The 215,074-nt window shown below is 40.0% G+C and overlaps 2 protein-coding genes, 1 long non-coding RNA gene, 1 other non-coding gene and 1 pseudogene across 11 annotated transcripts; 2 read left to right on the top strand and 3 right to left on the bottom strand.

The window, feature by feature from the left end:
• Positions 1-64,286: 64,286 nt before the first annotated feature.
• On the top strand, positions 64,287-137,309 carry cfap46 (cilia and flagella associated protein 46). 6 transcript variants are annotated; one of them, XM_086258389.1, is made up of 59 exons: positions 64,287-64,488; positions 64,562-64,683; positions 66,873-67,004; positions 67,331-67,395; positions 68,284-68,448; positions 78,090-78,213; positions 78,855-78,949; positions 79,796-79,951; positions 80,137-80,236; positions 81,452-81,550; positions 81,976-82,166; positions 83,918-84,143; positions 84,412-84,529; positions 86,422-86,551; positions 87,103-87,221; positions 87,426-87,541; positions 89,110-89,222; positions 92,788-93,000; positions 95,027-95,153; positions 97,216-97,368; positions 98,889-98,999; positions 99,730-99,911; positions 101,124-101,255; positions 101,398-101,560; positions 102,674-102,746; positions 103,456-103,591; positions 103,670-103,853; positions 104,150-104,303; positions 105,629-105,852; positions 105,968-106,090; positions 106,925-107,086; positions 107,541-107,689; positions 109,053-109,151; positions 109,227-109,287; positions 109,846-109,965; positions 111,803-112,003; positions 112,091-112,197; positions 112,882-113,064; positions 114,276-114,414; positions 115,835-116,032; positions 117,964-118,152; positions 118,498-118,614; positions 120,734-120,913; positions 121,067-121,240; positions 123,134-123,231; positions 123,543-123,610; positions 124,794-124,960; positions 125,184-125,284; positions 125,596-125,666; positions 126,301-126,468; positions 130,657-130,736; positions 131,120-131,180; positions 131,304-131,336; positions 131,512-131,608; positions 131,755-131,867; positions 135,442-135,523; positions 135,697-135,833; positions 136,015-136,119; positions 136,437-137,309. In XM_086258389.1, exons 1-59 carry the CDS (start codon positions 64,440-64,442, stop codon positions 136,556-136,558), a joined length of 7,677 nt encoding a protein of 2,558 aa, XP_086114515.1. In that variant the 5' UTR covers positions 64,287-64,439; the 3' UTR covers positions 136,559-137,309. The 6 variants fall into 6 exon arrangements, with proteins under 6 accessions (XP_086114515.1, XP_086114512.1, XP_086114514.1 ...); XM_086258386.1 differs by having other exon boundaries at positions 94,952-95,153; positions 101,398-101,536; XM_086258388.1 differs by having other exon boundaries at positions 94,952-95,153; positions 102,677-102,746; positions 136,015-136,092.
• On the bottom strand, positions 70,773-75,330 carry LOC147315530 (uncharacterized; annotated as a pseudogene). The gene is made up of 5 exons (XR_015124356.1): positions 74,887-75,330; positions 73,429-73,646; positions 72,251-73,327; positions 71,969-72,137; positions 70,773-71,449 (listed from the first exon to the last, which is right to left on the bottom strand). The product of XR_015124356.1 is annotated as an uncharacterized LOC147315530 (transcript).
• trnai-uau (transfer RNA isoleucine (anticodon UAU)) lies at positions 111,461-111,554 on the bottom strand. The gene is made up of 2 exons: positions 111,517-111,554; positions 111,461-111,496 (listed from the first exon to the last, which is right to left on the bottom strand). It is a non-coding gene; the product is annotated as a tRNA-Ile (tRNA).
• Positions 137,310-145,144: 7,835 nt separating the features above from the next.
• On the top strand, positions 145,145-194,267 carry LOC147315527 (uncharacterized). Of its 2 annotated transcripts, none has more exons than XR_015124310.1 (3): positions 145,145-145,349; positions 181,502-181,709; positions 191,979-194,267. It is a non-coding gene; the product is annotated as an uncharacterized LOC147315527 (long non-coding RNA). The 2 variants fall into 2 exon arrangements; XR_015124311.1 differs by lacking the exon at positions 145,145-145,349 and adding an exon at positions 162,393-162,477.
• A 4,945-nt stretch (positions 194,268-199,212) lies between these two features.
• On the bottom strand, positions 199,213-214,758 carry valopa (vertebrate ancient long opsin a). The gene is made up of 5 exons (XM_086258382.1): positions 213,862-214,758; positions 211,510-211,720; positions 207,594-207,711; positions 206,706-206,939; positions 199,213-200,981 (listed from the first exon to the last, which is right to left on the bottom strand). The coding sequence occupies exons 1-5, from the start codon at positions 214,223-214,225 to the stop codon at positions 200,736-200,738; spliced, it is 1,173 nt and encodes a 390-aa protein (XP_086114508.1). The 5' UTR covers positions 214,226-214,758; the 3' UTR covers positions 199,213-200,735.
• Between the last annotated feature and the right edge of the window lie 316 nt (positions 214,759-215,074).

Here is a 215,074-nt window from a genome sequence, read left to right as displayed (position 1 = left end):
CACTGTTCAGGAATCATTACCACCCACCAGGTCTCACTGTCCTTGCAGTGTGTTACATCCCTAATATCTTCTGAACATCCTTGGAATTCCACCTGGGACCCTCCCCCTGTTGCATTCTTTATTCATGTGAAGAGCAGGTGACACGTGAGAACTTAAAGGCCATGCATCTCACAACCTCTTCCTCCAATGACAGGCTCGCTTGTGATGAGTCCCATCATATATCTCCCTGTCACATTTGAATCCTGCCCAGGTATTTCACCATGTCCACCTGAGCCCTCTTTCATCTGCTGCTGCTGCTGCTGCTGCTGCTTTCAACAAAGCAATTTTACCCAGGGTTATATGGCCATGTGCCTGCTTTATGCATGATTTATGTGTGCCGAGTTCCATCAGTTGACCTGGGTCACTGGGAAAGACCAGATTAGTTATGCGCCCTCAAATGATGTATTTGGCCAGTGGTCTTGACCTCTGAAAGGTTTAGCTCTGTAATTATTCATAATGAGTGCATTACAAGCTATGGTACATGCACATCTGATATACTGTATGCACTTTGTACATCTGATATGCATGAGTTTTGTTTTCCCTCCAAAAGCATGGTGGTTGACAGCAGTCTCTTTATCTTGGCATTCATGTTGTTTTCAACCACCATACCAGTAAACACTGTAATTTGTCGCTGGGTTTTAAGCATGCATTGTGCAACATTTTATTAAGTATAAGCTCAATGTTTAAACATTTTATCTATTTAAAAAAAAAGTTTCAATCAGTTGTAAGGTGACCTTGATATTCCCAGTAGGGAGATGCTTTTTGGTAGAAAACCTTAGAAACATCTCATTCACAATTTATTGCACAGGAGTCTCAGGAGTGTAGGCTTTGCAGAGCAAGTCCCATGTATTCAGCCGTGAGACCTACCCTTTGTCTTTGACAGGTGAAGAAACATATCTATATGGCAACAATTTCTCTAACATTAAAGCAATTTGTAATTCTAAATTGATATATTCTTAATAATTAAGAACTTAAAGATAAACATTTCTTTACAATAGGTATTAAAGCTCCAAAGGTTACAGTGTTGAATTACACTGAACAAAAGCATAAATCACATAAATGTAGCAATAACAAATTCTTCATTACAGAGCTTTGAAACACTTCTGAACATCCTTGGAGTTCCACCTGGGACCCTCCCCCTGTTGCATTCTTTATTCATGTGAAGAGCAGGTGACACGTGAGAACTTAAAGGCCATGCATCTCACAACCTCTTCCTCCAATGACAGGCTCGCTTGTGATGAGTCCCATCATATATCTCCCTGTCACATTTGAATCCTGCCCAGGTATTTCACCATGTCCACCTGAGCCCTCTTTCATCTGCTGCTGCTGCTGCTGCTGTTGAAACACGAGACATGATTCTGTGGAAATGCCGTGTGGATTTTCATCCAAGTATTAAAAATCTTTATTCAAACTTATGTTACTTTGTCCAGTTACTTTTGAACCTCTGAAAATTGGGTGCTGTGTAGAAAGTCGGCTGTAAGGGGTCTAATGCTTCTGGGCAGCATTACCTTCTCTTGTATTTGATTAGAGTGACGTTTGGGTCGGCCCATGGGCTTTTCTGCCCGCTTTAGAGGGCGGGAGTTTCCCCTGTGATATACTTATTTTACAGTTGTACAATATTGGGGTTTTTTCCTACAGGACTAAGACCACATTTTGACTTCAGCTGTCAATCACACACATATTGTAAACCACATAATGAAACCCTAACAGTATCCCATTCATTGGTTGCCCATTGGGGCCTTGCACATGGGTGGGAGTCAAGGAATGCTGACAGGAAGCATGCAGTGAAGATGTTCTCTCTCACACTGCTATAAATTTTACAAGACATGATGCATCCTGATGCATATTAGTAGACTGGGATTATTGGACAGCTCCTCATCCAGTGCCTTTCATTTTTATCATACGAGCTTTTACACTCATTACGCAGCGGGTTCTTGAAGAAAGCTCATACTATCAAAGCGCTGTTATGTCTGGCTTCACAGGAGCTACCGCACACCCTCATTAGACAGATGCTGTTTGCCAGGGGGGACTGTGGTATCTGGGGTAAAGTGTTAGTGGCGTCCCTGCTTTCCTTTCACAGGAACAGATGTCGGAGGGAGCGAGACGGTCTTGTCATTCCACCTGAGGTTTCCATCCTTTTCATTCGTCTGGTGTGCTCATATTAAATTGTTTTCGTGTGCCCCGTTTCCTGACGCTGGCTCTGCGAAGACCCCCCGTGTGTGATGTTCTGTCATAAAACAGCATTTCTAGGTTAATGAATAACTCAAAATGTGCTTGTTGCAATGATGCGTCATTAGCAGAGAAATTAATTATGGCTTTGAAAAAAAAAAACTGTGTCAATTTGTGGCTAAGTAATATTAGCCTGCCTGTCATTTGTTTTGTATAGCTAGAAGGGATCTTGGGTCATTAAAACTATGTGCACCAAGTGTTATATTTGTTCCTTTTTTTATTTCTTTCAAGAAAAGAACTTTAAACAGGGTGTGAAGGAGGAGAATGCTTCTGTAAAAGTTATTCAAAGACGCAGCACATTTAAATGTTGTTAGAGCAGGTAGAAGCACACCATCCATAATTGGTTCCCACAACACTTTCTCCCACTTTCTTCCCCTTCCCTGTGACATCCTTTATCGCTCACTCCTCTCTGTAAATATTTTTGCCATTTGATCCCTAGCTCAAACCCGCTGCCTATCTTTGTCTTTCCCTCTATTTCTTCCTCTGCCTTCGTTTTACTTGCAGACGTGTGCCCACACATAGCCAGGAAAAGCTTGGCATTGCTTATCAGGCAGAAAGCAAATCCAGGCACATTCAGACTCGGCAAGAATCAAATGTAAGGGTTTGCTACTAATAGATGCATCGATGTAGAGTGGAAAGGGAAAAAGAAACAGTCTCTCTTTTATCTTTTAAAAGTAACATTCATTTTTATCCAATTTCCTGTCAAAATAGCCTCGAGGGTGCATCATCTGTCAGCCTGACAGTTTGTTCATTTGATGGACTGGATTTTATCTTCAAACCTAAACTGTCAAAACTATAAAATCCATCAGTGTGTGATAATAGAAAAATGTGAACAATATTTAACACTGTGCAGACTGTGGTAAACAAAAAGACAAAAAAAGAGAGAGAGAGGCGAACATTACACCTACAGTGCTATCATGTTGAATTACTGTACTCAAATGTGCCTCCATGAGTCATTTTCGTCCACTGGAGACCATCCCACTTTGAGTACTCACACCTTCAGTGTGTTTTTCTGTGCTCCAAACTGTTGTAAACTAGAACTACTTTACCAAAGTAAGTTTTAAAAAAAAGTCACAAGGTCTTGCAAGTAGTGGAGTGGGCGACTTGTCCTTCTGGATAAGAGATTTTGGAACTGCTGACATGCCAGAGCAAATGTAATTCCAGTGGAGGATTATGGTCTTCTCTGGTGGTCACGCCAGTTATGAGGGCATTGAAAATAAATGGACAACATCTTCCATGTCCTAACCACATCTCATTTTTCTCACATCAGCCTTCTAAGCTTACAGTAAACTACGACCTACTCCACATCAAATCCGATTAACAATGCTGCCGTTTTGTGCCGTCTGTTCGCCGCAAACCAGCAGCACCCGAGTTCTCTTGAAATGTTTGCTTTCAGATGCCAAAAGGAATCCGATCCGTGGCCAAATTCTGCAGAGTTCCATTTAAGAAATAGCTCAACATTTAGTCGCTTCCATGCCAAGAGTTAGATGAGGAGATCAGAAGCACTTTCATGTCTGTGCTAGAACACAGATAGAGCCAGGGGGTGATGAAGCATAGCTTAGCATAAATACTAAAGGCAGGGGAGTAACCTGCTGTAAGTGTTTCTTGGCAAACAACAGCCGCTGCAATGACTTCCCAGAATCTTGTCATTCACAGCAAGAGTGCCAGGAAACCTGGGAGACACTGTGCAGGAAGTTCTGTGCAAATTAATAAAGTGGTGTTCGTAATTAAAGTGCTAGAGATAATTTTAAAAAATCCCCTTTAAGGTGAACTTTATCATTTTTGCACAGATTGAATACGTGAGATAAAAAAAGGTGACAATTTAAAGAAAAATTAATGATAAAATGTTAAAGACTTGGCTCCCACATTGCCACCAAAATGACTTTATTTTTGATTGAGAAGCCATATGTCTGGATCTCTACTGGAGAAATAGTGCAGCAGCTGCCAGGATTTGCATGTTTGTCAGTCTGAACAAATTCCTTCAAAAGATTTGCCATTTGATTTTCAAAATTTCAGTGTTTTATCTTCACATCTTCACCACTGTTTCGCTGCAGAATTTTAACCACTGGACCAGTTGCAGAGGTTTTACTCCTGATTTTTAATGCTTTTGGCTATCCCCCTTTTATAGCAATTGGATGCATACAACTATGTTCAGACATGTTAGCATTCAATGTAACATTCCTCCATTGAGACTCAAATAATTTAATGAATTCTGTGCTCTCTCAGGCTGGAACACCCTGTCATCAATTTTTAACCGCTTATTTTTTAACAAGTTAACACAGAGAGACGTTTACCATCGCTCCAACCAGATCTTTGCACAGATTCAATTTGTTATGCCGGCTGATTTATGTAACTAACTTTATTACATTTATGTTTTCTGTAGTCTACCCGCTCCTAGCTTAGTCTATGGTAAATGGACTGCAATTTTGCAGACTGCACTTTTTGATCCTTGCCTTGCACTTAAAGCACTTTGATACACTGCAAGCTGCATTCACAGATACATTTTTAAAGCTCATGCATGCATACATCAGCGGGTTCTCTGGGATTACTATCTTGCCTAAGGAGACTTTGTCATAACACAAAGTCTCCTTAGGCATATATAATCTGGGAATCCAACCATCAACCCTCTGAATCCAATAACAACCCACTCTAAATTCTGAACAGGATTTTGGAGGGCCAAGGTCAGACTTCGGTAGCCAGTGAGGAGGGTAAGGGGTCCATCCCAGAAATGTGACTTAAAAGAGCTTTACCTGTCCTACTACACCCCAAACACCTGTTTGAAAATACTTTATTATTTAAAAGAAGGGGGAAAGAGTAGTTTCAGTCTTCTAAAGACGATTACCACAATGGTCAAACAAGGATGACTTTACACTAAGACCATTCAAAAAGGCAAGTCTGGTTTATTTGAAAAATTAATAAATAAATCTTGCCTTTGTAGACAACCATCATGAAAATGGCCAACATCATATGTTTTTACTGTTTTCTAAAGTAATTACACTTTACACTCTGTTTTTCACTTTAATGTTGTCTGTGGCACTTAAACAGAACCCAATATACTCCCTCATTTGATATTATGTTAATAATGTTACCTTGGAAGAGATCATTCCCATCAGGTTCAGTTTCATTCATTATGCCATCAGAATGCTCCCCACTGTATAACATCACCACCAGATACTCTCACTCCTGCAGAGTGAAGCTTTAGATCTTCAGGGAAAAGGGAAAAACCCAAGGCCTAAGCTGATAAGATAGCACTAACCTCTACCTGAAACATATGTACTGACCAAGTGTCAGAATGTGTCACCTTCTTTTTTATTTGTCCCCTTATATCCAAGTGTAACCAAACTTACGAATTATCATTAAGAATGACCGAACTCCCACTAGCCAGTATCAGAAGATCTAGGATTGGCAGGAGCCCAAGGTATAAACACCAATAAGGAGAGACCACACCACAATAGACTGTTCACAAATTTGTTATATTTGACACACAGCTGCTGCAACAATGTAATGAAAGCAATAAAATAAAATACAAAATATTTCCCCCAAAATAACAAACTAAATAAAAGTGCGCGCATACAGCTTTCTCTGAGTCAATTGTATGAGTGGATAATGTCTGGTAACTGATGGCTCGTTGGGGCCCGTTCAGTTTGTTTAATGTTTGTCCTACCACACTCCGATGAAGGAAGAAAGTTCGTAGTCCTGCAGGTATCTGAAGCTTCAATGGGAACGAAACTTTGGCTTCAATAAAACCTTGGCAAATCCTATTCAATTTTGGGTTGGCTCACCATCCAGTTAACTGGAACTGGGAATCACTGCTCCTCGATGGGGCTTGCTTCAGACTGGGTCCGTCTGTCGAGTCATCCTTTTACCAGATAACAAAAAAACCTGACCGTTGACAGGATGAAACTCCGAACAACCAAAAACAACTGCAGCAAACTTTCTTTTAACTCCTAGCGATTCGACTTCGGGAACATTAGTTTCTCTGGCACATGCCATTGTATGAACAGGAACAAAATGGCAACACAGGAAATCATGTGATCAAGGTCAACAGCAAGGGTCACTGGGAGCTCATTGCTGATTGGCCAAGTTAAATGACAACAGAAAATCTTATTTGTCCACATCTTCCTTTAAACATAAAAGAAAAAAAGAAATGACTAAATTGTTTACATTATACACGAAAAAAAAAACTACTTTCCACTGCTCTTTTTTTCTAGCTGGGCTACACAAGACAAGGAGAATATCTTTCAACAGCCAAAAGACACGTAGGTTGATAGAGCAGGATTCACAGTCACTTCTCATCACAGAGGTTTAAGCGTTACATTTTTTCCTTTCTGCACATTTAGTTTCTTGGTAGATTTAGAGAGGTCGGGTGTATTTTTAAATTTGGAAGTGTTCCCCTTGCTGATGGTCTCCTCAAGCCAAACTAGGCCAACTGCCTCTTGGCTTGAGTTCTATACTTAGCATACAGAAATAAGAGTGATATCAATTTTCTCATCTTACTCTTGGCAACAAAGAAAATTTGCATCTTTACCCAGGTACTGAACTACGATCAGTGTTCATGCACTGTGCTGTGTAAAGTGCAATCATTCACCAACAGTATGTTTTGTAACCATTCAAAATCTCACCTGTATCATGGACTACATCACATAACATAAATTAATGTACAGAAGATTAGATCCATCAGCCATCCTGCGTTACATCCTGTCTTTTTGTTGTCAGACAAAAAAGAGCTAATATGATTTTCTTACCTACTCAGATTACCGGGTGAGATGCTCCTCAGATGTTTCACCACCATAGAGCTGATCTCCTCTTCTGACTGAGCAGAAGGGGGAACTTAGAGGGGCGTACTGCGGATCTTTTCTAGGTAGATACAGTTGTTAAGAGCAGCCTGCCATTTGTTCCCGCTAGTTGAATATACGTAACATCTCAAAGAACAAAGCTTGACAGGAATAAAATAAGTATTTTACACCAACAAGGTGGTTGTTAAAGGGCCATGATTCAAAAACTTGGCATATCCCGACATGTTGTGGAGTGTGTCTCTATAAAAATTGAGGAAACTGGCTGAGGACAAAAAAATGCAATCCTGAAAAAATATCTATAGCAAATCAACAGTAATGGAAAGTCATGAGCTTAAGAAAAGGGGGAAAATGAAGTGAAGACTTGAGACAGGACCTGAGAAATTTATCCCTTCAGTTGATCCTTTTACTGTTTATTGGAGTCTGATCAGAAATGGTCTCACTGGAAGGTTGACTGTCACTCTTAAAGATGGGAAACTGGTACAAAATGACACAATAACTGGACTAAAATTAGTGGCAGCAGGTCTTATAGAGCGATCGATCAATGTTCAGTATGTACAGAGGAGGTATAACAGTAAGTTTCTACAGCCTTCTGCAAAACACAGTGGAGGCTCTGTCATGATTTAGGTATTTGAGCTAGTGATGTTGGAGACCTTAAAGATTTTGCTAAGGGCTTTATTTTCCAGTCTGGTAATGATCCCAAACACACCTGTAACACAGTAAATGAATACTTGCCTAGTGAAACACTATCGGTCATTGATTGGCCTCCCCAAAGTTGGATCTCAACATTGTTGAAACAGTGTGAGATCATCCTGACAGTGAATGGAGCAACTGGCAGATAAAATCCCAAGAAAAGCTTCGACCTGGAGAATTATTCCTAAGATGACTTCAAGAAATCACAAGAAAGCTTGCCTATATGAGTCCAGGCTCATGAAGAATAAAGATGGTCAAATATTGACTTTAAAGCTCATCAATTGTACAAACTGTGTTTTTGCCTTACACACTGTATGTTAAAACATACATAAACATAAACATAAACTGCTGCACCTATTTCCCACTTTCATGACAGAATAAAAAAAACAATGAGGAGTGGCTCAGGAGTTCCACACAGTACTTCATGTTGTAAATACAGTAAACCACGCTTTGTGTTCTAATATTTAATTTAAATGTTGTGGACAGATCCATCTCACTTACCCAAAAATAGACGCGGTTCGATGTCTACAGCTTGAAATGTGGCGCAAATGCACATTCACAGAGATAATTAGGAATATCCAACAGATAAGTCGGTAGAAGCAGCACGTCCATGGAGTGACTGAGTGGTATGAATAGCTGTCTGTATTCCCTAGTACAGCGGTCCCCAACCTTTTTTGCGCCACGGACCGGTTCATGCCCGACAATATTTTCATGGACCGGCCTTTAAGGTGTCGCGGATAAATACAACAAAATAAAACTAGTACCGGTACCGAAAAAAAGAAAATTTATTCATAACACACGTGAAAAGACCCAGGAAAACCGAGTAAACGATAACAACGATAACAAAATAACGCTGAAAACCGATAAAAACCCTGAAAACCACACATTTCACACCTGAGCCTCAACTCTCGCGGCCCGGTACCAAACGACTCACGGACCGGTACCGGTCCGAGGCCCAGGAGTTGGGGACCGCTGCCCTAGTAAGTGTACTCTAGTGAGTAAACACTACTGTGGATTAGGGAAATTAATGAGTGGACAGTTCAAGCACAGTCATAGTTTGCACATTTGAAAATCTCATATCTCAAGAGCCAATACATTTACCTTTACATTTACCACTGAAGTACTCTGTTGTGTTGGTGGTTAATGTTTCTGTCAGCAGAAGTAAAAACAACATAATTTGGTAATTTTCTCAATATCACATCAAAAACATGAAAAAACTGCTGTTTATACACCAATAAATGAAGCACAATGAGCTCACGGTGAAATCAAACTGTTTACTGGAACAATATTACTGCCAGTGTGCGTCTTTTACTTGACAAACAGGACAATTAAATACTATAATAAACCAAGGCAAAAGTACAATTTACTGTCGGTCGATGTAGGATATGTTTCGTTGCCATGGCAACATTCAGAATATTCTGATGTCTACGGGGATTTCGATAAAGAGGATGTGAAGATGCTTTAAAACCTCGCTCTGATCTTAAACAGCCCAGAGTTTGTTCAGACACTCCAAACACCATTAGCAAAGAGCATCGCAGCATTGCTGCAGTAAGAGCCACCGCCAGCTCCACGGGGCCAGTGCGCACCTCGGTAACATCTGTGTGACAGACTGGAACTGTTTTCCACCTCTTTGTATATTTACTTAGCATGTTTTTCTCTTTCTCTCTCTCTCTCACACACGCACACACTTTCTCTCTCTAGGCCAGTTTTTTCTTTAAAAATTGAAAGACTACAGGAAACAAAGATTCCAGGACCACAGGCTCACAGGTGCATACATTATTCAGACAGGCTGCAAGTCAACCACATGCCTCCAGCTACTCAACTTGAAGTTAAAGCCCCAGCAAGTAAATAATAAGCTGCCAAACAATAAAAATATATTAAAGAAAAAAAACAAAAAAAACCTCCAGTCATCTCATTCTGCATCTGTAAGGAAGTCAAACATTTCTCCAGCTGAAAATAAATATTTCAGCCTAACAAAGCCTGTCCAGGGCTTAAGTGTAAATAACTCTATTCTTAGTGACTGAACGTTGCGGCTGAATTGAATACATGGAAGCAAAGACCTCACAGTTAGTTGGCACAGAAAAGTTCGGTGCATTTCTATTCTCTTAGGAGGGGACTGGGGGAGGAGGGGGGCACAACTTTTCTGATGGGTTTCTGGCACATACAGCAGGAAATTTTCTTGCAGGCATACTGGTTTTCTGTAAGATAAACAGTAAGGGGGCACCGAGAGACATGTTTAACCAGTGGTCAGCTACAGGGTCAGCCACAAACACACACATCTCGGCTGCACATTGTGTTTTTGAAAAATGAAAAAAGTTCAGATCGGGTCAGAAAAACAGGACTCTGGTGTGCTGAGATTTGTTTTGGCAGCTTAAATTGTCACGGTCTGCAGAGGCAGGTCGTGCGGTGGTGTGTGTAATGGACCCAGGAGCGTACACAAGTGAGTAGACGGGAGTGAGTTTAACAGAAAGCGAGCCTTTAATATGACTGAAGACCAGGAATACAAACACAGCAGGGATAGCGTGGCTAAACTATAACTAAACTGGGAAAACTAATACTGTGACAAACTAAGAGAACTCTGAGACGAAGATGATCACAAAAGACTGATCGTGAAAACATGGGGGTGAGAACACAGACGACGCGACACAGACTGTACGAAACACAGAGACTAAATACACATGAGGGAAGATCAGGGGAAGTGGATGCACACGGGGAACACAGGTGACACTGATAATCATAACAAGACACGGCAGGAGTGAACGTAACACTGATGGGAGATGGGCAAGGTAAAGCAGGAAGTACACAGAGGTTCAAACAGGAGGAGAGAGAGCACGGGGAGAACGCAGACATAACGGGCTGGGGAAAACATAGAATAAAGCACAAAGAGAGACGAGGGCTCATAAATACACAGACGGGCACACAGGGGGTAAGAGTCACGAAGGGAAAACACATAAGGAACAACGTAACAGATCAACCCAGGAAGCATGGCCTAAATAAAGAACAAAATACAAAAATACATGAAAACTAAGAATACTGGGCCCACATGGCCCAGGACCATGACACCACCCCCCCCTAAAGGGCTGGCTCCCGACAGCCCAAACCCGAGAAACAAAACACAAGCGAAACAGAAAACACCCCACCCAGGGCGGGAGGCGGGGGACCAGGACGGAGGGAACAAAACGAACCAAAAACAAGGAGCACGAGAACAAAAATGAGTCCACAAATACACAAAAGAGTCCAGAACAGGAAGGCGAATGTCCAAAGAGGCCCGAAGGCCAACCCGAGAGGCGACAACACAAAAGTCCAGTCCAACCGTTCCGGAGGCCGGCCGCGCGGAAGGCAGCGGCGGCGGCGAAGCAGTTCAGGGGGCCGGCCGCGCGGAAGGCAGCGGCGGCGGCGAAGCAGTTCAGGGGGCCGGCAGTGCGCAAGGCAGCGGCGGCGGCGAAGCAGTTCAGGGGGCCGGCAGTGCGCAAGGCAGCGGCGGCGGCTCTCCAGTGTCAGGCGTACTGGCCGAGGCCCGGTGGGCACAGGACCAGTCGAGGCGGGACCAGACGAAGCACAGGCTGAGGCGGGACCAGACGAAGCACAGGCTGAGGCGGGGCCAGGCGACGACTCTGAGGCTGGGCCAGGCGACGACTCTGAGGCTGGGCCAGGCGACGACTCTGAGGCTGGGCCAGGCGAAGCACAGGCTGGAGCTGCAGCAGGCGAAGCAGAGGCGGAGGCTGGACCAGGCGTAGCAGAAGCAGAAGGTGGCTGGATGGGCGGCTCGGGCCCTCCAGCTGACGTGGCATGGTGCTGGACGGGCTCCTCGGGCCCCCCAGCTGACGTGGCATGGTGCTGGACGGGCTCCTCGGGCCCCCCAGCTGACGTGACAGGCGGCTGAACGGGCCCCTCGGACCCTACAGCGGAGACAGGCGGCTGAACGGGCCCCTCGGACCCTACAGCGGAGACAGGCGGCTGAACGGGCCCCTCGGACCCTCCAGCGGAGACAGGCGGCTGGACGGGCTCCTCGGGCCCCCCAGCTGACGTGGCATGAGGCTGAACGGGCCCCTCGGACCCTCCAGCGGAGACGGGAGGCTGAACGGGCCCCTCGGACCCTCCAGCGGAGACGGGAGGCTGAACGGGCCCCTCGGACCCTCCAGCGGACGTGGCATCTGAGGAGGCCCTGGGGAGAGTCTTAAGCTCAGAAGCGACTGGTGAGGCAGCACATAGAACACTGTTAGCATGACAAGCTTTGAAAACATAATTTCTCAGGTCATGAACACTTTCGGTAACTCGAGTAGTAGATGCCAACTCCCTGTCGGTATTGTCAACACAATAGTTCATGGTAGGATTGCACATAAGTCCGTAGCTGGATTCAGAGTCACATAAAGAGGCAGGCATGCTTATGGCTGGCCTAACAGTCTGCGACTGAGAAGCAGTAGCATCAGAGCTCACGTTCCTGTGCATTTGGTCTTGAGCACTGTCTGCAATCCCACCATCAGGGAATACGGAACTAGACTCCACTACGATCTGCACGCGGGGGTAACACTCCGTCTCGGCTGTACGAGTTTGCTGCAGTAGATAACAGTCTGAGGCGGAGAGAAAGCTCACGCCATTCCTAGCAGGCTCAGAAGCAGACTGTACAGTCGACGTGTGAATCCCTTTCGCTGTCTCATGAACCTTTGCTCCATGTGGTGCGGCTATGGGAGCAACACTAGAAAAAGTCCTGGATTCTACAGGGTCAAGAACGTTGTCTGTGGTTTCGTTGTGTGGTTTTTCAAAACAGTTACACACAGTCCTTTCATTATCACAACACTGCTCTGACTGGCCCTCATTCGTAACTAGAGTTAGGTCAGTCACAGCATGGGTGTCTATGAAATCATGATTAATGGTAGAGCAGTCTTTGGCACCAGTTTCTTCATAGCTGGGCCCACAAAAGGGCAACCCAGTACACTCCACTATATCAGGTTCATGAGAAGAAAAAGCACAGTCACTCACCTCCGTTATAAGAGGAGTCTGGGGCAAAACTAGGACGGGTGCTGACTGGACAGCTGCTGCCCCCACCTCTTCAGAGACTTCAGCACAGTACAAACAGTCTGTAGTTGCTCCTTGAGGAAAGCTAGGCAGTCTCTCTTCAGACTCGGTAGATGGTTCACGCAAAGTTTCAAACCTGGCATGAGGTGGCTTGGTAATCGTTAAATTGTCAGAGGTAATAGGATTTAATTCTTGATCACCCACACAACTAGGACTGCTCGCTAAGGATGTCAACACATTAAATCGAAAGTCGTCTGATACAGAATACTTTGAGTCTGACCCCTTACTCCCAGCATCTTTCATTATTCCAGAAAAACCCACCGATTGCAGGCTCACTGTGTGAGACGTAACGTCCTCATCACTAGTTACCTCAGAAAATCCCTTTGACTTGAGGTCTTTGGCTAAGGGGCTAGATACGACGTCAGAAACTGAGTCAGGGGTACTCACGGCTGGATGGCTGATGGGAGTTAAAGCCTCAGATGGCATTAACTGAGGGACCTCCTTAGGGTGGGGCTCAGAGCGCCGGCGGCGAGAGTGCCGCTTCTTTCTATCCGTGGAAGCGGGCGGGGTGAGCGGTGGAAGTCCCTGGCAACTCCGGGGACCCCCAAGAGCCAGTCGAGTTCCCCGGAAAGAGCACTCGTCATGATCAGGAGCGAGCCACGGCTCCCTCCCGAACTCTTCCACTAGCTGTGCGTCTGCGGCGTGCTGCTGCCCCTCGTGATCGACGTCCAGGACCCCCACAGCGTCCGCGGGACGCTTCGTGGAGGGCGAGACAGGACGTAGCAGTGCGCGACGGCGGCGAGAACGCCGCTTTCCCCTTGAAGCGGTTGTGGACAAAACCCGACTGTCCCTGGCGACCGGCTCCTCGTCCTCCAACCACATCCGTGCTAGAAAGACAGCAGGGGACGAGTAGTCCGATCGGGGCGGCGAGGGCGGGCGGCAGGTGCGAGGTGGGGAAGTTGGTGAGAACTCCTCCTCGGGGATGAGCCAGGGCTTCCAGCGGAGCTCGTCCTCGCGATACGCCCGTAATACCTGCTGCCGCTCCTCCTCACCAAAGTCAATAGCAGCTGGCATCTCCTTGAGCCGCGTAGTGCAGTCAGGCGATGGCGAGGAAGCGGAAGCCGATGGAGCGTGAGCCGAGGGTGTGTCGGCGGTGAGCCACACCGTACCGATTCTGACCGCTTCAGGCTCACGAGGCAGCGGGGAAACAGAGCTTCAGCATGGCTCAGGCGACGGCTCACGCTTACCGGGCAGCTGCTGTCGCGGGCGGAGTTGGAGAGTGGAGGCGAGAAAGTCTATGATGAGGGGATGCAGCGCCTCCCATAACCAGGGGAATGCGGACACGCATACTCCGGCTTGGCGGGCTAGCTCAACCCGTTCCTCCTCCCCGGAACACTGCAGCCAACCGCCGCATAGCGACTCCACTGTCCGAATGATCTCCTGGTCTTGTGACGCTGGGTCCGGCATGGTCGCGTCGTACTGTCACGGTCTGCAGAGGCAGGTCGTGCGGTGGTGTGTGTAATGGACCCAGGAGCGTACACAAGTGAGTAGACGGGAGTGAGTTTAACAGAAAGCGAGCCTTTAATATGACTGAAGACCAGGAATACAAACACAGCAGGGATAGCGTGGCTAAACTATAACTAAACTGGGAAAACTAATACTGTGACAAACTAAGAGAACTCTGAGACGAAGATGATCACAAAAAACTGATCGTGAAAACATGGGGGTGAGAACACAGACGACGCGACACAGACTGTACGAAACACAGAGACTAAATACACATGAGGGAAGATCAGGGGAAGTGGATGCACACGGGGAACACAGGTGACACTGATAATCATAACAAGACACGGCAGGAGTGAACGTAACACTGATGGGAGATGGGCAAGGTAAAGCAGGAAGTACACAGAGGTTCAAACAGGAGGAGAGAGAGCACGGGGAGAACGCAGACATAACGGGCTGGGGAAAACATAGAATAAAGCACAAAGAGAGACGAGGGCTCATAAATACACAGAGGGGCACACAGGGGGTAAGAGTCACGAAGGGAAAACACATAAGGAACAACGTAACAGATCAACCCAGGAAGCATGGCCTAAATAAAGAACAAAATACAAAAATACATGAAAACTAAGAATACTGGGCCCACATGGCCCAGGACCATGACATAAATGTTGTAGAAAAACAGAAGCCACAACCTCAACAGAAAGCAACCATGTCAACATCAGCCACCCAGAAAGTTTTAGGACTAATAAAAGTTATTGTTTTGAATTGCATTATGGAGTAATGTACTCTTGCTTGTTGAAATATTCAGCCTAAGGTCATGTAGAGGTGTAATTAACACCTGTTCAATATACTCGAATCTCCATCCACCTCAATACACCTCATACATTAAGGGCGGGCCATGTCCTACACCTCTCATCAATCAATCTTGTGAACAATTTCTCAACCAAAATAATGAAAAACAGTCACATCATTAGTTTGCTTAAAAATATTTAAAAACAAGATAATATTTTTTATGACACAGTGAGCATCTCGAAGCACATGGATGGTTATACATTTCCGAGTGAGGCAACTTTGAAATTTTATCATAAATCGGGTGCAGGCGTGTGTGCTTTTTTTAAAAACAAGGCCTTATTCTAAATGGTCAATTTGAATTTTGTGAGGCTTTTACATCACTTGCCTGAGTGCCTCGCAGTGAGAGTCTTTTGGAAAAGTGCTGTCAGACGTAGATGACATTCAGTACATGATTTCACCACCCCTGGTGCCAATTCCACATCCACCTTTATTCAGAGGAAGCAGTAATTATCCAGCAAAAGCCATAATTCAAAATTTGACTCTATAAATTCTCTGCCTTACACTACATCTTATAAATTGCACCATAAATGGTTATTGTTCTTTTGCGCCTTGTGGTCAGTGCTGGAATATGACCAACAATCTAAAATTGGCCATTTATGAACTCGTAAAAAAGGTTCAAGCTCCTTGTAGTTTGTTTGGTATGATTGGTGACTTAAATTGGCCATTGTAGCCAATCTAGTGCTATAATGCAAATAACTAAGAAAGTGTTCTTACTTTATAAATCTTCACATTATTCCCAAACTGTCACTTGTAGTCATTATAAACATATTCTGGATAACAAGAGTTCCAAAGTTATAAAAACAAATTTGTCCCACAGCTGAGAGGTGACACAAGTATGAGTGCACGTCTGTCTGAACTGGTGCTGTGATAGACAGGTGAGCTGTCCAGAGTGCTGTGAGACAGTCTTAATAGCAGTAAGCCACTAAAGGAAATAAATAGATGGCTGAGACACTGAGGAAATTACAGAATGCAATAGTATTGGCACAAACAGAATGAAAGGATCTGGGCATAATGGACGACTGGTTAATCCTTGAGTGATGGCTGATGATGGATGTTGCAGCTAAACCCGAATTATTTACACACCTCTCCACAGTCTGCTTCAACTGTGTTGGGGGAATTTCTGCTCTACATTTTTATGGCTGTAATTAGGACACGGTTTTGCATAAAGTGTCACCATAAGGGAGGATCCATCATTCTGTCTCTGTCACTATGCTGTCAACACAACCACATCAGGGAGAGAAAAGGAGGGAAGGGACAGCCAAAAAACCATAGAAAAGTCTCCCAATGCAGATAATCCCATACATTTGGGATACAAACATGCCAAATATAGTAAATCGACTACAGTAATACATTTCAGAATGTACATGTGCATGTTTAAAAATAAGTGAAATGAGACTTATTGACAGGCGTAGATAGCCAGAGAGATGAGACAGCCAATGAAATGGAAGGAAAGGTGGTGAGGAGAGGGAGACAATTAAAAAGAGAAACTCTCTTGGCTGACATTGTTGTAGCTCACTGGTTGAGCAGACAAACCATATGCTGACAGGATACTGCAGATGCCCAGGTCTGAGTTTGCCCTGGGCCATATATTACTATCTCCCTCTCCCCTTTCCTGTCTAGACTACTGTCCTGTCCAAAAGGAAAAAAACAAAAAAAGAGAATATGGGCAGTGAATTTAAAAACAAACACACACCCTTGCAACATGCATGCATGTCAGTCAAAACAAACACAAATTTAACCCTTTATAACTCAATATCTGTTCGTTTTCTTTATGTGTGTATAATTAATTTATTTATGTGTCTTCCCTGCTTTTTTTGGTCTTTATCACTTTCCCATTCCTTGTACCACTTGGCCATTCCACCAATAGCCATAGCATAACTTTTAAATTGATCATTCAAGCAGGTTAATGTGTTATGTTTGTGTGTTATGTGTTATGTCACAGCATGTCTTTTATCCTGTCTTCCTTCTTTCACCCCAGCTGTTTAAAGCAGATGGCCGCCCCTCCCTGAGCTTGGTTCTGCTGGAGGTTTCTTCCTGTTAAAGGGGAGTTTTTCCCACTGTCGCCAAAGCGCTTGCTCATATGGGGTCATATGATTGTTGGGTTTTTCTCCGTATGGATTATTGTAGGGTCAATCTTACAATATAAAGAGCCTTGAGGCGACTGTTGTTGTGATTTGCCGCTGTATAAATAAAATTGAATTGTTTTAACTAGACACCAGATCGCTGAACAGCTCTTGTACCCTTCACATCAACACAAAGGTTTAGCCTACAGAATTCAGAGCTGGTTGGTTTGCACGAATAGGGTGGCCTTAGATAGAGTATTCCCAGCTTGAGTTATTATTTCAGTCCGCCCCTGCTCATTGAGCTTTGCATAGTGCACCGCTAATAAATATCTAATAACCTCGAGACCCACAGCATGGATTCCAAAGCACACCAGACAAAGTCTAAGAGTTTTTGCACCATGCATTTGAAGCTGCTTTTCAAAGTGGCTAAAAATGTTCAAAGTTGCCCAAAATAGTTTGAGAGAGTATAAATATGCTCAAAGCAAATGTGAACAATTAAAGTCTCATAGTAGAGCCTATAGCTTTAATAATGTAGCATGGTCTCTGTGCATGTGTGCTTCTCTGCGTATGTGCAGAGATTTAAAGCCAAAAAGGGTCGGGAAGCCTTTCAAAAAAGTAATTGTTTACATGTCTGTGAAGTGTGATTAATACCCCACATGTTTATGGAATGAGGGGACAAGACTCTTTGTTGAGTGCATCTTTGTGACTTTGCTGATAATTATACAGTAAGTATAACAAGCACTGCCAAAAGCTTCACATACTATGAAAGACACTATTTAATCACGAGATTTAAGGAGACAAAACCATTCAAATTAATAGCGCTTGGTTACTGACAGGCATGAACATTTCAGTAGAATTTTACAGGTAGTGACTGTGATTAGCTAAGCTGTATTAGAATACAGTATTAAAATAATATCTGTTGACCTTTTCAAGTAAACGAACAAAGGGTCTTCAAAGTGATGAAGGAAGACAAATGAATCAATGACTCTTTTGTATTGCAGCCCACTTAATGGATCCTCCACTTTTCCTGCCTGTTGGAGATGACACATCCAATTAAAAAGATGATAAATTTAACTCCGTCATGGTTTAATTTCTCGAAGCTAAATTTAGATTTAAGAAAGAAAGAAACTTAACTTTGTTATAAAGATAAAAGTTTTCATGTCTACACCAACTTTGAGGGACAGAAAATCTTCTTTTTCTAAGTGTTCCAAATATGCCAGATATTGCCTTTGTAGGATATTTTCCTATAATACAAAAAGGAAAAGGACCAAAGTTGTGAGCTTGAGTAGATCACTGTTCCTAACAATTAATAGTCTCATTTCCTCTTTGTTTTTTGGTGATGCAGCTCATGCCCAATTTTAAGAGCTAAATTGGTTGTTTGCCTAGTACAAATGCAATTAAAATACGATTACATTACAATTAACTAACATTAACTGTCACGGTTTGCCGGGGCAAAATCGCGAAGAGAAAACACAAAACGCTGGGTCAAAAGGACCCAGGATCATGACATTAACCTTATTTAAGTTCACTTAAACTTATTACTCCAACAGACTGTTCTATGAAGGTGTATGCAATTTAACAGAAAAGATATTTGGAGTCTTTCAGAGTTTTCCATGACTCCATGAGTGTTTCAAGTTATGCTTTAATCAAACTCAAAGTCATAGCCATGCCGGTAGCTTATTTTATAGGATTCCAAAATATCACATCCTGTCCTGACATGTCCCAACCATAACAAAATACACAACCTCGGTTGAGCGTGTTAGCAAACTAGCATTTGCTAATTAGCATAAAACATAAAATGTTGCTGATGTTATGAGTCATTAGGTTTTGTGTGTATTATGTCATAAACCAAACCACTGTTTGTTTTAATACATTTGCTTTAATTAAAACTTCTAATATTTTGGATGGATAAAAGTTTTTGCAGGTCTTGTTGAGAAGAGTATGTAAAGAAATTCTCCTACCATGGCTAAGATGAGAGGGCTACTTGAGAACCCTGAATCATAATTATTGTCACGGTGCGGCATGGCACACCGTGGAAGGAGTGGGGAAGGAGGACCCAGGCGCGGTACTCTGTGTATAAACAGTGCGTTTATTTACAGTGATGGAAACAATAACAGTAAATCCCCGTGCTCTCCCGTGACTCCCGTGTCGTGTCTTCCCAAAAAGTCCATGCTCTGTGTTCTCCACTCTCGTGTGTGCACACACACCCCGTGCCTGCTGCCCTCCGATGTTCCACGCTCCTCCTGAGGGGAAAATGACAGAGGCAGCCGTCAAGACACTTAATTCCAGTAGGCATACACTCAGACTTTAACTAAGCAGAAGACTAACGTGGAGTCTCATGGAATGATCCCGCGTCGGTGGGAGCTCCAAGACTCTCTTAAGTAGCTCCCCCGACGAGGCCTGATCAGCAGCAGGTGTGTGGCTTCGGGTGTGGCCAGTCCCCTTGCAGGACCACACCCTCCAGGCCTGACGCCGCCTATAAACAGGTGCTCAGCCACACACACATATATATATATACACACACACAAGCACAGAGAAGGGAAGCAACACCAAAATACATATAATAATACTAATAATATAATTCATAACTGCTCAGGGATCCTGGGTCGCTCAGACCCAGGACCCTGACAATTATCACTGATTAGTGATAGACTGAAGGCAAAACTGAACTGAGGACCTATTATTATATAGTCATGGGTTCATTTCTTGTGTAGATACTAAAGTATTTAAAAATCAGGGACTAGGAGCAGAGGCATATCAGTAAAGGAAGTAGCATAGCCTTCTGCTTTGTTTTTTCATTTAGCTTACTAGACAACAGCGTTTATGCTAACAGAAAGTGAACACGTCAGTTAGCAAATCTGAGAGCATTTTACATAAATGGAGACATACAGTTTTGGCTGCTATTGCTTTCACTGTGTCTTGGATGATGAAAAAGGTCTACATTAGAGTTTTCAATATGTGGTAATATGCACAGAATAACAACACAGCAAATTTTTTGTACAACTTGATTTGTTGGGGCCAAAAAAGGTACTGGGATGTCAGATATTTAACTCTAGTTGCTGAGTTCGAATTCTGAAACAGCTCTCTAACTGCATTTCCATACACAGTGTATGGCTTGGTGTCAGCTGTTTACTGAGATGTAGAAATATTCTGCATTCAGTACACCACTTCACAGTTTTTAATGAACCAAAGAGCATACAAAAGGGGAAAAAATCTATTTGGATTCTAAAGGAGGATGAAGCAGTACATGCCCTTACTCTGACCTATGGATTATTATACACATTATGCATAATGCCCACCACACATATAATCGTAATCATAGGCAGATTTACAAAATAGCTTACTATAGCTATGTAGTGTCAGTGTATCAAGTACAGTACTTTGTGCTTCAAAAGACATGCTGTACATTTTCACCTCAATTCAAAAGGGCATATAGTGTTCCAGTGAATGGGTTCTGAACATGATTAGGGGCAAGTTGAATCAGAACACTAGAGTGTATGGTGATTGTGCTTTTTTGTCTGACTACTTTTGAGTTATGTGATAACACTTTCTGCATTCCCTTTGATCCATATTTCCAGAAGGTGCTACAGCTGCTGTGGGTATAGCATTTGCTTTGGCTCTCTATGCTATAAAGCTCAGTCTGCATCATTAGGGCTAATCGAATAAGATGACTGGCAGGGACTAGTTAGATTCCTGCTCTGTGTTCAGCTGGCCGTTGCCCTGCCTACGATTATAACAGCTGTGGGTATGGTTAGAAAGCCATGGCTGTGGCTGTAGCAGTGATTATGAGGGGATTTCGGCTGTAATTATGGCCATGATAATTATAGCTCAGGCTGTGGTGCTGGTTTTTAAGGATACCAGCACCACACCTATATTTTTATTGTTATAAATGATGTGCAGGTGTAGTAAACCAACATAGTTTTGCTGTTGTGAATTAGAGTTAAGGTATTCCTCTCAACTCTGGCACTATAAAGACAAGACATAGCAATGTTACATTTAAGACATAGCATTAGGGACTGCTCTGGCCTTCCTTAAAACCCTAGCCACCATCCTTATTATGCCAGTTAGCATAGTCACAGTCGTTAGTATAGACAGAGAAACAGAGAGCAACTTCTGGAGCTGAAAAGAAATGCATTGCCACTTAAGACTGGCTCCAGAAGATAGCCAGCTCTATAGACTAAAGGAATAAAATGCACAGATTTAGGGCAGATATAAGCATGTTTGCACTGTAGTATGATCAACAGGTCTATAGACAGGTCGAATTTAGGTATTAATTCACCCTTTAAGTTAACCCATTAAATTATCTTAATGATATTTCAGTTCATGTTAACTCTGATTAGCAGATATTTATACCTGTGCTAAACCCATAGTGTCTGTTTATACAACCTGCTACCTAAGCAAATTCACACTAGCTGCTAAGTTACTATACTTTGTTGCATGAATATTAGATTTTACAACAAAAAACAATTTTCTACATTCAAAACAGGATAATGTATAAGTGAGTAGAATTAGCCTTTATATACATTAAATTCCAAATCCAAAATCAGAACATAGTATAGCTTTGGCTATAGGTCCAAAGAATTGCTAATGAAGCCCGATATATCGGCTATATGCCAAGATATCTTATCAGCATTTAAAAAGGCTCTTAAATTTATTTATTTTTATTGCAAGTAAAGACGAAATGGGAGAAACAATGATTCGAGTGTTTATGTTCCATAGTTTGTCCACCCCAGGACACACTGCAGCTTTCCTGTTAGCAATGTACTTGGAACACCTCAAACACAACAACAGAGTGTGGCAGAGCGTAAACGAGTAATCCACAACTTGTGACAATGTAACAAAATTATTTTTAAACTGCATTGTAATAGTTTCTTAGTAAGGTCACATAACTACTAAGGAAAATCTCCTGATGTTTCATGTGTCTGAAAGGAAAAAAACAATATCGGGGAATGAATGGATTTTTTCTCCAAATACAGTGGAACCCCGACTTACGAAATTAATTCGTTCCTGAGGGTCTTTTGTAAGTCGAAAATTTTCTTAAGTCAAAGCACCCATCGCGCCTTTTGAGTGAACGATAAGCTATAGGCTAATTGCTAACTGCAACAACAATACGTTGTTCAAGTGGAACAGTACGGAGCCCCGCAGGGGACATGGGAGAAGAAAAAAATTAAGACGGACTTTTGTGAGATTTCACAAAACAAACTCGGGATCTCGCAAAAGTTTTGCGAGATCTCGCAAAGGTTTTAGCCTCATTCTTCGGAAGCCGCCAGCTCGAAGCCGACCGGGAGGTCGAGGCACGATGTGCCGGGAAAGCGGTGTTCCTCCCGGCTGTAGTAGGTCTCGACCTCCCAGACTTTAGTTTTTTTTAACGATGAATGAGAAGAGATTGAAGATGTATTGAATGTAACACAAAAGTATGTCTGAGGAAAAAAAACATCTCTACTGTGAATTTTCAGCACATAATCAGACATATGATTGTCTTCTATAGGAGATTGTACTGTTTCAGTGTTTGTCAAAACAAATCAAAAATAAATGTCGCGTACTGCTCCTATCTACACACATATTCTCCTCGAGCCAGGAACCTATAAGTAGAATATTGCTGCATTTTGAGGAGTCTGTTATTTACTGTATGTGAAGTTTATAAGAGCTTGTTACTCACGTTATCAGTTCATTGCAATGGGCAGATTTAAGTCTGTTTAAGCCTGCACCAAGTGTAAAATGTATTGCCTTGTATTGCTCATCTATCATGCATGCACCATCTGTCTGGGAATTCATTCCATTTTTTTTCTTCCCTCCTCAAATGCATTGTGTCTCTCTTTCACCGTCTGTCTCGCTCACATTGGGATGCTGTCTTTTTAATATCAGGATTCTGCCAGTGATCAGGTGACAGGGGTGTACACCATGTCAGATTAGCAAGTCTGCCATATTATCCAGAAATGTGTGGGAGACTACAAAGCCCTGTCAAGTGCCAGAGAGGCGCACTGTATAATCTCTCAGTACAAACTCTGCCGCAGGACACAGCAGCTGTTTTTTCTGTAACGCCACAAAAAAGAAGAAGAAGAAGAAGAAGAACCACAGTCAGATTTAGCTGCAGTGGTGTTATAAATGCAAAAGACCATATATAACAGCTTACATGACCAGAGAGATGACAAAAGACTAGTCATTAGAAGGGAAGGGGAATATCATGAGCAGGCGACAAATGGTGCCGAGTCAAATGTCTCTCAGCCTCATCTAACTGGTGCAGCTGTTAGCAGACAAATCCTTCCTGTGGGAGGAGAGGACAGATTTAGTTTAGACTACCGCAGCACTGCATAATTTTTTCATCTGTACATGTTGGCAAATTATGCGACTAATGAGTTTCCCCACATTGAAGAGAGTAACACCATATCCTCGCAATGTTCCTCTGGTAACACGCATCCCTCCTGCTGGGAGTCCACTTCTTTCTTCAGCACCATGAAATGCACTAAACGCTTACTCCTTTTAAAAACAAGGCCTAATCAAAGCCAAAGATTGAGCGGGAGAACATCGGGAAAGTTCACGTTAAAGGCACGCCACGACTCAAAAACACCATAAAATGACTCTTCAAAGCTCAATCGGTGACCCACTTTTATGCAGCCAATTATATTATTTCTCCCTCTTGCATCTTTTTTTTTTAAGTAGGTCAAGAAATCTGAGAAATCTGAAAATAACTGAACAAAGTTTGGCTGTTTGTACACAGAAGGTATCGTATTTGTTCTTCTTTTCTGAATGATGATTAATAAATGTTTTGGGTTGTCAGCATCAATTAAACATGAATTACTTAGACAAACAGGAAGCTGTTGGCATAAATCTAAACATGTTTGAAATGAAGACTCACTGAGAGCTGTGAGGAGCTTCACTAATAAAATTTGGGGTAGACCCAGGGCAACTTATTATATATCTCTCTGCAAATATATCTTCAGGTCACAGAGTACAGCAACTACAATATTGCAAAATACAGTGTTTATTGGCGCTGTCAAGTATGGTAACTTGTCTGTGAAATCGGATAACTTCACTTTGAAAGTGGCATTGGGATACAGAGCACGTCAAACAGAAAGACTGATTACTTCTCAGATCATGAACATCCATGATAGCGGAAAAACTGGCAACTCCCTGAACAATCTGCTCCGAAACAGTTGCCTGGACTTGATTAATAGGGGTGCAGCAGCTGACGACAAAGAACCATCTGAATCTCTTTGTACCTGCATGAGTTTTGATAGAGAAACAACAGCTTTGGTGTCTCAGTTTTTGTTCGTGTCATTCATTTCAACTTCTTGTCTCGTTTTCCACATGAAAAAAGCTCCCAGTTGCCCTGTTTCCTGCTAGTTTATCACCTGACCTGCCTCTCTGCTCCAATGCATGCACTTCCTAATCAACTCCCTCAGGATTTATAGCCGCACTTCACTGTGCATCAGTTGTCTTGTTGTCTCATTGTCTAGTAAAAATCTGGGTTCTGTCTTCACCTGCTTCCCCTGGTTTGTTTGCATACCTGTAAAACACTGGATAACACTTCACCTATGGGATTTCTGCAGTGTTTTGGGGGGGTTGGGGGTTACCAGTGTTGTGCCATTTGGATGTCTTTGATAAGATGTGAACATAAATTGAGCTACCAAACAGGTTTTTAGGTTTTCTATAGCATTTTGTATTATATCCGGTAGTGGAGAGCATTTGGTATTGGTATCACCTTTCAGAGTGTTGCAGTTACATCTGCCTCATGCAAGTGGAGGCTTCAAGATACCTATTGGTATCCAACAGAATTTAGAGTGCAGACCAAAAGCAATAGCTAAATTAGAGTTAGGCTTGGGTATGAATTCTTACTTAATGCTCAAGAGAAATGCTTTTGTCATGTTATGTTGTGTTTATGGCCCTGTCATGAATGCAACTGTAACTGGCTAGCTGTTTAGTTGCTAAAAAGGTGGAAAACAATATAGTATGTTAGCCACCTTGCTAACTATAGTTTCCTAGTGTTGAAACTGACCAATGGAAGCCCTGTCACCTCACACCACACAAAAGATTGAAATAAAAAAGTAGAAAAGCTTTTGTATCATTATTTTTGGAGTGATAGCTGTAAACACATACTTTGAAAATTAGTAAAAAAAAATGTAACTAGTTTTATGTTAACTGATAAGTATATATTAAACATTTTCGGGCCACTTCATACATTGTCCAAAATAAACCCCCCAACATATCATATTGTTTTAAAAGTGCTTTAATCTTTTATTGTGCCACAACAACTAGGTCAGGGGTCGGCAACTTGCGGCTCCGGAGCCGCATACCGCTCTTTAGTCCTTATAGTGCGGCTCCGCGTGGTTTGGGAAAATAAATTAGAAGTATTTAGCTGAAGTGTATTTTATTTATGTTAGTTCTTTTTTAACTTGTAGTTCTAAATTGTAAGATTATTGTAATATTGTAATATAAAAATAAAATTATATTCTATTACTTTTTTCATCACTCAAAATAAGCGTCACACTCGCGGAAGCCAAAACGCCATGCATTTATCAAGACTTTCAACCCCAGGTAGGCCAATTATGGATCTTCGGATCGACATTATGTCAGCAGCTGTTCTCCACCGTGAACTATGTTAAAAACAAACACCGCTCACGCCTCACAGATGACAGCTTACAGTCCTGCGTAAAGATGAAAGTGACTTTGTACAGCCCCGATTTGCAGACGCTGTGCGCAGAGGTTCAGGAGCAGAAGTCCTATTGTAAACATACCACCGCAGACCCGACGATGTTTGCACGAACATGCTTTTCATCATTTCTTTATCGACCACTTTTCACACATGGCTGTACACATACAGCCGGCTGTAGCTTTTCAGCTCACAGCCCGACAACACAACAGCATAGATCGCACAGACGTTAAGGCGCGAGGCGTGATTGCGGGTCCCGCTCAGGTGCGTCCGCCTTCCCTGCAGCTGCGCTGCAGACCACGCCCCGCCACACACATTAACCAGGTAAAATACATATTTAGGCAGAATTTTGCAAATATCTATTTTTCATCTTTTAGCAGCATAGTGCTTGTTTTCCAATTATTTTTTAAAAGTCAGGTCAAGGCTCCAAAAGCCCAAAGGTGATATAAGGTTGGTGGCTCACAACAGTTTTTGTTTGCTACATGGATCATTTTAGTTAAGCTGGGTGTCTTTCCTTTTGTTATATTTCTTTAAGAGTTCAAAATGTGTTAATTACATAAATAAAATGTAATTTTCTCTGTAGCACTTCATGGATTTCATAAGCAACACACTTTAGTTGTTCACACAAAGAATAAAGGTAAAAAACAATATATACAGTGTTATCTTCGTTTTAGATGTCAAAAAGTATTTGCGGCTCCCAGTGTTTTCTTTTGCGTGGAAACCGGGTCCAAATGGCTCTTTGGGTGTTAAAGGTTGCTGACCCCTGAACTAGGTGTTAGAAAATCATATGTTTTACCCATCCTAACTCCCAGTTTATAGAAGCAGTGCGTCACTGGTATTACACAGAGCCATCGATCACCTAAAAATTGGTGTCTTTTCTTTATTGCAATCGGAATGCTGTTTACAATTGGCACACACACCTTATTGGGTACCACTTTACAATAAGGCTCCCCTTATAGATGCTAATAAATAGTTTATAGCTATATTATTAATTAATCTGTAAATGCTTTATAAACCATTATTAATGGTTTATTATGCATTAGTTAAGGGTGAGAAAGAGGAAAAAAACTGACCGGTTTCTTGCCAAGTAGTGAGCCAAATGTGTTCACCTATATATTTCATCTAGAGTTGCTATATTAAACATTTCAGACTAAGTTACTATCCTGTAAGCACAATCAGCATTTGTAAACATATTTTTTATCATATAAAATTGTACTTCAGAAATGCATTATAAATATCCACAACTATCAATCGGAGCTTTGTTGTAAAGTGTAAAGCATAAAACCATTTATTAATGAATAATAAATATTTATAAATACCAGATGGGAGCCTTATTGTAAAGTGTAAAGCATAAAACCATTTATTAATGAATAATAAATATTTATAAATGCCAAATGGGAGCCTTATTGTAAAGTGTAAAGCATAAAACCATTTATTAATGAATAATAAATATTTATAAATGCAAAATGGGAGCCTTATTGTAAAGTGTAAAGCATGACACCATTTATTTATGACTAATAAACATTTATAAATGCCAAATGGGAGCCTTATTGTAAAGTGTAAAGCATAACACCATTTATTAATGACTACTAAACATTATAAATGACAAAAGATAGCTTTGTCGTAAAGTTTAAAACATGTCAACATTTATTAAGGACTAATAAACATTTATAAATGCCAAATGGGAGCCTTGTTGTAAAGTGTAAAGCATAACACCATTTATTAATCACTAATAAACATTTATAATTGCCAAAAGTGAGTCTTAAATGTATAATGTCACCATTTATAACACTTAGACCTAAATTACAATCAGTGCTTGAAATAACATTTAACTACTGTCAAATAGTACTGGCAATGTATTGTAAGAGTAACACATGTAACATTAAATGTGTTTTTTAAAACACCAAACAGTCACCCACTCCAAAAAAAGTTCATGCCAGACTGGTTCAAACTGGAAATATTTTTTGTATGTCCTTAAATAAGCGTCCCAGTGGTCCATCAGGGTGTCGCGCTCCAGTTTCTGCTTAAGAAAAGTCAGTTTCTCTCGCTCCTTGTTAAGAAGGGCAGTTGCAGTAGGGGCAGGATTAGAAGAAGAATCTAAAGAACAAACAATTATTAAATTACAATACTAAAATAATTTATAATCTAAACTTGGGAAACTCAAATAAAATATTGATTAAAAACAGTTACAACTTGAATTTATAAAAAGCCACTTTGTAAAAATTATGTTATATACACACAGCAAATCCAGCATGTCCAAATTAACACTGTCGGATTTGATTTCAACACTATTAAAGTGTCTATATGGGTCCACACCAGAGAGTGTTAATTTAACTCTTTTTGGAGAGTTAACGTTAACTCTGATTTAGTGTTAAACACCAAATCTGTCTGGAGTTGATAATTTAACACTTGGTGTTAAGAGTTTATATATTAACTCTCAAAGAGTATTTTAGTTTAACTACGTAAGAGTTATCTTCTAATTCATTCTAAAAAGCAGGAATTTTACTGTTCTGAACTTCTAGAAATTTCTTTTGGAAATAAACATTTACTAAAAAGATGCAATGGTTTTTGAAAAACATTTATTCTGAACTGTGCACCACAATTTCAAAACATTTTCTGAAAGATGTAACAGTATACATGTTCTCACTTTCATTAGAATTTTGTTTATCAAAAGGTCTGACATGGTAAATGCAAATAACAGCATTCTCATCACTTATTTCTTTAATACAATATGCATGTCCTTCATTCATCCCTTTGTGGAACTTCAACGCACTTCTGCTCTCCCCCATATTCCATCTTCACAAGCATATCCTGTGCGGAGATTGAATAAAAATTAGTTGACACTAATTAATGGCACAAATAATCCAGTAAACAATTGCAGCACAGTAAAAAAAAAGAAAAAGGAATCCTCTTTGAGCCATTACTTGTGTAAAGTATTTTCCCAAAAGACAACGACACAGGCAACAGGTAATACTGAACTAAATGTAAAACCTCAACCTTTTTCATTTTTACCTAAACCGTGTGCACAAAACTCTGGAGGGATCTATGCTAACGTAGAATCCAGTCAGGACGTCAGCTACTGCTGTTTGCTCGTTTTTTTTATGGGCGATCGTTTTCAGGCTTCAAGTAGCACCATTATACCAACATTTCACATTCTAGACATTGTTTTAGGTGTGTTTGACCAAAAGTTTGACTGAAAATTCACATGAAAGCTTTTTTCAAGGCTGTGGTATTTGCCCGCTAACAATACCTTTCAGCTAGCTAAAACAGAATATTATGCTATCAGCGAGCAACATGGCTAATGCCTTTCACACAGCTTTGTCTCAACTCCAAAGAGCCACAGAAGTAAAAGCTCATAATAATAATTGAAACAATCTTTGAAAAAATGACTTCCCAAGCATGGCAAACAATTCAAATATGTAGAGCAAAATGTTCTGAAACGGCTTCACTTCAGCTTCGATTGGAGCCGTGCTGGGGGCGGAGTCTGTGAATTTACTCTATTGGTGTCATAGCCCGTCTAGGAGTTCAGAGTTAAGAGGTCAGGAGTTAATGTTTCCATTGTAACACCTCCAGATTTGACAGAGAAACACTCATTTTTAACACTCGATTTTAACTACTATCATTTTACACCTCAGAGTTACATTAAAAGAATGTGACTCTGCTTAGAGTAAAATTAACTCTACTTTTGCAAGGAGACTATTAACACCAAAAAATTTAACACTTTTGAATTTGCTGTGCACATGTGGTGGTTCAGACATTTCTAAAACAAGGCAAATAATTCTTATGTGTACTGCCTTACCAGGGTGTTTAATATAAATTTAATGATGCACATAAACAAAATTAAAAATATACAACTAAGTGATATCAATCGTTTGGAATAACCAATAGTAATAGAGCTATTCACATGTTATGTGATGTTAGTTAGCCACTGTAGCTAGCAGCCAAATGGCTCGGTAGCTAGCTAGCTAGCATTATACTCACCTTCATGTCTAACTGCTGACGTCGTTGGCTTAGTGCAATCTAGATCATCCAGTCTCTGCTTTTTGTATCTCTTCGAACGTGTGCTAACTGTGTAAGTCGCAGACGCACACAAATTTTTATCTTCTGCTCCATCCATGGCGCAGGAACTTGAACGAGCGCCTTCAGTGTGTCTTTTCGTGCCCCTTTGGCTTGACCTTCCAGAGCGCTCCACTGCCTGTCGCGCTCTGAGAGGAGGGGCTTTCCTTAATAAAGTTAACTGTGATTGGATGGTTGTATAAGCTCCTCTGCGTTTAAATTAAATTTGTTTTCCCTCCCTTTGGCAGCAGAACATATTTTTTTTAGCGTGAATCCAGTGGGTTAGATCTACATAACAAAGTCGGAGATACATTATAACAGGTGAGACAATCCTCTTTTTTGCGTGGGACTATTTTTGATTATAGGGCTTGTTTTATATAGCATGTGAAGTTCTTTAACTCTGAACCGATTTGCACTAGACTCCCATAGAGTATTTTACGGTGTTTCGAGGTGATAATAAAATAAATTACTCATTTTTTTTCCACCAGAATGTCTTTGGGAATGAGATTGCGCACCAGAATAGAAGGAAAACAAACTAAATATAAGGCACTAAGGCACATTAAATGGCTGCAGAAGAAACACCTGCTAAAAAAGAAGCTTAGATGTCCTGTTTGTCACCATAAGATGAAAATGATTTCCGTGGTGAAGAAAGACCAATATATGTGGTATGTATAATGCATGATAATGTAGTGCATGTAGTAAATATAACAAAATATTTCGGTTATCAATGCAAGAGGGAGCATTAACCTCTTTTCATTATTATTTTCTTCATACTTAATGTTGTGATTATCTTTTCAATTAATGCTCTTGTTTAAGGGTCCATTTCTTTACTTAACTCATTGATATGTTCTCAGGTGCTACAAAAGAGCAAGTCATAGGAAAGTTTCCAGAACAATTAGAACTAGCTCCCTCTTTGAGAAATCAAAAACATCTCTTTTCAGTTGGATGAAGTTCATTTACAGGTATATGTAGATGTAGACATTAATAGCAATGCACCTTTCATAATTGAACACCAATACGAGACTTGTGAAATAAAATTAGGGCCTCAGTAAGTAATAATTGCCTCAATTTCTATCACAGATTTTCACAAGGGCTCAGGCTCAGACAAATAGATATGATCGATGATGAAGTGGCTGGCAGCTCCAGAACACTAAGTAGCATGGCAAGACACATTCGACATGTTTGTATACGTGCAATTAAAAGACACAGAATAAACAATGGACACCGTCTTGGTGGTGACAGAGAATTTGTGGTTATAGATGAAAGCTGTCTCCGTCATCAGCAAAAGGTTGGTAAACTCTCAGACAGGTTTGTTAGAATCAATGCAGATCTGAATGTGTCCTCTAAACATGGAAACCTTTACCATAAGTAAAAAAAATTAGTAGAAGCAACCATCTTTTTGAATGTTTCTTTGTAGATATTTAATTTTATTCTTTTTAATTTTAATTCTGTTTAATTTTATTCTTTTTGTTTTCAGTATGCACGTGGACGCTTTGGAAATGCATGGAAAAGGAAGAAATGGGTATTTGGAATGATGGGAATTAAAGACAAAAGGCGAAGGCTCGTGTTAAAACTTGTTGAAAAACGATCAAGGCGCCACCTTGTTCCTCTGATCAGACAGCATGTTAAGTTGGGTAGTGCCATTATCAGTGATGAGTGGAGAGCCTACAAGAATGTTTTGACAAACATAGGGTACAGACATTACACTGTAAATCACAGCAGGTGGTTTGTAGATCCTCAATCTGGCAGTCATACACAGCATATGGAAAGGGCTTGGATGACCATCAAAGGACATGTCCGTAGACTAAGAGGAAATCGCACTGAGAAGTTGCTGGAGGAACACCTGATGGTTCTTGAGTGGTCATCTTGGCTTGGTTCGCGACACCCTGATGGACCACTGGGACGCTTATTTAAGGACATACAAAAAATATTTCCAGTTTGAACCAGTCTGGCATGAACTTTTTTTGGAGTGGGTGACTGTTTGGTGTTTTAAAAAACACATTTAATGTTACATGTGTTACTCTTACAATACATTGCCATTTTTGACAGTAGTTAAATGTTATTTCAAGCACTGATTGTAATTTAGGTCTAAGTGTTATAAATGGTGACATTATACATTTAAGACTCACTTTTGGCAATTAAATGTTTATTAGTGATTAATAAATGTTGTTATGCTTTACACTTTACAATAAGGCTCCCATGTGGCATTTATAAATGTTTATTAGTGATTAATAAATGTTGTTATGCTTTACACTTTACAATAAGGCTCCCATTTGGCATTTATAAATGTTTATTAGTCCTTAATAAATGTTGACATGTTTTAAACTTTACGACAAAGCTATCATTTGTCATTTATAATGTTTAGTAGTCATTAATAAATGGTGTCATGCTTTACACTTTACAATAAGGCTCCCATTTGGCATTTATAAATATTTATTATTCATTAATAAATGGTTTTATGCTTTACACTTTACAATAAGGCTCCCATCTGGTATTTATAAATATTTATTATTCATTAATAAATGGTTTTATGCTTTACACTTTACAACAAAGCTCCGATTGATAGTTGTGGATATTTATAATGCATTTCTGAAGTACAATTTTATATGATAAAAAATATGTTTACAAATGCTGATTGTGCTTACAGGATAGTAACTTAGTCTGAAATGTTTAATATAGCAACTCTAGATGAAATATATAGGTGAACACATTTGGCTCACTATTTGGCAAGAAACCGGTCAGTTTTTTTCCTCTTTCTCACCCTTAACTAATGCATAATAAACCATTAATAATGGTTTATAAAGCATTTACAGATTAATTAATAATATAGCTATAAACTATTTATTAGCATCTATAAGGGGAGCCTTATTGTAAAGTGGTACCCAATAAGGTGTGTGTGCCAATTGTAAACAGCATTCCGATTGCAATAAAGAAAAGACACCAATTTTTAGGTGATCGATGGCTCTGTGTAATACCAGTGACGCACTGCTTCTATAAACTGGGAGTTAGGATGGGTAAAACATATGATTTTCTAACACCTAGTTCAGGGGTCAGCAACCTTTAACACCCAAAGAGCCATTTGGACCCGGTTTCCACGCAAAAGAAAACACTGGGAGCCGCAAATACTTTTTGACATCTAAAACGAAGATAACACTGTATATATTGTTTTTTACCTTTATTCTTTGTGTGAACAACTAAAGTGTGTTGCTTATGAAATCCATGAAGTGCTACAGAGAAAATTACATTTTATTTATGTAATTAACACATTTTGAACTCTTAAAGAAATATAACAAAAGGAAAGACACCCAGCTGAACTAAAATGATCCATGTAGCAAACAAAAACTGTTGTGAGCCACCAACCTTATATCACCTTTGGGCTTTTGGAGCCTTGACCTGACTTTTAAAAAATAATTGGAAAACAAGCACTATGCTGCTAAAAGATGAAAAATAGATATTTGCAAAATTCTGCCTAAATATGTATTTTACCTGGTTAATGTGTGTGGCGGGGCGTGGTCTGCAGCGCAGCTGCAGGGAAGGCGGACGCACCTGAGCGGGACCCGCAATCACGCCTCGCGCCTTAACGTCTGTGCGATCTATGCTGTTGTGTTGTCGGGCTGTGAGCTGAAAAGCTACAGCCGGCTGTATGTGTACAGCCATGTGTGAAAAGTGGTCGATAAAGAAATGATGAAAAGCATGTTCGTGCAAACATCGTCGGGTCTGCCGTGGTATGTTTACAATAGGACTTCTGCTCCTGAACCTCTGCGCACAGCGTCTGCAAATCGGGGCTGTACAAAGTCACTTTCATCTTTACGCAGGACTGTAAGCTGTCATCTGTGAGGCGTGAGCGGTGTTTGTTTTTAACATAGTTCACGGTGGAGAACAGCTGCTGACATAATGTCGATCCGAAGATCCATAATTGGCCTACCTGGGGTTGAAAGTCTTGATAAATGCATGGCGTTTTGGCTTCCGCAAGTGTGACGCTTATTTTGAGTGATGAAAAAATAATAGAATATAATTTTATTTTTATATTTCAATATTACAATAATCTTACAATTTAGAACTACAAGTTAAAAAAGAACTAACATAAATAAAATACACTTCAGCTAAATACTTCTAATTTATTTTCCCAAACCACGCGGAGCCGCACTATAAGGACTAAAGAGCCGCATGCGGCTCCGGAGCCGCAAGTTGCCGACCCCTGACCTAGTTGTTGTGGCACAATAAAAGATTAAAGCACTTTTAAAACAATATGATATGTTGGGGGGTTTATTTTGGACAATGTATGAAGTGGCCCGAAAATGTTTAATATATACTTATCAGTTAACATAAAACTAGTTACATTTTTTTTTTACTAATTTTCAAAGTATGTGTTTACAGCTATCACTCCAAAAATAATGATACAAAAGCTTTTCTACTTTTTTATTTCAATCTTTTGTGTGGTGTGAGGTGACAGGGCTTCCATTGGTCAGTTTCAACACTAGGAAACTATAGTTAGCAAGGTGGCTAACATACTATATTGTTTTCCACCTTTTTAGCAACTAAACAGCTAGCCAGTTACAGTTGCATTCATGACAGGGCCATAAACACAACAGCTAAATTCCTCCCTCTCCTGCTGTCATTCTCAGGCTTTGTGGGAAGGCATTAGGATAACACGGGGCTACTGGGAATCTGCCGAAAAAGCAGAGAATCACTTGGCAGCAAAGCATTGAGGTTCGTTTAAACCTCCATTACTATCCACAGCCCCAACAAGACATGAGACAAACAGAGGCCTGAGTGGAATTTCAAATGTTGAGGTGAGCTGTGAAATTGGATAAAGCTGCTTAACAACTTGGACAGCTTACACCTCCCTCACAACAAACTAGTTTACAAGGCATAAAGTCTCTACTCCACCATCCACTCTCTGCCATCTCTGACTGGATTTCCAACTTTTCTATTCTTAGAAAAATTGGCATGTAACAGAATATAGGTTTGAGATGTAGGCAAGCCAAGGATTTAAGCTGCTGAAAGTAGTAGAACTGCCCATTTTCATGTCAAATCTTTCTTTCCTTTTAATTGAGAGAGTGGATAGTTTAATAATTTGGGTAAACTGGCTTGAGCTTTCAGTAAAACGGTCTTTCTTGTAATTGTATGTGATTTTGAGCAATAGTTCTCCATTGGTTGCTTTTTCAGGCATTAACCAGCCTTGTATTTACACAGAACAGATAACTTAAGAAAGAATCCGTTTCAAATTGGCACTTTGTTGCTAAAGGTCTGTCACAAAAGCACATAAAAGTAAAACAGTAAGGGTCTACAGCTCTAAAACACAGTGGAATCTCTTTCATGGTTTGATGCTACATTTCAGCCTGTGGTGTGTGGCTCTTGCCAATATTGATGGAATTACAAATCCAAAAAAGAATCATTAGATTTTGGACCACCGTCTCTTAATCTCTGGCTTTCTTCCAGAATGCCTCACTCGTGCTGTCTACCTCACCTCTAATCATTCGCGGTAGAAGCTGCCCTTCCCTGAGTCTGGTTCTGCCAGAGGTTACTTCCTGTTAAAAGGGAGTTTTTTCTTCCCACTGTTGCCAAGTGTTTGCTCATGGGGGTCATGTAATTGTCGGGGTTTCCTCTGTATTATTGTAGGGTCTTTACCTTACAACATACATGTAAAGTGCCTTGAGGCAATTTTTCTTGTGATTTGGAGAGATATTATATACAATTTTCAACTTCTAGAGTGACTTTATCGTTGGAGATCCTCAATTTTAAGCTCAGAGACAGATGTGCTTGCTTGTTTCTGTACCTCTGGCCCCTAAGCATCTAAACTGTGTCCTTTGGATATTTATGAGATATTTATTGTCAGGGTATCAGGATGGCTGGAGCCTATCCCAGCTGTCATGGACCAGTCAAAGAAAGGTCTAATCATTCTAATGAATTCTATGTTTGAAAAACAAATAATTTAGCATAACTGTTTGTTTCATAAAGGAAGGGCTTTGAAGCTCCTTTTATTTGGCGGGAGATCTGTTTGGGCAGCATGAGCGCGTGGGACTGAAGGTGAAAGTGTGTGTCACGTGCCAGAAGCGTGACAGTTTGCAACCCTGCTGTACCAGCAAGTTAGAAATCTGTCACAGATGCAGAAAAAAATAGACTTGATAAAGAAAAATAGGATATGGAGATCTGGCAATTTCCAGAAAGATTTGCCTTTCACTGTATTTTTTTTTTTCTCACAAGCATGAATGTTTGCCTGTGACTTTGAAAAAGCTGGCGACACAACAATGTCCTAGTCTCACAGCCTATACAGATCAACATCATCCTTTGTCACAGAGTTTATCGTCATCCTCTTTGTTTAAACTGATTGCAGATGACTACAAAGGGGAATAAAACGAAAACTCTTATCCTCTTTCCATTCTTTCAGCCACTGCAGCTCCAATTTGTTGCAAATGCTAAAGCTTCAACGTATTTCTCATTTTCCTTTATTTTTGTGTGCCCAGTAAAAGACATGACAGCCTGTATTACTGATCCTAAACAACCTGGTGCAGCTCAGTGTAGGCCTTAAATGGTAAATGGCCTGTATTTATATAGCGTTTTACTAGTCCCTAAGGACCCCAAAGCGCTTTACATATCCAGTCATCCACCCATTCACACACACATTCACACACTGGTGATGGCAAGCTACATTGTAGCCACAGCCACCCTGTCACCTTAAATGTCTGAACTTTATGGAGTTGGACCAGCTCTATCCAGCACATGTCCCATAGGGTGGTAGGGAAAAAAAGACAAATTGTCAGATAAATAGATCCTCTGCTGGATCAGAACAATAAACTACACTGCAAACCCAGTTTTTCCATCAGCCTAGTTGGTGTACATATGTGAATGTGTGTCATGCCCATAAGTGCAGATTGCCTACAGAATTACACAGGCAGTCTAGGCCATTTGGCAAGCAGGACTGTAGTCCCTACCACCAGGAGGAACACACAGCAGAGCCAGAGGAGGGGAGAAAAAAATAAAAGGCGGCAAAATGCCAGCGGACACTGAGAAATAATAACTCTCCCCTATCACCCACACACAGAGTTCGTACAAATACAGCCACCTGCTCGCTGGTTCTCAGAGTCCTACAACCACTGTAGAGCCAAACTGACACAGATCAGTATTTTTTGGAGGAAAAGCATATGTCTGCTAGTCACAGTTAGATTTAGTCAGTGTCAGAGGTTTGTGTTCAGTCCAAACAGAGCCCACTTACCTGTGACAAATAAACATCACCACCTCGTAAACATTAGCTCTGCTGTTGCCAGTTATCTTATTAACACAGATTTTTTGGGAAACTGAGTATAAATATAGAGTCTGAAAACCTGGAGTTTCGCTCAAAAGTGACCAAAGCAACTATTAAGCTGGAAAAGACGCCACAGTTATAAATTCATGACTGGGGCACAATGACATTTGCTTCACCACTGTGTGAGCACATATTGTTCAGGTTTGACAGCCCTGTCTCTTTGGCGAAACAGAAGCACAACCCAAACAACTGTCATTCACTTCTGAGGATGGATGTCAGTTGTCTAAGTGGAAATATTGTATTTGATCGAAGTTTTTTTTCCCCAGACATCGATGTTCACATATTCTATTTTTTATTTTATTTTTATTTTTTTTCAGAGAACTCGTTCAGCAGTATCTGTGCACAGCAACTACTGAATATTTAGGTTAAGGAAAAATCACGTTAATGTGCGCACAGCTGCTACATGACATTGAATTTTAATAATCATAGGTAGTTACAGACAGAATGTAAACCAAATGGGCCTTTAAAATAACATTTGCACCTTTAAGGTGTGTCCACACATGAAAGAATTCACAGCGCCGTGGCCACCAGAGGCTCGAAAGTACAAGGCATTCAGCAACGACGTGAAATAACAGCTGGTAGCGCAAAGTGACCGAGTCCCGAGTTATCATCATTCTCAACCACCGAAACAACTGCAGTGGGGGGAATAATTATTTGATCCCCTGCTGAATTTGAAAGTTTGCTCACTTACAAAGAAATTGTGTTTTATTTTGGAGAGAGACAGAATATCAACCAGAAAAATCCAGAAAAAAACACATTAAATAAAAGTTATACATTGATTTGCATGTCATTGAGTGAAACATGTGTTGCCCAAGCAAAACATGGCTTAAGACTTGGTGGAGAAACCCTTACTGGCAAACACAGGAGTAAGATGTTTCTTGTAGTTGGTCACCAGGTTCGCACACATCTCAGGAGGGATTTTAGCCCACTCCACGGACAGAAACTCTAAATCCTTTAGGTTTCCTGGCTACTGCTGAACAACTCAAAGCTTCATCCACAGATTTTCTATGGGACTGAGGTCTGGAGACTGGCTCGGCCACTCCATGACCTTAATGGGCTCCTTTGTTGCCTTGGAAGTGTGTTTCAGGTCATTATCATGCTGGTAGCACCTTCAGTGTTCTGGCTGTCTCTCTCCATTAAAGTGAAACTACCATAAAAATTTGAGTTCATTTCTTTCTTTCTCATTTCCAAGTGAGCAAACTTACAAATTCACCAGGCGATTGAATATTTCCCTCACTGTACCAGTGGGAACACACGATACAGTTGATTGACAAATTACAGCACATTTACCTAGGCAACCGGAGCTCAGACGGTGCACTGATGACCAACCATCAGCGACAAAGCTAATCGTTAAACATATGGATGCCCCGTAAGCTGCAAAATCTGGCAAACAGCTTTAAATATTGAAATGGTAAATGGTAAATGGCCTGCATTTGTATAGCGATAGTTTTGAAGCAAAACTAGACATTTCTAGGTCCAGATTCCTTCCTTAGTATTATCCAATAAAACCACTATTTGTCATTTCAGTTCAGTTTTATTTATATAGCACCAAATCATAACACCAGTCCCCTCAAGATACTTGTTTACTTAGTGTCGACACCCGAGGTCATTCTCATGACATGTACAGGATGCATTTCTGCCTCAGAGCTAAGCAGGCAGGTGGCTAGCTCGCTAATGTTTGGTCCCATATAACTTTAAGAGCCTCAATTACCCTGTTATATATGTTTGTTCCTATAAACCATCTTAAAAAGTCTACTTAAAGAGCTCATTGGTAAGAAAATATGAGAAGGAAGGTGATAGAAATCGAGTCTTGGAAGGACTATAAAGCTACTATTAAGGTTCTGTGAGCTTCACATATCCAGAGTAATAGACCTCAGATTGGAACAACAGTGACCATCCACAGAAGTAGCTAATCTTCCAAATTCCCTCCAAGACCACAGTAGGGATGTAAACCATGACGGTACAAAATAAAGCATCAGAAAACATCCAAGCCACTTTAGGCCCTCCAGGGCAAAAATGGCTTCCACAGGAGAGCGGTATAGTAAAATGTATTTAGGTTTCTCTGAAATTTGTTTTGGAAATTATGAATCCTTTGCTAATTCAAAGTGGTCTCTTCAGTGGTTTATAGTTACTTCCAATGTAAATACTCGAGCAGCTTGTTATTCATGTCTGAGTTAGCTGCCGCATGAGTTAGGAACTTCACTGATTCATTCAAAAACACTGGTGACTGGAGATTTGCACTGTCCAGCAGAGCAGCAGTTGCCACAAGTACAGGTTGTTTAACAATGCAAAACAGCATTTTTCAAGTTTAATGCATTTAGCAAAGCGAGAACACTTGTTGCAAGTCGTCAAAATGTCACAAAGTCTTCAGATCTTACTTCTGAGCACACCGTTTCATCCTGGATTAGAAGTGGGGCCAGGATGTTGATTAGAAAGTGCAGAACTGTCCATTACAGAAAGTAATTCTCCAAGTATACCAAGGCAGAAGAGGACAAAACACAAACGCAGAAATTGTTCACGAGGCCTTAACGGGGGCCTTAAGGTTGTGTAAAGCGCTTTGGGGTCCTTAGGGACTAGAAAAGCGCTATACAAATACAGGCCATTTACCATTTAACCATCAAAATGTAATAATGCATTTTTTAAAGCTGTCAGCAAGTGCTGACTGTTACCGCACATGGCATGTTAGTGCTTCACAGTCCACCTGGCTGGAGACAAGAAACATCAACAAGAACAAGACAGCAAAAACTTTACGGTTTCAAGCCTACCTTGAAATTGCATGCCGTCCCCACCCAAGAGAGATATTTCAATTAAAGCAGTGACAGGTTTTTGATAGTTTTGTGTGAGATGTTTTTTTTCTTTTTTCCAATTTCCTCGTGTTTGCAGAGTGTGATTGACAGCAAACAGAGCGCAGAATGAATACCGTAGTGCTGATACAAAAACGCTCAACTGAGGGATGCTGAAATGAGGTTAAAAATAGAAATGCTGACTAAATAAAATAAAAAGCACTTTCTTAACAGCTGAAATCTCGCTCTGCTGAAACTGCCGTCGGACTGCAGGTGGGAAAAAAAGTGGACATCGTTCATGGAGAAAAAGTCGTGATGTGTGATGGGGCGAATCAGAAGGGTTGAATGCAGTGATTTAGTTTGGTATCTTATTTAATGCATCGATTCTTCTGCGCGAGGAGCAGCTTTAACCTCCTAAGACCCGAACTCTTCCACGGCATGCATTTTTAATTTCTCTTTGATATTTGGTCACATTGGGGCTCGATGAATGTAAAAAAGAATTACCAGGGGTTTTTTTACCTTATTTTTGTTTTTAAGGAAAATGAGAGCTACATATGAGGATATTCGTTTAAAATTTTAATAGAACAGTAGCAGAATAATGTCCTCGTAAGTGGATATCAGGCCCTTGTAGAGCAAAATTGAGTATTTTGGTTTAAATATCCCCAAAATGTGGTGTTCACATATGTGGACCTCCAGGTCCTAGGAGATTAAAGAGTAAATAAGTAAATGCGTGAAAACATATTTACTACATGTCCTACAAGGAAAATGCTGAAGGAAGACTCTGAAACAGCCCGACATCTCCACACATCTATTTCATAGCAGCAGTTTCTCCATAAGAGAGTAGGTCAACACTGACGTCAAAGTCATGAAGGTTTCTTAATGCAATCAGGAACACCTGTCTTTACTTACCATTTCATACTAAAATAGCTGCTGTGAAATGGGTCTATTGCAAAGGAGAATGTCGACACTACATTATAGAGTTGTGTGCGTTTTTGTGTGTGCGTTTTTGTGTGCGAGTTGGAGAGAGGCAGGCAGGGAGAAAACGCTGTGTGAGTGATTGTGAGCCTAATGGGCAGGAGCTGAGATTCACTGCTCATTTTGGGAGGCATGTGGTAGGAGGACAGAGAGAGTGGGTGGAGAAAGTGGAGGATGAGAGCGAGGAATTCTAATTTGCTCAGGGGTGCATGAGGAATATTTTTCTGCTGATATGTTTACAGAAATACAGGCCGGTGGAATATTTGCTGCTGTTTAAGCAGCATTCATCTTGCTCTCCAAATGTAGAATGTGTCACAATACAGTATGTTGAAAAAGCAGCTTAGACTCCTTTTTTTGACCCTCACACATATATCCAATAAATGTTTGGGGTTTTTTCTCTTCCGAGCTGGAAGTTGACATTGAAGAAGGGCACAAAGTTCTCCCTCTTTGTCCTTCTAAACTAACTTTGGCTTGAGAATTAGTGCATCAGTGTTGTCTTGATGTTTGGGTCACACATCATGTCTCACCATATTATAAATGACTCAACGAAGTGGAGAACGTTGGCAACACTCATTCTGACAGTCTGCTATAGCAGCTGCCACGAAAACGGAGAGAGGACAGGAGAAGAGGGCATGTTACTCAAGCCTGGTTCAGAACATGTAAGGCATCTTCTCCTAAAACTACAGCGCTATGCAAAATCTTGAGCCACCCCTTACTTCTTTATATTTTGCTTTCAATGAGCCAGAAGACCTTGTCATTTTTAATTTGATACTGACCAATCGTTTTTCTTTGGAGAATGGCTACTTTTTCACTTTCCTTCAGCAGCCTGTTGCAAAAACACACTATTTATTCCAATTTGTTTTCTTGAATCGATGAAGTAGATGACAATAACACGGTTTAACAGGCATAAAATAACGTTTTTGCACTGACAAGGTGATTCGCAACAAGCTTGCCGTGTGGAGTTGGAGAAAGGACCCAAAAGGCGGCAGCTCTGGTGCAGGTGAGTATTTATTTACAGGAGTGGGTACAAACAGCAATGGTGGGTGAACATGAAACCGGAAACCTAAACTGGGTAAAACTAGCAAAACAAACCAGAAACGAAGATGCAGGGAGGTCCGGGAAATACATACGGGGAGACGAGGGGAAACAACACAGATGAACCAGCAACTACCATGACAGAAGACACAACTTAAATACACTCAGAGAACACAGGGAGATTACACACAGGTGGGGAACACAGCTGGGAGTGATTAACGTGACGAGACTAGGGAGGCAAACTGAAAACACTCACATAAGACGCAGACCTTCACAATAAAACAGGAAACACATATACGCAATGACATAATACACCAACTTAACACAGACTGGGGGACACAGAACATAGGAACATGAACCATGAAACAGAAGAGTACAAACACCCAAGGTAACCAAATCCACAGAATACTAATAAACTAAACATAAACACGGAGTCGCAGACTCCAGACCATGACAAAGCTATTAGCCCAAAATTTGGCATAAATCAGCATGATGTGCAGTGTGTCCTTAAAAATGAGGAAACTGGAGAAGTTGAGGACAAAATAAGAAGTGGCAGGCCTAAAAAAAAGTGTCTGTAACATATGAACAGCATCTGAAACTCATGTCTTTCAGAAAAAGGAAAAAATCCAGCAAAGACCTGACACAGGACCTGAGAGATGCATCTGGCCCTTCAGTTGATCCATCTACTGTTGACCGATGCCTCATTAAAAATGGTCCCAGTGGAAGGGTGGCTCAAGAAGCATTTATTAAGGAAGGTAAAAAGCCAGATTACACAACAATTGGGTTGAAAATCAGTAGCAACAGGTCTAAAGGAGTGATGACTCCACATTATTTTTTTGGTTCAAATTGTTGTCAGTATGTATGGAGGATGTTAGGAGAGACAAAACAATGAATGTCTGTAACCCCCGACATGGCTTGGCGCTGCACTTCTCAAAATTTGTGGAATGCAGAAAAGTATCAGCAGATTTTGATCCATCTTGAAAGCATCTGCTTCATTTTTCAACATGACAATGAACTCAAACAAACAATAAAAGTATACCTGCATAGAAAAACAACCATACATAATGAAACACTATCAGTCATGGATTGGCCTCCCCAGAGCCCAGACCTCAACATTAATGAATGTGGGCATCTTGACAGAAAATGGAATAAAAGTATCCAAAGAATCCAAAGAGCTCAGGTTGTGTTAAAGATTAAAGCTGGTCCTTCATACTCTGTTTTTGCCTCATATACTAGATTTCCATTTCTCATTCAACATGTTCCTCTGCCCCTATTTCTAATTTTCCAAGCGAGACATAGAGTTTGTACAAAATTTTAAAAAACAAAATAGACTCACTTTAATTGTCTGTAGCATGTTGCAGCATTTAAACAAGACAATTTCACAAATTGAAATGGGCTTTTTCATTAAGCTCCAGCACTTGGAGCTACATATTTTTGCCTATGCAAACAGACGGACAGCAGAACACTAATTAAGCTACACATTCAAATTGTTGGCACTGTTGTGTTGGGACTGAGAGAATTCATCTTCTGAAACACTGAAAAGCTGTTCAAACATAAAAGGAGAAATTTGGCCTGTGTGTTTTAAACTTCCTGTTAATAAATGACATCTCGACAGCTGTTAAAAACTACTTCATGGAACAACTGGACTGATGTCAGGTGATTAGCAGGATTCTCTGTGTTCACCTGAAGGCCCATTTGGACAGCTGCTAGAGATAAAAACTAGAAATACGTACAATGAATGAGTCCTGAAAACTACTCTTGCAAAGAAAGGCGCTCATTTGAAGTCTGGCAGCTGAGAGATGATTAAGTCAAAGAGGTTATGGTAAAATCTGACTGTGTGAAAAGTGTGAGAGCCCTAACAAGAAGGTCCAGGAAAGATTTAATAGGGAGCATGCTTTTTGGACGTAATAGCTTTTTATGTTTCTCTCTCATGAAGACATGAGTTTCTGCACCTCATTAAAAAGGCACTTCCAATAACCGTATGTGCCAGATCTCATCGTTCCAGTTCCCGGCTCAGTTGTCAGTCAAAGCAGCTGCAAGTGGAGCTTTCAGTTAGCTGATGCATATGGATCCCTTCATGCTTCTTCCCAATTGAACTTGCGCTGAACTAAGCGTCATTTGTGATGTCAGACCTCACTGTATGCAAGCCCTCCTCACAATTTTCCACAGAAGCGCTACCATCTGTGCAGAGACACTGCAGAGGGCAACAATGTGCACACTATTATTTCAGCTATTAGGTGTTCGCCAAAGCTTCAGAGCTTTTGCATTTATCGGTGTAAACAGTAGACGGCAGTTGGCCTTGTTGAAGTGCTGCATTATTTCAGGTACCACATCTTATCAAGGACAAATTTCCCAGTGCTAGACATACTGTTTAACCGAAGGTCTCAAAGTTGCAAGGACACGCATATAGTGTACCATTTAAAAACTTTAAAACTGCATATCCCTGTAATCTTGTTTCACAGCAGCATTTGTGCAGAAAAGCACTTTTTTCCCAGTTGCTGACTTGGAGAACATCTGTGATGGCACCTAGTAAAACATAAAAACAAAAGCACACAATGTAAGTTTAATTGACTGTACAGCCAGGAGTGTTCCCAGTTTGATGTCTCTGCATCTGCTGTAAGCAGCAGAGAGGCTGTCTGTTCACAGGGGGTGTCTGCATTATCTTTCTACAACATCATACACATCAAGCTGGGATCCAAGCTGAGGGATCTGTGATTTCTGGGTGCATGTTTCACACTCTGAAATTGATAGAAACCTAATCTCAAAGGGAAGAAAATGCTGAATCAGTCTGAAATAGCTCTCAGATAAAAAGATATATGCTTTGCATGCTTTTCAACGGCGTTTTCAGTTCAGGACAATTTTCATATGAATATGAGCTGCAGATATAATATCCCTTACTGTACGTCTCCTCTGTATCAGCTCCTAATTTTGCTGTCAAGCCTGTGTGTGCTCTGACTAATGTCAAAAAGGGAGTGCCTGGGTCATGACTGCACTTTTTGTGGCAGCACGACAGTACCATGACAGCCTGGCAAGAGCAGCCTCATCCAAGCAAGCGCTGAATGAAGAAGCAACAGGGTGACAGGTTGACCTTCACATGTGGAATAGACAGCACTTGTCTAGTGAGGTCGTTATGTTGTACTTTAAGAACATAAGGATTTTTTTCATAGGGCACAGGAACACTCATGCCCTACAGGCCTGTCAAATGAGGGACCGAATTATGGAAGAAGCAAATGTGGAAGTGAGAGAGACAACAAGAGACAACAGGGGAGTGAGAGAGACAACAAGAGACAACAGGGGAGAGAGGAGAGGAGACTGTCTGCATAAGTTTGAACTTGATGTGTTGGCTCACAGGGCTCACACACATCGTTAGCATCACAGCCCATCTGTACCCTTACATAAGGTGTTTCCCTCTAGTGGGACTGTGAATTCAGAGGGAAATGCCCCAATCTGCACCATGATAGACATCCACACAGCAGGTCTACCGAGTTTTGGATATCTTATGTTGAAGGATTTTTTGATGATGATGATGGATTTTTTTTCTCCTCCAAAACTAAGAATTTGCACACAGTTCTTCCAAGACAACCACACAATTATATCCACGTTTCCAGGATGTGGTTAGCTGGGGGTTACCCTCATCTGGTCAGCATGGCCCTGCCCAGGTTTGGGATGAAAATTTCAAAATATCATGATTCTGATATTAGCGCTGCATCTTCAGTCTACAGGACAAACAACAGTCAAATCACAAAACTGACTTTCACTTACAGGGCTTTTGATCCTGTGACAACAGAGATGACAGAGGTAGGAAACATTCCAAGACTTTGCAGTCTTTTCATTAAGACATTACTGTTTCAGTGTAAAAATTAAAAACCAAATAACAAAGAAATCACTCAGTGTAGGAAGATTCAGAAAAGAAAAGGAAAATCATTAATACATCAATTCTAACCATCAACTTCTTGCCCCAGTGTTGGCATCCAAATTCTCAGTTGGTAAACATGACAGCGGTGCCTCCTTCCCTGTACGGAGATTTGAAGACGTGACTAAAGGATGTTTTGCCTTATTTCGCCAATAGCTCAAGATCCTTTATATCCTGTATCATGTAAAATACATAATCAGATGTTAGGGGTAAAGAACAGCTGGAATAACAGATGAACCAATTTCAAATCCAGTGACTGAGTTCAGAGATTACACTGGTACTTTTGATCCCATAGCAGAAATGCTGAACTCTTATGAGCATTTCAAAGTCCTAGATCATTGTGTCCAGAAGAGTCGAGATTTAGGTCAGAAGGTGGCTTTTCTTCTTTAATGAGACACTCCGCTTTGAAACACGGTGTTATCTTGAAGAATCACTTCAAGATGACTTCTTTCAAATCCCTTCTTAAAACACAGGAAGACTTTTGCTCACAACTTGCTTTGTGGGTAATGGTTGGTCATATTTATGATCCTGTCATAATTATGACCTGCTTCAAAAAAAAGTATAACTATAACTATAAATAACTTTTAACACACCCACTTTGTGTCACCAGCAATTATTTGGCCCGTGTTTGTGTGAAGCTGAATGTCATTGACTTGGTTCCTGGTCGCAGTGTTGCTGTTTGCTCTTATGGAATGAAATTGAATAGCCTGGCATTTATACAGCATTAGTCTTACTGACCCCGCAAAGCACTTTGCACTACAAGCCACATTTACATATCTTACACATTTTCAGGCAGCACTTTATTCTGCAGCGCTTCGATTAACTCACATCCACACCTACGACCAATCTACAGTCACCAATTAACTGTACATGTGGAAGCTGGAGGAAACCCACGCAGGCACAGCGAGAGCATGTAAACCACTGTGTCATCTGCTTATGGCTTGTGTATTGTTTCCACGGTTACAGTAGCTTTATTCTATTAATATTATATATTAACTTTGCATTGTTGCGTTGCTCTGTTATGTTTAAACATTAATTTTAGCATGCTTTAGTTTTGGTCCTAGTGTAAGATGCAATAAAAATAAAGTTATTATTGGCATTATTTATGCATTTCAATGATTAAAAAAATACTAGACACCAGCTCAAAATAGACGTGTATTTGACTGACCTATGCAGCGTAATGTCATCTGGCAACATACTGGAGCAAAAGTTCAGCCCAATTACTCTTTTAGCAGAGCCTGGAAACAGCTTCTAAAATCATTATAGAGAACTCATGAAGTCAGTGTTTGCTAAATTAGCACCACAGAAAGACTCTGTGCACTCTTCAGTTAAGGAATAAAAAGGGAATTTTAAAGAAAAAGCTCTGAATAGTGGCGAGGCTTACGTTTATTAGGACTTACATCAGTTTTCTTGTTATTAAATTGTGAGTTGCTCTATTTTGAATAATCCATGAAATGAGGACCAGTGGGATGCTTTATTTTGGTGTGTGCCCTGAGGCTGGGAGCAATCTGATGGGCAAGTGGCCAAGGAGCAACTGAGAAGTGACAGAGCAGCGGGTTATATTAAGAATTACATATTTAGAAAAATAAAATGCATAAAAAATGTCCCCACAGTCTCGTGCAAAGCGTGGATCTATAATTTGTGTGTGACCCAAATTAGGCTCATCGTTTGTTTTTTTTCGTGACACATTTGAGTTCTTTTTCTATCTTATTGTGACAGCATGGAAGTGTGTGTGTGTGTGTGACTTTTTTTTCCAAGCACATGTTACTTTAGCTTATCATCAAAGAAAAAGGAGGGAGGAAGAGTGACGAGCAAGAAGGGGAGGGAGCAGGAGCTTCCGCAGAAATTGCTTTCATAGCGCGACCGCGATGTGAACTTTGTCATCAGTCTAACATGTCAACAGTTCTGTGGTAAATGCGTACACTGTAAATTCAGTGTGATGTGCATGATATACCTGCTACTTATGCTTATGCATCTTTACAGAGAACCCCAATTTTTAATGGATGGGAACAGAGGAAAGGGAGATAACATGGAGTTAGGTTCTGGCTGGTTACCATGGTACCTGAGCTTGGCAATGTTGCAGAAGTATTAAATATCACTGAGGGTCCTTTTGCTTTTGATCCAGCTCTTCCAGACGCAGGCTGTTCCTCCTCCACATGCTGGCAGGACTGACACCTGGCTGGAGAGACACACGAGCCACCTGAGAGCAGAGCAGACTCACTAACATATAACGGATACAGCACTTAACATAGAATAGATGACGAAATACAGATTCTCATTAGGCAGATGTGCTATTCTGCGATTGACAAGTTCCTCCTGAAATATTCATGAACTGTATTATTTTCATCTCTTCTTGAAGGGGTGGTGTCAGATTTTATCCCAGTTGATGGCAGACATCTGTGGAATTTGGAGATGTCACACTGTGCATAAAGCCACATGCGTTTGTTGCTTACAATATATAAAACATTACCTGCCATACTTTAAAAAAAGACCAAGGAATGTGTTTGACATTTCCAACTGTGAGGAATTTGTAAGCAAGAAGGATCTGTCGCTCTTGGAATACCAGCAGAAGTGACACCACTAAATATGTAAAGGTGACATGAAAGCATGCCGTGTTCATCCAGTTTAAATAAAGGCACTTTGAATCATATAAAAACAGAAGAGGCTGGTCAATAGAACCAGAGAAGGCTGCTCTACTGTTATAGATTTTATTTAGAAAGAAAGAGATTAGCACTTTTCCACTCTACCTGAGCACTGAAAGCCCTTCATATGACATGTCTCATTCAGCCATTCATACAAGCACTTTTTTAAGTGTCTAAGTGTTTTCGACCTAACATTAGCACTCTGATAAATGCTCCAGGAGCAGCTCGGAGTTCAGTATCTTGCCCAAGGATTAGACTCAAGCAGGAAAATATCAGACCACCAGCCTTCCAATTAGAAGATGATCTGCTCTACCTCCTGAGGCACAGCCACCCTCTTAATAAAAAGAATAATTGTTTGAAATAAATCATTACCAAATCTCTTTATCGCTCATAAAATAGTTTTCCTTTCTTGTTTTTGGAAAGAATTTAATATTGAAGTTTTGATTTTAATGCCTCAACAGCGACACCTAAAGCCAAGAGGAACGGAAGGGTGCGAGGTCCGAGAAGACAAAACCTCTTTTATCAACTGGATGTCGATCGAGTAGTTTATTATTAACACATCATTACAAAAAATTCTATTTTTCCTTACCTGCTATTGGATCCTGGTGTGCTACACTGTAGCATCAAGGGTTTCCTTTAACCTTACAAGATGAAAGACAACCTTTAAGTCTATCTTGCACTTTAAAAAGCTTGATGCCACAGGACCTGCAGATAAGAGAACATTTTTGTTTTGTTTTGAATAATTCAGCGTGCTCAGGGTTGGAAACTTGCATTGTAGAGCTGCGCGTATTTACGCTGGTGGCAAAACAACAATAATGTCATTTATTATTCATAATTATCAATTTGCTGTGACAGAGTCAGGAGCACCTCAGACAGCTGAGTGGTCATTCACTCACAGTTTTACACTTAAGTTATTTGATAGGCAAAGGCTGTCTTCAGAGTGTAAGCTCCTTCAGAGCTGTCAGATATGAATTTTTTGTTAGGTTTATAATATTTTTATAAGACTTTTTTTTATTATATTTATAATAGCATTTTTATTTCCCCCCCTAAAGTAACAGCCAGTCTGTGGTGGTTATTATGGTTTTATTTTTATGTGCTTAGATGCACTTCATAAAAATTGACTTTTCTAAACACGTGGCAATGGCCAATAGACAGCCTAGAAGTCATCATCGTCATACATTGAAGGTTTCGTTGAGTACTGGGTTTTTCCCCCTCAAATACACGATAGTACCGCTCCCTCTGGAGAAATTACCACAACTGACTATATACTGGATGCGCTTCCCCCCTCCAAGATTACCTATTTTTTAACTTCACCAGACAGTAGTGTAACAGATGTACTATCAAATGACACTGCTTTCATCGTCATTAATATTTAAAAGCATTCAATGGGACAACATTAAATTCTAACATGAAACAGTATCTGGAATAATCTGATGTGTCATTCAGGTGACACTGCTAACAGTAGCTCTTTGTCTTTACAGCTATCAGTTCAATACAGTTGAATTTTAATTACATTACACAAAATCCTTAAGGTGCTGTATATTTTAAGGTAAAGAGCCTACAGTTATACAGAGAAAACCCCAACAATCAGAAAATCCCCTATGAGCATGCACTAGGCAACAGTGGGAAAGAAAAACTCCCTTTTAACAGGAAGAAACCTCCAGCAAAACTAAGCAGCTGTTAGAGGTGGCAGGAAGACAGGACAAAAGACATTTTGTAGAAGAGAGCTAATGATAATAACTAGTGATTAAATGCAGAGTGGTGTATAACCATACAGAGAGTGAAAAAAGTGGGGGAAGACGAACAGGAGCAGCCTAGGCTTATTGCAGTGTAACTACTGGAGGATTCAGGGTCACCTGATCCAGCCCTAACTATATGCTTTATCAAAAAGAGCATTTTATTAAGTATAAGTAGAGAGGGCGTCTGTAACAAAACCCAAGCTGCAAGCTGGAGCCTGAAAGCTGAAGGCTTTGCTTCCCATTCTACCTTTCAGTACCCTATGAACTGCCTGTGAGCCTGTGAGAGCAAAGTGATATTGGGGGGAAATGGCACTACGAGGTCTTTCAGACAAGATTGGGCCTGATTATTCAAGACGATTCAAGAATGTAAAAGGGACTTTTAATCTGATTATTGATTTTAAATAACAGGAGCTAATATAGGAAAAATGATAGGAAAGCTGAATCTACCTGCAAACATCACATTTCTGAAAGACATGGGGGGGGGGGGGGGGGGGGTGATTTGGTCAGTTTTACACCATAGCAGGCAGTTTAGAAATAGCCCTTTTTGATTGGCTATTAGTTGTCCTTCTGTATAGTCAAGATGGGGATGATTCTCTCTCCAATTAGCTCAGTGCTCCCTTTGCATGGATTTATGGAAAAATCTATTATGAGCAACTTGCTCCACACTCTCACACTGGAGGTGTGAGCTTCTAAATAGAACAAGGGGAGCTTTAAACATCAGTATTCAGTTCAATGGTTTGGATGCCCTTAGGGGAAGTCCCTAAATCGTATTAACCTTTACCATTTTAACACCGCTATGTCATTTAACCATGAAATCTAAGGATAATCACTGCAGGTCCTTTCACCAGACCACTCATCTTACCCAGCAATTAAAATGTCAAGCGCAACTGTTGTGAAATGCTAAATCGTGACAAGGAGAGGGTTTTTTTTCCCCTCTAGGGCCCTGTGCTTCGTACGTCGCTTACTACATCCAAGATCAAATGAAACATCCAAGATCAAATCATCGCGCTAACCGTGAGCTCGCTAATCCGGTTCCCCGAACACACCTGCTGTTGACGATTAGTACAGCTGGATGAAGTAATGTGCGATCACTGGGTGCCGTAAAAGGGGATACGCATCGATAGCAGAAACAGTGATCGGCAACCCGCTGATTGGTTGGCGAAAATGGCGAAGGAGCGCGCTCGGTATTTTTCGGCAGCAGAGCAAGAACTCTTGAGTGAGGGATTTCAGGAGTTTCAGAGTTTAATTAAAACGCAAGGGAACACTGCAAAGGCTGCAAAAGCAAGGAGAGAGGGCTGGCAGAAAGTTGCTGACAAATTAAACTCGTAAGTAATTTAATAATAATAATAATAATATATTGGATTTATATAACGCTTTTCAAGGCACCCAAAGCGCTTTACAATGCCACTATTCATTCACTCTCACATTCACACACTGGTGGAGGCAGCTACGGTTGTAGCCACAGCTGCCCTGGGGCAGACTGACAGAAGCCAGGCTGCCATATTGCGCCATCGGCCCCTCTGGCCAACACCAGTAGGCGGTAGGGTAGATTTATCATATCACACCATATTATCCAATATTATATTACATTATATTATATTACATTATATCCCCTTTCACATTAGAGCCACAACAGGACCCACTAGAACATGGGAACAAGTAAAAGTGAAATATAAGAATATTCTACAGAATGGTAATATTTATCACTTATATTGCTTGTCGTCTCTTGGAAAGAGACCCTGGAATACTCTGTTTGTTTGTTCATAACAGCAACCAAGAAAAGGGCAGAGCAAAAAAAAAGACAGGTGGTGGTCCTGCACCCCCTCGTCAACAAGTTGGTTAAGTGAATAATACCCTCACGGGAAAATCGATATCTCTCTATGAGCACACTGTCGCGCTGAGCTAAAGGATCCTGTCTGTCCCGCAATATACGCTGAATTCTGAGGACTCTCCTTATCAATCTTGCACCTTCCGCAATGGGTTGCTCGCGTAAACGGACAGGATATGACTGCGACAGACTTCCCAAATCCACCTTCGCTTTTATAGCCGTGGTCTCTCATCTTGATTACACGAAGTAATTTACAATTACTACTCTGAAATATGAATTACATCTGTAATAATCACATACATGTAATAGAATGTTAATAGTACATTTCCCTTTTTTAGGGAATGACCTGTATGTATCTGTGTGAAATCAATAAAAGGATCAAGTGCTGCATTATCTTTAGTTACATTGATGTTATTTATTTATGGTGAAACAGTGGTGGAATATCGCTGTTGCTTTCGTATGAATGACGCGGACATACCTGCGTGGCCGCGATCTAATCCTGTTTACATAAAGTAAACCTGCTCCCCAGCAGGTTTACGCTTACGGCTCTGTTGCTATGACAGCAAGTCCCGGATGGGCTTCGGGGAACCGAACGATCCAGGATCACGCGAAATCGTCAACAATCTAATCCAGCTAACTCACTTAGCGCGGTACGAAGCACAGGCCCTAGGCTGTAAATGAACACAAAATATATGCATTCTGCCTGTTATTGTAGAGATATGGTTTATATTTCAGTCAAGATCCTGAAGCTGGGAGACAGAAGCTCAACCAGTGTGTGTCTTTAAGTGTTTTATTGTTGGCTGTCAGTCAACAAGAAGGTGGCTTTCACGTACCGGTATAGGAACTTAAGAGATCGAGCCTTCTTTAGACTTTAGGGCTCAGTTTTCCAGACATGGATTGAGCCTTGATCTTGACTAAAGCCAATTTTATACTAGAGACCTAGATTTGATCAATGATTTATTTATTTGTTTTTTTAATATAGGAGTAGTCTTAATCTATGTCTTGTAAACTGACTGAAGGGGTACATGCTGTATCTTTGTAAGGCTGTGGAGAACACTACATTAGAAAATTTGGTTTGCAGCATGTATTTGGAGCAGATGCTGCTTGTATTGCACAGTGACATTTATAGTATTCTCAGCTCATCTTTGGATCTTCTCCAAAATATCAACTGTTTACCTATTTGTAACTGTACAATCATCAAAACATTAAATGGTACCATTTCTTGCCATCGCACAGTGAAATTTATACTATTCTCAAATCAACAAACTGTATTGCATCGCCTCTTTATTTGACAACACTCTGAGTGTATCTGGAAACAGAAGAGGCAAATTGCTGTGGTTTAAAGCAAAGTGTTTTCCATTCATGTCCGATATAGACCTCAGCTGTTCAACAGCCATGGGCCTCTGCTGTATTTTTGTCATTTCAAAAAGCGCTGCCTCTTTATTTAACAACACTGTAAGTGTTTGGGATCTAAAGAGACTCAAAAAATCAAAATGTTTTTCTCATTCATGCTCGATGTAGGACTCTAGCTGCTTAACAGTTAGGGGCCTCTTCTGTTGTACTTCTTGTTTCACAATCCACCACAATTACCTCTTCAGTTAACAACACTCAATAAGTGTTTAGAAACTGAAGAGATCAATTGCTGTAATTTTAAAAGCAAAATGTTTTCCCCTTTGACAGTTAGGCGTCTCCTTTATTGTTATTTTCACACCATAATGCACCATGTACTGGATAACAGGTCAGGAATGCAGGCGGGCACGTTTAGCACCAACGCCATACTTCAGTAATATGTTTAGATTGTGCTTTGGCTTGTTGAAATAAGAACTATCTTCTTTTAAAAAATGTAAATTTTAACCATTCGGTTGAAGTGGGAGCAAATGGATCCTGCAAATACTGGTAAGCTACTGTAAAATTTACAGCAATCCATTTACAGTGTACTTACTTTTGTATGTCTTCTAAAGCACCTCATATTGCATTTCGAAGTACTGTATGCAACAAAAACAAGCTATATGGTCCATCCACTCTTTGTCATTACTGAGTTGTAACATAAATTTGTGGACGCAGACAGGAACTCTGAGTCTGAGAATGGTTTTTTTCATGATTTGCTACACTATTGTGAAAGTGTTACCATTTCTTTAACATAACTTCTTTGAATCTTTCAACTAAGTTACTTCCTGAAATCCCCAATTTTCTGTGATTTCTGTAAATTCTCAGAATCTTTTGATGAAATTATGTACTACAGACAATAAGATCTTAAAAAGCTTCACAATTTCTATGTTGAGGTACATAATTTCAAATTTGTTCCATAGTTTGCAGATGCAGTTTTTTGCATATTGGTGAATTCTGCCCATCTTTACATCGGAGAATCCATCATCCTACCGACCTACTGCCAGTTAAGTTAGATAAGCAATGTTCCTCCTGCTATTTTCTTTAGTAGCACTTACTTTTCCAACCTTTTTTTGCTCCGTCCGACCTTGTTTGAGACGTGTTGTTCCTGTCATGTTCATAACAACTTTCATGAAATAGCAAAATGTAAATTGTTCTCTATGTTCCATTGTTAAAAAAAATATGGGTTTATGAGATTTGCAAATGATTGCATTCTGTTTTTATTTACATTTTGCACAGTGACGCAACATTTTGGAATTTAGGTTATACATTTGACACAGTTTTATGTTTTCTTTATTTCTTTTATGAAAGTGTTAAAGTATGGAACTGTCAAAACCTGATTCAGTGTCGTACTCAATGCAAACATAGTTGACTTAAGCGTTTAATGGTAACAGGCCTAACAGTTACCATGGCGTCATTGATGACAGAATGTTCCAATTATCAAAAGCAAATTTAGACTCCCCTTTTTCAATTTGTACAATTCATCCTTGGGGGATTATGAATCAACCAAATTTGGTGACAGTCTATTTAATATTTTTCCAGTATTGATAGCTAATTCATAAGACTGACAGACCAGCCATCCACCAATCCTGAGAATCACACCTCATCTGTGACTAAAATTATATCTGGTGAATGAACAGTATAATTTTTCTTCCATGGACTTCACTGATTAATCACTTCTCAATGGATCCCAAACCTCCATCAGATAGGCTACATTAGGGCTTTTTAATCAGTCTCTTGAGCAACTGCAATCAAATTAAACACATTTAAAAATCCTCAGGAATGCCTTGTCAGAGAGAACATTTTTATTTCTGCAATACCTACAAAATAACAGCATCATAAACAGTAAGATTAGTATGTTGCAATACTTTTGTGAAATATGGAATCCTACGCACATCAGCAAATTGCAAAAATGCATGTACTTCATGTATCACAAATGTAAATGCACGTATTTATTCTGCCTTAAAATACTACTTACAGCATACGTGCAAAATATATGCAGGAGAGCAATGCCAATTGTGTCTGTTCAACTAGATATAAATGCCTCTATGGAGTGCTACCAAATCAGCAAATACACGTTATGAGGGATTGGGCTTCGTGTCAGTTACTGCCAAGCATGCATCCAGGGTGCCATCAAATCCAATCCCCACACTGATGATGTTTAAACAAATCAGCGACATCCGTCATCTCCGATGAGAGTGTGAGCACTGAGTCAATACCCTCATTAGCTGTTAGAACACATGCTCATGTAGATAAGAAACAGTCCGGCTCTGACAGGCCAGATTATTTTCAAATGTTAAACTGTTTAAGCTAGCAGATCGGGAAGTCATCCTAAAAGTGTGTATGTCTTTTATGCATAAACTAGGACATTCGAAGAGTACAGTACAGACAATCTCCTGCGTATATATTTAGAGAAGATACTAAAAAATACTAATCTGTTGAGGGGATCAAATGTTAAAACAAAGAACCTGTAAATGATTTATTGCTCATCGTGACTCAGTACTACCGGAGCAGACTCGTATTCTGCGCCAAAACTCCTCTGAGGTGTAACAAATGGATGCGAATGCTTCCACGGCATGATTCACGCAGCTAATTACCCCTGTCTAATAGAAAACCTCACTGCGAACGTGAAATGAACACTAATATACACTGATGTATGAAAGACACGAGACATCAAAAGAACATAATGTAGTCGTTAAATACATTTTTGTTTGGACACCACTTGAGTTTACATTAATAACCAATTGATTAACCGCCAGAACAGCTTTCAAATGGGCACTTGAGAAGTGTTTAGAAATTATCCCGGGGGTTATTATTCAATCTATGAGTCTTCCTACTGTATGCATTAAAAAAAGAAGGCTTTGGTGCATAAGAAAGTAATTATACCCAGATCACTGTGGGCTTGCTCAGCAAATACACAGAGAATTTTGGATGCATTCGTTTAAATTACACCTACGTCTGCTTAAAATTCTGTGCACATTGAGTTATATCTTACATGTAGGAGGTCTTGCTGATTATTTGCAGACAACTCACTGCAGCAGAAAAGACTTGTGGGTATCAGTCTGTGGATATACATGTGCAGGATGAAGGCTTGTGTATGTTTTAGCCAGATTAGAATCTGTTGGTTTGTCAAAACCAGCATTTTAGTCAACATTCACTCATTCCAACATGTATTAGACTGTCATGAATTCAGTACAAATATTTGCTGTCCACAGATAAAGCCAGCTGACTTTGATCATCCTCTGACTGAGTGCTCAGCAGGTTAACTTTTTTTGCTCTTAGTAAAATATCTTGATAACTACTGGATGAATTCCCATTAAACAATATGCCTACTTTCGAGAGAATAATGCCCAAGGTTTCCTACAGAGATGGAAACACATTTGTGAGTAAAATTTTGAACCAGCTGCATGAGCCGATATGAAATAAATGACCACAGAGATCTAAAATAAATCCCATCAGCCTCTGAAGCACTTAATGCTCGCTACTAATCACAAATGCTAACATGCAGATAAATGCCCAAGTGCACTTATTACGGATCCAGATATGCTGCCGTGATGCTCCTTATCCATTTCTGGATGTTAAAACAGGTCTGATTCAAAGCTTAAAAAACTGGTAATGGACACATTAATTTAATTCAAATTGAATTGATTCAAATTGATTGCAGGCCTTTGTACCAACATACTCGCTCTATCGCTCAGTTTCCATAGAAACAGTAAGACAATAAAACCTAACACAGTTGCTTTCATTACATCATTTAGTTCATTTTTTAACAAAAAGCAATAATGAACAGCTGCTGAAGTTCAAAAATCCCCATTTTGACATGCTTTGCAATTCGGAGTTTCTCTGAGCCGTGTAAAGTTGTAACCAGTTTCACATTCACATAAACCAGTTTTGTAGTTTTGTAACATAACACAACCCTCGACAAATAAAATGTGCCTTTTATAAAAACCAAAGCATCACCTGTTAGATATCAAAAAACACTTTTCCTCCAATCATGCTCAACATTATTACTACTCTCTCACTAACCTCACATTCAGAACCTTGCAAAGCAACAAGACAGTTTTCATCCAGCCTGTCTCCGAACTGCTGTTTCAGAAACCATTTCCTCCCTGTGAAATGCTTTTGCCTGCTGCTCAGTTCACGCACAAACTGCACAACACTAATACTTCGGATAGCTAGAACCCTGCTGCAACATAACAGCAGTAGAAATGTAGCTCCCAAGGTTATGTACATACATCGTTCTATAAACAGCATTTAGCAAATGTCAACATTCTAACGCACTGAACCACGACGCTGAATATAATAAACAGTGGTCGTCATTACTGTGTCTTGCTCGAAGCACTGTTGTGTTTAACTCTGGTTTGAATTTGTCAAGTGTTTTTTTGCAGGGCAACAGTACACGGACCACGGCAACAGTTTCAGTTGGAACCAATATAAATTTTAGCAAAAGTTGCAGATGATTTTAATACACAAATCAAAGACACATCTCGCTGATTAAATATTGAAGGAATTCACAACAAAGTTGTTTCTCGTGTGATTGTGTGAAATATTTTTAATAAAGACATCTTTTGGAAGTATTGCGCTCTATTGCAGTATGCTTTGCTCCAGCCTTGCTTTAGCATGCAGTTAGAAGCATCTCTTTTTACCATCTTACATTAATTCTAAGGCATTATTTAACTTCTATATAAATCCAAACAGTAAAGTAAAGCAGGACTTGGAGAAACATGCAGCCTGTACACTATAACTTGCCGTGATGTAAATGCTGTGTGGCTGCTACTACTCTTGCGCATGTGGGTTTCACATGTGCAGAATGTTTAATTATTGATAATAATTTGAGACTTGATCAATATTTTATTGGATCCCGCTGATTAAACATCTTAAGGATATGCTAGTGTTGTGGGAGATTTTCAGAGATATTCAAAGTTAACCCATCCGGGGGGGTCTACATAATGCAAAGAAGGGCACTGCACACAATGTCTTTGATTTATTTTGAATGAGCAAGATGAGCCGCACGTGTCTTGTGTGCATCTTCATGGCAACCGGTGTGTTTATGGAAGATTTCATATGTAAATGCTTGCTAATAAAAACACACCCACTCTTAGAGGTTTAAGCTTTGATTAAAGTATGTCAAGCTAAATGTATTCTGTCAAAACACTGAGCAGAGTAGAGTTTTCTTTGGAGTGTGAGATATCAGCTAGCAGCTGTGAACCTGGATGGACCTCACTGGTGTGCTCTTTTCCCCCCTTGCTTTCCTCATTATAACTTCCAAGCATTTAAAATGAAATAATAAATTATAAACAGCTAACAAATCACTTTTGACTCATCTTGTTTATCTGAATTCATGCTTACAATGAGCCTCCTGGTGTGAAAACTAGGAGCTACAGCCTTTTCTGTTGGTTTGTTTGTTTTTTTCCCCTCCTATTCATGTTTGAGAAATGCCGGCGATTAATTTCTCTACTCGTGCTTCATTGTTTATCTTTGTTCTCCACCTTGGTGTGCATCAGTGCAGCTGACAAGATTGTGTCATGTGGTTATATCCTCATTAAATGTGGCTGGTGTCTGTGCACCAGTCCAAAGATAACTCGCTGCTCGTGGATCATCTCTTAATGGCATTTCAATTTCCTTTCTCAGTTTACAAGAGACCGCGATGCAAACATGCCGTACTTTGGCAAAATAATATTCATGATGGGGTGTAAACAGAAGCTGAATGGAAGTAAAATCAGCTACTGAACCCTGACTGGAGCTTTTCGTTTATTTGCTGGATTGGATTTCAACTCGCTCTTCCATGGCTTAAATTAAATTTTGCTTAGAAAAAAGTCCAGGCTTTTCTTTTTATGTAGTCCAAGATGGTTCTTTGTGAATATGAACAATTCCTAAAGCAGCCTCAATGACAGTAAATTAAAGCCAGATATTGCGTTCACTGCGAAAATGCCCTGGTTGTTTTTTTCCCCAGAATATTGGCACGTTCATTTTTTTAAACTGTTATATTACTCTTGTTTTAAAAAGCTCTCGGGGGTCGGTTAGGGGTAGGTTATTTCCATTTTCTGCAATGACATTAAATACTGAGGCCTTGTTCCAAGTTTCTGGACTTTTATTAGGGGTTCCCCCCACCCAGACGTATGTTGGCTCAGTGTTAAATGATTACAACGACAATATCTTGTATTTGTTAACTATGTGTACAGCAGGACAGGTGTATTGTAGCTGCATTGTGGATTGAATGCTCACACATTTTGCATTATTTGAGTCTATTCATCACCATAAAGCAACAACTGTGTTGGCCAGATTGCCTTGTTACTGCCGGTGTACAGGAACTGAAAATATCACTTACACAAAACGAATGCATTCTTTTAAAGGCAGCCCTACTATATCCACTTAAAACTTCATTAATTAATTAATTCTTCGATCTTAAATATGATCAACCTATCTCTAATGATCGGCTATGTACCACAGGCCTTCAAGCTAGCTGTAGTTAAACCTTTACTCAAAAAGCCATCTCTAGACCCAGCAGTCTTAGCTAATTATAGGCCAATCTCCAACCTTCCTTTCATATCAAAAATCCTTGAAAGAGTAGTTGTCAAACAGCTAACAGATCATCTGCAGAGGAATGGTTTATTTGAAGAGTTTCAGTCAGGTTTCAGAGCTCATCACAGCACAGAAACAGCTTTAGTGAAGGTTACAAATGATCTTCTTATGGCCTCTGACAGTGGACTCATCTCTGTGCTTGTCCTGCTAGACCTTAGTGCAGCATTCGATACTGTCAACCATAATATCCTATTAGAGCGATTAGAACATGCTGTAGGTATTACAGGTACTGCACTGCAGTGGTTTGTATCATATCTATCTAATAGACTCCAGTTTGTGCATGTAAATGGAGAGTCCTCTTCACACACTGAGGTTAATTATGGAGTTCCACAGGGTTCAGTGCTAGGACCAATTCTGTTTACATTATACATGCTTCCCTTAGGCAGCATCATTAGAAGACATAGCATACATTTACACTGCTATGCAGATGACACCCAGCTCTATCTGTCCATGAAGCCAGATAACACACACCAATTAGTTAAATTGCAGGAATGTCTTAAAGACATAAAGACCTGGATGGCCGCTAACTTTCTGCTTCTTAATTCAGATAAAACTGAGGTTATTGTACTCGGCCCTGAAAAGCCTAGAAATATGGTATCTAACCAGATTCTTACTCTGGATGGCATTACCTTGGCCTCCAGTAACGCTGTGAGGAACCTTGGAGTCATTTTTGACCAGGACATGTCCTTCAACGCACATATTAAACAAATATGTAAGACTGCGTTCTTCCATTTGCGCAACATCTCTAAAATTAGAAATATCCTGTCTCAGAGTGACGCTGAAAAACTAGTTCATGCATTTATTACTTCCAGGCTGGACGACTGTAATTCATTATTATCAGGATGTCCAAAAAACTCACTGAAAAGCCTTCAGCTAATCCAAAATGCTGCAGCAAGAGTCCTGACAGGGACTAGAAAGAGAGAGCATATTTCTCCTGTTTTGGCTTCCCTTCATTGGCTTCCTGTTAAATCCAGAATTGAATTCAAAATCCTGCTCCTCACATACAAGGTCTTAAATAATCAGGCCCCATCTTATCTTAATGACCTTGTAGTACCATATCACCCTATTAGAGCACTTCGCTCTCGCTCTGCAGGCCTACTTGTTGTTCCTAGAGTATTTAAAAGTAGAATGGGAGGGAGAGCCTTCAGTTTTCAGGCCCCTCTTCTGTGGAACCAGCTTCCAGTTTGGATTCGGGAGACAGACACTATCTCTACTTTTAAGATTAGGCTTAAAACTTTCCTTTTTGCTAAAGCATATAGTTAGGGCTGGACCAGGTGACCCTGAATCCTCCCTTAGTTATGCTGCAATAGACATAGGCTGCCGGGGGATTCCCATGATGCATTGAGTTTTTCCTTTCCAGTCACCTTTCTCACTCACTATGTGTTAACAGACCTCTCTGCATTGAATCATATCTGTTATTAACCTCTGTCTCTCTTCCACAGCATGTCTTTTATCCTGTCTTCCTTCTCTCACCCCAACCGGTCGCAGCAGATGGTCGCCCCTCCCTGAGCCTGGTTCTGCCGGAGGTTTCTTCCTGTTAAAAGGGAGTTTTTCCTTCCCACTGTTGCCAAAGTGCTTGCTCATAGGGGTCATATGATTGTTGGGTTTTTCTCTGTATCTATGAAGCGCCTTGAGGCGACTTATGTTGTAATTTGGTGCTATATAAATAAAATTGAATTGAATTGAATTCATATTTTTATTGTTCAACTCTTGGTAGAGCCCTCAGTTCATCCTCTAACACAGTCCTCTGGAACAAGCTCCTTTCCTTTTACACAAACCTTCTACTGATTGGCTGTCTGAACAATAAGTGTCCTCCTGTTTTCGGCACAAAATGATTGTGCTATCTGCACTCAATGACATCGTCCAGTGGAAAGTATAGAAATAAATTGCTTCAAATGGGCAGTCAGGAGCCTGAGACTTTGGTTTACAGACTTTTACGGTCGAAGAACTAATTATTTGATCCCCTGCTTAATTTACAAGCTGGATATATTTTGGCTTATATTGTGTCTCTCTCCATAAGATGAAACTACCAATAATTTCTTATAAATAACAATAAACTTAACAATAAACTGCAGGGGATCAAATAATTTCTTCCTCTACTGTACATAATCTGACCTCATTGTTTCAAACTTTAACCATGATGAAAATAAATACCCACCACTTTAACAGTGTGTATATGACGTAAAATAAAGGAATGTATAAAATTAGTAATACATTTTTAATTCAGTTTTAAAAACCTACTTGTAGTACAGCTGTCATGAAAAAAATTATGGTTGTCTAACTGATATTTGCATTTGGTGACGTAATATAAAGTTATTGCATAAAAATTCTTACATTTAAGTACCAAGTCTTTATGAGACCCAGAGATTTTCATCTCTTCTCCATTTTCACCTCTGAAGTGTCCAGTCTATAGATAATTCTCTCTCTGCCACTCAGTCATAGACCAAAAGTATAAAACATAAAGTCACAAGCAACAGAACTGTGGCATGACAGTTGTGAAATTTTAAGTAACAAATAGAAGTGCCAACTCAAACCATTAAGTAGGTCAAGTGACAGACGAAAAATCTCTTCCAGAAAATAATTATATATTTCACACTTAAAGCCATTCCAGAAGCTTTGTGTGTATTTTAAGACAGATCCCCACGATGAACTGCTTAACAAATTTGCTTGAGGGCCACCAAGGAGCTATCTACGCTGCTTTGAACTGCTGGCAGGTAATACATACTTCTGTCAATTAAACCTCAAACCTGGAATCCTAAGTATGTACTGAAAGTACAGCCACAGCCGTTTGCCTTCCCTCTCGACTTTGTCCCCTGTCACATCTGCTGCAGTATGTGGTTTGACCAAGTAAATTACATTTGCACACTAAGCAACCTGATTTCTATAATGATGCACTTTGAAGTAAAGAAGGGCTTTTTGTACCCCTGTGTGTGTGTGTGTGTGTGTGTGTGTATGTGTGTGTGTTCATAACGGCGGGAGGGAGAGATGTTATTTTGCTTTTGTTATGTACCATCTTTTCATTTTTATTCATACCTTTTGAAGTAATAAAAATGTATTGTGAAAATATGCATCGTGCCAGTAAAGCCTACAGGCTAAGGTTTTTACCAAACTGTAAATAAAAGATGGATATAGGCATTGGTTCGTGAGCTCACACTCATCATAATATTTTACCATAATATTAGTAATATAAGGATTGTGACATATTTAGTTTTTTTCTTTTGTTTGTTGGGGTTTTTTTGTAGCTATAAATACCCATATTTGGACAAGAATGTGGAGGTCTTACTTATTACAATTGTCTAATGTTAGCAAGCTTGGTTAGCAAAGTGCACTGCACAGATATAGATAATTTTAGGAATTAGCCAAAAAGAAATCTCATTCAGGTTAAAAAGCTCTATTTTTAGAGTTGCTTGGCTAACATGCCAAAACACAAAAGTGCTCAGTCAGAGTAGAAAATGTACTATAGAAGTCGTGCTGTAACCATAGGCAGTATAAAAGATGGACCACTGTAATCATGAAATCCACCACTGGTTTTGCAGTTATTTTAAAGCTTCAATACTGATATTTTGGCCACTGACATTTTGGATTTTTGGAGTCCTACATGACCATTTTAGATGGAAGCATAAGGTGCTAGGTTGCTACCCCTACCAAACTGCATCTACAAGCTACACTAGTACAATGCACACAGACAAATATGTGATAACTAGTACCAAATAACAGACTCGTGAAATACTAGATTACTGAAGCACATGCTTTAGTATTAATAAAAGAATTGTGAATGGGTTGTACCATATAATAGTCAGATAATTGCATCAAATGCTCCATAAAACACCAACAGCACAGACTGTGTTACATCTTCATTGGCTCCAGTCACCAAAGGTGAGACCTAAACTATCCATAGAGGGGGGGGGGGGGGGGGGTTGTAGTCACTAAAACTACAGCACATTCTTCGGCTTTTTATTAGGTGATGTCATTAAAGTGCTTCAAAAAGCATCAATACCACTGGTGGAGAAGTCCAGTTAACTGAGAGTGTTTGCTTTATATTTTGTAGGCTGCCAGTTCTGTATTTCACTCACAGAATCCAGTGAAAGTCACGTTAGTGCTGCTAACTGAGGTGGCGTGTTAATGATCGCGACCAAAAGCCAGCCTTTTTGTCCTATCCGTACACCGTAGTTCAAGCCCGGTTGCTTAGTAACACTCCCAAACTAAAAGCACTGACTGTTGGCTACTACAATTCAAGAAAGTATTTGCTATTTTCGATGGGTTGCTCTGTATTCAAGAAAGTAGCAGCTAAATGGGACATGAAATAAAAAGAAGTAAATTGTCATTACTTTAACGTTAGCTAAGTAACGCTTTGAAATGGACTTAGATATTCGCCAGCATCTAGCCAAGGCTAAAGAGAACAAAGGTTTGTCGCGCAGTCAGTTAAGTAAATGAAGAGTTGTGAAAACAAGCTTACTGTGTTTATTTCGTACATGCAGACTGTGGAGCTCTGCAGTCAGCCTACGATTTAATCAAGGGGGCAGCAGTAGTTGAAACCGGCGGACGAACTCCACGCATTGATCCGGAGTGGTGCGTCCTGTGCGCCGAAGCTGGGCTACAGGTGAGAGAGGATGAGGAGTTACTGTCGAAGCTGTTGATGAAGAATTCACTTGATGATCGTTTTGCCACCAGGGTCGAGGTGATGAGTTGGAAATAAACAAAAGAAAAAAATGGTTGCAGTGCTAATCTTATTTTATCAATTAGGTATTGAGTATTACATGTTTATGCTTTAGTGTATGCTAAATTAGTCTGAATTATATTACTCTTCTTGTTTATTTCGTAACTGGAGAATCAGAGAGTACCAAGTTGATTAGATTATGTCTCATAACAGGCTATGTTTGTAGCTATTGTTCGTAGCGTATATTGTAGATAGGTGTATTTATTTTAATTTATGAATCCCTGTACTTTCTGCACACACATCTGTATTTTTGGATGAAAGGCTAAAAGCTACAGGAGGGGGCAAAATTACCTTAAAATGACTTTGCAGACTACCATTACTTCTTCTAAATGTGATGAAAACATAACACATAACATAACAAAAAAATGTTATGTGCCATTGTTGTTTGTTTCCATTGTATGTGTTTCCATTCTTGTTCCTCTCTCAAAATAAAAAAAAGTATTTTGGGTTATCAAGTTGAATCAAAATACAAAATACTATTATTACTACTAATATATAATGGTCTTCTATCCTTCAAGCACAGGTCCTCTACCAGAGTCTTATAGCTTGAAGGTCCAGTGCATTATCTTTGCTGTTCCTAGGACTGCACTCTTCTGGACAGAAATCTCAGTTCTCGCTGCTGGTATCTGTTGGAGCCTCTCACCCAGTTTTGGGGGAGTCACTGTACCAAGTGCGCCAATTGCCACAAGGACAACTGGTGCATTAACCTTCCACATCTTCTCTAGCTTCTCTCATCCCTCTTGAGCTTCTCATTTTATTTCTTCCTGATGTTTCTATCACCTGGTATAGCCACATCTATCATTCGGCCTTATCCACCACTACTATGTCAGGTTGTTCGCACGCACATATCACTTAAAATCTCACCAGGTTTATGTTGGTAGATCAGTGAATACATCAAATTTAGATGTGTGCGTATTAACCTACAGTCAGCATCAGAATCAGACAGGCTGAATTTCTTTGTATGAAAGACTATAATGAGAACACACATTCTCTGAAGGTGCCTGCAACCTTGCTTTTCAACTGCTGTGAGAAGCGTTTTTTATGATGTGAGAAGCTCCTGACTGCTGAGTTGTGGCATAAGACATGGTGCTTCAAGCAGCCTCCTAGAACAAAAGGTTGGCATCTGACTGTGAAGATGTGGAGCTTACATTTTATAAGTAAATGCCTGCTACATCTGTGAAAGCTCCTGAATTATTAAAGCTTCAAAATAAAGCAGGTCCTAGACATTTGGATGGGTTGTTTGTTGATTAACATCAGTGCTTTGTTGCTGATGGTATCTACAGGTATTGATATAGAAAAATCAAGGTAATAAAAAAGCCGGCAGGACCTCCCTGCTGGAGGACTCGTTTCATTATGTCACTGTTTTCGTGCAGTAACTTTAGTTCTTCTAATCGAGCTATTTTCCCAGTAGGGAATAGCAATGAATATTCACTAATACAGGCTGAGCTGTCCTAAGGCAAGGGAAACATATTTGTATAATGAAACACTGGGATATTCCATAATGTGATTTGTTCTCTCTCCTTTATATCACGCAGCAAGTTTTCTGTGAAAATGCAGCTTAGCCTGAAGACTTAAGTGTCAGTGAATGCTGAATTAGTCTTCATCCGCAGTACAGTTCCGTTCTTCAATTTTCCAGAGAAGCATAAATATTCTTGTTGTATTAAGACATTTGCTAACATACTAATCCATTGCTCATTACTGTCAGGTTTTACTTATTCAGTGATCTTCCAGCCTGACTTATTGTTCTTCACAACACATATAAAAGCTTGCAGAACAAAAATTTCTGCTGCATGATCATCTTCCACGATAGTGCTGCACATCACTGAGTATAAAGCTGCTGAGTTTGAATTAATTTTACAATTAACAGGAGGCAGTTTGTAAAACAGCATGGAATTAATTTGTCATGCAAAAAATAAATGTGCACCTCCCCATACATTAAGCCCTTTCGCAATAGTTTTTAATAATGCATCATACAGGGAAAATTGCCGGTTACACGATCTAACTGCAGATGAGGCTGAATTTTTTTTCTTTTTCTCTCTGGCCTTTGTGCCGCTCTGTCTCTGTGTTTTCAGATGGGCTGTTTGGAGATAAGCACAGCGTGTCTAAAGATGTACTTTGAAGGGAATCCGCCGGCTAATCAATTTCTGTGTCAAGCCTACCTCTGCCAGGGCCAGCTGAAGTCTCCGCCGGCCACTGGGAGTGTGGTGAGGACAGTAAATTGGACACATACCCTCAAGGGCGTTGTGTGTGTGTGTGTGTGTGTGTGTGTGTTTCTGCGCCCCAGAGATATATACACATGCAATTACTGTAGCGGCATACTGTACTCATTTGCACTAAAAACATGCAGCAGCTTTGCAAACAAACTCCAGCGGTTTTACCATGCTTCTTCGGTCTCAAACAAATATTGGCCTTTGCTACATTTGAGTGCAGCTTAAATTTTTTTTTTTTGCTAAACTGTTTGTCATTGTTTTTATGCTTCCATGTTCTGACAGGTTCTCATGTCCCCTTTTTGCATCATTTTCTATTTTAGGAGGACTTTGAGGAGGCTGTGGTGTATTTTCTGAAAGCAATTGAGATTTCAAAGCAAGAACCAAGGTATGCAACCTCGAGTATGCTCGGCTTTGTTGTTACAGTGTCGAGAAAGATGGATGACCATTTTCTGTCGCGTACAGTTGATCATCTCTGATATTATTTGGCAGTTTCTGCCACAGCGGTAAGGTGCGCTGGTAAAACACGTAATGAAAGCCAGACATTCTCACCAGGGAATGTTGTTTAGCTGTGATAGGTTAGGCTCTGTCTGATGCGCAGAAATATGCTACGAAGAAGAATCAAATATAACACGATTTTTCATGCTTCACCCCGACCCCTTATTCACAAGCGGAACATTTTCAATGTGTTTTCATCTCAATTTTAACAGCTGACTGGATGCATCTGTGAGCAGGGTGAAACGGGTGATGCACATATCGATGCAATAATAGAAATTGTGACAGATGCGTTCCCTTGTTATTTGCTTTGATGGATGCGTTTGGAGGTACTCGGTTAGCCTTTGTAAGCAATGAGCACTGGTTTTCTTTGCTAATGAACTCATAACCTGTCAATAAAAAGGCTCAATGAGGAATTCCAATTAACACCAAAGGAATACATATCTAATTCAAGCAGCCCACACTAATGGACAGCACACACTCTGGTGAATAAATTAGGAGCGCTCAAACAGTCTCTTCACAGAGTTTTCTTTAAAACTGTAGCTTAAATTCATAAATTCCACTTATTTCACATCGAAAAGATTCAGCGGGCCGCTCTCCTGTGGCTCATTGGTCGATTGTTAATCCACACACATTTGGAATTCACAGGACTTCCTCATAGAGAGCTGACACTTGGTTTGAATTGAGTCGTACTAAGAGATAAAATGGCTTGCAAGTGTATCACATAAATAATTCATTGCTCGGTGTTTACTTTCTTCTGCATTTGATTTGTGCCTTACAGACTTCACTTTATGGTGTTCAATGCCTCGGTGCTGTACTTCCAGACAGTGCAACCTCTTCTGCAGCCGGGGCGGAGCCTCCACCTGGTGCCCTCTCTCAGGCAGGTGGTGCAGAGTCTGGAGGAGGTGGCAGACCACGACCACAGCTGGAGGGCTGAACTCATGATGCAAGTGCTCTCTTACTTAGACCTCATTAATATGTCCAGTTGTGATTTTGGTTCATACTCATTGAAAATTCATAGAGATAATGAACTGAGCTTATTAACCAGCAGTTTATTTATGACCACAGCTTCATCTAGCCTCAGTTAATGGGCTGCTTTTTTTCTTCTATAGAGTCAAGTATCTGTTTTATTCCAAGCTATTTAATCATTTTTCAAAAAAATATTAGTTTTATCTTTGAGCAGAGGACAAAAATGTATCATTCATATATATAATGTTGGGTCAGTGACAGATATAATAATAATGGATTGGATTTATATAGCTCTTTTCAAGGCACCCAAAGCGCTTTACAATGCCACTATTCAATCACACTCACATTCACACAGTGGTGGAGGCAAGCTACAGTTGTAGCCACAGCTGCCCTGGGGCAGACTGACAGAAGCGAGGCTGCCATATCGCGCCATCGGCCCCTCTGGCCAACACCAGTAGGCGGGAGGGTAAAGTGTCTTGCCCAAGGACACAACGACCAGGACAGAGAGCCTGGGGATCGAACGGCGACCTTCTGGTTACAGATGCGCTTCCCAACCCCCTGAGCCACGGTCGCCCCAATGATAAATATAATGAGATTAGCATGGCGTGCTACATTACATCTATTATAAGAATACGAAAAATATGTCCAGTTTACCATTGGTTGTGAAATGTTCCATCACAGCTGTATGCATTGCATTTACCCATATATGGGTTGATTTGTATAAGTTAAAGACTCATTAGTCCAGATTTACTAATGCGTTGCACCAGTGCAAACTGGGGTTTGGTGTGGAAAAAAAGTACTGTTGGCACTTACAAAGGGAGCATGATGACCAGACTGCGTGTGAGGTGGGAACTCAGAGATTTTTGTAACTAATCCTGTTGTGCTTTGTGGAGGCAAATTTCTTCTCTCATGTATTAATCACATATTTAATCATATCACATTAGTTATAGTAATATCACTTTCTCACTTTACTATATTAAGAGTACCCCTGTCACTAGTTTGCATGCATGTAGAATGTTAACACAGTGAGGCCATTGTGATGGGAGACGTTAAACAGATAGTGGGACTCCTTCTGCTTATCAGGGATGTAAATCCTTAGGTGATGGCCAAGCAGAAAACAAGGTCATAATTCTCTCTGTGAGGGAGAAGGTATAGCCCCCCTCCACATTTGTGGAATGTTCTTTGTCTGTGTCTCTGCATATAAGATGTAAGGGCGGTGGCCAAAATTCAGAGATGATCCTGGTGTTTCACTGGGATGCTCTCTCCACATTGCAATGTGTTAATTAAACCCACTTCAAATCAAGCTCACTGGGTGTGTTGCAGGTTATTGTTAACATTTCCATAACAGTTTGTATTCTTGGAAATTTGTTTCTTCAGGTAAAACATTAGGAAGAAGAACATTTAAATCAAGCATGCAAACTGATTGACAAATGTCTGCCACACAATTTACTGACAATTGCACTAAAATTTAATTCTCAAAAATTAACTGTGTCTGTGTTTAAAAATCACCCATAAAACTAACCACGCCCATAATTTGGCCTATTTGGTGATTGCACTTGCATGCTATTTTGCTCCCTTTAGTAAATTTGGCTCATTATGTTGCTATATTATGTACATTAATATTAGTATTAGTATGACAGGAAGTCTAAAACCCAAGCTACATATTGACCATGGAGGCAAGCATTGTCTGATATCCCTGTGGTGGGATAAATATATACATACATATATATATATATATATATATATATATATATATATGTTGCCTCAGGACAATCAATGTCACATTGTAGTTGTGACTAGTGTTTTGTGTGCATCCACAGACGAGCACACACTGTAAAAAAAAAAAAGTGCTGTTTTTACAGGAAAACCCTGGCAGCTGGGGTTACCAGGGACTTCCTGTAAAAACGCTTTACAGATGCAACTTGTAAATTGATTTACAGTGAATGAATCTCAGATTAAAACTGTTAAATCTACAGGAAAAAGAAGTTAATTTCACACATAGATGTGATATGTAAAAGATACAGGAAATAGTGTATTTATAAGTAATAAATGCTTTTTGTGGATCCATAAACTGCAAAATTAACAGGGAAATATCGTACAAAGAACTAATTTAAAATGGTAGCACTACAGTGAAACTGTGCATATTAAATGGAGCTGCTCTGTAAATTATACATAAAATCTATGCTGAATATTATATGTTTTAATGTAAAATTTTAACCATAACCCAGCAAATTTCTTACTGCTACGCCTACACCCAAACATGCAAAAATACATCTTGAGAAAACACAAGAGAGGAAAATATCACTTTTGGGAAATTTATTTTGCAGCCACATTAGCAAAATGACAGCAAATGGATCCATTTTTCCAACTAACACAATATGCAAGGCACACAGCAACTACACAATTCAATCAAAATATAGGCTATAAAAGCTGTGGAACATTCCTGCAAAGCAAGAACCATGTTCATGAAACAAGCATTTGTTAGACCCTCCACCAGAAAAAGTTAACTAACCTGTTAAGACTTTAAAACAAAAAACACATATTGTGTCAAAAATGATCATAATCACCGTGCAACGCAACACGCACCCTGCTGTCACCACAACCATGGCCCTGGTCAGAAAACATCAGCAAAACCACGTGGTGAAACAAACCTACACATGTGGTCTAGAAACACTGCAGTAGCAGCATGTTGTTTTTTTCTTTTCTTATGTAAATAAAGAACATTCCTACAAAGAAAGAACATCTTCATGAATTGGCTTCATGCATTCGACCAGTAAAAGGTTCCAGTACACATTGTGGAACAAAATTAACAAAGTAAAACTAACAGTCCACAGAGAGTCAAGATTTAGGCTTAGCGCCACTCGTGGTCGGCGAGATCCTAAATCAGGGTGAGGACTCGAGGGTTCACACTGAGACGACGCTTTGAGTTTTTGTTCTCTACTTTGGTTCCTTTTTCTGGGTTTATGGAGAAGAAACACCTGTAGAATAACAATCATATAAAAGTTTATTAAGCATTTTTATAATTGATCAGTTAAAATACACGTACAAAGTAAGTAAAAATTAAGTATATACATATATATACACACACAGTCATGGCCATGACCACGTTCAAGACAAAGTATAACCAAAATGCTGTGGGGAAGTGAACAATGCATGGTCAAAAGTATTGGCACCCTTCACGAGTGTCTTCTGCAGTGATATGTCACACTTTAGCATTGTTAAAATCCAAAGCAAAGGTTATAGGTAGTCAGACGTCAGTTGACGCTTGGTCTAGCCCTGAGTCTCGGCCAGGCTTGGACCCGGATTCAGACTGTTAATGTATTTAAAAAAAACAAACAAACAAAAACAACAACAACAAAAAACAGAAAAAAAACAACTGAAACCGGCTCCAAAGCCGACCGAGACTCAGAGCCAGACCTGGACTCGAACCACATCAAAGCCAGACTCCAGATCCCAGAGTCTCAGTTATGAGAAATAACAAAGCCATATTTGTTCACCTCTGAAGAAACTCTAAAGTGGAAGCCAGCTCAGATGGATAATGGATGTTGAAATTGTAGTAGCTCCCGAACATGAGGCACAGTGCAGAAATGAAGGAGGATATGTTTGTGCTGACGAGGTTCCGATCAACACTCAGCATGTATCTTCCTGAGGAATAGCAGGACTGTCCTGTGAACAAATTATTTAACAGGTTATATCAATAAACACGGCAGTCACATGACATTCTATAAAAAGTGCACTTAAAAAAAAAAAAAAGAGAGAGAGCTATGAAACAGACTTACCACACACGATAATAGTGGGTGTCAGAGGCACTTGCTCCAGTTGTACCTCATCTGCCAGACATGTATCTTCAACACAGAGAAGCATGGACTCCTCCTTCTCTTCAAAGTAGCTGAGCAGAAGCAGGACCATCTCTTTCACATCATCTGAGCAGCCACTCTGCGGTCCCCGCATCCTCTGAAGCCTTGCATAAGTCTGAAGGAACACCTTGCTTTTGCTGACAGCAACTGTGGTCAAGTAGTCCAGTAGCCTTTTCCCCTTCAAATCCAAATTACGTGTGAATGTCTCTTTGAGGTCAATCCCAGTAAGTTCCTTGAAGTGGACAGACATGCCAAGTTCATCAAACCAAAACGGCCACTCCTCCCTAAGGCATTTGATACTTTTCCCCTGATTGACATGCAGACGTTGTGTGTAGTAAGTGGACTTCATTAGACTTTTTACCTCTTCTGGATTGGTGTCAGCTTGCTGGAACATCACCTTGAGTTTTTCCATCTTTTGCTGTTGGCTCTCTGGAGTTTCTTCAAGAGGCAGAAATTCTACATTCCATTTAATGCACCCGTATGTATCCTGCATGGCTGCTCTTTCTTCTAAAGGGATCTCGTCTGTGTGGTCTGAGTCAGTCTGATGTTTTCTTTTTCTTATTTTGGGTGTTGAAGTGTGCCTTACATTTTCAATTCTGTTCTGCAACTGTTTGACAAGTGAAAGGTAGCCTGCGCCAACAATCTCACCCTCTATTAAATCTTGCAGAGAATTGGGATATTTTGCCACCATTTTTCTTGCAACGTCAATTGAATGTTTTCTACCTACATGAGGGCATTTTTCCATCATCTCAGTCACAACAATCCGGACCATTTGCCTCCTCAGTTTTGGGCGAGGCCTTTTCCCCCTCTCAAGAAAATGCATCACTTCTGCAGGAAGTTTACTCCATGGAATTTCAAAGTTGTCATCCCATTGTGTGTCACATCCTGGGCTGCTGGAAGAGGTCGACGATAGACTTTGGGGTGAAAGTGAGAGCAATGACAGCGACTGGGTTGATGAGGCTTCCACAGATGATAGCGAGCTGTTCTCTGGAGTTTGGTCTTTAAATTACAAAACAAATACAATTATGATTCACACTGTATGTCTGTTCATGACCATCTCTGCTTTTGAGTTTGAATAGTTGTTTGTTGTTTTTACTTACATTTCTGTTTCCAAGCAGAAAGAAGCTTTCTTGCTTGTACAGGTCTTAATGCTGTCATCAAATCTGCCTCCGTTACGAAGCGTAGATCATCACTTGTCTCAACTCCAATGGACTGCAAGTGCTCCTCCAGGATGTTTTTGTTCACAGCTTGAAGTTCTGGTAGGACTTCCGTGATGGCGACATCTAGGAAGGTTCGCTCTGAGTCACTCATACTTGCACTGAAGAAGAAATGCCACATCCAAACAAAATAGAAAATCACATACAGTTCATACACTTGATGGAGCAGGGTGTGGATTACGTGACACTTATATTAATGTTAAACTATTTACAGTGAGAAGTGAGCTATTAGTTGGACATTATTTTGCCACAATACTATGCTTTAGTGGAATGACTCTGTATTCTTGAAGAATGTATGATACCAAAGGATAGAAATCAGGCAGGTCATTAATGTTGATACACTGTAACCCAAGACTGTCCTTTGTCACAGAATACAGATGGTATTCTGAGAGGAAGATGCCTTTGTGGATATCCATTAGAACATACACAGATGTGTCATTTTGAATCAAGATGAGTAGAAGTTCACCAAACTCCATACACTCGTCATTTCTGTACACAAGAAACTGTCCCTTTTTATATGCAGTGCCCTTGTACTGAATGTCTGTGGTAACTGTGGTATTGCTTTCTGAAAAAGCTAACTCCCTGACCGCATGCTGAATAGTGTCACTGTAGAGGTTGGGATAAAACGCACAGCTCTCCTTGACTTGCAGCAGTTCACGGCATTCTTGCCCTGCTAAAAGATAAGCCTGATACATCTGATGACGTGTTGACAAAGTTTGACAAATATTTTTGAAGCTTTTCAAGTGTCTGGCACATCTTTTGAAGTAACTGTGTTTACATTCAAACCTAAGCGTCCATAACCTCATCAATGGACCAAATTTCAACAACAGTGCTGAATAATGGCGCAAATAGTGGTGCTTGGGTTTTAGTTTAATTCCAGGAAACAACATCTCTCTCATCTCCAAATATTCTTGGATCAAAATGTCAGCGAATGCTATCTGGGACAAGGAAATGCTCTGAGCACAAATAAGATCCACAATGTCTTTCAACTGGAGAGCTAACTGCCATACTTCATCCTCATGGTTTTGTACTTTGTCACCAATCAAAACTGGCAGCAATCTCAAAAGGTTCCAGTTTTGAACGGCTTGCCCTGATAATTTGGATCCGTCAGGTTTGACAGTACATGGCTTTGTAAGTGCTTCGGATCCTTTATATTTAAACTGTTTAATGCGTCTGTTTAAAAGGGAGTATGTGAACCATTTTTTATTTTTTTATAATGTTCTTCAGGTACAGTGCTAGATCATATGACACAACTCCTTCAAAGAGGTCATGACCTAGACAAGGTGGGAGACCAGGCTGGGATACGTGAAAAGACTGAAGGGTATTGAAGATGGAGTTTACCTTTATTCCTCTGACGTCTTGGATAGTTTCAGACTGGAGATCAGCAACAGCCGCGTCATATGTCTCTGGAGTGCGTGGAGGACCACAGGCATTCGGATCAGCATAAAACTCACTTCGTGTTACTTCACAGTACCTGCAAAAATATTGAGAGCAGCTGAAGTTTTCTGTAAACCCTCCTATGCAATGAGAACCCAAGTTGTCCCCAGCAATACAGTAAAGACCCCCTTTTACAGTTTCTCCATCTACATCTATTCCATCTGTCTCCAAAGATTTCAGATCTGCCAACAACTCTGAGAAAACTTTGGCTATTCCAAAACGCTTGAAGTCATTCTCAACACACAACAAGACTAAAAACATGTTATCTGTATTTGAACGCAAATGAATGGGTAAATTTGCTAATGACAGATAGACTGCAAGAAGTTTGTGCGTCTTTTTAGCAGAACCCAGGGGATTCACTACCTCAAATGAATCTTGGTACAAAATCAGTTTGAGGCTTTCAGGGTTTTCATTAAAGAACTGGTGACATTTGAAAATTTTGCCATCATATAAATCCTTAAAAATTTCTACATCAGGACCTCCAAACTGTTGTGACTGTGTATTCCTCCATAACTGTGACTCTAAAAAGCTCTTCAGGGTTTCTCCAACTGGTATGTAGTAAGCACATTTTTCTGTCATGTTTTCATCCATTCCCAATGGCACTTTCTTGGGTTCTGTGTATTTAAACATTTTTTTTGAATGTTTGATTTCTGGTGTGTGTTGTTCCTAGTTGTCCCTGATGGCAAGCAGAGAACAAATCTGACTCTTTAATGCAGTCACAGATTTTAGTGACTGCTTCATCTGATAGGTTCATTTCATTTTTTAGTAAACAACTTACCTTATTAATTGTGTAGGCTTGACCCAATTCGTGCACATTCTGCATTTCCTCAGCAATACTCTGTATAGTAGAGGCAGGAATTAGCAGCTGTCCTTGCAGTTTAAGGTAAAAGAGACACATGTTTCTGAGATAAGAATGACTATCCTTCTCTGGCATATCACTGGCTGAACTAGCAGATGCCATGGTTTCATGTGTGTTTTCTGAATATTCTGTACTGTCATTTGGGGGCTGAGGACGAGATTCCTTGTACATGTCATCAATACCATCTGGAGAACAAGCTTTATGCTTCCTACACATGTGAGAAGTAAATGATGACTTTTTTGTAAACATATGCTTACAACCACTTACTGGACATGACACAGACCTGCCCTCTGCAATATGATCGTTTAAGTGAGACACTAGCTCTTTCTCTGTTTGAAAATGGCGGGCACATAATGAAACCGCACATTTTAAATCTGCAACAAGAGCTTTAGGAGTAGCTTGAAGTGCAGGTGCATTGTGCACACGATAAAAATGCCCCTTGAAAGCAGAGTACGTGGTGAATGTTTGGCTGCAATTGGCGCCAACACATTTAAAAATACAACAAGGCTCATTCTTATGCACTCTGCAATGTACTACATAGCCTCTTAATGTGACCAATACCTTTTTACAAAAGACGCAGATGATCATTTTTAGTATTTCAAAAGTTTGCCTGTGCTTTTCAGCTGAACTAGCATGCTAGCCCTAGGTTATGAGCATTGGTCTAAATATCAACTGGTGCTTTTATCTCGAAAAAACGTCGCCAAGATATTGAACTTACCGTGCAGACTTTCTGACGAACAAACACAGATCCTCAAAAAACACTTGAAATCGTATGTTTGTAATTTGTCCTAACAAGGTAGTTGCTGAAAGTTCGACGTTTTCTTCTCTAGTGCTGGCTCGTTAGCTAAGTTCGTGAACTAGGCGCTCTTCTCCTCCCGCCCTCACGTCATTATCCAATCAGAGACGAGCTTCAGATGCACATTCAAAATTAGGCGCGCTCAGTGCAACGTGAGTGGCCTGAAGTAGCTTACAGCTCTGTGGAGATGAGGCACCATAGAGATCCTATGGGAGGCACTGTAAGTTTGTTTAGCCTGTAATAATGAGACATTGCTGACCTAACCCAAAAAAGTATTCTAGTCTAAGTATCACATTGCAATTAAAAGAAACATAAAGAATACAAGCATTATGACAGAAGCATTACTTAGTCGTTAAATAATAATTTCTTATTGGTTACCCTACAATAGGCTGCAAATAGCCCGAATGATTTAAGAAAAAAACATGATGTAAACAATTTTAATTGTATATTTTTATATAGCCTATAAATGGAGAGGCAACCTCTCAGGTTCACAATGACATCTTCTGTGAAAACATTTTTATTAGTCCTATCCATGACTTTGCATCATTTCATGAATCATGTTAAAAGTAGGCCCAGTACATCCATGCAGTTGTAAAGTGACTTATAGGTCATGTGTTTTTAAGAAAAACTGACTAAAACTGTGATTTTTACAGTATTTGCATGTCAAATTAACATGATTGTTTGGTTATGAGTATTACGGTGTTTCACTGTTTTTATTCACAGTATTTGTAGTTTTAACCAATAAATTTGATTATAATCACACATTCATGTTGTAAATATAACAGGAACATTCTGTTTAAAGGTTTACAATAATTCACTGTGATCGAAACAGGAAAGTTGTGTTTTGGGGTTTACTATACATTTCTGTAGGGGTTTTACATGGTTTTTATGTCAATTTCACTGCCCTTTTTTACAGTGCAGTTTCAACCCAGACCACAGTCCTTTCCTAAACCAAACCAAACTTAAACTGAAATAATAGAAATATTCTTGAACTGAGTACAAGAAAATAAAAGTGAACATTGACTTTTGGTTTTACACAGAACAAACTACCCAGTCTGTCAGGTGAAGCAGATTCATACATCCACCACCAACCTGCTCCTCACATTAACTTTGTAGCCCTGACTTCTGAAAGCCTTTCTACTTTAGAGTGTTTTTGTCAGAAAGCTTTTCTGCCAGAACGCCCTAAAGGCACCTTCACCCACTGCTGTCTTTTTCCCTAAGATAGTCCTTGAATAACATGACTTATGTTGTAGTAACAACACCAGCACAGTAATATCAGATAGCTCATGCCACACAAGTGTGAACATGACAAGCTTCAGAAAAGAAAGGCTGTTATTTGATTGTTGGCATATTAATTACATTGAATGTTCAGTAGCATAGAAAAACTGAGCACTTGGCTAATAGCACTGACACATGCCCACATGTTTGCTCTCTGTCTCTGTTTCTGCTCAGGCACCTGATCAAATGTCTTGTGGACTCAAAGAAGGTTGAGGATGCAACAAGTTTTGCAAAAGTTACAGAAGAATTCATCAAGTCGCATACTCCAAAACTTTACCCAGGACTCTTTACTTTATTGGTAAACACAGCATGTTGCTTTCATGGCAGTTTTTGGTTGCTTATACATTCAGTAATAACTAAATATATCCTCAATATCTACTTTTTAGGTGGATACTTTTTAAGTAGATATTGATATATCTACACAGAAGTGGTCTAATAAATTTATTAAAGTTCTGTAAAACTACCTTAAAGGTTTGTGACATTGCCCCAAATAAAGTTTAGAGCTGTACTTCTCCTGTCCGTGTCCAATTCAACACGTGTCCAGATCTCTGGCTTGTCCCGACAGAGCAGTTAACAAAGCATTAATTAGAGTAGACATTATAGATGCAGTAACACAAAAAAAAACAATAAGCGTGTTGATACCTACTCAACACAGCAACATGATTGGCTCATGTTTCATGGTTGAGCTTCTGATTCACCCTTGGGGGCATTAAGATTGCCATGTATCAGACCTCAGAACGAATGCTATTTAAACTTTAATTGTATCTTTATACAAGTCTTATAATATGAAAATACACCATTCAGATGTCTTCAGGAGTCTTATTTGCACTACATGCATAACAATAGCTCGCTAAACTCCTTGATCTTGACATTAATCATAAAATTCAACCCTGTCATAACCTGATAATAAAGCATAACTTCCGACTTCACTCTTCTTAGGTGCGACACCAGCTGTCAGACAGTGATGTCCTCCTGGAAACAAGCAGGGAATGCACTACGTTAGCAGTCATTTACAAAATGCAGGAATTAAAAAAGTAAGTTTCTGAGTTACATTCATATAAATGTTTGCTTTTTTTTGCTGGAGGGTTTGTTTTGCTGAAAGTGTCGTTTTTGTGCTGTCAGGATGAAAGTCGTTTGCATTTTTATCTGTCGCTAGGAAAAACAAGATGTACGGTGTCACCAAAAAGAAGCACTTGATCTGCTCCAGAAATGCTTGCTTTGGAACTTAAACTGTTTGAAAGCAGGCTTTTCTGATTGACTGCATGTTTATTGTTTTTACAATGCTTCTAACAATAGAGGCAGGTTGAGTCCTAAACCTGATCAGTTATGATCTTGTTTAAAGGTCTAAAAATTTTAAATCTAGTATTCCGTGTTTCTAACCTGCGTATGTCTTTATTTTATTCTTTGCAATGTTATCTTAAGATGTAGCGCTTAGAGTGAGGATTTTATTGTGGGGTTTTTTTATATTAAAATTTTTATGCCTCCAGATACATTTAAAAACTGGGAGACAAAGGTCAGCGGGTCCATCATCCATTGGCTCTCAGCGCATCCTGTGGCAGCCATGTTTTTCTGCTGGCCTGAACATATTTGTAGTACAGTACCATGTCTGCTGGTGTGGCGTATTCTTGTACAGTCCCATCCCCCAGCCCATTTCTGCAGGCATGTACTCGACATGTCACAGCTCCTTATGGCTCCTCATTTCAGTGTGACAGCATGACTAAGTCAGACTCGGCCGTCGTCAGCACCATATAGGTTATTTAGCCTAAGGTTTATGCACTGTTTTGTGTGAGTCTGTTAAAGGGCAAATGAAAGTATCAGTTTAATTCTGGATGCTCACATGCATGTACATTAATGTAAAGAGAGTTTTCCTGATGTTGTAGCAGGTTGGGAGGACTTAACAAGGACATGCTGACAAAAGAGAATTCAACTAGGCTTGAGGAGATTTTCCATCTCTTGGTGGACTGTAGCAAAGAGCCTGCTACACCTCTGAACTCCAGTCCTCTTCAGAGCTCAACACCCATCCAGCCATCTGACAGGTCTGTGACCTAAAGTGTCCTGATCAAATCTCCTGCGAGATTACCTTTTATTGCTCCCTGTTCTCTTCCTAAACCTCTCTCTACCATAAACCCACACATGGCTATCCCAGGGGCAGTACATGTCTCAGATTACTGTACTGAAGGATTGTGAATTGTATAAATTATGTTTTATCTGGGATTTGCAGAGTTGCCTTCCTCCTGGAGTTGGCTCTGCTGGCCTTGCAAGTGAAGCATCAGAAAGTAGCTGCCGACTGTCTGAAAGAGCTAAAGTCGTCGGGAGAAGCTGTGAGTGTCCGATATTCTCTTAAAACCTCGGGCAGTAGGGGCAGAAGATGTAACTGCACACAGTTTACAAATATGCAAATTTATGCATGGGTTTGACATTAACTGTGACCTATTATGCCTTTCCTTATTTTTTGTCATAGGTACAATGGTGAGTGCTCTTATGTAACGTTTAAATAATGAGGTTAGCATACGTACAGTTAATCACTTTAAACCGGGACTCAGGCTTTAGACTGCTCTCACTGCTCTGCTGTTTCTACTCTTGGCTCCCTGTGATGTCAGTGAGAGCACATATCCCTAATTTTTGTGACCACAGAAGCAGTACCCCCAAACTGTTTAAACCTTCTGTTTATAAGGAGCCGCCAATCAGAAGAAATAAGGGAGGATGGGAACTAAAGCAGTTTGTTTCAGACAGTGGACAAATTGATGGGAAAGCACAGAATAAATAAGGATTATTTTGAGCTGTGAATCATGCAAAGCTATTCTAGTAAAGGTTAATAATAAAAACAGGCCCTTGACAATACGTGAGATTAATTGCGTTTGACTTACAGTAACTTAGCATTCTCAAAGTTACTGTAAGTCTGTCACTGCCTATTTAGAAATGTGAACTTTTTCTTTTGCCCAAATCTGAACCCGTGTTCGCAAGGCTGTAAACTTTTTCTGATATACCAGGAGGCCACGCCCAGACTTTGGGAATATCTGGCTTATTAATAAAAGTTACAGAGATGCTGCATTTTTCTTTGAGCAATATAGAACATACAGGGTGTATCAGGGTGTATTTAAATCCGCAGCCGTTCACCAGCAGCGACTGAGATTCCTACTGTCAGAAAGAGCAGATTCGTGCAAAAGTAAGACACACTGAGCATTTGTGAGCACTGTACAAGTTTTGTATGTGAAACTTTACTTTTACCCATATCTTTTAGAATTTACCACAAGCTTCTGTGTTCATTCAAAATGATAATTTTTTTTTAAGTTTAAAAATTCTAACCTTTTGAAATCAGATGATTTTTTATAGACCCCTACATTTCACTTATACAATCTCTTTTTTATGCTTTGTATGTTTTGTATGTATGAGTGAATTATGTGGAATGACAACATAATTAATGATGCTGCATATGGAGGATCTTCTGCCGTATAAAATCTGGTGATACAAATTTGTACATTTTTCAGCCCATCCTCTGATTCCTGACCTCACATGTGTTATTTTTGTCTTTCTAGAGTGTTAGCCAACGCTTAGTAATGGAATGTGTCCAAGGTGAAATCAACCTCCTGAAGAAAGAAATGAAGATGAATGACTATTCCAAAGCTAGTGTAGAGGTGCTTGGCCATATGTTTGAATTATCATCCATATGTTTTACCCTCATGTTAGAGTGAAAGCAGCAGATCCATTAGCAGATGCTTCATTTAATAATTTTTTTTACAGTAAAATGGCTTGCTTATTGTCATTAAATTCAGAGATCTGACTTGAATAGGTATCTCTGACTAACTACAAGTCAAGATTTTGAATTATAATCATCCTAATATAAGTTCTGCAGTTTTTTCCCCTGTAATGAGAAAAAACGATGTTGGAAAGTAGGATCATGTAATCTCATTATACACTACTGTGAAAACTGTCACATTTAAGAACTGGCACATACAACATATTCAGCCCACTTTAATCCAAATTTGCTTGCCAAGTGATGGAAGTGTTGTGCCGTCGTTGCGACAGGAGAGATTCTCAATCTGTAGTTGTTATCCCACAGGCCCGGCTGAAAGAGATAGGCAAGCTGGATCAGTGGCTGCAGACTGCAGCGAGGGAGGGGGGCCCTCAGGCTGTGCAGGCAGTGTGCGCTACACAGTGGAACTTGTGCCTGCCCCTCTTGCAGCACAACCTCAGAAAATGCATCAAGACACCTCTGCTCAGGGTCGCTCAGGCACTGGAAGAGACACAAAGGTTTTCATCTTTTTACATAATCATCATGGCCTTGTGTGCATGTCCTGGAGCTTTTCGGGCTGCTTTTCGTTATTGTACTCATGTTTCACTGAATATGTTTAGCTGAGTGTTGCCCTCTTAGAAACTTCCAGTCTAGCCATGATTTGATATGAGAAAGTCATTATTTGCTCAGAATAATAATCACACAGAGTTTACACAGACCTATACATTTCCTTACTTCCACAATATATACTGGTGATAAAAAAGTACATAATCCGTCAGTTCTAAGATTACATAATAATAAAAAGGCCTTAAATTACAAATAAATGCACACCTCTCTTAAGGTCCTGCCACAGTATTTCATTTGGGTTGAGCTCTGGAATTGGGTCATGACTGAGTCGTTGCAGCACCTTTATTCTTTTCTTTTTCAGTCATTCTGTTGGGTAGTTGGTGTGCTTAGGATCACTGTCCTGTTGCATGACCTAGTGTGGTCTAAGCTTTAGTTACTGGACAGATGGTGTCACATTTGACCCTCCCTCTACATGGTAGACTCAGGGACTCCAAAGTGCCCAGGTTATGGGACTACAAAAGAAGCATAAATTGTCACCCCTCCTCCACTGTGCTTAAAGGTTGTGAGGTTTGAGGTGATTGCTCTGATATGCTCTGTTTGATTTTCATCAGCTGTGGCACTGTGCATAATCACCAGACATCTCTGGTGAGATCAACTTCGAGCTGAAGCTATGTGCGCGCAGGAAGCAATTCGCCTGTTGCACAACATTAGTGACCTGGTGGTTGATGGGGAGATCGTGGCTCAAGAGTTGGGAGTTCGCTTTGTAATCGGAAGGTTGCCGGTTCGAGCCCCAGCTTGGACAGTCTCGGTCGTTGTGTCCTTGGGCAAGACACTCCACCCGTTGCCTACTGGTGGTGGTCAGAGGGCCCGGTGACGCCAGTGTCCGGCAGCCTCGCCTCTGTCAGTGCGCCCCAGGGTGGCTGTGGCTACAATGTAGCTGTCATCACCAGTGTGTGAATGGGTGGATGATTGGATATGTAAAGTGCTTTGGGGTCCTTAGGGACTAGTAAAGCGCTATATAAATACAGGTCATTTACCATTTGATCACTAGTGGAAATTCCTGGCTACAGTTGCCTAGGTAACTCTAATATATTTAGTACCCTGTCAAAAGTCATTCACTGGCATGCTGCACTCTCATTGGACTTCCCATGGCCTCTCATCACCATGCTGCTGTGAGCTGCTTCGTGTAGAATGATGGACTTTGAGTTGTTTAGAAATGGCCTCATAAGTCGTCCCACCCTGAAAAATTGCTGCTTTAAGATCATTCCTGATACCTTTCCTCTTTGGCATTTTGTTAGCACAAACCTGAATGTTCCAGACATACAAAATGATAAAACTTCTGCTTTTAGTAAGGTGCTCACACTTGCTGATGGTTTATTAATCAAGTGCATTTGATTAGCAGCACCTAGCTGCTACTCACCCTCTTAATTCTTGGAAAGGAAAGAGTAAGGCAGTACTGAGTTTTTTTACAAACTGCTTCTTAATTTTTATCTTCATTCATTAGTGTTAAAAGAAAATGACACAATGTAACATATCATGTGTTGTTGTTGTGCATCTGAACCTGTATTTTCCATATTTTAAAATCTGCTGAGAGCCACTTTATTACATTCTGATATGTAGAACCTCAGAATTTAGAAAGGGTTTACTTTTGCTTTTTTACATGACTGTATTAAGTCATACTAATTGTGTGTTACTATTCCAGTATGTTGTTGGAGCTGCGCTGTCAAGTCCACTCAGAGCTGGCAGTGACTGAAGAGGAGGAGGGGCGCCTTGAGGCTTCTTTGACTCACTTTCAGAAAGCCATGCTGCTGGACAATGGGACACAACAAGAACGCCTGTCTTCAGCTTTCCGCCTCCTGCAGCTTAGGCAGACCCTCTACCAAACCCCTTCCCGCATTGAGGATAAAGCTGCTATGCTTATGCAGCAGGTTTCTTGTCCATCTGTACTGTGTAACATTACACACCAAACAAAAACGCATTTAGAGTAGGCTGCTGAAAACAAGAGTTTTTAGTTAAGCTAAAGAACTTTGAGTTAAAACATACCTGACCTTTCGGGGTATGGTGTGTTAGAGCTTTAATAATATGCTCAAATAAGTTCACTTTTAAAATATATGCTTTGCTTGAATGTGGTTGCTGAAGGGCTTTAAGAGTCTGTCTAGTCTACAAGTTAATTCCCTTCTTCCATGTCTTTCTCAGGCAAGAGACATGCCGCCCCAAGATAAGACAGACTTTCGACCCGTCCTGGTCGCTGTGGGCCTTCTTTTGGCCCCTGATGATTTTCAGATGGTCCTGGATGCAGATGACACTTCAAAAAGTACAGAATTCTCTTTCTTACTTTCACTTTTCACAAAGCCAAACTAAGACTTTTTCTTATGTTGGATTTGCAATAAGATGTTCTCTTGAAACAGACGTCCAAATGAAATGAAGTTCTTTTATCTACACCAGGAATAACGCACGTTGTTAATACTTCATAAAATGACAGCATACATGCTTGAAGGACAGGTTAGCCTAGAAGAAGAAGCAAGTTATATTGTTCAGCTATACCTTTGGGACAGTTATTTTGGAGCATAAATGAAACCGAAATTAGACAGTATTTCTTTTTCACCTGGAAGTTACAGTTCTGCTACTATCTTTGCTATTTATTCTGTCATAGAAATGTGACAGTGATGTACAGTAAGGTGACAGTGGCTAGTGATGTCATCTCACAGCAAGATGGCTCCAGGCTTTTTGTGTGGAGTTTGCATTTTCTACCTGTGCCTGTGTGAGCGTCAGGTACTATTTCTCAAAACATCCAGATTAAACTTAACATGGTTTAACATGGGCGGGCGATTCTAAATTGGCCATGGATGCATGGTAAGGGTTCACTGTGGCAATCTTACTTCTGTTAGTGAGTCATATGGCCTAGGACCAGGAGACCATATAAATTATTGTATAATCATATCTGGAACTGTAACATACATATGTACTAATGCTTCATAGCAGAATGTCTTTGTGAGCAACTTGATCTTAGATAAACCCCACTGATTTGTGCTGACAGAGCCCTCCTACATTTGTAGAACACACCTGGAATGCAAACTCATGCCGCAATTGTTTAGTCATAAGTAAAGTTGGCAGTTGTTGCATGCAGGCTGATTGGATGTCACAGACCTACACTGATGTGCACTGATGTGTTGCATTTAAATTTAACCCACAATCTTCAGAGATACTTCCCGGGGTCACATTGAGCTTTTGTTGCTCAGTGGTGTGCAATTTCTCAGAAAAAAAACTGCTTCGAGAGTGTGTTCTAGTTTTGCTAACAGTGAAAGCCACATCGACAGTGTGCGATGAATCACGGAGCAGAAGGGCCAGAGCTTGGGGGGAGCCTTTGATCTCGCACTTGTTCAAGGCTCCTTGCTTCATAGCATCAAATGAACATTCAGCAGTCCTAATGACCCGGGGAAAAACTGACAGCTTGTCAAAGGGCTCCTACTGCAGGCACGGGTTAAAAGCTTTGGTCCCTAGAGGCACCTCTTGTTTTTGTCCATGAACCTTAAGCATGCCCTAGTTGAAGCCACTTAATCATTGTGTTGTGAGCTTCAAAGCCAGCACGTAAAGTAACCCTTGGGACTACAAGAATTAATTAAGTGCACCATGGTGCCACAATTTTTTTTATAGTTCCTAAGATGTTCATCAGTGAGAAGTGTGTGTGTGTGTGTGTGTGTGTGTGTGTGTGTGTGTGTGTGTGTGTGTGTGTGTGTGTTTGAACTTTCAAAGTGAGCACACCGGCACTTGCGTATTTTGCCGCTCTACACACAGTCAGTGTATTCATAATTCAGTCCCATATTTGTGTTGGTGCAGATGCTTTTCAGTAAAAATTTGGAATATGCTGCCATCTAATCTGATTACATTGGGCTCAGCAGCGCTCCTGTTTGAAAGAGTTAGCAATGGAAATAGGCCGTTTTCTCTTCAGTGCCCTAAGTTGTGTTTCCTTTTGCTTACATGGATGTTGCATAAAACAGATAGTTGTGCAGCTTTGTCACAATTTCTATGCTGATCTTCTGAAGCCATGTAAGCCTGAGAATTTGTACATTAGAATAAATATGCCTTTTATTCATACCTATAATTTTCATTACTAATAAAAGGGGGGGGGGGGGGGGGGGGGGGGATAGAAAAGCTTTTCCGGTATTAATCAGGTTCGACTTATGCAGTGTTTCAACATTTGTCTAGTTCCCGCAGGCGGTCTTGGATCTGGACCAGTGACTCAGCTCGCTGCAAAGGCTCAGCATCACTCTACATCCATACAGAGGGTGAAAGGACACCTGGACAAACAGGGCAGCGATACAGATCATACAGAGATGTGCGTGTTTGCAAATGCAAGTCTATTAATTTTGCGCATGTGCTTTTGATGTATGAATGTAAGCAAAATGATCCTACCAGTGTAAAGTTTTCTCAGCGGTTAGTTTTAGTTGTCACACCTCCCAGAAACCCAGTTGGAAAATTGCCTATATAATCAGACTTTTATGGCTTGTTGAATTTATTACTTCTTGCTTTTACCGAATATTAGATACTAATGAATGTTTGATCTATTGGTCCTCTCTGCTGTTAAAGTTGTTGTGCAACTATAACTCTGCACCCTTCCATTTAATATCCCTATTCAAAGTGCATAGCTGATTTCCTCATGTCTGCCCCTGTCATTACTGTTAAAGAGATGTGCACGTCACTAATGGCAGACTTAATGCTCAGGAGACAGCAGAACCATCACAACTTGAGAGCAGATTTTTATTATTCATGACCCTGCAAACAAACAATATTCGATCATATACAACACGTAGCTGTACCCTTGTCCCAACCTTAACCTTTTCAAAAAGTACTTATCTGTAATTTATCTTTATTTCGTGGCTGTTTCAGAGTGAGGCTGTGGGCAACATTAGCAAAGACAGCCAGGAAGCATGAAGTTTGGGATGTGTGCCGAGCTGCTTGTGGATTCTGTTTGCTTTATGATGACGGGAGATGGAAGAAGACTGACAGTAAGATGATGAATGATCTTAAGAGTAACACTAAAATAACAGAAATATTTCTAATACTGAGTTTCAGAATACAGAATAGTAATGAGAAGTCAGGCTTATACTCCTATGGCTATAGTTTAGGTTTTTGTGCTATTGCTAAATACAAAAAGAGCAGGAGATCTGTCACTGATTATTCACATAACATATTTTGCTAATTCTCTCCAGCGCGCAACTACTCAGAGGGGGAAAGCTGTGTACAGTGTCTTCACGGTTCCAGTGAAAGTCAAAGCTTTGTGCACCTGCTGCGCCTTTTAGCTGAAATTCGCTTCATTAGTGCTGAGGTTTGTTCTTACTAACTAATACACACAGCCACTCTTCAGCTCCTGTGTTCCTACAGATGGAACCAACACACTCCAACAGGTTTCTTATAACTCCAGTATTATAAGGTTGGCCCTTTTGATTAGTCATTACAGGCAAGTATTATAGAACTATAAAAAAAATGTGGAGCAAAAGCTTCTTGCACAATGGTCAACAGAACGAGAGGAGACTGAAGAATGTTGTGATTAAACAAACACAGCGAAATGCACTGTCCACTTTGTTAGGTACACCTGTTCAACTGCTGCTTAATGCAAATTTTGACCGGTCCAAACTGAGCAACAGAATGGGGTAGAACGGTAATGTAAGTGACTTGAATGTGTAATGGTGTCAGTGTTCTGAGTATTTCAGGAAATGCTCATATGCTCGGATTTTCCCAAACAACCATCTTGAGAATTAAAAATTAATTAAGGCAGTTTTGAAAGCCAAAGGGGCTTCAGTCAGGTACTAGCAAGGTGTAACTACTCAAGTGTCTGGTGAGTGCAGGATAGCTGTTCTGTGCCATATTTTTTTTTTTTATGAGTATCGTAAACACACTGAGAGGTTTCTTGGTTTCTCTTAAAATGTAATGTTCCAGCATGATCTGAAAGAGTATTTTGAATGATATAGTAATAACTGAAGTTGAAGGTTTTCATGTTCCTACTGTAATGTATATTCAGAACAGTGACTGGTGTAACATCAATGGGCTCATATTCCTTCTGTTTTTGATAATTAAAGACAGTAGATTTATTATTGAATATGTTCTTATGCAGATCAGACAGAAACTCTTCATACTGAAAGTTGTCTGGTTCTAAAGGCTCCATACCTGGTTTGTTAGCCACCAGCTTCTGAATGAAACTTTATTTGAATTCAGATGTTTTTGTTATAAGGTGTTCATGTTCATTTTGTGGATGATCTTAGATCAAGCTGTTTCTTTTAGGCTGCGCCATCCTTTTGAAATACACCATTAGAAACAAAGACTGCTTGCAGCAGTTGACGTGCATTATGGGAGTTTTAACAAGCCTGTGAAGTTGTTGGTGAGTGGTTGGAGTCAGAGACTGCTGTGCTTGTCTCATGAGTTTGTCTTATTCTGCATACGTGCTTCCCATCAAATGTGTCCAAGTCTTTATTAAGTCTATAGAGACGTTAACTTGACAGCACTTTAAAGAAAATGAAGAGAACTATCCACACCCATGGCACAACCTTGCCAAAACTGACACACGCTGTAGCCTCTTTTCTTATACCTTTGTTCTATGACACAGGGATATGTTTTCTGAAAATTTGATTAGATTTCATTAATTCAAAAGCTACATTCTTCTCAGTCTGATGATGACGACTGGTTCCTCTTGTCTTAACCGAGTTGTCCACCTCTGGATAAAATGTTCACCAGTCATTTCTTTTTGTCTTTGATCTGTATATCTGAGCTTTAATACCTTTAAAGAATCTGTCATCCCCATAGCAGGAGGTTTTTCTCTTTTTTATTATAAAGTTGTCAAAACAGGAAGTCATCTTTAATATTATAGTTTGTGAAATTAATGTATTCTTTCTTGTTCAGGCCACTATCCAAAAGCTACTTGAAGAGGGGGTACAGCTAAATAGCCCTGCTGTCCCCCCACAGGATAAACAGTTTTGCGTGTCAGAAGAGGATCCACAGTGGGTTATTTACAGGTGAAAACACAATATACACCTGTATCAGGACACCAGATATTTTGATTTTGTGTGTCTTTGCTGTTTACTGTACCTTGTTTTTTATAACTTGAATATGAAAGTAATTTGAAACAACATTTTTTACTTTTTTAAAACAAAGGTTAGAGTACCGAAAAAGCAGTCTTTGCATTTAGGTTGCACACAGTGGTTATGTTGTCCCAAGGGTGTGCACTCTATTCTGTAGCAACAGTGGAACTAAGTTCCATCATAGTGACAACTTTAGCTAAAATTACAAGTTAGCGATGGCATAGCTGCAGCACCGACATTGTTCTCCACTTCAGTGGGGCTCACCACTGTTGCGGTGTTGTGGAGCTGTACTGAGCATGCAGGCGCTTCTTCAAAATGTGATCCTGGCACAAAGTATACTTCCACATTGTAAGCCATTCGATCCACCATCTTGCTAGCTAAGGTCTAGAGACATGCTTGGAAGACTTGTCTGCAAATTTATGCCGAAAAAGTGCTACACAACAGGGAGACACAGATGATAGATCATTTGCATTCTAAGAAAAAGTTGTGACTTTCCACTAAAACCAACACATTTCAAAAGGGGCAACTTTTCCAGTTTCCATCACAGTTTCACAAATACTTAGTGAGCAGTTGGAAAGTGTTTGGTAACTACTTGGCATTTTCCATGCAAATTAGAAGAGACTGCAGAAGTCTGCTCGCGGCTAAAGTATTGGCAAGGTTTTACAATATACCTCATAACCACTTTCACTTAGTGACAGCATGCCTTCCACAACCATTAACCAACCAGCTGGGGAATAAACATTTTCCCTAGCTGGTTATCAGGGGATCACTGACTGCTCTTGGGCTGTGGCTAAAGAGTTGATTTCACATCACATTCCAGCAACCTCTCACAACCAGGAAACCAGGAAGTATTCCTCAGTTTCCTGGTTGACCCTGGTACAAAATAAGGGTTCCAGTTTCTTCTATAATGCGATTGCCAGGCCACCACTCACTGGCCTCTAGGCCTGTGTGACTGAAGCCCAAGGTTAATATGTGCACTGGCATGGACCTAGTATTGGATACAGTGGGGCAAAAAAGTTCCCCCACTTAAAATGATGACAGAGGTCAGTAATTTGCACCAGAGGTACACTTCAACTGTGAGAGACAGAATGTGAAAAAAAAAATCCATGAATCCACATGGTAGGATTTGTAAAGAATTTATTCGTAAATCAGGGTGGAAAATAAGTATTTGGTCACCTCAGACAAGGAAAATCTCTGGCTCTCACAGACCTGTAACGTCCTCTGTAAGAAGCTTTTCTGTCCCCCACTCGTTACCTGTATGAATGGCACCTGTTTGAACTCATCATCTGTATAAAAGACACCTGTCCACAGCCTCAAACAGTCAGACTCCAAACTCCGCCATGGCCAAGACCAAAGAGCTTTCGAAGGACACCAGGAAAAGTATTGTAGACCTGCACCAGACTGGGAAGAGTGAATCTACAATAGGCAAGCAGCTTGGTGTGAAAAAATCAACTGTGGGAGCAATCATCAGAAAATGGAAGACATACAAGACCACTGATAATCTCCCTCGATCTGGGGCTCCACGCAAGATCTCATCCCGTGGGGTCAAAATGATCATGAGAACGGTGAGCAAAGATCCCAGAACCACACGGGGGGACCTGGTGAATGACCTGCAGAGAGCTGGGACCAAAGTAACAAAGGTCACCATCAGTAACACACTACAACGGCAGGGAATCAAATCCCGCAGTGCCAGACGTGTTGCGCTGCTGAAGCCAGTGCATGTCCAGGCCCGTCTGAAGTTTGCCAGAGAGCACATGGATGATACAGCAGAGGATTGGGAGAATGTCATGTGGTCAGATGAAACCAAAGTAGAACTTTTTGGTATAAACTCAACTCGTCGTGTTTGGAGGAAGAAGAATACTGAGTTGCATCCCAAGAACACCATACCTACTGTGAAGCATGGGGGTGGAAACATCATGCTATGGGGCTGTTTTTCTGCCAAGGGGACAGGACGACTGATCCGTGTTAAGGACAGAATGAATGGGGCCATGTATCGTGAGATTTTGAGCCAAAACCTCCTTCCATCAGTGAGAACTTTGAAGATGAAACGAGGCTGGGTCTTCCAACATGACAATGATCCAAAACACACCGCCCGGGCAACAAAGGAGTGGCTCCGTAAGAAGCATTTGAAAGTCCTGGAGTGGCCTAGCCAGTCTCCAGACCTCAACCCCATAGAAAATCTGTGGCGGGAGTTGAAAGTCCGTGTTGCTCGGCGACAGCCCCAAAACATCACTGCTCTCGAGAAGATCTGCATGGAGGAATGGGCCAAAATACCAGCTACTGTGTGTGCAAACCTGGTAAAGACCTATAGTAAACGTTTGACCTCTGTTATTGCCAACAAAGGTTAAGTTACAAAGTATTGAGTTGTATTTTTGTTATTGACCAAATACTTATTTTCCACCCTGATTTACGAATAAATTCTTTACAAATCCTACCATGTGGATTCATGGATTTTTTTTCACATTCTGTCTCTCACAGTTGAAGTGTACCTCTGGTGCAAATTACTGACCTCTGTCATCATTTTAGGTGGGGGAACTTGCACAATCGGTGGCTGACTAAATACTTTTTTGCCCCACTGTACATTCCACTTGTACACATCTGTGTGCCAAAGAGTTGGGGGGGAGACACAAACATTGGGAAGGTCATGAGTTTTTGTCTTGTTCTTTTTCCTCCATCAAAATAAAAGTAGCAGAGAAATACCGTCATATTTACCAGAAATTGTTTGCTTCTTTGAAAAAGCATCTAAATACCTGATTAATTGAAACTAAACAGTTACATTAACTCTTACAATTAAACAGTAATCGAGTACTCTGCTTTGCACCTACTAATTAAATGAGCTTAATTTCCTTATTTGTCAAACTAAGAGTTCAAACCTGATCTGGGAACATTTCTAAAGCAATCAGATGTTATGGAAGAAGGGTTCAGATATCTTGTGTAATGTAGTTAAAGGGTAAGGATCAGATACTCCTCATTGCTTGTTATAGTGAGATCAGCATTATGGTGGTCAGGGTCACTATAGTATATTATTATTTATCATTTGTTTAATATATTTTGGGACTTTTTTTTTTTATTTTCTATTTTTCCAGAGTGTTTTCCATCTTGTCTTCTTTCTTGGATTCCAGCCATCGTTGTATTAGATAAAACAGCAGCCTATTTTCTTTATTGACTTGACAAGACTTGACACATGACATTCACCATTGAAATCACTGTACTGATGTGCTGTGCCTGAGACCTGCCTGAAATCTATTTCTGGCATATTGTAGAATTACAAGGGCTGCGAGCTGTTACTGTGAAATAAGATGAATACCTTCTTAAGTAGAATTTGCAAATTCTGTAAAAACTTGATTGAGTAATTTTCCTTCAGTAGATGAACGTGTTCATGCTAAAACAAGTTTAAAGATGAAATTGAAAATATTGTACTGCACACAAACACGCACAAAGAGTACTTTTTCTATCCTTTTTTCACTCTCTTCTATATTTCTGTGCTTCTCTCACCCAGGGACTGGATCCAGGCTCTATGTGCCTACACCACCTCCAACTTCTTGCGGGCAGGGGAGCTCGGAGCAGAGATCGGAGAGTCGTGGGTGGTAGCTAATGCAGCCATTTACCTGTGGAATTACAATAGCCACTTGCTGGCAGCTAGGGAATACACACGCCTGCTTCCCACCTTCCAGAGTCTTGTGGACATGCTCCAGAAGACGGGGTACACTGGGTAGGCTTTTTTTTTTAGAAAATTATACCTTACCTGCGGTGTCACAGCTTCACTAATCTAACATAAAGATAATTAAAACACACCCTGAGAATCTGAACTGTAAAAGCACCACAGAAAAACTCATTATGAAACAAAATCCATGACATTCTAGATGAAATCTGCCTCTTATCAAGTTGTTAAGTTCTTACTCATTACTTCTCTAAATCAAGGTCATGAGCTACGTTAGTTATACCCGTTGTTGTTTTTGCCAGCACTTAGGATTATCATTAAATTAGTTTTTGCTTCAGGGCAGCTGGGATAGGCTCCAAGATATGTATTTGGTAGTTTCAACACAGCAGACATCCAGGAGACATCACATTGTTAATTTAGTGAGTATATTCTATGTTCAGCTGGATTCTCAGAGCATAATGCATTTTCTGTGGTCTTATAAATTCTTCTTCTCACCTTTCCTCGACTTCATGACATTTTCCACTAAGGTCAAGGATAAGTGGTTGCAAAAATGAGTTATTCGATGCTCCCTTAGATTCTGATTAAGTTCATATGTTTCTTCTTAGTCTGTGTCTTTGTCTCTGTCTGTGTGAGGTTGTTTTCATTTCATACCAGTCTGTGTTCTTATTTTTTACCCTTTTGAAATGCTATCATTATGCAGCACTCTTTTTTTTAGTTGGTTATTATAGTGCCTTTTGAGTCCCTGCAAGCCCAAGCTAGTTTTCTGTCTGCTTTGGATCTTTCCTCATCAGCATGACACCTGCAGCTCCTCGCACTTTGTAGTTTAGCTGAAACAGAGAAAATTACACAGGATATTATGTCTTGCTGGTGTAACTAAAAAAGTTAGATGAAATCACATAAATATGTTTTGTAAATACATTGTGTGTTGAGCAAATAAGAGCAACCTCTAAATGACAAAACACATTTTGGTTTTCATCCATTTTATTTACATTATTATTTACATTTTATTTTGATTATTCTCTACCTCCCCCAAGGTGGTTATGTTTTTTTGGTAGCCTTTGAATGTGTATTGTTCTGTCTGTAAATACAATAGCTTGAAACATTTTGAATGAAACTTGGTGCAGATTCAGTTCTTGTTAACAATCCATTAAAATTTGTTTTACATCCACTAAGGTCAGCTTAACGACTTATTGGTCTAAAATTGGCAAAAAAAAAAAAAAGCCTTATAACGTATAAACTCTGATTCTTACATGTGTGGTGTGTATTGTCAACACATAGGAAATAACATGTAGCAATTTAAAACCTCTGACCACTTATTCAAGCTCAATAGGTTGATACATAGAGAGCTATATGATTATGGAGCTATTGTATGTCTATAACATACAATACCTTTCCCTTAAAAGTAAATACTGCCCAGAGAATGAGCTGCCTTGATGGAGTGCTTCTTGTTTTTATTTGTTTTATATGTTAGAGCTGCTTAACCAACAATTAATTAATAGTTTTCTGCATTTGTGTGTGTTTCTTTGTTTTTGGTGATACACTGTCTCTATTCATCAGTACATTGTTCCGCATTTCTTAGAAATGAAAATGTTTTTAGACTGATGATCACACACATTTTATCTTATTCTGTGCGTTCTGAAAGACTTTCATCAGGCCAGACATTTCTTTATCTACTCTCTGTGGAATAAAGTGAATACAAAGTCCTTCAGTTCAAGTAAAACTTACAAAATGTGCGTTCATCCTCAGAAACGTATCTGAAGCTTATTTCTTTTGTTGCTCCTGACAGCAGAGGAGACCATTTAAGCACTGCTCTTATTTTTGGCTATAGAAAGAAGCAGTGAAGCGTTCATGAGAACAGACCAAACTCTCCTTGGGCATAACAATAATTGTGCAAATGTTAGAATACACTGGCATTCTCATGTGACATGTGACCCAAGGAACACTTAGTTTTTTCGTAGCCAAATCTGTGGTGAGGGGAACATTATTTGTTTGTGTTTCTCAGGAACCATGTTCTTTTTGTGCTGCTGTGTGATGCTGTGGCCCAAGGGTTGATTCAGCCTCTGTTTGGGCCAGACAGCGTTGTGCCAGCTCCAGCAGAAGACAAGGGCAAAAAAAGAGCTGAGAAGGGCATAGCAAAGGCTGCCAGCACCTGTGGGGGTTTCTTAGATCCTGCTGGCCTCCAGGATGTCCACAAGGCATTAGAGGTGAGTCTCTTAATGTGGCTGTGCTTTTCTTTATATCACACAAGTTATATTAAAACTTCCTGACCTAGGATTTTCTGAAGCAGTTTGTTAGGTCATAGAGATATTTTCATCAAGATTAAATATGTTTATCTTGGGATTTCTTTAAAGCAAAGCTATCTCCAGGGCCACTGATGATTGGAGCTGATTTTGGCTGATACTTGTGGAGACGATAAGATATAATTAGACCACTGTCTCTACAGGGACGTGTTCAGAAAGGTTATGTAACATGTAATTATGACTAACAGGGTGTATATGTATGGTACATTCTAACTAACCAAAGCATATTTAGTTAGAAACCTGCTAACTTCTTGGATGGATGTTGTGGAAGAACACAGAATCTTCCTTGTGTCTGACTGATTGGAGTGTTTTGAGTTTGTTTTTGTTCAGTTTTTATCTTTTCACTGTGAAAACAATGTCTAAAATCCCAGCGCTGAAAGCTTAAGAACTGATTGGAATCTGTGAAAAGAGTTTAGCGCACAGTGTGTACAATCTCTGAATGCAGTTTGCTGAATGTTTGCAAGACGTGTTCAGAAAGTCAAGCGTTAATCTCTTTGTGCAGATATTACACAGCTAACAGTGTGAATTTAACATTTACAGACTGACATCTTTAAAAAGAAAAAAAGTTTTAGACTTTCAAATCTAAATTGTCACTTTCCAAATCAGAGTCTAAACCATCAGGACTTACTAGAAACCTTTGAAATGCTCCCCAGCTGTATATATGATTCTACTTTATGCAAACAATGGTCTGTTTGTATAGAGAGCAGCCTTCATGCTCTCTTGATTTGGCCACTGAGCACTGAATTGTAGTTCAGCTTTCTCAGCTTTAAAATGGGTGCTTTTTTAGTGGTCTGTGACTGCTCAGTCACTTGCCCTTTGGTTGTTCAAGACAGCAATAAAAGGGGACATAGATGGAGTCAATCTGATATTAGTTTGTGATTGGCGGGGGTCAAGTTGTCCATTATATCTGCTTGTAATAGTTTGGCAATTAGCTGAAATAAATTGGTGACAATTGTAAATTTGTTGCCATCCACATTCAAAGTCAAGTCAGAACCTCCCTAAATAGCAGTGTAGTTGCTGCAGGACAGTAACATAACAGCAAAATGATATAAGGTGTTTGGCAGCCTTGCTTATATAGGCAAATTTAATGAGAAAAAACGAGCTGGCAACACATTTGGGTCAAGTCCCTGATTGCAAAAAGATGAGTTGTCCTAACCAGCGCAGACTGACTCAGATTTATTGCAGCATAAAGGCATTCTGTCTGCATTTATTAACTATGTGGCAATTATTTGTACACCTTCCCTGTCTAACAGTGATTGCAGTCACTTCAAGTCGCCTACAGGACAAGGGGACTACATGCTCAACCGCTCAAGAAACAGCCGGTCACTGCATCTATTACAATTGCAACCGCTCACCGAATGCAAAAAAATTCAGGGCAATAACTGGACAAACACAGATAGTGTGACCACCAACAGGGGAATATCAGATCTTTCTCTATTGGATATATATGACATATGATGAAGCATCACACAACTCTTAAAACAGGAAATGTATTTTCTTATTCTGCACATCCACCCATTTATACACACACTCGCACGCACACACGTGCGGACACGATCACATGTTGCTTTCAAGACTACGTCTTTGTTGAAGACTGATTTCTTTGTTCTCTCGCCTGACAATTAAACCTTGTTTCCTTTCTCCTGATGTATTCTGATGGTCAGCCATGAAATCCAGCTGTAACTTCAGATAAAAGACACGTTATCAGTGAATTATTCACTAAATTTCATTGTGTCTATTTCCATTTTAAAGAAAAGAAGAAAAAACTATCCTTTGCTGTGTATGTTTTATTAATGGTATAGCAGGGTCAGATCCAGTGTCCAACTTGAACAAAGTCTTACTGAATTCTGACTCCTTTGTAGCTTGCATTAGGGAAGTATAATTATGCATCATGATGTATAATAACTGACTGACACCTGTTAAGTGTCTCAGATAGCTCATTATTGTTTTCTGCTTCTCCTCCTAGCTATGCGAGCACGCCCTTCGCATATCAAATGCTACCATCCCAGGGGAGACTGTCCCCATCTCAGCAAGAAAACGGGTGTTGGCTACATGGGTGCAGATCCATGGGCTCTTGCAACAGCAAACGGGTTCAAAGATGAATATGCTGAAAGAAGAGGTACTATTCTTAGCAGTTCTCTTTAGGTTCATTTAAGGGTGCTAGTTCATGTCTAGGGCCTAATCATTCACACGAAACCAAGTATCACCATTGAAAATTAGTTAGCATTTTAGAGTTAATTTAGAGTTTGTGTAATTTACAGTCTCGAAGATTTATTACAACACTATATCAAATACAAGTTCAGACAAACAACTGTTAAACTAGGAGTCACTGGGTATAAATAGTGTTTGTGGCAACATAACTTAAACCAGCTCTGTGTCCATTTATGTTTGACCTTTCTCTACATCTGCAAGCTGCTTGCATACCCACCTCTCCTGCAGCGCTTCCATGTCGTGCTATTTCTGATTCAATCAGCTCCCGCCACTGTTCTCACTGGCTTCTCAAGTATAGACATGAAGGGGACAGAGATGTAGGCTTTCCTCATTTTAGACTTTGCGCATATACATATGTACAGAAGGGTTGGTCCTAGAACAGAGCCAGGACGGAATAACAAGTCTGTTTTGACTAAATTAATCCTGACAGAATCAAATTAGGTTAGGTTAATGCTTCGGAGGTTGTGTTTTTTATATTGCTGCGTTTGCAGTTTTCCAATGGAGTTGACATAAGTGGATAAAAAAATAAAGAAATAAAAAAGTAAACTTCAGTGATGTAAGCCCTCAAGCAATTCAATTTTCCTCATGTGACAAGAATGATTAAGAAGAACAAAGCTATTTTTCTACCCTCCTGTGCATGCATTATTTTAATTTTCACTTTGAGGGTCACTTTAAGACTAATGCTCCTTCTATAGTTTATGATAAGCCTAAAACAGTCATTTTGGAAGCCTCTTGTTACATGACAAAATACGTCAAATGTAACATAGGATGGATTGTTGCTGAGTCATCTGTGTGGCTCAGTGTCATAACATAATAATGTCATTATTATAAAGTATTAATGTGCTTATGATACTGTGATGACTGCTGACATGCTCTGTGATGCTGTAGGTGTTGCATCCGCCCTTTTCATATTCAAGCTTTGTATCTGCTAGTGTATTTGTTTGTCTCCAGGTGTCGTATGATTGTGCGGCTTCAGAGGGGGACAAAAACACGGGGAAAACACAAGTGTGATTTGTCATTCGAGCAGACCGTTCAATTAGTCACTGTAATCCTTTAACTGTTCCTCAGCCGAGAATCTCCTGCCCTACATTAGTTCCTTTGGCCTGATGTGTTTTTGACTCACAGCTAGATGAGGTTCGCTTCTTGTCATGCAAATTAGGAATTGCACTGTTAATATAACAGCGGCTCATCTCTAATTGCAATCAATAAATCATTCATCGACTCATTTTCCACACAATGGGAAGTCATACATTATCAACAAGAGCATCTCCGCAGCATTTGGAACACATGCGATATCTTAATTATACTACATCTTTATGTGTAATTTATACACAAATGTATATGTATATGAGTTTCAGTTAAGTAAACTGTATGTATATATTGAGTAGATTTCAGCTGAGTATGAGTTGTTTTCCACTGTGTTTGCAGAGTGAGAATGAGGACATGTCTGTGATGGCGTGTGTGCTGGTTGGAGTGGAGATGCTCCAGTGCAATAGGAACCCGAGGCATATGGAGTTCTCTGTTCCCAGTCTCTCCACAGTATGTATTTCTCTGTTTTCCTACAGTAGCTGATGCCCAGATTGCAACAACAGATGTCAACATGACCCATTGAGCCCTTGCAGCCTGTCTGCATCTCATCATTTGTCAGTAGTGTCAGTAAATGAAAAAAGTACTGTGCCAACCTTGATCATCCAGCTTTACTAGGATTATGGTTGTCACTCCTCTGATATGATTAGCACGTGTGCATTTATTTTATTTTAGTTTCCTATTGAAAATTGCTCATTTAGACAGTTTGGCTTTATTCCACCTCTCTATCTGCTTTCACTCTTCCTCTTATTCTTTTATCAGTAAGGACAGATCCTCAATGTTTCTGCTTTTTCCATTCACTTTTTACGATCCCGCTCCTGCTTTTTCTGCCATTTTTTTCTTGTCTGCATATGTCCATTCATTCTTTTCGGTCCTTGTCCTTCTTTTTCTTCCTCCTGCTTCATCCTTTACACCCATGCATTCACTTTCTTCTCTTGCCTTTTCACTCACCACTCCTTTCCTTATTTCTCACCTTTCTTTTTCTGCCTCCATTCAATCACTTTTCTGGCCCTGCCCCAACCCTCCCCTGTCTGCCCCTACCTTCCCTTAATTTTGTTCCCTTCCAAATTCCAGTCCTCCTTCCTTGTATTCCCACAACCCTCTCATCATTTCCTCTTCCCTGACCACCACTGCCACCACCATCATTTTCATTCCCTCCCCTCTCTTCACTCTTCACCTAAAGCTGGTGAGCATGGCGTCGGAATGCAGATGGTCCGACGCCGTGGTGGAGTTGCAGGTGTGGTGCCAGCTGGCTGCCTTCTGCCACGATGTCAAGGACTACAGCTTAGTGTGCAGCTGCACCAAGAGGGCTCTGCTGCTGGAGGAAGCAGCCACAAAAAGTCTCAACACCATGCCGTGTGTTTTGTAAGTGTGGTTGGTTTATTTCAACTGTAAAATAAGTACCAGGGTCATTTTTAAAAATGGGGATTCCTTATAGAAAGCATTTCAGGCAAAGTAGTTAAGACTTTGAGGCTCAGTTGACATCTTGTCCATAACCCACTGATAATTCAAGAAATCGATGCGTATTAAGCTACCTGTCTATTTGCCTGCTCTGTTTGGCTTTGACAACTATACAGCCAGTCCGCTTCAGATTTGGCAGATGTATTGCTTTCGTCCCGAGTAAGTCCGGTGCCAAGTTTGATCTCGTTTGATTGAGATATTCTCATATATTTTTGTTCTGTGTTACCAGTATTTCACCTAGAGCTTACATGGGCAGAGTATGGCCTGAGGGCCAGAACCAGCCTGTGAACCATGTGAATCCTGCCTCTGAAAAAAAAAGAAAACTGTATTAATGAATCTTAAGGTGACTAACTTAAATGAGTGTTTGATTCCAACAGAGGGCGCACCACTTATGATTGCCACCCTTAATGATTCGTTATTCAAATAGACAGTACGGTTTTTAAATGTCTAATATCTGTTACATGTAGAGATGCAGTTCTGTACTGTGAAGATCTTAAAGTTACAGTTACACAAATTAGTCTAAAAAAGTCTTTTTGCACAGCATTTAGTTCGTTTTTGAATCAAAACTATACACAAATATAGCAAGTTATAAAAAGTCAAAAAAACATGTCTTGGGGTTTGTTTGTTTAATTTTTTTTTTTTCAATAGAAATTCAGGCCTTCAGGACTGACAGATACTGCAAAATGTTCTCTTATTTATCCTCTAAGTTATTAGGTTTAACAGACTGTGAGATATGTTTGTCAGTTTAGTTTTCCAGTGCTCTTCACTCACCCAGGCGTTCTTGTTTGGCTGTCTATGTGAGTGCATTCACTAGCGTTAAAGCTACAACACCAAATCTGCTTACTGTGTGCAGCCACTTTCTGATCAGGTACATTCACACAAATAGCGGGTAAATGCTGTCCACCTAACAGCTACTTCACACCCTTGACAGGTCTCCAACCTCTCGCAGGAATAACACTTAAAGACAGACAACCATTCACACTCAACACCGACAGCCAATTTAGAATTACCAATTAACCTAGCAAACATGTTCAGCCCATAGGTTGCTAACATATTTCACTTTTACAGTTTGGTTTGTTGATTGATAATGCCTGATAGATGATCTCACATGTGTAGGTATGGCCCAACTGCAGTGAATGAAATGCTGAGCATCGCAACCTGCCTGAGAGGTTTGAGCTTAGTCCATGAGTCCAGGGGAGATCTACACTCTTATAGGGAGGCAATGGAAGTGCTCCTGTCAAGTGTCAGGTACTGTTTAGAGTAAACTGATTTATTGATTAATGCTTTAGGCTGAAAATGTTTTTGTTTTTTTTTTAGTCTCTAAGTCTGCACTTTCAGGCATTTTAAATTTCTGCCCTTAAATCAGAGTTCTCCTTTCTCTCGTCCATAGTTTCGCAGAGAAAGCTGTCAGTCCAACATTGTGTGTCACTGCTGCCGGGCATTACTGGAATACTTGTCTACCTCTGACAGGGAGCACTGAGGAAAGGCAGCAGCTCCGGGAGAACCTAAAGATGATCCTGAATGCCCTGGTTCATACCACTAAACAAGAAAATGTATAAATCGTTTGTTATTTAATGAGCTATTCTCATATTCATCCATATCAATTTATCCAACGATTCAGAGCAAGAATTTTACATAGATGACCCTCCATATCTACGTAAATCAAAATAATCTAATTATCCAGCTTTAGTAGAAATAGATACATTGCACATATAAATTAAATATCTTAACATAGAAGTATTTCCCATATGTAGACAATCTCCAGACTGCAGGTATTCCCTACTGTTCTTTGTCTGCACCTGGCCAAAATACATATGTGGGAAGACATTTTTTCCACAACTACAATGCTAGATTTCTGTGATGTTTAACAATGTGGTGGTACAGCACTAACACAGAGCTCAGCAGTAACGAAAACAGACACTGAGCCTCCATGTTATGGGAAATGGTTTAGACACAGACAGACAGCCTCTCCCGGATCATTTATAACATTTTCTGCTATATCAACAGCCGAAAAGACAAAACGTCAGCCTAAAAAGTCAACAACAAAAAGAGCCACTAATGAGCAAAGCATTAAAAATAAAAAAAATCTCTATTTCTTTCATGCCATTTTTTAATTATATCTTTTTGAACGCTTGATTTTTGTTGCTATCAAGGTGACTAAGGTGTCTTAACATCCTCTGAAAATCAGTGCAGTTTTTTTTTCTTTTGGTCCTAAAGGGGAAAAGCTTGTGGGTGTGGCAATTGTGCAAAACATCTGCCCATCTCTGCCTGTGAACAGCAATCCAGCCACGGGGATAAACAGCAGTTCAACTGCAAAATCTATAATTAAAGAGCACTTATGTGAGAATTCAGAATGATGTTTATCTGTCGTGCTCTTCTCTTCTCAACACTGTTCTTAAGCAACATGTTGTAAGTGGGGGTAAACATGATCTAGCTTATATACAGATGATGGACTTTTTTTGTATAGTATTCCCAAATTGCTAACCAGTGAGTCTGGAAGAGAATTTACAGATATTGAGACAGGGATATATATAAGGAAAGGTCACACAGCCTTTGCTCCTATGTGTTATCAGTGAGCTCTAACTATGACCGACTACCTACGGCAAATGCTCGATTTCCCAAGAGAGTTAAAATAAAGCATTAATCCTTTTCCTGTTGTATTTCAGCAGCAGAGCAAAGTGAAAAGGCCGCTGACCTTGGCAGCACAGCCTCTAAGGAGATCAAAACACAGAGCAACAAGTAAGCACCAAAAAGAGCCTCAAAATATAATACATACTTTGATACAATCTACACAAATGTACCCTACAGCTAATTATTTGACCTCAGTATAGCTATGTGCTCCTTTTTGATGGACAATAACATACCTGTGAATTCCCAAGCAGTGAAAGTCATAAAATCATAAATCATAATTACTCTTGGTTGTCCTCATGACGGTGATGCACAGTAGTGCAGTGGTTTACTGTCTCGCCTCACAGATTCAGGTTCATACCCTGGCTGGAGCCTTTCTGTGTGAAGTTTGCATCTTCTCCCTGTACATCCGTACTTTGGCTTCTTCCTACTGTCCAGCTGAGTTTACAGTGCTTTGAGATCCAGTGTTAATAAATAGATAAATACCAGTCCACTCCATGTATTTAAATGAAACACATATAGAACTTTCTCCCAAAACTGCAATGAGTTTTATTCTGTATCTGTTTTGTATATTGGTGGTATGGTTTGGCTCTGGGTTCAAACCTCTGTTTTCCTGTGCTTGGCTGTGTTTTTTTCTGGATGCTTTGCTTTCCTCCCACAGTCTAAATATATGCATGCTATGTTAGCATTAGTGGCTTTTGCTGGCTACCGATAACAAATTGATAACAAAATGGTGAACACACACTTGTTTGCTTTTCCATTAGAGGCGAACATTTAAACTCTATATGTTTCTGTGTCTGTATATTTGCGTCTTTGAAAGATGAAGAGGTCCTAACCCTGAGAGCAGCTATTTACCGTTTGTTGCTCCAAATCTACATCGATGAGGAAGACTTTGAAAGCGCCCTGCAGCTGCTGGCCAAAGCTATGAGAGACATGCCTCGCAGTAGACACCGGTTGTGAGTGAAATCATGAACATGAAGAGATGAGAGGAGCTTAAAAACATAGACATTTGACTCTTTGTTGTGTTAACCCAGGTCTCTGCTCAAATATGGTGTGCTGGTGAAAGCACGGCTGGGAGAGAACATACTGCCAGACATGCAGAAATTAGAAGATGAAGGGGAGCAGTGCCATTCGTTCATGTGGCATCAGGTGGCACTGTGTGCTGACACGGTAGCCAAACAACTGACTTGCCACCAGAAAGCCATCGTCTCTCTCACAGTAATATACCTCGAAATGGAAAACATAATGCATGCGGATGATTTATAAACTTTTCATATTAAAAAAAACTGTCATAAAGTGCATAATATTAATCCCTGTGTTTTGACTGTGCATGGCGGTAGTGCAATATTTGTAGCAATGGTTTTAGTACCATCATGTGGTGCTGACGTGCCATTACAACCCACTTCAAATACCTTTTTATATGGTGTGAAGAGTTCCATATGATCGGGCTTGAATTTTTCATGTTTATGATTGTTTTTTTTAACTTTTGTGTTTTTAATGTCATCTCTGAACAGAGCGCAGAGACTAAATGGCAGAAAGTCAGCATTCTGTTAAGTTTTGGGCAGTGGCTGTACAATCACAACTTCCCCAAAGAGGATGCCAAACTTCAGGTTCAATGGGTAATAGATATCCTTCTACACATGGAACCTGGGAAGGCAGATGGAGTAGGTAGGACTCCCTGTCTCGTCTCGCTCATTGTATTATGTCAAACAAGTGTCACTGACTAGTTTTGCCAGTTCTGCTACTGTGCACTCTGAAAATCTCTGGGGGGGAAGGTAACACATTCTGAGAATTCCCCTGAGGTTCACATCTCAGGAGTGCTTTTCCACTTGGATTAAGTCTGCATGTGTGCGATTACACATTAGCACATGTGTCTGCATGCTTTTTTTTTTAACCATCCCTGATGTTTTACACTGTGTTAGGTTAACATCTGATCAGTCTGATCCTAAAATGAGCATTGCCACTGCTTATGTGTAATTGCTTCAACATTAAAGTCATGTGTTCCCCTGTGCAAACAAAACAAAAAAAACCCAGACTGGATCAGAGGAAAACAAACTGACCACTCGAGGAAACAGATTTGTCAAGATCCCACGTGGGTACTGAAGGAAACGGTTTCCAGGGCCTAATCCGTGGATCGACTTCCTCCGAGGCGTGGACGTCTATCAGCAGAGAATGTCCCTTAGTCTGTAACACAGTCAAATATATTCTCAAGCAACATTCAAGCATGCCATTCAGCGTGTTAGTACGAGCTCGGGAGCAGCTTGGGAGAACAAGAAAACAGAGACTGCTTCAGGTTGTCTTCCCAAATTGACTCAACTTTATTCACAAGTACAACAGTTTATATAGAGGGTAAAATTGATGAGACAGCAGATTATCAGTTTAAACCAGTACAGACCAAGATAAGGGAGCGTCTTCCTGCCCTTGGGTGAAGAAGCATCCTTTGTGTAGTTTATCAGTTCAGCTACAATTGTGATTATCTCAGCGACATATTTTCAAGGCACAAAATAAAGAGTTCTTACATTAGTGAAATCTGAAACAAACCATTTGGCCTTCAACAGGCGTCTAAAAGATTAAGAAACTAATGTAGCTGAGGGAGTGATCTCTGTGGTATTTCAACCTTGTACCAGCCTGTGATTCTCACACATCAATTCTTGGGTCAAAGAGAAAAACACTGAAACAAAGGGGCCTTATTGAATGACAGAGTTTTCCTGCATAATGTCACTATAAAACAATATCCAGTAAATGCTACCATGGTACTAAAATACCTAACAGGTACCCACTGAGAATAAGATAGCACCGCTTTAAAGAGAGTTGTAAGAAGTCTTTATAGCCTCCTGCTGTGAGTACCATTAATATTCCCTCAGAGATAAACTGCCCTCTTCAATAAAACCTCTTTATTATTCTCTTAAGTTGTAACTGTGTTTCAGTCATTCTGATAGATTATCCTAGATATGTTTCTCGTTTAACATCTTTTATGTCTCTTTTTTCTCCAGAGGATGAATCTGTAGAGAGGGATTTGGGCCCTGTGAAAAGTGAGTACGTGCTCGGAGTCCAGGGGTTGTCATTTACACAAAATGTGTCCGGTCTAAAGGAAGTGCGTCGTCTGGACTACTTGATACAAGCACACACTCTGCTTGCCATCATGGAGGACAAGACTTCGCCTGAGCACCAACTTAACCTGCTCAGAGCCTACACTTTTGTGCTCCAGATATGGCAGGTAGTGCATCTTCAACTCCACTGCTCTTGACAACTTTGACAGCGGCTTCAGATGCAAATTGGGCTCAAGCTGAGTGCAGTATGTGCCATGACGTGTGCACCGTATTTCACTACAGGTTTCTATGGCAGCAGCGTGTGAGATTTCCAGGGAGACGGCAAAGAGTGAGGCACTCCAACCTCCTGCCTCTGCTGAATCCAAAAAAGGCAAAGACAAGGGCAAAGACAAAAAAGCCAAACAGGTAAGTTTCTCATATTTGTGCCTTTGCTTGCTTTGAAATTTAACTCAGTTACTTGACTTAATGTAAAGTTATGCCAGTTATGTTCATCCACTCTGCCTGTTTGATTTCACGTTTCACAAGTTACGTGTTGACTGCACACCGGTGTTAAAAACAAAAAGTTGATAGGTTTGTAGCTTGAACCTATTCGCTGGAACGTTGAAGACAATATAATTACACAGCAAAAGCATTGAACACCAAGTAGGCAAAGTTCTTCGTGTTACTCATGCATAAGGGAGGCCTGCCTGGAGTCAAGTGTCGTTCCACCACTTGACCTCCGTCAGACTCTCAGCCAGGTTCCCCATAGCACTCCTTTTATTGTGGTTACATGAATATGCATAGGGTCATTAACACATAACATCTTACATAGGTATACATGTGAACAAAGAATACTGTGAGTGTGTGTGTGTGTGTGTGTGTGTGTGTGTGTGTGTGTGTGTGTGTGTGTGGGGTCAGAGTGTGACCCCATAAATGACTTCCCTAAACCTGCTGGTCTGGAAGTCCAACAGTTCATCTAAACAAAAGGCACTTAGCCTAAAACAGATATAGATACGTTTATCCTACCATAAGACAATAAGACAAGGTACGACCACTTCCCATGCTCCCAGGATGTAGGTGTGCATTCCAGTGTGGAATACACACCAAGCCTTTGCAGCCTGCTAAAGATCACACATCCTATCACTACACAATTGATTATACACCTCTAAGCATATATGGTTAAATATTTCTAAGCATAAATGACAATCAACAATACAAAACCTAACAAAAGTCAGTACTGTGTCTCATCTGTTTGACCAGCCTACATCTGCTGATGAAAGACCTAAAGCTGTTGTCTTGGATCAGACACCTCCTTCCACCACGAGGGACTGGGCCTCCTTTGTCTGTCCCGACCAGGCCAGGCAGATATTCAGAACCAGCAGCAACCCCCACTGTATCAACACTCACAGCATTACAAAGCAGGCAAGACTACAAACTTCTCTCATACATTTCTCTCTGCATTATAAGGTGTAACATCTGTGGTATTGTCTCAGACTTCACTTTTTATTTAGCAGAGGTTGTATCTCCCAGCTATATAGAATCAAAGACTTGGCTATATAAAAGCGAAGCGGTAACTTAAAGTCAGTGTTGCTGCAAAGTTTTGTTGACAAGAAAGCACACTTATTGATCTTTGGGGATCAAGTTAAGCTGTCAGAAGACGATAAAGCCCTGGTATTCTAAATGAAACATGTACTGTGATCCATTCATGGATCTACAGCCTCAGTGGGATGGCAATATGTAACAAGACTTCATCTAATTGGTTAGAAAAAGGAGCAAAGAGCCATTTTCTATTCTGATAAAACACTGAAAAGTCTTGATGTATACTTGTTAGTGAAAGTCTTTAAACCTTTATGTTTCTCTTTGTGTTTGGCTGTAGAAACAAAGCCTGTTTTATCTCAACCTGCTGGAAAGAGAACTGAACTCACTGTCACTCGGCCACCTGACCCTTCCTGCAGTGCATCTAGCTGAGACCATTGCTCATGAGCTTTTGGATATGACAAGCCTCTCTGACCTCTACAGGCTTAGGTAAAAACCAGGGTGACCTACACCTCACACTCAGGTCTTAGGTAGTCCTACTGTATATGAGAAGAATGTTGTTTAAAGCGTTTGAGGTTCAGAGGGTGGTACAAAAATCAGATAACTTGCTCAGTGATGAACTTTATTCACTAAATACAAGATAATATTCTCTTGGTAAAAAAAAAAAAAAGCTGCACTCAAAAAATATTTACGCCCAAATTGCTGACTTTAAATCACTGGATAACATGTAAATTTTCCGTGGAATTTTTGCTACATGAGTGCAATGTAAAACATCAAATTTCATTTGTTCAAATTAAATTGATAGTTTACTGGAATCGGGTTACATCAGATTTACTTTATTGGTATAGAGCAAGTTTACACCAAGCATTTTTTCCTAATAATTAAATATTTGAATAAATAAACCTTTGACTTTATCTGTAAAGCTACGATTTACATCATGTTTAGTGTGCCTATCAATTTTTCAACATTCTGTCAGTTTACAGGTATTCAGGTAATGCTATATATTTTAAAAAAGTTGTATAAAGCTTTATGGCTAAAGGAGGCGCTGTGTGATGTCTCAGGGCTCATGAAACAGAATTGATTGGGTCAGAACATGTAGGATGGACTCAGCTACAGGGGAGCTTACTTTATCCTGATCTATGTTTAAAAGCGCTGCACGCCACCTTCTCTAACCACTTGTATCACTGTTAAGGTACAAGGTGTGATTGAAAAGTTCAGGGAACTGGTCAATAAATCTCCTGCTAAAATCTGATGAGATTTGTTGAAAAGGCTTCCAGTGCAGTTTTTGTTTTCAGATGACTTCTCAAAAGGCCCATTCTGACCACTATCACTGTGGAGCAGTTTCTCCAGTGAGAAAGAAATTCAATATAATAAATATCAGTTTCTCTTATAAATTTTATCATCTTCTTAAAAAGCAAATACACACAGTTTTTTGTTCATTTCCTGCTTGCCAAGTTTTCCACTTTCCCCACTTTTCTTCACTCATGACAGACTTCTACTGAGAGATCTTGAATGAAAAACTGGATAAATTTAAATCCGGTGAGCGTTTTCATTTTACCTATTAGGCTTGTTCCCAAAACTTTTGGATCATAGCTTGAAGATACGCAGTGATAAAATTGTGTGTGGCTCAATCAGTGAATACTTACTGTTTCCAAATATTAATAAATATTATGTCAGTTTTGTATACAGTAAGTGTGGCTGTTTCCAGCACACGTTTCATCTCATTTAAATTGTGTCCCAGAGTAAAATAATTACTTGACTTAACTGACTGACTGAGGAGCGTCAGCCTGCGGTCCCATAAGTTACTCCATCATTGAATGTCATGTTCCTCTTCCTGTTTTCACCTTATTAGAATTGCCAGAACCTGTGTTGAGCTGGGTTTGGAGGCACACTCACCATATCAGAAGAAGCTTCTGCCTCTGAGTGCAGTCCCAGAACGAGAACAAATGGGGTACGTGAACTGGGCTATAAAGATTTAATGTTTGTGCATCTTTAATAACCTATGATATCATATTCATGACTGCAGGTGCCGCAGAGCCGTAGTGCTTTCGCAGGAGAGGAGCAGCCTCCGCAAAGCTTGCAACCAGGTCAGCTTCTTCTCACAAAACAGATGCATCTGTGCTTATGGTTTACATGTTAAAGAAATTATACTTTAATTAGCATTCATTGTATTGCTTCTCAGAGGATGATTGACAACAGCCCCAGTAGTTGTGGTATTTAAATTAGTACTTTTATAATATAGCACAGAGTTATGGCAGATTAATATTGGATGTTTAAGATGATGATTTTTGTGGCTAGAATTATAAATAGTTATCACTTTTTTCCCATTCTTCCAACTCTGTTATTCTCTATAATCTCAGCTTGTTAATAATGTTGATTATGTAATCACAGCTGATAAACACTATAAGACTCTGATCCCAGCAGGACATGTAATGATTTTTACATGTTACATACATTTAGTTACGTAATGTTACATCCACATTAAATATTACACATACACTTGATGTGCTATGTGTAATGTGTAATTTTCTTCTTGATATCTCATGTGTATGCAACATGTTGTCAACTGAAAGCTTGAGAAAGAGTTTGATTCAGTTTATTAAAAAAAACGTTATCGTCTTATACTTTGGTGAATACTTTGGCAGAAAGGAGAGATGGGTGAGAGTGCGCCGGACATTTGGCTGGACAAAGCTGAGGTTTGCCTCAGTGTGGGACTCTATGAGTCAGCCAGACAACTCCTGGCTGAGGCCCACATGGTGTCTATGGTAAGGTTAGGAAGGAAATATTTGAAAATATTACCCTAAGCTTTATTTATCATTCTAACAAACATATTGCTGATCTACTCTTTGTCGCCACTATCAGAAAGAACATTTATTCTAATAGACTCAACTATGACAAGAAAATACCCTCAACTAACACGAGACACAGTATTCAAGCTATGAAGTTACTTTACATCCAGGATATTCTAAGTAAAGTATTTCACTACCCATTACCCTGCAGCATAGCCTAATATGCACTGGCACAACAATAAAACTACAGGCTACATGCTAACATGCTGGCACAAATCCATAAACTACTAAGGAGGACATAGAGAGGATTTTCTTTTAGTATTGAAGTTGATAGCAGTGTTTTTGGAAACCAGGCTAAATAACACTTCACAGAAAAATGATATTGACGCAGCAATTCTGCTGTACTGCCAGGGGTTAGCATGGGCCACAGCAATCTGGAACAATGCTGAAGCATTTAATAATAGCTTTTAATAATAAGTTATATATAAGTTTAAAAAAATTCGCTGATCACAGATTTTCATCTTCAGAGGTTATGTTTTTTCTCATTGTGAAAGACTTGAAAACCCAATTAAAGTATAATAGTTTGTATTAGTTAGAGGTTGCATAAGAATGCTTGGCAGATGAGTGCAGGCTAAACTGGATAGTTTTCAATCTTCTGATGAAGTTCACAGTAATGCACTATGCTGGACTAGTGCAGGGCAGACTGTGGTGTTCATGGTCAGTGTTGGGTTACATCAAGAGTAGCAGTCATCAGTTTAAACAGCTCTGTCTCCTTTTATTTTGTTAAATTCAGTTAAAAAACTGCTGCATCTCTAATGTTTAGAGCAGCAGCAGTAAAGATCAACTGATAACTCAAAGAAGACAAATTTACTGGAGCTCACGATACATATTTTCACAAGTTTTATTTCAAAGTGATTTTAGGTTTGGACATTAGGTTTCCCCAACCTTCTAAATCCCACTGTAACACCTGGTTATTACCTTTGGCTGCCTGACATTTATCTCTAATATCACATCGACCGGGATTCTTCACTGCTGCCTCTATCTTTTAATCCTGTCTTTGAAAGAGTCGATCCCTTGTTAGAAGCAGTGGGCTTCTAACTTTATCATTAGATATTTGTCCCCTCATAGTTATAGTTATAGACTGCTTCACTGTTTTTCCCCTCTTGCCTCAGAAACTGAAGGCAGCTGATGGCAACGTGAATGTTCTACTTCTTTGAGTTGCTCAATTTAGGAGTCACTACAGTGGACTCAATCTCACCCTATCCCTGGCATCTTTGTCTGTCACACTAACCCTCAGCATGTCGTCCTTCCTCTTCCCTGGTGGCTCCATCATCTTCTAATTCCGCCTTGCCTGGTCGCTGCATGTTAACTAAAGGCTTAGGATCTTTCACTTCTTCTTTTTTCCGGTGCTATCATCTCTCTACTTCACCCTCTGTTGCTTTGTATGGTTGACAACAGGAATTTAAAAGGGTGCTCCAGGTGAGGCTCGAACTCACAACCTCGGCATTGCTCTACAGCGTACTGTCATATAAGTACCGCGCGCTAACCGATTGCGCCACTGGAGCCTGTGCTATGTTGCAATTCAAGTATCATCTTAATTGTGTAACACGTAATAAGATTACTGAAATTTGCTGCAGAAAGATGTATTCTGATTACAGTTTGGAAATGATATGTGGTCTTTAACACTATACAAACTGAATTACAAAAATTATGATGATGTCTAGACTAGAATTACTTCAGAGCCAAATTGCATTTGGTTGCTTTGACTCTTCTATAATTGATTTAATTTCTGATTCAAACTGTTTCTGTTGAGGTGCTTGGAGACCAAAGTGTTATATCAAGAAGTTTGATCTATCTGGCCAGTTTGGCTTGTAAAGAGCAGAACTATGCCCAGGCTCTGACTCTGCTGGACAAAGCCCAAACCCTGGGTGGGGATGAGGACTTCTGGTACCAGCTTACCCTTACCAAAGTCACAGCTGTGGTAGGCCAGAGAGACAACGATTTTCAAACAAAGGTATCGAATTACAACCTTCTGATAAGTCTTTGCACAGTGTTGTGTTTGTAGAAATTTTCCCTCAAGGCTTTTTTTTTTCTTTTATAGGTTGATCAGACTATAAAACAAGGCTGTAGAGCTCTGAAGCTAGTACTTGAGCAGCGGGTAAACCAAGCCCCAGCGCTCACATTCTTGATCACCTCATTAGAGATGAGGTAAACATGAAGCTTTCTACTTAGATGTTAATAGTGTTTGGTTTTTCTTAGTTAAGCTGACTATATTATAAATGTTTGTTGTTTTCTTAAGATTTGTTTTCATTTCTGAACTTTACTTTTGATCTTAAGTGAAAATGAAACACTCACACTCAATGAATATTTTAGATCAATTTTATATTTAACCACAGTTGAATATTTTTATAAATATCTTATACAGCTTTGAATAGTGCTAAGCATTAAAGAAGTGATTTGAGTACTCAGAGTAGAAAAGCACTATATAATTAACAGTTTATTTACCATTTATCTACCATTTGCAGATATATCTGGAACACACTGATGCTTTGTCCCAAACAACTATTGTATTGTTTTAAGTCTAAGGTTTATTTAGCTGTATAATATATATTGTATTTTTAAGTACTGTTTAAGCCATTTACAGAATGTCGCAATGTGCCTTCACTACAGACTTTGGCTTAAACTTTAAGAAATAAGATCTACTTTGCATGTTGGAAACTATTCTAGTTGCTTTACATGATGTGCATTCAGTGTAATTCATTTGAACATCTGTTTCAAATTATGTTATAAATGTTTAAAGAAACTGACAACACTGATTATGTAGCAATGTCTACATCAATTATGTATTTGATGTAATCTTTATCTAACTCAGTGTGATGTGTTGCTTTTCAGAGGAGCCTTGGAATGTATACGTGCCATTGGTAGTGGGGAACCTATGGAGACACTCCACACTGAGGCTTTCCAGAGGCTAATGACTGCCTGTGATACACTCAGAGAGAGCGCCAGTGGCTTTACTAAACTCGGCTATAGACAACAGGCAGCAGAGGCACATGGAGAATGTGCGCATGGTTTGAGGTTAGTCAACAGTTACACCAGGCCTAAATTGAACAGTATTTAAAATTGGAACAGTTTTAAACCATGCTATGTGCAGTATGGAAGTGCAGTTTTCACTACAGCAAATTAAAGTGTAACTCTGTTTCCCCGTGCTTGTTTTCATTCAGTCTTGTTTTCTCACACAGACAAACTTTTGCCCAAATCCAGCTGGTACACTCTCTCCCTGCGCACACTCAAATAGTTTTCTACTTGGGTACTGTTCAAAACTTTGTCTTTCTAAAAATCCAAAACAAAAGAAAAGAATTTGGTGGTGACAATGCAGTACAGTGGTGTAATCGTTAGCACTGTGACTAACAATCAAGAAGGTTCTGAGTTCAGCTCCACCATCAGGTCTGATTTGGAGTTTGCATGTTTTCTCTGGGTACTCTAGCTTCTTCCTACATGTCCAAAGACATGTGGTTAAGTGATGATTCAAAATTGCCTATGTGAATTTCAGCCCTATGACAGACTGGTGACTTGTCCAGGGTGTACCTTACCTCTTGCCCTGTAATAACTGGGATAGGCTCCAGCTCCCCCCCTCCACGACCCTGATAAGTGGATGGATGGACTTTAATGTTTTAAATTTTTGATAAAAAATATTTATAGTTTTGAAGGTTATAAGAATAACAAACAATAAAGAAGAAAATAATCATAAGAAGTGTATCATAAAATGGAATCACGTGAGGCCCATTATTGTTGGCCCATTTTTTGTAGTTTTGCCTCTGTACACTGCTGCAGTGTATTTTAAATCAAACTACAAAGATGTGATTGAAATGGGGACTTTCAGCTTTAATTCAAGTAATGCTTGTGGGTTCTAGACTTCAGTCACTGACTTCATCCAAGTATTTTCATCCAAGTATTAAATACAAACCAACAAACAGAGGCTAAACAAAAACTGTCTTTATTCAACAAATGAAATGCTCTAACTGTAGGTGCATTTTCCATCCATTAGAGTGTACAATGCTGCAGCTGCTGATTGGTAGTTAAAGTTTATGTTGAAAAAAGCATACACCCGAATTTGTTTTATTTAAGAAGCCCTTCAGGAGCTGCAAGTGTGATCCCACACAGAGTTAGACTCATTACCGAGTGGGAGGATGTAGGGGACAGATTGGAATTACACCTTTTTTTTCTGTCTTGGTGTGCTTTTTATCTTCTACTATCATTCGTTTTTTATCCTATTACAACTATTACAGAATCCTAGCCAATCATACTACTGAAAGAGAGTCGAAACAGAGCTTCCTGATGAATGGGCTCTCTCAGCTGCAGCTTGCTGTCACGGTGCAGGAACATGCAGTACAGAATGCTGAGAGTCTGCTCCCCCCACAGGAAGAGGTAAATCTGTCATCTGTCATTGTCATGATGTTTTCTGCAAAAAACATTGTGAGCTTTTTAATCTCTTACATGTTCTTAGAAACTTCTTTTCCTATCTGTGCTTTCAGCCAGTCACAGAAAGTCTGCTCATGTTTGAAGCAGCAGAAAATAAGGCTGAAAAAGGACTTTGAGCAGCTGTGATAGTACATTTGTTTGGTTATAACAGTCAGAGTTTAACAGCCAAGCACTCTGGCTGAGATTGTTGTGCAGATGGTGAAGTTCTTTCAATTTTTGTTTTTATTTAGAGAAGTTTTGAGCTTATTTGGAATGAGGAAGGGAATTTACTCTGGAACATCTAAGTAACAGGCTTTGTTTGTGCTCTTTGCTTGACTGAATCACAATAAAGCTTGTATTGCTGTGTCACTGTCATATTCTGGGCTTCCTTGTTGTATGATAGCTAATTATTAGTGTATCTATGTTTTCTTTATATACCTCCATATTCATTCATGTAAATCTTCTTAAGTAGTTCACAGTTAAACATAATCATTTTTTAACCTGCTACTGGGCCTCAGTGTAGCCCTCACACTCTCATACAGATGAAGTTATATGAGGGCTTCAGGGGCAGAGATGAACTGGCATAATGATGGATGCAGCTCTGATAGAATCACAAAAGAGAGATCGATCCAACAGTTCCCACACCTGCCACAAATCCTTGTTCAATTCGTTTTTTGATTAAATCTGCTATGGATGTTTGACTTAGCTGTTGGAGGCTGAAAGCTATGCCGTAGCACTGTGCTTTCAGTAGGTGGTGCTGCTGCCCAATACTGGATGAGTTATGCCACCCTACATTGAAAATAGTTGTAACCTCTGAAGTCATGCTCATTTATTCATATTTATAATCTGGGTACACCCGTTTTTTAATTCTGTGCTATTTAAATCTGGGTTTTCACCTTCAAACTGCTGCCCGAGTTTCTTGATATCCACATCTCAGAATATCTGATCCAACTTTGTATCTAGGATCTTCTCTGAACTCATCAGCACAGCCCACTCGTATACCCAAACAGACCAGAGAGAATATTTGTCAGCTGATACGTGGAAATGAAACACTAATTGCATTAAGGCTAATTTACATCATGGAGCCCTTCTCTAAAAAGCTGTCATCTATTTAACACTGTCTGTCAAGCTGGATTTAAGAAGTTAGTGTTCTTGTGTGAACACAGCATGTGATGTCACTAGGTTGTTTGGAGTTTTATCTTAAAAACCATAGACTGCCCACTTACGCTTACTATAACACTTTCTTGAAGTATAACATTTCTTGAGTTCTGCCTCATACACAACAACATATAAAGAATATGTTTGTGTATGTTAGAGTTCTGTTATAATCTGCTTCTTGTATTTGTATCATGTGTATTTACACTGGTGCTGTTTTCATCCCTGCCAGAGACATGGACTGTCACTGGCAGCCGCGCGGAGGCTGCTTGGCCTGCGGCTGGCCCTGGTTGAATTCTGCCTGTCCATGCTAGAGGAGCGCTGTGCCGAGGAGACGCTGCAGGCTTTGGCCTGCGAGAAGATGACCTTAGCTGAAATAGCACTGGAGGAATATTCACGCTGCACACCTGAGCCTAACTCCAAAGAAGAGGTTAGACTGCAAACACTTTGACATCGTGGTACAAATGTGAGATCTTTTTGTTGGATTCAGATGTAGTCGATCATGCCTAGCACAACACAGACCCCTCATTTGACATGAGTTGATATGATACATTTTTAGATTCTGCTATACACCGGCGTTCTGCATTCTACACATTTGAATTATTATTATAGCTTTATTTTATTCCTTCTTTTTTTTTTTTTTTTTTTTTACAATATAATAATACAAAACAGTAGACTCACAGTCATGTAGGAATCTTAGCCTCAGTTATAATAATAAACCTTTACAGGATGGTTATGTTAAAACTTTTTTTTACAAACTAACAAAGATAACAACTGGAAACATTTCCTGTAGATTTTTATTTATTTAAATGTGTATTCTTTCAATGTTATTTAATCTAAAAGTATTTGGGCACAAATACTTTCCATGCCCAGTGGAACATTATCAGTCAGTTGATTGGCCTCCCCAGAGCCCAGACTTCAAAATTATTTTTGAAGCAGTGTGGGATTATCTCGACAGAGAACAGAACAAGAAGCAGACAACATCCAAAGAAGAGCTTTGAATGTCCTTCAGGAAGCCTGGAGAACTATTGCTTAAGACTATTTAAAGAAATGACAGGAACGCTGCCAAAGAGATTTCAGGCTAAGTTTAAAAATGAAGGTGGTCATACCAAATATTCACAAGCTCATTACAGGATTTCCATGTATGTTTGCATGTATCTGTAACAAAGCACAACAAAACAAGGCTTGACTTAAAACTTTGCCACCATACTGCAGTTTAGCTGAAATGATCTTTTCTAAGAAAATACTCTTAGAATCTAAAACATATTTTAAGGATAGAAAATAAACCAGCTATTAAATAAATGAAAAACACCCCATCCTCCTATAAACCCTTAGTTCATTTGTCATGTTTCCTATGTACAGTTTTTAAGACAGTTGATTATGTCCAAGATCCATTTTTTCCTAATGTTTCCTTAAAATTTAGTTCAGAGGTGTGTGCAGGTTAGCTGCCACTTGGGGGTGCTAACATGCAAAGTACTAGGAGCCATCGTGTGTGCACTGTTATGAGAGTCGTCTGTGGGATTTCTAGTAATGCAATGTGCAAGAGATGTTTGAATAGCTGCCAGCGTTCATGGGCTGGTATGCACTTACTCCTCTCTGCTGTAGAATGCTCCTCAGGTGAGAGAGAGCCTCATATTGCACTCAGTACTAGCATGTATTTCTTCTGTTAAGATCCACATTTACAAAGGCTGCTCTTAGCCTCAACTCTGTTGACAACTACTTTAGAGTTGTATCCATTCTCAGTGTCCTGTCTGACAGTTGATGCATGCTTGGAAAGTCCAATAAGACGTTAGCAACTGCATCATCCAGAAGTCTGAAGTGGAAATTATTAATTTAATATCGATCATTTAAATTATGAGTCTGAGAGCTCGCAGTTCTACTAGCATGACAAATACTATCAACCTTTGCCCTTCTATCAGACAGTGTGTGTTATTTTTGTAAAATCCCAGTTCTTTGTTTCCGATCTTTCTGTCTTATCTTCTTTTGCTTTTCTCTTCATCACTTTCTCCACATATAGGAAATTATTTTTTGAGAAATACACACATTTTGTAGCTAGAGTACTTCATGTTGCCTCCACACAGGCCGATTCTGCCTCTTCTTAGCGGCTTTCATAAAATCTTTTCCCATTACAAGAGAAAAGCAGATCAACTCAAATTTGATCAGCTAAAAACAGATCAAACCTGGGCTTGCATTTGCTTCCAAAGCAAATTTCTCTACAGCCAACTCCCAAACATCAATGAATGAATGTATCCAATCAAATTTAGAGTCTGTGAATTCAGCTAGTTGTTTGTCAGTGCAAGTAAGCACTTTGTTTGTGATCCATCTCCTCATCTGACCTTAATTTTGTTGTGTCTTGTCCAGGAATGGATGAGTGTGGGAACAACCTTGGGGCAGATTGCTCTAGGCCAGCTGGCTGCAGTCAGCTCTCAGTCCCTGGACAGTATGGAGACCAGAGCTCACTGCATGAGCCTATTGGGAAAGTACATGAGACTGCTGGCTGTGCAGGAGGATCCCATTTATCTGTGTTCTCTGTGGGACACACATAAGCAGGTGCATAACCCAAAAGTTCAGCTATAGCTTTACAGGTAATGTATATGTCTGCAGCCCTATGGGCCATAGAAAGGAAAACTGTAGAAACTTTATCATTCATATAATTTCTCTTTATCTGTGGAAGTCAGAAATCTTGGAGAACAATCAGGCCTTTTTGGATGCAGGCCCAGATACACACATGCATGCACCGGTGCACAGATGACCTAACACGGGGTTACAAGCTTATAGTGATTAGAGAGATGGATATTCTTTTACATAATTTAAGACAGAGAAGCTTAGAACGTCAAGGTTTGTGATCATGATGCGATTTTATACTAATCATGATCTTGAAACAACTTTGTGCAGAAGGAAGCCTGGGCCGGTTCTAAAGCCGTTTCCACAGAGGAAGGGGATTCACAGAAAGACAGAGGATCGAGCAGAAAAAAGCTGCGAACGACCTCTGCCAAAAGTTCTGAGCTGCAGGTACATACCCTCTGACAAGTGATCCCTGCACCCTAGACTCATCTCTAATCTGTGGTTTTATATTAAGGTTTTCCCCACTTCTCAAATCCCTCGGAGGGAACTTTCCAGGCATCCTGCATAGTTCTCATATTGAAAGTGAGCACAGAAAGATCTCCTGTAAACATCAAACTTGCAGAAGAAAAAAGGGAGGAAGTGTATTATTTATGTGGCAACATTTTGGAATGTTAAGTAAGATTCGGTTTTGACGTGCCTGTCTGCTTTGAGATTAATGATATTGTCACGAAATGTATTATTCCTAAAATCCCGGCGCCATTTGAATTTTATCAAAATGAGATAATCACCTGCACAGACAGCTTTAACCAGTTTCTCTATTATGCAGTTTTATTTGGGGAGGTTGGGGACTGTGCTTTGCCTGTTAAGCTAATTCTCTGTTAGAGAGCATGGTGGGGTAAGATGAGGTTTTTTGTTGTTGTTGTTGTTGTTCCTTCTTTTGACTTGCTTAAGTTTACTTAATAACACTTGTAGTTAAAGAAATATGAGGAATTAAAGCACCATTTAGGACTGTTATCTATTAACTGAAACCTTATGAAATAAGTAGTGTTCACAGAAGTGATCATCGTGGTCTACATGCTCCACACCCTATGTAAAGATAGATCAAGATGCTGTTATTGTTGCTGTACGTATGCTTTGTACAGTGAAACTGGAACATGTAAGAGCATGTAAGCATGTAGAAAGTATTTATTATTTACATAATATCTTTAAAATGAGCCATCGGAGTAACCACTTGCAAACTATTTTATAGACCAGATTTTAAAGCGCATCCTTAAATATTATTATTCATAATTAAACCCTTAATATTGCTGAGTTCTTGGGGGGCAGAAAATACATTTAACACCAAATCTGTTTACACTTATTGTAAAAATGTTGAACTCTTTATTCTCTGCAATGATTTGCTTTTTACTTTAGATGTCAACAGTATTTTTGGCATCTAGATAACTGTTTACCTGATAAACGTCACCTCCAATGTAGTATAAATACAGAAATACCTGCACATCATATTCAAATGGATTATGCTCCACATGCTGACAGGAAAAACTATGATTTGAAATTTCTGACAAATTGCATTCCACTGTCTGTGTTCTAAGGAAAAAAGCGGTCGAACCCTTGACGTAAAAAGCCTTGAGCTCGTTTTGCTCCACAACCACTGTTTTGGAAAAAGTGCTCGCTTTAACAAATCACACTTACACTGTTGCCAATGTAGTTACACATTTCTACACACCTGTGATATAGCATTATAACCCTAGGAAAATACCTTTTTACATAAAACATATATTGTCTGTGAAGCCAAAAAAAGTTTCCAAAGGCAAGAAACTTGTAACGTGGGGTGAGGCTGTCAGAGCTGGCAACTTGGTGTATCATTTTTAGCTGGCTGAAAACATCAGGTGTGTGTGCGTCTCCTCGTTCTCCTCCTGTTCTCTGTTGTGTGTTTTTCACGGTGAAAACAGACACACATGAAGCGAACTTGAGCAGACACAAGTGAGGTACAGTGAAGATTGCATTACCTTAGTTGACAACAACATGTTAAGTTACTCTAACTTAAATACTGCATGTGCAAAAAAGCTTTGACAGTTGTGTTTAGTTTTAACTGCTAGCACATAGGTATGTTCCAGTGTGCTCTGGACACAGTGTATTTTTTCATTGTTTCTGTGACTTTATCGCTCCCTTGACGTGCTGGAACAGCCTCCTTCTCTGTGTGACAGGACCTTTAGATTTACATATTACTCACTGGATTTTCATATCTCGTCTAAAACACTTACACCATATAGCAAGAACTTAACTGTGAGTGTATGGGGTTCACTGATACAGAGCAACTACAGGGATGCTATGTAGACAAGCAACAGAGGGGTGAGGCAGAGACTAATTTGCATATGTATACAATCACAGTTGTAGAATTTGATTTTAAGCCATATGCAGGGGTAACTTTCATTAAAGAGAAGTATACATTTTTGTTACTTTGGCTCCAGAAGTCCTATTTTAACATGCATGTAAACATATATTTACAACTGCATGACCATGATGTGTACATGTGTGCTTCTTATGTTTCTTTATTCTGCTACAGAAAAGCCAGAAAGCTCAGCAACTGTTGGCACAAGCCAGCAAAGCACTGGCTGAGTCCATCAGCCTATGTCTCCAACACAATTTATCCTCCTCCATCTTGGCCGGTGCATCTCTGAACATGTTGGAGTGTCATGGCCAGTCTGACCCTGCAGTGGCAGGTCAATATCTTGCCCTGCTTCAGGTACATGCAAAACACATTCCTATTGTGTTTTGCAAAGATGATGTGTGTGTGCTCAGATTTTGTCTTTGCTTGCTTATGATGTTCTTTAAGAACACTTATGGTAATTTCTTAAGATTAACCGCTCTTTCGTCCACCCGTCTCCTTTATTCCCAGAGCTGCCGCACTGTTGCTGTGATGGCTGAGGTCCTAAATTCTGCTTGTGCCGACACCAGTGCATCCCAGCTCTCAGCTCTGCTCAGCATCCGCAGGAATCTGCTTCTTTCTCTCGAGGAGAGACCCAGCAGCATGATAAGGGAAGTGGAGGACTCCCTTAGCAGCCTCTCCAAGGTAGCAGGTCACCAAACACCCATGCTCATGATTTATGGATTCTGTCATACCCAGCTCAGTAAATTCCCTTGATGGGGAGCATAATAGTGGTGCTGTTATGCCCTTTGCTTCAATTGCACTGTAGGGTTCCAAAGTCACACAGAGCAGTGGAGCTGGAAACATTTTTTGGGGCTTTAAAGGGTTTTATGTCAAAGCAGCAAGTCCAGTGTCTGACGTCTTTGTAGTATTTGCAGCCCTGTGAGCATTCTGGGCAGCCAACAAATTTTATCAGAAACAGTTCAATGTTTTGATATTGGCTATAAAATGAAATGAAAGAGTTAAACAGCTGTTTATAGCTTTAGAAAACTGCTGCTGAGACCTCCTAAACATATGCATTGAAAAACTGATGATAGACAGGCATTGACACAAAGAAGAATAAAGGAGAATATTAAAGGAGAATATTTAAATCAGCATTTATGGACGAGAAGAATATTTAGGAAACGGTAATAGGAATGAGAGAATTTGTAATTTCTGTCATTTGTAATGTCAGAGAAAGATGTTGTTTTCAGAACATACCAATTTGCCTACTGAACCAGTTGTTTCCCGGCTGTATCCTTCCAGGGGTAGCCTCTAGGGTAGAGTCTTGATGGAGGGTTGTGGGTCTCGTAGGTCACAGCGGGTAGAGCCATTCATCTGGCTCTGCTCGCTGTACTGCGCAGCGACCTGCCCCTCTACACTATAGTCATTAAGGTTCACAACATCATCAAACACATAGGGCTTTGGGGGACAGGTGGGCTAACCAGCAGTTGGTGGGTGGGGCTGCTATCTGCCCCTCAATTTTGATATTAAGGCTCTCCCAGGTACTGGGTTATTCTTGGGTCCCTGGAGCCCTGGGATGCTGATCCCGGCTCGCACCAGCCTCTAGTGGGGTTGGCTGCCCATCGCCCCTGGTCATCTGGGACTCCCACCCAATAGAGTCCCAGATGACCATGTGCGCCCCAACGGTCTCTCTCATTCTCTCTCTCACACTCAAACCACAAGAAGATTGATTTATGTACCTGTGCATTTTCGAATGTTTATGTTCCCAGTGTTGTAAGTTTGTTTTTCTTACAGGTGCAGCAGTTGGCAATACATTGTGCATTTCTATTTGTATTTTATCATTTTATTACATCTTCCCCAACCATTGCCATTCCAAGGAAGGCACTGATGTACATCCATACCATCAGAGACGCAGGCTTTTAAACAGAGACCTGAAAACAAGTTCTCAATTCTTTAGTCCAGAGCACATGGCGTTCATGTTTTCCAAAAAAGGCTTAAACAGCTTAATCCATTTTAAATGTATGGAAGAGGATTAGGGCCACTGGGGGAAAAAAAGTGGGCACGTCTTTTTTTTTCTTCTTTTTCAAAATTCTGAGATTAAAGTCGGAATTCTGAGATAAAGTCACAATTCTGACGTTTTTCTCAGAATTGTGACTTTATCTCAGAATTCTGAGAAAAAGTCAGAATTCTGTGATTAAAGTCACAATTCTGAGATTTAAGTCACAATTCTGACTTTTTTCTCAGAATTCTGACTTTTTCATCAGAATTATTTTTTTCTCAGAATTCTGACTTTAATCTCAGAATTCTAACCTAATTATTTATAAAATGTGCCTCCAGCTGTTTCTTTTTTGTGTCATTCAGATGTATTGCTGTCATCACATTCAAAATGAACTATGATTTTTAACACAATCTTAAAATGTCTCAGTTTGGACATTTTGATATTTAAATGTTACAGTGTTCCAACTTTTTTGGGATTGGGGTTGTGGAATTCAAATGAGAATTTTGCTCAGTAAGATCTTTCATTTGAGAGAGAGAAACAAAAAGCAGTTGCTATGACTATATATACATTTGTGATCTTTACTATCTGATTTGCAGACCTTCAGCCACCTGACAATCATCCCCAACCACCCGAGCATTCTGGGAGAACTCCCCCCCACTCTTAAGATCTTGCTGCTTCAGCACTCTGAAGATGGGTACTTTATGTTTTTTCATTTTCCATTTTATATCTTTGTTGTCTCTTTTGTGTAACTTTTGTCCCCTATCTCAATAGTATTAAAGCAACTGAGTGAATAATCACAGGTCACAAGTCACACTAGTTGTAGTCCTGTTTGGAGGAGCTGAATGAGCCCAATGATTCATGTTGAGAGTAGCATTTAACGTGACTAGAGAATTCTATGTTCTTTTCAATTAAGTATGTTCTAAGTAAAGGTGATGCACCACATATTTTAAGGGTTTATAGTTAAAGAGTAGAAATTATTTTCCTTTTTGTGTTGTTTTTTTTTAGGTCACAACTCTATGGTGGTTTCTATGAGGCAACTAAAGCTCAGAAGGGAAGGACACCACAAGTTACAGGTGTGATACATATTTTTAAACTAATACTGTTGAGATAGATCTTTAGGTGGGCACTGTGTCTAAGCCAAAAAACTAAGCCAAAATGCAGAAGCAGTGTATAAAAAACAAATTTAAATACATTCACTGCTTCCATATGAATTTAGACGGTAAGTAACAGCTAGGTACTGCTAATCAAATGCTGTTGATTCTAGAGTCAAATATGAGGCAATCTATTCGAGAACCAGAGCTTGACCCACATTGGGTCAAGCAACAGGACATGATCCCAAGTACAGCAGCAAATCTACAACAGGATGGCTGAAAAAGAAAAGAACCAGTGTGTTGTAATGGTTCTGTCAAATTCAGATTTTGACATGGCTAAAATGATGTAGCGGGACCTTAAGGCAGTTGTGCATAAAGGAATCCCCACAAACATCAATGAACTGAAGGAATGTCACAAAGAAGAGCCTCAGACTTTCTCCACAATAATGTGAGAGCATGATAATTATACAGAAAGCAATTACATGGTTCTAGAAGCTAGAATGGTGTATTTAGTTTTTCACACATTGCTTCTGCATTTTGCTTTACTTTTTTGTGACATTTCATATGTTGTTGTTGGCCTAAGGTTGCATTAACCAAATTTTATGAGCTGCTATGGGAAACAGATGATATTTTATTACACCCTAATATATAAAAACTTAGAATTGAAAGAATGTGTACTTTCTTTTTCTCTGTATCTTTACACTGCATCTGATTTGCATCTGCATCTGAGGAATGTGGTCTTTATCTCACACATGCATCATTGTTGTCTGCATTTATACATAACAAGGCGAATTTAATATTCCCACGTAACATTTGTCTGAAAGGCAAATGAAAAGTTCAGATTTAATGAAACACCAGCTTTCATAAGTCATAATAAGTTCATAAGTCATGATATTAGCATATAGCTTTACTTACTTTACTCATGACCTTTTCTGGGATTTGATTGACATAAGAAGTGGTAAGAGTGGTGCAAAGGGCTGGATGCACTGCCTGAGAATGTGAGAAAATTCATTAAACAACAAGCAGTGAGGAAAAGAAAAGGATAGATGAAAAGACCAAGAAGAGGGGGGTGTGGGAGATGCTCACGGGGACCAATTACAAAGCCAGTAAGTACTCAGCGTCTGTGAGTATGCATGTCTGATTGTGTGTCATTCTGTGGTTCCAGGTAGCTTGACGTGCTCTGGGATGGCCAAGGTTTCAGTCTGCCCGCAGGCTCTACTGGCACTGAGGGAACAGACTCGGGCTTTTTGCCAGGAGACAAGACATGCTTTCCTCAATAAAGACTCTTTGCGCAGCGTTGAGGACAGGCTGGAGGCCTCTGAGGAGTATCAGGTTTTTCTCCATGTCTGTCCTGTTAAAGCCACGACTTGCCTTTCACTCTATTACTCAACGAATGCACTCACTACGCTGCACTTAATTTTACGTCATGTCTATTTCTTACTTACTGGGAAAACTTTTATTCCCAAGCAACATCTAACTGAAAGAAATGTACGTGTGAAACTGATCAGTGGTCTAAAACCCCTCACCCTGCTTTCTCTCTTGTTTCTCTATACAGAAACTATCAGGAGAGTTAGCATGTCGTTTCAGAGAACTTGTAAAAGACATGGAAGAATATTTAAATCCACTCCTCAAACAGTTTGACTTCTCTTGCTTAAGGTGAATATGTCAGACACTTTAATTCCTAACAACTACATGTTTTTTTTTAACCCAGGGAAGGAGGCTTTAACACTTTTTTAATGCTCAGAAATCTGAACTCAATTATAAAAGGAGCTATTGAATGGAGTGTTTGAATGGTGTACAATTCAAGTGTATGTGAATCTTTTGTATTGTTTATGCCATGGTTTATGTACACAGGGTTTTAGTTATGGAACAAATGTCTGACCAATTCTGATAATATGAATGGTTTATACTTTAAATGCCTCTACATAAGTGTAGTTTTGCTGATCCTCACCTGGTCTTATCTTCAGGCCAGATGCTGCATCTCTGCCAACCCCTGAAATGGCCAAAACCAAAGATAAAGAAGAGAAAGAGAGCTCAGGTAAAGGAGCAGTGAGCTGTTGAACATACGCTTGCCTGTGTCTCTGACAGCCTAAGGTTGTTATGGTTATTTTTGCATCGAATAAGGATTTTAAAAAGCATTAAATTGTCATAAATCCAGATTGAATGGGTTGTAATTACCTTTAGTCATGTCATAGGAAGAATATTCAGAGCATGACACCAATTTTACCTCCTCTGCACATTCAGAGTATGCAAAGTGACTGAAGCCTATGCCTTTTTTAAAAGCATAAAGATCCATATTGTTTAAGGCTATTAATGTGGCTAGGTTGCAGTACACTCATGGGAATCCCGATGATTAGGAAAGAAAGAGGAATGCAGCCTTACTAGCCAGCCTGCAAACTGTGCTGTTTGTTGAAGGCATGATTCCTCTGTATCATATGAACCATTATTCCAAAATTTGGTGGGATTTTTCTACTGCACATTGTTGGAATTATCACACCATCTACAGTTTTCTTTTTAAATACTTTTAGTTCTGCACATATGGTTAAAAACTGTACAGGTTGATGCCTTATAATGTCTGTACAGTTGGGAGTATATTGCTCTATGACATTTACACTGTCACAAAATATGTGATGCATGTGAAACTTGTACTTTTATGTATATGATATATACAGTTAAAATGCCAACTGAACCAGGGGAGTATGTGGTGGTACTGGCAGACAAGAGGTTGCTGGAGCTGCCTCTGGAATCCATGTCTATCCTGAAAGAAGATAGCCTGAGTTCTGTGACTCGGGACTTTTCCCTTCAGCTTTTTTACAGTCGCCTAAAGAGAGAAGAAAAAGGTAATACATTCACACATGTATATACTCTAAAATATTTGTAAGCACGAACTAAATCTCTTACCCTTTCCAAGGGACCTGCAACTTTAAGACCAGTAGCCATGTGAAAATTGATTGTATTTATATGTAGCCCAATAAAGAATTTATATCTGACATTTATAGACTACAGCTAAATATTTGCAATACTCCAGCCATTCAATGTGACTGTGAGGCATTGCTAAACCATGGACCTTAATTTAAATTAATGGACTATTAAAAAGGTCCTAAGTTTGACTTTGTTATAGTCGAGGACACAAACACCCCACACACACACTCAAACACACTCACGCACACACACATTCATATATATTTGAAGCGGAGGTCTATAAATGAAGGAAGCCCTTTCTGGGTTGCCTAAACCCACCCATACATAGGTGTACGATCGGACCTTTGCCTCACATCACATAATTCCTCGTTATCTGAGTGAAAAATAGCTTACATTTGCAGAGGTATCTTGACATCAGGATGTAGACTGCAAGCAGCCATCCATAGAAATCTGTTCAGGAGAGAAAGGTCATTTCACATCTTGCTGTCATGCAGAATTTCATGAAGACGTCTGTGAAGTGAACACCACAACCTTTTTTTTTTCTTTTTTTAAATAGATGTCCATTAACTGTGTCTCCTGCTTGTAATCAGCAGACACAGTCAATGGTCCACAATGGTCCGCAAAAAGGCACCACGTCAAGTTTTTCGTAAACTGTTGCACACTTACTGTCTTGACTTGCTCAGCATGCCAGAAGATGAACTGATTGCAGGGTTTAGAGGCAGAAAAAAGAAAGAACCTTAACCGAAACTGACACACTGTCGTTTTTTTCTCTTTCGCCCTTCGAAATTGTATCCACATTTATTAAGGATAGGTTTTTGTTTCAGATAAATCAACCAACATGGCTGCAAAGCTATAAGGCAAATAAATGAAGCCTAGGACAGTATTCACATTGTGTTTTTATTTTTGATACAGTAAAAACAGAAACAAATGAGCATCATTTTAATCAACTTTATTACACATATCGTGCCCGGTCCAGTTGTTTCCTTTCTCTTTTTTGGGGGGTTGATGGTGTTTCAGTGCTTTACTATTTTGGAAAGGAATAGGTGAATAGAAAGGAGGTAAAAAGAGCACTGAATGGGATCCTGCAGACATCTGTACCTTTTTAAAGGTTGAATCATTTGCATCGCTTGAGTCACTGTTCAAAGGTTACTGTTAAACTACTATTTATGTATGTGTGTGTCTGTGTATCCCTTGAGACTTGTATGCCACAGATGGGAAAATATTACAACAAGCTTTTCTTAATACATCTTTTGATGTCTGGATCAAACACACGGGTGACGATCAGACCACAGAAAAAATTAGTGTTTGCTTTTTTTCCCCCAGACCATGATTACCATAATTTTGACATCTACAGTTTACCATTGTGTCAAGAAGATGTAGCGCCTGAAACCACTTTTGAAAGGGCTATTTGTTATTCTGTGCACTGCTTTGCATGAAGTACACACAGGACAAATTAGCACAAACTATAAAAAGATTGCCCTCAGGGGGGTAAACACATGCTTTTGCACGCGTGTCTGTTCTTACTGCTTCTTCAGATTTTACTGTGTGTGTGTTACTGAGTGATCAGGTTGTGTGATTTTAACTGTACAGTCAGATTTTACATTTAATTTTCACTTAGGAAAAAAACCATGGTGCTAAGCAGTTTTCTATATTAGAATTATTTTTTATTGCCAGAAAGATTTATAATTAACTATGGGAGTCACAGCAAACTGCGGTGGGTGGTCTAGATTAAGGTAGAACATACTGATAGCATGTAGTCAGTGATGCTGTGTGATCTTTAAAAACATCCTGATATGAAAGGTATGCAGTCAAAATATTAACATAACATTTGAAACAGAGTAAAGGCATTTTTATTCAATCATACTGAAGTAATTATAAGATGAGGTGCAGTTGTGTTAAGGCAATGGTCTCCTATGTGCAGGTACTTGGTGATGTTAGGAAGGAAGGACTTCCTTCTAACAGGACAAGACCTGGGGCAGAACCAGGGTCAGGGAGAGACAGCTACTACTACTATTGTGGGGTTGATAAAGTGCTACTACATCTACTTTCAATCCTTGGGAGGGTGAGAATAAAGAAATGGGAGAAAAGAGGAGAGGCAACAACAAACAACAAGGCCAAGAAACGATGAACCATAGAAAGAGAAAAGAAAATGTAATGACATGCAATAGATTGTAAATACAAAAGTGAAAAGAGTGAGTGCTTAAAAATTCTCCAGTGCATAATGACCAACACGCCAGAGCCCACAACAGTATAACTAAGGTTCAGGATCATGTTATTCATTCCTAACTACAGTGGTCCCTCACTATATCACGGTTCACTTTTCACAGCCTCGCTATTTTGCGGATATTTTGGGGGGGGGTGCAGTTTTGCATGGTTTTTTTGTTTGGTTTTTTTTACATTGTGGTTTGCATCCTGATCAGCTGTAGACCATTTTCAATCAATCTCGTGTCATGTCTCCTGTACAGTACAGAATGCGTTCAGCTTGTCAAATCTACATAGATCTTCGCTAGCAGAAGACAACAAGCATAACAGTGTCAATGTCAAAGGATTAGAAGGTGAAACCAAACAGTCAGATTAGTCAAACTTTACTCTACTCATTCTTCTTGCTTCCTCTACGTCTGTACCATTGATTCTCTGCCAGCTGCTCTATTCCCATGTTCTGGACCTGAAAACAGGGTTTGATCTTTGGTTCGTTCTATAATACTGGACTTATTTTTCTACGAAGGTTTGAACTTTGAGAGTGTTTAAACAAGAGAGAAACGTGTGAAAATGTTGATGCCTGTCTGAGAAAAGTGTATAAAGTGTGTAAGTTAAGGGTTTACAGCCTTAAAACATCTATATTAATTGTAAAAAATAAAGTTGGCTACTTCGTGGATTTCACCTATCGTGGGTTATTTTTGGAATGTAACACCCACAATAAACGAGGGACCACTGTACAAGGTTTATCAAAAAGAAAAGTTTGAAGCAAACTTTTAAACGGCAGATCCTGTCCATGTTCCACATGAGGGGGAACCAATACTGTCTACTTTTGGAAACTCAAGGGACCATAAATGACACAAGAGCTTATCGGAATGATTATTATGAGCTATTAAGAGTTCTTTAAGAGACGACAGAGCCTGATTATTCAGGACATTGTATGTAAAAAGAAGAATTCTACATTCAGGATTGGAGACAAGCTGATATGGGAGAAATATGTCTCTCTGTTAGTCTCTCTTAATACTCTTATTTTGGCTTTTCGGTTCAGCTGATGGCTCTTCATGGAGCCTTAGCCTGATAATAAAGGATTGTAAGGACTATAATGCATGAACTAGTTTTGGATATTTATGAATAGATTAAATAAATAAGTTTTAGTAAATGATGTTCGGGTTAAAGGGCGTAACCTGATGAGGATGCATGTTTATAATCGTTAAAAAAAATGAAAAGTAACTTTGCGTTTTTCTGAGATGTGCATTATGCAAAGATCTGACTTTAATGACATGTTTGAGTACATGCTATAGTAGGACATTTGTTATCAAGGCGGTTGGGTTATTAAAATGCGTATATCAGAATGGATGTTCATAGGTAGTTTAACTACTTTCGTTTTAAGAGATGTTACGGTTTTATTTTTTATTCTCTTTGTTATTTTACTCAAAATAGTTTTTTCCTAAAAGATAAAATGGAAGTTTGGGATATGCCAAATTAGTTGAATTGTTGCATTCAGTATCTTTGCAACATTTGAACAGATTTCACTTTGGAATAGTGTTGGACTGGTCAGCCAACAGATGGAGCCTTCTTCTACAGCCTGCTAATGGCCTGACACTAAAAATGGAACAACAGAATAATAAAAATAAACTTAATGTTTTCTACCTTATTTATAACGTATAAAGCATCAGTTTTGAGTAATGCACTGAAAATGATAACACATGCTAATAGCAAGTGTTTTCCTTTGCAAAGGCGTTGCAGCCAGGAGGAAACCTTTGGTTCTTCTGTCACCAATAAGTGCCAATGACTTTGCTGTCTCTGAGAAAGTTGTTTTAAAAAAATAAAAATTATTTACCAGTCCAAAAGCTGTGTAGTCTGCCCTGCAGACAAGTGTATGTATTAATTCTGCTTCCTGTTTGTGGCAGTTGAAAGTGACAACAAAAAGGAGACCAAAGGTGGCAAGGGAACTAAAACGAGGGGAGATCAAAGCCAAGTCATCAAAGCGGTGAGTTCAGTAAATTAATCTGGGCCTGCCAGATACAGAAAGCAATATTCCTTTTACCTCCTGTCAGCACTGGCAATTATTTAAGTTGCTCCCCGCGTCTCTTTTAAGTGTGGTTTTCAATCAATTACATAATGTTTTCATAAAGATCCTAGTTCAAGCTTCTGGGTATTTATCCCCTGTTGTGCATCACTTCTGTTTTTTCATCAAACCCTCTTTTCTGCTTCTGTTTTCTCAGTCGTGATATACATTAGTTGGCACATATAAGTGTGTACAAAATAATATTTGCATGTTTGCACATTTATGTGATATGTCATTTATTTATTTCCACTTTGTATACATTTTTAGCTGCTTTGAGCTGTAAAAACTAAAATTTGTTTACCCAGGTACCTGCCAGTCATGTGCTGCCTTCTAACACCTTTCCAGTGGACATGCGTAACTTCAAATGTATCTTTTGTTTTCAGAATTACTTTTGTTAAACAGAAATATGTAATTTCACATATAAGATTGGGTATTTAATTCAGTTCATTTAATTCAGGTCCGTTATACTTCTTAACATGCCTTTTAAAGATCTCGTTGATCCTTACAATGATGGCCACTTTGGTAAGTAATTTGTTAATATTAGTGGAAGAGAATGGATGGATGGATGGATGGATGGATGGATGGATGGATGGATGGATGGATGGATGGATGGATATATTCAAAGACATGCAACTGGTCATTGTAGGTTAGATAAAGTGTTTAAGATGTCTAGAATAATATACATTATATCACACAGAAGGGACCAGTTTGAGCATGAAGATGAAGGAGATTTTGGAAACCCAGCATGTAACTCATCTGTGGGAGGGCTTCATGGGCAGCAAACAGACACCCAGGTGAGTCTTAGAGTGCAGCAAATCAAAGTTATACACCATTTTTTCCCTCTTGGCTCTTTGAGCACAGCAACAGCCAACTGTATCTGTTATATTCAACACACGACCAGTCACTTCTGCTTTGCTAACATATCTTCATATTTGTTAAGCCTGTCAGAAATGGAGCAAATGTTGTGCAGATGCAGTGGCTTTATTTACCTGGGGGTGGAACACTTCATGGAAAACATACCACCTGACAAACTAGCATCCCTCAATTTGTCTGGTACGTTTACACTCATTTTCCCGTCTGTGATTGTAGTATTTATAAAGGAATGTAAAGACAATGCATTTACTGCTTCCATCTCATAATTTAATAACTCACAGTACATTCATCACTTTGTTATGGCTACTACTGCATGTGAGCATTAAAAAATACGAAGACTGTAATGAGTGGAATGACACAGAACCAGCCAATGTCATTGTCACACTGACATGAACTTCATAAGGTTGTTCTTAGTACAGACAAAGCAAAGAAAAATGGTATTTTAATTATATACATGAAATGATAACCTAAATAATTTGTGACATGGTTGGCATACTTGGAAGATGTTTGATAAGGTAATACTGTGTTAATAAGGCACCAATGACGGGTTTGGGAAACGAGAAGGAACAGAGGAGTGAAGTTGACACATGGAAGAGGAAGAGATTCGAGAGCAATAAGAGAATACCAACAACAAAGACACGGCAGAAAACAACAGTCATTTGTTCTCTTATATGTATCAGTTCATGAAATCACACAAAGCTTTGAGTTTCCTGACGTGTTTTAGGTGCTAGACTGGGGTGAAAACAACAGGCAAAATACTGGAATGAATGAACAAACGAATGAATGAATGATTAAAATTTGAAGCAGCTTTGTAGATTATGTAAACAGTAAATGGAGCAGTGGGCTTAATCTCCTTAACTCTGTCAATGTTTCATTCCCTGAGTGAGTATAAATATAAACATCCTTGCACTGCAGTGAGAAATCAATGAGGTTTTACTAGCTAATACTTGGAATAACATTTCCTCAACTTCACTGAGTGCCTGTAATAAATAAAGTAATATCAAAAACATAATGAGGATTAATGATTTTGACTTTAATACTGGGTCATGCTCACTGGGAAGGCTGCTGTTAATTGACTGTATGGAAATAATGTTTTGTAAAAATAAATTTAACAAGGGTCATTTACACTTCCTTCTTCAGAAGTTGAAACTGTAGAAGAAGGGTAGTCTAATCCCAGGAACTTTTGCCTGTCGTAATCTGTTTACTGTGAGGAGACATTCTGAGTGATTATAGAAAGTTTCTTCACTCCTCCCTTTCAGCAGTTTTTAAATAAATGATAACTGGCACTAAAAATGCTTTTTACACTTTCAAAAGATATTTTTTAAAAAACAACTGTGCTTCACCTTCACGTCCCCTTTCATCTCCTTCACCAGCAAGCAAAGGTAATCTGAGATGTGATTGGCAGTGTGCCTCATATGTCCTGCCCCAGGCCGGACATATGTGGCACCCACTAGACCGACATTAGTGCTGCTAACTATAGTGTGAATGACACAGTGGTCTGAATTGCAGCTGTTACTTCACAACACAGTCGATTGTTACTGCTTAACTGCCCAACATGATGTGATTAGGTTTTGTTCAATTTATGTTTTTCGGGGAAAGTGGTGTCATTGAGGACATGTAGCACCATCTGCTGCTTGTATGTTTTTATCCCTCAGTTGTAAAAGGCTGACGGGGTATTCTCATCACTCTATCGGGCGGTGTGTGTGTGGTCATTCCGTTACAGTTACCATTTAAAAAGGTGGTATTCAGAATACAGTTACTTTGTTAAAATAAATGGATTACACAGCGGTCTTTTCCTGTTTCGTATGTTAGGCTGTCCCCTCTCTATTTTTGGTCATTCCACGCTGGTGGAAACCCAAACAAAACGCATTAAGAGGCTCTAATTTCTGGGTCTCAATCTCGTGGCCCATTTCACCTCTACTTGCGCATAATGATGTGACGAAATATTTTTTTAAATTGTTGTTCAAAAAATTATTTAATATGAGGGCAATAGGCAGAGTGTTACAGGCATAGCCCTAAGGAATGTAGCCTCATGGGCAATGTAGCCCAGTTGTAAGTGAGCTATTAAGACTCGACTGTACACTGTGTTCATGTTTTCCTCCGAAACAATAAGTTCCGTTGGAGCAGCCTTTCAACGCCTCTCTCTGTCTCTCGCTAGCAAAGTTGACCCAGACAACAAAGTAAAGCTAGTTTTCAGCTACGAGCCCGACACGAACCCGACATATTAACCAGAGGTCCCTTTGCTACGGTTCGGAGCAGCAGACCTTTTTTATATACACGCAGGATAGTTTTCTATACGAGATCGTTGCAAACAGTCCACCCTAATGTCCACCCTACTGTTACTCATTTTATATTAAGATTTAAAAATCTAATTGGTATTGCTATGTCAAGTAACCTTCAGTAATAGTAATAAATCACACAGCAATAGTACATTCATGTAGTTGTAAAAAGCATGATAATATATTAAGTAATCCAAAGTATTCAGAATACGTTACTCTCATTGAGTAACGTAACGGAATACGTTACAAAATACATTTTGGGGCATGTATTCTGTAATCTGTAGTGGAATACATTTTAAAAGTAACCTTCCCAACACTGGCTGAGGGGTATCACTGGCAATCACGGAGCTATGCTGTTGTAATATTTACTATCTAAATAAGCAAGGTCTTCTCTATAAAAGGCATTCTCTAGAAGTCCCAGTGTGCTGTTCCAGTAGCTTTACATAAAACTGAGCATCAAGAGGGGTCCTCGCGGAGGTGCCGTGTGCATGTGGATGCTGACATTTGAACTGTATGCTGATTAAAACCAGATACAGGCTGATACAGTGGTGACTGTATCCGTGGTTTTCAGAAAGAATTGTCAATTTTGAATGTCCAACTTAAATGAGCCAGCCTTGAGAAGCTGCCATAAAATCTATGAGGGTGTACCCTTTGTATGAGGGTTGCTTCTGCTCTCACCACCTTTGGCTTTCCATTTTTACCTATGAAAAGGTCAGGGAGGTGTGCTCATATGGCAAAATATAATTTACTCCACACGGAAACAACATGTCCTGGACTGCAGTCATCCTGACAAAACAGTACTTCATACAAAATAAGACTCTTTAAAGAACAAAACTACTTTAATGTTGCTTTGACAACAACCTCAGAGTTGAATGCATTTACTGCCATACTAAAAATGAAACAGCTACAAAGCCAAAGGGTTTGGAAACCAACATTACTGTCTCTGTCAGCTGGAGTAAATGTAGCAGACAAAAGCACCAGTTTTTCACAGCCACAGGTCGAGTGCCTGTGTGCTTCTACGTAAATGGAGTGTCCAACGAGCATGTGCAGGAGAATCCTGCTAAAAGCCTCTTTGGCTCTTAAACTAACCTTCTGTCATAACTTTTCCATATTTCATCTCATGTTTCTGTTTTTGTAAATCAGATTGAGAGTTGGTCAGATGTGGGTCCGAGGCTAAAATGTCATGTTTTAGTTAATTAACACGCACTGTCCCTCTGTTATTCACAGCAGCTTTAATCAGTTATCTCTCAAATACATCATACACCCCTCAACTTTATTTCAAAAATGTAAACATTTTAAGCACAACCTTGGTCATTCATTGTGCTTAACAGCGTAATTAAAATAAAAGTAAAAAGATGCCATGCATTTAGCATATATCTTATCCTTTTGTTTAGCAAGAGACTTTTCTTAAAATTACCCAAAGTATTGAATGTTCTGTTGCCAACTAATGATGGCAATAATGTTTTTTTCCTTAGAGTGCCACATGGCTCTGCTCTTTGACCAGGTTCACAACAAGGCCAGTGTTCTCCGTCAGTCCAAACTTGGCAGGCAAAGGAGGTATCAAAGAAGTTAGAATGAATGAAATACTAACTAAATTTTCCATTTCTGTTTTGCCTTCCTAAAGCATTTTCCAAGTTTTTGTTTTCTTGGCAGTATTTTTGACTGTTTGCTTGGTAAAGGTTTGTAGACAACATTTACTCCCTTTGTGTCTTTACTTTGCTTCTCTCCAGTGCAGGAACGTTTGCCCTGCAGAATCCCGTGGAGACTGCTCTGCTGCTCAGTTTGAGTGGTGCTGGCTGTATAGTCCTGAATCAGTGGCACAGCAGCTTTCAACAGAACACACATAATGTGACCGCTATTTTAGACAGTAGGTTCTGGGCGTGTATTTAAAACGTTACATTACTGCAAGCTGAGATTGTAAATTAGTATGTGTAAATATTTACTTTGCACCTGTGGGTATTATTAGACGTTACATTAGCACTGTGTGTGTGTGTGTGTGTGTGTGTGTGTGTGTGTGTGTGTGTGTGTGTGTGTGCCACCACTTGCAGATATACTAAGGATTCAACAAACCTCTGGCCAGGCCGTACATGCCCTCAGAAAAGGGGACAGTTCAGAGATACCACAAGGTATTCACAAGGTCAAAGGATCAAATGGTACTATAAATATATATATATATATATATATATATATATATATATATATATATATATATATATATATATATATATATATATATATATATATATATATATATATATGTATATATGTAGCTTCACTTTTGCATTCTATTTATTATTAATGCATTCAATTTGCATGCTTATGTTTCTCTTTGAGTACAAAAAATCACTGTCTATAAATTCTGTTTGATCTATATTGAGCAGAATTGTTACATAACTAAATATAGAACTGGTAATACTGCACAAAAGGAGCAAAATTCAATAAAACTTACAGCTAACTGCTTTCTCTGTAGATCAAGAGCTCCTCGCTGTCTCACAAGACAGAAAGGAAGGTGATGATCAGCATGAAATGGCTCTCCCACCATCTGCCTTCAACTGCGTTCTTTATGGCCTTCCCAACTTGATTGTCATGTGATAATCTGGATATCCTTAACTGAAGCTTCTTTATTTAAGAAAAAGATTGTTGATCCGTCACTTACTTAGACATTTTTGGTCTCAGTAGTGATTTTACTACTCATGGTAGTGCCCAACTCTATAAAATAAAAATGTTACTTCACAGCAAACAAAAAATAAAAGCTTTTAGTGCTTGGGGAGTTGATACCTTCCAGTGATTTATCCTCTTTATGATTGATGTCTGTACCTGTGGGACCACGGAAATAAAATAAATTTAGAAGTTTGAAAGAATGATCCGCTGTTTCTAGCAGAGGTACCCGAAGTGTGCAGGTGGGTGTTACAGGTTTTACTGTGCTACATCTAGCTTTAGTTTATTTTTTGCAGCAGTTGCAAACTACCAAAGTATCATTAATGTCTTTGCCTCGTCTTTGCAATGGCATACAGAACCTGCATATTAATGTGAGATTGGGTGGTGTAGTGACTAATATTGTTACATCATAACAAGAAAAGGTCCTGGATCAAATGTAACGGCTGTTCACTCCAGGTGCTGTGGCTGCCTCTCACGGTCCAAAGGCGTGAATATTAGCTTAATTGGTCATTTTAAATTGTGAATGATTGTCTTTCACTATGTGATGGCCCTGCAGTAGACTGGTGAACTGTCCAGGGTATAGTCTGCCTTTCTCCCTGTGAAAGCTGGGATAAGCTCCAGCACCCCTACAACCCTAAACTGGATGAGTGATTAAGAAAATAAATGGGTAGATGAATTTGAGAACGGAGCCTGAAAACAGTGGCTGATAGTGTGGCTTAGTCTTGACTGTAGTTAAGTAGCTTCACTACAGTTCTGTTATTGCCTTTTCTCAGAATCTCACCTATACAGTATAACCAGTCGATGCTGATTTAGTCTCTTCTACACAGCATCTACCAGAGTTCTTTTGTTTTCCCATGTCAGGCTGTCAGTTTATTTGATTCTTACAGAAGCATACAGTGAAGCATAAAATAACTGTAAATGCGTACACTCATTTTAGTTTAAAGAGTGTCATTTTCAGATGATTAAATATCTAGGCCGGGACACAGCTTTTGGGTCTGACTTTAGTAGAAATATATCTGTTTTCTTGGTATTTCTGTGACTGAATTATTTCTTCTTACCTTGTACACATAACTGTTTCTCCCTCTCTGTTGTTTATTGATCATGAGCAATGATCAACTGTGCAAAAAACCACAGCTTTCTTTCATAGACACTGAATAAGAAAAGTGTGAAGGGCCCAAGTGTTATCTCACTGCCTTATCAGATGACAAATTTATGTAGATGTGGCCAGTCTCTGACACTTTGCCCTTAGCAGCATTCAGACTGATTTAGCTGATTTGTGTCAAGCCCAAATGTTACTTCATGATGTCCTCAATCAGATATCGATTATAAGATTAGAGCATTTCTTCTGTGAAGACACAGCGGGATTGTAGTGCTGTGTGAGTTGTGATAAACACAATACTGTTAGAACAAAATGCTGATTTTTACACAACGTTTAAGAAGTTATTGTTTCAGATCATGTGTTGCCAAAGTCTAGACAGCGTGTTATTTTGCTGATGACATTCAGAGTAATTTGCCAGGATTAGACTTTTCTTCTTCCTCACATTCTGATAAATAACTACTGCTTACTGTCTGTCACTGCTGCCTTTTTCTTTCGTTTTCACCCCTCAGGGCAGAAAAACTGATGTCTCCCTCAGTGCACATGTGCATATACACACGGACACTAACATGTCAATCTCTAAGAGCTTTAAGAAGACAGCTTTACACTCATTTCTAACCCAGTTAAGCATTATGAATATACACACACACCAGCCAGAAAATGCTCTTCCTAAGTCTGTCGTTTGACCTTTATTTGCTGTATATATGTAACTAGGTCAGACAGAGGTCTTCACTGGGCAGTGGATTTGTAACACAATAGAGGGAGGCGAGATACAAGGATGGGAAGAAAGCACGCTGCTGTAAGTACTGCTGCATTACTAATTGTAATGGGAGCAGTGTGTCTGCTGCCCTGTGAGTCTCTGCTGGGGTGAAAACTGGCTGGATCAGGGTTGATGAAGGGGAAGAAGTTTGGTTTTCCTGAGTATGTAAGAGGAGGCGGCAGATTTACAGTTACTTGTGTTGTAATGTGTTCTGTTTGGCGTTTTGTTTTGTCCTACCATATAATGTGTATTGGAGGACCTTATATTGTAAATTTATGTCTTTCAAAATAACGTCCTGTCAAAACTGGACTAGACTGCAGTCAGGTTGAATGCTCATAATCAGATAAAGCTGGAATTGTAACGAAGCTTTTGTAATTTACAGACGTGTTTGTGTTTAACAAATTAGTCATTATCAGTTGTCGACTGTAGATTGAACAGCAAGAATACCAATTTAAACCTTGATCTGAAGTGAAGGGTTCTGAATATTTTATGAAATATGTCCTGTTAAATAAGGCCCTTAAATGGCCTTCACCTCTCCATAGAGAAACCAAACTCAGTCAAACAGTAGTTGCATTTCTTGATTTGGCAAAAGCAATTACATCAAAGAAAAACATGTAATTATTTAGATAAACTGCTGCATTTACCTATTTATGGGTAGCATTCAAACCTATAAAGGAGCTCCCAAATAGTCAGAAAATCAGATCAATTCACTTATATGTGTTTATGCTGAAGTTTGAATTACAGCTGTATTTAAATGTGTAAATAGCCTTTCTGATATTAATGAATGCATTTTAGTCTTTAATTAATGTTTCAGGCAGGAGGGAGAGTATTAGATTTTACAGCACTTGGTTTTGGAGAAGCTATCACACAATATCAATATTTACCCAAGACATGATATTATGCTTAATGATTTTAAATATAATTTATTGAAAATGAAAATTAGTACACCCTGGAGCTGCTGGGATTGTTATATAACTGTGTATAACCATTATATCCATTAAACACTGTCCTCACTGCTGTTATATTAAAATAAACCTCATATCTGCCATCTATAATAATAACTGTCAATGTATTTCTAAATTAACATTTAGAACACAACATGCTTATGAAATAATTTTTATATTTTTATCAACTCGTAGCGCAACACTTAGCCCATCAACAATGTCAAATCTGTAAGACAAAAAACAAACTAAAAACCAGCAACAAACAACTTAAACATAAACAATCACAAAGAAAGAACAATACAGTATCCACATCTGAACCAAAGAGTAAAACAGTGAAATGTGGATTATTAAATATTAGGTCTCTCTCCTCCAAGTCTCTGTTAGTACATGACTTAATAATTGATCAACAAATTGATTTACTCTGCCTTACAGAAACCTGGTTGCAGCAGGATGATTATGTTAGTTTAAATGAATCAACACCCCCGAGCCATTCTAACTACCAGAAATCTCGAAGCACAGGCCGAGGGGGCGGTGTGGCAGCAATTTTTCACACCAGCCTATTAATTAATGAAAGACCAAGACAGACTTTTAATTCATTTGAAAGCCTGATGCTTAACATTGTCCACCCCAGCTGTGAAACTCAGAAACCAGTCTTACTTGTTATCATCTATCGTCCACCTGGGCCTTACACAGAGTTTCTGTCTGATTTCTCAGAGTTTTTATCTGATTTAGTTCTGAGCTCAGATAAAATAATTATTGTGGGTGATTTTAACATCCATGTAGATGCTAAAAATGACAGCCTCAACATGGCATTTAATCTGTTATTAGACTCAATTGGTTTCTCTCAAAATGTAAAAGAACCCACCCACCACTTTAATCACACTCTAGATCTTGTTTTAACATATGGCATCGAACCTGAACATTTAACAGTGTTTCCTGAAAACCCTCTCCTGTCTGATCATTTCCTGATAACATTTACTTTTACAATAATTGATTACACAGCGGTGAAGAGTAGACTTTATCAAAGTAGATGTCTTTCTGAAAGCACTGTAACTAAGTTTAAGAATATAATCCACCCACTGTTATCATCTCCAATGCCCTGTACCAACACAGAGCAAAGCAGCTATCTGAACGCTACCCCAACAGAGGTCGATTATCTTGTTAATAATTTCACCTCCTCACTACGTACGACTCTGGATACTGTAGCTCCTGTGAAAACTAAGGCCTCAAATCAGAAGTACCTGACTCCGTGGTATAATTCTGAAACACGTACCCTAAAGCAGATGACTCGTAATCTGGAGAGGAAATGGCGTGTCACAAATCTAGAGGATCATCATTTAGCCTGGAGAAATAGTTTGCTGCTTTATAAGAAAGCCCTCCGCAAAGCCAGAACATCTTACTATTCATCACTGATTGAAGAAAATAAGAACAACCCCAGGTTTCTCTTCAGCACTGTAGCCAGGCTGACAAAAAGTCAGAGCTCTTTTGAGCCAACCATCCCTTTAACGTTAACTAGTAATGACTTCATGAACTTCTTCACAAATAAAATTTTTATCATTAGAGAAAAAATTACCAATAATCATCCCACAGATGTAATATTATCTACAGCTACTCTTAGTACCATTGATATTAAGTTAGACTCTTTTTCTCCAATTGATCTTTCTGAGTTAACTTCAATAATTACTTCCTCCAAACCATCAACGTGTCTTTTAGACCCCATTCCTACAAAACTGCTCAAAGAAGTCCTGCCATTAATTAATTCTTCGATCTTAAATATGATCAACCTATCTCTAATAATCGGCTATGTACCACAGGCCTTCAAGCTGGCTGTAGTTAAACCTTTACTCAAAAAGCCATCTCTAGACCCAGCAGTCTTAGCTAATTATAGGCCAATCTCCAACCTTCCTTTCATATCAAAAATCCTTGAAAGAGTAGTTGTCAAACAGCTAACAGATCATCTGCAGAGGAATGGTTTATTTGAAGAGTTTCAGTCAGGTTTCAGAGCTCAGCACAGCACAGAAACAGCTTTAGTGAAGGTTACAAATGATCTTCTTATGGCCTCTGACAGTGGACTCATCTCTGTGCTTGTCCTGCTAGACCTCAGTGCAGCGTTCGATACTGTTGATCATAATATCCTATTAGAGCGATTAGAACATGCTGTAGGTATTACAAGTACTGCGCTGCAGTGGTTTGTATCATATCTATCTAATAGACTCCAATTCGTGCATGTAAATGGAGAGTCCTCTTCACACACTGAGGTTAATTATGGAGTTCCACAGGGTTCAGTGCTAGGACCAATTCTGTTTACATTATACATGCTTCCCTTAGGCAGTATCATTAGAAGACATAGCATACATTTTCACTGCTATGCAGATGACACCCAGCTCTATCTGTCCATGAAGCCAGATAACACACACCAATTAGTTAAACTGCAGGAATGTCTTAAAGACATAAAGACCTGGATGGCCGCTAACTTTCTGCTTCTTAATTCAGATAAAACTGAGGTTATTGTACTCGGCCCTGAAAATCTTAGAAATATGGTATCTAATCAGATTCTTACTCTGGATGGCATTACCTTGGCCTCCAGTAACGCGGTGAGGAACCTTGGAGTCATTTTTGACCAGGACATGTCCTTCAACGCACATATTAAACAAATATGTAAGACTGCTTTCTTCCATTTGCGCAACATCTCTAAAATTAGAAATATCCTGTCTCAGAGTGACGCTGAAAAACTAGTTCATGCATTTATTACTTCCAGGCTGGACTACTGTAATTCATTATTATCAGGATGTCCAAAAAACTCACTGAAAAGCCTTCAGCTAATCCAAAATGCTGCAGCAAGAGTCCTGACAGGGACTAGAAAGAGAGAGCATATTTCTCCTGTTTTGGCTTCCCTTCATTGGCTTCCTGTTAAATCCAGAATTGAATTCAAAATCCTGCTCCTCACATACAAGGTCTTAAATAATCAGGCCCCATCTTATCTTAATGACCTTGTAGTACCATATCACCCTATTAGAGCGCTCCGCTCTCGCTCTGCAGGCCTACTTGTTGTTCCTAGAGTATTTAAAAGTAGAATGGGAGGGAGAGCCTTCAGTTTTCAGGCCCCTCTTCTGTGGAACCAGCTTCCAGTTTGGATTCGGGAGACAGACACTATCTCTACTTTTAAGATTAGGCTTAAAACTTTCCTTTTTTCTAAAGCATATAGTTAGGGCTGGACCAGGTGACCCTGAATCCTCCCTTTGTTATGCTGCAATAGATGTAGGCTGCCGGGGGATTCCCATGATGCATTGAGTTTTTCCTTTCCAGTCACCTTTCTCACTCACTATGTATTAATAGACCTCTCTGCATTGAATCATATCTGTTATTAACCTCTGTCTCTCTTCCACAGCATGTCTTTATCCTGTCTTCCTTCTCTCACCCCAACCGGTCGCAGCAGATGGCCGCCCCTCCCTGAGCCTGGTTCTGCCGGAGGTTTCTTCCTGTTAAAAGGGAGTTTTTCCTTCCCACTGTCGCCAAAGTGCTTGCTCATAGGGGGTCATATGATTGTTGGGTTTTTCTCTGTATCTATGAAGCGCCTTGAGGCGACTTTTGTTGTGATTTGGCGCTATATAAATAAAATTGAATTGAATTGAATTGTATCTGTTTATGATAGGCACTGTAATGCTTTTAGTTAAATGCCAACATTATGATGTTTACCATATGCATCTTGCTTTAGCATATTTATTATGTGCAACTTAGCATAAAATAGACCGAACAGCTTCGATGAGCAGGGATAACACAAGCTTTGCAGGTTAATTAGAGAATAACATAAACCAGTAGGTGAGGGTTGATGAAGGCTGCTGTAAATGCATAAGAATGATCCCCTAAGGACTATCATTGTGTGTTTCCAGCCTTACATCAAACAAAAGGATGACTGCCATCCCTACAGCAATAGTAGTAGTAGTAGTAGTAGTAATGGTGCTGCTGAAAAACTATATATATACTTGCTATTTAATTTCTTCAGAACTTTTCTAAAAATAAGTGAGAGCAAGAAGTGAACTGCTGCCTCCCAGGTTCTTGCCCCACTGTATGTGAGGAAGGTGCACAGATGTGGAGGAATGAGGTGCACATGTTTGTTTAACCGTGGGCTAGTTGAAAGATGTTCTGTGTCTGGCAGTTGGTACAAGGTCATGGACAGAGAGTAAAACGGCATCCACTTATCAACAAGTAAGCTTGAACTGCCGATGGTTGCAGTCCTTCCTGCATCATTTATCTGTTTCTGTTCATCTTTTTTGGCGCTTCAGTCAGACTGCATCTGTAGATTAGTTATTTTGAGTTACAGTACATCTCACAATTTTGAGCTGACTGAGACTCAGAAATACTGTAGCACTTTATCTTGCATCCACTTCAGAAATCCAACATTTTTCCCTGTCACATTTGTAATGCCGACCAGTTTGTCCCACTCTTGAATTGTCCCATGTGCAAAGATGAGTAATTGGGCTGGGTCATGGACATCACAGCTCAGTTATGTTGTGACATTTTTTCAGGGTATGTTAGCGCACCAAATACTCTTTAAAATCCACATCAGAGAATCAGATGTTGGTCACTGCTCTGTATCAGTCAAGTTCTTCTCTTCCGCGCATTTATCTATGTGTTTAGTCTGGTAATAGCGATTCAAATTGAACACAGAAATCTGCTCTCCACAAATAAATGCAGCTTTAACTGTGACTTCAGTAAACAACACTTATGTAGAACTCCATCTCCTGATCAAAACTCACATTTGCCATCAATTTGTCTTTTTTTCTTAGTGTGAGCTGACATCTTTCGAGGTTAGCAGACTCCCATCTCTTGTAAACACCAATACCAACACATTTAAAGAGAAGCTGCATTCGCTTGCAGATGCATAGATGTTTAAAAAAAAAAGACGCAGTTGCCTTCGAAATAAAGACAAAATTGTATTGTGATTCGACACAGAACTGCAAAAAAAACAAAAAAAACCCAGACATTCTCTGGGAAGTTTTTCCAAAAGTGCTTGGTGGCTGAAATGAGGCAAATTGCATGATGTAAATTAATTCTAGTTTGAATCTGCATTTCATTAATGGCCTCTGGCATAGCCAAAGCATGGATGTGGACAGAGGCATACAGTGCTCAGGTCTAGAATAAAATGAGTGATAACCATAAAAGTCTAACACAGTTTTATGGACTAAAATCTCAAAACTAACTTCAGAAAGCTGACTCACTGGTAGTTTGGGGGTTTAATCCAAATAGTCCACCATTAGTGCTATAGCTACATAGTTATAGTTTTCCACATAACAAAACAGCTTCAGTGGCCCTGCCTCAGAAACCTGTGGAGTTGAGCACTAAGGTTTCCTGCCTGCTGACTCAAAGTAAGCCTTAGAGAATTTAATATTGTGGACCGTTCCTCTCTATGATCCTTGGAACACATAAGTAAAAGTTTTTGTTTGATCTTGGCTTTGAAGTTTTCAGGCGCTCTTTATCTAAATTCCATCCAGAACAAGAGACTGCAGATTTGTTGCTATTTCAACAGGGAGGCAAAACGCACCCGGTAATCCAGCATCATTTTATTACCAATAATCCCCCACTACATTTGGCTCCATAGAAATAATCATATTATCCTGTCTAAAAAAAATGTGATTAGATGTTGTAATCATATCAAGGAAGCCAGGATTGAAGCTTGCTCACTGAGCACTCGTGTTCTCTGTGAGTTCCACCAGTTTAATGTTGAGATGCGGTGCACAGTAGGTCGAGTTTCAGATGTGGCTGAATAAGCTCTTCTTCTTTATGTGTGAGATTACATTTCAAGGACATTGCTGTGCTACGGATTCAATAACAGCTTGGCATCTGAAGAGGGGGTGAGTAGAAGGTTACGTGACGAGCCTCATATCACGCCTCAGAAAGTGCAGATCCACGGGGACTTGATGAAATGTAAGTGAGATGGAAAGAGAAAGCCAAATTTAAGTAGAAAATGATAATAGTATAGATAATTTATCTGTTATGCATACTGTAGAGAATATGTGTTATAATTGTAATTGATTTCATTATAAGGTGTCAAGTAAGGCTGTAATTAAAAGCTCATGTTTCCAGTAACTAAAATAATAAAGTAGAATATGATGACAGTATTTAAATAATTCAGATTTGCAGATGGAGAGAAAAAGGGAGCACGCCCTGGCAGCAGTGACAGTTTTCTATTCTGTGACATTTTCTCAGATTATCTTCACCTTGAATGAGTAGAACTGCTGAGGCAGTATTCCATATTCCATATTGCATGATAAGCATGGAAATGGCACACCTTTACTCAACACAAAACTAAATGCAAGAGTCGGGTGTGAAATGCAAAAAAAAAGCACACTGCAATTTAAGCTGTTTTCCACATTCCTTTATTAAGATTTTTTGTTGTTTGCTTAAAAATGTATATCCTCACTTTAAATTTGATGCCAGCAAGACAAGCAGGATGTCAGGGACATGACATGTATGACATGCTGCAGTGTAACATCTCATTTGGTCTTTTTACCTCAATTGGGGTCAAAAGTTCAGTTCTTTTTTGTTCTTATTCCTATTTTTATTCTTTTATATATATATATATATATATATATATATATATATATATATATATATATATATATATATATATATATATATATATATATATATATATATATACACATATATATATATATATATATATATATATATATATATACACATATATATATATATATATATATATATATATATATATATATATATATATATATATATACATATATATATATATATATATATATATATATATATACATATATATATATATATATATATATATATATATATATATACATATATATATATATACATATATATATATAGATAGGCGCTTCATGAAATATGTTTACTCTTTATCCTGCTGTAACACATGTGGGACCAGTGAAGTACCTACCTATTTACTTACTGAATTACTTTCACTTTCTTACTCACATTTTACTGATTTTCAACACCAAACAACAGTTGCCTCAAGGCGCTTTATATTGTAAGGCAAAGGCCATACAAAAATAAAATAAAAAACCCCAACAATTACATGGCCGCCTATGAACGAGCACTTTGGCGACAGTGGGAAAGAAAAACTCCCTTTTAACTGGAAGAACCCTCCAGCAGAACTAGGCTCAGGGAAGGGCCATCTGCCGCAACCAGCTGGGGTGAAGAGAGGAAGACAGGACAAAAGACAAAAGCAGAGATTAATATTAAGTACTGATTCAATGCAGAGAGGTGTGTAAACAAATAGTGAGTGACAAAGGTGAGTGAAGAAGAAACACTCAGTGCATCATGGGAATCCTCCAGCAGCCTAAACCTTTTGCAGCATAACTAAGGGAGGATGAAGCGCCTTGAGGCGACTTTTGTTGTGATTTGGCGCTATATAAATAAAATTGAATTGAATTCAGGGTCACCTGATCCAGCCCTAGCTATATGCTTTAGCAAACAATGCTGGCTTTTGAGGTAGGGTACTGAAAAGCCTGATGTACGGTGTACATTTTAGGACATTGTCAGGTCTCAAGAAAAAAATTTTCAGGTATCAGACAAAAAATTGTCAGGTCTCAGTTCTCAAGAAAAAAGTTGTCAGGTATCAGACAAAAAATTGTCAGGTCTCAGTTGTCAGGAAAAAAGTTGTCAGGTATCAGACAAAAAATTGTCAGGTCTCAGTTCTCAAGAAAAAAGTTGTCAGGTATCAGACAAAAAATTGTCAGGTCTCAGTTCTCAAGAAAAAAGTTGTCAGGTATCAGACGAAAAATTGTCAGGTCTCAGTTCTCAAGAAAAAACATTGGACATTGGAATGCCCAGTGCAGTAGCAAATCGCTCGTGCTTCACTGCACAAGCTGGACCCACAGAGTCTGCTAAGGTTTGCCACTGCCATATTACATATGATATTTATATAAACCCATTTAGAGTGAGGTCCATGTAAATTTACCATTCTCTATTTGTTTATCTTCTGACAGCGTAAGATTACAAGTGTGCTCCAAAGCTTCCTTTGCCTGTTAGACGTGGGAATGCTGCAGACCATCAGGGAGTGTACGGTCCATCAAGCCCACAGAACAGAGCCGGACTGGAATTTGTCAGTTCATGAACTGATGGCATTCATTTCAATCCTGTTTGTAAGAACAATCATGTGTCCTGTTGGTGCCATTGTGGATTGCTGGTCAGAAAGATTTCTGGTGCCAGTAATCAAAGAGACAATGCCCCTAGATAGATTCATTTCAATTATGCAACACCTTCGATTTGATGACAAGGACACGCGGGCAGAACGGGTGAAAACAATTTTGCGGTGATCTCCGACATCTGGACACGCTTCAACAAGAACTGTGCTAAGAGTTTCACTCCAGGAGAACACATGACCATAGATGAACAGCTGTTCCCTACAGAGGTTCGTTGTCCATTCACACAGTATATCGCAACCAAGCCAGACAAATTTGGGATCAAGTTCTGGATGGCCACGGCCTTGGACACCAAATATGTCTGCAGTGCATCTCCTTACTTGGGAAAAGACCCCAGTCGTCAGAAGGGAGAGAGGCTGGCAGAGAACGTGGTCATGAAACTGATGGAGCCGTTTTTGGATGATGGGAGAAACGTCACAACAGACAATTTCTTTACTTCACTGTCACTGTCGCACAGACTGCTGCAGCGCAAAACGCCGTTATGGGGCACGGTGAATAAAGTCTGGCGTGAACTTACTCAACTTGTGCGGATGTATTCCATAAGAGCAGCAGCATGCAGGTGGTCAGTAGCGGTTTTCTACAATATGCTGGACCTGGCGGCGGTGAATGCCTACATTTTGTACAAGGCATGTACAGGGTGGACAGGCAAAAGAAGATTGTTTCTGAGTCTTCTAGCTCAGGAACTTCGTTGCCGATTCATGTAGCACAAGGAAATATTAGCACAGACGCAGGCTGCTGAAGCTGCTGCAGCTGCTGTGCCAGGGACTGTAAAGACAACGCAGTGCCAGTGGAATTTACGCAAATTTACGCAGGGCTAGTAAATCTAGTAGTAGGGACTCGCACCAGGGAAAAAAAGGCTCAGTAATTCTAGTGTTAAGGTGTGAAACAGCTGTGTACTGCCTTTTGTTCCTGGAGAAGGTATTTAACTGAGAGCCATGCTAGGCTCAGGGAGACTCTGCTGACCGTCTGTCCCGCGGTCATGCAGGGACTTCATCAAGCCTGGCTGTCTGTTCTTTGTGTGTTTCGACTCACTTCAGTTTGCTTACTGGACTAATCGTTCCACAGACGATGCCATATCTCACCTGCTCCACACATCCCTGAGTCACCTGGACACTGGCAGAGGGAATTATGTTAGGATGCTGTTCGTGGACTACAGTTCAGCATTCAACACAATAATTCCCTCTAAGCTTTTCACCAAGTTGACGGATCTAGGACTCAGCTCATCACTGTGTCAGTGGATCCTCAACTTCCTCACAGACAGACCCCAATCAGTGAGGGTGGGAAAACAAGTCTCCCCCTCCATCTCACTCAGCACTGGAGTGCCTCAGGGCTGTGTTTTAAGCCCCCTGCTGTACTCACTGTACACTTATGACTGTGTAGCCACATCCGACACCACCTCCATTGTCAAGTTTGCTGACGACACTGCTGTTGTGGGCCTCATCTCCGACAACATCGAGACGGCCTACCTGGAGGAGATTAGGAACCTGGAGACCTGGTGCCAGGAGAATAACCTCCTCCTAAACATCAGCAAGACTAAGGAGCTGATCGTGGACTTCACTACAAAGCAGGCGAGGAATTACAAACCCCTCATCATCAGTGGCACGCCAGTGGAGAGAGTGGACAGTTTCCGATACCTGGGTGTCCACATCACTCAGGACCTGTCATGGTCCTGTCACATCAACACCCTGGTTAAGAAAGCCCGTCAGCGTCTCTTCTTCCTCAGAAGACTTAGAGACTTCCATCTGCCACTGAAGGTGCTCAAGAACTTCTACTCCTGCACCATCGAGAGCGTCCTGACGTCAAACATCTGCACCTGGTTTGGGAACAGCACCAAGCAGGACAGACGAGATCTGCAAAGGGTGGTGCGCTCGGCAGAACGCATCATTCAATCAGAGCTCCCTGACCTGCTGTCCATCTACACCAAGCGGTGCAAGTCCAAAGCTAGGAAGATTATGATGGACCTCTCCCATCCCAACAATGGACTCTTCTCACTGTTGAGGTCTGGGAAGCGCTTCCGCTCCCTTAAGGCCAAAACAGAGAGAATGAGGAGGAGCTTCTTCCCCCAGGCTATTCGGGGCCTGAACCAGGTGTAGGACTGGACTCTCCCAAACACGTCACTATAAGACTGGACTCTCACACACGTCACCACACGCACCACCACACATTTCCTATAATCCTATAATTCCTATAATTTATAATCCTTATCTTTATAATCTCTTCTGCTATTTGCACATTCTTTACTGTAAATTCCTAAGTTAATTTGTAAATTTTTGTAGTAAATTGTAAATATTGTAAAACGTTTCTTCTGTCATTTAATGGTCGGGCATTGTACAGCTACAAGCATTTCACCCCCATGTCATACTGTGTATGGTTGTGTGTGTGTGACAAATAAAATTTGAATTTGAATTTGAATTTGATTAAAGAATGTTAGCTACCGCTCACCGCTCGTCTGCAGGCTTTATTTAAATGGGAAACGTCCACAACAGGCAAAAAAAAAAAGCTTTTTGCTAAAAAAAAAGATTTAGAGCAGAAGTTTTTTGCAATGCATTTTAAAATGAAAACATATTGCATTTATTTACAATTAAAGACACAGAGCAGAAAGTGTGTTACTGTTTGACATCCACAGACACACAAGAAAAGAAGCAGGCAACATGAGGTCAAGTTATGGCAATTTTATTTGTGTATTTCAGTACATGTATTTAGATTAGAGTTTTTAAAAAACAAACAAACGTCCCAAGATGAAGGATGGGGTGAAAGAAAGGTGGAGAGAGGGGGAAGGAGGAAGAAACTATTGATGCTGCTGGGTCAGTTCTTTCTCAGCAGTCTGCTCCAGAATCCCCTCCTGTCCTCGGCTTTCTTTTCTTTTTCTTTTGCCTTCAGTTCTTTTAAGGTTTTGTTGAGCTGCTCCTCGGCATCTTTAAATTTTTCTTTTAGCTGCTGTTTGGCCAGTTTCACTTTCTGTTTGAGGAGCTCTTTAGCTTCCTTTTTGTGCTTTCGTATTTCTTTAAGTGCGTCTTTGCAGTCTTTCGTGGTCACCGTCATTTCTTCCTTGAATACCTTCACCTCAATTTTCTCTTCTGCAAGTTCTTCTTGCACTTTCATCAGTTCCTTCTTCATGTTTTGAGTGTAACTCTTTGTATCTTCCATTTCTTTCTTTGCTTCCTGTATTTTAATTTTCTCTTCCTCCAACACTTTTTGAGCTTCCAACAATTCTTTCTTCAAATTTTCAATCTCATTGTCTGCCTCATGTTTACGTTTTTTCTCTTCTTCAAGTTGTTGCTTTACATACAGTAATTCCTTCCTTAGTGTTTCAGCTTCAGCCATTACATTTGCAGCTTCTTGTGTCGCCAACTGCATTTTCCTTTTTCCCTCTTCAAAAGCTTCCTGCACCTCCTGTAATTCCTGTATCACATTTCCTGCCTCCTTCTTTGCAGTTTGATATTTATTTTTGGCTTCTTGTGCTGTGCTTTTCTCTTCCTCCAATGCTTTTTGAGCTTCCAACAGTTCTTTCTTCATGTTTTCATTCTCGTTTTCTGCCTGTTGTTTTCCCATTTTCTCTCCTTTAAGTTTGAGACCCACATGCAGTAATTCCTGCAATACTACTTCAGTTTCAAACTTTGAATTTTTAGCTTCTCCTCTTGATTTTTCTGCCTCTTCTTTTAATTTGACATTTTCAGCCTGTATCATTTGAAATTCTTCTTGCAGGTTAATCAGCTGTACTGAATTGTATGGTGAAGCACTCGCCGATCCTCTTCTCGTTCTCCCTCGATTCATTTTGGCCTTTTAAACAAAGGAACCAACGTATTGTAGAGGAGTGAAGTGAAGTTTTCGATGTTTTCTTCGTCAACTGTCGTTTGTCCTGCACAGAGATGCTGCTGTAGATGTGTCTCTAGCTGTGTCTGGATACAATGAAACATGCTGTAACTAAGTGCTTGTGTTGCACAGTTCTACTAAACATTCCATTTCATGCATGCTCCGCCCACATGGTCAGGAATGTCAGGTGCTACATCGCCAAATGCTGCTCCCATGGCCTAGCAATAACAGCTGTTTACTTTTTGGGCTCTGGTTCATTATTTAATAAAGAAAACATGTCCAAGTATCGGGTGCTTAGGCTCAGCGCATATTCTAGCCTGCTGTGTGGGTGGGCAGCTAGAAATCACTGGTGGGCAACATGAGTGAGGAGAAAACTGGAGCAGCCAAGCAAGGAGCTGCAGGTTGCTGGTTTGAGTCTCTGTTCAGATGCTGGTGTCTCCTCTCTCTGAGATGTCTGCAAACAGTCCCAGATCAAACAATAAGAATAATAAACAAACACGTGACTAAAATAACAATTATGACTCTGATGTGTTTCATGTGTAGCAGGATGGCCTCTATACAGCAGTCGCTGCAAGCATCCACATCGCCACACTTACTATTCTTTTAGCAGGTGTGCTGGGCTCCTCCTAAGGAAAGTTTGAAACTTCATTTCCTTCATGCTGGTAAACTTTTTACCAAATATTTTCATCAAAGCTTCTCCATCACTGACAGGGATTGTTTGGATCTTCACACTCATCTCCACGAACCCTAAAAAATGAGTCTCACTTTGCTCAGGGGACGACCAAAGTTAAACTTACCTTGGCTGTATCCCAATTCAGCATCTGCAGCCTTAAAGGCCGCATTTTAAGGCCAATTACGTCACAGCGACACGACGAAGGCTGTCCCAATTCAAAGGCTGCTCGAAATGCAGTCCTCAAATGCGTCCTTCATTTCATTGAATTTTAAAGATGTGGCGGTGTATACTTCGTGGCCCAAAATATCCCAGAATGCATAGCGCGGCGGTGGGTTTGGATAATTTTGCCGGGGAAAAAAACGGCCAAAGAGGGGCGGCCGAAGAGTAAACTTTTAAAAGTAAGTACTGAATATTATGTTACTTATTTATGTGCGAATGTTTAATAACGAAGAACATTAAAACATTACTGTTGGCCAAATGTCAACCAAATGTATGTCTCTCATATATATAACACAGTTATATATACTGTGTCAAAGAAACCTGTCTTTGAGTGAAGATTTAAGGTGACAGGAAATATAAATAATATAAATAAATGCAGCTTGAATCTTTACTGAAGCTCAGTATTTGAAACAGAGTTCATTCACTGCTGAAGTAACTAATAATGATTGAAATTATAACTTTAATATTGGCCATATTATATTTACATTACCAAAGTGAGATGACTTTAGTCTCATGAACAACATTAGCTAATTGTTATTTACTAGGTAATCTTAAATGACTGTTCAGTACAGAAGTGAAGCCCAATAATCATGATTTCACAGTCAGCCTCAGATACTTATCAAATCAAAGCTCATGTACAAACAAACAAACAAATGAACAAAAGATTTTCTCCTTCATTTCTGTCAAACAAAGCTGTATGAAACGTTTCCAGCTGTTAGTGTCATGGTTAATAGGCATCCAGGGCAGCGCGACGGAGGCTAGACCGTCCCATTTCACAAGCCTCTCACCTCCGGCCTTTAAGTACGCGGCCCTTGTGGACCGTTAAGGCTGCGCACTTTAAGGCTGCAGACCCTGAATTGGGATACAGCCCTTGTGTCGTTAGGAGCCTGAACCGCAGTAAAACTCCGGTGAGGTCAATGACCTTACGCTCTCCCACTGTCACACGTTGATGACGTATTTGGAAATCAATTCAGGTGGGACCAGTGTTGCCAACTCCTCAGTAAGGAAAATCGCTATTGGTTGTCCTAAAAGTCGCTAGAAGTCGCTAAATGATGTCATCGCCTAATTTGCATAATTGGTCATGCTAATGTAATGTAACATCGTGGAAGAGACATAAAGTCAGTAAAAAACGTCTTAAATGCATTTAGAATTTATTTAGAACTACACATAAAATTTCTTTTAGCAATTATTGTTTTTTTTAATGTCACAATTCCAACCCTGCTCCTTTATCCGGGCTTGGACCGCCAAAAGCGACCCAAAACAGGCACTCTGGTGGAGTTATTGTGTGTGTGTGTGTGTGTGTGTGTGTGTGTGTGTGTGTGTGTGTGTGTGTGTGTGTAGTTTTAAACTTTGTGGTCCACAAAACAACATAACAGTAAAAGAAGAACTGACTGCGTTACAGTCAGTGCGGGAGCCCTGCCCCGATAGCAGCTGGGGGAGGACTATCCTCCACCTGTGAGCGCTTTGGCACGGGCGAGGTGCCCACCGCAGCACCCGCTGCTTATTGAGAGTAAGAGCGATACGCGCTTTCACGTCAAAAAGTCGTCATAAATAAGTCTCTAATAACGCCAGAAAAAGTCGCCAGATTTGTCGCTAGTCGCGTTTCAGAAAAAAAGTCGCTAAGGTGGTCTGAAAACTCGCTAAATATAGCAACAAATTCGCTAAGTTGGCAACACAGGGTGGGACATGACAACACCGCCACCTGCAGGAAGATTTTCTCTCTGGTACCTTGTGTTCTGATACCTGACAACTTTTTTCTTGAGAACTGAGACCTGACATTTTTTTCTCTGATACCTGACAACTTTTTTCTTGAGAACTGTGACCTGACAATTTTTTGTCTGATAACTGACAACTTTTTTCTTGAGAACTGAGACCTGACAATTTTTTGGCTGATACCTGACAACTTTTTTCTTGAGAACTGAGACCTGACATTTTTTTGTCTGATACCTGACAACTTTTTTCTTGAGAACTGTGACCAGACAATTTTTGTCTGATAACTGACAACTTTTTTCTTGAGAACTGAGACCTGACATTTTTTTGGCTGATACCTGACAACTTTTTTCTTGACAACTGAGACCTGACATTTTTTGTCTGATACCTGACAACTTTTTTCCTGACAACTGAGACCTGACATTTTTTTGTCTGATACCTGACAACTTTTTTCTTGAGAACTGAGACCTGACAATTTTTTGTCTGATACCTGACAACTTTTTTCTTGAGAACTGAGACCTGACAATTTTTTGTCTGATAACTGACAACTTTTTTCTTGAGAACTGAGACCTGACATTTTTTTCTCTGATACCTGACAACTTTTTTCTTGAGAACTGTGACCAGACAATTTTTTGGTCTGATACCTGACAACTTTTTTCTTGAGAACTGAGACCTGACAATTTTTTGTCTGATACCTGACAACTTTTTTCTTGAGAACTGAGACCTGACATTTTTTTGTCTGATACCTGACAATTTTTTGTCTGATAACTGACAACTTTTTTCTTGAGAACTGAGACCTGACATTTTTTTGTCTGATACCTGACAACTTTTTTCTTGACAACTGAGACCTGACAATTTTTTGTCTGATACCTGACAACTTTTTTCTTGACAACTGAGACCTGACAATTTTTTGTCTGATACCTGACAACCTGACATTTTTTTGTCTGATACCTGACAACTTTTTTCTTGGGACCTGACGATGTCCTAAAATGTACACCGTACTGATGGCTCCTTCCTCTTTACCTTTGTATGATTTCTAGAAGTAATATCAGATTTTGACAGACCACAGGATATTCCTGCATTTGAATATTTCTATTTGCACATTAGACTTTAAACAAATGACAATGTTTTGTTTCTGAAATGACCCTCACCCCATGCAGCCTTGTAGTGAGTCTTTCAGTGTCCTTGCATGTAGAGATTTCTCAATCTTTTAGTGATATTTTTGTTCTTTGCAAAAGGTTTAGTGGGTAAATAGTTCAGTATTTTTGGTAGTTAATCCCTCCACATCAGTATGTCTGAAAGACTCAGCCTCTCTGGGAGGCTCTTTTCATACACGGTCAGTTACTGACGTGTTGTAAATTAAATTAATTAGATGTAGGATGTTCCACCAGGTGCTTTTCTTTAGAGTTACACCATTTTTCCGCCCCTCCCTGAGCCTGGTTCTGCCGGAGGTTTCTTCCTGTTAAAAGGGAGTTTTTCCTTCCCACTGTCGCCAAAGTGCTTGCTCATAGGGGGTCATATGATTGTTGGGTTTTCTCTGTATCTATGAAGCGCCTTGAGGCGACTTTTGTTGTGATTTGGCGCTATATAAATAAAATTGAATTGAATTGAATTGAATTTATTGCTCCTGCCATGCAGAGCAGACCTGACTTTCTTTGACCTTTTGTCTGCAGTCTGCTATAACACATCTGAGATATATTAGCTGTTTTCAAAGGATAAACAGGGGGGAGCAGAAAAGGTTGGATGCTAAAGATAAGAAAAATGTATATACTTACTGAAATGATCTTATTCTTTCTCATATTAGTATCCTTTGTCCCGTTTTGATCTCACCTTCCTCTTCCCTTTTCCAGTTTTTTAACTGTCCTTATTAAACACACTATCATTTTGAATATACTAAAAATTAATTAAATACGTGCAGAATTTACATTCTCCATAACAGCGCTGAAAGTTATGGGGGACATTGTTTTATTGTCACAGCATAATAATAAAACCTATTTTTCTTTGTGACCCTCCAAACTACATCCTGGAGCTGTTGGGATTAGACCACTGAATACACTAAAGCAGCGGTCCCCAACCTTTTTTGCGCGACGGACCGGTTCATGCCCGACAATATTTTCACGGACCGGCCTTTAAGGTGTCGCGGATAAATACAACAAAATAAAACTAGTACCGGTACCGAAAAAAAGAAGATTTATTCATAACACACGTGAAAAGACCCAGGAAAACAGAGTTAACGATAAAAACGATAACAAAATAACACTGAAAACCGATAAAAACCCTGAAAACCATACATTTCACACCTGAGCCTCAACTCTCGCGGCCCGGTACCAAACAACTCACGGACCGGTACCGGTCCGAGGCCCGGGGGTTGGGGACCGCTGCACTAAAGGTCATTTAAGATGTCATTTTAATGCTCCAACTCTCCTCTAGACATCCTGAATATCTGCACTTTTTTGTGGAGACATTTGTTGACATTTCCATTGACAGGCCTGTCTGATAACTAATCAACAACTGCTGCTCCATATCTCAGCCAATCACTAGTGTGATTCTAAAAATAATAAAGTGAATTAACTTCACTGAGCAAGTTGATTCATGGACGATGTGACTAAGACCCTGCGTTGTCTTACTCAATATTCAAGGAAACAACTGATAGCCTTCTTTGATACTTTCAAGGCTGTCAGAGCCCAGTTTGAGCTCAAGGTTAAATAAGCAACAATGTCCAAACAACAAAAAGGAGTTCACTTGCTGTTCCACTCCTCGCCACAGGTAGTTTTATCATCTATGTGCTGTGTCATGGTGACTGTCCTATATTTACAGAGTCCCTTGTTTGCAATATTGATGTGTCATGTGATGATAACGTAACCAAAAGATCCATATTTTTGCCAAGTTGCCAAGCTCCATTGTTTCCATCCCTATATTTTGAAAAATAGGTTATGTACTCATTAAAATGGCATGGTTTATTTTTAAAGAGGTTAGGGTTACAACATTACTCATAAAGATTCAAGCTCCATTCCTAAAATTGTGTTCAAAGAGAATCATGCAAAAGGGATCTGAACCCTTTCATAAAATGTTTAGCATTGTGGCTCACGAGCTAGGTGCAGATTGTGATAAAACAGCATCACATTTAATATTAATAAAGGAGAGTGGGGTGTTTGTTATGGCAGAAGCCTGTTTTTTACCACAGCTAACACAGTTTACAATCAGCAAATCTCTGAATTCCATGTGATGTCTCTACGATAATATCCAGATACCCAGAGAACAAACCCAGAGCAAACTCCACACAGAAAGACCCTAAACCGGATGGTGGAGTCAAACTCAGGACCTTCTTGCTGGGAGGCAACAGTACTAACCACCCTTTATATTTTCTAGTGTAATCGGTTTATTTATTCACCTTTATGCTCCTTTAAATTTTATGGAAAATTAGGCAAGATTTAGCTCTTATTCAAAACCTGAGGGTAACCCTAACCCTCTAAAAATGCTAACCATCGATGTTGTTGTATTATACATCTGCTTTCCATTTTAAAAAGTATAATATTTATGTAATATTATAACATAAGGAAATGAGTTAATTTAAAGTTTCTCTATGAGTTCAATAAAGGTAGATCTCTCATGTTCGGTTTCTGTTCTTCTCAGTGAAATGGTCCATTATTAACACTCTGTTTTTCTTCATCGCTTCTGTTTTTCCTTGCTGTCAAATTCACCTCATTCAAAATGTCAGTGTAACTATTTTTATCCAATAATCTGTCTTCCCACGTTCTCTGAACCAATCAGGCCCCTACCCCCTGTCCTTTAAATTCATAATCATCTGTCACTGTGACTTTCAAGCCACCCATCGTGCTTCCCTCCTCCTCAACATCTTCATCTTATCCAGGCTGTCCATCTCCTGTCCACCCAGGCTGTCTACATCAGCCATCTGCTTACTGTACTCCCTCAGCCCCACCACACATTTTTGTGATACATTTTGCTCTTTTATTCCAAATGAAATCTTCTTTAATCCTCTGAGTTCTCAGTCATCAAAGGTGATAACCCTGACCACAGTGTAATTCTGCACTTTGAAGAAAGGCAAAACAGAGTCTTTGGGGATTAGTTTTTGATATGTGTCCATTAAAATGATCATTTAATTTGTTTCCTGATTGCTAAGAATTGCATATTCTTATTGCACAGGGTTAGGGTTAGAGTCATTGGTGATGATGACTTAGAGTTTCAGGGTGTTAGGTAGAATAAACCAACTCAAAAATTAAGCCAGTGCAACAAGAGCAAAAGAACTGCCCTGTAATTTATCAAGTGGTCGCTTGAGGCTGGTTTGAAAAGTGAGTAAATCCTCATGTGTCCCCATGCAAAAATGTTAAACTGTTGACCAGCTTATAATAACATTTCTAACCAAGCTTTCTTGGTGCATTAGCTGATAATTCAGCACCTCACCCTGTTTCATGATTTTCGCCAGAAATAGTGGACCGAAACAGAACTGCTGAGACAGATGCTTTAATCTTGAGAGCAAGCAAGAAAATTTCACGGTGTTTATTACAAAACCCAAGAATATGTTGGGCAGGTGAATGGAGGCACAGGGCAGAGGTGTCGGGACATGAGCATCTTTGCTGGGGAGTTTTCCAGACCAGTGGGAATGTTCAACAGAGAATAGCTGGAAAGGAGGAAGGCGGACACACCGGATGTGATCTAAGATGAGAGAGGAGGTATATGATAAGTGCATGTGTAATAATCAAATAACACACAGAACCATGCACTATTTACCACTAATGTAGCTGACGACTAAACACACTATCATTTTGAATATACTAAAAATTAATTAAATACGTGCAGAATTTACATTCTCCATAACAGCGCTGAAAGTTATGGGGGACATTGTTTTATTGTCACAGCATAATAATAAAACCTATTTTTCTTTGTGACCCTCCAAACTACATCCTGGAGCTGTTGGGATTAGACCACTGAATACACTAAAGCAGCGGTCCCCAACCTTTTTTGCGCGACGGACCGGTTCATGCCCGACAATATTTTCACGGACCGGCCTTTAAGGTGTCGCGGATAAATACAACAAAATAAAACTAGTACCGGTACCGAAAAAAAGAAGATTTATTCATAACACACGTGAAAAGACCCAGGAAAATAGAGTTAACGATAAAAACGATAACAAAATAACGCTGAAAACCGATAAAAACCCTGAAAACCATACATTTCACACCTGAGCCTCAACTCTCGCGGCCCGGTACCAAACAACTCACGGACCGGTACCGGTCCGGACCGGTAGCTGACGACTTGATGAAGAGGGGGTAGTTGCACTGTAGCCATGGGGAGGATGAGCCGATGCCAGCCAGAGCTGGAGCAGGTGAGAGAATATGCCTCCTGTTGGTGCTCACCACACACACACTCATTTTCATGTCTTTTAGTTCCAGGTCTTTCAAGTCTCCTGACTGCTTTAGACGGTTCTGGTTGAGACATGATAGATGTGACAGCGATAATGTGTTATGTTTCTCTCCTTGTTTGTCATTTTGCACTTTCCGACTTTAATTTGGCACCTGTGCGTAGATCAGGAACAAACAGCATGTAGAACAATTCCACCGGTCCTGCACAACAAAGATCAACTTTGCCACATAATCAGTGTCCTAGGAGTGCTCATACACAAGTGAGTCAGAGAATTTCATTTCATGGGAAAAGAGCATTTCCAGTCTATAATCACAATCAAACATTAAACAAAATTGGAAACAGTTCCTACTATGCATGAGCACAGGGGAGGTTTTATATACTACAGAGATGCAATCTAGCAATAAAGACTGTGGCATCGCTTTTATATTCATAAACTTCTTTATGTTCTTTCTGCAGACCCGTATCTGATACTGTATGCTATGGGCTATCGTCCCATGCAGTCACATTAGATAAGTTCATCTGTGGTCTGATTGCTTCCATCAGCAACCTTCTGATTGCTCACCTTGTGTTTTCACACTTCACTGTGGTTGTGTTTAGGAAATTATGTTTCTGATTGAGAAGGCTGAGTTTAACAGAATGTCCTGGACTCTCATTAGCATAGTAAAATAGCTACTTAGTCAAGTAGAAGAATTTCATTTATTGGAAGTGGGCTTCTGCGCCCAGTGGGACGATTGCTTCCTCATTTTGTTAAGTATTCCCCACCGACTCCAGTACTCCACTGTGTGTCTCCCTCCCTTTTTATCCATTTGATCCCTTGATTGCTGGTGTAAGCGTGTGAATCTTAATGGTTGTAGGAATATTCTTGCTGATGAGACACCATATGTGCCATGTGTATCTCTGTGCTGCTTTCCATTCATCAGAGTGGCATTAGGGCTTTTTTTTTTTCCTTCTGTAATGTTCTACAGATGCTTACCTGCAGGGTGCACGCTAGACTGGTCATAAAAATACAAATTAACTGTGATTTATAAAGAAAGTCTGACAGACATTTACCTGCATCACGCAGTGCAGCTCGACTTTTATAAGGCAGCAGTGAAGGAAGCGCAAACATAGTAAGGTTTCGGGTGTATATTCCACACAAGGAGGGAGCCTCAGCCAAGACTCCTACATCAGAAGAAAGGCCACGCCCCCCCACTGTGGCCATCCAGCTAAGACTGTCAGAGTTTGACATCTAATTTTTTTTAGACTGTAAGTTTTCTTCTTTTGACAGCATCTTTTTACAGCAGTGACTAGTAAAACCTTTTTTTTACTTTTAAGTCATCTCATCAGATTTTTCTAATGCTCTGTTTGTAATCAAAGAAACTGGTAAATAATTACATTTAAAACTGAAACACTGGGAAAATAAATATTCACCTTTAAATGTTGATTTCATTTTCAAACCACTTCTCCTCAGTTTGCTGGACTGACTATGTGTTAGTGATGGGAAGTCCAACTCTTTTCAACGATTCACCTCTTTTGGCTCCGCTCCCTTTGAAGAGCCTTCCAGCTTAGCCTAATTTAGCAAATACGAAGTTTGTGTGCTGGGAATCAATTTTTTATTTAGGATTTTCGGAATGAATAACTTGCCCTAACTTACCTCTCTTAAGTAAGCTTTATTCGTTTTTTGATGCAACGAGTTTGGATAATTTTTTCAAGTTATGGGAACTAATTAGATTTTACAGTGTAAAAGCTTTATTTTTATTTATTTACTACTACTAAGGAGAACATACATGGGGTCTAAGGCCCTGATAAAAGTTTGAACTCTTGGTCGCACTTTCTATTGCAGCTGTGTATTAAAATGGTAATAGTTGGGTAACAAGGCAGAAAAAGGAGTGTAACAAAGTGATGTTTTCTGACAGAGTAGCTAACAGTAGCTCAGCAGCTAACTTTAGAACTTTAAGTACTACTAAAAGATAACACTGCATAAAACTAAGGTTGTCTTGAAATAAGCTGACCATTATTATTGTACAAATGCATAGAGAACTAGATGTGATTAGTTGTACTTTTAGGTAATACTGATACATCGTGGCTAATGTTATTTAGAGTATTCACTCTAAAAATTGTCACCCAAATGCAGGACTGCTGAGAAAGTGTGCTATGTTTATTACAAAGACTGGATGGACTGAACTGAGAGAGCTTGTTACGGCCGAGACCGTTTTAGACGAGTGACAGGACTCAAATGCAGGACGCCGAACAGCACGTAAGTAGATTTTAAGGATAATGTTTAATGACTCCACAAATATTCATAAACAAAAGGTGAGTTAGACAAGTACGACGTTCCACCACTGAATCTAAGTAACAATCTGGTCCGGGTCAGAGGGGACAGCTATTCCGGGGATTGGACTGGAAAGCGAGTCACATTAAATCCAGGAAAAGGTCGGGGTCACTGTAACAGAGTGCAGATGTTCAGATACGGATAAGGAGACATATGAATATGTTGTTGGTTCAGAATCCTCCTTCGTACTGCGTACTTGCCACAGGTGGTCGGAGATGACGTAGAGGGGTGAGTAGTCCGGGTGTGTAATCCAAAAACTCCTGGCGTGGAGGCAGAGAGGCAGGTAGGTGATTCGGGTAATAGCCTGTGGGACTGCCAGATGGTCCAATATCCAAGTAGGAGCTCTTTGGCAGGGATTGGCAGTTAGGTGTAGCTAAGAGAGAGGCGCACAAAAGACAAACATACAGTGAGGCAAGGTGATTCACAAAATACATAGGGAATCATGGCGGTGGCCTGCACTGACTGATGTTAGCAGAGAATCTGGCGAAGAGAGATTGAGTACGCTGGCCTTATGAGTCCCCGGCTAAATTACCCACAGGTGTGAGCGATCAGCAAAAACACTGAGGCCCCTCCCAGGGGTGGAGACGCCAGCTCGGAAGGAGACACACTGGCACACACCCGGACCATGACAGAGCTGAACATAAATGACTGAATGACAGGAAACAAAAGCTGGGAGGAGACAAGAAACTGAGAGAAACTGAGGGCTTAAACAGACTGGATGGTGAAGAGGATTGGAAACAGGTAAGAACACAGCTGGAATAAATCTAAGAATAATTAAGCTAAATCTAGTGCACATGTACAAAAGACTAACACAATAAAACAGGAAACATATGGGAAAACTAAACAGCGACAACAGGTCCAAAACTGAAAACGCTGTGTTGACACAGTCGACAAAATTAAGCAGTCCAGTATCAACAGTTTAGGTGAGCGGGTTAGAGGTTTGAAGTACTCAGAATGTAGGTATCCACGCCCAGGGAATTTTGTAGTGGTTTATTTCTAATGATAGGCATTAAATATTCCAGTATGTTCCAACATGTTATTTTGGGATAAAAATTTTTTTACTGTATAACAAATTATAATGGTGTGGGGTTTTTTTTTTTTTTTTTTATAAAACAGTCCAGATCTGTGAAATTGTTGCTCAAAGAAGTGCTAATTACATCATGCTTGCTTTAAAATTGTTCTTCTTTCCAAACTTCGAATTCTTCTGTATCCAAGTGAGCTGCTTGGTGCTACTTACTGCAGGAGAGGCTGAATCTTTGGCTGGTTAGAGGCCAATCAGTGACAAAGTTCATTTGCATTTTGCAGCTCTGTTCTCCTGCTTATTACAAAGAAACTACAACAGATGTTTGCGTTTAATAAGCCAGAACATTAAACATATTTACATTATTGCTTTTTAAGCAAAGCGGAATGCTTGAAACCTAAGGTAGGATCGATTCAAGTATTATAAGACAGCATGAAGGCCTGTTACTTCTACTCCTCAGAGTCAGTATGGAGAGTAAGAGAGTTGTCATTCACAAACTCTGAATCACATGCTCTGAGATCTCAAGAGAAATACACACTGTCATTATTTACAACAAGGCTCAAATATAGATGTAACAATACAGGAGCACTGGAGCCATGACTGTATTGTTGTAGAACAACGTCTTATAATTAAAGGGGTTTATCAATATTACTCCCTTTAGGGTTTATTAGTCAGGCCCCGAGCTCTGTTACAGATTGATCATTACGGTCACTGTGTTTCTCCTTGTTTAGTCATTCCAACATGCAAACACAGACTGTATGGTTGTAAAAAAAAATTAAGATACTTAAACACAAAGAACTACACCTCTGGTAACAGGTAACAATGGCTGTACTTGCAGAAAGACTTTCAGCTGTATAGAAGTTTATGAAAAAAGGTCCTTAGCTCTCTTGCTCGGATACCTAACTAAAACTTTGTACTCTTATGGGCTTACTCACCAGTTTTTTAAGAAGAAGAAGAGGTTGTTTTTCAAGAGGTTGTTTCAGGGGATTTTCCAAACTAACCACACAATCACAGTCCTGGTTTCTGGAGATAAAAAGAAGAAGTAGAAGAAGAAGCAGAAGACGACTGGGGCTTCTTCTGTAAGATTGTTCATTGTAAATAAATATCTTTATCTGACTCGTATTCGGACGAGTCCGACAACACAACAGCAGAGAGAGCACAGACTTTAAGGCGGCGAGGTGTGATTGCGGGTGCCGCTCAGGTGCGTCCGACTCCCATACAGCAGCACTGCAGACCATGCCCCGCCACACACATTAACCAGGTAAAATACATATTTAGGCAGAATTTTGCAAATATCTATTTTTCATTTTTTTAGCAGGATAGTGCTTTTTTTTCCAGTTGTTTTTTAAAAGTCCGGTCAAGGCTCCAAAAGCCCGATATAAGGCGATATAAGGGTGGCGGCTCACAACAGTTTTTGTTTGCTGGATCATTTTAGTTCAGCTGGGTGTCTTTCCTTTTGTTATATTTCTTTAAGAGTTCAAAATGTGTTAATTACAAAAATAAAATGTAATTTTCTCTGTAGCACTTCATGGATTTCATAAGCAACACACTTTAGTTCACACAAAGCATAAAGGTAAAAAAAACAAAACAATATTTACAGTGTTATCTTCATTTTAGATGTCAAAAAGTATTTGCGGCTCTCAGTGTTTACTTTTGCTTGGAAACAGGGTCCAAGTGGCTCTTTGGGTGTTAAAGGTTGCTGACCCCTGATCTAGATATTACTTTTATTTTTGTTGCATAAAAAGATTAGTGCATGATGATAAATTGCACAGTGCAATCATCTGCACACCCAGAGTGATGTTAGGGCTGAGTGCATGGTGATCCCAACCCGGCAGACTGATCTTCAGCCGGTGCCAAAGGCAGTGATAAGCAGTCAGGCTTGCATGGTAGCATTGTTTTCAACATTTTACCAACCTCACTGTTCAAAAAGATCATTTGCACTACTGGCCTGTAAAGAATAAGTGTTGAACTTCTGGCTTTTGTCCCTTCCTATTTTAAACAGGCAGTTAGTTTGCCAACCTCTTGTAAAAAAAAAAAAAAAAAAAAAAGGCAAATTTTCCCTCCCTCAGAATTTTAGACCAATTTCAAACTTGATTGCCTTTGATTTCTTAAAATTTAAAGAAGCGTGATTACAGAGGTTTTAACTCTCTCTAACAGATAATACTCAAATGTACATTTCTCTCAGAGTATAAGCAATTCATCTGTCCTGGTAATTGAAAGTCTTGGACCCATTTCATCTTCAGTTCTCTCCACAGTGAGAAAATTGGGTGCATTCAGTTTTGATAAGTATACTGGCTATCTCGTACAGAGTTGTTTTTTATTACCTGCAGATCAGGCCACGTCTAAGCTAAAGACAAAAGAAAACTGCGCGTTCCCAAGTTCGTGAATGAGTGAATTGGTGTGTGGAATCGTGAAGTGGAGCCGAGTATGAGAGAGCCTTCCCTTTTCCCAGATTTCCCTTTTGGATCTTTGGATTTCCCCCCACCATGTGTATATATATTACACCTGTTGTAACTAAAACCTGTACTGAACTGAGAAACCCGGTCTGCACCTGAGTCCTCCCCACTTCCGTGACGCATCACATTCAACATCTATGAACACTTTTGATACCTTTAAAAAGACCCACCGGTCCAAGATTGCCTTTATTTAGTTTTATGAATTTATACTTTTGTAACTGTTGATGCTTGTTGTTTCTACAATGGAATCACTGTGGCGATCACTCTGAAGTCTCTTTGGACTAGTTTTCAACTTTGCCTTGTGTTGTTGGTTCTATTTTAAACCTAACACGGTATGTCACTGTGTGACTGTCTGCGAGGACCAGTCATGGAAGCTCCACTAGCACCAAGTCTGTCCAAGAGAGACCAATCACGTCAAAGACACGGGGTCCCCCACCCCCTTATAATAGCCCCTGGTCTCAAACCAGGCTTTCCCGCTGTTATTACATAAACCCTAAAAGATGTATGTTTGTCCCCATTAGGATATGGATTTTTGTCAGTGTGTGGCACTGCAGCCTAAGGTTTACATTGTAAACCTTGTGTAGCAACACGAAAGTAAATTAGTGAGTAGTGTAACAAATAATTTTCTACTGTGTTACTTTTACAAAAAGTAACAAGTAATCTGTGATACGTTACTTTTTTTTGAGTGAGTTTTAAACAAATGTCTGTCCTCCTCCAGAAAATCTTATGTATGCAAACACGCGTTGCAACTTCATATCTTGTGCGTTTTTGGTTTTTTTTGACAGCGAATGCGCACCTGCGGACCACTTATGTGCAGCCCTGGTTATTTAGCTCATCATATTGCAGCCACAGAAATTCTTTTGTCCATGAAACCATAAAGCTGCACTTTCTTTTTGCCTTATAGTCTGATTTGTCATAACTTTTCCGTTTTGTGGTAAGCTTTTCTTTGGCTGTCACTTCTTCACCCTGACCTGTCTTATTTGGCTCAGCAGAACTAAAATATATATCCTGCTGCTTTTACACACATACACACACATAACGCTCAGCGATTCTCTGCGCGATCAACCTCTCATATGTTTAAGCTGCGGGAGATTTCACTTGTCATGTTTGCATAGTAAGCTAACGATTGATAAGATGATGTCAGAGGAATTGGTGCAGAAATTATCATCACTCACCAATCAGTGCTGTCGCTCTCTATACACAGTTCCCGCGATTGCAAAGTGAAAGCAAAAAACAAGCGCAAATTCAAACGCGATTTCAATATGTCACATATTGACAGTGGCTCATCGATGCCAATGACATAATTACCCAGCTACGTTTCCGAAAGAATGCAAAAGCATTGACATATATTTTTCCTTCCTATAATAGCCCGACGGGCAGAGCAGAGATAGATTTTATAGCCCGACTGGAAAAATCGCTAGCCCCGGGACGTTGGGCTAGCGATTTTGCGAGCCCTGTATCTGATTGAGGAATCACTCATCTTTGGAAAAGAGAGTTTATTACAGAGAAATGGCTCTTTCCAAAATAAAAGCTATATTATACGCTTCTTCTGGGCTATATTCTCAGCAGTATATTAAACATATCAGGTCCTCATAAGGAGAATCATGTGCTAACGGCTGTCTAAATGACTCGGGTAAAGTTTGTAGCATGCGTGCTTGTTGTTTTTGTCTGCTTCCACTTGTCTTTGCACTAGGATGATGTCGGCGTAAATGTGCAGTCATATTCGTTGTGTTCCCACTAGTGCTGTCAGCGTCCCGCTTTCCAAAATAAAAGCTATACTATACGCTTCTTCTGGGCTATATTCTCAGCAGCATATTGTAGCGGGTCAGGGCTGTTCGGGGTTCTGTTTGTACAGCTATGTTTTGTTTATGTTGCCATAGTGACGGGTGACGCCCTCTCGCTGCGACGGTGTGTCCTTCCGGGGTCAGAGGGCGCCCTGTGTGTTGTTGTTGTTGTGCGGTTGCCGCCCTGAGCAGTTAGCTAGCGGCAGCGTTCTTCTGCAGATGTCAATAAACGGCTGTGCTCCCTGGCTAGCTCACGGGAAGCAAGACCAAACGACACCTCCGTCTCCTCGTTGTCTGAGCTCGCCACATTGGTGTCAGAAGTGGGATGATGGTGGCACCCCATGTTCTGACCCGAGTGACTTTTCCCCCGCCGGTCGTGACCGGCCGGTGCGCCAAAAGAAGGCACCTGGACATTTGAAGGACTTTGTGTGGGGTACTGGGGTCGTCGGGGACGACTGACCCCTTAGGTGGGGGCTATGTAGCGGGTCAGGGCTGTTCGGGGTTCTGTTTGTACAGTTATGTTTTGTTTATGTTGCCATAGTGACGGGTGACGCCCTCTCGCTGCGACGGTGTGTCCTTCGGGGTCAGAGGGTGCCCTGTGTGTTGTTGTTGTTGTTGCTGTGCGGTTGCCGCGCTGAGCAGTTAGCTAGCGGCAGTGTTCTTCTGCAGATGTCAGTAAACGGCTGTGCTCCCTGGCTAGCTCACGGGAAGCAAGACCAAACGACACCTCCGTCTCCACCTTGTCTGAGCTCGCCACAATATTAAACATATCATGTCCCCATAAGGAGAATCATGTGCTAAAAAAAAAGCCTCCGTTGCGCTGCCCAGGTTGCCTAGCAACCATGATACTAACCACTGGAAACGTGTCATAGCTGTGTTTGACAGAAATGAAGGAGAAAATCTTTTGTTCAGTTGTTTGTTTGTTTCTACATGAGCTTTGATCATTCTCTGTAAGATTAAGCTCAGCTATTGAACGGCGTATATTTTAAAGTAAAGGCTTTAAAACCAAGTTAGTACAAACGTCACTAATGTCACATAACTTTGCCGACATATGGCCAACAGTAATGTTTAATGTTCTTCCTTATTAAACATTTGCACATAAATAAGTGACATAATATTCAGTACTTACTTTTCACAGTTTACTCTTCGGCAGCTCCGCTTCTGCCGTCTGCGGCAGAATTCTCCACACCGACTGCCGCGCTATGAATTGTGGGATATATGGGACCACGAAGTCTACACTGCCACAGCCTTAAAATTCAGGGAAATGAAGGACGCATTTCAGGGCCGCATTTCGAGCAGCCTTTGAATTGGGACAGCCTTCGGCGCGCCGCTGTGACGTAATCGGCCTTGAAATGCGTACTTTAATGCTGCAGACCCTGAATTGGGATACAGCCTGTGTTGAGCGCTCAGTGGATCTGCGCTCGACAGTGCAGCCTAGGCGGTGTAGTCGAACGCAGATTCACTGAGCGCTCAACACAGACAGCATCGTCAGAAGTAGGGCTGGGCCATATTATACCGTTCACGGTAATACCGGTATAATGTTAGGCAACGATAGGAAAATGAAATATCGCGATAGAATATGAGTAAAACACGCATGCGCAGTGCCTTTGTTTTCATACGCACATGGCCGATTGTTGAGTGAAACAGATGAACCAGAATTGGTTTGTAAAAATGGTGCAACTTCAGTGATGTGGAACTGGTTTGGTGTTTGTCTGTCAGATACACGACAAAGCACATTTTTTTGCAGAACATGCAAGCGGCCGTCGGACTAAGATGCCCTTAAATCTGGGAGTAATCTGGGTCCTAAACTCCGTATACTTCAGGTCAAACGAAAACTGCAGCATCACTGTGAGTTAAAAACTGTCTAAATTCTTTCATCTTCAATAAAAACGATCAGCGTTGCTGCTTTACCAGGTGTAACTATGAAGTTTAACTTCCAGGCATCCATGAAAACAAAATGTATTACATTTAACGGAGTTAGAAGTTAGCAGGAAGCTAGCGGAAGTTAGCTCGCTAGTTTCGCTAGTTACCTAAGCATGATATAGCATGTTCTGACTGAGAGATTTCTGAAAAAAATCAAACGTACAGCTCTGCTATCACTTCCAACATAAATGAAGACAGGAAACTAAACAGCAGTGACGTTTGTAGGGTTACTGAAGTTGGGCTAGCTGGTATATAATGATGTGCTACGTGATCGCTAGCGACACAGCTATGTTAGCATAACATAACAGTGAAACTGGAGGACGAACACTAACACTTTTCCACTTATAAAAGTTAACGTTAAGGTTCCTCATGGTTAGAGACAAATGCAATCGCATGGCAGGATGCTGTAAAAGGACCAATCTTCAGTCAGGAGAACAACTGAGATAATCCATCCACAATACGAGGTTAGTCATTAATATACTGCAGCAACATGGGAATAGAGCCGCTGCCAGAGAATTCAACATTAATGAATCAATGGTACAGAAGTGGAGGAAGCAAGAAGAATGAGTTTAATAAAGTTTGATTTATCTGACTGCTAATGTGCCTTATAATCCCGTGCACCTTATGGTCCGAAAAATACGTACTGCACACTGCAGTTTAATGTTGCAAAGCACCTCTTTTTAACTTCAGTGGATATTATACATGGTTATGCTCAGTATATGTCAGCCTATTTCTACTGGAAATGCCTTTTGGTTAAACTTTCAGCAAGGAATTTGCATTTGCACTGTTACATTTTTATAAAGCTTTAATTTACATAAAAACCAGCTTCTTGTTTAAGTGAAAATAAATGATAGGTTGTCTTTTTGCGCTAGTAATGTTGTGGAGTTGTATTTTGTCACGCATCAATTATATCGTCAGTTATATCGTTATTGCAAATTTTCAAATATATATCGTGATAAATATTTTTGGCCATATCGCCCTGCTCTAGTCAGAAGGAAAGTTGATAAAATAAATTACAAATTTTGTATTGTTCGATACATATGCGTACCGAACCGAAAGCACTGTATTGAACGGTTCAATATCGATACGAGTATCGTTGCACCCCTAATACTTATCCAACTGATTATGATTGTATATCAGCCTGCTGTGGTGTACAGTAGGTGCAAGAACTCTGTTGCAGCTTTGGTGAGGGAAATTCTATTAATGTATTTTACTTAGCACTGGTTAGTATATATGGAGGCAGTATGATGGCTACATCTGCTAGCATTAATTGATCATTATAAACCACATCTCCTTGTCCCAATATGGTCACTTCTGGTCCTTTTTTGCACCCACATATTAATTCTGTTGTACAGTGCTTGGGTGCTGTGTAGCACACCTAAGCCAAGGATAAAGTGTGGGTTCTTTGAAGGTCACAACATTTCCACTTGTCACACACTTCAACTGAGATGCAGCAACTAGCCAGACGGATGGGTCTGTGGATCATATGCCGAGGTCCTGGGAAAACTCCAAACAGCTGCAGAAAAAGCTGGAAACGATCCTTGAAGTGTTCGAGACAGCAATACATCACACCGTGATCTGAGGGGATTTGGGGGACTTGGTTACAAGGCACTTGCGGTGACAGTGTGTGGCTCCACTTGTCAGAAAGTTGTTTTCCTCTTTGTCTATGATATTGGCATTTCAAAGCGCAAGGTGGATAAAATATGAACCTATGCAGAGTTATTGATTGTGCTGTGTTTTTTGAATTTGTACACTATGTTTGCTTTTTCCAAAGTCCTCTATAACCACAGGGTTATAAGGTGGGACAAGAATTTTCTGTTCACTTACGAGTTCCAGATTTCCAGAGTCAGTCCGGTTCAAATGTTTGATCCTACAGTCATTTATTCTTTAACCCAACTGTCTGACCTTCCTTCTTATAGCCTGAAGGAAAGACAAAAAACTGGGCCAATCTTTAAAAAGAATGCAGAGGGTTTTTTCCAAACAATTTCAGTCTTTATATTGTAAGCTGTTATACACTCTCATGGTACATTTTCAAGGACAGAAGTGTGCAAGTTTGCCTGAGCTCCTCTATCTGAAATTACTCAGTGTGCCTTGTGTAATATGTGGCTAAAAGGTGTCTAAAAACACTCACCTGTGATGTTTGAGATATAATATTTCTAACTAAACAGTTAGGGTTGAAAAAAATTGCAGATCAGGAAACACCCAGATGCACAGCAGTTCACACCTTTTCCAACCTGCACAAAAATATCCGTGTGTGTGTGTTTGTGTGTGGTAAAACTCATATTTGCAAAGATATATTCATACAACCGTGGGCATTATACATTCAAGGACAAAGGTTATGCAGCTGCTTGAGAGTTGTACACCTTGAAATGGAGAGCGGACCCAATAGATGGAGACAATCAAACAGAACTATAACAACCCCTGAACACCCTGCGCCCTCAATTTAATATACACCCCAAGCAAGGTGTTCACTCCATCCGAGGGGAAGTTGGAATGGTTCCCTTTTTACATTTACATTTTTACATGGGTCCTAGCAAAGAAAAGGAGGTCATTTGGGACTGATTCATTTCCAGCATGCTGACAATGAAGAGTGCTGCTCAGTAGGCACACGGCTGTTCTGTGCCTAATCACATTTAGCTTATTGGATTTGGTTTTGTCTAAATCAAGTTTAGTAGGAAAGATGAGAAATGAAAATAATGAAAAGGCGATGAAATGGTGTCCTCCTTGATTTATTTTATTTAATATATTCCTTTATTTTCCAGTCAGTTGATTTGTGTTTTCACATGAAAATGTAGCCAAGTACAGGATAGGGTAGGGGAAATTAAAGTAAGATGGAGAGAATGGGCCAATAGCTAGATTCGTAGGAGGGATAAAGTGAGTTGCGTGGAGAAGAATGACTGGAGCCACAGGTAAAGTTGCTATGAATTGTATTAAACTATTTAGCAACAATTTAACAGCATTTCATGAACAGGAATGAAAACAAAATAAAATACAGTGACAGCAATAATGTTAACAATCAGAATCCTATCTGAGCTCAGATATGTCAGTCTTGCCGGCTTAATAGTTCAGTGTTCAGTCAAGTCAGATCCAATAGGTCAAAAGTTTGTGATTGGTGCGATTTCGTCCTACCGCACTGTTGCAATTGTTCATGAGAGAAGAGCAACCTGCCCTTCTGGGCCAACTCGGAATGGCTGTGGTTCGGTTCAAAGGGAAAGGCTCGCCATCTTCCTCGTCAGGAAGAGATCCAGGTCTCACGATCCCATAAAAAAAAAAAACCTAGCCTGTAAACAACAGGACTATTACTAATTCAGTTCACACTCTAATGATATACATGGCCATATGTAAATAATGTAAGTGCTATAACAAAACAAGCACAAAACATTAATTCTAATTTCTAACTATAGTCTATACAGTGCATCTTAATCATGAATGCAATCTTTAAATCACAATCAGCTTATTCTATCATTAAGGTGCACAATTCTATCAGAAATCAGAAATAAACCATAAACTATGGTAGATTGTTTGTTTTTTTTTTCAGTATTGCCCTTTAACTGAATTACAGGAGCATTGCTTTACACTGCATAGCAATGAAGCAATATATTATTTACACTCAATGTACAGAATAAAATTACCAAAAGAATATACAAAAACTCACAGGCTGTAGTTTTACAGTATGTGGTAACGTATCAGCACAGTAAGAATACACACGGACATCTATCCAGTGCTGCTCAAGCATCAAATGTAACAAAATTAAGTAGATTCATGACCTTTAAGATCAACATTAACTTATTCCATCATCTAATTTTAGTGCGTTTAATATTCAACAAGTAATACTAGAACATCAACAGCACACAAGCTCAGTGCTCAAAATGGCTGAACTCCGTGAGAAACCCCGTGTGTTCTCCCACAGTGAAAACGTGGTCAGCTACAGCTGCAGCTATGAGCATTAGGCTAGTTAGCTTTTCAATTAGCCTGATTCGCCCAGTCCCAGTTTAACTCACCAGCACACTTCTAATGTTCAACTCTCAGAGAGGATCTTGTTCAACTCTCAGAGAGGATCTTGTTCAACTCTCAGAGAGGATCTTGTCCACTTCATCCGCTCCCGCGCAGATCTACAACATTGAAATTGGGCCATTATATTCCCTGTTAACTTCTTGTTAGCTTTTTAGCTTCAAGGTTAGCTTAACAGCTTCTGACTCACTGCGATGGTTTCAAGGTCCGAAATGTTCACAATAAATCAGGTCCGTTTCTCCAAGGTCCATGCAGATCTCCGGTATGGATATTTGCTCAATTTATCAAGTTAATAGTTATTTTCCAGCGAAAAGCTTGGCGGTGAAAATCAGCGATGGTCTCGTGCACCTCCGTCTCTCTCTGTGTCTGAGCACGTGACGGTACAAAGCAGGGGAAGGCGGGGCTTGTTCCTTCCTAACCAGTAGGGGTGTTAAATATACTCTTTGGGTTTTATTCTTATATTTATAGTACCGTATTTCCCGGACTACAAAGCGCACCTGAATATTAGCCGCACAAGCTAAAATCAGGGGAAAATCCTGTTTTGTACATACATTAGCCGCACCTGACCAAAAGCCGCAGGTGTTTCAATGTTGACTTATCATATGTAAGAGAATATGCACAAAGGGAATTGTCAGGAAAGAGATGGCTGTTTGGAGACACATCACTTTTATTAATATTTTGAAAAACAAGTTATGGGTACATATTTGCATAACTTTTTAGGTATATGTACAAGTAGCGGTAATTACAAGTACGAAACATGTACTGTGCTTCATAAATGAGTAACAAATGTAGTACATAACAATAACCTACAGCACACCAGAAAAATAGATTCAGACTACCTTTTAGGCTCAGGTGCAGTGACACGGCTTTAACAAGAAGAAAAGTCAAGTCATTCACCACCATCTTCCTGCGCACTAAAACCACCAAAGTCCTCTTCTCCAGTGTCGGATACGAACAGGCTCAGGATGGCTACGTCATCCACTCTCAGCTTTTCTCCTTCGTTGTCACTTACAAAACCAAAGAAATCCTCGTTGTCAGTGTCAGAGTCAAACACCCTCAGAAGGGCCGTGGCGGTGTCCTCCTCTCCATCATGCAGCAGTCCAGCCCTTCGAAATCCGTTGGTGATCGTGGATGTTTTCACACTTTTCCACGCTGTCAGATTCCACCGGTGGAGTTGAGCATAACTTGCTTTTCGCAAGTTTATCGCCGCTCGTCATCCACGACTCCCGCTGAACGCGTAGCGTTAATTTGAAGTTTGTTTTTCGCGCTACTTGTACGGCACTATGTTGCCTGGCGGATGGACACGTGACCAACATACCACTCTTGAACCCAGATACTGTGTGTCTGATCACATGCCCTTCCGCCAGGCAACGTAGTGCCGTACAACAGCGGAACAAACAAAACAAATCGTCTTACGATATGACAAAAATCATGGACAATCCATAGAAAAGCCGCACCTGACTAAAAGCCGCAGGGTTCAAAGCTTGTGCAAAAAGTAGCCCGACAATTACGGTATTTATCTTTTATTATTGATTTATTTTTGATCAACTCAGTGATTAACAGAGTAATGATAAATCCCAATTAACAATAACATGTTGTAGTGCATTACTGAGTCGTGTAAACTCACTGGGTTACAAAAACACAAATAAAATAGTTTTAATACTCATTTTAGACCTAATTTGTATCTTTAGGCACTTTGTTACTAGCAACCTTTGCAAAAACACATAAAATTCTTTGCATTTCTGTAGTATGAGAATAACGATAACAGAGTTTGACAGGCATAAAATTGTATTTTGGCACCAACAAGGTAATTCCCAACAAGCTTTTCCAATGAAAAAAATGGAAAAGCATTGAAACCTTTAAAAAACTAGCATGGTGTGCTAGGTGTACTTAGAAAATATAGGAGACTGGACATGTAGAGCACAAAAGAAGTTGCCTAAAAGCTATATATACAGTATGTGAGGGTCATGTCATGAAGAAACAGGAAAAAATCTAACAGTAATCATTTTATTTAGGTGTCATCTGCCTCATCTCTTTTAGTTCTGGTTCTTCCATTGACCACTAACATTATAACATGTTATGGCAGCCACGCTGTGAGGCCACCGCTTGCTAATCTACTTTAATTATCTAAAGCTAACACAAATGTAAGATGCTGGAAAGGAGCAAAGGAAGGCAGTAGAATGAATGTTATGATACACCGTGATAGGCAGGGCCCTCTTTGACCATCTTACACTGGTGCCTGTCAGAGTAAATATAATTAAAGTACAGAGCTACAGTACACTTTGATGAGTTTGCTGCAGGTGTTTGAAGCCCAAATTAGAAACCATCGGCAAATCAAGCAACCATAGAAAGTGAAGGCACTGCGATGGAGCAGCTGTGCACACACTGAAATGACAGCAAGAAGCTGTTAAACAGAATTTAAAGCTGCCTGCCCAATTCAACCGAGATTGGTGGATGACAGGAAACCTGAGCAGATTCAATTCAGATAATAATTATGAATGCCATAACGTGTAATGAAAGAATTAAAGCTTTTCTGACAGCTCCAGTTTATATCAACTTTAACATAATCAATAGAATTGATTTTGCAATACCTGCATGTCTGCAAATTGATTAGATGATTTACAAACGCACTGAAAGAAAAGTGTAATTAACCAAGTAGACTACTGTGCCAAAGTGACTCATCTCCGAGCAGGTGAAAGAGAATATTCTAATCTCTCAAGACTAATTATTTTAGAGCCCAATTTAGCAAGTATTTAAATCCATTACCTACTCCAGCTAAAATCTATCACTGACATTTAGATTTATTTTTAGTCTCCCTCTGAATCACCCAAAAGGCACCAACAACACGGAGTCTTTTCATTCAGGTCCATTTCATCAGAATTCACAATCTTCTGCTTTTGCTTTTTTTTCTCCTGCTGAGATAAAATATTAACACTGAAGCCTTGACAAAATGATGACATCTTATCAATTAATGATGGGAAGAAAAGTGTGGGGGGAAATAGAAAGCCCTAATGTCCTTTTTCATCTTGAGGAAAAAAGACTGATGCTGAGGAATATTTATACACCAGCAATTAGACCGGGCCCTTTAAAGAGCAGAAGCCCTGACAAATGACTCATCTTGTTAAGCTGACAACATTCATACACTTGTGTTGTTTTCAACAGCCGCTTTCCTCAGTAGAATTATATAATTGGCAAATATTCCCAGGATGACTTGAAAACACTGTTCTGTTAATATTGCATGTAAATATGAATATTTTGAAAATGCGCTCATCAGAATAGGAAAAAGTCCATCTTAGCAACATGGCATGACTATTGGTACCCAAGCATTTTGTGAAAGTGCTAATTGTCCAGGATTTTCATGCACAACCGTCTCTTTACTCTGTTTTCTTGAGGTGGTGTGAAACAAAAGATATTCACTGATCTGTTCTGTGGATAGTAACTGATGAGGCATTAGAGGAGAATGCAAGGACGGCCTGGAGCTGTGTGGAAGTTGGCACTGAGCTCAACTGACATCGTTACACATCCAACTGGCAAATCTCATATAGGGCACATTATTTAATCTGCTTTCGCCTACCCACACTTAATTTACATCTGCAAGCTGTTTTGCAACCCACCTCTACCGTAGCTCCTCTTTTCTCATTCATCAATGTGATGCCTGAAGTTACCCACACAAATGCAGCAACCAGATTTCCACTCAGATCTTTAGCTATTAACAAATGCAACCCGTAGTAAAATAAGCTATCAACCATATTCACACTAAAGGACTATAGTGGTTCTAAAAAAAAAGTGTTCAGACTACAAATGCACTGGATGGTCCACCTACAACACTACAGCAGCCATCCTTAAACTTTACATATGACTGCTAACCAGGGGTTAAAGTGAGTTTATAAAACACAGCAACTGTACATTAGGTTGCATACACACTGTGTGTCTGCACAGAAACAGCTTATGTGGTTCCTGATATCGCTGAAACAGAAAACTTGCGATTGAAACTACAACTGAAAACACAATTTACACTAGCTAGATACTAATATTAGCAGTGTACTGAAGAACATAAAAAATTAAGTAATTTGATGGTATATACTATCAGTTTTAATTGTTCATTAGCTGGAGGTGCAGAACGATCACAAACCCCTGTCATTAAGCTAAGCAGAAACTATTTAGCTCTTTAGCTCTGTGCTACTTAGCTCATCTAAAAATAGAAGATTACAAAAGGCTGATTCACAAGGTGTGAATAATAAATTGTAGACATCTGTATGTGTCATGGATCGCTGTGTGGCAAGCAGGAGGAGGACCCAAATGCAAAACTCACAGACACGGGGATGAACTCGAGAAACACAGCTTTAATGCTGGCACAGCAGAACACAGGAAATACAAAACTAAACTGGGAAAAGTAAACTAACACTCGCAGGTAGACACAGGAAGATCCACACAACATGAGGGAGAACGCGACACAGCACTGAGGGAGACGCAGACATAAATACACCAAGGGTTAACGAGCGGAGTGGGAGCACATGGGGAACACAGGTGACACTGATAATAATCACGAGACATGGCAGGAGTGAACACAACACTGGCGGGGAGACGGGTGAGGCGAAACAGGAAGTACAGAGGTTCAGACAGGAGGAGAGAGAACGAGTAGAACACCAACATAACGGGCAGGGGAGACACGGAATAAACACGAAAGGGGACGAGGGCTCATGAATACACAGAGGGGCACACAGGGGGTGAGAGTCATAAAGGGAAAGCACTCAGGGAACAACACAACAGGGCAACTCAGGAAACAGAGCCTAAACAGGGAACTGAATACAAATATACATGAGAACTAAGAATACTGGGCCAACATGGCCCAGGACCGTGACAGTATGCTTGCTTTGAGACTGACTTTTTGCTTAACATGAAATTAACTTTTTAATTTTCTTATTTTTTTAATCCTCAATTCACTAACACGAGAGAAGAAAAGTCCAAGTTCAGTCTCCAGTTCAGTTTTAATAAGTTTCTTAACATGTCATTGAAGAACAAAATGCAACACTGGGTGATCAGCTCCTTATATAAAGAACTAATTTGCATGAAAGCTTTTATACAGTTTTCATTCTAAAAACCAAAGTAAAGGATTGCACTCAGTGGTAATGTGCAAGAGAACATTTTAATGGATCATTGAACCCTGCCTGTGGTACATCCTTACAGAGGGCCTTTGTTGCATCTGTCAGACTGGACCACTTTGATGCATAATAAATAAATAATAATAAACTTTATTTATGCCAAGGGTATGCCAAGGTGCTTAACAAGTAAGATAGAGTATAGGAGGAGGATAATAGAAATAGGACCAAAGCAAGTACTAAATATGCAAGCAGATAACTGTCACTAATACATAGGAAAGCAACAGGTACAGAGCAAACAAGAATTTAAATGAGCATAAAAGTGCATGATATAAAATCATAAAAGATGCATGGACTCAGAAACGTTACTTGTTCATCCAGCTGAAGGACCAATGAGCTTATGCGATAAAGAAGTGTCCTACAGTGTTGATCAGAATTGAGTGAAACATGTACACAGTGAATACCTAACATCTCCTCATCCAAGCTGTACTCAAGATCAAGTTCAAGGTCATATGTGATGCTACATGAGACACAATTGTCACATGAATCGTTACTCTTATTGGCAAATTAAATGAGACTGGTTTTTCCTTCTTCCTTTTTCCTTCTTGCAAGACTTCTCAGTGAATTCAGATTAGTGCAATGCAATCAACCAGTGACAAGAAAACTGTCTTTGTGAACTTCATATATTACAATAAAGTGTGATTATTAGGAGCCAGATGAGTAAATACAACTATGCATCCTGTGCTATGATGCTACAGTACATAATTAGGACAGATGAAAGCAATTAAATAAATGCAGAATCTTTCCTATAGTCAAAAGAATTAATAGATTTGTATAACAGCATTATTATTCCTGATCTATTTTTTGTTGTTAAGAAGGCCGACGGGGAGCAATGCCAGCTTATTTTATGGGTGTTGTGGTGGGTGTATATTCTCTGTGACATATAACTGTCTAAGTATCAGACTGTAAATGCAAACAAATGAGTACAATATTCCTATAAAATATTCATGCATACTATCTGAAGAGTAAAATTAATGTTGCTCAGTCTAGTCACATTTCTGCCATATCCTTTTCAGGATTCTGATAAAGGAAACTTTTTTTCTGAGAAAAAAAGTCAGAATTCTGAGATTAAAGACAGGATTCTGAGAAAAAAAAAAAAAATCAGAATCCTGAGATTAAAGTTGGAATTCTGAAATTAAAGTCAGGATTTTGAGAAAAAGGTTTGAATTTCAGAAATCTGACTTTTTTCTCAGAATTCTGGAAAAGAAAAATAAAGATGTGCCCACGTTTTGTTTTTCTGGTGGCCTTAATCCTCTTCCATAAATAATTCTTTACTGTAGTGAAATGAATTAAATGCACTTATTCATTCATTTAAATTCTCGGAATTAATGTTTCAACCAAAGCATGTTATCACTGTTTATCTCTATACAGCAAAAATAGTGTCTGTGTTTCATGTTACACCCCAGCCTAGGCAACTGGAGTGCAACACGAAAAAAGTAAAAATAAAGAAAAAAAAACCCCACAGAAAAAAAACCCACTAAAGCTCACCACCAAAATCCCAAAACGAAAGTATCGACAAATCTATTTACAACAAACTATTTATTTACAACAAAACACCAAACTATTTACAACACGGGGGAGATCGCGAACATGACACACTGAAACACAGGGTTTAAATACCTAGAGGGAGCAATCAGGAAAATGGACAACAAGAGGGAAACACAGCTGGGGCAACTCAGAACTGACGAGACAGGGAAACGTAAACTGAAAACACTAAGATAACACTAAGATAAAAACAGGAAACACATAACAGTCACGCCAAAAACAACACACTGACAACACCGAAACGTAACAGTTCCCCCCCACCCAAAAATCAAACATTTAACACCAAGTGAAAAGTTTGATCCAGACAGACGAAGCTGATGATGGCTGGAGCGGTCCCACTGACCCTCCAGCAGACGACGAAGGCTGGAGCGGTCCCATGGACCCTCCAGCGAAGGCAGATGAAGGCTGGAGCGGTCCCACGGACCCTCCAGCGACGACAAAGGCTGGGGCGGTCCCACGGACCCTCCCCTCAGCGAAGGCAGATGAAGCTGATGAAGGCTGGAGCGGTCCCACTGACCCTCCAGCAGACGACGAAGGCTGGAGCGGTCCCTCGGACCCTCCAGCGAAGGCGGATGAAGGCTGGAGCGGTCCCACGGACCCTCCAGCAGACGACAAAGGCTGGGGCGGTCCCCGGACCCCCCAGCGAAGGCAATCCCAGACGAGCCCCCATATGTTACACCCCAGCCTAGGCAACCGGAGTGCAACACGAAAAAAGTAAAAATAAAGAAAAAAAAAACCCCACAGAAAAAAAACCCACTAAAGCTCACCACCAAAATCCCAAAACGAAAGTATCGACAAATCTATTTACAGCTATTTACAACAAACTATTTATTTACAACAAAACACCAAACTATTTACAACACGGGGGAGATCACAAACATGACACACTGAAACACAGGGTTTAAATACCTAGAGGGAGCAATCAGGAAAATGGACAACAAGAGGGAAACACAGCTGGGGCAACTCAGAACTGACGAGACAGGGAAACGTAAACTGAAAACACTAAGATAACACAGACTTTCAAAGTAAAACAGGAAACACATAACAGTCACGCCAAAAACAACACACTGACAACACCGAAACGTAACATTCAGAAACGTGTCTTTTGCTATTTTTTTTCTTTTCATGCGGCATTTGCGATTCAAACCCTGATTAGAACCTCTCATTTTCACGTTATTCTCTTCATGTCTCTCACTCCCACTGTGTCACACACTACAGCCTGTGAAACACACATTTATGAAGTACATTTTGCACTTACGTTCAATGTTAACTACTTACTTGAACAGATTTTTACAGAAAAATCATTGCTCTTAATTTGCTGTGTCTTTTTCTCTGTCCATCTATTTGTCGGGCACATTAAAGAAAAGCTAACAAACTGATGGTGCGATGGACATAAGCAAAGGAAGAACCCATTAAAATCTGTTGAGAATCTGGGTTGCTTTCTTTAAAAATGCAAACTAGGGCATTGGCCTTGAAGGATGCACTCTCTGAGTGCCCTTATTCTTTTATGGCTTCATGCTCATTTTGATGAGAGGCCAGTCTTCTGATCTCAGGGGGCGAGTGTGTAAAACTGGATAGGCATCATTTCAAAAGCATACTTGTCCACACAGCCTATGTAGTAAAAAGAAAACAATTAAAAACAATCTTTGTCTCATTGTCCTTCTACTACTCTCATATACTGTCAATGGCCTTTGCAAACATCTTATGAATATTGATGAACATATTGTGCGTGTGGAGAATGACTGTGGTGTTAAAAGCACAAACTTGTTCTGAGAAGCTGACGGCAGCAGCTGTTAATGTAATGCACTACACTGTTTATTTTCCAAAATGAGATAGTGTTGTTTTTATGATTCTTTTTTCTCTCAGGAGTGGGTATTGAGCTGTCCTGTTGGGTCACTGGTTCAGCCATCAATCCTGCCCCTCGTCTCCATTCACTTCCCTGGATTTAAAGACCAGCTCAGCCCTGGTCATTCTCACCAGACTTGCACTTACCTGCCTGGCCGCTCTCCAGAGCTTCCAAACCCTGGAAATACCCTGACAAACCTCCTGATCTGCAAATTAAGGAAAATCCCAAGTAAGGAAATCAACGACACTATTAACAACACACATGAAACGCTCACCTTCAGCTCTGCACTAACCCATCATCTTCTCTTGGGCACTCCTCTGGTCAAATGGTCAAATCCTCTTTTTCCTGAAAAAAATTTAAATTTTTGCTAGTTTGTGAATTCCCTTTGCTACGGAGCCCATGCTCCTGCACTGGTATTATGACAGTATTCATATATAGAGGTGAGCTTTGCTGAACTTTGGCTAGCTGGTCTCTTCAGTGGTTGGCACCTGAGACATTATATATATAATTAAGTATTTTTATTTAAATATTTGTATTGTTTTTTATCTTTTTGTAAAACAGAGAAGTTCCTATAAGGTAAATGGGTTGCTGTACATTACATTGTGTACAAATCCAAAATAATCCTGCTGACCTGAATGTTACATGGCTGGCCAGCTATTCTACGTTGTTACAGTGTTGACACTTTGATTTGCTAATTTTTAAAAAATGACGTGATTTTTGTACATATAGAGCAACCACCTACAAAAGAATGAACTGTACCCGCCTATTACCTGGTGTGAGGGATTATCCATTCAGGGCATGCTGCTGTTCTTAAATACCGGTTTTGGCCCTTCTCCATGCAGTGTGGATGTTTGTGATGGTGATGCCCTTTGACCAATTAACACTTCAACTTTAATGCTTTTGGACTAAAGCTCCTAAAACAGGAGCTTCAGCTTCTTTATTTAATACATTTGTACAGAGCAGCAAACACTTATTGAAGGAAATTGCCTTCCCGGGTTTCCTCCGTGGCGTGAGCGATAAGCAGAGTTCTGTCCTTTCCTTATAAGACTCCTAATTATTCAAAGTAACACTCAGGTATGCCATTCAGCTGGGTTAGTTACGACGTCGGGAGCAGCTTGGGAGAACAAGGAAACACAGACTGCTTCAGGTTGTCTTCCCAATCGACTCAAAGGTTTATTTGATACACAGCAGTTTATATAGATGAAAAAAAAGGTTCGTGTGTCAGCTTTCCCAGTTCAAACCAGTACAGACCAAATAAGGAAACGTCTTCCTGCCTTGTGAACAAAGAAGTATCCTGTGTGTAGTTTATCAGCTCAGCTACAATTTATGATCATCCCAGCAAAATACACTCCTAGACATAAAATACAGAGTTCTTTCATCAGTGAATTCTGAAACAAACCACCTAGCCTTTAACGAGCCTTTTCCAGGAGATAAAGAAAAAGGGAGAATGGGAGTAAGGAAGTGGTTTCATCTCTGTGGTGTTTTCGACCTTGGGGTACCAGCTTGTGAGTCCTACACATTAATTCTTGGGTCACAGAGAAAGAGAAAAACAACTAGTAGATCGGCCTTATTGAGTAACAGTTTTCCTGTATAAAACAATATCCTGTAAATGCTACTATGGTATCAAAATACCTAACAGTTCCCCTCTTTTATTATTTTTAAAAATAATAACTCAAATAGAAAGGAAAAATCACAAATGTAATAACATAATATAAAAAGCAAATCATAAAATGTAATAGTTCACAACCTAATGTTCAATATACACATCAGGAACATCATTGGTAACATCTGGCACATCCTCAGGATCAATTTGTGCTAATTGCAAATACATTGAAGTGGCTGTACTGGTAGCTATACGGGTTATCATTGAACGTACACAGGGTACCACACAACAGACAATAATCATCAAAAACATGCTGCAACGGTTACAAAGGCTACAATTAGTTCCTTCCATCTTCCAAACGTGTCCTGTAGCCACTTATGTAGCCACTGACCGTGACCTGTATTGGCAATTAGTTCTATCTGCAATGCTTCAAGTTTATTCATAGCTTGTGTGAATGAACCGTTAGGAGCGGTATTATTGGGAATGAAAGTACAGCATACATCAACGGTTACTAGACCACAGGTACCGGTCCAATCAACAGGTAAAGCTAATCTAAGGGTATTATTGCACAACCAATAAGCATGTGGGATTGGTCTGGTCAGGCGCGTGACCATGTGTGATTTAACTAACTCCCCCCAGTCAGTATCATTTAAGACACCCTCTGGGGGAACAACGATCGATTCTCTGCTCGAACTTGAACTGTGTGTGTGTTCCTCCAGATATGATACAACTTCAGCCACAGAGACAGCTAGCCATGTCTCATTACAGCGTGCACCTGGGGAGTCAGAGAAGAATGTATAGTTATCCTTTGTATAATCTATGTGTGTGTCTGGGCCAGTTAACTTTAGTCTGCGCAGACATATCATACTAGTATTAAAATGGAGAGGGATCTGTCCTAAGGGCAGTGAGGGCTTTAACCTATTCTTAGGGCGTTTCATTGGGGCGCAGGTCCCTGCGGTGTCATTAGATAACTTCAATAATTCGCCTAATGGAGTCTCAGGGTTAGTTGGTGTGTGTGTGTGTCTAAGCAAGCAGTCGAGAGGGCTCAGAGTCAACTGTAAAGCGTCTTTAAAGAGAGCATTATCTCCGCTGATTTTCTCTAGTCCCTCAGTGAGGGGGAAACCGGATATGGGGTATCCTACTATTACCTGTTCTGGATTAGCCTTTGAACAGACATAACAGTTACTGTTTCCTAAATCACGAGCGGCTGTTCTGGCATTTTCATACCAGGCGTTAGCTCCTGTTCTAGAGGGTGCATAAAATGGTTTATTAGTGGCGTCTATGTTGCTATTTACTGATTTTAGGGAACGTGAGGAGTGCATTAAGTAGGTGTCTTGCAAAATGGAGCATGAGGTATAGTCAGCAAAATATGACCTGCAGAAATGTGAACATGGTTGCAGTTTACAATACAAAATAGCAAAGAGAAATCCTAAGGTTAATGCGATAGATATGATAAATAACCTAAATATATAAAAAAGACAGTTCATCAGTCGTCTTCTGGCCTGGTCCCAGGTTCGAGAGACATTGAATAAGCGTCGTATGATGACAATGGGCATTTCATTTTCTCCATTATCAGGATGAAATGAGTCTGGCTTTATCAGGTTAGACATCATGTGGTACTTTTGGCTTTCTATTCCTGCTGGATGTTCGAGTACCTTGTTGTTGTTCTTTCAGACGTTGTGTGTTAATCAGTGATTGTGTGTGTGTACATTGGATCCGGGCGCTGGCTCGCCTGAGATGTCATCTACCCGTGTGTATTTATTTGCTCTAGTTCCGGGCGCTGGCTCGCCGGAGATGTCGTCTGCTTGATCCGACGCCTGAGATGGTCCGATTGGGCTGGTCTTAACCCTGCTGGCATGAATCCACTGAGGTTGTCCGTCTGTGAGGATGCTGGTTCTTCGTCACTGCCAGTAAAGCCTGGGGGGCTGGAAAACGCGGCCTCCCAGAGTGTCCTTGGTTTTAGTGGCTTCTCCAACATGCGTCTCCTTGTCTCCACTGGTGGAACTGTGGAGGGGAAAAGCTGAGAGAGACAAACTTTCTGATAGTTATTATTCAGTTTTTCTATCAGGTTGTGAACATCAGTGGACAATGCAATATACATCACCTTCTACTAGCGGTGCCCCTCTGGAAGCTGACCATGGTGTTGGGAATAGTCTTATTTCAAATGGAAATAATTTGGTTACTGCAGATTGAGTCATTCCAATCTCATAGAGGACTTGAGGAAGTAATTTGACCCAGGTCATTAAAGTTTTAGCACACTTTTGAATTACTTCTAATGTGAATGAAGATCCTCTATCACTGTTAATCTGGTGAGGTATTCCGAATCTGGGTATTATTTCATTGCTCAACTTTTGATAGACTACTTCTGCAGTTTCTTTTGAGGTTGGATAAGCTTCTACCCATTTACTAAATTGATCCACTATTACCAGTAAGTACTTGATGCTTCCTTGTGCTGGCATGTGTGTGAAATCAATTTGTAATGTATGAAATGGAAAATCTGGTTGTGGTAAATGCTGATGTTTCGCTTTTGATTTTCCTACATTAGTTCGTGCACATGTTAGACAGGTTGCTAATATGCGTTTTACTGCGTGTGATGTTTTCTCAATTACAAATCTTGATTTTATTGCCCCTATTACCCCTCTTTGTCCGACATGACTCACACCGTGAAAATGTCGGGCAAGGACTGGCATCAGGGAATATGGGAGGGCAATCAAACCCTTAAGATTTTGTATAGGCCATCTCTGTCATCTAAGGTACAGTCATTATTCTCCCAATAGGTGTAATCACATGCAGAGGCTTGCTCTTGTATGAATTTTAAATCAACATTTGTGTCTAAATAGTCTGGGAGTGTAACAAGTGGCAGCTGTAGGGGCACAGATAATACTTCCTGCGGAGGTGGGAGCTGTGATGCAGCTGCAGCCTTGGCTGTCACGTCTGCTAAAGCATTACCTGTTGCTTCGTCTGTGTCAGCTGTACTGTGTCCTTTCGTTTTTACAACTGCAACGGCCGATGGTAGCTGTATAGCCTGAAAAAGTCTTTGAACAAAATCACAATTTAGCAATTTATTTTACATCAGCAGATCTAAATCCTCTCTGTCTCCACAATGTGCCAAAGTCATGCACAACGCCAAATGCATAGCGGCTGTCTGCGTAAATCGTCACATGCTTATCCAAATGTAGCTCACAGGCGCGTATTAAAGCCATGAGCTCTGCTTTTTGTGCTGAGTGAAATGGTAATGAGTGAGCCTCTAGTATGATGTCAGGCACTGTTACCACTGAATAGCCACAAAGAAATGAGTTGTCACTCGGCCTTGAACAGGACCCGTCCACATAAACCGTGGCTGAGTCTGGGATAGGTGTTTGCTCTAAATCTGGACGTGGTGCTGTGGATTCCTGTATACGTGTCATGCAGTCATGATCGTCAAGCCTGTCTGAGCCATCCTGTCGGTCAGAAGAACACAGAATAGTATCAATAAATGTCATGGCGAATCAGGTGTGCTGCTCGCTTTTATAGTGAGATTTGCATATGTTGTTTAGTTATGTTTGCTACAATGGTCGTGACCTGGTGATTGGTGTGTAGAATAGTGTCATGTGAGAGTGTGAGCTTCTCGCAGTCCCTTATCATGATAGAGCAAGCTGCTACTGCCCTCAGGCAGGCCGGCATTCCTGAACAATTCAGGCAGCACCTTTGAGTGGCGGAGGTCAGCACTCCCTTTAATGCATTGAAAGAGACAGTCATTTCTGTGGATCACAGTATTCGAGGAGGCTTGTCTTTTTTGCAGCATTCACGCAGAATGTGGTCATGAAAAGAACAGTCTGGTATCCACTGTCTGCAATAGTTCACCATGCCTAAGAAGGACGACATGTCCTTCTGTGTAGTGGGACGAGGGACGGAGGTCACAGCTTTGACCCTGTCTGCAGTCATGGAACGTTTTCCGTGAGACAGTGTGAATCCCAAATATTGAACAGAAGTCTGACAGTACTGCATTTTCTTTGCTGATGCTTTGTGGCCAGTCTTTTTGAGGTGCTGGAGAAGCATGTGTGTAGCAGTTTGACATAGTTTTTCACTTTCAGCACAGAGGAGGAGGTCATCCACATGTGGATCAGGGTGCAGCCCTGGAGGAGTGGAGCACCATTGAGAAAGCAGCAGAGCTGTCTATCATGCCTTGGGGCAAACGAGTCCAAGTGTACTGCTTATTTCTATGTGTGAATGCAAATAACGGCTGTGTGTCACAGGTACTGAGAAAAAGGAGTGGAGCATAAATCCACCACGGTAAAATGTGTATGCAATGCATGTCAATATGCTGTGAACATCTGAAACGAGAGGTGGCAGAGGAATGTTGACTGCATTAATTTGCCTTAAGTCTTGTATGAAACGCCATACGCCAGGTTTGTTAGGCTTTGGCACAGGATTGACAGGAGTGTGGGCTTTATTACTCCTGTAGTCAATAAATCTCCTATCATGACATCTAGGACTGCGGCTTTTTCCGTGGAAATGGGATGCTGCTTGACATATACTGCTTGTTGTGTTTTAATAGGTGTACGTGATAAAGTGTACAGTCAATAAATCCTATATCATTCTCACTTTTTGACCATAATGTCATATTCTGGTATTCAGCTGGCAATGTAACTGCAGAAATAGTACAGTCGATAGGGTAGGTTAGATCTATGTGACGACATGGTGTAGTTATATCATAACCTATGTCTGAGTTATGTGACAAAATCACTGTTTGACCTTCACTTGTGTGAGCAGTTATCATGTTGTTGAACAGTGTGAGAGAAACAAAAGTGTGGCTCCCAGTCATGGGATTACCTGTTAGTGGCGTCTGTACACGTTTTTTTTTTTGGCACAGTGTGTGACATAGAGTACCGGACAAAAAGGATGTTGAGTTCATTCTCTGCTGAGGGTCCAGCTGACACAGAGGATGTTCCTTCTCCATCATGTCGGTACATAGGGCAGAGAAAACATAAGCTGTTATCAGTGTCAGCAAACATTTCACCCTTTATGTTAAATGAAATACACAAATTCATTTTTGCTTTGGGTGTCTGCGGCTGCTGGAAAACTGAGCTAAATTTGCACCTCTAGCTTGTCCAACAGTGCATAAAGCGTTTCATGAATACTAGGATGGATTCATCAGGCTTCTGTTTACACATAGTTACTGCATTTAAGTCAATTTTGTCTCTGGACATTGTTAGCAGGAATTTCTTTAGATTCTTAAAGAAATCGGCGACTTTGTCATTATTTACCCTCCTTTTGTCCATAGCGGTAACATTTGATGCATCACGTCGCGGCATTCTATCATATATTTTCTACAGGACTTTTTAAGCAGACTACTTTTCTTATCACAAATGATATTCAACATTTCTACTGACCTGTTTTCTGGCGATAATCGTTCGGGATAAGGCTCCGAAAAGAAATTAGAATGCATTGAACTTCTTAAGTTGTAAACAAAGTCAGTCACATAAGCACTCCCGCATGTTCTGGATACGTGATCATGGACGTCTTCACCGATTCGTGGACGTAGGTTACACGTAACCGGAAATGGGAGTTGTACTGAGCCGTTATTTGAGACTTTATTTTGTATTTTATTAATTTTTGGTTTTACAGGTACTTTAGATTTTTTATCGGACCTGTCTGTGGTCTTTGAATAATTCTGACTCATGTTCAGTGATTTCCAGAGGGGTTTACACGCTAGGAGGATTTATGTTAGTATTTTCGCTGCGGCACAGCTGAGGTCACTTTAAATTTATTGCTAGCAATTTTTTGTTTGTGTGAGCAACTCTCACTTAGCGAGCAACTTCTCGCTTAACGAGCAACTTCTCGTAAAACAACAGGCAACTTCCTGTGTCTTTCTGCTTTTAATTTACTGCTTTTAACCCTTGTATGGTAATCGGGTCTGTGAGACCCGTTTTCAGTTTTCTTTCGTTTTTTTTTTTTTTTTTTTTAACAAAATTAAATTTAATTATTTACTAGCTTTCTGTGAGTGAGCAACTTCTCACTTCTTAACGTACGTTTCAAGATAACAGGCAACTCCCTGTGTCACTCTTTGGTGAGCAACTTCTCACTTAACGAGAAGTATTTAAGACAACAGGCAACTTTCTGTGTCACTTTTTCTGAGTGAGCAACTTCTCACTTTTTAACGTACGTTTAATTAAACAATTAATTATTATTATTATTATTATTTTTTAAACAAAATTAAAATATTCAAGACAACAGGCAACTTCCTGTGTCCACCAACACCACACAAGGGTTAATTTACTTTATTCGGGGACTGAGGAAGTCAGTCAGTGTATCTCTCTGGATCACTAAGTGAAACTTCGTCAGCATATCCCGTTTTTTTATGGATTCGGGGACTGAGGAAGTCAGTCAGTGTATCTCTCTGGATCACTAAGTGAAACTTCGTCAGCATATCCCGTTTTTTTATGGATCGATCACTGAGAGAGGTATAATATGGTCTCTATATAAATATGAAAGACACATATTTACCTTCTGTCAGGATCCCACTTCTGACACCAAAATTGAAGGAAATTGCCTTCCCGGGTTTCCTCCGTGGCGTGAGCGATAAGCAGAGTTCTGTCCTTTCCTTATAAGACTCCTAATTATTCAAAGTAACACTCAGGTATGCCATTCAGCTGGGTTAGTTACGACGTCGGGAGCAGCTTGGGAGAACAAGGAAACACAGACTGCTTCAGGTTGTCTTCCCAATCGACTCAAAGGTTTATTTGATACACAGCAGTTTATATAGATGAAAAAAAAGGTTCGTGTGTCAGCTTTCCCAGTTCAAACCAGTACAGACCAAATAAGGAAACGTCTTCCTGCCTTGTGAACAAAGAAGTATCCTGTGTGTAGTTTATCAGCTCAGCTACAATTTATGATCATCCCAGCAAAATACACTCCTAGACATAAAATACAGAGTTCTTTCATCAGTGAATTCTGAAACAAACCACCTAGCCTTTAACGAGCCTTTTCCAGGAGATAAAGAAAAAGGGAGAATGGGAGTAAGGAAGTGGTTTCATCTCTGTGGTGTTTTCGACCTTGGGGTACCAGCTTGTGAGTCCTACACATTAATTCTTGGGTCACAGAGAAAGAGAAAAACAACTAGTAGATCGGCCTTATTGAGTAACAGTTTTCCTGTATAAAACAATATCCTGTAAATGCTACTATGGTATCAAAATACCTAACAGTTATCCTGTAAGCTCTTTGCTCACGTTGCTGTCTATGACCCTCTCCTGTCTGATGGCTTTTTCAGTCTCTGACATTGCCACCTCTCGTTTCAGCAGTTTGGCCACTTTGTGAATAATGTCCCCCTCGACACATGAGCAAGATGTAGCCTCATTGAGCTGGCAGTGAATGATTTGTTGTGCAGAGTATACTGAGGAAACACACACCTACGGCACAAACGTAACATCATAGGCACCTAAACAGGCTTGAGTTTGATGTTGGCAATCATAAAATAGCTTCTGGTCCATTCAACTGAGCACTCCCTTTTGCCCTTTAAGAGTCACAGTGGAATAAACAGGAAAAAGAATAAATAGCAGAAGAGCCAATGCAATTTGTCCTGTTATTCTGTTTGGAGGGTGTGTGTGAAACAACAAGGAGCAAAGTGATCCTAAATCACCTGCTCAGGCTATTGTCTTCATACTTGAATTGCTCAGTGAAAAATTTGGGTTCCTGCTGAGAACACGATGGCATCCACAAAGCCCATAAATGTCAGCTCATTGTTAAAGGGGAGGCATGTATTAGTCAGGAAACATACAAATTACTTCCCGAAGCTTCCATGCTCCACAAAGAAACGTCATAATCTGTTCAAAATCATTAACCAGCTGATTGATTCTATTGATTAGCTTCCAGCTTTGCAGCCTTGTCTAAACTGTATGGATTTTGCCTCAGAAGTGTTTTCTTCCCTAATTTTAATAAAAGATATGCCCCAACTGAACACATAATTGTAGCTAGGTTGCCTAAGTATCTTGTCAGTACCAATACATGATGTGAGATTAAGAGACATGGACCTGATACCAGATCCTACATCTAAGATTTGGGGGATTTTCTTGGCCACCAAAGCTGACACTCAAACAGCAAATCAAAGTTGCATTGTGATGTGTTATTTGCTGGTCAAGAGTGATTTTTGACCAGGACATGTCCTTCAATGCACATATTAAACAAATATGTAGGACTGCTTTCTTCCATTTGCGCAACATCTCTAAAATTAGAACTATCCTGTCTCAGAGTGACGCTGAAAAACTAGTTCATGCATTTATTACTTCCAGGCTGGACTACTGCAATTCATTATTATCATGAAGTCCTAAAAACTCCCTGAAAAGCCTTCAGCTAATCCAAAATGCTGCAGCAAGAGTCCTGACAGGGACTAGAAAGAGAGAGCAGATTTCTCCTGTTTTGGCTTCCCTTCATTGGCGTCCTGTTAAGTCCAGAATTGAATTCAAAATCCTGCTCCTCACATACAAGGTCTTAAATAATCAGGCCCCATCTTATCTTAATGACCTTGTAGTACCATATCACCCTATTAGAGCACTTCGCTCTCGCTCTGCAGGCCTACTTGTTGTTCCTAGTGTATTTAAAAGTCGAATGGGAGGCAGAGCCTTCAGTTTTCAGGCCCCTCTTCTGTGGAAACAGCTTCCAGTTTGGATTCAAAAGACAGACACTATCTCTACTTTTAAGATTAGGCTTAAAACTTTCCTTTTTGCTAAAGCATATAGTTAGGGCTGGACCAGGTGACCCTGAGTCCTCCCTTAGTTATGCTGCAATAGGCGTAGGCTGCTGGATTCCAATGATGCATTGAGTTTTTCCTTTTCAGTCACCTTTCTCACTCACTATGTGTTAATAGACCTCTCTGCATTGAATCACACTTGTTATTAATCTCTGTCTCTCTTCCACAGCATGTCTTTTATCCTGTCTTCCTTCTCTCACCCCAACCGGTCGCAGCAGATGGCCCCGCCCCTCCTTGAGCCTGGTTCTGATGGAGGTTTCTTCCTGTTAAAAGGGAGTTTTTCCTTCCCACTGTTGCCAAAGTGCTTGCTCATAGAGGGTCATTTGATTGTTGGGTTTTTCTCTGTATGTATTATTGTAGGGTCTACCTTACAATATAAAGCGCCTTGAGGCGACTTTTGTTGTGATTTGGCGCTGTATAAATAAAACTGAATTGAATTGAACTGTCCCTTTTATGCAGATGATCTACTTCTATATGTATAAGATGGACTGTTAATTGTGTATACATTCTAGAGTCTTGGCTTCTTTTCAGGTTATACAATTACAATTTATGTATTAGCCTATAGATATACTGGCTTTTCCACTTAGTGCTACTTACTACAGCAACTTACAGTCTGAAATTCCTTTTAGTCTTAATCCTGTTAAGTATCTAGGAATCCATAACTTCTGCTCTGTCAGAAATTTGATGGTACTTGTCTTATATCATCCGTAGACAGAATAAATGTGATGACAGGATTTGTCTTCGTCAAAGTGACGAAATTATTACTGAAAAAAAAAGTTTTCCTTTTTCCCCCCTTTTTGGCACGCACACATAAACTGACTAATTAGCTCCATCTTCTAGGGATGCTATGATATGTGCTAGAGATTCAGTCATGCTCCCCATCTTCACCCATGACCCTGCTCACTGCTGTCCTGCTGATTAATCCTAACAATCCTTTGTTGCTGCCCACTCTCCTGATTTGTTTTCAGTTCAGATGTCATATTATGTTAGCTTCCAGCATGTTGCCCTTAGTAAAGGATCACATTTTCTCCGTCTTTCATTGATACCACTCATATGCTGTGTGTGTGTCTCCCATTGCCAGCCATTGAATGACCTTCTGACCTAAAGCCTTCTTCAGAAATGACTCGTATCAGACACCTTATATAAAAAAAGTCATGATTCTTTACTGTGAAAAAAACAACTACTTTGTGCAGGAGGTAGATTTCACAGATGTGGAGCGAAAGGTAAGCATACAACATATAATTCAAGGTATCTATTAGCAAGAGTTCATACAGAGTAAAATCTAAAATGTATTCAAATATCACAGACAGATGCTGGACTTCCTCTATTTTTAAGTAATATTATCTTTTTATTTGCCTCACTTTGCACAAATTCTAGAGGGTTTTTTTTTTTTTTTTACATCGTGATAAATATTTTGGCAAACTTTAAAAATAATGAATCCTTTACAGCCATGTGCACGACTCTGGTCAGCTCACCATCACCAAAAGGTCTGAGACCATACAAGACAACCAAAGTGGATGATCACAGAATTCATTCTTTGGTTAAGCCTACAATCAAACAACAGTCAAGAGCCTGGACAATTCTAAAGAAAAATATTTGGGCAAATGGAACCAAGATAAACTTGTACCAGAATGATAGGAAGAGAAAATTATAGAGAACGTGAGAAACGGTCCATTATCTGAAGCCCACTACATAATAGCTGTGTCCCAAAACCTAGGCCGCATCCTTCGTAGGACCCGGCCTTCTTGGTTTATGTGGGCCGAGTCTTCCTTCGAAGACCGAGAAGGCCGGAAGTGCGAGGCTGTGAAATGGGATGGTCTAGCTTTCAGATTTGCGTCACCGCTGTCTCGGTGGAGTTTAATAAACTCACCTATCTGCTTCTTGCTATCTAAAATATAACAGGACACTGGCGTAAATTCTCGACCATCAAATCTAATCTAATCTTTAATCTCAGTCAAACCGATTTACTCAGGGACAAATAAAACACTGAAAAAAGCCAAACAATAACATTTTTAAGTCATCTAAGTGACTTATATATCATGTTTAACCTGAGTAGCGAAAGACCGCAGGGGTCTGAAAACGATGTGCTGGGAATCCACTGCTCTGGCCGGCTCTAGTGACCCTTGAACCCCCGGCTAGCTATCAACTTGGTGGGTAACAAACATCTCCAAAAACGTCGGAGCACTTTTGCAAATATGTTGTGTCATATCCCACAAACTCTTAAAAAAGGCAGTAAACCGTTTTCTGATGGAGAGTTCATTCAAGAGTGCTAGGTGGACTCTGCAGGGCTATGTCCAGATAAATAAGTGCACTTGTTGTTATTTTTCTCACTGAACAACTATTCAGTATTTCTTAGCTATGTGTTAAAAATAAAATGAAATACTGTAATCATTGATTTCCTCTTTATGACTTGTATTTTTGATCCTCTGGGGATTGTGTATTGAACGTGGCTGTTAAAATAAACTCCTTGATTTGAAGCTGGAATTCTGCATTTCAATCACTGATTTAAAGCCCACAGTGGCGCTGGTGGTGCACAGAGCCACCACTACAAATGCTAAATGGGCTTAACTGTGCATGATCTAAGTTACCAGTCTTAAGTAGTAGTAGTTTGTAGTAGTATTACAAACTTAAAAGTTTACTGTAGAACTGCTCTTTTTGTAAGTCAATATTATGTCTCATCTTCTTCAACAGAAAAGACTGATGGCTTCAGAGTGCTGTCTAAGCCCTTACCTTCATTCTGCTCTCTATATGTACACAATGATGGATGGCACCTGTGAGTGTTTTGACTAGCTGAAAGTAAAGGCACTTATAGTGATTTATAAGAAGGGTAAAAAGTTCCCTATATGTGAAGTGTTATGTGAGTGAAGAGACTCTTTGTGTTTGAGCCTCATGAAACAGAACACATAAGGTTATTAAAGATGTTGACATTTTTACCTGATCATCTTTTTACTTTGCTTGGACAGTGTGTATGTCATACTAGTTATATCCATCAACATACTTTGGGGAAGCTTAGAATTGGTACACTAATACTCTGTACTCAGGAGTCTCACAACTATGATTTCAGTTGTGAAGAGAAAAAGGGGAAGGAGGAGGATTTCTGGTTTGTGTGAATCAGTGAGAGCAGGAAGTGTCTGTAATCTTTCTACTAGCTGAATGTAATAATACTTTTGTCAGCTGGCATCAACAGGGCAAGACCACCTGAAACTCCAACAAAAGCAAAATAAGCCGAGCTTGATGAATGCACCGCACAGCATAACCATAAGTAGGCTAAGCTTTGTCAGAGGATGAAAATGATTAATTAGACACATTAATTAAATTTATACTTTTCATTGTGGCACCGTTTTTGACTGATATATTCATTAGAGATTAGGTTGGCATCCACTGAGTGTGTACACCAGCAACAAGGCTGCTGTAAAACTGCACATATACATTATTTTTACTTTGTTTTGTGCCATCCTCTTCTTTTTATGTCTTTGGCTGCACTAACACTTTCATCTCAGCTGTCAACTGTGGTTTGACAGTCTCTGTAAATATTTACTGCTTCTACTGCATGATAGATATGAAGTCACTGGCGTCACTGTTCCTTCAAAGCATGGACCGACAGTTTCAAGTGAGTAGAGGAAAGTGCTAATACTCAACACAGACCCTTGAGCAGGGCACTGACTCTCAACTACCTTCTTCCTCAACTTTGCACTGCTCTGCAATTCTCTTCTCCTTGGTTGGTTGTCTTGGTTTGATCATACCCATTTGTTAGGTTGGTTTTGTATTTCAGTTTGGCTTTGCTGATAATACGGATTTAATATTTCCATATTCTGTTTTCCATATAAACAACTTTTTTTTTTAAAGAAGCGAGACTTAAAGTACAAAACAGTTGTTCTGCATTATGTGTTTGGTAATAATGGAAATTTTAAAATCTTGTAGAGGGGTCTGGGTTGTACCAGAGACACTCCTTCACCTTTCTGGTGGGATACTGAGGTATTATTAAAGCAGGTGCTTTGTCCTGGGTCGATCCTGGGCCTCCTAGTTGGAGGTGCCCGAAACACCTCACCAGGAGGTATCCTAGTCAGATGCTCAGACCACTTGACATGGTTCTAAGGAAGTTCCCAGACATCCTTCAGAACAAGTTGTTTGCCCCATAAACAGTATTTACCAGTAATCAAAAAATCACTTCCAGCAGCAAGTTTCATGTAAACACATGAATGAATAATAATGTTACGTATATGATTCTTTTTGCAGTATGTAGCTTAATGTAAGTATATCAAAGTTTAAAACTAAATGCAACAGTCGTATGTATTTACATTTGCATGAGGGCTCAAAACCTGAAATAATAAAGTCTTTTCAATGAAATTTTCTGTATTAATGTCACCAAACATTCAGATTTTTCTTTGTGCTCTCATTCAGTCTATACCTTGTAAAACAATTTATGGACTGTGTGAATTTACAATAACTGTTCCCAGCTTGGAGGACTGAGTCACTGTGTCTGTGATATATTAAATGTTGCACAAATATCCCCCATTACATGAAGTAGGGGGGTCATTTGTTTGCCACCGTCTGGGTCTGCACTGGTTGCAGACCAGGAGAGCACAGAGAAGAGGGAGGAGATGATGGAGGGGGTGGAGGTTCCTGCCGGCTCATGAATTACAGATCACACCGTTTAATCTACACATATGGATCTGGCATGTGTTAGTCTTTGAGAGTATTTTAAAATATTAAGGACATGTCCCAATGAATGCACCATAATGGGGTCTGAACAAATTCCCGCTGCTTCCTGATAAGTTAGTTTATACAGTCTGTGATGTGTTGCTCAGGTTTTACAACATGCATGTGCTCCAAATATTGATTTCTTCTGCGTGGAAAGCAGACAGGACCTTGTAAGCAACCATTTAGAAGACAGGTAAGATAGAAAGAGAAGGAAGACAGAAAACCTTCTTTCTAACATGAGAGACCCTTTTGACTCTTTGTGTAGCTTTATGTTGTGCTATTTAGATCTCAGACTGAAGAACTATGTACACACTGTGTTTCTCTATCCTCCATCCTCTCCATCCATTACAGCCTGAAAAGGGGAGAGTGTACAAAAAAGCTCAGTAGAGTGTAAATTAAAAACACACCACAAGTACCAATTATTCTGCCCAGATAGTCAAATAACAATAATAATTCTCACTAGACCTTTTTCTTCCTTGAAGCTCAAGAAGATGCCGTTTGTTACTGAAAGCCAAGCCGTAATGTTCCTGCTAGTCTGTAAAATGTGCCATGCATTCTGGTTTTGTGTGCTTGGACTTGATGGATTATGTGTTATAATATGTAACTGGTTGAGCTTACTCAGAATTATGTGCACATCCCTGTGCCAATACAAAGAATTAATCCAACCACAGAAAACATCAAGCTCGCTCATTATTTTAGTCGAACCTACTGACTGTTAAATAGCAGATTTTATTAGAGTGTTACATCCATCTGAAAGGCAGTTTGCAAGTTTGTACTGTTTACTGTCAGTTGTAATCTGTGTGATGAGGGAGAGAGTGTGCATAACCTCCAAAAAATAAGCCAAAGAGAGAATAACCAGTGAGAAGTCATGGCTCCATGTTAGGTATTTGTGGAGTGTTGGTCCCTGTTGTGATTTTGCTGATATTATTTCGTGTTCATAATTTTCTGGTGTTCCCTTCGTTTCTTAGACACGGTATGAAGCAACTTTAACATACTCAGAATATCTTTTTTGTTAACTGGCTTTGCTCACCCTGCAAATCAGGCTAGGGAAGTGAAAACTATAATATTCCAAAAATATGGCGAGGTTACACACACAAATCATCTGGAAGCATGATGTTTTTACTAGGCTGTTCTCTTGACCGTGCGCTTTAAGTGAGACTGTCCGCTGCAGGAATAAATTTTACCTGCAACTTGTCCAGCTGTAAACTTACAGAAGTGCAAACTATGTGTCACATGATCACTGCAATTTGTACGTAAGTAATTTCCGTTTCTCCTTTATTGGACTGTGAGAGAGTCAGACATGAACACAAGTTGCATTTAATGTGTAATTATGAGTTCGAGAGAATCTGTGTTGTTTTTCTGCTTAGTGTTGCTTGTCATGATCAGGTCACCAGATCAACAGTGTTCTGCAACATTCTTCTTTTTTTTCAACATGATTTGTTTTCCGCTGTTATTCAATGGTGGACTCAGTCTGTCTTCTTTTTGCTTCCTATATTATTATTATTATTTTTAATTGTGCCTTGATTGTGTTCAGCTTTGCCGTTTCCACCTGTGTCTTCCTCTGCAATCGGCCATCTGAGTCATTATAGTCGTCTCGACGTACTTTAAGTGCTTGAATTCTGGATTCCTGTTTTGTATTATCTTATTGTCTCATCAGCATTCAGTGCAGTCTGTAATCCTTTTCACCAAAATGTAACACTGGCAGGTTTGTTTGATTTATATCCTGTCGGATCTTCAAGGTGAAGCCACGATATACATCTGCTGTATCCACTGCTGCTGAAGCTTGTGTATGTGTGTCAGTAGTGGCACGACTTAGAGAAACGTTAAAAGAATGCTTAAGGGTCCTGACTGGTAACAGTGAGTGTTGACACTTAAACACAAAGTTGGGATTTTTGACTACCATCGATGGTAGCGGAGCTGCTGAGCGGTTGATGCTGCATTGTCATTAACGGCCGATCCAGGGGCGATTCTAGATTCAAATTTTCAGGGGGGCTCAGCTCCAATTACCTCCAAAGAATAATATTCTTTTAGCCCCGCGTGCTGTTGTAAACTGCTTTAAGGCTTTCAAGTTTTAGAGAAGAGGTCATTGCTTCTTTAGTGGGCTTTCCCTTTGTGCTGATACAGAACTAGTTTTTACTGTAACTACACTTCTGTAGGTTTCTTGATGAGGTCCTTATTGCTGTTTAATATTTGACTTGCCCCAAAATTGGTGACAGTACTTGTGACTTAGCGATGACTTGTGGAGGCATTTGGTAGATTCCTTTTTGTCAGATTACAAGTTTAAAAGTAGGCTTTTAAATACACATGTGTACATCTCCACTTGACTCAAATGGTCTAAACTAGCTAAAGCATTAGAAATGTAAGGCAAGGGAAATTTGCGTGAAAATTCCTGATCCATGAGCGTGATGTTAGTGAAAAGTTCTCTGAGATAATCTTTGCTATAATGATCGTAGTGCATGCATGAATGTACCCCGTCTTCTTCTTAATGGGTGGACTAATCTGAACAAAACTTCCCCCTGTGTTATGTTCTGTTTGCTTTTCTTTCACGTCATGTTTAACGCACATTGTCTGTAATTTGTATCCATTACAGGATTTTTTCAACTCATCACTAAATATGGAATGAATAAAAAATGCCACAGGTGCAGAAGTATAAGACTCCTTTATTAATTTTCATAAAGAAGTCTTGCACATTCCTGCCCAGGTAGCATAGAGGTGGTTAAATGACCTTTTCTGAAATCTGCAACCCGTTTCTAAAATTGAACCACAGTGAAAGTTTGCTGCTTTCAAAATGAACCTACAAGCTAAACGAGCTAAAAAGAACACAGGTCTTCAGTGTTTTTTCGAACAGTAACCCTTTCACAACACACATAGTTTATTCACTGTTGACACAAAACATATTGATTAATGCAGGTTTAGGTTCCAAAGACACGTATCTAAAGTTTCTGGACCTGACAGCAAAGCAGTAACAGTCATTGAAGCGATTAAATCTGTGACAAACGTCTCCAGGACAGGACAGAAGCTAATTTGACAGTTCTCTTTAAAATAGTCTGTTGTTGGTGTCACAGTTAACTTGACACAGATGCACTGGTGCTTAAAAATGCTGGATTTTACTCCCGGCCAGACATGACTGAAACACACGTTGTAAACAAACACCATACCTGGTGAATCACTGCTTAGTATACGACGGTGTTTTTGACAGATACCCAGTAATAATGAATGAACATGCACCACAAAGTAGAAGACATATTGTAACACTGATTGCTACATCTACTTGTAGCTACTGCTGAAGTGCTGAAGTGATGGTATTTAGCTTCAATATTGCTGCTGAACTGTGCTTGTGATGGAATACTCATTGCTTTTATACATGGCTAACTAGCAAACCCACTTGTTTGCTAGTGATAATTATTGATGCATTTCTTCACAGTTCCTATAGAGAGCTTACATCAAAGCATTGGACTGTAGTGTGTGCATGTATGTGGTGATCCACTGCTGGCACCTCATTAATATGCTGTCCTCCTATATCTGCAACAGAGGGAACGGGAGACTGGCATCTCTAAGCCCTCTTGACCATCTTCAAAAAAGATAAAAGCTTTGACCCAAACTAGTTTACGCGGGACACAAAAAAAAAAATATTAAAATTCAGCAGACTGCTCCGTCCTTTTGACGGACAGAGATGAATGAAAATTGCTGCCAAAGCAAATACTGAAACAGCATAGAAAAACACGCTTTCTCTGCAGACACCATCATGGGGCTTCAAAGGAGAAGGCGAGGACAAGATGAAAGGCTGGGTGCATTGTGATATTTGAAACACACTGGCTAGCCCTCAACTAACGGATGTCAAGGTCTGTGGGTTTTGCAGTCCCTTTTTTTTCATTGGGATATGAATGAATCGCGTTGAATCAAGTGCCCTCCATTGTGCCGTGATGGTCAAGAGAACATCCAAGACATTCTTGAATAACGGGACAGAGGAGCACTGGTGAGCAAATATTTATAGGATATCTACAGGGTAAAGCTCTGAGCAGTTCAGTCTCTACAGTTCTTTCCCCCAAGTCTTTTTTTTCCAATAATAAACTGAACATCTACCAGAATACTCTGGACCATAAAGTTTCTTACTTTTTGCTAACCCTTAATTGTCCTTGAAACACAGGGTGAGGGTGGGGCGTCTACAGAAGGGTGTCTATTCACGCTCAGGGAAAGAGAACACCTATCGGGGTAAAGCCTAGTGTTACATTGGGCAGACTTTGTTCTCTGGAATGGGAAGCTGAGCAAATGACCCGCAGTCGGTTGGAGAATCAGATCTGAAGTCCGATCTGGGTGACGTGGTGCTGCCCACGGGGATGTGGGCAGCAATGGCTGACATCTCTCCCGTGTGACTCTCGGCAGTGATTCCAGGTCGATCAGAGGTCTGATTCAGGTTGCTATCAGGGATCGTCCCCATGCCGGTGAAGTGCTGGATAAGACACTTCCTGAACTGAACACAGAGCAAGATAACAGATTAGAACCTCTTATGCCATGTTCACATTGAAATATCATGTAATGATGAAATGCCCTGTTTAAATAACTTATTAGCTACTGTTAGCCAAACGCTAATGTTTACTTTCAGCCACACTTACTGTAACCACCTCTGTTATTTGACTTATCTGATTCTGAATTTGCTGCTGAACGAACAAATGTCACGGTTAATTGCTGGTGTGTTTGATACAAATAACATTTTATTAAAGTGTTTGTTACACAGTGTGTTCAGAGTATCTCTCACACGACTGGATCTGGTACAAGACAGACATGCATTTGGAAGTAATGCTACCCACGAGCAATAACAGGACCACACTGACAGACACAATGAACAGCAGTAACTAATGCAGTATTTACATATACAGATCCAGGGCAATAGTCCAGAGCAAAATGCAGATTACTCAACTTGCTGGGGAGAGCTGTTTTTTTAACATTCCTTTATCAGCTATACATGTTTATGACCAACTAGACTGGTGATGGAAATTAGTTGAGGCTATATGCACACATGTACAATATTGCACACTGCCTTTGCAGACTCTTTTTTTTCTCCTGTTCCTTACAAATGATCTAAACAGTAATCAAAATCACAAGTCAATGCATCTCTGCAACTAAGATCATTTATATTTATTTCCTTTGGTAGGACTAAAGCACTCAATAAACTGATCTGCGAAGCCAGTAATGTTGTAGGGATGGAGCTGGACTCCCCTAAGGTGATGTCGGAGAGGCGGATGTTGTCCAACATACGGACAATGCTGGACAATACCTCCCACTCACTCCATGACGTGCTGGCCAATCACAGGAGCACGCTCAGTGAGATTACTCAAATGCACCACTGAATGACACAGGAAGTCATTTCTGCCTGTACAACTCATCCATCTAATGCACACTGTGCAATAGTTACACCTTTTTGCACATGCGCTACACTGAAAATAAGAAATAACAAATATGTACAGGTTAGAGTAAAATGTCAATCACATATATTTCATCTCTGTTAAATTCTGGATATTTATAATTAAGGTAATTATATGTATTGAAGGTATTTCTTATCATTTGTAAACTTTGTAATAAATTGTTTAATTTAGTTCAGTCTGTTACTATTCTTATTGACAGTTGGTCTAAAGAGATCTGCTCTACCACCTGTGGCTACTAATCGGAAGGTTGGTGGTTCGATCCTTGGCTTCCCCAGTCTGCATGCCAAATATCCTTGGGCAAGATACTAACCCCAAGTTGCTCTCCGATGCATTCATCGGAGTATGAATGTGTGTGAATGTAGTTTAGTTTGCACTTGAGTTTAGAAGTGCTTGTATGAGTGGGTGTGAATGGGTGAATGAGGCATGTTGTATAGAGCGCTTGGAGTACTCCGGGAGAGTAGAAAAGCGCTATTTAAGAATCAGTCCATTTACCATAATTTTCTTAGGTATTAAAAAAGTATCTGATTTTTTTTTTCTTTGCCTGTCCCGTTTGGTTCTTTTGCCATCAAAATTATTGTCTAAAGGCAAAGAAAGATGCCCAACGGATTTACTTTACCAAATGGACCGTCCCAGCCTTGCCGTATTGGTCTATTTGATTCACCTTTGCTTTAATTGTTTATTTTATTTTCATTTGCTGAACACGGGACAGACTTGACTGGGGAAAAGAAAAGGGAGAAAGAAAGAGGGAAAGAAAAAGAGCGGGGAAGAGGGACAGTGATAAAGGGCAAAAACCAAAAACCAACAAAACAAACAGACAAAAAATACATATGTCAATCACCTGGATCACCTGTTGAGAAAGAAAAAAGAGAAAACAAGCAAAGAAAAACAGAGCTGAAAAGTATCTGATTCTGATGCTAAGAGCAAACTGCTTGTTCCTATGACCAAAGCAGGGAACCAGAGTGACTATAACTGTATATCATGAAGTTTGACTGTACAGAGGTGACCATGAAGAAGATCAGCTCTACAAGGTGTCCACAATATTAAAGTGGTTTACTTATGTGAACCCCTCTAAAGAGATTGCATTTGTGTCTGAGGGCTCCATTTCTCACGAACATAAACACAGGCTGGTATCGTGTCAGCGCTCGACGAGGCAGGTGAGGTAAAGCTTCCTCATTAGTGATGTGCTGACAGCTGTCAATGTGCCACCATTACTCAGATGCAGTTCTGCAGAAAGAAATGCCAGATGGAAAATCCATGAAGAGAGAAGAGATGGAGTTCTTCCTGTCTCACCTGGAGACATTTAACCAGTCATGATGTGTACAGTTATGTAACAGAGAAAAAAGGGGAAACTGTAGCTGTATGCACGGTCAACTAGATGTGAATTGAAAAATGTAAGGTTTTTGCACCTTATGCCCATAAGGTGCAGGACAAGTATCTCCTCAGGACTTCTTATAATTTGGGAGATGTCTCACAGAACATGGGGATCCTGTGGTAAAAAAAATAAAAAATAGCCTTGTGCAAATCATGACAGTAATTTGGGGTTCTTCTTCTGCCTCTCATCCACCCAAGAATCAAATGTGCTCCAGTGGCATTTAAAAGCTTGACAGCAGTTTAGGTTTAAATTCAGAAGTTTCATGTTGCTTCACTGTATTGAAAACCCATTTACAGCTAGGTTACTACTGCTTGTTCTGTTACGCTGATTCAGCTGATTCTGACGGTGGCTGGGAGGCGTGCACCTGCTCAGAAAGACACAACAGCAGTGGAACTGACACCAGTGTTACCTTTAAGAATACAGCCATTTTTTAGCAGTCATTGATTTCAATCATTGATTTCACATTCCATCAACACTAAAAATCCCTGATCCCTTTTTCCGCTTCCCACTCTGTGTAGTCTTGAGGAGAAAAAATCATTCCCAACCCTCGGTGACCTATCTAATTTAATGGTGCAAGCCTCCTAACTGCCCCCCTCAAAGCAGCAGTGCTGTTCAGAGTGTGAGAGCAACACCTCTGCTATCCTCCGATGTCATGAAAAAGCACAAGGCTGCCGTTATGGCAGTGGTGCATTCAATAGCGATTCCTCCTGTGACCTAAAATATGTTGTAGCTTTTTATATATATAATGGTTGTATAAAGCTTTCCTCCAATAAAACAGTAACTTTAAAGCACTCCCACATAGAGAAACAGGTCATAAAAGATCGCTTTAATGGCAAAACGATTGGCCTGAAACACATTAGTTCTTTATAGCAGATACTTCCACCTTCTTTAAAGTTTAAGAACACCCTAAGGTTTGGAAAGCTGAAACTCTGACTACACCAATTTGTTCTGGTGACAAACTGAGGTCATGGGCAAGCAGGACATATTTATATTTATAAGAACTTTTTAACTGAAAATACTGTGAATTAATTCAATCTTTAACTAAACTGAGCTGTGCAACTTCAACAAAACCTTCTTTTTTCTTATTGCTGGCTGTTGGACTCATTTTTGTTTTCTTATATTTTTATGGTCTAAGAATCCTTTCTGGTCTTGCAGCTCTTCTGGTTCGCCAAGTTGTACCTGTGGACTTATTATTACACAAGAAAAGTAAATATGCTGTATCACATGCTTCTGGTCATCTGTTACCTTAGAGACCACCTTTCCAATTATGCACTTTATCTTTCAAAATGCAAGCTATCAGTTCTCCGGTATGCCTGGCTAAGGTACTCCCTTGTACTTTAGCTGGTACTTGTGCTTTCTTGATTTGATTTTTACTAAACTGAGTCAATGGCAGAGGGAGTTGGATGAAAGAATTTGATTTCCTGAATAGAGATCAAGATCCTGTGGACAAAATGTACATTGTAGTACTCTCCAGAACCGTCAAGATTAGGACGGGGTTTTTTTTGGGGGGGGGGGGGTTATTTTGCTTTTTTAGATCCTCAATAATTAAACTAACATTGAGAGAGTAAAGCCTGTCTAAAGCATGAATTGAAATAAATTCCAATTATACTATTGTCATGGCACTGGGTCTAGTGCCCCAGTGTTTTTTGTTTAACTTGTACTCTTTGAATTACTGTTTTCTGTTTGTATTGCACTTATAGTTCCTGGTTTCTGTTTTTTCTGTTCTATTTCTGTGCCTCCCTTGTCTCTGTGCTTCATGTTTCCTCTGTTCCCGAGTCCATTTCCACATCTCAGTGTCTAGTCTGCGTCTTTATGAACGTCATGCTTCCTGTTTTATTTTGATAGTCCGTGTCCTGCGTGCAGTGTAACTAGTTTTGCTTCCCCTTCTCTTGTTAGGCCTCATTTGACCCAGCTGGATGTCCCCCATCCTCGTGTTGTCCTGCTTGTATATTTAAGCCCTGTGTTTGTCTCTGTCTGTTGCTGGGTCCTGTTCCTGGTTTGTTTTCTTGTTTTCTAGTCTGAGTTTCTAGTTTCCAGTTTAGTTTGTTGTATTTGTTGTTTTCTCAGCAAGTAAAGCTTCGGCTTTGAGTTTACCTTTCCGTTTGAGAGTCCTCCTCCTGCCTTTCACACAACACAGTCATGACAGCTATGGTGCTCTATGAATGTAGAAAGTTTTTTTTCACCTTTTAGCTTTTTGAGGTTTAATGTAACTGGAGGTGGTCTTCCTCTAGAACTACAGGGATATATTGCAGTAGTCATGCATCAAGTCACCTCCAGCCTCTACTTTACCTCATCTTGTTATGTAACCAACAGAGACACAGAGAGGGAAAAATATCAAGCAGTAGAGGTCACTTGATTGTTATGAGCATTAGCAGTTGGGTGTTTAGACCTGCCGGCTAGGTGTTATTTACATTCAGTGGGTCTGGCTGACCTACTTAAACAGCAAAGTGGGGCAATCTGATGGAGATGGACGACATGCAACAGACTACAGGCAATAGTCTGATCTAGGCCCTTTGACAAGCACATGTATGAAAAATGTTATGTAGTCAATTCTAATGGTCATATTTCACTGCAGCAATGTAAATAATCCTAACAGAAAATAATAAAAATGGTCAATTACACAATATGCAAATGAGGGACCCGTGAAAGGAGACATGACACTGCATTGCACTTTGTACACTGGGAAAGTTACAGGAAAGTGATATACATTCTGTTAATTATTATAAATAATTATTTAAATCTCTTCTTCCCTTCTTTCTATTCAGAAATGAAAGAAATATAAAATGCCCTGTAGTTCCATGGACAATGAGAAATTAATTAAGACATTTAAATAGTGCTTTAAATATGGTGGTATTTGGAAGCAAGCATCAACTACCAATATTTATTAAATGCTTTGCATAAAGAACGAGTGTCTTATATAGAAAATGGTTTATGCCATCAAGGGAATAAAACACATCCAAGGTGATGGGTGTTTAAAGTCTATACATTATGTGTCAAAAAAAATCTCCCTTTATTAGTTCTTTCAAAAGCTGCAGTGAAAATCCAGGTATTAGTCCCTTACACTGAGAACAGAGCAAGAGAGCACAGAGTAAAATAAAAAATTAAGTAAATGACATGAAGAAATGTCAGCAGCAGCCGTTTTACAGTGGTAAGCCTCACACCTTTTTTTTAAGCAGACAGTTGTGCACTGTGGATTTTATACTTCAGTCATTCACCGTGCACTGAGAAACAGGCCGACACTACAAAACAACAGAATAAACCCACCTCTATAGTTCAACAGCTTTCATGTGACACAAGCAGTAATGTGTCTCCAGGAAGGAATGGCCAGACTAAAGTAAAGCAACACTTAGTGTGACTAAAGTGAAACTATGATGCAGTGGCTCTAAAAATGTCTACTTACCTGTTTGTTCATGAAAACATAGATGATTGGATTGTAAACGGCAGCTGTCTTGGAGAAGAAGGCTGGGATAGAAGCCAGTCTTGGATCCAGTTCAATAGTTGGATGTGCTGTGACCAATATGGAGAAGACTGCGTATGGTGTCCAACCCACCATGAATGCCACGATCATCACCACCACCATGCGGGTCACTTGGCGCTCTGGTTTCCTGGCAGTGGCCAGACGACCATGTGATACCTGACAGCAACATAAAAATGTATGCAGTCATGCATTTGCTGGGACGTCCGCTCCTGGAAAGATTGCAGCACTGGTGCTCCAGACCAGCAAACTGCCAGAACTTTAACTTTTATAGAGGCAGTCACACAATAACTGCTAATCAAATTAATAATTGACCACAGGCATCTGACTGCTACTTCCCCTCTGAATTCCTACAGAAGCCGTAAGATTGTGCTTAGTTTCTCAGAGTTGTGTGAAAACTTTCTTTTTTACATAACTGTACATGTCCATCAGCTGATCAGTAATATCCAGTCATTTCCGTGTAGGTGGACAACAGCCATTATAACCTGACGCTTATTTGAGAGATGAGTAATAGTACTGTCAGCTGCAATGAGCAGTCATCCAGTACCTGATATTCCCTGTAATAAAAGCTCCAAATTAAGAAACATCTTAACTAGTAATATACTGAGTCACAATGATGACATCAGTACAGCGCTGAAGTCTGGTTTCTGTCATCCTTCCTTCTGAGCTCTCCTTCTTAACTTTTCTGTAATTTTGTAAAACTGTAAAAATGATAGTGTGTGTGTGTGTGTGTGTGTGTGTGTGTGTGTGTGTGTGTGTGTGTGTGTGTGTGTGTGTGTGTGTGTGTGTGTGTGTGTGTGTGTAAGAACTGACCTTCCTGAGCTTCCGTAGGAGCTTCCCATAGCAGAAGAAAATCACCCCGAGAGGCAAAATGAAACAGGTGACGAAGAAAGTAAGGATGTAGCTGTGATCTGTGATGTTGGTTGAATACCTGTTCGGTGTCAGAGATGAACAGAAAAAAAAGTTTGACTCCATTTTAAATTAATGTCACTGTGTCTACCTGTGACTCCCTGCGAGAATTAAATCTAAATAAGGCCATCTGCAGCAACCCCAACTGGTCGCAGCAGATGGCCGCCCTTCCCTGGTTCTGCCGGAGGTTTCTTCCTGTTAAAAGGGCGTTTTTCCTTCCCACTGTTGCCAAAGTGCTTGCTCATAGAGGGTCATTTGATTGTTGGGTTTCTCTATATATGTAATATTGTAGGGTCTACCTTACGATATAAAGCATCTTGAGATGACTGTTGTTGTGATTTGATGCTGTATAAATAAAATTGAGTTGAATTCCGATCTAAATTCAGAACAAAATGTCATTTTGAGGTTTTTCAAAGAAAACAAAATTTAAAAAAAATACTTCTGCACCTCATTTGAGCTTCAGTTCAAAAGGGTAATTTCACAGCTGACACAAATTTCTGTGGCTCAAAACACCAGAGGGTGGGGTTTGAAGTGTGGTTCAGTTGGAGATTTGCAATGCAACATTTCACACCTCATTCATTTATGGAATCCATGGTGCTAAATATCAAACACTGAAGTTGTGTTTAGAGGACAGAAGAGTTGTAGGAAATTGGTAGATTTGTACAGAAATCCTCAGACCTGTGACAGCAACTCACTGGAATCCTGAAACTGTAGCAATATGCATGTATTCAACCCTCTGAGGGGCAGGACATTTTCCTCATTAGTGCCATCTACTGTTCAGTGGGCCAAATTAGCTTACAATTCAATTACCTAGTCACTTCTGCATATAAACAGACAGCATTGAAATCACCTCCAAGAGTCATTTTTAATCAGGTGAATTCCTGCACTGTTGCTGACAACTCAAAAATGTCAGCAACTCAGGATCTTGCTTTCCACCACCAGCTGGTGTGCTTTTTCTCCAACAGCATGCCTGCCAGAGAAAATCTCTTCATTCACATTGTCGGAAACAGTAGTGCTGCTTCACACTGGGAAAGAATGATATTTCAATCCAATCTGTTACAGAAACATTACATTATTGCTCAGACCATAAAATATAAGTTTAAAACACCCAAGTTTTTGCATGAAGCTAGACAGAAGTAACTGGACTATATACTATAATGAAACATTCTCGTTTTGGGGTTTTTTGTTAAAAAATGTGTGCTATGAAAATGGAAGAAGGAAAAATAAACTTTTCATGTTTCATGTTTTGTGTGACAGGTTTTTAAAAAACAATAAAATAACAAATATTTTATTAGAAAGAAGCCCTAATTCCTATAAAATACACTGTGATCACCGACACACAAACCTCTGATTATTCAAATTAAACTGAGAATATATGTGGCTGAGAGCATGAACATAATTAAAAGGTTGACCTGTGACCATCAGAACTTTCTTAGTTTTGGACCCGCCTGTGTCCCACTCTGTCTGGATAACGGCTGCAGATGCAAAAAATACTCTTCAGCCTATAGTTCATGCACCTATGGTATGAAATTCAACATCTTACATCACCTTATTCTCAAGTTATTCTCATTCAATCAATTTGAAACTCCTACACTGCTTCGTTCTTGAGCTCTCACATTCACAAACTTAAGTTGCAGCAGTGGGAAACCAAAAATGCTTGTGAGTTAGCGACAGCTCCAGAATCCTGGAAGAAGAACTTCAGCATTCTCTAAAAAAAATCATCTTTCCATAAATTTAGCCAACACTGGTATCGTCCATGCTGAAGACTGAGTCGCTGATAATAAAAGGGGAACATATGGAGTATTTGAAACTAATATATGAGATTTGTGTAATTTAGATTTGTGAAAGAAAGATGCAGTCTGGGAAACCATCAGCTATCATCTGCTGACTTGGGCTTCTGCTGTAGCCATATTGTGCATAAATATATTAAAAACAAGGAAAACAAGCTCATGAAAATTCAACCTCCAACCACATCCTACTTAAACTACCTAAACTTAAATGTATCCTCCTTAATGTTATGTTGTACTGCAAGGTGATAGAGTTTTGAATGATTTGACATGTAGATGACATTGCACAATGCTGTACTCACATATTTACAATATGCTAGTGTCTCTAGTTGACAAGGAAACAGAGCAATAGGCAAACCTCCAAAACAGTATACATGATAGTTTGTAATGAGCGTATGGTAGAGGGTGAATAATATGTGCCATACATGCAGATCTTCTGATCAAGCCCAGGGATTTGAGCTGACAACCTCCCACCTCTGCATGTATCTTTGTACTAAATATCCTACAGAACACCTGAGCAGTAGAGGGGATTTCAAAGAAAGTCAGTAGGATAAAGTTAGTAGACTCCGTGCAGGGTGCAGCTACCTGCCGACAGTTCTGTGGCAACATGCGAGTCCTTCAAAAGCCAACGCTTCCAGCACTGAATATTTGCATATATACATATATGCATATAAAAAGATGCACATAAATGAGGCTTTTAAAATTTATCAGGCTGTGCATGTTGCAACTGAAGCTCACACACCTGCTCCTGCTGTTAACCAAATATTTTCTGACACAGCTCACACCGTGTGCAGCCAGAAATGTAGGGGATTATATATGTGGTTGGTATCTCCATAAGGTGATGTCTTAATTGCATTGTGTGGACAATTTGTTCTCCTGGCGCTTCTTCTAAGCAGTGGTTCTCCAACGGGGCTTCGGGCAAACTCTCAGCCCATATCTGCACGCCTTTGATCAAAGCAGCTAAATAGCACTACCCAGATGACGCCCTGAGGGCCGAGGTTAGAGGAGACCTCTTTTTTTTTTATAACAAAAATTAGGACACAGCAAGCTAACATGGCTGAAAGAGCGACATAGAGCTAAGTGACAGGGTTGAGGGAAGAATGGCTGCTCCGTTTCTATGTAAAACACATTGTTTAAGGTTAACGTTGAACCAGTGAGGTTCATAAACACCTAAAATCCAGTAACATTAATTCATTTAAATTCTGCCATCAACATGTTGCACCTCATCAGGTGACTTAAGTACATGTAAAGACAATCTTAGGGACATACTCACATTCAATGACCCTTCATCATTGTCTTTGAGTATTATAGCCCTTGTAAACTTGCTTGGGTTAAATGACCAACTGCCTCAGTACCACACTGAACTTCATTCAGTTTGGAGAAACACGCTACACCTTATCTGCCCAACACCAAACAGTCACATATTCATTTACATCTCAAGATATTTCCCTCAGAACCAAAACAGAGCAAAAACTATATTGTTTGTTTCTTGGTTTATTTGTTTTTTTGCATTCATAAAGCTAAGGCATAATACTTGCTAACCAAGTAAACTTATTAGCACTAACAATTAGCTTAGCACTCTACCATCTCATTAAAAAATGGTCAATTCTGGATTAAAAGAAAAACAAATATCATCATAGCAACCTAAACACTAATGTGGAGGTTTCATGCTCCAACCAGCGACATCACTATTTTGGATTGCATGCTATGGTTTGAGAGTTTCTTATGACGCCACCAAGTGGTCAAAAAAAATTATTCACAAACCAACAGTTGTTTATATTTAACCAAATACAGCCATTGATTTTGAATTGGTGCATGATGTGAGTAAGGAAAAACGGTCTTAAGAATTAAAGTTCAACTCAAATCACAATTTTCTGTTAAGGTCAATCAAACCCTGCTTTCTTAAGTATACAACAGGGTTATTTGCCCCAAAGCAAAAACCTCTAGCATTGAAATACTTTTTGGGTATTGAGGAAATAAGTTTGGCTTTTTTTCTAAATGGGATTTGTGTGTGAGAAGTGCTCATTTCTCACCAGTCGGGCTCACAGGTGGTCCCAATCTTGCTTACAGTGTATCTGTTCCATCCCAGCACTGGAGGGAAGGTCCAGATGAAGGAGAAGGACCAAACGAACACAAGACCCAGGATCGCGTGCTTTGCTTGCAGTCGGATGTTACCCAGAGGTCGGCAGATCACAAAGAACCTTTCAAAGGACAGGACAGCCAGGGACCAGAGGGCCACGATCCCTTAGGGAAACAGCAGGAGGTCAATGTGGTTGAGCCAAGTGGGACATTTACCAGTGATACACAGCAACATCCCAGATTTGCACGAGGTCTGGGTAAAAGCAGCTGCCCTGGTGCTGATATAGTTTAATGATTTGAGATGGGTACATTAGGTTATCCCCTAATGAGCTTTGTTTTAAAAAGGCAGTATTTAATTGTGGTAATAAGTCTCTCTCATAGAAGAGCTAATTGCTTATCTCTCCACAGTGAGATTCTTCATGTGTATTTCTGCTAGTGTCACTGGGGAGAACTAAAGACAGGGGCATAAACGAAGGTGTTCAATTATCACACATTTAAACAAAAGCCTCTGGTATATAGGTTCCCAAATACATTCATACCATTACTCCCGACGGTGGTTTTATAGCTTTTAAAGTTCTGATAACTGAACATCAAAGGAGGGTTTTTCTAGAAGAATTCAGTTTTTACCCATTAAGATTTAATGTATTTATCTGTACAGCACAGGTGCAGTACAAAGACCTAAAAATAGACACAAACAGAAAACATTCTCCCCCTGAGTAGAATATTAATTGGAGCATCCACCCTGTTCGAGGGGAGAAGCTCACCTAATGTAATGACTTTCATATTTACCCACACCCTTTTACACGCACACACGAATAATAGCAATGACACTGCAGTTAATCACTTAAAAGTGCTGTTAAAGCAAAAACATTCGAGTGGCTTTTCACCATGAGGCTATGGAAGATGTGCGCTTCACTTCAGCGGGTTATTGATCATGTATCAGCGCAGCTTCTTCAGTTATCATCTAGACTTTGCAGCTTAGGATCAAAATCTGTTCAGCCTTCCAGCACAAGTCATTTGTTTGTTATTCAGTAATAACTGTACGCGACAGGGTTGCAATGCAGCGCATTACAGCAATTTGTCCCCACAAATAGCCCACACAACACGTTATAATCATGGAGCAAATAGAGATCAATACATTGATTTCTGGAGTTATTTAACATCACTGTCTGTGTGTAAGCTCTGGGTACAGATGCCATCAACTAATGCACTGCATAATGCAGTTCTGGTAAAGAGCATATACAGTACTGCAATAAGCTGGCTCATTAAAGCACCACACGTGACAGTAATTTGATAATATTCTCATTAAGTTGCATGAAAATATAAATTCATTATAAATTAATATTTCCTGTTGACAGACTGTCAGTTTTACAGACTTAGACAAAATCATCCTTTTACTTCATGTGCCATTCCTCTCTGAAACCATGTCACAAATCTAATAAGGCTTTGCATAAAATGATTAAGTATTCAGACTTTATGTACTGCAGGTGTCTCACCAGATGCCCATGATCCCACACAGCATGGGAACCTCTGCATGCCATTCCAACCCACCTACTTGGTTATTGGTGGTCACAGCGCTGGTAACCTACTTAAAGCAAGTCATGTACAAAAGTGTGTGAGAAGGCTTCTGTACCAGGATCGCTTTAAATACTGCTTTACACTCTGGACTCACACAGCAGCAGGAAGCAAATACTATCCAGGTTCAGTTTAAACATAATGCACAGTTTATAAAACAGCCCTCAAAAGAATCAAACTTCAAGTTAACAGTGAGACTGACATTGATTTTGGAGTTATAGTTTTACTTTGGCCAGAAATGTCTATCATCCCGATCCTTGTGCTTTTGGTGTCTTGGTTACAACTGAGGTTTAAAGGGTGTGTGTCAGATAGAATGGATTTTTAAATATTAGTCTTGAGCTGTTTAAATAAATAAACATTTAAAATCAGTCTACACATTGATGGATGCCAGAATGCATTTATTATTTCAACATTTCTCCTGTCACTGTAAGAAAGTAGTGCTTTCATCGTTTGAATCTTGTCCAAGGAAAGCAAGCAAAGTTCCTGAGGCTGGAATGTTCTGTCAGTTAGAGGGATTTATTCTTTATTTGACATGGCTTCTAGATGCCCTAATTTATTAACAAGCGTTTAGTGACAAAGTCGAATAACACCACGTGGAGTTGTTTTACTCGCACGCACAGCAGCTCTTTTTTGCAGTAAAAGGAGCCACTCTGACAGCTACAGCTATGGAACGTGGAGCTTCATTCATCTCTGCCATTACAGTAACAGGATGGGGGAAAGTGTTAACCTACCGAAAAAAGTAACTGCAAAGCCCTCCAGGACGCAAGCCCACTTCCCGAGGAAGAAATAACCCCTGGCGTTAGTCAGGAAACTTATCACTCCACCGGTGAGGGAGACTAGAAAGTCGGCGATGGCCAGATTAACTATAATGTAATTCAGGGGCTGCCTCAGTTGTTTGAACTTGAAAGTGACAAACATGACCAGGAAATTTTCGGTTAAAGACAGCGAGCTGACCACAAACATGAGAACGGCCAGGATGGTGAAGTTCCAGGGCGCGATGTTCTTGATGGGTCCGTTAAAGGGATCATCGGGGGTGGAGAGTTCAGGTGCCACGGTGTAGGACACGCCGTTCACTGACACGCTGAAGGTTTCCATTGTCCGTGTCCGGAGAGTCCGCTGGCTGCTCGCTAACCCTAACCTCGGTCTCCTCTTCTCATACTCACAACTTAACGTGGAGTCTGTGCCAGACAGGCGCGCTCTGCAGTCACTTGGAAACGCGCCGCTTGAGCTGAGCACGCTGTGCGCTCCGGGACTCCTCTTTCCAAAAGTTCAGATGTTGAAATCCGCGCTGGCCGCCGCGCATGGCGAAGCGCAGGACGGAGAAATCCACTAAACGCGCTTGGGCGTGATTGTGCGCCGCTGCTGGAAAGTGTCAGTCTACATGTGAGAGCGGAGCAGAGCGCGAGCTGTGCGCTGCGGTCAGGGGAGATGTCTTGAAAAAGCGCGAGTGGACGAATGATCGGGGGCATCTTGGCGGCTCTTATATAGGCGGCTCCGGCATCGCTGCTGTCCTCCAGGACGCCCTCTCCGTGCGCGCTTCTGTTCAAGCTCCGGACACTGATCACAGTCCAGTCTCCAGGCTTGGCGCGTACTCCGGATGAACCCGGGAGCGCATAGCTGCCATCCAACACTTTTACACACGAGCCAGTAATTACTACCATGCATGATTAATAGGCTACATCTAATGTGTGGCTATTTTAGGTGCATTTCGAAAGGACACGTAGAGATCTGGTGATTTTCGCCTTTTCAGTGCGCAATTTATTAGTGATGCATAATTAGGCACCGCAGCGGAGTGATTGGTCGCAATGGACCTGATGTATTCGTCTAAATTAACTATAAACGTTCACCTTTAAACTCTCTAAAATTCACATGCATATTGAAGTCCTTGAGCGATACGTGTTAAATTAACCTGGATAATTAGTCTTTACTCACATCTACAGGAAT

This window comes from Aulonocara sp. 'chitande type north' Nkhata Bay, linkage group LG13 (assembly GCF_057382095.1).
Source record: "Aulonocara sp. 'chitande type north' Nkhata Bay isolate Kocher_YH1m ecotype deep benthic linkage group LG13, A_spYH_male_GT1.1, whole genome shotgun sequence".
NCBI classification, from domain to species: domain Eukaryota; kingdom Metazoa; phylum Chordata; class Actinopteri; order Cichliformes; family Cichlidae; genus Aulonocara; species Aulonocara sp. 'chitande type north' Nkhata Bay.
This window is presented reverse-complemented; position numbering and strand designations above follow the sequence as displayed.

What these genes read in the sequence shown, in the direction of transcription:
- cfap46 (XM_086258383.1), top strand. Translation starts at nt 64,440, where the DNA reads ATGGACTTAGATATTCGCCAGCATCTAGCCAAGGCTAAAGAGAACAAA. An exon ending in CTGCTATGCTTATGCAGCAG is followed by an intron (nt 84,144 to 84,411) that starts GTTTCTTGTCCA and finishes TGTCTTTCTCAG; the next exon opens with GCAAGAGACATGCCGCCCCA. An exon ending in CAGAAGACGGGGTACACTGG is followed by an intron (nt 93,001 to 94,951) that starts GTAGGCTTTTTT and finishes TGTGTTTCTCAG; the next exon opens with GAACCATGTTCTTTTTGTGC.
- valopa (XM_086258382.1), bottom strand. Translation starts at nt 214,225, where the DNA reads ATGGAAACCTTCAGCGTGTCAGTGAACGGCGTGTCCTACACCGTGGCA. An exon ending in CTTTGCAGTTACTTTTTTCG is followed by an intron (nt 211,721 to 213,861) that starts GTAGGTTAACAC and finishes TGTTTCCCTAAG; the next exon opens with GGATCGTGGCCCTCTGGTCC. An exon ending in TCCTACGGAAGCTCAGGAAG is followed by an intron (nt 206,940 to 207,593) that starts GTCAGTTCTTAC and finishes TGTTGCTGTCAG; the next exon opens with GTATCACATGGTCGTCTGGC.